The sequence below is a fragment of the Pseudoliparis swirei genome, chromosome 10, assembly GCF_029220125.1.
Source record: "Pseudoliparis swirei isolate HS2019 ecotype Mariana Trench chromosome 10, NWPU_hadal_v1, whole genome shotgun sequence".
NCBI lineage: Eukaryota > Metazoa > Chordata > Actinopteri > Perciformes > Liparidae > Pseudoliparis > Pseudoliparis swirei.
This window is the reverse complement of record NC_079397.1, coordinates 7371241-7652671: the sequence shown is the minus strand read 5'-3', so window position 1 is coordinate 7652671 and position 281431 is coordinate 7371241. Positions and strand designations below refer to the sequence as shown.

The 281431-nt window shown below is 42.0% G+C and overlaps 6 protein-coding genes, 2 long non-coding RNA genes, 7 other non-coding genes and 6 pseudogenes across 19 annotated transcripts; 6 read left to right on the top strand and 15 right to left on the bottom strand.

Moving 5' to 3' along the window:
* Positions 1 to 50985: 50985 nt before the first annotated feature.
* On the bottom strand, positions 50986 to 51102 carry LOC130200939 (5S ribosomal RNA; annotated as a pseudogene).
* A 146-nt stretch (positions 51103 to 51248) lies between these two features.
* LOC130200931 (5S ribosomal RNA) lies at positions 51249 to 51367 on the bottom strand. The gene has a single exon (XR_008833096.1). It is a non-coding gene; the product is annotated as a 5S ribosomal RNA (ribosomal RNA).
* A 146-nt stretch (positions 51368 to 51513) lies between these two features.
* Positions 51514 to 51632, bottom strand: LOC130200948 (5S ribosomal RNA). The gene has a single exon (XR_008833105.1). It is a non-coding gene; the product is annotated as a 5S ribosomal RNA (ribosomal RNA).
* A 146-nt stretch (positions 51633 to 51778) lies between these two features.
* LOC130200947 (5S ribosomal RNA) lies at positions 51779 to 51897 on the bottom strand. The gene has a single exon (XR_008833104.1). It is a non-coding gene; the product is annotated as a 5S ribosomal RNA (ribosomal RNA).
* A 146-nt stretch (positions 51898 to 52043) lies between these two features.
* LOC130200938 (5S ribosomal RNA) lies at positions 52044 to 52162 on the bottom strand (annotated as a pseudogene).
* A 146-nt stretch (positions 52163 to 52308) lies between these two features.
* LOC130200937 (5S ribosomal RNA) lies at positions 52309 to 52427 on the bottom strand (annotated as a pseudogene).
* A 146-nt stretch (positions 52428 to 52573) lies between these two features.
* LOC130200946 (5S ribosomal RNA) lies at positions 52574 to 52692 on the bottom strand. Its single transcript, XR_008833103.1, has one exon. It is a non-coding gene; the product is annotated as a 5S ribosomal RNA (ribosomal RNA).
* Positions 52693 to 52838: 146 nt separating this feature from the next.
* Positions 52839 to 52957, bottom strand: LOC130200934 (5S ribosomal RNA; annotated as a pseudogene).
* A 146-nt stretch (positions 52958 to 53103) lies between these two features.
* On the bottom strand, positions 53104 to 53222 carry LOC130200933 (5S ribosomal RNA; annotated as a pseudogene).
* Positions 53223 to 53368: 146 nt separating this feature from the next.
* On the bottom strand, positions 53369 to 53487 carry LOC130200932 (5S ribosomal RNA). Its single transcript, XR_008833097.1, has one exon. It is a non-coding gene; the product is annotated as a 5S ribosomal RNA (ribosomal RNA).
* Positions 53488 to 53632: 145 nt separating this feature from the next.
* Positions 53633 to 53751, bottom strand: LOC130200941 (5S ribosomal RNA). The gene has a single exon (XR_008833098.1). It is a non-coding gene; the product is annotated as a 5S ribosomal RNA (ribosomal RNA).
* A 145-nt stretch (positions 53752 to 53896) lies between these two features.
* LOC130200930 (5S ribosomal RNA) lies at positions 53897 to 54015 on the bottom strand. The gene has a single exon (XR_008833095.1). It is a non-coding gene; the product is annotated as a 5S ribosomal RNA (ribosomal RNA).
* A 469-nt stretch (positions 54016 to 54484) lies between these two features.
* LOC130200940 (5S ribosomal RNA) lies at positions 54485 to 54603 on the top strand (annotated as a pseudogene).
* A 6153-nt stretch (positions 54604 to 60756) lies between these two features.
* LOC130200808 (troponin I, slow skeletal muscle-like) lies at positions 60757 to 63534 on the top strand. Its single transcript, XM_056425349.1, has 7 exons — positions 60757 to 60812; positions 60972 to 61021; positions 61364 to 61405; positions 61584 to 61715; positions 61809 to 61898; positions 61999 to 62181; positions 62313 to 63534. The coding sequence occupies exons 2-7, from the start codon at positions 61001 to 61003 to the stop codon at positions 62412 to 62414; spliced, it is 570 nt and encodes a 189-aa protein (XP_056281324.1). The 5' UTR covers positions 60757 to 60812; positions 60972 to 61000; the 3' UTR covers positions 62415 to 63534.
* A 22256-nt stretch (positions 63535 to 85790) lies between these two features.
* Positions 85791 to 181491, top strand: iqsec3a (IQ motif and Sec7 domain ArfGEF 3a). Of its 4 annotated transcripts, none has more exons than XM_056424278.1 (14): positions 85791 to 86528; positions 112748 to 112828; positions 136978 to 137092; positions 143536 to 144851; positions 156561 to 156722; positions 160686 to 160808; positions 164029 to 164195; positions 166340 to 166479; positions 170436 to 170561; positions 171671 to 171770; positions 172165 to 172323; positions 174472 to 174564; positions 174875 to 174918; positions 178105 to 181491. In XM_056424278.1, exons 1-14 carry the CDS (start codon positions 85894 to 85896, stop codon positions 178669 to 178671), a joined length of 3828 nt encoding a protein of 1275 aa, XP_056280253.1. In that variant the 5' UTR covers positions 85791 to 85893; the 3' UTR covers positions 178672 to 181491. The 4 variants fall into 4 exon arrangements, with proteins under 4 accessions (XP_056280253.1, XP_056280251.1, XP_056280252.1 ...); XM_056424276.1 differs by lacking the exon at positions 136978 to 137092 and adding an exon at positions 135570 to 136275; XM_056424277.1 differs by lacking the exon at positions 136978 to 137092 and adding an exon at positions 135570 to 136275 and having other exon boundaries at positions 178122 to 178273.
* On the top strand, positions 109838 to 110469 carry LOC130200228 (uncharacterized). The gene is made up of 2 exons (XR_008832958.1): positions 109838 to 110106; positions 110382 to 110469. It is a non-coding gene; the product is annotated as an uncharacterized LOC130200228 (long non-coding RNA).
* Positions 181492 to 182953: 1462 nt separating the features above from the next.
* Positions 182954 to 196565, bottom strand: slc6a1l (solute carrier family 6 member 1, like). The gene is made up of 14 exons (XM_056424289.1): positions 195900 to 196565; positions 194328 to 194459; positions 190705 to 190805; positions 189739 to 189848; positions 189491 to 189623; positions 187908 to 188042; positions 187727 to 187830; positions 187521 to 187645; positions 186637 to 186749; positions 185896 to 186027; positions 185457 to 185559; positions 185064 to 185164; positions 184084 to 184251; positions 182954 to 183550 (listed from the first exon to the last, which is right to left on the bottom strand). The coding sequence occupies exons 1-14, from the start codon at positions 196138 to 196140 to the stop codon at positions 183455 to 183457; spliced, it is 1794 nt and encodes a 597-aa protein (XP_056280264.1). The 5' UTR covers positions 196141 to 196565; the 3' UTR covers positions 182954 to 183454.
* On the top strand, positions 193816 to 196130 carry LOC130200236 (uncharacterized). 2 transcript variants are annotated; one of them, XR_008832960.1, is made up of 3 exons: positions 193816 to 194189; positions 194340 to 194477; positions 196047 to 196130. It is a non-coding gene; the product is annotated as an uncharacterized LOC130200236 (long non-coding RNA). The 2 variants fall into 2 exon arrangements; XR_008832959.1 differs by lacking the exon at positions 196047 to 196130 and adding an exon at positions 195922 to 196011.
* A 6501-nt stretch (positions 196566 to 203066) lies between the features above and the next one.
* LOC130200234 (sodium- and chloride-dependent betaine transporter-like) lies at positions 203067 to 218972 on the bottom strand. The gene is made up of 16 exons (XM_056424288.1): positions 218896 to 218972; positions 218399 to 218563; positions 217629 to 217763; positions 217183 to 217323; positions 216909 to 217032; positions 216592 to 216633; positions 215851 to 215980; positions 215025 to 215159; positions 210664 to 210767; positions 210459 to 210583; positions 209852 to 209964; positions 209641 to 209778; positions 209039 to 209141; positions 204840 to 204940; positions 203905 to 204051; positions 203067 to 203779 (listed from the first exon to the last, which is right to left on the bottom strand). The coding sequence occupies exons 2-16, from the start codon at positions 218550 to 218552 to the stop codon at positions 203612 to 203614; spliced, it is 1860 nt and encodes a 619-aa protein (XP_056280263.1). The 5' UTR covers positions 218553 to 218563; positions 218896 to 218972; the 3' UTR covers positions 203067 to 203611.
* A 670-nt stretch (positions 218973 to 219642) lies between these two features.
* Positions 219643 to 223989, top strand: LOC130200233 (protein mono-ADP-ribosyltransferase PARP11). The gene is made up of 8 exons (XM_056424287.1): positions 219643 to 219765; positions 220013 to 220137; positions 220961 to 221081; positions 221282 to 221357; positions 221499 to 221571; positions 221649 to 221776; positions 222044 to 222195; positions 222300 to 223989. Exons 1-8 carry the CDS (start codon positions 219726 to 219728, stop codon positions 222614 to 222616), a joined length of 1032 nt encoding a protein of 343 aa, XP_056280262.1. The 5' UTR covers positions 219643 to 219725; the 3' UTR covers positions 222617 to 223989.
* A 7593-nt stretch (positions 223990 to 231582) lies between these two features.
* On the bottom strand, positions 231583 to 277288 carry tmtc2a (transmembrane O-mannosyltransferase targeting cadherins 2a). Its single transcript, XM_056425214.1, is given in 13 exon segments — positions 231583 to 232975; positions 232977 to 233144; positions 235167 to 235230; positions 236772 to 236886; positions 239330 to 239411; positions 241976 to 242097; positions 243436 to 243514; positions 243630 to 243814; positions 244417 to 244502; positions 245193 to 245307; positions 245644 to 246478; positions 254690 to 255293; positions 277169 to 277288. Coding segments are annotated over 13 exon segments (2574 nt in total). The 5' UTR covers positions 277252 to 277288; the 3' UTR covers positions 231583 to 232939.
* Between the last annotated feature and the right edge of the window lie 4143 nt (positions 277289 to 281431).

Below are 281431 nucleotides of genomic sequence, written 5' to 3'. Positions count from 1 at the left end.
TAAACATGCATTTACATACATACAATTACATAACATTTTCTAAACATTTCCTTCCCCCTCATACCCAGTCCAATATTTGAACATGGACTTTATTGAAACATTCATGAGAATTTCACTAACTCCGCAGGGGGTGTCACCTTTTGAAATAGTGACAGGGAGGCAGTTTAGACTACCAATTATAGACACTATAAGAGAGGTAGATGAGGCGGGGAAGGAGCACACACTAGCTGACTGGATGAGCCGTCTTTTTAAAAGCAACGAGATCGCTCGAACAAATAACATCTCTGCTAAACATCTTTGCTCCCCTCCAGAACACCCGTGTGGAGCCAGACGACCAGGTCCTCATCAAGGTGGTGAAAAGAAAACATTGGCACCATCCACGCTGGGAAGGTCCATTCACCGTCGTTAAAAATTGCAGAGCGGAACACCTGGATACATCAGAGCCACTGCAAGAAGGTAATACCTCTCCAGGCAGACGACGGGGTTGTGGTGTGAAGTCCGGTTACAAAGGGTGGTGGTTCGTTTAGGGGCCACTAATCTCAACCCGGTGAAGAAATCAACTGAGCCACAATCCATTAAGAACATGCTTGGTAAGGTGTTACTTGCAGTGGCCACAGTTGCTGCGACCCGAGTGGTTATAGGACTGCTGAACTCTGACGAACTGCAGTCAAGGCAGAAAAGATGGACACATCTGAAAAACGACCCCTGGGGTCGGGACAGCGAAGAAGAAAAACAACCACGGCTGAAGAATAAATGGTTTTTATATGCATATGGGAAAACGAATTGCTATGTGTGTTCTGTGTTGCTTACTTCCTCTGACCAGGTGACCCTCCATGGCAAAGTGATGAGCAGATTGCAGGCTAAATGTTTTGCATCCATGGCAGGGGGAGGTTACGATATCACCCCCACGCTCCAGGTTTGAGAAATGGGATATGTGAAGCCGAATTTTGGGTAAACTGGAACCATACTGTTAGAGGGAAATCTATTCCACAACAGCTGATCATGCGAGGCAAGGAGCAACATCCAATGTGTATAACAAGTTAACCAGGTCTGAATATGAGAAAAACACAGTACAAAGCTAAAAAATGAAAAACAGGAGGGAATGTTAAGTTTTAGAGCATGTGTTTTCAATTTGTATTAAAGAATGTAAGCCCTATGAATTATTGTTTACTCCACAGGGTTGTAATTATTAGAAGAAGATTAATAATTAAAGCTGCAAGCAGCGTCGAACGGGTCCTCGCTCACCCGCGCCGGTCGGGGGAGCCGGCGGGACGCCGGCCCGCTCGGCCGAGGACGCGGGCGCGCCGGTCGGACTCGACTCGGGCCGTGACTTGTAACGAGCGCGACAAGTTTGGAGCGGATTCGACAAAGTCCAGTTCAGCCACTAGGTGGCGCTTTAACTACGTGAACATATTCATGCATCATGTGTCCCTATAAACAAAAACTCACGAAATCCGTGATTTAAAAGCCTCGTCCAGCTGTTTACGGATGTTAGTTATGTTAGAGTAGAGAGAGGGAGAGAGAGGAGAGAGAGAGAGAGAGAGAGAGAGAGAGAGAGAGAGAGAGAGAGAGAGTTCTTATTCCATTCTAAATAACGGGCTAGTCTAGGATTTGCGTGGCCAGACTGAAAAAAAAATCATAATGCCTCTCTGGTATTGTTCAGAGGGCCGGGCCAAATGTGGAGGCGGGCCTTAGTTTGAGGACCACTGCTCTTGGCTGTCTATCAATATAGCTCATTTTGAAAATGACGTAAGAGGGCAATACGGATCCGTATCAGACCAGCGAGGAGGGCAGTAGAGAGAGGGAGAGAGAGAAAAAGAGAGAGAGAGAAGAGAGAGAAAAAGAGAGAGAAAGGAGACAGAGAGAAGAGAAAAAGAGAGCGATAGAGGAAAGAGAGTTCTTATTCCATTCTAAATAACGGGCTAGTCAAACAAATTTGGGGCGGACTGAAGGAAGTCCAGTTGAGCCACTAGGTGGCGCTTTAACTACGTGAACATATTCATGCGTCGTGTGTCCCTACGTGAAGTAGAGATCACGTCATGTAAATTCAATGTAAAAAAAAAAAGTGATGAAAAAAAGCTGCCTTGTCTTGGAATCAAACACACATCTCCAGGTATCCAGACCAACACTTATCATGGTGAGCTATGAGCCAGTTGGTTTACAGGCAGCCGTAGGAGCTCACATTATTTTGGGCAGAAAAATTTGGTTATTTTACTTCTCAATAGGTGATCAATAGGTGTTCCTCCAAGAAATGTGCTTGTTTCTTCGTGTGAATGTGTTCAGGCCTTGACTGGCATCACACATGATTTTTTGGGGAAGTATTGGATGAGTTTAAGCAATAGTTTTTAACATAAAGAAATCACAGAAAGTAAAAAATTATTGGCAGTTTCTGTTGGCGTTTTGTGGTAGAAATCCTTCTCAGTAAAAAAATGGAAACTGGCCAAATCAAGCCAAAAACGCCAAAAAACGCCAAAAACGGCCAACTTTTGTGAATTATTAAACTGATTTCCAGCCTGCACAGAGACTAAAACTGGATGTTCCTAAAGAAGACAGATTCTCTTGATTTTCCACCATATTATGTGTCTCAGGACACAGGAATTACAAGTTTCATGATATTTTCATGAATACCTGATGCTTTCATCACTTTACTGCCTCAAAGCTGTATGTTCTTGTTTTTATGCGCTTAAACTGATTTCCAGCCTGCACAGAGACTAAAACTGGATGTTCCTAAAGAAGACAGATTCTCTTGATTTTCCACCATATTATGTGTCTCAGGACACACAATTTACAAGTTTCATGATATTTTCATGAATACCTGATGCTTTCATCACTTTACTGCCTCAAAGCTGTATGTTCTTGTTTTTATGCGCTTAAACTGATTTCCAGCCTGCACAGAGACTAAAACTGGATGTTCCTAAAGAAGACAGATTCTCTTGATTTTCCACCATATTATGTGTCTCAGGACACACAATTTACAAGTTTCATGATATTTTCATGAATACCTGATGCTTTCATCACTTTACTGCCTCAAAGCTGTATGTTCTTGTTTTTATGCGCTTAAACTGATTTCCAGCCTGCACAGAGACTAAAACTGGATGTTCCTAAAGAAGACAGATTCTCTTGATTTTCCACCATATTATGTGTCTCAGGACACACAATTTACAAGTTTCATGATATTTTCATGAATACCTGATGCTTTCATCACTTTACTGCCTCAAAGCTGTATGTTCTTGTTTTTATGCGCTTAAACTGATTTCCAGCCTGCACAGAGACTAAAACTGGATGTTCCTAAAGAAGACAGATTCTCTTGATTTTCCACCATATTATGTGTCTCAGGACACAGGAATTACAAGTTTCATGATATTTTCATGAATACCTGATGCTTTCATCACTTTACTGCCTCAAAGCTGTATGTTCTTGTTTTTATGCGCTTAAACTGATTTCCAGCCTGCACAGAGACTAAAACTGGATGTTCCTAAAGAAGACAGATTCTCTTGATTTTCCACCATATTATGTGTCTCAGGACACAGGAATTACAAGTTTCATGATATTTTCATGAATACCTGATGCTTTCATCACTTTACTGCCTCAAAGCTGTATGTTCTTGTTTTTATGCGCTTAAACTGATTTCCAGCCTGCACAGAGACTAAAACTGGATGTTCCTAAAGAAGACAGATTCTCTTGATTTTCCACCATATTATGTGTCTCAGGACACAGGAATTACAAGTTTCATGATATTTTCATGAATACCTGATGCTTTCATCACTTTACTGCCTCAAAGCTGTATGTTCTTGTTTTTATGCGCTTAAACTGATTTCCAGCCTGCACAGAGACTAAAACTGGATGTTCCTAAAGAAGACAGATTCTCTTGATTTTCCACCATATTATGTGTCTCAGGACACACAATTTACAAGTTTCATGATATTTTCATGAATACCTGATGCTTTCATCACTTTACTGCCTCAAAGCTGTATGTTCTTGTTTTTATGCGCTTAAACTGATTTCCAGCCTGCACAGAGACTAAAACTGGATGTTCCTAAAGAAGACAGATTCTCTTGATTTTCCACCATATTATGTGTCTCAGGACACAGGAATTACAAGTTTCATGATATTTTCATGAATACCTGATGCTTTCATCACTTTACTGCCTCAAAGCTGTATGTTCTTGTTTTTATGCGCTTAAACTGATTTCCAGCCTGCACAGAGACTAAAACTGGATGTTCCTAAAGAAGACAGATTCTCTTGATTTTCCACCATATTATGTGTCTCAGGACACAGAATTTACAAGTTTCATGATATTTTCATGAATACCTGATGCTTTCATCACTTTACTGCCTCAAAGCTGTATGTTCTTGTTTTTATGCGCTTAAACTGATTTCCAGCCTGCACAGAGACTAAAACTGGATGTTCCTAAAGAAGACAGATTCTCTTGATTTTCCACCATATTATGTGTCTCAGGACACAGGAATTACAAGTTTCATGATATTTTCATGAATACCTGATGCTTTCATCACTTTACTGCCTCAAAGCTGTATGTTCTTGTTTTTATGCGCTTAAACTGATTTCCAGCCTGCACAGAGACTAAAACTGGATGTTCCTAAAGAAGACAGATTCTCTTGATTTTCCACCATATTATGTGTCTCAGGACACACAATTTACAAGTTTCATGATATTTTCATGAATACCTGATGCTTTCATCACTTTACTGCCTCAAAGCTGTATGTTCTTGTTTTTATGCGCTTAAACTGATTTCCAGCCTGCACAGAGACTAAAACTGGATGTTCCTAAAGAAGACAGATTCTCTTGATTTTCCACCATATTATGTGTCTCAGGACACACAATTTACAAGTTTCATGATATTTTCATGAATACCTGATGCTTTCATCACTTTACTGCCTCAAAGCTGTATGTTCTTGTTTTTATGCGCTTAAACTGATTTCCAGCCTGCACAGAGACTAAAACTGGATGTTCCTAAAGAAGACAGATTCTCTTGATTTTCCACCATATTATGTGTCTCAGGACACACAATTTACAAGTTTCATGATATTTTCATGAATACCTGATGCTTTCATCACTTTACTGCCTCAAAGCTGTATGTTCTTGTTTTTATGCGCTTAAACTGATTTCCAGCCTGCACAGAGACTAAAACTGGATGTTCCTAAAGAAGACAGATTCTCTTGATTTTCCACCATATTATGTGTCTCAGGACACAGGAATTACAAGTTTCATGATATTTTCATGAATACCTGATGCTTTCATCACTTTACTGCCTCAAAGCTGTATGTTCTTGTTTTTATGCGCTTAAACTGATTTCCAGCCTGCACAGAGACTAAAACTGGATGTTCCTAAAGAAGACAGATTCTCTTGATTTTCCACCATATTATGTGTCTCAGGACACACAATTTACAAGTTTCATGATATTTTCATGAATACCTGATGCTTTCATCACTTTACTGCCTCAAAGCTGTATGTTCTTGTTTTTATGCGCTTAAACTGATTTCCAGCCTGCACAGAGACTAAAACTGGATGTTCCTAAAGAAGACAGATTCTCTTGATTTTCCACCATATTATGTGTCTCAGGACACACAATTTACAAGTTTCATGATATTTTCATGAATACCTGATGCTTTCATCACTTTACTGCCTCAAAGCTGTATGTTCTTGTTTTTATGCGCTTAAACTGATTTCCAGCCTGCACAGAGACTAAAACTGGATGTTCCTAAAGAAGACAGATTCTCTTGATTTTCCACCATATTATGTGTCTCAGGACACACAATTTACAAGTTTCATGATATTTTCATGAATACCTGATGCTTTCATCACTTTACTGCCTCAAAGCTGTATGTTCTTGTTTTTATGCGCTTAAACTGATTTCCAGCCTGCACAGAGACTAAAACTGGATGTTCCTAAAGAAGACAGATTCTCTTGATTTTCCACCATATTATGTGTCTCAGGACACACAATTTACAAGTTTCATGATATTTTCATGAATACCTGATGCTTTCATCACTTTACTGCCTCAAAGCTGTATGTTCTTGTTTTATGCGCTTAAACTGATTTCCAGCCTGCACAGAGACTAAAACTGGATGTTCCTAAAGAAGACAGATTCTCTTGATTTTCCACCATATTATGTGTCTCAGGACACAGGAATTACAAGTTTCATGATATTTTCATGAATACCTGATGCTTTCATCACTTTACTGCCTCAAAGCTGTATGTTCTTGTTTTTATGCGCTTAAACTGATTTCCAGCCTGCACAGAGACTAAAACTGGATGTTCCTAAAGAAGACAGATTCTCTTGATTTTCCACCATATTATGTGTCTCAGGACACACAATTTACAAGTTTCATGATATTTTCATGAATACCTGATGCTTTCATCACTTTACTGCCTCAAAGCTGTATGTTCTTGTTTTTATGCGCTTAAACTGATTTCCAGCCTGCACAGAGACTAAAACTGGATGTTCCTAAAGAAGACAGATTCTCTTGATTTTCCACCATATTATGTGTCTCAGGACACACAATTTACAAGTTTCATGATATTTTCATGAATACCTGATGCTTTCATCACTTTACTGCCTCAAAGCTGTATGTTCTTGTTTTTATGCGCTTAAACTGATTTCCAGCCTGCACAGAGACTAAAACTGGATGTTCCTAAAGAAGACAGATTCTCTTGATTTTCCACCATATTATGTGTCTCAGGACACACAATTTACAAGTTTCATGATATTTTCATGAATACCTGATGCTTTCATCACTTTACTGCCTCAAAGCTGTATGTTCTTGTTTTTATGCGCTTAAACTGATTTCCAGCCTGCACAGAGACTAAAACTGGATGTTCCTAAAGAAGACAGATTCTCTTGATTTTCCACCATATTATGTGTCTCAGGACACACAATTTACAAGTTTCATGATATTTTCATGAATACCTGATGCTTTCATCACTTTACTGCCTCAAAGCTGTATGTTCTTGTTTTTATGCGCTTAAACTGATTTCCAGCCTGCACAGAGACTAAAACTGGATGTTCCTAAAGAAGACAGATTCTCTTGATTTTCCACCATATTATGTGTCTCAGGACACACAATTTACAAGTTTCATGATATTTTCATGAATACCTGATGCTTTCATCACTTTACTGCCTCAAAGCTGTATGTTCTTGTTTTTATGCGCTTAAACTGATTTCCAGCCTGCACAGAGACTAAAACTGGATGTTCCTAAAGAAGACAGATTCTCTTGATTTTCCACCATATTATGTGTCTCAGGACACAGGAATTACAAGTTTCATGATATTTTCATGAATACCTGATGCTTTCATCACTTTACTGCCTCAAAGCTGTATGTTCTTGTTTTTATGCGCTTAAACTGATTTCCAGCCTGCACAGAGACTAAAACTGGATGTTCCTAAAGAAGACAGATTCTCTTGATTTTCCACCATATTATGTGTCTCAGGACACACAATTTACAAGTTTCATGATATTTTCATGAATACCTGATGCTTTCATCACTTTACTGCCTCAAAGCTGTATGTTCTTGTTTTTATGCGCTTAAACTGATTTCCAGCCTGCACAGAGACTAAAACTGGATGTTCCTAAAGAAGACAGATTCTCTTGATTTTCCACCATATTATGTGTCTCAGGACACACAATTTACAAGTTTCATGATATTTTCATGAATACCTGATGCTTTCATCACTTTACTGCCTCAAAGCTGTATGTTCTTGTTTTTATGCGCTTAAACTGATTTCCAGCCTGCACAGAGACTAAAACTGGATGTTCCTAAAGAAGACAGATTCTCTTGATTTTCCACCATATTATGTGTCTCAGGACACACAATTTACAAGTTTCATGATATTTTCATGAATACCTGATGCTTTCATCACTTTACTGCCTCAAAGCTGTATGTTCTTGTTTTTATGCGCTTAAACTGATTTCCAGCCTGCACAGAGACTAAAACTGGATGTTCCTAAAGAAGACAGATTCTCTTGATTTTCCACCATATTATGTGTCTCAGGACACACAATTTACAAGTTTCATGATATTTTCATGAATACCTGATGCTTTCATCACTTTACTGCCTCAAAGCTGTATGTTCTTGTTTTTATGCGCTTAAACTGATTTCCAGCCTGCACAGAGACTAAAACTGGATGTTCCTAAAGAAGACAGATTCTCTTGATTTTCCACCATATTATGTGTCTCAGGACACAGGAATTACAAGTTTCATGATATTTTCATGAATACCTGATGCTTTCATCACTTTACTGCCTCAAAGCTGTATGTTCTTGTTTTTATGCGCTTAAACTGATTTCCAGCCTGCACAGAGACTAAAACTGGATGTTCCTAAAGAAGACAGATTCTCTTGATTTTCCACCATATTATGTGTCTCAGGACACACAATTTACAAGTTTCATGATATTTTCATGAATACCTGATGCTTTCATCACTTTACTGCCTCAAAGCTGTATGTTCTTGTTTTTATGCGCTTAAACTGATTTCCAGCCTGCACAGAGACTAAAACTGGATGTTCCTAAAGAAGACAGATTCTCTTGATTTTCCACCATATTATGTGTCTCAGGACACACAATTTACAAGTTTCATGATATTTTCATGAATACCTGATGCTTTCATCACTTTACTGCCTCAAAGCTGTATGTTCTTGTTTTTATGCGCTTAAACTGATTTCCAGCCTGCACAGAGACTAAAACTGGATGTTCCTAAAGAAGACAGATTCTCTTGATTTTCCACCATATTATGTGTCTCAGGACACAGGAATTACAAGTTTCATGATATTTTCATGAATACCTGATGCTTTCATCACTTTACTGCCTCAAAGCTGTATGTTCTTGTTTTTATGCGCTTAAACTGATTTCCAGCCTGCACAGAGACTAAAACTGGATGTTCCTAAAGAAGACAGATTCTCTTGATTTTCCACCATATTATGTGTCTCAGGACACAGGAATTTACAAGTTTCATGATATTTTCATGAATACCTGATGCTTTCATCACTTTACTGCCTCAAAGCTGTATGTTCTTGTTTTTATGCGCTTAAACTGATTTCCAGCCTGCACAGAGACTAAAACTGGATGTTCCTAAAGAAGACAGATTCTCTTGATTTTCCACCATATTATGTGTCTCAGGACACAGGAATTACAAGTTTCATGATATTTTCATGAATACCTGATGCTTTCATCACTTTACTGCCTCAAAGCTGTATGTTCTTGTTTTTATGCGCTTAAACTGATTTCCAGCCTGCACAGAGACTAAAACTGGATGTTCCTAAAGAAGACAGATTCTCTTGATTTTCCACCATATTATGTGTCTCAGGACACAGGAATTTACAAGTTTCATGATATTTTCATGAATACCTGATGCTTTCATCACTTTACTGCCTCAAAGCTGTATGTTCTTGTTTTTATGCGCTTAAACTGATTTCCAGCCTGCACAGAGACTAAAACTGGATGTTCCTAAAGAAGACAGATTCTCTTGATTTTCCACCATATTATGTGTCTTAGGACACAGGATTTACAAGTTTCATGATATTTTCATGAATACCTGATGCTTTCATCACTTTACTGCCTCAAAGCTGTATGTTCTTGTTTTTATGCGCTTAAACTGATTTCCAGCCTGCACAGAGACTAAAACTGGATGTTCCTAAAGAAGACAGATTCTCTTGATTTTCCACCATATTATGTGTCTCAGGACACAGGAATTACAAGTTTCATGATATTTTCATGAATACCTGATGCTTTCATCACTTTACTGCCTCAAAGCTGTATGTTCTTGTTTTTATGCGCTTAAACTGATTTCCAGCCTGCACAGAGACTAAAACTGGATGTTCCTAAAGAAGACAGATTCTCTTGATTTTCCACCATATTATGTGTCTTAGGACACAGGATTTACAAGTTTCATGATATTTTCATGAATACCTGATGCTTTCATCACTTTACTGCCTCAAAGCTGTATGTTCTTGTTTTTATGCGCTTAAACTGATTTCCAGCCTGCACAGAGACTAAAACTGGATGTTCCTAAAGAAGACAGATTCTCTTGATTTTCCACCATATTATGTGTCTCAGGACACACAATTTACAAGTTTCATGATATTTTCATGAATACCTGATGCTTTCATCACTTTACTGCCTCAAAGCTGTATGTTCTTGTTTTTATGCGCTTAAACTGATTTCCAGCCTGCACAGAGACTAAAACTGGATGTTCCTAAAGAAGACAGATTCTCTTGATTTTCCACCATATTATGTGTCTCAGGACACAGGAATTACAAGTTTCATGATATTTTCATGAATACCTGATGCTTTCATCACTTTACTGCCTCAAAGCTGTATGTTCTTGTTTTTATGCGCTTAAACTGATTTCCAGCCTGCACAGAGACTAAAACTGGATGTTCCTAAAGAAGACAGATTCTCTTGATTTTCCACCATATTATGTGTCTCAGGACACAGGAATTACAAGTTTCATGATATTTTCATGAATACCTGATGCTTTCATCACTTTACTGCCTCAAAGCTGTATGTTCTTGTTTTTATGCGCTTAAACTGATTTCCAGCCTGCACAGAGACTAAAACTGGATGTTCCTAAAGAAGACAGATTCTCTTGATTTTCCACCATATTATGTGTCTCAGGACACACAATTTACAAGTTTCATGATATTTTCATGAATACCTGATGCTTTCATCACTTTACTGCCTCAAAGCTGTATGTTCTTGTTTTTATGCGCTTAAACTGATTTCCAGCCTGCACAGAGACTAAAACTGGATGTTCCTAAAGAAGACAGATTCTCTTGATTTTCCACCATATTATGTGTCTCAGGACACAGGAATTACAAGTTTCATGATATTTTCATGAATACCTGATGCTTTCATCACTTTACTGCCTCAAAGCTGTATGTTCTTGTTTTTATGCGCTTAAACTGATTTCCAGCCTGCACAGAGACTAAAACTGGATGTTCCTAAAGAAGACAGATTCTCTTGATTTTCCACCATATTATGTGTCTCAGGACACACAATTTACAAGTTTCATGATATTTTCATGAATACCTGATGCTTTCATCACTTTACTGCCTCAAAGCTGTATGTTCTTGTTTTTATGCGCTTAAACTGATTTCCAGCCTGCACAGAGACTAAAACTGGATGTTCCTAAAGAAGACAGATTCTCTTGATTTTCCACCATATTATGTGTCTCAGGACACACAATTTACAAGTTTCATGATATTTTCATGAATACCTGATGCTTTCATCACTTTACTGCCTCAAAGCTGTATGTTCTTGTTTTTATGCGCTTAAACTGATTTCCAGCCTGCACAGAGACTAAAACTGGATGTTCCTAAAGAAGACAGATTCTCTTGATTTTCCACCATATTATGTGTCTCAGGACACAGGAATTACAAGTTTCATGATATTTTCATGAATACCTGATGCTTTCATCACTTTACTGCCTCAAAGCTGTATGTTCTTGTTTTATGCGCTTAAACTGATTTCCAGCCTGCACAGAGACTAAAACTGGATGTTCCTAAAGAAGACAGATTCTCTTGATTTTCCACCATATTATGTGTCTCAGGACACACAATTTACAAGTTTCATGATATTTTCATGAATACCTGATGCTTTCATCACTTTACTGCCTCAAAGCTGTATGTTCTTGTTTTTATGCGCTTAAACTGATTTCCAGCCTGCACAGAGACTAAAACTGGATGTTCCTAAAGAAGACAGATTCTCTTGATTTTCCACCATATTATGTGTCTCAGGACACACAATTTACAAGTTTCATGATATTTTCATGAATACCTGATGCTTTCATCACTTTACTGCCTCAAAGCTGTATGTTCTTGTTTTTATGCGCTTAAACTGATTTCCAGCCTGCACAGAGACTAAAACTGGATGTTCCTAAAGAAGACAGATTCTCTTGATTTTCCACCATATTATGTGTCTCAGGACACAGGAATTACAAGTTTCATGATATTTTCATGAATACCTGATGCTTTCATCACTTTACTGCCTCAAAGCTGTATGTTCTTGTTTTTATGCGCTTAAACTGATTTCCAGCCTGCACAGAGACTAAAACTGGATGTTCCTAAAGAAGACAGATTCTCTTGATTTTCCACCATATTATGTGTCTCAGGACACACAATTTACAAGTTTCATGATATTTTCATGAATACCTGATGCTTTCATCACTTTACTGCCTCAAAGCTGTATGTTCTTGTTTTTATGCGCTTAAACTGATTTCCAGCCTGCACAGAGACTAAAACTGGATGTTCCTAAAGAAGACAGATTCTCTTGATTTTCCACCATATTATGTGTCTCAGGACACACAATTTACAAGTTTCATGATATTTTCATGAATACCTGATGCTTTCATCACTTTACTGCCTCAAAGCTGTATGTTCTTGTTTTTATGCGCTTAAACTGATTTCCAGCCTGCACAGAGACTAAAACTGGATGTTCCTAAAGAAGACAGATTCTCTTGATTTTCCACCATATTATGTGTCTCAGGACACACAATTTACAAGTTTCATGATATTTTCATGAATACCTGATGCTTTCATCACTTTACTGCCTCAAAGCTGTATGTTCTTGTTTTTATGCGCTTAAACTGATTTCCAGCCTGCACAGAGACTAAAACTGGATGTTCCTAAAGAAGACAGATTCTCTTGATTTTCCACCATATTATGTGTCTCAGGACACACAATTTACAAGTTTCATGATATTTTCATGAATACCTGATGCTTTCATCACTTTACTGCCTCAAAGCTGTATGTTCTTGTTTTTATGCGCTTAAACTGATTTCCAGCCTGCACAGAGACTAAAACTGGATGTTCCTAAAGAAGACAGATTCTCTTGATTTTCCACCATATTATGTGTCTCAGGACACAGGAATTACAAGTTTCATGATATTTTCATGAATACCTGATGCTTTCATCACTTTACTGCCTCAAAGCTGTATGTTCTTGTTTTTATGCGCTTAAACTGATTTCCAGCCTGCACAGAGACTAAAACTGGATGTTCCTAAAGAAGACAGATTCTCTTGATTTTCCACCATATTATGTGTCTCAGGACACACAATTTACAAGTTTCATGATATTTTCATGAATACCTGATGCTTTCATCACTTTACTGCCTCAAAGCTGTATGTTCTTGTTTTTATGCGCTTAAACTGATTTCCAGCCTGCACAGAGACTAAAACTGGATGTTCCTAAAGAAGACAGATTCTCTTGATTTTCCACCATATTATGTGTCTCAGGACACAGGAATTACAAGTTTCATGATATTTTCATGAATACCTGATGCTTTCATCACTTTACTGCCTCAAAGCTGTATGTTCTTGTTTTATGCGCTTAAACTGATTTCCAGCCTGCACAGAGACTAAAACTGGATGTTCCTAAAGAAGACAGATTCTCTTGATTTTCCACCATATTATGTGTCTCAGGACACACAATTTACAAGTTTCATGATATTTTCATGAATACCTGATGCTTTCATCACTTTACTGCCTCAAAGCTGTATGTTCTTGTTTTTATGCGCTTAAACTGATTTCCAGCCTGCACAGAGACTAAAACTGGATGTTCCTAAAGAAGACAGATTCTCTTGATTTTCCACCATATTATGTGTCTCAGGACACAGGAATTACAAGTTTCATGATATTTTCATGAATACCTGATGCTTTCATCACTTTACTGCCTCAAAGCTGTATGTTCTTGTTTTTATGCGCTTAAACTGATTTCCAGCCTGCACAGAGACTAAAACTGGATGTTCCTAAAGAAGACAGATTCTCTTGATTTTCCACCATATTATGTGTCTCAGGACACACAATTTACAAGTTTCATGATATTTTCATGAATACCTGATGCTTTCATCACTTTACTGCCTCAAAGCTGTATGTTCTTGTTTTTATGCGCTTAAACTGATTTCCAGCCTGCACAGAGACTAAAACTGGATGTTCCTAAAGAAGACAGATTCTCTTGATTTTCCACCATATTATGTGTCTCAGGACACAGGAATTACAAGTTTCATGATATTTTCATGAATACCTGATGCTTTCATCACTTTACTGCCTCAAAGCTGTATGTTCTTGTTTTTATGCGCTTAAACTGATTTCCAGCCTGCACAGAGACTAAAACTGGATGTTCCTAAAGAAGACAGATTCTCTTGATTTTCCACCATATTATGTGTCTCAGGACACACAATTTACAAGTTTCATGATATTTTCATGAATACCTGATGCTTTCATCACTTTACTGCCTCAAAGCTGTATGTTCTTGTTTTTATGCGCTTAAACTGATTTCCAGCCTGCACAGAGACTAAAACTGGATGTTCCTAAAGAAGACAGATTCTCTTGATTTTCCACCATATTATGTGTCTCAGGACACAGGAATTACAAGTTTCATGATATTTTCATGAATACCTGATGCTTTCATCACTTTACTGCCTCAAAGCTGTATGTTCTTGTTTTTATGCGCTTAAACTGATTTCCAGCCTGCACAGAGACTAAAACTGGATGTTCCTAAAGAAGACAGATTCTCTTGATTTTCCACCATATTATGTGTCTCAGGACACAGGAATTACAAGTTTCATGATATTTTCATGAATACCTGATGCTTTCATCACTTTACTGCCTCAAAGCTGTATGTTCTTGTTTTTATGCGCTTAAACTGATTTCCAGCCTGCACAGAGACTAAAACTGGATGTTCCTAAAGAAGACAGATTCTCTTGATTTTCCACCATATTATGTGTCTCAGGACACAGGAATTTACAAGTTTCATGATATTTTCATGAATACCTGATGCTTTCATCACTTTACTGCCTCAAAGCTGTATGTTCTTGTTTTTATGCGCTTAAACTGATTTCCAGCCTGCACAGAGACTAAAACTGGATGTTCCTAAAGAAGACAGATTCTCTTGATTTTCCACCATATTATGTGTCTCAGGACACAGGAATTACAAGTTTCATGATATTTTCATGAATACCTGATGCTTTCATCACTTTACTGCCTCAAAGCTGTATGTTCTTGTTTTTATGCGCTTAAACTGATTTCCAGCCTGCACAGAGACTAAAACTGGATGTTCCTAAAGAAGACAGATTCTCTTGATTTTCCACCATATTATGTGTCTCAGGACACAGGAATTTACAAGTTTCATGATATTTTCATGAATACCTGATGCTTTCATCACTTTACTGCCTCAAAGCTGTATGTTCTTGTTTTTATGCGCTTAAACTGATTTCCAGCCTGCACAGAGACTAAAACTGGATGTTCCTAAAGAAGACAGATTCTCTTGATTTTCCACCATATTATGTGTCTCAGGACACAGGAATTACAAGTTTCATGATATTTTCATGAATACCTGATGCTTTCATCACTTTACTGCCTCAAAGCTGTATGTTCTTGTTTTTATGCGCTTAAACTGATTTCCAGCCTGCACAGAGACTAAAACTGGATGTTCCTAAAGAAGACAGATTCTCTTGATTTTCCACCATATTATGTGTCTCAGGACACACAATTTACAAGTTTCATGATATTTTCATGAATACCTGATGCTTTCATCACTTTACTGCCTCAAAGCTGTATGTTCTTGTTTTTATGCGCTTAAACTGATTTCCAGCCTGCACAGAGACTAAAACTGGATGTTCCTAAAGAAGACAGATTCTCTTGATTTTCCACCATATTATGTGTCTCAGGACACACAATTTACAAGTTTCATGATATTTTCATGAATACCTGATGCTTTCATCACTTTACTGCCTCAAAGCTGTATGTTCTTGTTTTTATGCGCTTAAACTGATTTCCAGCCTGCACAGAGACTAAAACTGGATGTTCCTAAAGAAGACAGATTCTCTTGATTTTCCACCATATTATGTGTCTCAGGACACAGGAATTACAAGTTTCATGATATTTTCATGAATACCTGATGCTTTCATCACTTTACTGCCTCAAAGCTGTATGTTCTTGTTTTTATGCGCTTAAACTGATTTCCAGCCTGCACAGAGACTAAAACTGGATGTTCCTAAAGAAGACAGATTCTCTTGATTTTCCACCATATTATGTGTCTCAGGACACAGGAATTTACAAGTTTCATGATATTTTCATGAATACCTGATGCTTTCATCACTTTACTGCCTCAAAGCTGTATGTTCTTGTTTTTATGCGCTTAAACTGATTTCCAGCCTGCACAGAGACTAAAACTGGATGTTCCTAAAGAAGACAGATTCTCTTGATTTTCCACCATATTATGTGTCTCAGGACACAGGAATTACAAGTTTCATGATATTTTCATGAATACCTGATGCTTTCATCACTTTACTGCCTCAAAGCTGTATGTTCTTGTTTTATGCGCTTAAACTGATTTCCAGCCTGCACAGAGACTAAAACTGGATGTTCCTAAAGAAGACAGATTCTCTTGATTTTCCACCATATTATGTGTCTCAGGACACACAATTTACAAGTTTCATGATATTTTCATGAATACCTGATGCTTTCATCACTTTACTGCCTCAAAGCTGTATGTTCTTGTTTTTATGCGCTTAAACTGATTTCCAGCCTGCACAGAGACTAAAACTGGATGTTCCTAAAGAAGACAGATTCTCTTGATTTTCCACCATATTATGTGTCTCAGGACACAGGAATTACAAGTTTCATGATATTTTCATGAATACCTGATGCTTTCATCACTTTACTGCCTCAAAGCTGTATGTTCTTGTTTTATGCGCTTAAACTGATTTCCAGCCTGCACAGAGACTAAAACTGGATGTTCCTAAAGAAGACAGATTCTCTTGATTTTCCACCATATTATGTGTCTCAGGACACACAATTTACAAGTTTCATGATATTTTCATGAATACCTGATGCTTTCATCACTTTACTGCCTCAAAGCTGTATGTTCTTGTTTTTATGCGCTTAAACTGATTTCCAGCCTGCACAGAGACTAAAACTGGATGTTCCTAAAGAAGACAGATTCTCTTGATTTTCCACCATATTATGTGTCTTAGGACACAGGATTTACAAGTTTCATGATATTTTCATGAATACCTGATGCTTTCATCACTTTACTGCCTCAAAGCTGTATGTTCTTGTTTTTATGCGCTTAAACTGATTTCCAGCCTGCACAGAGACTAAAACTGGATGTTCCTAAAGAAGACAGATTCTCTTGATTTTCCACCATATTATGTGTCTCAGGACACAGGAATTACAAGTTTCATGATATTTTCATGAATACCTGATGCTTTCATCACTTTACTGCCTCAAAGCTGTATGTTCTTGTTTTTATGCGCTTAAACTGATTTCCAGCCTGCACAGAGACTAAAACTGGATGTTCCTAAAGAAGACAGATTCTCTTGATTTTCCACCATATTATGTGTCTCAGGACACAGGAATTACAAGTTTCATGATATTTTCATGAATACCTGATGCTTTCATCACTTTACTGCCTCAAAGCTGTATGTTCTTGTTTTTATGCGCTTAAACTGATTTCCAGCCTGCACAGAGACTAAAACTGGATGTTCCTAAAGAAGACAGATTCTCTTGATTTTCCACCATATTATGTGTCTCAGGACACACAATTTACAAGTTTCATGATATTTTCATGAATACCTGATGCTTTCATCACTTTACTGCCTCAAAGCTGTATGTTCTTGTTTTTATGCGCTTAAACTGATTTCCAGCCTGCACAGAGACTAAAACTGGATGTTCCTAAAGAAGACAGATTCTCTTGATTTTCCACCATATTATGTGTCTCAGGACACAGGAATTACAAGTTTCATGATATTTTCATGAATACCTGATGCTTTCATCACTTTACTGCCTCAAAGCTGTATGTTCTTGTTTTTATGCGCTTAAACTGATTTCCAGCCTGCACAGAGACTAAAACTGGATGTTCCTAAAGAAGACAGATTCTCTTGATTTTCCACCATATTATGTGTCTCAGGACACAGGAATTACAAGTTTCATGATATTTTCATGAATACCTGATGCTTTCATCACTTTACTGCCTCAAAGCTGTATGTTCTTGTTTTTATGCGCTTAAACTGATTTCCAGCCTGCACAGAGACTAAAACTGGATGTTCCTAAAGAAGACAGATTCTCTTGATTTTCCACCATATTATGTGTCTCAGGACACACAATTTACAAGTTTCATGATATTTTCATGAATACCTGATGCTTTCATCACTTTACTGCCTCAAAGCTGTATGTTCTTGTTTTTATGCGCTTAAACTGATTTCCAGCCTGCACAGAGACTAAAACTGGATGTTCCTAAAGAAGACAGATTCTCTTGATTTTCCACCATATTATGTGTCTCAGGACACAGGAATTACAAGTTTCATGATATTTTCATGAATACCTGATGCTTTCATCACTTTACTGCCTCAAAGCTGTATGTTCTTGTTTTTATGCGCTTAAACTGATTTCCAGCCTGCACAGAGACTAAAACTGGATGTTCCTAAAGAAGACAGATTCTCTTGATTTTCCACCATATTATGTGTCTTAGGACACAGGATTTACAAGTTTCATGATATTTTCATGAATACCTGATGCTTTCATCACTTTACTGCCTCAAAGCTGTATGTTCTTGTTTTTATGCGCTTAAACTGATTTCCAGCCTGCACAGAGACTAAAACTGGATGTTCCTAAAGAAGACAGATTCTCTTGATTTTCCACCATATTATGTGTCTTAGGACACAGGATTTACAAGTTTCATGATATTTTCATGAATACCTGATGCTTTCATCACTTTACTGCCTCAAAGCTGTATGTTCTTGTTTTTATGCGCTTAAACTGATTTCCAGCCTGCACAGAGACTAAAACTGGATGTTCCTAAAGAAGACAGATTCTCTTGATTTTCCACCATATTATGTGTCTCAGGACACAGGAATTACAAGTTTCATGATATTTTCATGAATACCTGATGCTTTCATCACTTTACTGCCTCAAAGCTGTATGTTCTTGTTTTTATGCGCTTAAACTGATTTCCAGCCTGCACAGAGACTAAAACTGGATGTTCCTAAAGAAGACAGATTCTCTTGATTTTCCACCATATTATGTGTCTCAGGACACAGGAATTACAAGTTTCATGATATTTTCATGAATACCTGATGCTTTCATCACTTTACTGCCTCAAAGCTGTATGTTCTTGTTTTTATGCGCTTAAACTGATTTCCAGCCTGCACAGAGACTAAAACTGGATGTTCCTAAAGAAGACAGATTCTCTTGATTTTCCACCATATTATGTGTCTCAGGACACAGGAATTTACAAGTTTCATGATATTTTCATGAATACCTGATGCTTTCATCACTTTACTGCCTCAAAGCTGTATGTTCTTGTTTTTATGCGCTTAAACTGATTTCCAGCCTGCACAGAGACTAAAACTGGATGTTCCTAAAGAAGACAGATTCTCTTGATTTTCCACCATATTATGTGTCTCAGGACACAGGAATTACAAGTTTCATGATATTTTCATGAATACCTGATGCTTTCATCACTTTACTGCCTCAAAGCTGTATGTTCTTGTTTTTATGCGCTTAAACTGATTTCCAGCCTGCACAGAGACTAAAACTGGATGTTCCTAAAGAAGACAGATTCTCTTGATTTTCCACCATATTATGTGTCTCAGGACACACAATTTACAAGTTTCATGATATTTTCATGAATACCTGATGCTTTCATCACTTTACTGCCTCAAAGCTGTATGTTCTTGTTTTTATGCGCTTAAACTGATTTCCAGCCTGCACAGAGACTAAAACTGGATGTTCCTAAAGAAGACAGATTCTCTTGATTTTCCACCATATTATGTGTCTCAGGACACACAATTTACAAGTTTCATGATATTTTCATGAATACCTGATGCTTTCATCACTTTACTGCCTCAAAGCTGTATGTTCTTGTTTTTATGCGCTTAAACTGATTTCCAGCCTGCACAGAGACTAAAACTGGATGTTCCTAAAGAAGACAGATTCTCTTGATTTTCCACCATATTATGTGTCTCAGGACACACAATTTACAAGTTTCATGATATTTTCATGAATACCTGATGCTTTCATCACTTTACTGCCTCAAAGCTGTATGTTCTTGTTTTTATGCGCTTAAACTGATTTCCAGCCTGCACAGAGACTAAAACTGGATGTTCCTAAAGAAGACAGATTCTCTTGATTTTCCACCATATTATGTGTCTCAGGACACAGGAATTACAAGTTTCATGATATTTTCATGAATACCTGATGCTTTCATCACTTTACTGCCTCAAAGCTGTATGTTCTTGTTTTTATGCGCTTAAACTGATTTCCAGCCTGCACAGAGACTAAAACTGGATGTTCCTAAAGAAGACAGATTCTCTTGATTTTCCACCATATTATGTGTCTTAGGACACAGGATTTACAAGTTTCATGATATTTTCATGAATACCTGATGCTTTCATCACTTTACTGCCTCAAAGCTGTATGTTCTTGTTTTTATGCGCTTAAACTGATTTCCAGCCTGCACAGAGACTAAAACTGGATGTTCCTAAAGAAGACAGATTCTCTTGATTTTCCACCATATTATGTGTCTCAGGACACACAATTTACAAGTTTCATGATATTTTCATGAATACCTGATGCTTTCATCACTTTACTGCCTCAAAGCTGTATGTTCTTGTTTTATGCGCTTAAACTGATTTCCAGCCTGCACAGAGACTAAAACTGGATGTTCCTAAAGAAGACAGATTCTCTTGATTTTCCACCATATTATGTGTCTCAGGACACACAATTTACAAGTTTCATGATATTTTCATGAATACCTGATGCTTTCATCACTTTACTGCCTCAAAGCTGTATGTTCTTGTTTTTATGCGCTTAAACTGATTTCCAGCCTGCACAGAGACTAAAACTGGATGTTCCTAAAGAAGACAGATTCTCTTGATTTTCCACCATATTATGTGTCTCAGGACACAGGAATTACAAGTTTCATGATATTTTCATGAATACCTGATGCTTTCATCACTTTACTGCCTCAAAGCTGTATGTTCTTGTTTTATGCGCTTAAACTGATTTCCAGCCTGCACAGAGACTAAAACTGGATGTTCCTAAAGAAGACAGATTCTCTTGATTTTCCACCATATTATGTGTCTCAGGACACACAATTTACAAGTTTCATGATATTTTCATGAATACCTGATGCTTTCATCACTTTACTGCCTCAAAGCTGTATGTTCTTGTTTTTATGCGCTTAAACTGATTTCCAGCCTGCACAGAGACTAAAACTGGATGTTCCTAAAGAAGACAGATTCTCTTGATTTTCCACCATATTATGTGTCTCAGGACACAGGAATTACAAGTTTCATGATATTTTCATGAATACCTGATGCTTTCATCACTTTACTGCCTCAAAGCTGTATGTTCTTGTTTTTATGCGCTTAAACTGATTTCCAGCCTGCACAGAGACTAAAACTGGATGTTCCTAAAGAAGACAGATTCTCTTGATTTTCCACCATATTATGTGTCTCAGGACACACAATTTACAAGTTTCATGATATTTTCATGAATACCTGATGCTTTCATCACTTTACTGCCTCAAAGCTGTATGTTCTTGTTTTTATGCGCTTAAACTGATTTCCAGCCTGCACAGAGACTAAAACTGGATGTTCCTAAAGAAGACAGATTCTCTTGATTTTCCACCATATTATGTGTCTCAGGACACAGGAATTACAAGTTTCATGATATTTTCATGAATACCTGATGCTTTCATCACTTTACTGCCTCAAAGCTGTATGTTCTTGTTTTTATGCGCTTAAACTGATTTCCAGCCTGCACAGAGACTAAAACTGGATGTTCCTAAAGAAGACAGATTCTCTTGATTTTCCACCATATTATGTGTCTCAGGACACAGGAATTTACAAGTTTCATGATATTTTCATGAATACCTGATGCTTTCATCACTTTACTGCCTCAAAGCTGTATGTTCTTGTTTTTATGCGCTTAAACTGATTTCCAGCCTGCACAGAGACTAAAACTGGATGTTCCTAAAGAAGACAGATTCTCTTGATTTTCCACCATATTATGTGTCTTAGGACACAGGATTTACAAGTTTCATGATATTTTCATGAATACCTGATGCTTTCATCACTTTACTGCCTCAAAGCTGTATGTTCTTGTTTTTATGCGCTTAAACTGATTTCCAGCCTGCACAGAGACTAAAACTGGATGTTCCTAAAGAAGACAGATTCTCTTGATTTTCCACCATATTATGTGTCTCAGGACACAGGAATTACAAGTTTCATGATATTTTCATGAATACCTGATGCTTTCATCACTTTACTGCCTCAAAGCTGTATGTTCTTGTTTTTATGCGCTTAAACTGATTTCCAGCCTGCACAGAGACTAAAACTGGATGTTCCTAAAGAAGACAGATTCTCTTGATTTTCCACCATATTATGTGTCTCAGGACACACAATTTACAAGTTTCATGATATTTTCATGAATACCTGATGCTTTCATCACTTTACTGCCTCAAAGCTGTATGTTCTTGTTTTTATGCGCTTAAACTGATTTCCAGCCTGCACAGAGACTAAAACTGGATGTTCCTAAAGAAGACAGATTCTCTTGATTTTCCACCATATTATGTGTCTCAGGACACACAATTTACAAGTTTCATGATATTTTCATGAATACCTGATGCTTTCATCACTTTACTGCCTCAAAGCTGTATGTTCTTGTTTTTATGCGCTTAAACTGATTTCCAGCCTGCACAGAGACTAAAACTGGATGTTCCTAAAGAAGACAGATTCTCTTGATTTTCCACCATATTATGTGTCTCAGGACACAGGAATTACAAGTTTCATGATATTTTCATGAATACCTGATGCTTTCATCACTTTACTGCCTCAAAGCTGTATGTTCTTGTTTTTATGCGCTTAAACTGATTTCCAGCCTGCACAGAGACTAAAACTGGATGTTCCTAAAGAAGACAGATTCTCTTGATTTTCCACCATATTATGTGTCTCAGGACACACAATTTACAAGTTTCATGATATTTTCATGAATACCTGATGCTTTCATCACTTTACTGCCTCAAAGCTGTATGTTCTTGTTTTTATGCGCTTAAACTGATTTCCAGCCTGCACAGAGACTAAAACTGGATGTTCCTAAAGAAGACAGATTCTCTTGATTTTCCACCATATTATGTGTCTCAGGACACAGGAATTACAAGTTTCATGATATTTTCATGAATACCTGATGCTTTCATCACTTTACTGCCTCAAAGCTGTATGTTCTTGTTTTTATGCGCTTAAACTGATTTCCAGCCTGCACAGAGACTAAAACTGGATGTTCCTAAAGAAGACAGATTCTCTTGATTTTCCACCATATTATGTGTCTCAGGACACAGGAATTACAAGTTTCATGATATTTTCATGAATACCTGATGCTTTCATCACTTTACTGCCTCAAAGCTGTATGTTCTTGTTTTTATGCGCTTAAACTGATTTCCAGCCTGCACAGAGACTAAAACTGGATGTTCCTAAAGAAGACAGATTCTCTTGATTTTCCACCATATTATGTGTCTCAGGACACAGGAATTACAAGTTTCATGATATTTTCATGAATACCTGATGCTTTCATCACTTTACTGCCTCAAAGCTGTATGTTCTTGTTTTTATGCGCTTAAACTGATTTCCAGCCTGCACAGAGACTAAAACTGGATGTTCCTAAAGAAGACAGATTCTCTTGATTTTCCACCATATTATGTGTCTCAGGACACAGGAATTACAAGTTTCATGATATTTTCATGAATACCTGATGCTTTCATCACTTTACTGCCTCAAAGCTGTATGTTCTTGTTTTTATGCGCTTAAACTGATTTCCAGCCTGCACAGAGACTAAAACTGGATGTTCCTAAAGAAGACAGATTCTCTTGATTTTCCACCATATTATGTGTCTCAGGACACAGGAATTACAAGTTTCATGATATTTTCATGAATACCTGATGCTTTCATCACTTTACTGCCTCAAAGCTGTATGTTCTTGTTTTATGCGCTTAAACTGATTTCCAGCCTGCACAGAGACTAAAACTGGATGTTCCTAAAGAAGACAGATTCTCTTGATTTTCCACCATATTATGTGTCTCAGGACACACAATTTACAAGTTTCATGATATTTTCATGAATACCTGATGCTTTCATCACTTTACTGCCTCAAAGCTGTATGTTCTTGTTTTTATGCGCTTAAACTGATTTCCAGCCTGCACAGAGACTAAAACTGGATGTTCCTAAAGAAGACAGATTCTCTTGATTTTCCACCATATTATGTGTCTCAGGACACAGGAATTACAAGTTTCATGATATTTTCATGAATACCTGATGCTTTCATCACTTTACTGCCTCAAAGCTGTATGTTCTTGTTTTTATGCGCTTAAACTGATTTCCAGCCTGCACAGAGACTAAAACTGGATGTTCCTAAAGAAGACAGATTCTCTTGATTTTCCACCATATTATGTGTCTCAGGACACACAATTTACAAGTTTCATGATATTTTCATGAATACCTGATGCTTTCATCACTTTACTGCCTCAAAGCTGTATGTTCTTGTTTTTATGCGCTTAAACTGATTTCCAGCCTGCACAGAGACTAAAACTGGATGTTCCTAAAGAAGACAGATTCTCTTGATTTTCCACCATATTATGTGTCTCAGGACACACAATTTACAAGTTTCATGATATTTTCATGAATACCTGATGCTTTCATCACTTTACTGCCTCAAAGCTGTATGTTCTTGTTTTATGCGCTTAAACTGATTTCCAGCCTGCACAGAGACTAAAACTGGATGTTCCTAAAGAAGACAGATTCTCTTGATTTTCCACCATATTATGTGTCTCAGGACACAGGAATTACAAGTTTCATGATATTTTCATGAATACCTGATGCTTTCATCACTTTACTGCCTCAAAGCTGTATGTTCTTGTTTTTATGCGCTTAAACTGATTTCCAGCCTGCACAGAGACTAAAACTGGATGTTCCTAAAGAAGACAGATTCTCTTGATTTTCCACCATATTATGTGTCTCAGGACACAGGAATTACAAGTTTCATGATATTTTCATGAATACCTGATGCTTTCATCACTTTACTGCCTCAAAGCTGTATGTTCTTGTTTTTATGCGCTTAAACTGATTTCCAGCCTGCACAGAGACTAAAACTGGATGTTCCTAAAGAAGACAGATTCTCTTGATTTTCCACCATATTATGTGTCTCAGGACACACAATTTACAAGTTTCATGATATTTTCATGAATACCTGATGCTTTCATCACTTTACTGCCTCAAAGCTGTATGTTCTTGTTTTATGCGCTTAAACTGATTTCCAGCCTGCACAGAGACTAAAACTGGATGTTCCTAAAGAAGACAGATTCTCTTGATTTTCCACCATATTATGTGTCTCAGGACACACAATTTACAAGTTTCATGATATTTTCATGAATACCTGATGCTTTCATCACTTTACTGCCTCAAAGCTGTATGTTCTTGTTTTTATGCGCTTAAACTGATTTCCAGCCTGCACAGAGACTAAAACTGGATGTTCCTAAAGAAGACAGATTCTCTTGATTTTCCACCATATTATGTGTCTCAGGACACACAATTTACAAGTTTCATGATATTTTCATGAATACCTGATGCTTTCATCACTTTACTGCCTCAAAGCTGTATGTTCTTGTTTTTATGCGCTTAAACTGATTTCCAGCCTGCACAGAGACTAAAACTGGATGTTCCTAAAGAAGACAGATTCTCTTGATTTTCCACCATATTATGTGTCTCAGGACACAGGAATTACAAGTTTCATGATATTTTCATGAATACCTGATGCTTTCATCACTTTACTGCCTCAAAGCTGTATGTTCTTGTTTTTATGCGCTTAAACTGATTTCCAGCCTGCACAGAGACTAAAACTGGATGTTCCTAAAGAAGACAGATTCTCTTGATTTTCCACCATATTATGTGTCTCAGGACACAGGATTTACAAGTTTCATGATATTTTCATGAATACCTGATGCTTTCATCACTTTACTGCCTCAAAGCTGTATGTTCTTGTTTTTATGCGCTTAAACTGATTTCCAGCCTGCACAGAGACTAAAACTGGATGTTCCTAAAGAAGACAGATTCTCTTGATTTTCCACCATATTATGTGTCTCAGGACACAGGAATTACAAGTTTCATGATATTTTCATGAATACCTGATGCTTTCATCACTTTACTGCCTCAAAGCTGTATGTTCTTGTTTTTATGCGCTTAAACTGATTTCCAGCCTGCACAGAGACTAAAACTGGATGTTCCTAAAGAAGACAGATTCTCTTGATTTTCCACCATATTATGTGTCTCAGGACACACAATTTACAAGTTTCATGATATTTTCATGAATACCTGATGCTTTCATCACTTTACTGCCTCAAAGCTGTATGTTCTTGTTTTTATGCGCTTAAACTGATTTCCAGCCTGCACAGAGACTAAAACTGGATGTTCCTAAAGAAGACAGATTCTCTTGATTTTCCACCATATTATGTGTCTCAGGACACAGGAATTACAAGTTTCATGATATTTTCATGAATACCTGATGCTTTCATCACTTTACTGCCTCAAAGCTGTATGTTCTTGTTTTTATGCGCTTAAACTGATTTCCAGCCTGCACAGAGACTAAAACTGGATGTTCCTAAAGAAGACAGATTCTCTTGATTTTCCATCATATTATGTGTCTCAGGACACAGGAATTAAGTTTCATGATATTAGCCTGCACAGAGACTAAGACTGGATGTTCCTAAAGAAGACAGATTCTCTTGATTTTCCACCATATTATGTGTCTCAGGACACAGGAATTACAAGTTTCATGATATTTTCATGAATACCTGATGCTTTCATCACTTTACTGCCTCAAAGCTGTATGTTCTTGTTTTTATGCGCTTAAACTGATTTCCAGCCTGCACAGAGACTAAAACTGGATGTTCCTAAAGAAGACAGATTCTCTTGATTTTCCACCATATTATGTGTCTTAGGACACAGGATTTACAAGTTTCATGATATTTTCATGAATACCTGATGCTTTCATCACTTTACTGCCTCAAAGCTGTATGTTCTTGTTTTTATGCGCTTAAACTGATTTCCAGCCTGCACAGAGACTAAAACTGGATGTTCCTAAAGAAGACAGATTCTCTTGATTTTCCACCATATTATGTGTCTCAGGACACAGGAATTACAAGTTTCATGATATTTTCATGAATACCTGATGCTTTCATCACTTTACTGCCTCAAAGCTGTATGTTCTTGTTTTTATGCGCTTAAACTGATTTCCAGCCTGCACAGAGACTAAAACTGGATGTTCCTAAAGAAGACAGATTCTCTTGATTTTCCACCATATTATGTGTCTCAGGACACAGGATTTACAAGTTTCATGATATTTTCATGAATACCTGATGCTTTCATCACTTTACTGCCTCAAAGCTGTATGTTCTTGTTTTTATGCGCTTAAACTGATTTCCAGCCTGCACAGAGACTAAAACTGGATGTTCCTAAAGAAGACAGATTCTCTTGATTTTCCACCATATTATGTGTCTCAGGACACAGGAATTACAAGTTTCATGATATTTTCATGAATACCTGATGCTTTCATCACTTTACTGCCTCAAAGCTGTATGTTCTTGTTTTATGCGCTTAAACTGATTTCCAGCCTGCACAGAGACTAAAACTGGATGTTCCTAAAGAAGACAGATTCTCTTGATTTTCCACCATATTATGTGTCTCAGGACACAGGAATTACAAGTTTCATGATATTTTCATGAATACCTGATGCTTTCATCACTTTACTGCCTCAAAGCTGTATGTTCTTGTTTTTATGCGCTTAAACTGATTTCCAGCCTGCACAGAGACTAAAAGTGGATGTTCCTAAAGAAGACAGATTCTCTTGATTTTCCACCATATTATGTGTCTCAGGACACAGGATTTACAAGTTTCATGATATTTTCATGAATACCTGATGCTTTCATCACTTTACTGCCTCAAAGCTGTATGTTCTTGTTTTTATGCGCTTAAACTGATTTCCAGCCTGCACAGAGACTAAAACTGGATGTTCCTAAAGAAGACAGATTCTCTTGATTTTCCACCATATTATGTGTCTCAGGACACAGGAATTACAAGTTTCATGATATTTTCATGAATACCTGATGCTTTCATCACTTTACTGCCTCAAAGCTGTATGTTCTTGTTTTTATGCGCTTAAACTGATTTCCAGCCTGCACAGAGACTAAAACTGGATGTTCCTAAAGAAGACAGATTCTCTTGATTTTCCACCATATTATGTGTCTCAGGACACAGGAATTACAAGTTTCATGATATTTTCATGAATACCTGATGCTTTCATCACTTTACTGCCTCAAAGCTGTATGTTCTTGTTTTATGCGCTTAAACTGATTTCCAGCCTGCACAGAGACTAAAACTGGATGTTCCTAAAGAAGACAGATTCTCTTGATTTTCCACCATATTATGTGTCTCAGGACACAGGATTTACAAGTTTCATGATATTTTCATGAATACCTGATGCTTTCATCACTTTACTGCCTCAAAGCTGTATGTTCTTGTTTTTATGCGCTTAAACTGATTTCCAGCCTGCACAGAGACTAAAACTGGATGTTCCTAAAGAAGACAGATTCTCTTGATTTTCCACCATATTATGTGTCTCAGGACACAGGAATTACAAGTTTCATGATATTTTCATGAATACCTGATGCTTTCATCACTTTACTGCCTCAAAGCTGTATGTTCTTGTTTTTATGCGCTTAAACTGATTTCCAGCCTGCACAGAGACTAAAACTGGATGTTCCTAAAGAAGACAGATTCTCTTGATTTTCCACCATATTATGTGTCTCAGGACACAGGAATTACAAGTTTCATGATATTTTCATGAATACCTGATGCTTTCATCACTTTACTGCCTCAAAGCTGTATGTTCTTGTTTTTATGCGCTTAAACTGATTTCCAGCCTGCACAGAGACTAAAACTGGATGTTCCTAAAGAAGACAGATTCTCTTGATTTTCCACCATATTATGTGTCTCAGGACACAGGAATTACAAGTTTCATGATATTTTCATGAATACCTGATGCTTTCATCACTTTACTGCCTCAAAGCTGTATGTTCTTGTTTTTATGCGCTTAAACTGATTTCCAGCCTGCACAGAGACTAAAACTGGATGTTCCTAAAGAAGACAGATTCTCTTGATTTTCCACCATATTATGTGTCTCAGGACACAGGAATTACAAGTTTCATGATATTTTCATGAATACCTGATGCTTTCATCACTTTACTGCCTCAAAGCTGTATGTTCTTGTTTTTATGCGCTTAAACTGATTTCCAGCCTGCACAGAGACTAAAACTGGATGTTCCTAAAGAAGACAGATTCTCTTGATTTTCCACCATATTATGTGTCTCAGGACACAGGAATTACAAGTTTCATGATATTTTCATGAATACCTGATGCTTTCATCACTTTACTGCCTCAAAGCTGTATGTTCTTGTTTTTATGCGCTTAAACTGATTTCCAGCCTGCACAGAGACTAAAACTGGATGTTCCTAAAGAAGACAGATTCTCTTGATTTTCCACCATATTATGTGTCTCAGGACACAGGAATTACAAGTTTCATGATATTTTCATGAATACCTGATGCTTTCATCACTTTACTGCCTCAAAGCTGTATGTTCTTGTTTTTATGCGCTTAAACTGATTTCCAGCCTGCACAGAGACTAAAAGTGGATGTTCCTAAAGAAGACAGATTCTCTTGATTTTCCACCATATTATGTGTCTCAGGACACAGGATTTACAAGTTTCATGATATTTTCATGAATACCTGATGCTTTCATCACTTTACTGCCTCAAAGCTGTATGTTCTTGTTTTTATGCGCTTAAACTGATTTCCAGCCTGCACAGAGACTAAAAGTGGATGTTCCTAAAGAAGACAGATTCTCTTGATTTTCCACCATATTATGTGTCTCAGGACACAGGAATTACAAGTTTCATGATATTTTCATGAATACCTGATGCTTTCATCACTTTACTGCCTCAAAGCTGTATGTTCTTGTTTTATGCGCTTAAACTGATTTCCAGCCTGCACAGAGACTAAAACTGGATGTTCCTAAAGAAGACAGATTCTCTTGATTTTCCACCATATTATGTGTCTCAGGACACAGGAATTACAAGTTTCATGATATTTTCATGAATACCTGATGCTTTCATCACTTTACTGCCTCAAAGCTGTATGTTCTTGTTTTTATGCGCTTAAACTGATTTCCAGCCTGCACAGAGACTAAAAGTGGATGTTCCTAAAGAAGACAGATTCTCTTGATTTTCCACCATATTATGTGTCTCAGGACACAGGAATTTACAAGTTTCATGATATTTTCATGAATACCTGATGCTTTCATCACTTTACTGCCTCAAAGCTGTATGTTCTTGTTTTATGCGCTTAAACTGATTTCCAGCCTGCACAGAGACTAAAACTGGATGTTCCTAAAGAAGACAGATTCTCTTGATTTTCCACCATATTATGTGTCTCAGGACACAGGAATTACAAGTTTCATGATATTTTCATGAATACCTGATGCTTTCATCACTTTACTGCCTCAAAGCTGTATGTTCTTGTTTTTATGCGCTTAAACTGATTTCCAGCCTGCACAGAGACTAAAAGTGGATGTTCCTAAAGAAGACAGATTCTCTTGATTTTCCACCATATTATGTGTCTCAGGACACAGGAATTACAAGTTTCATGATATTTTCATGAATACCTGATGCTTTCATCACTTTACTGCCTCAAAGCTGTATGTTCTTGTTTTTATGCGCTTAAACTGATTTCCAGCCTGCACAGAGACTAAAACTGGATGTTCCTAAAGAAGACAGATTCTCTTGATTTTCCACCATATTATGTGTCTCAGGACACAGGAATTACAAGTTTCATGATATTTTCATGAATACCTGATGCTTTCATCACTTTACTGCCTCAAAGCTGTATGTTCTTGTTTTTATGCGCTTAAACTGATTTCCAGCCTGCACAGAGACTAAAAGTGGATGTTCCTAAAGAAGACAGATTCTCTTGATTTTCCACCATATTATGTGTCTCAGGACACAGGAATTACAAGTTTCATGATATTTTCATGAATACCTGATGCTTTCATCACTTTACTGCCTCAAAGCTGTATGTTCTTGTTTTTATGCGCTTAAACTGATTTCCAGCCTGCACAGAGACTAAAACTGGATGTTCCTAAAGAAGACAGATTCTCTTGATTTTCCACCATATTATGTGTCTCAGGACACAGGAATTACAAGTTTCATGATATTTTCATGAATACCTGATGCTTTCATCACTTTACTGCCTCAAAGCTGTATGTTCTTGTTTTTATGCGCTTAAACTGATTTCCAGCCTGCACAGAGACTAAAAGTGGATGTTCCTAAAGAAGACAGATTCTCTTGATTTTCCACCATATTATGTGTCTCAGGACACAGGATTTACAAGTTTCATGATATTTTCATGAATACCTGATGCTTTCATCACTTTACTGCCTCAAAGCTGTATGTTCTTGTTTTTATGCGCTTAAACTGATTTCCAGCCTGCACAGAGACTAAAACTGGATGTTCCTAAAGAAGACAGATTCTCTTGATTTTCCACCATATTATGTGTCTCAGGACACAGGAATTACAAGTTTCATGATATTTTCATGAATACCTGATGCTTTCATCACTTTACTGCCTCAAAGCTGTATGTTCTTGTTTTTATGCGCTTAAACTGATTTCCAGCCTGCACAGAGACTAAAACTGGATGTTCCTAAAGAAGACAGATTCTCTTGATTTTCCACCATATTATGTGTCTCAGGACACAGGAATTACAAGTTTCATGATATTTTCATGAATACCTGATGCTTTCATCACTTTACTGCCTCAAAGCTGTATGTTCTTGTTTTTATGCGCTTAAACTGATTTCCAGCCTGCACAGAGACTAAAACTGGATGTTCCTAAAGAAGACAGATTCTCTTGATTTTCCACCATATTATGTGTCTCAGGACACAGGATTTACAAGTTTCATGATATTTTCATGAATACCTGATGCTTTCATCACTTTACTGCCTCAAAGCTGTATGTTCTTGTTTTTATGCGCTTAAACTGATTTCCAGCCTGCACAGAGACTAAAACTGGATGTTCCTAAAGAAGACAGATTCTCTTGATTTTCCACCATATTATGTGTCTTAGGACACAGGATTTACAAGTTTCATGATATTTTCATGAATACCTGATGCTTTCATCACTTTACTGCCTCAAAGCTGTATGTTCTTGTTTTTATGCGCTTAAACTGATTTCCAGCCTGCACAGAGACTAAAAGTGGATGTTCCTAAAGAAGACAGATTCTCTTGATTTTCCACCATATTATGTGTCTCAGGACACAGGAATTACAAGTTTCATGATATTTTCATGAATACCTGATGCTTTCATCACTTTACTGCCTCAAAGCTGTATGTTCTTGTTTTATGCGCTTAAACTGATTTCCAGCCTGCACAGAGACTAAAACTGGATGTTCCTAAAGAAGACAGATTCTCTTGATTTTCCACCATATTATGTGTCTCAGGACACAGGAATTACAAGTTTCATGATATTTTCATGAATACCTGATGCTTTCATCACTTTACTGCCTCAAAGCTGTATGTTCTTGTTTTATGCGCTTAAACTGATTTCCAGCCTGCACAGAGACTAAAAGTGGATGTTCCTAAAGAAGACAGATTCTCTTGATTTTCCACCATATTATGTGTCTCAGGACACAGGATTTACAAGTTTCATGATATTTTCATGAATACCTGATGCTTTCATCACTTTACTGCCTCAAAGCTGTATGTTCTTGTTTTTATGCGCTTAAACTGATTTCCAGCCTGCACAGAGACTAAAACTGGATGTTCCTAAAGAAGACAGATTCTCTTGATTTTCCACCATATTATGTGTCTCAGGACACAGGAATTACAAGTTTCATGATATTTTCATGAATACCTGATGCTTTCATCACTTTACTGCCTCAAAGCTGTATGTTCTTGTTTTTATGCGCTTAAACTGATTTCCAGCCTGCACAGAGACTAAAGTGGATGTTCCTAAAGAAGACAGATTCTCTTGATTTTCCACCATATTATGTGTCTCAGGACACAGGATTTACAAGTTTCATGATATTTTCATGAATACCTGATGCTTTCATCACTTTACTGCCTCAAAGCTGTATGTTCTTGTTTTTATGCGCTTAAACTGATTTCCAGCCTGCACAGAGACTAAAAGTGGATGTTCCTAAAGAAGACAGATTCTCTTGATTTTCCACCATATTATGTGTCTCAGGACACAGGATTTACAAGTTTCATGATATTTTCATGAATACCTGATGCTTTCATCACTTTACTGCCTCAAAGCTGTATGTTCTTGTTTTTATGCGCTTAAACTGATTTCCAGCCTGCACAGAGACTAAAACTGGATGTTCCTAAAGAAGACAGATTCTCTTGATTTTCCACCATATTATGTGTCTCAGGACACAGGAATTACAAGTTTCATGATATTTTCATGAATACCTGATGCTTTCATCACTTTACTGCCTCAAAGCTGTATGTTCTTGTTTTTATGCGCTTAAACTGATTTCCAGCCTGCACAGAGACTAAAAGTGGATGTTCCTAAAGAAGACAGATTCTCTTGATTTTCCACCATATTATGTGTCTCAGGACACAGGAATTACAAGTTTCATGATATTTTCATGAATACCTGATGCTTTCATCACTTTACTGCCTCAAAGCTGTATGTTCTTGTTTTTATGCGCTTAAACTGATTTCCAGCCTGCACAGAGACTAAAAGTGGATGTTCCTAAAGAAGACAGATTCTCTTGATTTTCCACCATATTATGTGTCTCAGGACACAGGATTTACAAGTTTCATGATATTTTCATGAATACCTGATGCTTTCATCACTTTACTGCCTCAAAGCTGTATGTTCTTGTTTTTATGCGCTTAAACTGATTTCCAGCCTGCACAGAGACTAAAAGTGGATGTTCCTAAAGAAGACAGATTCTCTTGATTTTCCACCATATTATGTGTCTCAGGACACAGGAATTACAAGTTTCATGATATTTTCATGAATACCTGATGCTTTCATCACTTTACTGCCTCAAAGCTGTATGTTCTTGTTTTATGCGCTTAAACTGATTTCCAGCCTGCACAGAGACTAAAACTGGATGTTCCTAAAGAAGACAGATTCTCTTGATTTTCCACCATATTATGTGTCTTAGGACACAGGATTTACAAGTTTCATGATATTTTCATGAATACCTGACGCTTTCATCACTTTACTGCCTCGAAGCTGTATGTTCTTGTTTTTATGCGCTTAAACTGATTTCCAGCCTGCACAGAGACTAAAAGTGGATGTTCCTAAAGAAGACAGATTCTCTTGATTTTCCACCATATTATGTGTCTCAGGACACAGGAATTACAAGTTTCATGATATTTTCATGAATACCTGATGCTTTCATCACTTTACTGCCTCAAAGCTGTATGTTCTTGTTTTTATGCGCTTAAACTGATTTCCAGCCTGCACAGAGACTAAAACTGGATGTTCCTAAAGAAGACAGATTCTCTTGATTTTCCACCATATTATGTGTCTCAGGACACAGGAATTACAAGTTTCATGATATTTTCATGAATACCTGATGCTTTCATCACTTTACTGCCTCAAAGCTGTATGTTCTTGTTTTTATGCGCTTAAACTGATTTCCAGCCTGCACAGAGACTAAAAGTGGATGTTCCTAAAGAAGACAGATTCTCTTGATTTTCCACCATATTATGTGTCTCAGGACACAGGAATTACAAGTTTCATGATATTTTCATGAATACCTGATGCTTTCATCACTTTACTGCCTCAAAGCTGTATGTTCTTGTTTTTATGCGCTTAAACTGATTTCCAGCCTGCACAGAGACTAAAAGTGGATGTTCCTAAAGAAGACAGATTCTCTTGATTTTCCACCATATTATGTGTCTCAGGACACAGGAATTACAAGTTTCATGATATTTTCATGAATACCTGATGCTTTCATCACTTTACTGCCTCAAAGCTGTATGTTCTTGTTTTTATGCGCTTAAACTGATTTCCAGCCTGCACAGAGACTAAAACTGGATGTTCCTAAAGAAGACAGATTCTCTTGATTTTCCACCATATTATGTGTCTCAGGACACAGGAATTACAAGTTTCATGATATTTTCATGAATACCTGATGCTTTCATCACTTTACTGCCTCAAAGCTGTATGTTCTTGTTTTATGCGCTTAAACTGATTTCCAGCCTGCACAGAGACTAAAAGTGGATGTTCCTAAAGAAGACAGATTCTCTTGATTTTCCACCATATTATGTGTCTCAGGACACAGGAATTACAAGTTTCATGATATTTTCATGAATACCTGATGCTTTCATCACTTTACTGCCTCAAAGCTGTATGTTCTTGTTTTTATGCGCTTAAACTGATTTCCAGCCTGCACAGAGACTAAAACTGGATGTTCCTAAAGAAGACAGATTCTCTTGATTTTCCACCATATTATGTGTCTCAGGACACAGGAATTACAAGTTTCATGATATTTTCATGAATACCTGATGCTTTCATCACTTTACTGCCTCAAAGCTGTATGTTCTTGTTTTATGCGCTTAAACTGATTTCCAGCCTGCACAGAGACTAAAAGTGGATGTTCCTAAAGAAGACAGATTCTCTTGATTTTCCACCATATTATGTGTCTCAGGACACAGGATTTACAAGTTTCATGATATTTTCATGAATACCTGATGCTTTCATCACTTTACTGCCTCAAAGCTGTATGTTCTTGTTTTTATGCGCTTAAACTGATTTCCAGCCTGCACAGAGACTAAAACTGGATGTTCCTAAAGAAGACAGATTCTCTTGATTTTCCACCATATTATGTGTCTCAGGACACAGGAATTACAAGTTTCATGATATTTTCATGAATACCTGATGCTTTCATCACTTTACTGCCTCAAAGCTGTATGTTCTTGTTTTTATGCGCTTAAACTGATTTCCAGCCTGCACAGAGACTAAAAGTGGATGTTCCTAAAGAAGACAGATTCTCTTGATTTTCCACCATATTATGTGTCTCAGGACACAGGATTTACAAGTTTCATGATATTTTCATGAATACCTGATGCTTTCATCACTTTACTGCCTCAAAGCTGTATGTTCTTGTTTTATGCGCTTAAACTGATTTCCAGCCTGCACAGAGACTAAAAGTGGATGTTCCTAAAGAAGACAGATTCTCTTGATTTTCCACCATATTATGTGTCTCAGGACACAGGAATTACAAGTTTCATGATATTTTCATGAATACCTGATGCTTTCATCACTTTACTGCCTCAAAGCTGTATGTTCTTGTTTTTATGCGCTTAAACTGATTTCCAGCCTGCACAGAGACTAAAACTGGATGTTCCTAAAGAAGACAGATTCTCTTGATTTTCCACCATATTATGTGTCTTAGGACACAGGATTTACAAGTTTCATGATATTTTCATGAATACCTGATGCTTTCATCACTTTACTGCCTCAAAGCTGTATGTTCTTGTTTTTATGCGCTTAAACTGATTTCCAGCCTGCACAGAGACTAAAAGTGGATGTTCCTAAAGAAGACAGATTCTCTTGATTTTCCACCATATTATGTGTCTCAGGACACAGGAATTACAAGTTTCATGATATTTTCATGAATACCTGATGCTTTCATCACTTTACTGCCTCAAAGCTGTATGTTCTTGTTTTTATGCGCTTAAACTGATTTCCAGCCTGCACAGAGACTAAAACTGGATGTTCCTAAAGAAGACAGATTCTCTTGATTTTCCACCATATTATGTGTCTTAGGACACAGGATTTACAAGTTTCATGATATTTTCATGAATACCTGATGCTTTCATCACTTTACTGCCTCAAAGCTGTATGTTCTTGTTTTATGCGCTTAAACTGATTTCCAGCCTGCACAGAGACTAAAAGTGGATGTTCCTAAAGAAGACAGATTCTCTTGATTTTCCACCATATTATGTGTCTCAGGACACAGGAATTACAAGTTTCATGATATTTTCATGAATACCTGATGCTTTCATCACTTTACTGCCTCAAAGCTGTATGTTCTTGTTTTTATGCGCTTAAACTGATTTCCAGCCTGCACAGAGACTAAAAGTGGATGTTCCTAAAGAAGACAGATTCTCTTGATTTTCCACCATATTATGTGTCTCAGGACACAGGAATTACAAGTTTCATGATATTTTCATGAATACCTGATGCTTTCATCACTTTACTGCCTCAAAGCTGTATGTTCTTGTTTTATGCGCTTAAACTGATTTCCAGCCTGCACAGAGACTAAAACTGGATGTTCCTAAAGAAGACAGATTCTCTTGATTTTCCACCATATTATGTGTCTCAGGACACAGGAATTACAAGTTTCATGATATTTTCATGAATACCTGATGCTTTCATCACTTTACTGCCTCAAAGCTGTATGTTCTTGTTTTTATGCGCTTAAACTGATTTCCAGCCTGCACAGAGACTAAAAGTGGATGTTCCTAAAGAAGACAGATTCTCTTGATTTTCCACCATATTATGTGTCTCAGGACACAGGATTTACAAGTTTCATGATATTTTCATGAATACCTGATGCTTTCATCACTTTACTGCCTCAAAGCTGTATGTTCTTGTTTTTATGCGCTTAAACTGATTTCCAGCCTGCACAGAGACTAAAAGTGGATGTTCCTAAAGAAGACAGATTCTCTTGATTTTCCACCATATTATGTGTCTCAGGACACAGGAATTACAAGTTTCATGATATTTTCATGAATACCTGATGCTTTCATCACTTTACTGCCTCAAAGCTGTATGTTCTTGTTTTATGCGCTTAAACTGATTTCCAGCCTGCACAGAGACTAAAACTGGATGTTCCTAAAGAAGACAGATTCTCTTGATTTTCCACCATATTATGTGTCTCAGGACACAGGAATTTACAAGTTTCATGATATTTTCATGAATACCTGATGCTTTCATCACTTTACTGCCTCAAAGCTGTATGTTCTTGTTTTTATGCGCTTAAACTGATTTCCAGCCTGCACAGAGACTAAAAGTGGATGTTCCTAAAGAAGACAGATTCTCTTGATTTTCCACCATATTATGTGTCTCAGGACACAGGATTTACAAGTTTCATGATATTTTCATGAATACCTGATGCTTTCATCACTTTACTGCCTCAAAGCTGTATGTTCTTGTTTTTATGCGCTTAAACTGATTTCCAGCCTGCACAGAGACTAAAAGTGGATGTTCCTAAAGAAGACAGATTCTCTTGATTTTCCACCATATTATGTGTCTCAGGACACAGGATTTACAAGTTTCATGATATTTTCATGAATACCTGATGCTTTCATCACTTTACTGCCTCAAAGCTGTATGTTCTTGTTTTTATGCGCTTAAACTGATTTCCAGCCTGCACAGAGACTAAAAGTGGATGTTCCTAAAGAAGACAGATTCTCTTGATTTTCCACCATATTATGTGTCTCAGGACACAGGAATTACAAGTTTCATGATATTTTCATGAATACCTGATGCTTTCATCACTTTACTGCCTCAAAGCTGTATGTTCTTGTTTTTATGCGCTTAAACTGATTTCCAGCCTGCACAGAGACTAAAACTGGATGTTCCTAAAGAAGACAGATTCTCTTGATTTTCCACCATATTATGTGTCTTAGGACACAGGATTTACAAGTTTCATGATATTTTCATGAATACCTGATGCTTTCATCACTTTACTGCCTCAAAGCTGTATGTTCTTGTTTTTATGCGCTTAAACTGATTTCCAGCCTGCACAGAGACTAAAAGTGGATGTTCCTAAAGAAGACAGATTCTCTTGATTTTCCACCATATTATGTGTCTCAGGACACAGGATTTACAAGTTTCATGATATTTTCATGAATACCTGATGCTTTCATCACTTTACTGCCTCAAAGCTGTATGTTCTTGTTTTATGCGCTTAAACTGATTTCCAGCCTGCACAGAGACTAAAAGTGGATGTTCCTAAAGAAGACAGATTCTCTTGATTTTCCACCATATTATGTGTCTCAGGACACAGGAATTACAAGTTTCATGATATTTTCATGAATACCTGATGCTTTCATCACTTTACTGCCTCAAAGCTGTATGTTCTTGTTTTATGCGCTTAAACTGATTTCCAGCCTGCACAGAGACTAAAACTGGATGTTCCTAAAGAAGACAGATTCTCTTGATTTTCCACCATATTATGTGTCTCAGGACACAGGAATTACAAGTTTCATGATATTTTCATGAATACCTGATGCTTTCATCACTTTACTGCCTCAAAGCTGTATGTTCTTGTTTTTATGCGCTTAAACTGATTTCCAGCCTGCACAGAGACTAAAAGTGGATGTTCCTAAAGAAGACAGATTCTCTTGATTTTCCACCATATTATGTGTCTCAGGACACAGGATTTACAAGTTTCATGATATTTTCATGAATACCTGATGCTTTCATCACTTTACTGCCTCAAAGCTGTATGTTCTTGTTTTTATGCGCTTAAACTGATTTCCAGCCTGCACAGAGACTAAAAGTGGATGTTCCTAAAGAAGACAGATTCTCTTGATTTTCCACCATATTATGTGTCTCAGGACACAGGAATTACAAGTTTCATGATATTTTCATGAATACCTGATGCTTTCATCACTTTACTGCCTCAAAGCTGTATGTTCTTGTTTTATGCGCTTAAACTGATTTCCAGCCTGCACAGAGACTAAAACTGGATGTTCCTAAAGAAGACAGATTCTCTTGATTTTCCACCATATTATGTGTCTTAGGACACAGGATTTACAAGTTTCATGATATTTTCATGAATACCTGATGCTTTCATCACTTTACTGCCTCAAAGCTGTATGTTCTTGTTTTATGCGCTTAAACTGATTTCCAGCCTGCACAGAGACTAAAAGTGGATGTTCCTAAAGAAGACAGATTCTCTTGATTTTCCACCATATTATGTGTCTCAGGACACAGGAATTACAAGTTTCATGATATTTTCATGAATACCTGATGCTTTCATCACTTTACTGCCTCAAAGCTGTATGTTCTTGTTTTTATGCGCTTAAACTGATTTCCAGCCTGCACAGAGACTAAAAGTGGATGTTCCTAAAGAAGACAGATTCTCTTGATTTTCCACCATATTATGTGTCTCAGGACACAGGATTTACAAGTTTCATGATATTTTCATGAATACCTGATGCTTTCATCACTTTACTGCCTCAAAGCTGTATGTTCTTGTTTTTATGCGCTTAAACTGATTTCCAGCCTGCACAGAGACTAAAACTGGATGTTCCTAAAGAAGACAGATTCTCTTGATTTTCCACCATATTATGTGTCTCAGGACACAGGAATTACAAGTTTCATGATATTTTCATGAATACCTGATGCTTTCATCACTTTACTGCCTCAAAGCTGTATGTTCTTGTTTTTATGCGCTTAAACTGATTTCCAGCCTGCACAGAGACTAAAAGTGGATGTTCCTAAAGAAGACAGATTCTCTTGATTTTCCACCATATTATGTGTCTCAGGACACAGGATTTACAAGTTTCATGATATTTTCATGAATACCTGATGCTTTCATCACTTTACTGCCTCAAAGCTGTATGTTCTTGTTTTTATGCGCTTAAACTGATTTCCAGCCTGCACAGAGACTAAAAGTGGATGTTCCTAAAGAAGACAGATTCTCTTGATTTTCCACCATATTATGTGTCTCAGGACACAGGAATTACAAGTTTCATGATATTTTCATGAATACCTGATGCTTTCATCACTTTACTGCCTCAAAGCTGTATGTTCTTGTTTTTATGCGCTTAAACTGATTTCCAGCCTGCACAGAGACTAAAAGTGGATGTTCCTAAAGAAGACAGATTCTCTTGATTTTCCACCATATTATGTGTCTCAGGACACAGGAATTACAAGTTTCATGATATTTTCATGAATACCTGATGCTTTCATCACTTTACTGCCTCAAAGCTGTATGTTCTTGTTATATGCGCTTAAACTGATTTCCAGCCTGCACAGAGACTAAAAGTGGATGTTCCTAAAGAAGACAGATTCTCTTGATTTTCCACCATATTATGTGTCTCAGGACACAGGAATTACAAGTTTCATGATATTTTCATGAATACCTGATGCTTTCATCACTTTACTGCCTCAAAGCTGTATGTTCTTGTTTTTATGCGCTTAAACTGATTTCCAGCCTGCACAGAGACTAAAAGTGGATGTTCCTAAAGAAGACAGATTCTCTTGATTTTCCACCATATTATGTGTCTCAGGACACAGGATTTACAAGTTTCATGATATTTTCATGAATACCTGATGCTTTCATCACTTTACTGCCTCAAAGCTGTATGTTCTTGTTTTTATGCGCTTAAACTGATTTCCAGCCTGCACAGAGACTAAAACTGGATGTTCCTAAAGAAGACAGATTCTCTTGATTTTCCACCATATTATGTGTCTCAGGACACAGGAATTACAAGTTTCATGATATTTTCATGAATACCTGATGCTTTCATCACTTTACTGCCTCAAAGCTGTATGTTCTTGTTTTATGCGCTTAAACTGATTTCCAGCCTGCACAGAGACTAAAAGTGGATGTTCCTAAAGAAGACAGATTCTCTTGATTTTCCACCATATTATGTGTCTCAGGACACAGGAATTACAAGTTTCATGATATTTTCATGAATACCTGATGCTTTCATCACTTTACTGCCTCAAAGCTGTATGTTCTTGTTTTTATGCGCTTAAACTGATTTCCAGCCTGCACAGAGACTAAAAGTGGATGTTCCTAAAGAAGACAGATTCTCTTGATTTTCCACCATATTATGTGTCTCAGGACACAGGAATTACAAGTTTCATGATATTTTCATGAATACCTGATGCTTTCATCACTTTACTGCCTCAAAGCTGTATGTTCTTGTTTTATGCGCTTAAACTGATTTCCAGCCTGCACAGAGACTAAAAGTGGATGTTCCTAAAGAAGACAGATTCTCTTGATTTTCCACCATATTATGTGTCTCAGGACACAGGATTTACAAGTTTCATGATATTTTCATGAATACCTGATGCTTTCATCACTTTACTGCCTCAAAGCTGTATGTTCTTGTTTTTATGCGCTTAAACTGATTTCCAGCCTGCACAGAGACTAAAAGTGGATGTTCCTAAAGAAGACAGATTCTCTTGATTTTCCACCATATTATGTGTCTCAGGACACAGGATTTACAAGTTTCATGATATTTTCATGAATACCTGATGCTTTCATCACTTTACTGCCTCAAAGCTGTATGTTCTTGTTATATGCGCTTAAACTGATTTCCAGCCTGCACAGAGACTAAAAGTGGATGTTCCTAAAGAAGACAGATTCTCTTGATTTTCCACCATATTATGTGTCTCAGGACACAGGAATTACAAGTTTCATGATATTTTCATGAATACCTGATGCTTTCATCACTTTACTGCCTCAAAGCTGTATGTTCTTGTTTTTATGCGCTTAAACTGATTTCCAGCCTGCACAGAGACTAAAAGTGGATGTTCCTAAAGAAGACAGATTCTCTTGATTTTCCACCATATTATGTGTCTCAGGACACAGGAATTACAAGTTTCATGATATTTTCATGAATACCTGATGCTTTCATCACTTTACTGCCTCAAAGCTGTATGTTCTTGTTTTTATGCGCTTAAACTGATTTCCAGCCTGCACAGAGACTAAAAGTGGATGTTCCTAAAGAAGACAGATTCTCTTGATTTTCCACCATATTATGTGTCTCAGGACACAGGAATTTACAAGTTTCATGATATTTTCATGAATACCTGATGCTTTCATCACTTTACTGCCTCAAAGCTGTATGTTCTTGTTATATGCGCTTAAACTGATTTCCAGCCTGCACAGAGACTAAAAGTGGATGTTCCTAAAGAAGACAGATTCTCTTGATTTTCCACCATATTATGTGTCTCAGGACACAGGAATTACAAGTTTCATGATATTTTCATGAATACCTGATGCTTTCATCACTTTACTGCCTCAAAGCTGTATGTTCTTGTTTTTATGCGCTTAAACTGATTTCCAGCCTGCACAGAGACTAAAAGTGGATGTTCCTAAAGAAGACAGATTCTCTTGATTTTCCACCATATTATGTGTCTCAGGACACAGGAATTACAAGTTTCATGATATTTTCATGAATACCTGATGCTTTCATCACTTTACTGCCTCAAAGCTGTATGTTCTTGTTTTTATGCGCTTAAACTGATTTCCAGCCTGCACAGAGACTAAAAGTGGATGTTCCTAAAGAAGACAGATTCTCTTGATTTTCCACCATATTATGTGTCTCAGGACACAGGAATTACAAGTTTCATGATATTTTCATGAATACCTGATGCTTTCATCACTTTACTGCCTCAAAGCTGTATGTTCTTGTTTTTATGCGCTTAAACTGATTTCCAGCCTGCACAGAGACTAAAAGTGGATGTTCCTAAAGAAGACAGATTCTCTTGATTTTCCACCATATTATGTGTCTCAGGACACAGGATTTACAAGTTTCATGATATTTTCATGAATACCTGATGCTTTCATCACTTTACTGCCTCAAAGCTGTATGTTCTTGTTATATGCGCTTAAACTGATTTCCAGCCTGCACAGAGACTAAAAGTGGATGTTCCTAAAGAAGACAGATTCTCTTGATTTTCCACCATATTATGTGTCTCAGGACACAGGAATTACAAGTTTCATGATATTTTCATGAATACCTGATGCTTTCATCACTTTACTGCCTCAAAGCTGTATGTTCTTGTTTTTATGCGCTTAAACTGATTTCCAGCCTGCACAGAGACTAAAAGTGGATGTTCCTAAAGAAGACAGATTCTCTTGATTTTCCACCATATTATGTGTCTCAGGACACAGGAATTACAAGTTTCATGATATTTTCATGAATACCTGATGCTTTCATCACTTTACTGCCTCAAAGCTGTATGTTCTTGTTTTTATGCGCTTAAACTGATTTCCAGCCTGCACAGAGACTAAAAGTGGATGTTCCTAAAGAAGACAGATTCTCTTGATTTTCCACCATATTATGTGTCTCAGGACACAGGAATTACAAGTTTCATGATATTTTCATGAATACCTGATGCTTTCATCACTTTACTGCCTCAAAGCTGTATGTTCTTGTTATATGCGCTTAAACTGATTTCCAGCCTGCACAGAGACTAAAAGTGGATGTTCCTAAAGAAGACAGATTCTCTTGATTTTCCACCATATTATGTGTCTCAGGACACAGGAATTACAAGTTTCATGATATTTTCATGAATACCTGATGCTTTCATCACTTTACTGCCTCAAAGCTGTATGTTCTTGTTTTTATGCGCTTAAACTGATTTCCAGCCTGCACAGAGACTAAAAGTGGATGTTCCTAAAGAAGACAGATTCTCTTGATTTTCCACCATATTATGTGTCTCAGGACACAGGAATTTACAAGTTTCATGATATTTTCATGAATACCTGATGCTTTCATCACTTTACTGCCTCAAAGCTGTATGTTCTTGTTTTATGCGCTTAAACTGATTTCCAGCCTGCACAGAGACTAAAACTGGATGTTCCTAAAGAAGACAGATTCTCTTGATTTTCCACCATATTATGTGTCTCAGGACACAGGAATTTACAAGTTTCATGATATTTTCATGAATACCTGATGCTTTCATCACTTTACTGCCTCAAAGCTGTATGTTCTTGTTTTTATGCGCTTAAACTGATTTCCAGCCTGCACAGAGACTAAAACTGGATGTTCCTAAAGAAGACAGATTCTCTTGATTTTCCACCATATTATGTGTCTCAGGACACAGGAATTACAAGTTTCATGATATTTTCATGAATACCTGATGCTTTCATCACTTTACTGCCTCAAAGCTGTATGTTCTTGTTTTTATGCGCTTAAACTGATTTCCAGCCTGCACAGAGACTAAAAGTGGATGTTCCTAAAGAAGACAGATTCTCTTGATTTTCCACCATATTATGTGTCTCAGGACACAGGAATTACAAGTTTCATGATATTTTCATGAATACCTGATGCTTTCATCACTTTACTGCCTCAAAGCTGTATGTTCTTGTTTTTATGCGCTTAAACTGATTTCCAGCCTGCACAGAGACTAAAACTGGATGTTCCTAAAGAAGACAGATTCTCTTGATTTTCCACCATATTATGTGTCTCAGGACACAGGAATTTACAAGTTTCATGATATTTTCATGAATACCTGATGCTTTCATCACTTTACTGCCTCAAAGCTGTATGTTCTTGTTTTTATGCGCTTAAACTGATTTCCAGCCTGCACAGAGACTAAAACTGGATGTTCCTAAAGAAGACAGATTCTCTTGATTTTCCACCATATTATGTGTCTCAGGACACAGGAATTACAAGTTTCATGATATTTTCATGAATACCTGATCCTTTCATCCCTTTTAAAGCTTCATGTTCATTTTTTTATGCGCTTAAACTGATTTCCAGCCTGCACAGAGACCAATAGTGGATTTTCCTAAAGAATACAGATTCTCTTGATTTTTCCACTACATTATGTGCCCTATACAATATGGTGGTTAAAGAGCTTACAGCACCAGGCCTCTATGGCCCCCATCCAAGTGTACTAACTAGGCCTCCATTCTGCTTAGCTTCCGAGATCTGATGATCATTACCAGGACTGCGGCCAGAGGCAATATTTACTCCCACACGAAGCTTTTTTAAATCTCTGAATAATTTTTGTTTTTCATAATAAATTTAAATTTAAAATATTTTATTCATAATTTTTGTCAAATGATATAACTGCAACGTCCAGTGCGTTTTGGTGCAATAAGTTAAAGAGCTTTACAGCACCTGGTAGTCCCAGGCGGTCTCCCATCCAAATACTACAATTCAGGCCCGATTCTGCTTAGCCTCCCGAGATCTCACGAGATCGGAAGGTCAATTGAGACTGGTGTGGTCAGAGAGGCAATATTTACACCCACACGTTAGCTTTTTTAAATCTCTCTGTCAGTTTTGTTTTCACAGTGGCTACTTAAAATAAAAATATCTCTATTCATAATTGTTCTCAAATGATAAAACTGCAACGCCCACTGCTCTTTTGGAGGAATAAGTTAAAGAGCTACAGCACCCGGTATTCTGCCATGTCTCCTCCATCCAAATACCAACTAGGCCCCACTCTGCTTAGCTTCCTCCGAGATCTGACGAGATCAAGGCCACCAGACCGGTGTGGCCGAGGGCAATATTTACTCCACATACGTAGCTTTTTTAAATCTCTCAATAAGTTTTGTTTTTCATAATAATGTAATAATATAAATATCGTATTCATAATTTTTCTCAAATGATAAAACTGCAACGCTCCACTGCGCTTTTGAGGAAACAAGTTAAGGAGCTTACAGCAATCTGGTATTCCCAGGCGGTCTCCCATCCAAGTACTCAACCAGGGTCCGACTCTGCCGTTTAGCTTCCCAGATCTGACGCAGATCGAAGGCCACCAGACTGCGTGGTCAGAGGGCAATATTTACTCCCACACCCAGCTTTTTTTAAACTTCAAATAAGTTTTGTTTTTCATAATAATGTAATAATATAAATATCTTATCCAGAATTCTTCTGTAAATGATAAAACTGCAACGTCCACTGCGTTTTGGAGGAGAATCAAGTTAAAGAGCTTTACAGCACCTGGTATCTCCCAGGTATGGTCTCCCCATCCACAGTACTAACCAGGTCTCGACTCTGCTTAGCTTCCGATCTGACGAGATCTGACGAGGGCGTCACCAGACTGGCGTGTAATGAGGCAATATTTATCTCACACGCAGTTTTTAACCAATGTTTATTATAACACCTAAATCAAAATATCTATTCATACTTTTTCAACACAAACCGTAACGCCCACTGCCTTTGGAGGAATAAGTTAAAGAGCTATGGCACCTGGTATTCTGTAAGGTTCCATCCGGGCAGCCCAACCAGGCCCGACTCTGCTTAGCTTCCGAGATCTGACGAGATCGGGCGTTTTTTTTTTTTTTTTTTTTTTTTTTTTTTATATACACACATCACATTACGTTATGTACAGCATTGTCACACAGTCATTAATTATTCTCTATAATGCTGTCGTCCACACCAGGGCGCCCAGTACATTCGTCTTTTGGGAGAATAATATCTGCATAATTTATACATTCACCTCAAAAACAGAACACAAACAATGCAATATAGTAAAAAAAAGATTCAAAATAATAGTAAAATAAATAAATAAAATAACTAGGGATTAATTTATGCAACCAACAAACCCCTCCTGTTTCCATCAAGATAAAGGTGTTTCCCTCAACAAACCCTTTTTGAAATTCTTCCTCCTTGATATATCCATGTAACATTTTTACATCTTTTAATAATACTTTGAAATACACTCCACACTGCCATTTCCCTTTTCTCAAAATGAGCTATATTCCTTCTCAGTTTGACAGCAAACCTTGCATGGCTTAAGGTGTGGTTGAGCAGATTTATATTACAACCTTTCACCCTTAACCGCCACCACTCCAAACAGCCACAGCTCCTTCCATTCCATTGTTTCCACAAACTCTCCTGTCAACATCTGCTTACATCAAGCTTTTCAATTTCTGAAATACATTTCCAACTCTCTGCATTTCACCACAAACTCGTGTAAACAATGAAGTTTCCACTTTCACCCTTACACACATCACACTGCTTATTCACACTCTCATCAAATTTCCCACTCACAATTAAATTGTTGAAGACCCTGTGTGACGTAACAGAAATCAAAGTTTTCACATTCAATGCTGTTCCATTTCACTCTCAGATTCAACCATATTCTTTTCCATCCATATCAGGCAGTACTCTCCCCACACTTCTTCCCCAGCTGGTCTCTCTTGCACTTTGCTTCTCAAGCATGTTGATACACTATTCTGGTTGTGATATCCTTCAGGTTTCACTATCCCCTCCCACTCCACCTTCATTTCCACATCTCCTTCGTCATTCCCCATCACCTCCAAGTGGCAATCATTCTCCTCCATTCTTCTGGCATTCCATTCTTTATCCTTTCCATCAGCGCCCTCCGCGTACCCATCCACATTTCTGCCTCACCATTTCCCTCACCTCATCCACCACTACCTGGGCCCTCATGAACGGTACATGCTCATAGACTACATCTCTCACCTTCCCTAAAAACCTGCTCTCCACGCCATGAAGGAAATTTATAAATTGTGCTCCCCTCATGTGTAATTTCCTGAGATTCAGAATTGCAAGTTGCTCCACACCTGCTTTACGTTCTTGCATTCAAACTGTGATATTTCGATACAGAGTTGTCCCCATGCCACCAACATCTCTTTATAGAACTCTGACACTCCTTTCAACATTCCTTTCTTCAGTTCCATGAATATTCCACCCCTATCTCCACACTCCCCACACATTTATTAAATGGCCTCCTTAAAGAACACTTTCCATACATGATCCGTCTTATCAACTTTATATACCTTAACATCATTTTTTAATCAATGCATCCACTTTTCTTTTCTAAATTAATCAACTTTAATCCCACCAATCACTTGTGCTCATTTTCCTAAAACTTCTCTAGCTATTTTCACACCTTTCCCTCCCCAGAAAGTACTCTGTTTTCTCTGCTTCCTTCTTCCCGCTCAGGCACATCCAACACGGTCATTGCTTATGAAGCAAGTTTTGCTCATTATGAGAACATCGCTATCACTACCTTTCCTTTAAGCTTTAACGCCCTAAGTCTCCAAAGCCCGGTGTCCCTCTTCGCATACTATTCAGTATCCTTCATACTGCATGTCTCTCCCTTCTCTGGCTTGCTTTATCCCTAGATGATTCCCTAACACCTTGTAAAAACAGTCCTTCCTTTCTTTCAACCTATATACCTTCTCCCTCCTACATTGTCACAAAATACATGACTTCTGACTTTTCTATGTTTACCTTGGCTCTGATGCTCTCCATAAAAGGTCAAAGTTTTTAAGACCTCCAAGGGCACTGCAGTCTTGTACGGTCACTGTTGTGTCGTCTGCGTACTGATATATCGGACTGATTTGCCCACCGGTGATCTATGCCTTTTATCTTTTGTTCCTTCAGTGAGTGAAGCCAGTGGCTCCGGCTGAGAGAGAGTACAGCAAAAGCAGACAATGGGCACCCTGTCTGACGACCTCTCCAACCTAAAATTATTTGTCACTAACCCAGTTTTAACACAACTAACAGCATTGTACCTCCTTTGAATCCACCCTACCATAAAATTTTTCCCCTTTTCCAAAAAAAACTTTTCTTTCCCCCTTTTAAATAAAACTTAAATTTTTTCATTTTCCCCCGCCCATTTCTTTTCCAAAACCCAACCCTTTTGGGACAAATTTTTTCTAGTCTTTTTTTCTCTTTTTTTGTTTTCTAAAAATTAAAATTTCTTACTAATTTTTCCAAATGAAAAATCAAGCCCCGCCCTTTTTAAGTTAAAACTTGCCCTGGTTTCCCAGGTCCCTTTTTAAAACTAAAGGCCCCCGCTTATTTTCCCCGGGGGCGGCGAAAAAGACTGGTCCAAAAACTTCCCCTTTTTTTTTTTTTAAATAAGTTTTTTTTTCTAAAAAAAAAAAAATACTTTTTAATTTTTTAAAAAAAACTATCCCCCTCCCTTGGGGTTTAAAAACTTACAGCATGGTTCCCGGGCCCCCCCCCAAGTCCCCCCCCCCCCGTCCTTAATTTTCCAATCCGGTCGGGGTAAATTTTCCATATTTACCCCCTCTTTTTAAATCCTAAAAATTTTTAAAATTTTTAAAAAAAAATTTTTTCTAATTTTTCCCCAAAATTAAAAACAATCCACCCCTTTTGGGGAAAAAATTAAAGACTTCAACCGGTAAGGGGGGTTTCCCCCTACCCCCAAAATTTTAGCTTCCAACTGGAATTTCCCACCCTTTTTCCTCAATTTTCTAAACCTGCTTTTTTTCCTAAATGTTTTTTTCAAAAAAATTAAAATAAAAAATTTTCTAATTTTTTTTTAAATGTCTTTAAACCCCCCTGCCTTTTAAAATTAAAATTCACATTTTCCCAAAATCTCCCCCCCGTCTAAACCCCCCTCTTCTTTCTTAGTCTGGGGTCCCCCAAATTTAAATTTTCTCCCCCCCCTTTTTAAATCTCAAATAATTTTTTTTTTATTTTTAAAATAAAAAAACTTTTCTAATTTTTTTCAAATATAAAACTGCAAATCCCTGCCTTTTAAAAAAAATTAAAATTTTTAAACCTTTTTTACGGGCCCCTCCCTCTCCCCCCCTTTTAAACTTCCCGGTGGGGTCCCCCTTTCCCTCCCCAAAACCCACGTAGCTTTTTAAATCTCTAAATAAGTTTTGTTTTTCATAATAAATTTAAAATAAAATATCTTATTCATAATTGTTCTCAAATGATAAAACTGCAACGTCCACCTGCGTTTGGAGGAATAAGTTAAAGAGCTTTCTATAGCACCTGGTATGCCCAGGCGTATCCCATCCAAGTACTAACCAGGGCCCGACCTGCTTTTTCATTCCCGAGATCCGACGAGATCGGGCCACCAGACTGGTGTGGGGCCGTCGGCAATATTTACTCCCACACGAGCTTTTTGAATCTCAATGGAGAGATAGAAGTTAAAACTTGGCACCGTGCCCAGGCGGTATCCCATCAGGCACTATGGGCCCGACTCTCTGCTTGCTTCCGAGATCTCTCTGGCGAGATCGGGCGTCACCAGACTGGTGTGGCGTCGGCAATATTTACTCCCCTGCGTAGCTTTTTAATCTAAATAAGTTTTGTTTTTCATAATAATTTAAAATAAAAATATCTTATTCAGAATTTTTCTCAAATGATAAAACTGCAACGTCCACTGCCTTTTGGAGGAATAAGTTAAAGAGCTTACAGCACCTGGTATTCCCAGGCGGTCTCCCATCCAAGTACTAACCAGGCCCGACTCTGCTTAGCTTCCGAGATCTGACGATATGGCGTCACCAGACTGGTGTGGCCGTAGGCAATATTTACTCCCACACGTAGCTTTTTTAAATCTCTCAATAAGTTTTGTTTTCCATAATAATTTAATAATATAAATATCTTATTCAGAATTGTTCTCAAATGATAAAACTGCAACGTCCACTGCGTTTTGGAGGAATAAGTTAAAGAGCTTACAGCACCTGGTATTCCCAGGCGGTCTCCCATCCAAGTACTAACCAGGCCCGACTCTGCTTAGCTTCCGAGATCTGACGAGATCGGGCGTCACCAGACTGGTGTGGCCGTAGGCAATATTTACTCCCACACGTAGCTTTTTTAAATCTCTAAATAAGTTTTGTTTTTCATAATAAATTTAAAATAAAAATATCTTATTCAGAATTTTTCTCAAATGATAAAACTGCAACGTCCACTGCGTTTTGGAGGAATAAGTTGAAGAGCTTACAGCACCTGGTATTCCCAGGCGGTCTCCCATCCAAGTACTAACCAGGCCCGACTCTGCTTAGCTTCCGAGATCTGACGAGATCGGGCGTCACCAGACTGGTGTGGCCGTAGGCAATATTTACTCCCACACGTAGCTTTTTTAAATCTCTCAATAAGTTTTGTTTTTCATAATAAATTTAAAATATAAATATCTTATTCAGAATTTTTCTCAAATGATAAAACTGCAACGTCCACTGCGTTTTGGAGGAATAAGTTGAAGAGCTTACAGCACCTGGTATTCCCAGGCGGTCTCCCATCCAAGTACTAACCAGGCCCGACTCTGCTTAGCTTCCGAGATCTGACGAGATCGGGCGTCACCAGACTGGTGTGGCCGTAGGCAATATTTACTCCCACACGTAGCTTTTTTAAATCTCTAAATAAGTTTTGTTTTTCATAATAAATTTAAAATAAAAATATCTTATTCAGAATTTTTCTCAAATGATAAAACTGCAACGTCCACTGCGTTTTGGAGGAATAAGTTAAAGAGCTTACAGCACCTGGTATTCCCAGGCGGTCTCCAATCCAAGTACTAACCAGGCCCGACACTGCTTAGCTTCCGATATCTGACGAGATCGGGCGTCACCAGACTGGTGTGGCCATAGGTAACACTTACTCTCACACTTAGCTTTTTTAAATCTCTCAATAAGTTTTGTTTTTCAGAATAAATTTATAATCAAAATATCTTATTTATAATTTTTCTCAAATGATAAAACTGCAACGTCCACTGCGTTTTGGAGGAATAAGTTAAAGAGCTTACAGCACCTGGTATTCCCAGGGGGTCTCCCATCCAAGTATTAACCAGGCCCGACTCTGCTTAGCTTCCGAGATCTGACAAGATCGGGCTTCAACAGACTGGTGTGGCCGTAGGCAACACTTGCTCTCGCACTTATCTTTTTTTAATCTCTCAATAAGTTTTGTTTTTCAGAATAAATTTATAATATAAATATCTTATTCAGAATTTTTCTCAAATGATAAAACTGCAACGTCCACTGCGTTTTGGAGGAATAAGTTAAAGAGCTTACAGCACCTGGTATTCCCAGGCGGTCTCCCATCCAAGTACTAACCAGGCCCGACTCTGCTTAGCTTCCGAGATCTGACGAGATCGGGCGTCACCAGACTGGTGTGGCCGTAGGCAATATTTACTCCCACACGTAGCTTTTTTAAATCTCTCAATAAGTTTTGTTTTTCATAATAATTTAATAATATAAATATCTTATTCAGAATTTTTCTCAAATGATAAAACTGCAACGTCCACTGCGTTTTGGAGGAATAAGTTAAAGAGCTTACAGCACCTGGTATTCCCAGGCGGTCTCCAATCCAAGTACTAACCAGGCCCGACACTGCTTAGCTTCCGATATCTGACGAGATCGGGCGTCACCAGACTGGTGTGGCCGTAGGCAATATTTACTCCCACACGTAGCTTTTTAAAATCTCTAAATAAGTTTTGTTTTTCATAATAAATTTAAAATAAAAATATCTTATTCATAATTTTTCTCAAATGATAAAACTGCAACGTCCACTGCGTTTTGGAGGAATAAGTTAAAGAGCTTACTGCACCTGGTATTCCCAGGCGGTCTCCCATCCAAGAACTAACCAGGCCCGACTCTGCTTAGCTTCCGAGATCTGACGAGATCGGGCGTCATCAGACTGGTGTGGCCGTAGGCAATATTTACTCCCACACGTAGCTTTTTTAAATCTCTAAATAAGTTTTGTTTTTCATAATAAATTTAAAATAAAAATATCTTATTCATAATTTTTCTCAAATGATAAAACTGCAACGTCCACTGCGTTTTGGAGGAATAAGTTAAAGAGCTTACAGCACCTGGTATTCCCAGGCGGTATCCCATCCAAGTACTAACCAGGCCCGACTCTGCTTAGCTTCCGAGATCTGACGAGATCGGGCGTCACCAGACTGGTGTGGCCGTAGGCAACACTTGCTCTCGCACTTAGCTTTTTTAATCTCTCAATAAGTTTTGTTTTCCATAATAAATTTATAATCAAAATATCTTATTCATAATTTTTCTCAAATGATAAAACTGCAACGTCCACTGCGTTTTGGAGGAATAAGTTAAAGAGCTTACAGCACCTGGTATTCCCAGGCGGTCTCCCATCCAAGTACTAACCAGGCCCGACTCTGCTTAGCTTCCGAGATCTGACGAGATCGGGCGTCACCAGACTGGTGTGGCCGTAGGCAACACTTGCTCTCGCACTTAGCTTTTTTAATCTCTCAATAAGTTTTGTTTTCCATAATAATTTCATAATATAAATATCTTATTCATAATTTTTCTCAAATGATAAAACTGCAACGTCCACTGCGTTTTGGAGGAATAAGTTAAAGAGCTTACAGCACCTGGTATTCCCAGGCGGTCTCCCATCCAAGTACTAACCAGGCCCGACTCTGCTTAGCTTCCGAGATCTGACGAGATCGGGCGTCACCAGACTGGTGTGGCCGTAGGCAATATTTACTCCCACACGTAGCTTTTTTAAATCTCTCAATAAGTTTTGTTTTTCATAATAAATTTATAATAAAAATATCTTATTCATATTTTTTCTCAAATGATAAAACTGCAACGTCCACTGCGTTTTGGAGGTATAAATTAAAGAGTTTACAGCACCTAGCTTTTTTTAATCTCTCAATAAGTTTTGTTTTTCAGAATAAATTTATCATGAAAATATCTTATTTATAATTTTTGCGAAGCAGAGTCGGGCCTGGTTAGTACTTGGATGGGAGACAGCCTGGGAATACCAGGTGCTGTAAGCTCTTTATCTTGCTGTAAGCTCTTTAACTGATTCCTTCAAAACGCAGTGGACGTTGCAGTTTTATCTTTTGAGAAAAATTCTGAATAAGATATTTTTGTTAATAATTTATTATGAAAAACAAAACTTATTGAGAGATTTAAAAAAGCTAAGTGCGAGAGCAAGAATTGCCTACGGCCACACCAGTCTGGTGACTCCCGATCTCGTCAGATCTCGGAAGCTAAGCAGAGTCGGGCTTGGTTAGTACTTGGATTCGAGACCCCCTGGGAAGACTAGGTGCTGTCAGCTCTTTAACTTATTCCTCCAAAACACGCTGGACGTTGCAGTTTTATCATTTGAGAGAAAATAATAGATGAGATATTTTCAACATTAGTGTATTATGAAAAACAAAACTTATTGATAGATTTAAAAAAGCTAAGTGCGGGAGCAAATGTTGGCTATACCAGGTGCTGTAAGCTTTTTAATTTGCTGTAAGATCTTTAACTTATTCCTCCAAGACGCAGTGGACGTTGCAGATCTATTTCGACCTTACTCTGACCGTCACCACGGTTGTCAAGTCCTACTCTTGTTCACCAGTTCCAAAGGACGTGAGGTCAACTCAAATTTCTAACTCAATCAATTTTTATTTTTATTTTGGCTTTCTTCGTTGATTGTTTCGTCGGTCAATTAGGTTGTAAACCTTTAAAGACAGAACATAAATTATCTTTTAAATTAAACATTTAATGACACATTTCCACTGAATGTTAAATGGGTTTAAACATGTAATTAAACATCTTATACATTAAATTTTTTCCAAACTCAAAAATAAATATTTTAGGACAATTCTTTTTAACACAAAATCAATGCATTTAAACACCATGAAACTAAATAAACCATTTCACCGACCATTGCCGTCTTTGGACTGAACTGCTGAGTGAACCTGAAGCGTCTTCTCTCTGCTGTTTGTTTGTTCAAATGCATGAGGACCTTCCTGTCCCCACAGGTGCGCCAAATCATGACACTGATTGATCAGGTGACACGCAGCCGGCGTGTTACTGCTGGGATACTCTGGGAAGTGTAGTTGGATGAGACTTAGTCCTCAGATTCAGCTCAACAACGGTCTTCACCTTCAATGAAGCCATTCTTCTTCCGATTTGCGAGACCATAATATCAACAAAGTCATGTGACTGACCTTAAGAGGCTGGCCGTAGGTTATAAAGCAACCGGAAAACCACGCCTCTTCCTCTTTGTCTTCTCGCCTCATCGGAGACCGGTAAGTATGTCGGGAAGCCAATAATCCGTCACTTAGTGTGCAGGTGCCTTGTGTCCCTGAGGATGTCTGTGTTTTTTCCCATGAGTTATGTATGTAACTCTCTGGTTGTTGCAGGGAAGATAAATGATATCACCTGCGGCTGATTACCCATAGCCTGTTTAGTAGTGATGGTGAGATGAAGCCTCATGAGGCATCGAACCACTTCAGCCAATTGGTTCAAGAAAGGGTTCATTTCTCGAAGCTTCATGTGCTCACGAAACCACCTACTGGCCAAGTGTATTATGACAAGCAGCTGTATCTGAACCACAAAATGTGATGCATTGCATTTTTGTGTCTGTTATGGCTGTTGGGAATGTCTATGAATTACAAAAATGTATGACCAAATAATTTCTGTACATAAATTATCACATATGTGCATAATAAAATATGTTTTGAATGTATTCTATTCAATTCAGTTTATTTGTATGGCCCAATTTCACAAATTACAAATTTGTCTCGGAGTGCTTTATCTGTACATCTGTACACATAGACATCCCTACCCCAAAACCTCACATCGGATCAGGAAAAACTCCCAAATAACCCTTCAGGGGGAAAAAAGGGAAGAAACCTTCAGGAGAGCAACAGAGGAGGATCCCTCTCCAGGATGGACAGGTGCAATAGATGTCATGTGGCCAGAAGGACAGATTTAGAGTTAAAATACATTCAATGAATATGACAGAGTGTATGAATAGTTCATAGTCGGCATATTCCACGATGGAGACCTCCACGATCCATCAGGCAGATGGAGGTAGAGAGGAGGAGTGGGCGGAGTCTCAACAGGGCAGTGGCGTAGTCGGTAGCAGGAATTCCACAACCCAGACCTCGATGATCCATCAGGCAGATAGGATCTATGCCGTCTCATAGGGTCCGACGACCCTATGAGACGTGAAGTCAAAAGGACTCCGGGGAGAAAGCAGAGTTAGTAATGTGTGATGGAGAGATGAAAATTCATCCCCAAGGAGAGAAAAAAGAGGAGATAGGTACTCAGTGCATCCTAAAACGTCCCCCAGCAGCTATAAGCCTATAGCAGCATATCAAGGGGCTGGACCAGGTGAACCTGATTCAGCCCTAACTATAAGCTCTGTCAAAGAGGAAAGTCTTAAGTCTACTCTTAAACGAGGTGACTGTGTCTGCCTCCAGGACTGGAATTGGAAGCTGGTTCCATAAAAGAGGAGCTTGATAACTGAAGGCTCTGGCTCCCATTCTACTTTTTAAGACTCTATGGCAGGGGTCCCCAAACTTTTTCCTGAGAGGGCCACATAACGTTTCCCTTGTCTGCTGGAGGGCCAGCCGGGGTGGGACAGGGGGGAGGGGGTGCTAGTGAGAAGTGAGAGTGTGCTCACCTGTGAGTGCTGCGCGTGCAGACAGCATTTAACGGAGCGGAGCAGCGCGTGCGCTCTGATCGCTCTTTTAATGAAGCATCGACACAAAAAATATGCTAAATCACATCGTTTTTAACGTACGGGTACTTCGTTAGCATCGCTACACCGTGCAGCGTGACAGCAGTAGATGTCGCGGACTAACATTCAAGCTAACCTAACTTCCCAACTTCCTTCCTGCTGCTGTCAGGCTGCACAACAAACTGCAGTAGATTGCTGGAGATGCTGGCAAACTCAACACTTTACTCTGCACTTTACTTTACTCAGCACTTTACTTTGTTTTCCCCTTGTATATTTAGTTTCCTCTGTATATTTTGTATTTTAGTTTTAGTATTTAGTATTGTTATTGTATTTGGTGTTTTATTTTTATTAATGCTCTAACGTGCACCTGCTGCTGTGATCCTGAAATTTCCCGACTGTGGGACTAATAAAGGGTTATCTTATCTTATCTCTTATCTTATATTACCGATATTCTCGGTATATTTTTGTGAGAACATAAAGATTTATGACAAAATACGGATATATACATTCATACACAGGGGTGCACATAACTTGCTCACCAGTGTGAGCGCCGGCATCGGAGCTCTGCCGCGCGCGAGCCGAGAAGAGTTGTTTACCGGGGGGGTGCAAGTGACTTTTTTTCGTCCCGATGTGCGTGCACACGCCGGCATCGGAGCTCTGCGGCGCGCGAGACGGAGATCGGAGTCGTGTTAACGCGACACGTAGAGACAGAAATGACATGCTGCTGTAGAGACGACCAACAACAGACGTATTGGAAGCTCATTCTGCGCATGCGTTAAATGCGGTAAAAAATTTTTAACTAATTAATCCTGTAATTTAATCATAACGCGTTATTTTTCACAGCACTAATATAAATATATATATATATAACATATTTATTATATATACATATTTATATATAATATAAATATGTTTAAACAATATAAATAAATGTTTTTATTTTGTACACAATATGAATACAATTATATGTGTATGATTATTTTATATTTAATTGTGTGTATATAAATATATATATATATATACACATATATATCTATATATCCACATACATAATTCAAAATAAAATAATTATATTTTAAGAATAATGAAAAAAGCAGGGTTGTCATATTTTTTTGGACTGTAAAAAATAATTTACAGTGAATAATTAGAGTAAACTCAGGAGCAAGAACAGCTGATGTGGTGACGTCATCAAGTAAGCGGCTGTTCCAATCGCAGAAAGACCGTTCTCCCGTCTTACCGTCATCCGGAGTCTGGACTCCCAAGACCAGACTCCCAAGTCCAGACTCCAAAAGAACACAAGTCTGTACTCAGTGTACTTTGAATTGAGAAACACTGTAAGTCTCCTTGCTCGTATGAACTAGTCTGCCATCTATTGGGGAAACGAGGGTATTGCAGGGGAAAGGGTGAAAAGGGAACTGCATGAGGTTTTTACACATCCATGGGTTTTTACTATAATTTGGACAAGTTCGGCGGGCCGGATTAAAAAGCCTAACGGGCCGTATATGGCCCGCGAGCCGTAGTTTGCCCATGCCTGGTTTAGAAGGATTACACATCGACAACTGAGAGGACATACAACACATTCATCGAGTAGGCAAGGAGGTGAAAGCCATGGCTATTTCCATTATCTTTCTCCCCACCCCAAAAGGTTCCAAATGTGTTTAATTCTTCAGATTTACGACCGCGTAAAAAGAATTATGGGGCGAGACATTGAGCTGTCACCCACCTATTTATGAAAGCGACGGCGGTAGAAAGTTTATTACACACCCTCCCTGTGTTTTGCTTTGTTTGTGCATGTGTGTCTGTGTGGAGACAGAGGGGAGTTGGGTTGCAGCAGGAATAGAGCTCCCACCTGCTGAGGATCACAGGAAAAAAGAAATGATGCCAGAACATTTGCCGTCTTGCTCCTTTTACTGGCCCACATCGCCTCTTCTTCAGCTCCACTTCCTCCTCTGGTATCAGGCAGGAGGCAACACCACACAGTGTTTTACACCGTTGCAGTAATTTAACAGGAACTTTGATTGTAAATGTCAAATAGATTATATAGAGGGTAATAGTGTAACAATGTAGTATTACTGTTTTGTATTATACACTTATTATGAGATTATCCACATTAATTGGACATTGCCAGAACATCAGCCGTTGCAGAAGAATAAGAGTGGTAAAAAGGAATCTGTGTTACTCTTCTTTGTTCAAACTTCCTCATGAGACAATTATTGATGCATCTTCACAAGAGCAGCTATTCAAACCTGTCGTTCCATCCGATGGACATGGAACAACCTCTCGTTATTTTCCGTTATTTTCATCATAATAACTGTGATTAGAAAAGATCAAACGTCACAGGAAGTAATTCCTGCTATTTGACCTTGACTACACTTGTCACTAGTGGTACTGACACACGTTAACTATCTCTTCATGGCTGCCATACGGCGACACATATGTAGGGTCTGCATGTGATTAACCTTTATACAGGATGACATGTTTGAGTAAAAAAAAAATATATATATATATATATACATATATATATATATTTTTTTTCTTTAATATTTTTCTTTATTTTATATAATTTTTATTTATTTATTCGATTGTAATAATTTAGGATAGAAATATAAAAGCATTTTTTGCTTCTACCTATACCTTTTCAGTCTTTCTGTTTTATATATTATATAGAATAATATTGTATTGTATTGCAATGATTGACTGAATAAAATACACAACAACAAAACCCCAGAAAAAGAACATTATTTAGTTTGACTGAATTGTTTCTTTGAGTCGAATGTTGTGCGTTGATAGTTAAAAGCAGCCTGTGATGGGAGATTAGCCTGACTTATTCTTAGAATATGCTTGTGTGAGTTTGCTATGCGGGAGTTCTCTGGGTGTGTATTGTACTCATCAAATGTTTTACGACCTAGTTTGAAATACAAACAGCTTCTGGCTCCAGCTCCATGTTCATCAACTATTGGCAAGAAAGGAAACAAGATTTCAAACATTTTCTTTACTCCTAAATGTGTCAATATTTATGATTATTGCGCGCAGCAGGAGTAAGCAGATAAACAATACCATTACGGTTATGCTCATGACTTATTATTACTCTCCCCTGGTGTAGCTGCAGTGTCAGGGGAGGTGATATTTCACGATTGGTCCGGTGCCAACACATTCTTGGGACCAGACGTTATAACTGCTGTCCACACAGCTCACATAAAAAGCTGCCCATTGTCTCCAGCAGCCACTGTTTGACTCTCTGCATCTTTATAGAATCCCATTCACAGGTAAAACAACCAGCGCTTTACATTGACTTTTAAATCTTTCAATGAATTCCTCACACTTTGTGTGGTTTTAATTATAATTGTCTACAAATCATTTGTAATTATTTTGTTCTGGTTTAAGTATATTAAAGTCTGGTAGAGTTTGTACGGCAGAGCAGTTATTACAAATAGTGTTTTAACAGTTTTACAGTGGCGATTACTATATCTTTGTGAAATATGTCAGCTTAATGAGCTTAATATTTGATTTTCCAGATCTTCTACTTGTAACGACAGCTGTCACGGTTCAGTCTGTGACGTCAGATCGAGATTTATTTTCACAAATCTGTTTAGCTGTCAGTAGCCTCACTGAAAAAAATGAAGAAAAAACAACTGAGATAATGCTGAATATAGTAAAGGGAATTATTCTCTCCATGTCTGTTTCCTATATGGCTCCATGATGGGTCAAATAACATTGCAAAACACTGGGGCAACTTATTACCCGTAAACTGTACTAATATCTCTCTCTCCTGTGTTGTTTGTTTTCATGATAAAAGTTGAAGTGAGGTAAGAAAATGAATGCTCTATCCCTGAATGTTACTGTCATGGTTCACATTCATTTCATTGATTGCTTTATTTACCATTTAAATAGATAAATGAGCCTTTGTGTCCTCGTATAAACCTATTTGCAATACGCATCATCACACTCATTTGTCCCCTGTTTAGTGTTCCAGCATTCCAACAGACCCAGAGCAATGAATCCCAAAGGGGATAAGGTAAGCAGGCTATATTACACAGTGTTAATCCTTCATGCATGGAGAGGGGGACATGTTGGCAGTGTTTATCCAGCCGGAGTTGTTATCAGCAGCAATGAGAGCTTCCCCTTGACCTCATCCTAATAATAACGCATTATCTTTTCACATGCGGCTGCAGTAAGTGGTGGCGAGCTTGAGTTCCCATATACGTACATGTTTTGATTGTATACAGAACAGTTGATGGACTTGCCATGTATCACAGCTGGCGAGCTAGCAAGAACATATGCAAAATAGAAGACCTTAAAAAACAACATTTTCTACAGTTTATAATGTAGTGTGTTTAAAATGTCTTTTTTTCCACAGCCAAAGTCGAAGATTTCAGCTTCTCGCAAGCTGTCTCTCAAGGTGAGTTATGATAAACCCTTTTTATTGAGAAACACCACCTGGCAACTGTAGAAGTACAGAATTGTGATACTGTATTTATGTACAACCAAGACACCGTTTAACATATAATGTTGTACAGTTCAGTACTTTTACATGACCAGACCAATGTTTTAAATTGGTATTGGTTTTGTCCCATGAGATGCTTCTCCTCACAAGAGCCTGTGAGGATTTGGAGAGGGAGAATCAGGAGAGGGAGGAGGAGAAAGTGCGTTACATTGGAGACAATTTGCCTCCTTTGCAACTGTCTGGGTTATCACTGGATGATCTACAAGTAAGGGTCATATCCCACACAAGGAACAGATTTTTCTAATGTATGTCCTTGTTTGAGTGATATTTTTACCCCCCCCCCCCCCCATTCCCTCAGAAATTGTGCAAGCAGCTTCATTCAAAAATTGATGTTGTGGACGAGGAGCGATATGACTCTGAATCCAAAGTGGGCAAACACAACAAAGATGTAAGTGAACATTTTCTTTGTTCAATGCTTCAGTTTTAGCATATGCATATTTTTAAAGAAAGCTTACTTTATTTTGCGTATTTTCTTTCATATCCTTCAGATCCATGAGCTGAAGCTGAAGATACAGGACCTCGGAGGCAAGTTCAAAAAGCCTGCCCTGAGGAAGGTGAGGGTGTCGGCAGATGAGATGATGAGAGCTCTCCTGGGATCCAAACACAAGGGCTCGATGGACCTCCGAGCCAACCTGAAGTCTGTGAAGAAGGAGGACGGCAAACAGGACAAGGTACGGGGTTTCCAGACCAACAAACATGAATTAAGCCTGCAGGTTTTCCCAGTATGCCGGAAGGGAATAACAACTAGTCTCAAGGGAGATGATATGTTTTATAATTAGTTTTTCTTGCTGTTGAACACCAGGTGCTCACTTCTGAAGTGGGCGACTGGCGTAAGAACGTGGAGGCCATGTCCGGCATGGAGGGCCGCAAGAAGATGTTCGACACAGCCGGAGGAGCGCAGTGAGATTACTTTGTGAGGAGTCCTGCAAATGATGAAGCCGGTTGACTAAGAACCGGGAAAAGTAAAGTCGTCTAGTCAGAAGTATGGAATAGTTTTAAGAGGGCTAAGGGACTTAAAAGCGATGGGAATCAAAGGTCATTAGCTGTGCCTTCATTTCCTAGATGGCCATTTGTCTGTGCAATAACTCAAAGCACTTGAGGAGAGACCCATTGTTTTTTTAATTACAAAAGTACATCATTCTTGTTTTGTTATGACATCATGAGACAACTAAAACGGATTTGAATAAAGTTTCAGTCTTTGATGTTCCATATTCAAAGTTGACTTTATCATGTTTCATTTCACTAGCACCGGTTTATGTGCGGCACGTTAAGACGATGGAAAGCGGCTCAACTCATGATGGATTAAAAAGGAGCATGATATGTCAAGAGAGGGGGTGGGTGCAACAGATGTCCCCTACCTAAATTCAAGATCATAATGTTTAAATAGATATTGCAGACACAGCCATAAAAGAAGATCGCAAATATTTACTCTAAATTAAAAGGACAATCACAAGTCACGAATAATACTAAAGACGGTTACTTTTTACAGATTGTTACACAATAACTGCCAAAAACAGAGTTTCAACCATCATCAGGATTAGGTTTTGCTCAATAATAACAACAACAGTTGAAGTTTGAAAGAACTACTCCTGCTTCAGTACCTCTTGATAAGTTATATTTTTAGAGTAGTTTAATGATAGAAATAAACCACAAGAGACGTGATCTGAATCTAAGACTCAGGAACCTAGCCATGATGCTGTCCTCCATAACTCCTATCTTTGTAAAGCAAAACCCTCTGGCATTGTTGTACTTCACATTGTATGGACGCATGTGCTTCTTATGTCCACTGGCTGTCACCCAGCAATTTTACTATTTTTGCACTTTATGTTGTCTTTGCACTTTATGTTGTCTATGCACTTTATGCTGTCTATATGTTGGACAATTCACTTTATGTTGCACAATTCAATTCACTTTATGTTGGACAGAAGAGAAACGTAATTTCAATCTTCTGTATGTTTGCACATATGAAAAATTGACAAATAAAACTGACTTTGACTTTTGAAGTATAACAACATCACCAACAATAGCTTCAGTGGGTTTATTGTATGCTTTTATGGGCGGGTTATGGACAGCTGATGCACATATATATGCATGTCAAAGACCACTTACAAATGTCCGATGATTGTTAAAAACCTGTCCCTGTGAGTCCCAACATCAACCTCTGCTGTATGTGTGTGTTTAGTCATGTTGAAAGGAGGATACATGACCTCTTGCTCTCCATCTATAAATAGACACTGATGAGAGACCTTCACATACAACACATGTTCCAGATGTGCCATCCGGAATTCTTTCTTGTCAACACCACATGGGGGCTGAGAAATTATAAAAGTCAGGACACTGGAGTCTTTCACGGAACTTGTTCAAATGACAAACGCATTCAAGTGTGGATTGATTAAACCAAAGACAGACGGCGTTTCTCAATATGCGTACTTGTGTGTACTTTCCTCTACTTGTGTCCTCGTGACTCGTGAAACGTCATCAGTCTCAGCCCGAGTACATGTTCCAATTCAAAGTTCGCTTCTCGCAAAGCACGGTCAAAATGCCCGGATGTGACTTGATCCTCCCACTTTCCGGAGGATGCATCAGAGGAGACTTGTGCGTACTCTGGCCAGCATATATCCCAGAATGCATTTCACCAGCAACCGGAAACAGTAGCGGAGGAGAAAATAAACTACCGACAGTTGACTTTTTATAAATACTACTGTTGTTGAGTCACGGAATGTAATTTTAGGATGTTTTGTTTATTTGACTGTAAAAAATAATTTACAGTGAATAATTAGAGTAAACCCAGGAGCAAGAACAGCTGATGTGGTGACGGCATCAAGTCAGCTGCTGTTCCAATCGCAGAAAGACCGTCCTCCCGTCGTCCCGTCCTCCGGAGTTTGGACTCCCAAGACCAGACTCCCAAGTCCAGACTCCAAAAGAACACAAGTCTGTACTCGTGTACTTTGAATTGAGAAACGCCGTCAGTCAGTCATGCGCTTATGGGACACAACACACTGTGCTTCTTTGTCAGTGCCACTTGGTGGCAGTACACAATCAGATGAATACAGTATGCATCTACAGATATCAGGGCTCTCAAGTTTTGAAGACAGGCAAGCGTGAGATTTCCATCAGCACCCGATACAGCTGACTGTTGCGCGCGCCGGCATCGAGCCGAAAAGAGTTGTCGACGGGGGGGTGACGGGGGGGGGGGGGGGGGTGACTATTTCTACTCAACAATCGATCGGCGTATTGAGCACCCCTGCATTCAAGCATTAAATAGCCGAGAGGTTTTTTCAGCGTGAGGAATTAGATGTGTGGCGGGAGTGCGTGAGATAAGACCGAAATGCGTGAGTCTCACGCTCAATGCGTGAGACTTGAGAGCCCTGAGATATATAAGTACAACATGTTAGCTGAAACATTTGTGTTGCGCTATAGGTATAGTATTTATTTCTTACAACAAAACTCTGGTGTCCAAAAAGAAATCACTTTTACATTATATTTCATTTAGCTGACTCTTTTATCCAAAGAGACTTACATTCATACACCGTAGACGCAGCTATTCGGGGTCTTGCTCAAGGACACATCAACATGGTCGAGCAGAGCCGGGGATCGAACGGCCGATCCTCCGACGGACCTGCTAATTACTGAGTTGCAGTCAAGCTGACTGTCCCAACCTATGGCTTTGTTGCTGAATCTAAACGGCCACCATCCGGTTCCCCCTCAGGTCATCACTGTTAGCACTGTTTGCATTGTTATCACCGTCAGCTGCTAGCCACTGCCGCCATGTTGAGTGTGGAGGCAATCCCTCAATTGCAGATCTGAATTTCTAATTTTGCACTTTTAGGGAACTTTTTCAGACTTGCTATGAAAAACAGTGGCATTAGAAATACATGGATGATAGAAAATGTATTGAAGTAAAGGAAGTTGAGTCAATTACCGCTTGCTTGAAAGAAAAACACGGATCCTGAAAGTTGCTCGAACTCTGATTCATGATTTTAAGCTATATAAATAAGTTCCACTTGACTAAACCTAACACAACTCTTCCCTCTATTCCTTCATGTTTAAAAACTGTGACTCTGCGGTCTTGGACGGGACAATAAACCATTATTTCTCCAAGTTGTAAGATGGAAGAAGTCAAGCCTGACAACAAATAATTACAGCGAAGGCTGTAAGAAGCGCCAGTTCATTTCACTTATGGAATAACCCAAAGGAAAAGAGAAATGATAGTTAGTCTGCAAAAAACAAACAAACACTGAAGCAGATTACAATGTTTGCAGCGTGTTCGTGTGGCTTGATGAGGAAGCGTGATTGATGTCATTAATCTTCAGTATTCGACACGAGCAGCGTATTTATTGCTGCAGAGACTGGGGGGGCGGGGGGGTTGACATTATTGGAATATATTTGACAGTAACAGAGAGTGGGCTTGGTGATGAGACGGGCTGCCCTGAGACTGAGCGCTCTGAGCTCAGGGTGTGCAGCAGCCAGGGCCGGAGTGGGGCCACTTTTCAGCCCGGGAATTTCAGGCTCAAGACCAGCCCACTTTTTTCATGGTATAGTGGAAATTGGATAAATGAAGCAACAGTTCAGCTCTTACTATCCTGTAGTTCTTTTATTAATACCATGGTCCAACAAATAATGTAACGGTTAAATACAACAATAATAATCCACTTAAGATGAGAAGTTAACAAAAAATATGCACAGCATTAAAAAAGGCAGAAGTGCATAGCAGGGGTGTCAGACTCAGATTAGGCAGTAGGCCAGATTTGTTGGAGTGAGACCTCATGGGGGCCGTCATGGTCATTGTCATGGTCATCATAATTTTTCTGCATGAGTATTATATAGTGGTGATTTACTCCTTTACTAGACCCACTTCTGAGTAAACAATGCATATTGGTTCATCAAGTACTGTACTGCTCTTTCTTAGAATATATAACTTTAATTCATATAGTGTCCACTGTTATCCTCTCTACCTGTCCCTGTCGTCATGGCCTCATTGCAAATGTCTGCTGCTCCGAAGCTACAAAGAAAAATTAAGAGTGATATTACTGCATACTTCAATATCAATATCAATAGTATATATCAATATTTGCATAATATTTGCAAAGTCTATGGATCGCCATATTTTGGGTGATATAAAAAGGCTAATATTTTAATTCAATTTAATATTTTGCTTGAGAATAGGTTGACAACGCTACAATGATATTAATCAAGGCTACAACGTTAGCCGAATAGTTATGTTGCTAATCATTAGGTCTTTGTCTCTCTTTACCAGTTGCCACTTGTGTTTGTCCTCTTGAAAATAAATCTGTAAGCTTGGCACATTTGGCAGCATCCTCCTCCAATGCCTTTCTTTTTTTCAACCTGGCTTTTTCAGCCCCTCCGGCCCTCTTCCTCCCGTCCATCCTCCCTGACGCGTATCGTTGCGGTCGGGCTCCCAGTAATCAGTAGCTGAGAAAACGTTTTGGAAAAGACGGCTAAGGACCGAACCAACTCTATTTTGGAGGGGTGAAGTTCTCCTCTCCCAAATTGAGTTGGTTAAGTTCCATAATGGACTGAACCAACTCTATTATTTGGGAGGGGTGAACTTCCTCGCATGGTACAACCCATGCAGAGGCTGCGGTGTCAGAATGCTGAACGTGTGTAGCCCACTTTAAGAGAAGATGGACTAACGTGACAAATGTCAACAAATAAAATTCTCGACCGGCCCAGAAATGAAGCGGCCCACCGGGAACTCTCCCGATTACCCACCCCGGGCCTGGCAGCAGCTAATGTTGTCATGTATCTTGTCAAAATGTCCTTCAGCCAGAGTCAGAATTAGTCTAAGTGATACTGATCAATATCACAAACATGGTACACAAGAATGTAATATCCCTTATTTATAGTGTTGTTACGAGATGTGCCGACGCTTCGAAGCGTGTGTCGAGTAATGGAGGGGGCGTTTCCTCGAAGCGCGTATCGAGGCTTGCTTCATTTAGGGGAGGAGCCAACAATGATGACGTCCGAAGCCTCGCTGCCCGGCTGTACCATGTGACTGCTTCGGGAAGTGGTTCAGATTTTGCAGGGAGGTTTGACAGCAATATAAAACCCTCAGGCTCCATTCAAAATGTGGGTTGTTGGTTGAGAGTTTGGAGAGTTAGGAGAGTGAGGAGAGAAGGATAGGTGATAAGATGGAACTGTTAAGAAACTGTTATTTCTGAATAAAAATGAATAAAATGTCCCCTGTCCTGTACATCAGGGGCGTCTCTAGGATTTGGATACATCTGGGGCTTAGCCAGTGCAGTTTAGATAGGAAAGTGACCCACGGCGAGCGTTGTCGACGGGGGGACGGGGGGACGGGGGGGGGGCACCTGTGCGTGCGGATGTGTCGGCGCGTATCACGGCAGAGCGATGCGCGTTATGGGAGCGGCGGCGCTGGGCTTAGCCCAGAGGAGTGAAGCAGCGAAATTTGTAGACATAGAAACACTCTCAGACAGAAGCTTGCTGTTACGTGCGCCTGCTGCCAGTCTGACTCCGCTGTTTTGGTTGAATGACGTCACGTGCGACCTGGAGGTGTTAACCACTTGTGTGCCAAATCTTTTTTTTAATTTTTTTTAATTAACATTCGGGTTTTTTAGCCTAGGGACGCCACTGCTGTACATCACTGTCCAAGTTACACAAGCATATTCAGTCCCCTCTTCCTAGTTCCACAAGCACTTTCACTGTCCTCTGCCTGCTTAAGCCCATGCCATTTTCCTAAAGTGACATAATAACATTATTACACAACCTGCCATATCATATGATACTACCATTTTGGGAACATTTACACACACAGAATACATGAAAAAAAATATTGTATTATGCACATGTGTGATAATTTATGTACAGAAATTATTTGGTCAACATTTTTTGTAATTCATAGTCATTCCCAACAGCCATAACAGACACAACAATTCAATGCATCACATTATGTGGTTCAGATACAGCTGCCTGTGATTATACACTTGGCCAGTAGGTGGTTTTGTGAGCACACGAAGCTTCGAGAAATGAACCCTTTCTCGAACTAATTGGCTGAAGTGGTTCGATGCCTCATGAGGCTTCATCTCACCATCACTACTTATTTATGTACTCTCACCCCCCCCCCCCCCCCCCCCCCCACACACACTCCCCACAAAACAATGTTACAGCAGTGGCATTTTTTTCCACTGTGAAAATCAAACTGGAAAAGACAACACATATTTCTTAGAAATTCCCCCATTATCAATATCCTGTCAAAAACTCCAGCAGAGCAAGTTGAATTCATTGTTTGTCAGATTCTGTCAGCGACTTGGATGCAGACAGAATCTGACAAACAATGAAGAAAAGCAGCAGGTAAAAAGATAAACTCAAGTAGCACATTTTAAAGAGTTAAATAGAGTAGACACATGGCTGGTGCACTGTGAAAAGCAACATGGATTTTCTGGACTCAGGAAGTGGCAGGTGTGCCCACTTGGCCTAATGAGGGAATGAGGAACAGGTGTGCAGCCAGGTGGATAGTCAGTTGATTAGGCTGGTAAGGACCTGCTGTCACCATGACACGTCCAAATCAATGTGGAGGAAATCCACATGATTTACATTGTATATTGGCACACGTTTTCTCCTCACACATATCTGCAGTCTATAAAACAAGTATTAATATTTCCCTTCTTTATTATTTCGTGAAGAGTAAAAAAACTAAAAACATTACAGCCTCAGGGATATTGCCTTTCCATGAGTAAATATATTTTTTTAATATTGTCAAACATAGACCTTTGTAGTTTCCTACATCTCTTGGCTCAGGAATAACATCTTCAAACACAATGTTTTTCAAGAAGACAAGGGAAAGATGTTTTCATTTACTTCTGAACTTTGACATTCCTCCGTTGGTTTGAGGCTGCAAACTGGCGACCTTCCTGAAACAATCCCACGTCTGTGACCTCTGGGCTTATGTCAGGCTAACTAGCTCCTGTATGTGTTTACGGCTTTCTGGGGAGATGTGAGAAATAAGCAGCTTGAGGCAAATCCTGTTTCTATTCTAAATGTTAGTCTATATTTGGAGGAAATGACACAGAAAAGGAGCTTCAAATATAGCATTAGACTGGTGGGTGTAAGGATTTAAACTGAAATAAACACACACACACACACACACACACAAACACATATACTCCCCTTAGTCAAAAGGTGTTAATTGGGTTCGGAGCGAGAGATGAATCTCTTTTCAACCTCAATGAAGCGTTCACAAGCAGCAGATGGAAATAACTGGAAACATGGTGATGAAGGTACACATTTGTTATGCATTGCTAATCCATTTGACCCAACTAAAAAGGTTATGGGTAAACTTTGCCTCACTTGAACTAATACCACAAGTTGCCGAATGAGCCAGACTCATTTCATTGTTCTGTATTTCTGTATTAATGAATCTGTATTAGGCAGTGAGCATTCATTTAGTGTACGCATTAAGAAAAGACAGCAATTTACGCTGACTTTGAACTTATACTTAATATTGTTACACTTGCTGTAATGTTCTGTTTGAAGATATGTTACCCCATGTTGGTACGCATATTTAACACAAACCCAAGTCATATTCTTGCCTTAACCAAACCAATCATTTTATAATATTAACCACGTGCCCATTGTGCGTTTCTGCAAACTTTATACCAACATGTTTTTGTGTTAACTTAAATAAGGTCAACCCCTTGATATGTTAAAGGAAGTGACACATTAAGTGGACCAGAGCGAGAAGCTCTTCGAGAATGTTCTGTGTTTGTCTGTCTTTTTTCTAAGAAGCGGTTTCAGTGCCTGGCCTCACCCGCCCACCTGTGACAGGCTTTGGTCTGTCTTCATTCCCCTCATATCCAACTCCCTTAACTACTTACACAGGAAAGTGAGTCGATATGGGAATACGCTTCAGCTCTCAAGAAATACTTGAGACTTGTTTATCGGTGTATTTTGAATGGCGCTAAAATACAATGACTCTTTAGGGTTTTAAACAGTGTGCTACACTAAATTAATTCATCTCAAGCACTTCATTCTCACCCAACCTAAGACAAGTTTGATCAAGACCTTTAGGAACACTTTATCACCTCATTTTTCATCATAAGAAAAGTTTAATGCCCTGCCAATGTGCATCTTAATCCCAGCACTGCACCGTCTGCACATTTTCATGCATCACCTCTAATGGTGTACATTAATCTACAGTAGGTGCCTCTGGCTTTGTCCCTTCTCATTATTGATCTCCTCTGGGCCAATCGGGAGGCAGAGGGGGCTGATGGCTATTGGTTTTAAAGGCCACAGCTGACCTGGGGTCAACAAGATGCAGCTGTTAAAGATTCCCCCTGCTTTAATCAGGTCGACGCTTTTAAACGGGGCAATAGAAATCAGACCCTATATTTATCTTAACAAGAAAACAGCTTTTATTGTTATTGACTCATCCCTTCACTAAACTGCCTTGCCAAGCTTTTGCACCGAGCATGTCAATATGAGGTTATCAGGGAGAGATGATGAAGGATTATTGTTTTGAAATATCAGAAAGAAGTAGACAGAAAAGCCTGCAGCATATTTTGTTGGCCAAGTATTTTGAATGAAGAGGCCATTGAAATTGAGTAAAAAGCTCAACGGTCCCAATGCAAACACCCCACAGCTTCACAACTGATACTAAAGACAAACATAGACAGGAACAACAATGCTCCTTATGTTTATTTATGACTCGCTATTCATTATCTAAGATGAAAATAAATTATCCCACTTTTCATTTGTTTTAAACACGTTTGCAGATTTTAAAATGTTGGCGTTGTTATTTGACACTAGAAACAAAAAAAAGAGTGAAACTTGTTCAGCTGATCCTCAGGACGAATGCATGGCCAACCTGTCTCAATGTATTATTAATAGTGGCGTTAGAATAAAGCACCAGGGAAGATTTTGGAAAAGTGCAACCCTAGAGGTTCAGGTTTGCAACCCTAGAGGTTCATGTTTGCACACACAGCTACTTTATGGAAGCCAATGTCCAAATCTTTAAGGTGTATTTGTTGTGGAGACTAACTGATGACTAAAGTGAATGCACATGATATTCGGAAAATCTATAGGTGCAGTCTGTTTTTCAGAACCCACATCCTGCCTGAAAGCCTTCTGTGCTCATCTGCTTCTTTCTTATCTCCATCTTACTTTTACCTGAACTCACCTCAGCAGTGAGGGAAAGTTTTGCAGTGTGCAGCATTGTCAATATTCAGTGTGGGCTTCTCGCACTCTTATTGGATACCATATCTGGATTAAAGATGGAAATCTAGAAGCAAATATAGCCCCTGGCAAAGCATTCCTTGATGAATAGGGAGTGAGTATGTGTTGGCATAATGTACATAACATATGCATTTACCACTGCTATGTCCTGGTAGCATCACAGAGCTGCTTGACTCTCTATCATGTGTATATTAAAAGATGACCTTCAATTCATCTTGATCAAGTTAGAACCATATGTTATTTATTATTTATTTTATATAACAGCTGCATACTGTGTAAATAGTAAACAGTTCTTGTTGTCACTTGCTGAACCATTTAAAGGGCAGATGCTCACGGTGTCAGCGACATCTCAACTGGCATCGCTGCACAGTGTCACAAATGAATAGAAGCATTTCAAGTAATTAATCTCTACCTGACCTGAATTGCTTCATCATGTCATCTGCTTTTAGCACTTCTATCATAATGCCAATAAGGCTCCAAAGTCCTTGGTGAATTATGTTCTCCGTTCCCTTTTTCCTACATGAATTGTTTGACCTCTTTGGCATGACGTGTGAGCAAAAGATGGCAGTGACGGCTTCATTTAGAAAAAAAACATCTTTCCTTTTTCATCTTCTTTTCCCCGAAACTTTTAATGCTGAAAGGAAAAGTGATGACGCATAAAAACTTCCATAACCATTGAGTCATCTTAGGACATGAAGTGTCTCGCATTCTAAGTCGTGTCAGGTGAATGCAACGAGCCATTTATTAATATGGATGAGAAGCGCCGCCCCATATTTCGCTCAAGAATGGAGTCGTTTTCTTTATTGCGCAGTCGGGAAGATCGTGGAAAAGCGAGAAATCACTTTAAATGCTGGAAGGATAGAATGAATGACAGCTATCACTTCAAATGGAAGCTTTTTGAATATGAATGCAGGTGCTGAGTGCCTATTCAAAACAAAGGCAGGAGTCCTTTGTTTGTTTATCTCTTTTGGTGTCGAAAGGCATCTTTTGGTTTCTCTGAATGCTGCTTTAGGTTCACTGTGTGTCCTCAGTCACACGCGTGGTTGTGTGTGTGTGTTAGATTATGCATCAAACGCCACTAAATAATGAGCAGGAATACAGCTGCTCTACTTTCAACTTGTACAAACCCAAGACAAAACAGGACTCTGGGGAGAAAGCCTATATGGATATAACACAGTTTTGAAATGAAAAGTTCCGGAAGAGGATCTGAAGACAGGGCAAAACTTTAACGCCAGCCCACTTTCAAAATCGAGTGAGGAATATCAGAGATGTTTTTAAGGTTTTACAGCATTTAAATGTGATGAAATTAAAAGATTTTTTACCTGAGGTTGGGGTGCTTTTCTTCCCATGTTCCAGAGATGACAATATTGCTCTGTTTGTCAGTCGACGACTTTCAGACTAAACAACAAATATTGGATGGATTGCGATGACAAATGCAAAAATGAATGGTGCCTGGAGGATAGATTGTAATAACTCTGGTGAGTCCCTGACTTTTGTGTGAGCCTCTCAGGCCGCAGACCCCCTCTGTGAGGTAATTGGTGTTAAAGGTGGGATGCACCTTTTTCAGCCAAAGGTTCATAATAACTCAAGCTGGACCGTGCTCATCATTGCTGGCACCATTTCAATGTTTTTCAATCTCACTGCAAAACTCATTTGTGTCTCCTTCCAGCTGTACGTCGCTGGTCTGGTGCAGAAGCCATTTTTCACTTCACATAGGTTATGAAGCAGCCTTATGGAAGTAGGAGGCCAGCTGAACCCACACTGGCTCACCACCGTGATCCTAATACGTCACTGTCTCAAGGTCATAAGATATTAATACTTCCTCTGAACTGTTTGAAAGTTTTTGAAGTTTTCAAAGTTTCAACATATATATATCTATATATATATTTATATATACAGGGGTGCACATAACTGGTACGCAGGTACGCATGCGCGAAGATAATCAACAATGCGTAATGCCACTTGTGTTACTTCGCGCCTTTGCATACTTGACCAATCTGATATTGATCATCTCCAAACAGCAGCATGTCATTTCTGTCTCTACGTGTCGCGTTAGGGCTCGATCACACCAGACGCGCGTCACGCACCTCTCAAAAACACGTAGCCCGCAAAACCATTGATTCCCTATGGTACGGCACAACTTTCAGACGCGCCATTTAAATGCCACGCGGTGCGGGTTTCTTGCGTTTTTCAGGCGCGCTTAAAAGTTGAAATATTCTCAACTTTAAGCGCGAGGCGCACAGCTCATCAATGTCACACTCGGCCAATGCAGCCAATCGAATCAAGCAGGAGGCGGGCTTTCCTTCCTGTTTTCCAGAGGAGAACCTCATCTTATATATTATATTAGCGGTATTTAATTACGAAGATCTTTATAATTCTAAATCTAAACACGACTCAAACTGACTTCTGCTCGGTCGGAAGTGCAACTGAAAGCCTCGCCATCGAGAACCACTCATAGAATAGATGGTGGTGTTCGCCGTACTCTTTCCTTTCTTTTAAAAAAATATATTGAACCCAAAAGCAATGGTTGGTTGCGCACGCAGGTCCGCTCCACAGGCGCACCACACTGCTTTGCCCGGCACATTTTTGCCAAGGCGTTTTTGGTGCGGCTGTGCTTTTAAAAGCACCTGAGTAACTCACTAAAAAAGTTATGTGCACCCCTGTATATATATATATAGATATATAATATATATAATTTATCTCAGGATATTGTTAATGTCAATCCTGTTCTGGCAGATTGTCCTTTCCTCCATTAGGCTCCGACACAGTAAGTTACTCATGCCGAATTTGGGCAACCTCTGGATTTCAAAAAGTGTTACGATCTCAGACACTTAGGAAGTAGGACCCAATTGCACGACCCGGGAGACAGAGATAAAGTATTTGTAAGTACTTTATTTTTCGGTTCTGCAGTGAACAAAATGAAAGCGCTCACGTAGTGAGGGATCAAAAACTTTTCAAGAGCACAACATAACCCGACCTGATCATGGCAAAAGACCAGACGAACTGACAAGGAACACTGGGAGACAGGGGAATTTAAGCACATGGTAACAAGACACAGGTGGGACCAATCAGGGCGGGCTGACACTGATGAGCATAGGAGACAGGTGTGATGACAGGTGAAAACAATCAGGAAGCCTGGAATGAGAGAAAGCGAACATAAATGACCTGAACCTCTCTAGCATATCTGTCGGTGCACAACAGTACCTCTCTAGGGCCAACTCCTGATGGCCCAGGCTGATTGTAAAAGTCGTGGATAAGAGTCTTGTCTACGATAAATGAAGCAGCTATCCAGCTTCTAGCCTCAGGACCGTAACCCTTCCAGTCTACCAGGAATTGCTTGCCCTCCCTATTACGGACCTCCAGTAGCTTACGGACCTTGTAAACGTCACCCCTTCAAAGAACTGGGGCGGTGGAGGGGCTTGAGGCGGGAACAAGTGTGCTCACACACCGGCTTGATTCTACTAACGTGAAACGTTGGGTGCACTCTCAAGGTCCTGGGAGTTGCAAGCGTCGACGCCGGGTTGATGACTCTGGACACTGGAAACGGACCCACAAATCTCGGAGCCAGTTTCTTTGAGGCGACATGGAGTGGTAAGTCTTTGGTAGAGAGCCAAACCTTTTGGCCTGGACTGTAGGAGGAGCGACCCTGCGATGAACGTCCGCAACAGCCTTCATCCGAGCTGAACTGGAGAAGAGACTGGCGAGCACCAGCCCAAACTCTGCGACAACGTCTGATCATGGCATGTGCCGATGGAACCATCACCTCTTCCTCGTTGTTAGGGAAAAGTGGAGGCTGGAAACCATTGACACAATGGAATGGAGAGAGACCTGTGGCCGCCGAGGAAGGGTATTGTGGGCAACCTCGACCCATGTGAGGTGGTCACCCAGGTGGTCTGGTTCCGGGAGACGAGACAACGAGCGTAGTCTCTAGTTCTTGGTTCAGACGCCCGACTGTCCATGTGACTGAGAGTGATATCCTGATGACAGGCTGACGGTGGCACCTATGAGTCGACAAAACTCTTTCCAGAAGGCGGAAATGAATTGTGGACCCTGTCGGAAACAATGTCATTAGGGAATCCATGGATCCTGAATACGTGATTCATCATGACCTCTGCGGTGACTTTGGCAGAGGAAGCTTGGTCAATGGGATGAAGTGAGCCATTTTGAAAATCGATCAACCACTGTTAGAACCGTAGTCTTGCCTCTGGATGAGGGAAATCCTGTCACAAAATCCATCGAAATGTGTGACCAAGGACGATGGGGAATCGGCAGCGGCTGGAGCAAGCCCATCTTAACTTGAGATGAGGTCTTATTACACGCACACACCGGACAAGCCGCTACATACTCGGCCACATTTTTCTTCATGGATGGCCACCAGAAACGTTGTTGAATCCTGAACATTGTTCTTGCTACTCCCGGATGGCACGAAAGCACAGATGAGTGAGCCCAGTGGATGACCTTGGAGTGAAGAGCCTCAGGAACAAACAGCAGATTGTTGGGACACTCGCTAGGCGCTGGATTCATGACATTTGCCTCTTTAACGCCTGACTCCACTTGCCAGGAAAAGGCTCCGATCACCCGGTTAAGTGGAAGGATGGTCTTGGGCTCTACCGCAAGTGGTTCGGGATCGTAAAGACGAGACAAAGCATCGGGTTTTGATTCTGAGACCCGGGACGAAAAGAGAGTGTGAAGTTGAATCTACTAAAGAAAAGTGTCCACCTGGCCTGACGGGAGTTGAGACGCTTAGCCTTTCTTATATATTCTAGATTCTTGTGATCTGTCCAGACTAAAACGGTTGCTCTGCACCCTCCAGCCAGTGTCTCCATTCCTCGAGGGCAGCTTTTACAGCTAACAATTCCTTGTTTCCCACGTCATAATTCCGCTCTGCCGTTGTCAACTTCCGCGACAGGTAAGCACATGGATGCATCTTGTTGTCTTCTGCAGAACGTTGAGACAGTACTCCTCCAATTCCCTCATTGGAAGCATCCACCTCGACCATAAACTGGCGCTGGGGATCTGGAATGGTGAGTATGGGAGCTGATGTGAATCTATCTCTGAGAAGTTTGAAAGCAAGATCCGCCTGGGGGTCCACTTGAAGGAACCTTAGGAGAAGTCAGAACATGCAGAGGAGCAGCAACAGAACTGAAATTCTAATAAACTTCCTATAGAAGTTAGCAAATCCTAGGAACTGCTGAACCTTTTTCCTGGAGTCTGGTGTGGGCCACTGGGATACTGCACTGACTTTCGCAGGATCCATTTGGATATGATTAGGTGAGACTATGTATCCTAAGAAAGACACCTCTTCTGTGTGGAACTCGCACTTCTCTGCCTTGACATATAGCTGATTATCCAGTAGTTTCTGCAAAACTTGGCGGACATGGTTAACATGAGATTTAGCGTCTGGGGAGAAAATCAGTATGTCATCCAGATACACAAACACTGAAATATTCAAGAATTCCGCAAAACCTCATTCACAAAAGCTTGATAAACAGCCGGTGCATTGCACAGTCCAAAAGGCATTACCAAGTACTCATAGTGACCATTCTGAGTGTTGAATCCAGTCTTCCACTCATCCCCTTGTTTTATTCTAACCAAGTGATATGCATTTCTTAAATCCAACTTGGTGAATATCTTGGCCGTTGAAGCAGTTCAAAAGCAGATGACATGAGTGGCAGAGGATAGCGGTTCTTCACCGTAATGTCATTTAGTGGACTGTAGTCTATGCAAGGTCTCAGAGACCCGTCTTTCTTTCCCACAAAGAATCCCGCTCCGGCTGGAGACGATGAAGGACGGATAATCCCTGATTTGAGTGAAGAGGAGATGTATTCATCCATTGCTGTTCTCTCAGGTCTCGAAATCGAGTAAAGTCTCCCTTGGGAATGGGGGCTCCGGTAAGAGATCAATGGGACAGTCAAAATCTCGGTGAGGAGGTAGCGACAAGGCTTTAGACTTGTTAAACGCTTCTTTAAATCATGGTAACAGGAAGGTACCTTGTGTAGATCAGGATAGTCAGGGTGATCTATAATGATCCTACTAGAGTCTGTTGGTGCATTAACAGGTTGCAAAGTTTACACCTGCCTTTACAATCCTCTCCCCATTCCTTAACTTTCCTGAAGGCCAGTCTATGTGAGGATTGTGGATCTTCAACCAAGGAAACCCCAAAATAATCGGGTGCTGAGTCGACTCAAAATATGAAATTGCATGCTCTCGGTATGGTCCTTATTTATAGTAATCTGTATGGGCTCAGTGCAATGGGTAACTGTGAACAACAAGCGGCCGTCTAAGGCACTGGCACTAACAGGATGAGATAGCGGGACAGTTTTTATTTTTAGCTGTTTGACTAGGCCCCAGTCTATAAGGCTTTCGTCAGCCCCTGAGTCTATTAACACACCCTGGTCAATGGTCTGATTGTTAATACAAATGTCTACCTGAGTAACAGGTCGAGGAGGGAAGTCTGCGGGAAACTTGCTCACCAGCGCCCCTCCTTTGACTGGTGTGCACGATCTTTCCCGGCATGAAGCGAGTTGATGACCCGGCTGGCCGCAGTAGAAACAGCAACCCTCCCGTAGACGGCGCTGCCTCTCCTCCAGAGAAAGCCTGGTTCTTCCAAGCTGCATGGGTTCACCGGAGTCATTCGGAAGTGTAGTCCTCAGATGGTCCGGTAACATGAGCTGGAAATCCTCCGCTGGCGGCGCGACCCTCCGAGGCGAATTCTGGAAGCTGGGAATAACATCTCGGTTGCGTCGACGCTCCCTCTCTCTTTCCCGAAGACGGTTATCGATCCGGATGGCCACAGCGATGAGGGATTCCAGATCCCGGGGTGTCTCCAGTGGAGCCAGCTGGTCCTTTATCGGTTCCGAAAGTCCTGTCATGAAGGCGTCACGAAGAGCCGGAACATTCCATCCGCTGTCCGCTGCTGCTGTACGAAACTCGATGGCATAATCAACCACCTGACGGTTGAGCTGACGTATTTGAAACAGTCTTCTGCTGGCCTCCGTAGCAGGCGATGAGTGGTCAAAAATGCGCCTCATAGTCTCTATGAAATCGGCCAATGAGTAACATAGTTCGGTGTCTCTAGACCATTCTGCAGTAGCCCAGGCTGCAGCTCTTCCCGTTAAATGAGACACAATAAACGCCACTTTACCATGCTCAGATAAAAAAGCTGCTGGGTTGTGTTGAAAATGCAGATCACACTGTACCAGAAAGGCTCTGCAATTCGAAGAGTCTCCGGAAAATCTCTCCGGAAGAGCCAGCCGTAACGGGAGGAAACAGCCTGACCTGGGTCGTCAGCTGGAGTATTGACAGGCAAATTCTCAGCTGTGGATGACGTCACCGGAGGAGCAGTCTGTTGATGAGTGAACAAATTATTCATTTGGGCAACCAGTTGTTGCATCTGTGTAGATAATTCTTCCTGAACCCCGCCTGGTGTCCTCTCAGCTCTTGTATTTCCGGCTGACTTTGTCCAGTTTTTCCTCGTGATGAAAAATCGTCACGCCCTGTACCGACAGAGCGGCGTGAAGCGTTCTTGGGTCGGCTGGGTCCATAATGTGGTCAGTTCGTTCTGTTACGATCTCAGACACTTAGGAAGTAGGACCCAATTGCACGACCGGGAGACAGAGGTAAAGTTATTGTAGGTACTGTATCTTTCGGTTCTGCAGTGAACAAATGAAAGCGCTCACGTAGTGAGGGATCAAAACTTTTCAAGAGCACAACATAACCCGACCTGATCATGGCAAAAGACCAGACGAACTGACAAGGAACACTGGGAGACAGGGGAATTTAAGCACATGGTAACAAGACACAGGTGGGACCAATCAGGGGCGGGGCTGACACTGATGAGCATAGGAGACAGGTGTGATGACAGGTGAAAACAATCAGGAAGCCTGGAATGAGAGAAAGCGAACATAAATGACCTGAACCTCTCTAGCATATCTGTCGGTGCACAACAAAAAGAATGATCACGAAAACAGGATTAAGATTTTTGCCCGAGTGACATATGTTTTATTTTAGATCATCTCATCAGTGTAAATCATTCTGTCACCCACAAACACAGAGGCCCCACTTTGAGTGAAAGTGTAAATCCTAAAAGCATCACACAACAGCAACCAGAAGAGCCAAATGCTCTCTCAGTGAGATATCACTGCAGTCTCTATCAGGAGGGATCATCACTGCAAACCTAAAACCCATCTCCTTTCCTTGCTCTGCTCGCATGCTATCTGTCTGGTGGACTTGTTTTATTTTTCCATTTTGGTAAATTAAGAGATACCGAGGCACATACTGAAAGTCAGCCTCTTTTGCCTGATCCAAGCAAAAGAACCTACAGCAAGGTATAGTTTTCCCTCAAAACCTTAAGGATTTTTTTTTTGCAGAACAAATCTGGTAAATGTGATTGTGCAAAATAGAACCTGTACACAATTATTCATGTTTCATCAAATCATTTTCATACTGTGCTGCTCATACTCGCTCACACCATGTTTCAATACCTCTCTCTCTCTCTTTCTCTCTCTCTCTCTCTCGCTTGCTCGCACGCACACACTCTAAAAAAGAAAAAAGTTTAGTCAACTTAAAAAAGTGAGGCAACCAGCTGCAAAGCCTTTTTGAGTTCACTCAACTAAGGGCTAATGTGTTGTGTCAACTTATAATAAGTTCACTCAAAGTGATATCTTAAGTTTGTCAAACGTAACATTACTATTCAGACGTCCTTATGTATTTAAGTTAACACTACTTAAAATATTGCATTTGATAGTTACATCTACTCGTGTTCAGAACACTTAAAATATTAAATTGGAGAAACTTTAAATTGTGTGTTCTTGTAGATTAAAAACATACATCAACAGCACTTAAGATTTTTTGTTGAGAAATGTTTTGTTGAGAGAACTTACTTTTAACTTAAAATGTTTTGTTGAGAGAACTTACTTTTAACTTAAAAATGTTTTGTTACTAAATTTCACTGCCCATTATTTGAGTACACTCAACATTCTTTGCAACGTTGCCTTCATTTAAATTAATTAAAAATGTAGACCGTTTTCTTTGGAAAAGTCAACAGTTAAAGAAAACAAACTTCTTCAAACACAAAATGTTTATTAACAATAACTAAACATTTGTTTGCATAACTATATGAATTCCAGGTGTCAACACTTGAACATAGACAGCAGAGGGTCAACATCCTTAAAAATCAAAATGGCTGCATAAAGAAAAAAAAAGAAAAAAAATCTGTTTTATGAATCCAAAATCATGGCCTTGAAACAAGCTTTGGAACATGGTTGTGACACGTGTGTAGCCATCACGAGTAGGTCCCCCCCCCCTAAAGCACCAATAAGCAACAAGTAGCCAGAGGGATATTCGGTGATAAGGTCTATCTCCACGCTCCTCTCATCTCCTGTCTGTCCAGCTCCTTTATGGAGACAGACTCAGATAACCAACACAGATCGTCATCAGCTGGACTGATTACCAATCTGATTACCAATCAGTCCAGCTGATGACAATCAGACACTGTTTCCTGAACCACACACCCGCTCCACCCACTCTGCAGTATTCCCAGTTCAACTCCTTTCACGTAAGATTCCTCCGGGTCTGTATTCTACACAAAAACAAGCATACAGAGACTATAATAAATATTCACCGCCTCTTTTAAATTTTCATTTTTTTTCTTCCCATTCTGTAACAATACAATTTAAAAGTCAAAAGACATTTTTATGAAGATTTTAAAAACTAAAATATACCACTTTCATACAAGAGTCACCTCCTACACATTAGTATTATGGTATTTCAATCTTCATAGTCTGTTAAATTAAATAAATAAATTGAGCAAAATACAGGGAAACATTTGCTCTCACGGTACAGGCTCCTTTAATTCAATAAGTGACAAAAACCTGAACTGGAGCAAATCTGCCATTAAACAATGGACAATATCCTTCCAAATCTAATCCATATCTAAATATAATAAACAAACAATGGTATCAAAAACCAATGTATTTTAAACAGGGGCTAAAGAAAATATTTGTATATTATTTTATTATTTAAAATATAAGATTAAAGTAGTATATATATGTATTTACATATATATGTATTTATATATGTATTTGTATATATATATATATATGTGTGTGTTTACTGACATACATGCGCAGTGGCCTTAGTTACCTCAGCAGATGCCCAAACCACTATATTAAGTTTTCTCAACTTAACATTTTAAGTGGATTCCACTCTTTATTAATGAAATTGCCATTTTGAGTTAGTTCAACCTTTTTTTCAAAGGCATTTGTTGACTCAACTTAAAAAAATGTGTTAGGACAACCAATTTGAAGTTGGGCTTTTTAGAGTGCACACACTTAGACTCACTCACTCACTCTCACACACACCTGTTCACAGCCCCATATATAAAGTTGTGCACATTTCAAACTTCACACAAAAGAACCAGGTGGTTGTTATGGGAACCATCTCTATGATGTTACTGTAAGTGGCCATCACTAAAGACTAAACAATCGTCTCACTTTCTTCCCAAATACAACTTGATTGGACATGCATCACAAATGTTAATGTTTATTTCATGTCTCTCCTAATATAGGATTTCTAATAGACTGTTTGACAGAGAGTGACACAAACCCTGTTTCATCCCAATCTCAGACGCACACACTCTCTTTCTAACGACCCCACCTGTGAGAGAAATACAGATACTATTTTGACAAGCACCTTTATTTTTCCCCGATGGAGACTCCACCGACACTTAGCAGGGGAGGGACAAACATACAAAATGGTTGCTGAGAATGGTAGACTAATCCAATTTATATCTCGATTTTTTTCCAATGTACCTACAAAAATTGTTTGACATTTTTTCATTAAAACGAGTGAGTTATCCTGATTGAACTCTGATCTATGAAGGGGTGAATAATTCTATTCCACTAAAAACTGATTGAATAGTTAGTAATGGTGTCGGTGATGAGGTACACACTATATTTCTTAGGATTATTTGGTTACATTGATGTGACATGAAACATATGTGAAATGAACATCTGTACCGAGGAAACACACTTAACAGGAGGGTTTTCTACAATAGCTAACTACTGCTAGCTAAACGTTGCCCTCATCAATGCCTTAAATGTCATTAAAAACTATTTACTGCAAGGTTTGCTTTGCAAACCATGTGTAAAATGTAAAAACAAATGATATTCAACATATTTTGATGAATACAAGCAGAGTAAAAGTATGTTCTTAGCTTGGCAACTCCTGATCCAAAGAAGAATTTTCTTTATCCACTTTCACAGAAGCAAATCGCCTACGGGCTTTTGCTGGGGCAAGACAACTACTACCGTCCATCAAACTGTGGGGTTACCTATGCGCTTTTGCAGGGACTACACAGTTGAGTCAACTAGGAAATCCGTGTTGCTTAAACTATTCCGACTGTAGTGATTAGTTGGGCACAGCTGAACTTGATATTTCACCCAACACTTTAATTGAACTGACTTGAGTTGAATGAACTAAAACCTCACATTATTTTTTACAGTGTGTAGATAACACTGAGAACACTGCACATGTTGTGTTTCACAACTGAGAACAATAGAATCAAGTTAATTTGGATATAAAACAGAGGAACAAAACATGTCTCCCATTCATTGTCTATACATGGAGCAGCTCTAGACTTTTTAATTTGATGACATAACATGTTTGAGACTTAGATCTCTGGTTTCTGGCATTGAGATATGGAGGACTTAAAATTACTTAAGTATAAATAAATAAATAAATGGAGGAATAAATACAAGAATAAATAAATAAATGCTTAAATAAATGTATAAATACAGGAATAAATAAATAAATGCTTAAATAAATGTATAAATACATAAATAAATACAAGAATAAATGTATAAATACAGAAATAAATACAGAAATTAATAAATATAAGTTATAACTCAACAGGACATCATTAAATAAATGTATTTCTACATTTCTGTATTTCTTCATTTATTTATATCTCTAGTTATGTGTCCACACGTATTTCTTCATTTATTTATGTGTGACATTTATGTGTCCATATATTCAAATGAGCTGGGGCGGTCCGAACCTCATTGTTAAACACGATTGGTCAAGTCGGGGAGCAAGACAGAAGCAATCGATCCCTAGCACTTGAACCTGTAGACGAACAGCGTTTATTATGCATTCTTGTCTGTACATTCTAAATACTACTGTTGTTGAGTCACGGAATGTAATTTATGGATGTTTTCAGCCGAGAAGTTAGTAGTTTAAGCATCAAATCTGTGGTCGGTTTATCGAGATTCAGCCTCATAAGGATACGCGACGGAGACTTGAGGTCCTGCTCGCGGGACCACTGAGCTCCAGGCGATCAGCGCGCTGTGTGGCCGCCGAGAGCAGCCTGATCTCGGCAGGACTTTTTGAGATGCTCCGCTGGCTCTGACGTCTCCGCTGGCTCTGACGTCTCCGTAGCGGCTAAACATGAGATATAATTAGGTTTTGGAGGATCTAAAGAGCACAAAGAGTTTATTATTTATTAAAAGATAACGTTACGTCAATTTGACTGAGGGTTAAGATTCATAACTTCATATTGTAGCGACCCTGGGTCAGGAAAGCTACAAAACGTTGGGTAGTTGTTACCGTTTATTCGTAGCCTATGTCAAACAACAGTGAACACCGCAACACATTCTACTCCACTGTAAAGTATTTTACAGTGAATAATTGGAGTAAATTCATGAGCTCGAACAGTTGATGTGGTGACGTCACAAGACCAGAAAGACCGTCCTGCGTCCTCGAGAGTCTGGACTCCCAAGACCAGACTCCCAAGACCAGACTCCAAGAAAACACAAGTCTGTCCTCAGTGTACTTGGAATTGATAAACGGCTGAAATCAAAAAGCTGTCTAGGCTAACTTCTGCTAACGGTGAGCTGAGCGAGCCAACTTCAGCTTCATGTGCCAGGCAGAAGTAGTAGAGCAAAACACACCAGGTGCATTACACTCCTGTGACCAATCCTGTTTAACAATGAGGTTCGGACCGCCCCAGCTCATTTGAATATACGGACACATAAATGTCACACATAAATAAATGAAGAAATACGTTTGCACACATAAATAGAGAAATAAATAAATGAAGATGGGCAGCACGGTGGCTCAATGGTTAGCACTGTCGCCTCACAGCAAGAAGGCCCTGGGTTCGAATCCCGGTCGTTCTAGGTCCTTTCTGTGTGGAGTTTGCATGTTCTCCTCGTGTCTGTGTGGGTTTACTCTGGGTACTCCGGTTTCCCCCACCATCATAAAGACATGCACCGCAGCCTCACCCCGGTTCGTATGGATGTGAATGAATGTTGGTGGTGGTCGGAGGGGCCGTAGGCGCTGAATGGCAGCCACGCTTCCATTAGTCTGCCCCAGGGCAGCTGTGGCTACAGATGTAGCTTACCATCACCGGTATGACTGTGTTTGTGTATGACTACTGGACTGTAAAGCGACTTTGGGTGTCTTGAGAAGCGCTATATAAATGATTATTATAATAAGAAATGCAGAAATTATTTAATCATGTCCTGTTGATTTATAACTTATATTTATTCATTCCTGTATTCATTTATTTATTTATACATTTATTTAAGCATTTATACATTTATTTAAGCATTTATTTATTTATTTATTTATACATTCATTTAAGCATTTATACATTTATTTAAGCATTTATTTATTTATACATTAATTTAAGCATTCATTCATTTATTCCTATATTTATTCATGCATTTATTTATTTATACATTTATACTTAAGTCATTTTGAGTCTACATATTGAGAGGGAGTAGCTCAAATCCACAGTGCAATGAAATGCCCACACTGTGGATTTACTGTGAAACGTGCTTCACGGTTTCTCCTGCGTGTTGACGTCACCGGTCCACTACGGCCCCGCCTCCGCACTCTGGTGATGCTGATTCCTCCTCCTCACCCCCCCCCCCCCCCCCTTATATCGGCACCATTTCTGCTATCCTTACGAGAGAAAAAGAAAGCGAAAGAGAGCAAAAGAGAGCGAGAGAGAGAGGCTACCCAACCCCAGCAGAGCATAGAGGCGTCAGACGGCCGCCAGAGCATCCCGGTTACGCACTGTTCAGAGGCCCATCGACGTTTCGCAGCGCCAGAACCAGCGGAAGAAGTCCACATAGTCGGGCACACGGCCACATTTACAGTTAGTAATGGAGAGCCTGCTGGATAATCCAATGAAAGCCGTTCTTTACCTGAAGGAGCTCACCACTATCGTGCAGAACCAGCAAAGCCTGATCCAGACGCAGCGCCAACGCATCGACGAACTCGAGCGTAAGGTGGAGGACCTGATAGGAGAGAACCGACACTTGCGGGACCCACATCACTACGTCCAGCAGCCCGCTCACCACCACCACCACCACCACCCGACTCACCGCAGCGTCAGTCCTCAGGCGCCAGCTAACCTCCATCAGCACCCGGGGAGCAACAAAGCGGCGGCTCATCTCGGCCAGCAGGCGCAGCAGCAGCAGCAGCCGCCGCAGCCTCAGCCGCCTCACCCGCCTCAGCATCAGCCTCAGCAGCAGCCTCAGCAGCAGCCTCAGCAGCAGCAGATCCCCGGTCTATCGGCCCAGCCTCAGCAGCAGCAGCAGCATCCAACCTCTCCTGCGCCGTCCTCCCATCACCCGCAGCAGCTGCAGCTCGTCCCCACCTCGCCGCAGTCACCCAAAGCGAGCCAAGCCAGCCCGGACTGCGCCGAGGAGGACAAGAGGAGCCCCTGCTGCAAGTCCCTGGTTCCGCAGACTCCCACCAACCTCTGCCGCTCGGTTGGAATCTCAAGGAAAGCGGAGTAAGTAGCTTTCATGTTGTGTGCATTACAACAGAGATAATCACTGTGGTACTCTTCCAATACGATGTTACCGATAAACCAAACAAAGATACATCTATAATATGCTAATACACTTCAATTTGCTGGATTTTCTTCTCAGTGTGGTTTGCAACATGCCCTCCCATTGATATGCTATATTTCTTATCTCTTGTGGTAAAAAATAAAAAATGCAAAACTCAATATGACATTCAGTGACTTTATGGATATTTCAACAGTGCAATTTTTTGGGGTCTAAATATAGAAAATGTGCTTGGTCGGAAAACCCTTTGCTACCCTCGAGGGCCATCAGATATAAACCCACAGCGTGTTATCACCCACGTAAGGGTGTCAGCAACATATTTGGAGGGAAGCAAGACACTAAAGATGTTATGAAGTGGCCAACTGGAAGATACTGAAGTATTATTATTGAAGTATTATTATTATTATACGGCCTGTGCTTGATTTGCCTTTGATTAACTCCACATCCCTTGACAAGCTGTAGCTTGATTTTCAAGCTCCTTCTGTATTTTCGCATTATTCATTCAGTTGTTGTTCCGATGAATCAATTGAATGCTGAATAGATATTGATTTTGAGTACCCATAGCTGGCATTTTACCAGCGGTGGATTGTTGCTTCTGCACCAAGGTAGACTGTCACCACTGGGTGGGACTGTACGGTGGAGTTAAAGGGTTTTTGGGAGAGTTGTAATGGAGCAGAAGTTTTGTTAAATCATGCGTTGAATATATTCGGCATCTATACTTGTCTCTTTAGATTTGTTGCCCGGTCTGTTGAGGTCAGTGAGCTTCCTTGGGTTTCCACACTTGCACAATGCATCCATTTTGAAGTAGTACCGGGAGAGAATGGTGATACTAGTGTAAACATACATTTAAAAGAAAGAAAATCGCCAACTCCGAAAAGCAAATCTTTGACTTTGAGACAAATGTCAACACTTTCACATCGTCACATTAAAAAGAGACACCTCCGATCGAGGTTTGCTTGTTCCTCATTAAGACACAAGCTGAAGGGTGTCACACAAGGAGGAACAGAGCTCGCGGGGAATAAAAGACAGAGAGACGTTAGCTGTTGCCGGTCAATTCCCTTGCATGAAATATTTCGCTTTTTATATGCACTGTATCTGCTTCAGAAGGGTCCATGATGTTGAATGTTCTCTGTTCGCCACTGTCAAGGTCACATGAATTCATTCTACCACAGCCACACACACAGACACACACACACACACACACACATACACACACACCGAGCTGAGCCCCGTCTGTTCCACTCGGCTGTATTTGCATTATTTTCTGTTAATCCAGATTGATTATTTGTGCCATTAAGACATACTTCCTAAACACCGGGGGTCAGGAGTAGCACACATTAGCGAGGATAGCAGAAGTTAAAAAACAACTGCTTTCGACAAACACACATGCACACGGTTCATTTTGTGAGAGAGAGAGAGAGAGAAGTACACTTTCTTATTTCCTTAATATAAAAGCAGTGACACATGAAAAGCAGGAGACATGAAGCAGCATTGTAATTTCCATTTAGAGCATTGATCCTGGTCAGACACGATGGTGTAACACTGTGCTGTGAATGCCGCAGGGGGAGTAATACATTTCTAATAATGGGAGGATGACAGGGACTTGTCACAATCTTACTACTAAGGGTTGTGTGTATATTTGTTTGTTAATGTATCCAGGTTATTCTCCGTTTTGGTTGCTCCTTTTGCAGAGCCGTGGCCTGAGAGAGTCAGCGGCATGCTACAAGTGGCTTTAGGGGTGAAGTGGCAGCACAGCCCGTCACATCTCAAAGCAAAAGTGCAACATTTTGAGAAATACGTTTATTATCTTTTTTTTGGCCGAAGTTAGTTTGGGAGATAAACTCAGAAAAGCACTTTGTTTTACCTATGATTTAAACAAGTAATGAGTTGTCTTTGTGGTCAGCCACGTTAACATGGCTGCTATAGCGGTACTTTCATATTTAGTGTACAAATATAAGTGTGGTATTGACCTTCCTGTCTAATAGTATATTTGACAAAATGTCAAAACAATTTCAGGCGGGATAAAGTTAACTTAGCGTTAGCTAAGTGTTGCCTTGGTGTGTGACTTCGGGGCTGTTACAGTCTGCTTGGAAATAGACAAATTATTTTCCACCTTCCTTGATGAAAAATAAATAAAACCTCTTGCAGCATCTGCAATAACTCAATGTCACACTCAGAATTCATGCAAGGTATTAAGGTGCTCAGAATCATAACAATAGGTAAAATACAGAGACAAAAAAAAGTCAACAAAGATCCCTGAGTACTGGGATGTACTGGATCTCCAGTTGTTAACCAGCTCATCTGTGCTTTTGCTTGATTAAAGGAAAGCATAACATTAATTGGCAAAGCTGAAAGTGAACAATTAAATGCTCGCTCACGTCACACACTCCCCATCTCTTCCAGTGGCATAATTCGAAGAATGCAATGCGAGGCTCTAAACAGTCAATGTCAATGAAAAGTTGATTCCATCCTTGCAGACTTCTGCTTTGGTGCGAGCTCAAACTTCTCAGACGGAGAGTTTGAAGTGGTGTAATTGTGTCTGAATAAGTCTGAATAAGATGGTTGAGGGGCTTGTGTGATCTGAGGCAGGCCTTAAGCAATCCTGTGTCAACTGTACCTCCTAGCCTCCATTGTTGGGCGTTTCCTCTCTCCTTGTTTCCCAGCCGAGATATGATACCGTTGTCTGCCTCTTTATTCCTCCTCGCTCTTTAACTGTCCTCATCTCCACTTCATTTAAACTCACTGTGTATTCTAAAATGAATTACACTCCACTATCTCATCCCCATCCTCTAACCACAAGGCTCTCCACCTCTAGAGCCATCTCCTGGCTGGGCTGCAGCATTCAGTCTACCCTATCCTTTGGTCCTCTGTCTACACTCTGGGGGTTGCCATAGTGCGCGTGTGTTAAAAGTACGAGCGTCTGAGTTGTGGGTGTCAACAATAGGTGGGCAATAAGCGTCGGAGAGGAGGGTGTTTGTGTACGTGCGTGTCTGATAGGCAGCAATCCCATTGCCTAAGGTGGAAATCCCAGGGTTCTCATATAGCTGCAGGTGCTTCTCTGCTTCTTCTCTGCCTCCCACACTCTCACAGATATGTTAAGCTCTTGCTCTTGCACACAAAGCACTCACTAATGCACACAAACCCTAACGTGCCATATGCCGCCTGGCAGCCCGCATGTTTTTCCGCACTGGCCGTGACTCCCACTGCACCCCTCTCTGCCCTCGTTTTTTCCTCCTGGCTTCGTAGCAGCTGGAGTGCAGAATACATGCCGTCTCATATGCTGGGCTGTACATGTAGCACATGTAGAGATGGGGGGGATTCAGCACACATACATCTTAGCATACATTACAGAGTAGCCCTGCTGAGTGCCTGCTGGATGCTGCAGTGTCCTTGTTCTTATGCTCTCAGATCAATGAGCCTGCGGAATTCTTTTGCACAGGCTCCACTCTAGCGTTGATCTCCAGGTCTTATCTTAAAGAGAAGCTGTCTTTTATCTGAATCTATCATGGGTAATTTCTCAAAATATTAGACTTACTTTGTGGGAGCAATGTGCATTCAACACAAGGTTAATCCATAGAGCCACACTAACCTTTGTAAAAAGCATTTTTCATACGCTTACCTCAACTTCAAATGACGTTTATTAAAATACGTATAATGTCCCTTCTTTACTGGCAAACAATCTCTTGTACAAAGTGTCAAGTTAAAATGAAATGAAAATACATATTTTTATTGAAAAATAAAATGAACGTTTCTTCCTGATGAAGAAAATAATAATACACTTCAACTATTAATATCATGACATCCATCCATCAAACTGTAACATTTAGTAACAAGCGAAGTGTGTGTGGAGCCACACTCCTCTGTAGCTCTGTATGGCACTGCATTCTAAGCCGCCCACATTTGAGTGGTCCAATCAAATGCAAAGGATTTTATTTTTTAATCTCTTTTGTAATTGTACACAGCTCAAGTATTCATGTTCACTCCCAGTCATACTCACAGTACAGAAACCACAAATGCTTTTACTTCTATTTCACTGAAGCATTAAACCAGACATTAAAACCATATTTATTGATTTATTAGGCAGTGTGGCAGCCGTAAAACAAACCACAGAGAAATCACATCCTTATAGACTTGTTACAGTGAATTTGTTAGCAAATGTGTTGCCTCCTCCAACCTTCAGTCGACACAAAGCAACACTAGTATTCATTTGGAGTCATGTTTATGAACACCAGATGAGTGTAAGTCCGATATTCCTCTTTTTTCATTTAGCTCTGTTCTGGTCTCAATCAACTTCTGAAGGACAGATCTATTTTTTGTTGTTGTTGCTATGTTCACCAGCTTACCGCTAACTCTGTCTGTCTGCCCGTTGTTGCTGGGCAGGTAGTACACAGAGGATTTATTAAAAGCTTTTAGCTGAAAACAGCTGTCGGCAGCTGGAATCAAGGTTAATGAGAGCCACGAGAGTGAACCAGCACAGCAAAGCTGCAGAGTTGAAAACCAGAACCACGAGAACACGTATATCTTGTTTTGTGATGATTTGGATGAACAGTCTTTGGAACATAAAAGAAAAGTAGAACCACTGCCTCGCTGTGTGTGAAATAGATAGGTGGATGATGGATGTGATGAGTTCAAATGAACATATTCTCTCTCTCTGTTTTTTCCCCATGCTGCCACCATTACTCAAGAGCTGGCTCCTCCTCTCCCGCAAACCTCTGCTCTTTACTTTGCCTCCCCTCCCCTCCGTCTGAATGGGAATCACGTCTGCTCTGTTATGACAGGGTGGCTTTGCACGGCAGCTACTGGAATTCAAATCATGAATATCACATTTGGTGCGTAGTGCTTTTAAATTGCTTCATTTCTCAGAGGATGTAGCTGCCGGGTGATTCCTGACTCCCTGGAAGAATATTAGCTGTTTTCATGCCCAAATTGAGCGAGGCAAAAAGACAGTGCCAGTTGTCGGTAATCCAGCCGTGTGTGTGTGCTCGTGTGTGTTGAAGAGCGTGTATTGTGTTTGGGTGTTAAAAGGACAAGAGAACAGCTGTTCTAAGGGGATATATGGGATGAGTTTCCATCTGTAGTGGCTCTATGGTAATCAAGGATAACAGTTGTTTGTCTCACTGGACACTGTTGGTCTGAAGGGTTCGATTCCCATCTTCGTGATCATGTCACCATCACTAATTTAGATTAAACTGTACATGGTTAAATCCTTTTTTTGATATTCAGGGTATATTGCTGCCCCCTCTCAGGTTGACAGAAATTTTGTTTAAAACGAGAGAAGATGATGATGGAGACCATTTAATTAAAAAAAAAGAACATACAGAACAACAGATTGACAGGCTAAAAATAATAATAAGAAGAAAAAAAAAGGGCAAAGACAAAACATACTGAGAAGCCCCACAGGGCGGAAGAGCCCATACATGCTGTTCCACTTTCCACTTTCCACATACCATGGCAAAAATGCAAACGGTTTATTTCCGTTATCCTTTGCATCTATATTTCCCAAACAATCAAAATGACAAAAATTGGCTAAAGCATGATTTCTTTATTATACACGGCTCCCAACTGTCAGTGCTCTGTCTCTTGGGCACCATGCCGACTCAGTGAAAGATGTGTCATCCTCGTCCTTGACACATCCAGATGCCACAGATGACACCATCTTTTGTATGTAAATATTGCACGCCCACATAACGGCTCTGCATATAAATATGCTTTTGCCGTTAGTCATGTTACACTAGCTGCATAGTGACTTGTCCTTTTTATGGTTGGAAGTAAATTATTCACATATTGTATTGATACATTTCACGTCTTATTCATGCAAATGAACAGGAGGCGTAATGAGAAATCAGCAGACAGTGCCTGTCATTGGAATGCAATCTACATATTCTCTTCAGAAATGTGGTTGCAAATGGAAATTATATCAGTGTTCTGTCATCAATCAATTTGATTGCATAATGTAAGCAGACAATTTGATTAAATAATCAAAGATATGTTTATATATTTAAAAAACGTTGCACATGATTACCTTTTTTTATTTTTACACTGATAGTAATGTTCCAAAATATTAACTCAAAATATGTTCAAAGATGAAATCTCTAGAGAAGCCTCGTTGAAAATACAGTGACATTACATTTTAAGGAGCAATACAGTTTCATAACAGCAGACAGTTTTCCATTGTGTAAGTAAGAACAAGGCGTGCTAATATGACAAGTGAAGCACTTGATAATACACCCCTCATTTCCCACCCTCTTGTAATTTCTCTACAATGCATTACAACATCTTTAATCTGTCAACACAACGTGTGCTATCAGTTGGCAGTTAGCAGCTGCTAAAGGATGTGTTGTTGTTGTCATGGAACAGATGTATTGACCATACAGGTGACTCAAACATTATGCACAGTTTAAAATGTGTTATGCCCTTCAAGATGGTGGGATTCCTCACAGGTAGATGATGCTGTGTGATGGCTTCCACTGGTCAGCGACCTAATGGCCTCTGCAGCAGCTCAGGGAATCGGGTTATTTGAAAGAAGGAAGAGAGTGCAGTTATGGAAACATGTCCACCCATCTGTCGCAGAGATTTCACCCCCTGAGAGCTAAGCCCTGGAAATTCCTCAGAACACAATCCTAATTGTTGTGCACCATGTGCATCTGTGTGTGTGTGTGTGTGTGTGTGTCCAACGAGTGTTCGCCGAGCAGTTGAATTATGGGCCTGTGTTAGGGCAGAAGACTTTGAAGAAAATATGTAGTCGGGATTTTTCTGATTAAAATTGATTTGTATTTTCTTCAATTAGACTACATGCCTGTGTTTTTGGTCTGTATGGCATTATATATACTCAATAAACAGATACAATCATGACAATCAAAAGGGGCATTGGTAACAGCTGCATTGTTGGCCAATTTTAATAAAAAACTGCTGGTACAACAAATTATTCATAGTTCTCAGGTTTTGATACCAATGCTCGGTGTGTAATACAACAATATGTATAATGTTCACTGATATAGCTACTACATAGTTCATTTGTGGGCCATTGCTCTCCTACCAACATAATCTCCATGTCTGCTGTGTGACTGCATACTGAAACACACAGAGCCATGCACAGGCACACACTTGCCCAGGGAAATGTCAGGTATGGTTAACTTTACAACCCAGAGTAATGTTCAAAGCCCTGCACCTAAGGCTCCGAGACATTGCAACGCTGATCGGAACAGGCACAGCATGTCCAATCGGCTTTCCTGGTCTTCTCGACACATCACACAAAGCCTCAACCAAAGCTCAACCCTGATTTATTGTAATGAATGAGAGTGAAAAACAGAGGATACGTCCACTTAGCTTCTAATTTACCCCGAACACTTGATCATTGATTTGCATTCTTCACATCTGCGGACACACATTCGTTCATCCAATTACTTTCCTCCCTTTAAAAATGTAAATACTTGCTTGTCCGTGCAGTATTACAAAGAGGGGTTTGTAGTCTCACATTAAATGCTTGCTTGAATGAAGATTTTAATCTTCATTCTTCGGCCGCAGGTAGAAATGACTAACCGCATGTGTGTGTTTGTTTGCACCCTGTTGTCGTGTTTCCCGTGATATTTAAAAAGCATTTGGGTAGGCCACATAGGAGATTATCATCACATTCAGATGATAAATTAAAGCTACTCGCCCTTCCCATCCACTGTGGTTATATCATCTGTCAACCCCTTGATGCCAGGATTAAGTCATCCGGTACGCAGTGCCAGGGGAGGGGCTGATGACTCTACCCGTGATGTCAATGCTAAAAGAAGCAAATGAGATAAACAAGACATGAAGTCTAAATGAGTCATACGTCGTGTGAGTACTGGAGTAACGATGTTATTGTGCGTGAGTGATGTGGTGAAAAATCTGCTTTCTTTCCTTTTTTGTCACGACACCCCCATCGTCGGCCTACATGTCTTTCCTTCCTCGTTCTTTTTACTTCTACTCGTGCAGAAAAGGAGGATCGTCCTTCAAACTGCAGTTTACTTACTTCAGCACAAAGTGTATGTTCCCGATCGAGTTGATCGGATGATCCTTATCGGCCCGGGCCCCGGCTGATATGAGACAACCATGTCAGTTTGATAGCTGTCAAGCATCAGCGGGAATATCTGCGGAATTTGCCCCACTGCCAAGTCTTCAGCAGATGTCCCTGCAGCAAGACAGCGTAGTGATGATGCTCAATAGGAGCTGATACAACTGCTCAATACTGGAGGCACCAGCTGGTGAGAAAACCGTAAGAAAAACTGCTGCTTTCATGGGAAAATCAGCGACGGCTGTTTTCATACTTATGTTTTTTCTGCATCTGGTTGCAATGGATATTTTTTGTATTTTTTTTTAAGTAAAGGTGACACTTTCTCAACCCCAACATTTCTGCCTACTCACATGGTAGCATTAGCTAAACATATTAGTTATTTTCCAGCTTTGTTACACCAACCAGCAATGTTTCATAGAAGTAAAACGTATGGAGCAACACTGATTGGATGGCCAACGGATATTCTTCATGGTGGAAAGAGAGGGCTGTAAAAGCGAGGATAAAGAAGAAAGTTCAGAGAATCCGACGACACTTTCAATAAACTACGTAGTTGTGATGTGATGGCAGGCGGAAGTTGTTGACGGGGGTCTGCAGCAGTGAAGGTGCAATGTTCCGAAATGGACGACAAAAAAATGCAGCTTGGATACTTCATCCTTGTGTTCTTAAAGTGTTGCGTCATGCAGACGACACAGAGAACCTGTTAACAGTATGACTTTATTAACAAGGTCGGAATAGAAATGAAAGAAGGAATATAAAAGTGAAACCAAGGGATTTTCAAAGAGAGCATGAAGCTACTAAACTACTAAATTGTTCAGTTTCAAACATTTAAATACAACATCCAACTAACAATATCCCACTAACAAAGTCTCACATCCCTCTTTGTTAAAAAAACAGAGTTCAGTGTCATGGTGTATATGCAGATTATAATCTGATCATAGGAATATGCATATAAAGGTTAATAAAACACCACACAACTCAGTGTGACCTAGAAGTGTTGACTTGCTGGTGTTTTGAAATTGTAATGTGACAAAACAGATGAGGATCAAAAACACGACTCAGACGTCCCACCCAATGGTGCGTCACTGTAAATGTTGCCGCCGTAAGGAATTGTGGGGCGGAATTATCTGCTTTCCAGTTTGTGGGAGTAGTACTAATCCCACTAATAGTATTAATATTGTTTGCCAGCAGTTCTATTTTCTTTTTGTGGTAAAACAAAACGTGCCTTCCCAGACAGTTTCTCTGTAATGTCTGCCAACTGTACACAGACCTAGAAAAACCCAGATATTTGTCATACTATAAAAAAAAAATGGGTGATGGGAGAGAATATATTTTTATTTTAAGGAGTAAATCCAGCTCCGCCTCAGTCGTGAACTCCTTCAGCTGACGGAGCTTTTTTCGACAAGTGAGCGCCAGGAAGCGGTCAGCTCCTGCTCCTTCCCTCTATGCTTATGTTGCCTCCTCCGCCAAAGGCTTCTCTTTAAAGCGTTATTGAATTGGGACCAACAGTCGGGAGCGGAGTTGAAGAAGAGCATAAAATGTTGAAAGCCAAGAACGATTTTTTTGCTTCTTTGATTTTCAGGGGCTGACTTTAAAACCTGAGATTCATCATTGATGTTTTAGATAGTGTATCATTTAAATTGACTACAGAACTTATCTAGCTGATGAAAATATCACCACATTTATGACATACTGGTGGCATTTGGAAAGGAAAGCATCCAAACACTGTCTTCAAATGTGTCTGATGAATATTAAACATGAACATGGAGTCATACAGACTCACAGGTTACTTGCCAGTTTTGCTAATTGTCAACGAGCATTGTCAAGACCCACTTGGGGTAATCTAATTCTGGTAACTGAAGTTCATCTAGCACTTTAATATTTCTGATATATATGATGTACAGTATATTTATGTTTTTTTATGCCTAAATAACTGATTATAAGCTGTATTATAATTGGACTGCAAATTGACCACATGACACAGCTAATATAATAATAGATAATGACTAACAGGCAGGACAAAAGGGAGGCGTCTTGTACAGTCATGAGATCGCTGTCACACACTTTAATGCCAAAGCACACAGAGTAAGATTCATGCACGCCAGTTTTTCCATGAATCAAGGAAAATAGTCTCCCTTACCTGAAAAGGTGGTTACCAAATGATTTGTAGAACTCAAGAGTATTTCTTCATTAAAAGAAGAGCAAAGAGCGACACTGATAGCATTTCCTTCTGATTAATTGAGTTTGATTGACAGATCACCTGCCACGTTTTTCCTTTGAGAGTGCCCGCCCATATCCAAACCGTTCCCAATGAAGACTTCTCCGATGGTTCTGTGTACCGGTGTGTTACATTTCATAATCTCAAGGGAGGAATGCCAGTTCAGACATAAATGATGCAGCATAAATGCAGAGTTTGATGGTGAAACGGTGAAGTGCTGCAGTGGAGTCAAGTAGGCCGCAACGAGACAGCTTGAATGAAGCTTACATATTGCAGCTTTCCTCACACTGAGACATGTTTGATGTAAGTTTTTTAAGGGATCGAAAAGAAGGACGAGTTTCTTTTCTCTTCCTCTTTTGTTTGCTCCCTCTTGGGAAAAGCCTCTGCCGCTCTCTCGTCCATCTCCGGCTCTCTCAATTTCGCTTGCAGAGGCCGAGCTAAGCCGCTTGGGACGGCCCAAGAGTCCGTGCTGACGTAAACCTTTCAAGGAAGCTTTTTTTAACTCACTGTGCGTGTGTGTAAAGGAATTGATATGGTAGGCTTTGAGGAGTGTTGCGGTGTGTGTTGATGTGTGTGCGTGTGTGTGTGTGTGGAAGATTGGTGCATTGCTCATACATTGAGTTCAAGGATATATTTTCCGGCTGATAATCCACCACAAAATCACGTTTAATACATCACTTTAACCTCACGGAAAGAAATGCACACACCGCTATGGATTTATTTCCTCAGAAAACTTTTAGTCTGTAAAACATAGTGATGAACGGGCACTAACAGCCAGTGAAGTATTAAAAAAAGATGTTGTGTCATTTTTTATTTAACATGATCATCGTGCTTCTGGTAGCACTGCCATGCGATGAGTGAACATGTGGAAGGTGTATCATTTATTAAGTGACTTAAATTAAGCTTGAGGATTGTTACGATCTCCTTTTTTCACAATATGCTGAACTGGCAAAAGTTTTGGGTTTTTAAAGACATGTTCAACAGAGGGATTCATATTCAACCCACCTTACTATTATATCATATATTTGTTTCATCACTTACTACTCTCTGACCTTGACTTTAAAATGCATTTATTCCAAAATGTTGCATAAAAAAAAACCATGGAAATGAAATAATGCCAACAAACAAACAAAATCCCCTTTTAAAGCAAGCGACCATAAATGCCTCAGCTGAACCACTTTTCTTCATAGGGTGGCCTCCTCCAAGATCAACTGCGTCTGCACTTACCATGTGTGGCCTTCAGGGGCAGACTCTAATAACGCATTTATGTTATTTCAATGAGCGAACATGTTCACAGCTATTATTTCCCCCGACTGCCACGGTAATGGTCTGTGAAAAATAATCCGTCAATTATTGCGAGCGTTGATCCCCTCTCCCTCTCTCACCGTTCCCTCGCTTCGAATGGCATCACTTCAGTGTGCACACGTCTTTTTCTGCCACCAGCCAAGTCGAATTATCCGGAGAGCTATTAACACGGTAAAGCTGAATGCAACGCGAGGAGGAGCGCATCGACGAACACATTACACACCAGAAGTTAAAACAAAATACAATGAAACCATGGCGCTCAGATTACACTCACCCTCAAACAGACCCAGTGTGTGGAAGAGCTTATTAAAGCTTATAGATTCTTTTTTTTAATCGGTGGTATTAGCGAGCTTAGGCCATAAGGGGAACTGAGTCAATGGCATGGAAGATCAGAAAGCAGGTAATGTGACTTCAATTTAATCTTCAGCGCCCGCGTTGATCAAACAGTTCGAGGGAGCTGTGTTTGAAACTGGAGGAAAGGGTTTGCAGGTTTTCTGGAGACAAATTCACGCCGACGCGGAAGAAATGTTTACGTAATTCCGAACATAAAAATGGGTGGATCATCACAATGATACAGAGTTTCATTCGGAAATTATAGCTCCCAGTCTTTTCTTATCAGTTATGACTTATTCACATTAACATATTCAAAATACATGACATGATAGTTGACTTCTACACAGTTTTGGTCTCTATGTGCCTTCTAAAAAAGTCCCTTTTGCCATAAAACATAAGCTAGAAGTGAGCAGAGAGATGGCCGACACAACAATGGAGAGACACTTGTGAGAAGGCAGGGATCAAAGCAGTTCCATCCCATAATACTTCCCTCAAATATTCAGATTAAGATGTTACCACACTATATCCTATTGATGCAGTTTGTCAATTTAGTCTGTGCATCGTCTCATAGTCAGAGGCGTCTAACACCGCCTCCTCTCCAATAATACATATTGATTCAATTCAAATGAGCTCTGCTTCTTGACGTCGAGAAAAGGATGACTCGGCAGGTTTGGAGCGTCGGAGATCAGGCCGTCTTTAATAGTCAGCACACAAAATCGGAGACACACCTACAATGGGTTTCGGACACGTACAAGATTCAAGATTCAAGATTCAAGATGTTTTATTTGTCACATACACACACAGGGTGTGCAGTGAAATGAAAGTGGCAATGCTCAGCAGGAATGTGCAAGGGCAACAAGTACACACTATTTACAAATAAAAAACAACACAATATTTACAGTAAGTGTGTGTGTGTGTGTGTGTGTGTGTGCCTAAGAGGGGCAGTTGTGTGGGTCTATGTGGGGGTCCTGGTGAGGTCGGAGTTCACAATCCTGATGGCCTGAGGAAAGAAACTCCGTCTCAGTCTCTCTGTTCTTGCAGCGTGACTACGGAGGCGCCTGCCTGACCGCAGCAGCTGAAACAGTCTGTTGTTGGGGTGGTGAGGATCCTTCATGATCCTGCCGGCTCTGGTTCTGCACCTCCTGGTGTACAAGTCCTGCAGGGTGGGAGTGTAGTTCCAATAGTGCGCTCAGCCGAACGCACTACTCTCTGCAGAGCCTTCCTGTCCTGAGCGGAGCAGTTGCCAAACCAGGCTGTGATGCTTCCTGTCAGGACGCTCTCTACAGCTCCAGAGTAGAAGGACTGAAGGATCCTCTGGGAAACTTTAAATTTCCTCAGCTGCCTGAGGTGGTAGAGGCGCTGCCTTGCCTTTCTCACCAGAGTGTCTGTGTTTGTTGACCATGTCAGATCCTCGGTGATGTGGACTCCCAGGTATTTATACCGCTCACCCTCTCCACAGTAGTCCCGTTAATCCCCAGTGGTGAGTACGTCCTCTGTTGTTGTACCTTCCTAAAGTCCACAATCAGCTCCTTAGTTTTGGTGACATTCATGATGAGGCTGTTGTCCCGGCACCAGAGTGACAGATCAGCAACTTCCTCCAGGTAGGCCTTCTCGTCGTTGTCGGAGATCAGGCCCACCACCACTGTGTCATCCGCAAACTTGATGATGGTGTTGAGCTGAACCTGGCCACACAGTCATGTGTGTACAGGGAGTACAGTAGGGGCTGAGGACGCAACCCTGGGGATCCTGTGTTCAGGGTGAGGGATTTGGAGTGTGTCTGCCCACCCTGACCACCTGTGGCCTGGCGGTCAGGAAGTCCAGGATCCAAGCACACAGGGGTGTTCAGTCCCAGCTCAATCAGCTTGCCGGCCAGTCTGGAGGGACTATGGTGTTGAAAGCTGAACTATAATCAATGAACAGTAGTCTCACATAGCCCCCTCTGGCTGTCCAGATGAGAGAGTGTGGTGTGCAGTACCTGGGAGACAGCATCATCCGTGGATCTGTTTGGGCGATAAGCAAACTGCAGCGGGTCCATGGAGGAAGGGAGGAAGGCGCAGATGTAGTCCTTTATCAGCCTCTCAAAGCATTTCATGACCACCGAGGTGAGGGCCACGGTCGGTAGTCATTCATACATGCTGGAGAAGCATTCTTGGGCACAGGGACAATAGTGGATCTCTTGAAGCAGGCGGGGACCACGGACTCAGCCAGGAGAGGTTGAATATTGTGGTGAACACTGGAGCTAGCTGGTTAGCACAGGTCTTCAGTACTCGCCCAGATATGCCATCTGGACCTGCAGCTTTCCTGGTGTTCACCCTCAACAGAGCCCTCCTCACACTGTGCTCGGTCACAGAGAGTGTGTGTTCATCCCCAGCGGTAGAACTCACCTCGGCTACGCTAACGGTGTTGTTGTTAGCCGAGCTAGCGATGTTGTTGCTAGCCTCATACCGTGCATAAAATGAGTTCAGGTCGTCCGCTAGGGATGCGTCGGCACTCACCATTGCGCGGCGTCTGCTCCGGTAGTTTGTGATAGTCCGTAGCCCCTGCCATAGGCGCCTGGTGTCGCGCTGCTCCATCTGTGATTCCACTCTGTCTCGGTACCTCCTTTTGGCGTTCTTCACCGCCCTCCTCAGTCCATAGACCGCTGCCTTGTACTCGTCCATGTTGCCGGATACAAGACCGGAGTTATAGGCAGCAGTACGGGCGTTCACAGCTTCACGGATGGATCTATCAACCCACGGCTTTTGATTAGGAAAGACCCTAACTTTTACCGTGGGGACGATGGTGTCCGTTAGCGTTGCTATGAGGCTCATTGCTACTTCCGCAAACTCGCTGACGTCACTGGAACTGGATTGGATCATGTCCCAGTCGACAATACTCAGAGCGTCCTGTAGCTCAGCCTCTGATTGGTCAGACCACCGCATTACGTTCCTCGTCACTACCGCTTCCCGCGCGATCCTTTGTTTATACTCCGGAAGCAGAAAAATGGCGGCATGGTCTGATTTCCCTAACGGAGGGAGAGAGACAGCCTTATAGCCTCTCTTGAATGGCGTATAGCAGTGGTCCAACGTTCTTTCCCCTCTGGTAGCACAAGAATCTCACATATAATTTTAGCGTACTAAAGAGCATCTTTGTGAGGGATTTTAAATGCAACGTTGGTCAGTAACTATGGCGCGGACTCCAAGACGTCACCGTGTCAGCCAAGATATAGTTCTAGACATAACCTTCTAGAAAATGACAGAAAAAAAGTGTTTTCTTTGTCCAGAAACACACAGGTGTGCGTTAAAGGTGCTGGTTGCTGCATCTACGGATACATTCTAGCTGTTATTGCCTTTCCCTAGACTTGATGCTAAACTAATCTACTGGCTCTCTCTTTAGTGTACGCGTGTATGAATTTTCCCAACTCATTTTTGCATTACCTTCGATGTTTTTATCCGTAGTCCTGCAGAATATACACTAATACTAGCGCTGCTGTTTCCAACCTTCGCTCTAATCTGTTTCCCCTAAGAAAAAACGCCTGTGTTCTCGACCTATTAAAAAACGTCCACAGCGGTGTCATGGTAGTTAAAGCAAACACAGTTAGAGGAGCCATTAACAATGGGAATTAATTTGCTGCCATACCCTCTCTGTACTGTGTGCTATTGTTACTGCTATTGCTGTCAAATAGCCCCCAACCTCCCTTTCAAGCGTGTTTCTTTCTCAGTCCTTACATAGCGGGACAAAAAGAGACCTTTAGGATCAACTTTTAGATTCTGGCTATTCGAAAAAAGATCCAACTTGAGGCTTTTAAAAAGGACCATGTGTATCGAAGTATGTAAGAAGACGTGTAGGTCTTCCTGTTTTCCCTTGTACTCTCCCAGGGGAGAGACGGGAGGGGAAGCAGAAAGAGATGAGGGAAGGGAGATATCCTTCAGGGCGGAAGATCAAAAGGCAACAGAAGGAGCGATAAGCGATGGAGGGCTGGTTGCTGTTGGGAATACGGGCCTCGCTTTGTTCATCTTTATGTCTCAACTCTCTCCTCGCCGACCATCTCCGTGTCCAGGGATAAGGACATGCCGCGTGGAAAGCGGCCGCTCTTTTCACCGGCTACATCTTCTGAAGGCAAGAGTGATTGAATAAGCGGCTCCGTTGCACAACACGCCGTGCCTGTAGGACCCAGATTAAGGGGAGGGGTGGGGTGTGGGGTTTGGGGGGGGAGATGGGAAATTATAGAGAGGGTTGGAAAATCGGTGTAAAAAGGACAGAAGGAGAGAAGAGCGGGGGGAAGGGATGATACTGAAGGATGAGATGGATGAGGCCATAGCATCAAGAATGTGAAGAATGTGAGGCCGCCTCCATGTTGAGAGGGGGGGCACACCGATGGAGGGGGGGACGTGAATGCACTCATGGCTTTCTCACGTGCACATTCATATTTGATGGCCTTGCTCTCTCTTCGCTACATTTCAGTATCACATTTGAAGTAGCCACACTTCCTGTATGTTGTTAAATCGGCCAAAATGTGAGGACAACCTCAATATTGCAAGTATTTTATTCTTTTGCTGCTCGGGAGTGATCGATTGGTCAACTAAATCTATTGATTGATCATTGAAGTCATTCATCAAGCACAAATGCCAACGTTCTCTGGTTCCAGCTCAATGAATGTGAACATTGGCTGCTTTTCATTGCCGTATATCACAGTAAACTCAACACATTTTAGATGAATGTTGGGAAAAGACTTTTCTTCACCATATTCGAGCACTTCATAGACAACACAATTATTAAATCCGAAACATAATAGACAGCCCTGATTGTTTATGTGAATTGGAACCACTTTGTTAGGGGGCTCTTTCCTTGATTCAAGGGAAGTCAACTTTACAGGAGTACTTTGTTTTAACAATCACCATGTGTCTTCCTCTGTGTCGATCTGCTGCTGACATGCTCAGTCTGTGTCTCGCTCCATGGTGCTGAAACACGACCCCTACTTCTCTCTTTGTAGGATTTTCAGATCAAATGAGCAGAGACAAACATATGTCAAAAGCAGAACAATGCACAATAATTGTGGCCTTTCGCTTCATGTTGTATTCAATTTTCTCTGAACTCCGTCCGTCAAAATACGAGACACGTTGTGCACTCTACTTTACAAACACGTTGCATTCCATGTTCTGACTTAATTTACTGAGTTTGCTCTCTTTATTGTTTATGCTTGTCCAGGAAAGACACCTGCTGGTGTATTTTGGTATCGCACCTTAAGTGCCTTTGTTTTGCTCCGCCAAAATCCAGTTCTAACCTGTTCAAAGAGCTGTATGGATCGAAGCAGTTTCTAGCGGTCAGATCCTTGGAGTAAATACGTCCTTTTACCACACTGAAAAGAGAGAAAAGAAGAGCAACAGAGTTATCTAAAGAATGAACATCTGAAAGTAAAGTTCATCAACAAAACATTCTGGAGCGTCATTCCTTCTGCACTCTTTGGTTAGCTATCTGTCTGTGCCTTGTAAGGATGCACACAATTGCTAGGACAGAATAGTAAAAGGACGAATACACAGCGGGTGAAGACAAAGAGGCAACTTCGAATCACTCAACTCGTCAGAAACGCACCAGCTACAAAATGACGACCTCGCAAGAAGACAAAGCACAAGTGACTTTAGAAACGAGGTCTCACGTAAGCAGCAGGTCCAGCGCATCAACAGCTATTAGCGACGCTGCCACAAAAGCAAGGGCTAGGGCCGAAGCATCAAAAGTGAAATTCGCCTACGCAGAGAAGGAAGCCGTTATGCTGAGGGAGAAAGCTCGCATTGAAGAACAAAAACAGAAAGTATTAGCTGAAGCAACACGCTGTCAAGCAGAGCTGGAGGCTGATCTTCACACGCTACAGTTAGAGAAGGAGGCAGAAGCAGCGTCCAGAGAAGCAGACGTCTATCAGGCTGCAGCCGAGTGGGAAGACAACCAGCTACTGGATACAGGCGATGAAAACCGAGCTCAGCGCACCAGGGAGTACGTGCAGAACACTCCAGTGCAACACGCTCCACAGCCACTCCTTACATCCCAGCAGACGCACAGAGAACCAAGCCGTCCTCTTCAAGCAACTGCTCAGCTGCATATGCTTCAGCCGCAACACCCTGCTCAATTGTTCCCTCAGGCAACCAACCACCCACAGCTGAGCGGAGCTGACTACGTGGGCCCAAACAACATTCCAACGCCAAGCAGGTACCCCCTAGCGCCCCCTTCTCATGCAACATCGGACCACTACACTGGTGCGCCACCTCCAATGCCAGACTTCTCCACATACTTGATAAGGAAAGAGATGGTGAGCTCAGGATTGACCCAATTCGACGATCGCCCAGAGAACTATTGGGCATGGAAAACGTCTTTCCAAAGCATCACACAGGACCTCAACCTGACACACAGAGAAGAACTTGACCTACTCGTCAAATGGCTTGGTCCGGAGTCAGCCACTCATGCCAAGCGAATCAGGTCAGTCCATGTCACAAGTCCAGATAAAGCAGTGGAGACCATATGGCAGCGTCTAGAGGACTGCTACGGCTGCCCAGAGGTGATCGAACATGCCCTAATGAAACGGCTTGAAGATTTCCCTCGCGTCTCAAATAAAGACCCTCGCCAACTGAGAGAGCTGGGAGACCTGCTACAAGAGCTAGAGTCTGCAAAGTGGAGTGGCCTAACACCGGGGCTTGCATATCTCGACTCGGCTAGAGGTGTGAAACCCATAGTTGAAAAACTCCCATACGGCCTTCAAGAAAAATGGGTCACACAAGGCTCCAGATACAAAGAAGAGTTCAAGGTATCATTTCCACCTTTCAGTTTTTTCGTGAAGTTTATCTGCAATCAAGCAAAGACTCGAAATGACCCGAGCTTCTTCTTCTCCTCATCCAACGACTCAAACAGCATGAAAACAGACAGAGCAGTCAACGTGAGTAACAAACCATCTGTCTTTGTTAAGAAAACTGAGGTGGCTGCAGGGACTCAAAACTTTCCCAGCAGCCAAGCAGACAAGCAAAACAATGAACCAGACAAATATTGTGCCATCCACAACAAACCTCACCCCCTCTTCAAGTGTCGGGCCTTTAGGATTAAGCACCTGGATGACCGTAAGGCCTATCTTAGAGAAAATTATATTTGTTATCGTTGCTGTGCCTCCACTAAACATGTTGCAAAAGACTGCAAACTGTCTGTTAAGTGCAGAGAATGTGGCAGTGACAAGCATGTGTCTGCCCTACATCCTGGTCCCGCCCCCTGGTCATCTGAAGAGACCAAGAGTGAACCAGAGCAAAGCGAACAGCAACTTGATGTCACTACGAAATGCACAGAAATATGTGGCACTTCTCCCCAGCCCAGGTCGTGCTCCAAAGTATGCCTGGTCAAAGTTTATCCTTCAAAACATCGTGAAAGAGCTCAACATGTTTATGCAGTATTGGATGAACAGAGCAACAGGTCACTGGCCAAGACACAGTTCTTCGACCTGTTCCGCATTGGAGGCGACTCCTCTCCCTACACGCTGAGGACGTGCTCAGGCACAGTTGAGACGGCGGGGAGAAAGGCATGTAGCTTCACAGTAGAGTCACTCGACGGGAAATCTACAGTAGCACTTCCTCCCCTCATCGAATGCAACACAATACCAGATGACAAGTCAGAAATTCCAACGGCAGACATCACACGACACTTTGCTCACCTCTCTCCGGTGCGAGACAAGATACCACCTCTAGATCCGGATGCGCAGATACTTCTTCTCCTGGGGAGAGACGTCCTGAGTGTGCACAAGGTACGTGAGCAGTACAATGGACCTCACAACACACCGTATGCACAGCGCTTAGATTTGGGTTGGGTCATCGTAGGCGAGATCTGCCTCGACAGGGTCCATCAGCCAGCTGAAGTCAATGTCTACAAGACAAACATACTCTCTAATGGCAGAACCTCATTCTTCACACCGTGCACTAAAAGCATCCAAGTCAAAGAGCGAGTGGGCCCTGGTGCCCTCTTGTGCCGCCCTGACTCACCACGTGAAGCTTGTCACTCACGCACTACCCTCATCGACCAAGACCGCCTTGGCGAGAACATTTTCAAGAGAAACGCAAATGACGAAAAACTTGCCCTCTCAATCGAAGACAACATCTTCCTGGAGACGATGGACAACAGTATGTACCTCGACGTCGACAACCACTGGGTGGCGCCATTGCCATTCCGCTCGCCGAGAACACGGCTGCCGAACAACAAGGAACAGGCAATGAAGAGGCTGACTTCGTTACAGCGCACGTTCCAGAAAAAGCCAGGTATGAAAGAACACTTCTTTGATTTCATGCAGAAGGTAATAGAAAACCGTCAAGCCGAACCCGCTCCACCCACGCAGCCTGGTGAGGAGTTGTGGTATTTGCCGATATTTGGAGTTTATCACCCCCAAAAGCCAGACAAAATTAGAGTGGTGTTCGACTCTAGTGCTCAGTTTCACAACATCTCACTCAATGATGTACTACTCACCGGGCCTGACCTCAATAACACATTGATTGGCGTCCTGCTACGCTACCGCAAAGAAAAGATTGCCATTACTGCTGACATTGAGCAAATGTTTTACAGTTTCAAGGTGAGAGAAGACCACCGCAACTATCTTCGCTTTCTGTGGCACAAAGACAACTGCCCCAGCAAGGAAATCATTGACTACAGAATGACTGTACATGTGTTCGGGAACAGCCCTTCCCCAGCTGTAGCGATATACGGGCTCCAACGCACAGCAGAACGTGGCGAAGCAGAATACGGCAAAGACGCCAAAGAATTTGTTTTGCGCAACTTTTACGTCGACGATGGGATTACTTCTGTCTCCAGCGAAAACCTGGCTGTTGATCTTCTGAGAAGGACGCAAAGAATGCTGGCAGAAACAAACCTGAGACTCCACAAAGTGGCGTCTAACAGCACCACAGTCATGGAGGCTTTCCCCCCTGAGGAGAGAGCAAAGGAACTTAAGGACTTGGATTTGAGTGCTGACACATTACCTCTTCAGCGGAGTCTTGGCATTAGCTGGGATTTAACAACAGACTGCTTCACATTCAGAGTGTCACGAGAAGTCAAACCGTTCACTCGGAGAGGGACGCTCTCAACGGTCAACAGCCTGTATGACCCTCTGGGACTTGCGTCTCCAATCACAGTGCAAGGAAAAGCTCTGGTCAGAGACTTCACCTCTCTGCAGCAAGACTGGGATGAGCCTCTCCCTACAGAGAAGAGGGCTCAGTGGGAAGCATGGACGACATCCCTCACCGACCTCGAGCTCCTGCACATTCCAAGACCTTATGTTCCAGTCTCGCTCTCTCAAGCCCATGACAAAGAGCTGTGTGTCTTCTCAGACGCATCCATTCTGGCCATAGCAGCAGTGGCGTATCTGAGGGTCAAAGATTCAAAAGGTCAGTGCCATGTTGGATTTGTGATGAGCAAGGCCAAGCTAGCCCCATTTCCTGCTCACACTGTCCCGCGCTTAGAGCTGTGCGCTGCAGTGCTCGCTGTCGAGCTCATGGAGCTCATAAAGGAAGAATTAGACACAGAACTGAATGTGAAGTTCTACACAGACAGCCGTGTAGTGCTTGGCTACATTCACAACACAACAAGAAGATTCCACATGTACGTAGCCAACAGAGTAACGCGTATACGAAAATCCACAGCACCTCATCAGTGGCAATATGTCCGGACAGATCAGAATCCTGCCGACCACGGCACCAGACCCATGCCTCCAGCTCACTTGCAGCTCACAAACTGGTTCTCTGGACCTGCGTTCCTGCAACAGCCAGATGCAGCAGAAAACAGTGTGGTGGAGCATTTCCAGCTCATCGGCCCAGAACTGGACATGGAGATTCGATCCCAAGTAACCACATTGGCCACCAAGGTCACAAACCCGTCGCTAGGCACACACAGATTCCAACGCTTTTCTAGCTGGAAATCTCTTGTGAGAGCTATTGCCACACTCACCCATGTAGCAAAGTCATTCTCTCAATCGACTGACACACAGACCTGTAAGAAATGGCATATGTGCATGAAACCTGGCACAACAGAACGTTCACAAGCCAAGTCTACCATCATCAAAGCTGTACAGCGAGAAGCGTACAAAGATGAATTCAAAAGCCTAACACAACACAGAAGTGTGTCACAAGACAGCTCACTCAAGAGACTAGATCCCTTCATCGACAGCGAGGGACTGATGAGAGTGGGCGGTCGCTTACAAGCAGCTGATCTTTCTGACCAAGAAAAGCATCCTCTGATCATGCCACCAAACCACCACGTAGCCAATCTGCTCATTCAGCACTACCACAGTCAAGTGGCACATCAAGGCCGTCACTTTACCATGGGCGCGATACTCAGCGCGGGACTGTGGATCGTTAAAGGTAAAAAACGCATCTCTGGTCTAATCCACCAATGTGTCACGTGTAGGAAGATGAGAGGAAGGCTTGAAAATCAGAAAATGGCAGATCTGCCAGCAGACAGAGTGTCTGTGGATCCTCCATTCACACACACAGGGCTGGACGTCTTTGGCCCATGGAGTGTTGTGACGCGCCGTACAAGAGGCGGCAGCGCAGAAAACAAAAGGTGGGCCGTCATGTTTAGCTGCCTAAGCACAAGGGCTGTTCACCTGGAGGTGATCGAGTCCATGTCAACGTCAAGCTTCATCAATGCCTTCCGTCGTTTCCTGGCTATTAGGGGGCCAGTTCAACATCTGCGGTCAGACAGAGGCACAAACTTTGTAGGGGCCTGCAAAGAGCTACAAATCAACACAGAAGATCCAGAGATCAAAAACTTCTTGCAAGACCGAGGCTGCACCTGGACATTCAACGCACCGCATTCCTCCCACATGGGAGGAGCATGGGAAAGAATGATTGGCGTCGCACGGCGCATCCTCGATGGACTTTTGTTGACAAACAGCGCCACACGACTCACACACGAAGTGTTGACCACACTTATGGCTGAGGTCATGGCCATCATGAACTCTCGACCTTTGACCCCCATATTGTCCGACACAGAGGTTCCTCAAGTCCTCTCACCTGCGATGCTACTGACCCAGAAAGCAAGCATCGCTCCTGCCCCTCCGGGCGACTTCAAAATGGATCATCTGCACAAAAGTCAGTGGCGACAAGTCCAGAACATGGCGGACTCTTTCTGGAAAAGATGGAGACAGGAATATCTAACAACTCTACAGCCTCGAAGGAAATGGACAGAGAACAGGCCGAACCTTCAGGAAGGTGACGTCGTCCTGCTCAAAGACTGTCAGGTGAAACGCAAAGAGTGGCCAGTAGGACTTATCACAAAAGCCATACCGAGCAGCGACAACAGAGTTCGTAAGGTCATGGTCAAGACTGTAAATCAAGGGACTGTAAAAGAATCTCTGAGACCCATTAACGATGTTGTTTTGCTGCTTTCCCGGGATAATGTAGTAATGTAGTGGTATAATATTAATCATACCAGACGGGGAGTGTTCTGACTTAATTTACTGAGTTTGCTCTCTTTATTGTTTATGCTTGTCCAGGAAAGACACCTGCTGGTGTATTTTGGTATCGCACCTTAAGTGCCTTTGTTTTGCTCCGCCAAAATCCAGTTCTAACCTGTTCAAAGAGCTGTATGGATCGAAGCAGTTTCTAGCGGTCAGATCCTTGGAGTAAATACGTCCGTAAGTGTTCTATGTCATAATTGTTTGAGACATAAGATGTTAACAGTTACAAAATACCTCTGTGATAATTCTAAAGAAAACGAATTAGCATAATTTTACGTTTGGTTATGAACCTATGCTGGCATGACTAGCTTGCTAACTAGCCCGTGTTTGCTAACTATGTAGCTTGTGGTTATTGTCAGATATGTTTTGTATTTTGCTTGTTTACAAGACACATGTTTAACGATATAGTAATGAGACATATGTGATATGTTGTCTTTCTGTTTATTTTATAGTTTTACCACACTGAAAAGAGAGAAAAGAAGAGCAACAGAGTTATCTAAAGAATGAACATCTGAAAGTAAAGTTCATCAACAAAACATTCTGGAGCGTCATTCCTTCTGCACTCTTTGGTTAGCTATCTGTCTGTGCCTTGTAAGAATCAGAATCAGAATCAGAAACAGGTTTATTGCCAAAGAATGTTTTCACAAACAAACGAGGAACTTTTTTTGGCGGAAGGTGCAAGAATCGCGCACCAAGACACCGAGGCGCCGTCTGCGGCGCCATCTAGGAAAGGGTGGATGAAAGATGACAGCATAACATGAGGGAAGAGAGGCGAGAAAAAGAAAAAGCCACCCCCCGACTATGCCCCTAGAGGGGTACAGTGTGGGAGCAGGAGAAACAAAAAACACCATTGCACATAAGCACATACATCTTAGACATGACTTGCAACGAGTAGGAAGGGGGGGAGGGGAGGTAATCCAAAGACTGGGCGATAGCCCCGTCATTGGGGCAGAAGGTAACCAGCACCGACAAGCAGCCAGCCCGGTCCTTCGCCGTCACGGCGCCGGACGCAGACCCCGTCCTGTCACCCTGGGGGGGCAAAGCAGGCGAAGGCGTGGGATGGGGGGGGGGGGTAGTGAGTGCTTTTTCAGTGTGATGGTTGTGTGTGTAAGTGGCCTGATGTATCGTCCTCCCCCAGTCCACAACAGACAAAGTTCTCAGTCCACAAGATGGTCGTTGCCATGGAGATGGCCTTGAAGGGTCCTGGGGAGAAAACAACCACAGGTGTCTGTGGATAGGGGGAAGGGAATGAGAGAGAGTCTCGCTTCAGTGATCTTCGGGGGAGTTGTTGTTCCAGTCACGGCCTTGGCCAAGGCCAAGGCCCGTCCTGGTAGAGGGAGCCGAAAGCAGATAAGATTGGGATTGTTTGGTCTTCCAGTAGCTGCAATTCAATTTTGCGCACCCACTATTCCTCCAATTTCCTCCCGTTTGCCAATAGGATTTCAAATCGATCCAATTTCATTTGCAGAGCCGTCAGCTTCTCCACGATGTTGTCATTCTGACGGTTTAATGCCAAAGTCTGAGTGCCAACAACTCTGCCCAACGCGTCAATCATGTCGGGCAGCCTTAGGGGGCTTTTAACGGCTGTCACCGTTTCCTTAATTTTCCGATAAGCCAGGGCAGCGCCAAATCCAAACAGCAGAAATCCTGTAATCAAAGTTCCGAATAGGTAGATGTCTTCTACGTCCTCCACGGAGAGTGGTGCTAGGCACAAGACCCGCCACTTCGCCCACGCGTCCATCGTGTAACCAGCAACAAACGTCCCGGCAGGACAGGCAGGTTCCCCCGAACCCGAGCTTCTCGTCGAGAAGATGGTGTCAATTGCGTTTAAGGACCAGTTGATTACGTCCATGGTTTTTAGTTCGAAGAGCGATGCGGAGAGAGTCTCTCAAGTATAGAGACAGACAAGACATGACGAGAGAAGCCAAGCAGGGAGGGGAAGGTCATGGGGAGGAGAGGGGGAGAAAAATGCGACCGCCTTCGTCGAGAGCCAGACGCACACAATTGCTAGGACAGAATATTCCACATTGATATCATGTTAAAAGGTGACCTAGAGAGTAGATGTAGAGTTTTCCTGTAAACCAACAATGTGTTCTCATCAAAACATACTCGGTCTCACACAAGATCCTTTAAACCTCTTAACATTCTTCTCCCAAAACTCATTTTTCCTCCAAGTGGGATTAACCAAAGGCTGCATAAACACTTTGTGATTGGCTCCTTTCAGCCTGATGAACGTCACCTGGTCATGAGGAGATGGTGATTGTGTGAGATTGTAGCGGTAGCATGATTAAGGTGCATAACATGTCCATATGAGGCTACCTGCTCCTCTTCTGTTTCATTAAAATCAGTCATAAGAATAATAAAAGACATTATTATTATTTTAGCTCTAATTAATTCCAAGAGATAGCTATCACCTGGAATATAAAACCCATATATGAAGGAAAACCAGAGGAAAGATCTCAACCTTTAGAGTTTTAAATTCATTTGGAGCCCCTTCCAAACTACAATTAGTAAACAGGTTATACAGCAGAAAAATAATAGCACTAAATTAAGAGTATGCAACAAATAAGCACCAAGAAAGTTCCTCATTAAGACTCATATAGTCAGATAATATGTAGTAGAAGATGGCACTGGTGTTCATGCCATCTGATATTGGTTGAAACTCTTTTAAGTTTTACTTGTCTGACGGCCTATTATTCCACATTTCTATTCCTCTGAACATAACAGTCCTTTGCCTTGCGTTTGTTTTTTGAAACAGGAAGGGAACTACATCCTTTTGACAGTTTCTATTGTTCTGTTTCTACTCTTCATCACACAGCAACCAAACAGTGCTTCACCAGTTCTGCTGCCCGGCCCCCGAGGCCCCTGAGGGGGAGACTTCTACTGCCTGTGTCCCCAGGTAAGTCGACTGCATCCTTGTCACATCTGCACAATTTTTTATTTTTCAATTTCTTTACTTATTTTCTTACTTTGAACAATTAAAAAAAATAATTGTTGTGACTTTTAATCGCATCCTGTAAATAGCGGTGCGGCAGGAGCTACTTTAGGCAACACGAGTACCCCAGCAGTGTTATCTCAGTTGAAGTGGTTTGTAAATGCTTCAGGGACAACATTAACCAATAAGAGGGAGACTCGGTCACTTCAGCTTGGATTTTGAGGTTGTTTCCTGAGTGAAGATTGTTTTAGTGCTTGGGAGTGTTTGTCAGACTATCAAGATGCATCACCACAGCAGTAACATATAAATCAACCACATCCAGATCCCACTGACTGGACAATGGTCAAGTCATGGTTGTAATTGGTAACATATATCACATTGCGTTTAGTAAGCAAAGCTAAAAGCCAGATTGGCACATGGCAGTGATGAATCCAGTGGAAATCCAACCGTGTATACTTGCACGTGAATTCCAGAAGTCTATTTTACTGCAAAAATAAGTATTTAGAGTGAGACCATTCAAAATCTCTGATGTGATAATGTGCATCCACTATCCTGAAGAATATGAAATATGGACCATCTAATATCTACTTCCTCTGCCTTTCTACGACATCGGTAAGGAGGCATGATAATTAATATGATTGAAAATATATAATAAGATAAACATGTACAAAAATAAATAATAATCATATTTGACAAGGTATTATCTCGCTCCTTTCAAGCACAACATTTTGTTAGCGTACTGCTTCATTGCACTGTGGAGTTTCTCTAAAAACGATGTCATTCACCTGGCATCAGTAGCTATTAAGCCACCCGCCTGGAAATGTGGACTTCCAATTTCACAGGAATGTCTTTAAAAATAAGTTTGATCCTTTATTAGTCCTGCAGTGTATGTACTGCATTGTATGCAGTTGGCAGAAAATAGAAGATAAGCAAACACACATTCATGGAGAAGTATAGTCTTCATCAGCAAGTGGCAGAAGTCTAAACACTAACTTGAAACACTTCAGTGCGTTTATAAAATCCGACATGTGGTTAACGCAGAGTGGAAGACAGAGGAGTGAACTGTTATTATTGGCTTTGTTTACCACTTTAAAGAGCCGCTCCATAAAGCTAGTATCAGACAAATCCTCAGACGACCGACTCAAAACCCAAGTATCTCCCAGCCTCTGTTGTCACAACAAGAGACACTGTCTCTCAATAAATGAAATTGTAGAGGCAGCGGTCAAAACGGAACAGGAGTGACTTTGGGAAAATTTGAAAGGTAGAAAAAAATACGGACAATAATCGATCGTAGTTCAGAAACTTGAACTTTGCTGGATGGAAGCCGTTTGGTGCTGTTGTGTTCTATACTTGTGTCGTACCATTAGCTAAAGGTAATAACAAAGTGCACAACAGAAGGTCTCTGCTCACCTTTCAACCCCTGTAACTCCTCAAAACAAGCCCCGCCCCCTCTCTGCCAATCTCTGAAGCAAACCACTTCAAAGCAGGACTCTGGGGCCGAGACAGAACGCAGCTTGTGGTTTTGTCTTTTTTTGTTTTGTTCTTGTTGCGTCTTATCTCTTTTTAAAAGCTGTATTCTGTTGTTGTTGATATCTGTATTTCCGCATTGTTGTCAGTAATTTGTTGATCATTCACTCACGTGGCATCACCACATCACATCACTCCACATGGCACCACCCACCTCATTGCATCCATCACCAGTCATGATCACTTCATTCGGGCTTGTCTCTCCACTGTGGTCACGTTAAGTTTGAAAGAGTCATGTCTGAATATAACCATGTAAACAAAAGTGTAACTATGCAATGTAAAAGCTACCATAATGCATTGATGTGTGTACTGTAGGGTCTTTCCCATGCTGGGAACTGGTGAGCCTTCTTGTTGACACATGTAATGCATGTGTTCATGTGAAGAAAAAAAAACTTCTTATCATGTTGCATGCTTTGGCTTCGCAGTGATCAGAACATAGCTTCCTGTCTATCTGTGTGTGTGTGTGTGTGTGTGTGTGTGTGTGTGTGTGTGTCACTACGGTACACACAGCATACGATAGATAATTATCTAGGAAAACACACAATACTGTGCACACCCCGGAATATATAATGATAGGCTGGCAGAAGAGTCACAAAACCTAAATTCTTTGAATCCAAGGCTTTGTGTCCCGTTTTTGGAAAATTGGCATGATTAAAAATATGACAGATTAGCTATTTGCACTTCCTGTTGCAATGTACCCATAGATGTGCACACATCGATTATACAAACAGGGTGATTCCAATTTTCTATGAATTCTAAGCAGCTTTATGGCTATTTTTTTCATTTACACTTAATCTGCGCATTGTGTGTGTGTGTGTATGTATAGATTTAAATCACTTTTAACTCCCATAAGAGGAAATCACTTCTTTTTTTTGACACAAACTGCATTAAATGTTTGAGAATTACTAAAAGCCTTTGAAAAAAAATCAACAAAAGCCTCTCATAAAAATAAACGCGTGTGAATTCCTTGATGTTGCATGACCGAGGGGATCCACTCGCCACTAAACAAGGCCTGATTAACGTATAAAAAGGCCAACTCATTGCCTCTTTGTGCGATGCCTCCACTCCGGGATGTAATGAAATCTTGCTTCACCTGGCAGACAAAGAGCAATTATTGATATTTCATTTGCAGTACACTTTCTACTGAGAGTAATTTAACCCTCTGAGTCAGAGGGACAGCTCAGAAAAGGGCACCGGCGTGCACTTCCACAAGAACTCATTGTGCTAATTTGAAGCCACACTTGCTCTTGCTTTGTATCCGTCTCCACCTGGGGTACTTCATCCCATCAGTTAGCAAAGCGGGAAACAAGCAGGCAATAAGTTGCTGTGTGTGGGATGATTTAAATGAGGAGGACGTAGGAAGTTGTGAACTGTCGCATATAATGAGGACCCGACGGAGGTTGGAATTTCACCCTGACCGCCTGGTCACTCTCGCCAAGCGTTAAGGAGGCACCAGAGGGTTTAGGGAGTGACGGGCATTTGTATTCAGGGTCAACAAGTCGGATCTATAATCACTCATGGAAGAGGCTGATGGTGCGGGATGGCCACGGCCTTTAAATGAGTCGCGTGAGCCGTCTTCTGCTGCAGTGTGCTCACGTTGCACACAGGAGTTGTGTTGTTACTTTTACCGTTCCATAAGGGACCTTACATTTAACTTTATGCTCTGCAGCAAAACTGAGAAGTGCTGCGGTCAACACACAGGGCCCCAGAAACCTAATAAATGAAGGGAACGCGTTATTAGAATATTCTAGCGTGGAGAATGGCCCCGCAGAAGAGCTATAAATAATGACACTCAGGAAGATGCCTGGTGGACAAGCTGCAGGTAGAAATACGACTTTTTAAATGGCTGCTGTGTGCAAGAGTCCACTTTAAGAACATAAATCCTCTCCTGTCTTTCAGGGTGAACGAGAGCTTTATGGTGCTGTATTTGAGTATTTGCAGGTAAAAGATTCTCATAAAAATACGGATTCACACACACACTCATTCATGAATGCTAGCAGAGTGACACTACCGACGAGGAAAAGCATCGCAAGAAACAACGTCTGCTCACTCTTGATAACACTTTCGAAGCACAAACGTATGTTCACAGTTTGGTTCCACTTCGTGAAGTTTACGCAAGTGTATCTCAAGTGTAAAAAAAAAGAGAAGTTTGAGAAACTTAATTTTTTTCTTCCATTTTTGAGTCAGTGTTTTTCCATCAGCGAAACAGAATGTGTCAAACAAGTGCAAGTGTCAGTTTTAGCAGTGTGAGCTGGACTTCTTCCAGCAGATCAGTAAGAGTGCAGCTGCTTCCTCAGCATTCTTCTCCAATAAAGTAGCCAATAACTTTGGCTGGGGTTGGTGAGAGTTGTCACTTGACACTTATAAGATGTTTTGTGCAATATCTGGCTCTGGTAGAGCACGATGCAGCAGAAATGCCCTAGAAAAAGGGAACATTATTGAATATAGACAAAACGTTCGTGATGCGAGCAGCAATTATTTAGTGAATCCTGGTCACGTTTATCCGTTTCTGATTAAATCACTAAAGAGGAGATGCAGACAAATGAAAGAGTGTTGGACGCCAAACTGCCTTTCGATAAATACTTTATTGCAAGCTAACTTTGAGATAACAGGTTTTAAGTCAATGTAGTATTTTGTGTTTTGTTTACTTATTTTGTCCACATTTCCTGGTCCAAGTGGTTCAACCCTGCACTTTCAGTTCAACCTGGGCTTCACTTAAGTAAATGACCACTTCCAAAGTAAATGAACAACAGCAAGCCATCTTGACGAGTGCTGACCTTTGAGGGGAGTCATTTATCCGGGGAGGAGGCAAGTGGCCAGACAGAAGCAATGAAAGCTATGGTGGATTTAAACTACCCATTTATTAGTTAATGTCCTGCAAGTTGACAAGTCTAAATAAAAATAAATAAAAATAGAATTAAAACAACAATAGATACCCTATATATATATATTTCTATATGAATATATATATATATATATATATAAGAGCACATTTCTGGAATAGCATCTCAGACACACAGACTCATGTCTACCAGATCAATGTTGATAAGACTTTTCTTTATCAAGTGAGAACCAATATGTATTGGAAAGGGCCACTATTTGAATTCAAAATGTATGTCCTAATCCATGCAGTTTACATTTTTGCCACAGAAATTCGGACAAAGTTGTCATGCTTCCACAGTACTTAAAAAAACAAATTCCTGTAAATAGTTCAAGAAAGTAACAATTTCCCTTCATGGATGAGTCATCCGCCTAACGATGGAGCTGATAGGATAGTAAACACTCACTCTTTTGGTCACAGAGTTAAATATAGACGGGCCAGTCAGCCTTTGGCAGGTGGCAGCATATATTTCTGGTTTGATACTTGAGCCTGTCGGCGATTCAGCTGCCAAACCGACTGCTTTCCCCCTTCAGCTCACCGTGTGCACATTGGGCTTATTGCCAGATCAGACGTGTGTTCATTTTCATCTACACCTCCAAAACGTCCTCAATCATATGGGAATAAAATGTCCGAGGCCTTGAGTGTTTAAGATGAAGCGCTGCCCCCGTGAGAGATCACAGTCGGGAGAATCATAATGTTTCTGCAGGAAGTTAATTCACCTCCGGTCATGAAAAAAGTAGACAGCTGTGTCGTCTTGCCAAGACAACCTTTACTCTAATTAATCGTAGAAATTAATTATAAACTGCACTAATTAGTGGAGTCACGGTGTCTGCTAAATAAAAAGGTGACGCCGCTGTGGAGACAAATAGAGGTCCTATCTGTCGTGGAGAACTACAGGAACCATGATGCATTGAGACAGCCGGAGGAGCTGATGGAATGATTGATCTGTTGTGTTGGAGGACGCTCAGGGACATGTTGGGAAAGTGTGCCTGGAGCTGCTTCTTAGTCCTTCAGAACCTGCCTTTAAGAGGCGCGGCGGCCACACACGCACACACAGACACACACACACACACACACACTCGCACTGGACAGAGCCGACCTTAAAGAGCTTTAAGATCTGCTTTTGTCCTCACACCACCAGACTCCACGCAGTCTCACCTGTGTATCGGCAAATTACATTTCACACGCGTGGAACCCTCAATCACAGTTTCTCCAAATTCCTCTCACCTCTTCACCCCATCATTTATTAATTGTCCTCATCTCCCTCTTTCTCTCTCTCTGTGTGCTAGCCCACAAGTGACCTTGTGGGCTAGCTGTTCTGTTGTCATGGGAACAGAGGGCACATCAGCAAGATGTGGCACAGCATCCAGAATATGTTTGCTAGGAGTCTGCAGCAGCACCAGTTAGAGTCTTGTTTTGGGTCCTCTTTTGTCTCTTGTCCTTTTGCCATTGGTTTAAAGAGTTTGTCTCTTGGCCAATCAGAGAAGCACTCGTGATTCTCCTCAAGAGCCTAGCTTCTTCCTCTTTAAACACATCCTGTGGGGTTTGAGTATCGACTAAATGCACCCGAAAATTGGAATTACCACTCGGCATCATTGTGAATGAATGAAATCTGATTTTTAAAGAGTGCTTGGAGTAATCTCTAATTTAAGTGATGCTGCGACTAATTCATGTTCACCCTGAGGTGTGATTTACACAGGACCCTTACCACAGAACAGTGATAGAAAATCTGCTCATGCCCAGCCATCATCATAAATCATCATACATTCCCTGTTATTGATGCATGTAGGCCTTGATTAGGCAGAAAGAAGTCCGCCAATACTTTCTCCGTTGCTCTGCCGCATTCCTGCAGTGTCACGTCAGCCCTCTCTTTAGCAGAACAGCGGTACAGCGTTCACATCTGAGAGCTTCTCCTCCTCTGCTCTCTCCGCTCCGCAGCTTATCTCAGCATTGTGTGGCGAGCGGAGGGCTCTATAACGGAGGAGATTTAATAAAAGCACAACATTTTGATGACTTTGCTGCAGCGCCTCTTGTGTGTCTTGGAATCAGCAGTCTTTTAAGTTTCAGCCTCTGTATAAATGCCAGGGCTTGGTACTGTGATCTTCTTTGACACACACATTTAAAGGCAGAAGGGACGCTGTTGATGGCGATGGAGTATAATATCATGTTTACAGGGGCACTGCGACCATTTTACACGTCAACTGGAGTTTGTAAGCAATGAGGAGTGCAGTAGACACTCACAATCATCTGGTTTATAACAAAAGGCCTGTGACAAACTGGAGTTTGGTGGAATTTAAAATTAATAATGAAAAACTTCATTTATGTAGCACCTTTCCTTAACAATGTGCTGTACAGGGTAAAAAACCACAAACAACAGAATCATGAAAGTCATAAAACAATAAGAACAATATAACCGTCAATAAAACAGACATAAAACATATTAATAAATCATTACACTTCAAATTAAAACAATAAACAATGAGGTAGGAAGGCAAAACAGAAGGACCATAGGCTATATAGACTATAAGTGTATTTTAGTTGTTCAATGAAGAGATATTTATCCATCCTAAAATTCTAGATTTTCTGCGGAGACAGAAAATGAAAAAATACACTGCAGCATGTTCAACAATGGATTTGGTCCTTTAACGGACTCACTGGTCCCTGGAGGCTCGGCTATACCCAGAATACCCACTGAAATATGTTGCAGGAAGTAATGACAAAACCATAAATACAGCACATGTATATGTTCTGCAGAGGCAGGCAGTGAATGATAATAAACAAATAAAAAAATAAAATACCTAATTCATATCGTTTTTCATCATTTTTTTTGGGGGGGGGTTCTGATATTTTTGTATAACTTGCTGCTCCAAATTCAATAATGGTTTTTGGTCCCTGGAACCGACTCCCTTGTCCCTGGAGGCCCGGCTCCTGCTATAATATCCCCGAAAATGACTTACTATGCAGCCCCTAATGACCGTTCTGTGCCTGCAGCAGAGTCACTGCGAGAAAAGAAAAAACAATAAATGCACATTCTTTTGCGTAACTTAAGAATGAGGCAATCGTTACGAGATGAAGTTTCCTTCTGATTATGTCTCTCTTTGTTCTCAGCCTGAATACAGATCGTTGGATTTGCCCATGGCTCAGATTAATGTCCTGGCTACAACCACCCCGTGTGCTTTCAGAAAATAAAGATTTCGAGCACAGTGTATAGGGATGTCTATGTGTACAGATTGTAAAGCACTCTGAGACAAATTTGTAATTTGTGAAATTGGGCTATACAAATAAACTGAATTGAATTGAATTGAATATAGACTCTACACACACACACACGCACACACACCCTTTCCCCTCCACTGTCTCTTTCTCCAGCCGTCTTATTAGTCTCCATCATCTCAAGGGTCCCAGAATACCCATACTCCCATTCTGCAGGCCAATCAATAGCTCAACTCCGGCCTGACAGTGCTGCGAGTCTGCGACACATTGTCCCCGGTGTGTGTAGGTGAGTGTTTGTGTATGCAAGCGAGAGAGAGGGTGAGCCAAGACAAAAAGGGCATAATGTCCTGGGATGAGTTTGTGTTTCAGTTCTTTGTGTGTAGCTGTACGCTTTGTCTAAATTGCCTGCGGCTCCACAAATGTAACTCTCCTCTGGACAGCAGGGGGTGCTAATGAGAAATACAAGTCAGAGACGTCCATCTGTGCCGGCTGCACATTCTGTCCTGACCTTACAGCTTTTGGCCGTCAGCCCGTATTTTCATCCTCTGTCCTTCCACCTCGTCGTCCCCCGTCAAGAAGTCAATGACGGCTGTTTGATGATTTGCGCCCGAGGAACCATCCCTTTCATCCACACAGTCCACATCATGTCCGCCGGTGCCAGCGTGTCACAGCACGCCTCATTTGTGGAGAAGAATCGAGAGCCAAATGCCACAAACAGCAGGCATCTGGTGCATTCAGCTGCTCGACCCGTCGGCTCCAGAGGTTGTGGTGAGGGCACAGGGTGAGCTGTAAAGCTCCTGCAGGTTTAAATGCAGGGAAAAATTAACAAACCGTTTCATTTTTGCAGAGCTTGGGTAGAAACAAAAAGAGGTAGCAAGAGCGTGGACATATGAGGCTCTGGCTGACCTTTTTAAATACAAATGATGGACATCTTCATCATGTGTCAATCACTTTCCGCTGAAGCGCTGATATCTATTTTTTTGGGCAGGAGGATGGATTTCTTTTCACTAAAATGTGTTTTTCCCCCTAGTGCCTTGTGCTGACTCCTCTGCTCATTAAACTTTCTGTCATCAGTTGCAATTTTTCAGAATTTCTTGAGGAATGTGTCTCGGATCTGCGTTTGTGTATCAATTTAGAATATCTGGTATGTGTTCACTTATTGATGCATTTTTACACCTCTTCTTTTCCTTCGATATTCGGATACGCTGCTCTAAGTTCAGCAACGCTTGTTTGTGAGGTTCAGGAACACCTGCTAGACGTGTCAGCTACATATACAAAAAATACTATGGTAAATGGTATAATAACTTTTAGTGTTCTCTTTGAGTTTATCCCAGGTAAGGTGGGGTGCCTTTAATTCAATTCAATTCAGATTATTTGTATAGCCCAATTTCACAAATTACAAATTTGTCTCGGAGTGCTTTACAATCTGTACACATAGACATCCCTGTCCCAAAACCTCACATCGGATCAGGAAAAACTCCCAAATAACCCTTCAGGGGGAAAAAAGGGAAGAAACAGAGGAGGATCCCTCTCCAGAATGGACAGGTGCAATAGATGTAATGTGTACAGAAGGACAGATTCACAAAACACTGCAAAGAAAAAACAGATAGTTCATAACTCATTTCCAGCCACACACACAGTGCACCGGGTATCGCGGTCTAACGGGTACGGGTCGTTCCCTCCTGTTCCCATGTGAAGGGACATTAGGAGTACCCGGCGTGGGTGGCAATGTCAGGTTCCGCTTACATCACCGGGTGGAGTCCTTGTCCTGGCAGCTTGTCGACAGCCTCACGACGGTAGATCAACACGGTAATGAGTGGAGAGGAGGATGTGGAGGAGGACACACGGAAAACTGCTGACAAGGCGACCTGACGCTGCTGTCGCCTTGCTCACTTTAATAAGAGATGGGGAATGACGGAGAGGCGCGCGAGGCTGAGTCAAGGAGTGGAGTTGAGGCTGAGATTGTGCAGGGAAATTTAATGATGTAGATGCGTGCTTCCATCCATATCTGTTCTCTGTTTTAAATATGTGTGTTCAGAATTAGAAATGAGGAGGATGTGTTTATAAGAAGGACTTGTATTTTCAGAAGAGATATCTGCTAAAATGAAAAGCCCCATCTTCAGGCAACTGAATGCTGATGATAGAGCATCCCTTTTTACTCTATCATGCTTTTGTGCACAGTGTGCCGCCCGTTACCATGACTTCAGCTGTGTGTGTGAGTCATCTTTGCAGTGTGTATGTCAGGCTGTGTCATTCCGTGTCAGTTCAAGGCTTATTTCGTAGAGGTGGTCAATATTAGTTACTTGTTAAAACAGACCTGGCGGTGCCTGTCTGAAAAAGAAAAGAAGAAAATAAAAAATCCACTTTTTATGTTGAACAGAAGCACGCCGAAGCCTTCAAGATGAAGCTCCGTGACAAGACCTCCATCAAAAAAGAAGATGAAAACTGCTAATGACTCACAAGCATTCAAAGTACGGCAAACAAATAGGTGTTAACCGTGTAATGTTGGTGAAATCAGACTTATTGTTGCACATCAGGTGTCCGACTGTTTTCGGTTCCACTCTTTCACCCCATTTGGTACCCATGACACGCACCATTAGTTTGCTTCTACAGGAACCCACAAAGTCCATTTTGTGATCGACCCGCTCTGACATCGCCAACCAGATGGGTCGCTCTCGAACGCCCCGCGTCACCGGCAAAAGTCAGAGAGAAAAAAATTGGATGTGAAAATCTACACAGGTGTGGACGGGGGGCTCTCACTCTGGAAGAAAAACCTTTCACATTTCACCGAGGTGTAATCGAATTTCTCTGCCGCTCTTATCGGCTCGGTGATGTGATAGCATCTCAATGGAAACTCAACGCTGGTCACCTCCTGGCTTAACTTGATTTTTATTTACTTTCTTGCCATAGAATGAGCACAGTGTTACATTATTCTGGTTACCCTTCCGTTGAAAGCAATTTCACCGATGGCGGGAGACTGATTTGGTGTGTGTGTGTGTGTGTGTGTGTGTGCACGTGTGTGTGTGAGAACAGTGACAGATGATGGAGAGCCCGATGACAGACCGGGCTTCTTCTGCCTCGGCTCCGACATCACAATAAACAACCCACGCTCGAGTTTTTTCTTTTGTTGCTGGTGACAAATACACCCTGTAGGAAGGGAAATAAATAGCTTCACACTGTAAGTCTGTGCACATCATCTGGAGACCGTCTTCTCCAGAAAGATTGACAGCATCCGTTGTTTGCCGTTTAGAACGATGTGCGCGCTAAAGCAGGAAGCAGTGTGACGTTACGGCACAGTGAAATAAAAGGGTTCGCGAGCAGAATTAAGCAATAAGGTACGAGAGGCGGTCCTGTATCGTCAATAATGTCCGCTACAGCTGTCGGACATTATGGCTGAATAAAGTACTCCTCGTGACTCTCAACCAATCAGAATGCTTGATTTGATCTACCCATATTATAATGATATTAATGACCGGGGTTTTCATCCTGTCTGAGCAGTAGATAATGCAGTATTGAAGTATTAACAACTTCAAGTCCTGCAAGGCTCTATTTGTATACATTTGGAATTAGGTTTTATTGTATATACTGTTGAATTAGTTTAATAATTGGTTAAATTTAGGGGGTAACGTTCACGCTGGGAGGCCGTTCGGAGCGGTCTTCACTCCTTCAAGGTTCCGATTTAGGGTTCAGATGTGTGTGTGTGCGCGTGTGTGTGTGTGTGATCATCGGCAGGTTTTCTAGGTTGCTGAAGGTGCAGGAAGTGGATTGATGTTTTCCATTTCTGTTGACATCACATCACACGACTGCAGTAGAAATGGCTTAACTGTATCAGATTTTGCTCTGAATATCTCAGCATTTCTTTTGTGGAGAATTGTAATTCAGTTTATATCAAAAACATTTAAAACTCTCCTCTGTCTACTATGCACAAATATAGCAAGAAAGCAAGAGTAATGTGCAGGAGGAACGCTGTGTATTCAAAAGATGACGGTGCAGTATGATCACAGAACTGCCTTCAAAACAGAGAAATAAACACTTGCAATCAACACAATCAGAAACTCAGCCTTGTTGACTGACTGCACCAACATCTATATTGTTATATAAACCATGTGCCAAATGATTACTGTGTAAAGAGGAAAGATTGGCTTACAGAAAAGGATCACCCGACTTTGCCGTTTCCCTCAGCTACCGAGCGTTGTAATTGTTTTGGTTTCATAGCAGCTGACAATTAATCAATCTAGTTATCATTTCAAGTTAATGGCTCATTCAGGATATTAGCTTTGCAACAAATGATGCATTCCTTCCTCGCACGTGTCTTACATTTAAAACATGTTTCACTGGTTGTCTCTTCAAATATCCGGGAATCTATATCCGTCAGTTAATCCCCAATTTCCATATCTCAGGCTGCCTTTCATCATTCCCATCTAAATGATTTTGGAGATTTTTGAGTTTTTCTTTTCCATTTGTGGATCAGTCTTTTCGGCTGTATCACACGTGAGTCCACCGATATCTTTAAGAAACGTCCGACTCCCACTAATGTCCTCTCTCCTCCTGGGTGTGACGAACATCTGGATTTATCTCCACGTCAGTAATGTTACCTGTCAAGATCTCTGTTCTCGTTCGGTAAAGTTTACAATAATAATGATGATATATTTGAGATACCATTTTCTCTTTAGAAAAGAAATCCTCCTCTGGACAGGTGTTGTAAATCAGCGTTTCGCTCCAAGCACTTAACACAGTGCATTTCGTTACTGTGCACATTCTAATGCCACTGTGATGACATATCAAATACAGTCCAGTCAATGTTGACATATTAACCAATCACTTGCATTAATTCTTTCATAAATCATGAAACACCCCCTTATTCTTAACTTTTACATCCAGCTTTCAAACCTAAAATAGATTTTGGGTTGAGCCTTTAATTCCACTAATATTACTAAGGGCTCAATGGCTTACATAAAAACCGTAATCAGAATAAACTTGCTAATTCCAAGAGAAATGTCACTACATTTGAAAGTGTAATATCTCACCCACACACATATAAAGTAGCTCGGGGGAGACTCCAGATCATGGTGGGCGCTGTGGGCGGCTCGCCATCTCTTATTCAATAAGCGCATGAGTAAGAAGTATACAAGTATACTGCAAACATACTGGACACAGGAACAGGACGCCACAGATGATTTATATGCTCCTTTTCTCCTTCTATTTCTTTCTCATAATGTGGAGGCTGAATACTAACTCTTATCCAGGAGAACTAAAAACGTACGGCGGCCCCGTCATTGCACAGCGGCGGCCTTTTAAATGATTTTGTTTCACTTTTAAGTCTCAATTGCTGAGCGCGCAGCCCACATTACAACTGGGGTGACAACCTGCACTTTCATTTATAACCCCTGCGCAGTGAATTGCGATGAATAAAATATTGTACGAGCTGAATCATCTGACACTCATGATGTTGTATCACTCGAGAGCCGCTGAGAAGTGTCCTTGATACGTTTTATGACTCTGTGTTAGTTTCTCCTCGTGAGCCAATATATAACGGCAGCAAGTTGCTGTAGAGCACTCAAATCAATAGTGTGCGCAGTAGCTGTGTTTAATATCTTTTGTAAACTAAAGAAAAACAACAGACTTGTGGAGATATTCCCGAGCCACCTCCTGTCTTGTCAAGCTCCCGTGATTTAGCATCAGAGCTGCTGTCACGCGGTCCTTGAAGTATTGAACCGCGTTGCTTAAACGACGCTAATTCAAACAAGACACCCGTGCATCGGTGAGACGTCGGAGGATATTTTCAGATAAGTGAAAAAGAGAGTGAGCCGAATAAGGGAGAAAAAAAACAGTTATCCCCCCCCGATGGGCCGCATAATAGGCAATTAGCTGGTGAAATCATACGGGTGGGGGTGGGGGGCTCAATTGTTTCTTCCACTCGCAATGAGGCCAAGCAGAACCTGCATTCTCTCTCCAGGCGTTGTTGTCCTTGAACACTTGTTTTTTTTCTTTTTTTCTGCTTCTCTGTTTGGCGCTCCCTTAAAGAGTTACTTTTGTCACGAGGGATAACAATAGCATCGTGATTCATACTTGTAAAAGGAAAGAAAGGTGATTAAGACACGAGACGATGAATATCTAAAGCAGGCGTTATGTTCGGAACACACTGTCTGTGGCATCGTGCGGTTTACCAGAGCATCCCAACCACGATTGCATGTGCTTTGCAAATTTATTTTTTAAAAAGTGCAAATGTAAGATGTTCATATTGGAACAGTGTGTTCATCGTTTTATTATCATATGTCCAGGGTTACATGACCTCTTTATTCATGAATCTGATGACTTTAGTCCAGCAGCAAAAACCCTTTGGATGCCTGAAGATCACATGTTGTCCTCGTGACATCAGTGTTGCCCCTAACTTGTGACACAGTGACCGTGTTTACATGCATTCGAATAACTGGCTTAGTCGGACTGAAATCGAATTATCCGTTTCATGTAAACACCTTTGTTCGACTATGTGCGGTCCGACTACGATCCGATTAACACCCCTGGATAACTCGATCCGATCCGGTTGATAATTCGACTATCGCGGCATGTAACGGTGAATTGGATTAGGAACTGGACTTTGCGTCTTTGCGCATGCTTGAGATCCGCCGCCCTCCTCCCTCCCTCCCATGTCGTGACCCGGAAGTCGAAAGAGACGATAAGTTGTCACTGCCGGGAGCCTGGCCGGCAGAAAACAAACAAACAACGCCAATAGCGCCATTTGCATTCGCTGTACTCCTATTAACATCATGCAAGAACAGTAGAGGGATGGAGCTTCGCCTTGCTCTCTGTTCGCCATCTTTCTCGAAATGTTGATGTTGTTGTTGTTGGTTGTTGTTGGTAGTGGTGAAGAGGTCAAGCGGAAATGGCTGTATCACCACGAGTTGTAATGAAAACAGCGCCACCTATCGTATCGGATATGACATGCTTTCGGCCAATGATTCAAATTACTCACTGCCATGTATATTGGGATAACAGCAGATCCCCCAAAAGATAGCATAGTCCGACTAAAGCAAGATTAGAATTATACCATCATGTAAACGCACTGAATGACTTCATGCCATCTCTTAGGATATGATACCTTATTAATTAGAAGAAGAAAAACAGCATTAAAATGAAGGTAATTTAGGCGTGTCTCCAAAAGTAGGAGAATAGATTGGTAGCATATTTCTTTAAGCAGATAAGGGGTGATATAAAACCTGATTTATGAATGACATTGAGTGATGAATGCCTATCATGTTCCATCCTTGAAGTCATGCCCCTGAGTACCGGGCCCTGTTTATATATCTGTGTACTTGCAGTACGTCGACCACAAATCTCCGAAGCAATTTCCACCACTGCCGTCTCCCTCCCTCTTTCTCTTCTTATCTCTCCCTCCATGTTTCCACATCCCGCATCGGCTTTGAAGAGATTCAATTGGTAATCCTGTCTCGCATATTTCGCAAAAACCCAACCTGTTTTTATACCCTGTGCTCCGTTGTTGCTGCAAAGACGTCACGTCGGCATTGCATGAGAATGCCCGTGGTTATGAGGGTCTGTGTGTATTGCGTACAGGATGTGCGAGCAGTTTGTCCTCAAATCCTTCAGGGCGGCTATCCTCGTTCAGTCTTTCAATTCGACACGATAACTAAAAGCCGACCCTCTTTCCAGCCGGAGGCGAGCATCCGAGTGTGCCGTGTGACGTGTGTGTCGTCTCACCTCAAGCTGCTCGCCCTGTGATACTTAACACTGGCCCGCCGTAAAGGAATGTCTGTATGGGATTTTAAACGAGAGCTGAGGGCGGATTCAGTGCTTTTCAGAAACATAAACTGTCCGACATTGATCTCAGTTCTCTTCCCTCTTCCGTCCAGGATGTATGGATTACACTTAAAAGTACAGGATCGCCTCTCTCGTTCACGCCGGGTTTCTTCTCGTCCGTTTGCCTCTTTCTCGCTAAACACTCGTCCTCCTCAAGCGAGCGCACAATTGATGGGCACCTCCATAAGCAATCCACTCATGCAGGATTGATCACATGAGGCCGGCAGAAAGCACAAAGAGAATGTTACCCAGCATGCATTACTGCATTACTGCATGCAGGCTCAAGGTGAATTTCACACGTTAGAGTTAGCCGTGCTTGGTATAGGAGCGTAGTAACTTCATACATATTTTATGTCTATTTAACTATTCAAATAGCACTTTATCACTTCATTCTTGCCGTTTCATTACATCTTAGACACTTTCCCATTGTTTATCTGATTTGATCAGTGCCATTCTATATAGATCGATCAATTGTATGTATTTTCCCTATAGCATGCTGTAAATCACACACACAAGTACAAATTGACTTTGTGTCCTTGGGGAAAGAAAAAAAAAGCACAGAGAATGTGAACCATGTGACTCATCCAGTGTCTATCTAATGATTTAAACATGTCATGGCTATATTGGGAAGCCCACAAAAGCTTCTTTAGACAATATGGCCAAGAGAGTGCTGCACATATGCGTCCTCGGTCCTTTTCTGGACTTCACCGTCTGCCTTGCAACAAGATGGCGGTTCTCATGGGAGCGAGGCTGCTGCAGATGTGTGTGGATACCGGATGTGTGTTTCCGTTTGACCTTGATCGAGGAAAACAGAGACTGAAAAACTAGATGTGGTTTTTTACCTTCGCATTGAAAATGCGGAAGGTTATGTTTTGATCGCCGTGTATTTATTTATTTATTTATTTGTATGCGTGTTACTCGCATAACTAAAAAAGTATTAAACCGAATCGCATGAAATTTGGTGGGATGATTGGTTATTATCCGGGGACCATTTGATTAGATTTTGGGATCGATCGGGTCAAAGGTCAAGGCCATGAAAAGGTCAACATCTTCTTTTTACCATAGCGCGGTCAATTTCTATCCAATTGGCATGCAACTAATGCCAAAATGTTCATAATTCAATGCTCAATCTTGTGATATGCGAAGGTATGCGCTCTACCGAGTGCCCGTTCTAGTTTTATCTTTTGTTAAAATGAGGCCCGGATGGATGAATTTGATTTTATATTTACAGCCTTTATTCTCTGTAAAGGGTCTGTCCTCTTGTATCATGCTGTCATATTGGGGGGAGGGTAACGTATTGCACTTTGGGGCAAGCTTAAAAGATGGTAGATCCTGCAATTCCCATCCTGCAGCGTGTTGTTTTTCCTTTAACCCACCCTGTATGAACCTTCATGTCACAGGCTGATAATCACCGGGGTAATTTAGTCAGTCTTAACAAAGTTTCCATGACCAGTAAACTGATTTTATGATATATTTTTTGTACATTAATATTATTTGCTGAGATCAGGCTTTCTTCCACTCCTTCATTTCTTGAGTCAGAGCTTTCTCTCTGGACCTCTGTCCCCCTCATGCTCTGCCTCATCTCCTCATTATTCATATCCACTAAGCCATACGCAGTGTTGAGGGAATAACCCGTTAAGAGTAGTCGGATAACATTTGTGTTACTGATGACTGATGTAAAGCGTTAGTTTGCAATTCAAGTAATCAGTTATTTAGCAACAAATCTCAAATGAGCAATCTATTGCAAGAGCATCACAGTGAAGTGTGCCTGGGGCATGAGCAAAGAAACTCCACGTCCCAATTGAAGAAGCACCTAAAACACACACAGCTGTTGGTGGCGAGACGCATCGAGGAAGAGAGCGATGCCGGTGCAGCGGCTCTGAAACCAGCTGGCATGCGGAGGGGAATTAACAAGCTTGTAGCTGGTAATGTGGTGGTGAGAATATCCACTGAAGAGTCTCTATCTCCCCGTAAGATTATGAATAAAAAACCCTGTGATCTGTGATAAAGAGCTGTAGCTCTTGCTCCCCGTTCAGGGGAATAATGCGGCAATTTAACACGTGAACATATGTTTAACATATAATGCGGCACTACGCTGTTTTTACTTGCAGAAACTTTGATGAACAAAAAAAAAATGTGGGTGATGTATTCAGCACGTTGGCTCCATACATTACCCTCTGCATTTATGATTGGAAAGAAATATGCTTATTCGTGCAGAATATTCTGCTCTCCCGTCCTTGTGTTCTGATCAACTAATTAATTCTCCACGAGCAGTATGATAATAGATATTCCCATTATATATTCATATATATGTATATTTTAAAAGAAGCAAGCATAGCAGCAAGCAGCTACATCAGGGATCTCATTTGCTTCGACTGCTGCTAGTATGTTTATTTTTTCCCATGATGCCCTCTTCAGCAACTCTTTGGCTGCAGGCTGAAGTTAGGGCAGCTATATTTGTACCAGCAGTGAAGACCTTAACACTTTATAATATGATATTATGTCAGTTACTCTGATCATTTGAATTATGGATAGTATTTTTACATGCATTTGAGTAAGTTATACATCTAAATATTTCCTTCCACCGTTGAATAAATAACCTCAGTTTATACACACGCGTACAACAACACGCATTAAAACACTGCATGTCTGAACACACTCTCTTCACATGTACTCAGCATAATATTTCACGTCCCTGCAATGCTGCACAATGCCACACAGTTGCAAAGACTGCACATAAGGAAACTAGAATGGGCACTCGGTAGAGCGCATACCTTCGCATATCACAAGCTTGGGCATTGAATTATGAACATGTTGGCATTAGTTGCATGCCAATTGGACAAAAATTTATCGTGCTATGGTAAAAAAAAAGATGTTGACCTTTCCATGACCTTGACCTTGACCTTTGAACCGATTGATCCCAAAATCTATCAAATGGTTCCCGGATAATAATCAATCATCCCACCAAATTTCATGCGATTCAAGAAGATTTTGACCTGTTCATGACCTTTGACCTTGACCGTTGACCCGATCGATCCCAAAATCTAATCAACTGGTCCCCAGATAATAACCAATCATCCCACCAAATTTCATGCGATTCGGTTCAATACTTTTTGAGTTCTGCAAATAACACGCATACAAATAAATAAATAAATAAATAAATACACGGCGATCAAAACATAACCTTCCGCATTTTCAATGCGAAGGTAATTACGTGCAGCCAGAAGCAGAATGAAGCCGATACCTCCCCCCCCCCCTCAACACCCCCCCCCCCCCCTTATTCAAATCAATGTTGTCTTGTAAGTTGTTGCAGGCTAAATAAACAACTCAAGCCACACAGCACACACACACACACACACACACACCTGCACTCACAGAAGACTACAGCAGCAGCTTGTTAGCAGTCATGGCAGAGAGCGCCGGAGACACAAGCGAGTGTGTAATTATATTCTGGACGGAATGCATCGAGGCTGCTGCGCTCGCTCATCCGTCTTCAATGCTGACGCACGTGGAGATGAGAGGAGAGGGAGGGAGGGAGGGAGGAGGGGGGAGGGAGGCAGCATCCGGGGCTTGTCTCCGCCTCGTCAGTCACGTTGACGCCTGTAACCGCTCAATCTCCTTACCTGGAGGAGGACACAGTGGCTGTGCGTGTGTGTGTGTGTGTGTGTGTGTGTGTGACAGGGACGGTTGGACAGAGATGATGACGGAGAGCTTGACAAAATGGATGAAAGGAAAGAGGATGAGAAAAGTTGATATGCAGAGTGTGAGTGACAGACTTGGAGGTTGGAGGAAAAGGGAAGTCGCCGTTGGAGTTGTTGACAATGACTGTACGCTTTACACAAACACACACACACACACACACACACATGCATATATTACGTTATCAGTCACTTAATATGGAGATTTTAAAAGAAAAATGTACTGCGTCCCCTCACAAATAATCCCCTTGAAAACCTTATCCCAAGCGCATGTAACTTTTGATTTAGCCGTGTTGGTTGGCAGATTATCTCCCACCAGAACAAGTAATGCAAATAGGAACATTTAGATTCCCGACAATGAGCGGAAGCATTCTGAGCACAGACGGTAGGTAGGCAACGGAACGAGTCCTCGGTTTTATTCTTGCAGATCTATTTTTTGCGTAAGTGAAAAGCTCATCTGCGAGATGAGTGTTGGAGCAGCAGACTTTATTTCTCTATTCAGTATTCATTACTCGTATACAAGCTCTATTTAAGAAGTTGTAGACCCAGCTATATCCCCGCTTAAGATACTTTCTCCTCAAGTTTACGCGCTGCCTTGTGTGATGAAGATGAGAAGTGAGCCTCCCGTGCAGGAAGGGGAAGCAGACGGGATTTTGCTGCACACAAATCAGTTAAAGTCATTTTTCTGATTTACGGCTGTGTACACTCAGAACACGGAGCTCATTGTTGCCACACGTACACCAGGCCGGTGTGTAGAGGTTACATTTCTTTCACCTGTCAAATATTTTTACGGGAACACGCATATTTCTGTCATTTTTTCCCTGGAGAGAGTCATGCCAATGTTGTACTGCAGCACTCTGCAAATGGCCACCTGAGTGTCCTGATTCTGTGCTGACTGACTCCAGTCGTATCACCGTGTCCAATCAGAGAGAGAAGAAGTCTTAATCTGGGTAATGCCACCAGCTGGTATCACACTGTCAACCAGTGGGTAAACACTGCTCCAATTTAAAAGGATACTTCAGGAAAATCTGCTGATACTTAAGATGTTACTCATAAAACATGGTTTATATGTGCATATATTAAGCTGGCAGCATGGCTACAGTCATGGCAATGTTCAATCTGAATAATGATCTCAACAACTATTCGATGGATTGCCATGAACTTGTATACAAACATTCACGATGCCCAGAGGATTAATTCTAATACGTTTGGTGATCCTCTAATATTGTGTCTAGCACCAGCAGCAAGTCAAAAGCTTTTATTTATCTTATAAAATATGATATGATATTATATTATATATGATATTCCTTTATTCGTCCCACAGTGGGGAAATTTCAAATATTATATGTCAATATGTCAAATATGTCAATATTCATAGTTTTCCAGATGGTGAACGTTAGTTTTTGAGACATTTCACCAGAAAACAACAATCGGATGAACTTTAGTAAAAACATTCAGGATCACTTACAATTCACTTTTTTACTGACAGGAGTGACATCATCAGGTCAAAGTTTGAATACTTGAAAAAACTAATGTCATTCCATTTATCCTCTGCTGTGCTTATTATGAAACGTTGGCAGGCTAACAGACTAAAGAGTTGTCATATTGAAGATACACTGTGTGACTCCAGCTTTCAGACAAGGCTTTGTACCAATTACTATCTGATGTGATTTCATAAAGACATGAGGCGTGAGGCATTTTCATGTTTTGATGTCCTTGCTATTGATGCACATTTTTTCACAGCAGCCCTTTTGACATCTAATTGCAAAATAAACTTTTTGTATATATATTAGTGCTGTGAAAAATAACGCGTTAACTCAGTTAATTAAATTACAGGTTTAACTAGTTTTTTTTTTTTAACGCATTTAACGCATGCGCAGAATGAGCTTCCAATCCGTCTGGTGTTGGTCGTCTCGAACCAGCAGCATGTCATTCTGTCTCTCCGTGTCGCGTTAACACGACTCCGATCTCCGTCTCGCGCGCCGCAGAGCTTCGATGCTGGCGCGCGCACTGGTGAGCAATGCAGGGCTCTCAAGTGTCACGCATTGAGCGTGAGACTCACGCATTTCGGTCTTAACTCACGCACTCCCGCCACACATCGTATTTCTCTCACTGAAAAAAACTCTCGGCTCTTTAATGTTTTAATGCAGGGGTGGTCAATATGTCGATCGCGGTCGCCGCAGAGCTTCGATGCCGGCGCGCGCATCGCTCTGTCGCGCGAGCCGAGAATTGTTGACGGGGGGGGTAGACGAAAATTACAGGGTGACGGGGTGGAGATTTCCCCCTGTTATAATAGAAGGGGAAACACTGGAGTTGATAAGCGTGTCTTCTTGTCTGATCAATACGCAACTGTGAGGTGCGCGAATGGACCGAGCGGCCAGCTGCTGATCACTCACTCAATGAATAGACGGTGCACCGAAGACCCATTTTGACCCAGGAAAAACCCTGAATGTATATATGGGATTAATCATGATTAATCCACAGAAACCTGTGATTAACCTGATTACAAATTTTAATCGTTTCACAGCCCTAATATATATATATTTAATATTGATCAAAATACATATGTAGCTGTAGTATTTAGTGTGTCACAGTCAATCCAGTGAGCCAGCATGCACTATACTAGGGCCCTGACCTACCTATATGCAACCGGGCCATAATTACACCTGTGTTTAACTCGTCACTATGGCTGGAGTTAAACAAGAATATTATGGAAGTGTCTTTTCGGCTAATAACAGCAGCATGACATAAAAGCCTCTACCTCAGAGTTAAACCTATTGGCAAGGCATGTATGACATCATCCACATAGAAACACCATCACAGCAAGTCAGAGACCGATGAGCAGTGATGAAACTTAAGGCAACCCTGCAACACAAACACAGAGACGAAGAGAAAGTAAGCTGGGACCAACCTATATGTTCTATACTAAACCTGCAACGCAGAACAAAGGGGGTTTCTGTATGAAAGGAGAAGGGAAAAGAGGCTCCTTCAAAAACAGATTAAACCCAAACACGGCGACACAGAGTCCCACTTCCCCTCGTGTGTTTAATTTCACCATGAAAAGCCATCTCCCACGCTAACACTTGCAACTATTCAAACATATAGTCCAACAAGTGAATAGACATGTTATAATGGCTGCATGACTGTCCCCCATGTCTGTGTGTGTGTGTGTGTGTGTGTCACTTTTGGCTGTCAGCTTTCTTGTTTTTTCACATTTTCTCTTCTGAAGATTTTGCTGAAATAAATGGCTCTTGATCCTTTTTTTCCTCCACTTTTGTACACTGTGGTTTTGTCATCTGTTCTGTACATTTTTATGTCACTGTCTGATTGTCGGTCAGTGTCTAGACGGACAAGAGAAGCAGACAGAACAGAGCAGGTAGACAGACGACCTGGCCCCCGCACACAAATGGTAGCAGAGTGAGAGAGATCATTGCAAAAAAAATATATATAACTTTTTTTTTTTTAAAAGGGTCAACTTCTTACCACTAACCCAGGCAGCCTGGAGAAGAGGTCAGAGCTCACCGCGGATGCAGCAGCAACCTCACTCTGCGTTTTCTCCTCCTTTCTGCAGCGATGACCTTTCTCCAGACCCGTCTATTGGGGAGGAAGGGAAGGGAGGAGAGGGGGAGCTGCAGAGTGAGGTCGAGTCACAACCACGACCTCAGCCCGAGCAACAGCAGCAAGACACTCAGCCACAGATTCCACCGCCACAACCTCAGTGTGAGGCCCAACCACAGACTCAACCTCAGCCCCAGCCCGAAGCCTATCCTCAGCCGGAGCCGGAACCCGAACCTGAACCCGAACCCAAATCCCAACCTGCACCGGAGCCTGAGCACGAGTATGAGTATGAGCCTGAGCCTGAGCCTCAGCCCGAGCCGCAGCCGCAGCCTCAGCCTCAGCCCCAAGTCGAGGTTCCGAGCGAGGAGGCGGCGGAGGACGCCCCTGAAGCGCTTTCACCTTGCGGAGAGGAGCAGGTGGTGGTGGGGGTGGTGGAGCAAGAGAAGGAAACGCTGGAAGAAGTTATGGAGGCAAAGAGAAAGCAACAGGGAGAGGAGGAGGCACAGGCCCAACGGCACGAGTGCAAAGCAGCACAGGAAGAAGAAGAAGAAGAGGAGGAGGATGAGGATGAGGAAGGGGGAGGAGCAAAAGGAAGTGGGGCGGGGAGGAGAGCCAGTCTGCACCACACGGCGTCGCCCCTGAGGGTGCAGCGCAACGGGGCCGGCTCACACGCCACCACCTCCGACTATGAGCTCTCGCTTGACCTCAAAAATAAGCAGGTAGGGTTGTGTTGGGGATGAGGGCGGGTTGGTGTGTTGTTTGGGTGAGGGGAGCGGGGGGGGGGGGGGGGCGGCAGGTACAGTAACGTGGCTTGTGTGTATTGTTCGTCTTGTGGTCTGACATGTTTGTGATGTTCCCATCCGAAGAGGAAACGTGTGTTTTGGGAGAGAAGCTGGCGTTGGATGAGATTTGTTGGCACTTTCCAAACTGTGTCAACGACTGATGAGCTTCCTTTTTTTCATTTACACGAACCACCATTGTCATGTCTTCATGTCATCATGTCATCATGTCATCATCCTCACATGGTTTTTCGTCTCTCGCCAAATTTGGAAGTCTTCTGAAAGTATTTATACGACAATATTTGACTGCTGTGTTGCAATTCCCTGGAAGTAGAGCAACTCATATGTACATTAAGTTGTATACACTGTATTTCTTTGCAAACACGTACACACATCGGGGTAAAATAAAGACAATGTGCAAACAAATTGCGTTTGTATCTGCATGAATGGAAAACCCTTTTTGTCTTTTTGTCTTTTCTTTGCTGCTTGTATCCTCTGGATGATGAAAAGCTCCCGAGCATGTGACTGTTACCTGTTCTCATCTCGTTGCAGCCCGTTAAACTGATTGTGTCTGGAACCGATGTGTCTATGAACTGTGACTGTACATGCATTTCCATGTTCTCATGTTTGTGTTCTCATCAGGGGCGTGGAAATCACGGCGTCATCATCTCCATTTCAAGAACCATCAAACATTCGCCATTCCTTTTCATTCTCATCCATCCAACCAACATTCTCCAGTCCATGGATCGTCAACCAGGTAAGGCAGCAGCAGAGTTGTGTGGCAAACTTGTCGGGCTCGATCTGTGGTCCTGATCAGTTTTCCCCAACTCAGATCTTCATTGAGATTAATCATATTCATACTCATTTAATATTTTAAAGGGGCTCTCCATCGCTTTTGTTTTCTTGTCACGAGCCTGAGTCAGCAGTTGTATAATGACCATGTGGCTCTGAAAGAAAGCTTTTTAAAGTTTGAAGAAATTATCTGTCTGGACTCGACACGTACACTTTTTAACATGAAGGAACGTGTGGTTTGGAAGAAGTAGGCATTTAGGAGGCAGCATGGGTTAAATGAAAGGCTGTTATGTTGCATTATGGGAAATGGATGCTCCACTGTTTTTGAAGCTTGAAGGAAGATAAGTCGGTATATTTCCACCTCTGCTCATTTGACAAATCTTTTTTGAATCTGTCTTGTGTGCATCTCCCAACTGTATGGAAGTGCACGACTGAAATGTTGGACTCATTTTCCAGCAGAAAAGCCAAAGTTGTCCCGGTTCCAGTTTCTCGATCGTATGGATTGTTAACTTTCCTCCGTTTTAAAACATTTTAATTGAGGATTTTTATATTATGCACTGTGGGTTACGAAACTTCACAAAATCGACCTGAGCTCTGGTTAATCTTTGAATAAAAAAATGGAGATTTCTCTTAGTCGCAGGCCTAAATATAACAATTGCACATCGTGCATGTTTGTTGTCATCTCTTAGCTCACTTTTTCAACCTCAGCTCCTTACTTATGTTTTACTTTCACATCCATTTCCACTCCTTTAATCTCACATCTCTCCCACTATCTCGCTGTCACCAACACTGAAGATACGCGATCAGCTAGATTGATCTTCTTGTCTGTACAGTCGGGGGAGCGGGAGCTTGATGCGTGTGCAGATCAATGTCAGAGTAATTGGATCTGCGGGACGACACCTTGATTGCAGGGGTGGAACCTCATGATAATGTTTTGTTTTTTCAAACTCATTTAAATTTAGAGCCTCATTGAATTTCTATTCATGCCTTACAGTAGAACACTTGTGAATGTATATGATCCTTTAAATTAAGATGCATATCGGTAAGATCTATTCTTATCTTTTTATATATTCTTATCTTTTAATAAAAAGTACAAATTCCGTGTGCCATACAACACAACTAAGACACAAAGGTTATGGTTTACAGAAGAAAAGGCTACAACTCTAAACTAGGCGAGATACAAATATAGTATCTGTTTTTATAGCTGGATGATGAGGAAGAAAAAGTTAGAGATGGGCGAGATTATCAAAGCTCAAACACTGCTGAATTTAGACAAGTCCATAAACCCACCACTACACAGTGTTCAATAAAAACTACAGTATGTACATGTTCCTTTAAATTACGATGCATATCGGTAAGATCTTCACACACAAAAATGTGATCTTACAATAGAGGAATCTGAATTCCTTTGACTATCTGCATTGTCATTTGCTCTTTGTCAATTAAAACTCCTCAGCCTGAGCCTAAAGAACACTTTACTTTCCCCTCTTTGTACAGCACGAACCAATTTACTCCAAAGTTGTGTATCATCTCGGTAAAGTAAGTGACACAGGGTCAATCTTCGCACACTGCAAAGCCTTTTGTTTTTCCGGGAAGATGAAGTCATCGGTGATTAAACCTGACTTGGCTCTGTAATGGCTGCTAATCTCTGTTTAAGAAATTGAGGTACCCATGAATCAAAGGACATTTATCTCCATAAAGTGAACGTTTAATTGGATGGCACTCATAATGCCACTTAACTGCGCAAGCGACACGAAGAGAAGAAATAACAATCGATGTGTCTAGCAGCTTGTCCCGAAACTGCTAATGCAAAAAGGCACGGATTGGCCAACGCGATGACATCGTTCAATAGCGAGGCCGCATTTTTTTTCTTCGTCAGAATTAGTCTTTCAGTAACGACGGACCCCTTTTTCACAAACTGACTTTGGTCAAGGATGTCTGAGCTTCAGTGATCACCGTCTTCTGATGGCATCCAGTCTTTTGTTGTCCTCCTCATTACATTACATTACATGTCATTTGGCTGACGCTTTTATCCAAAGCGACTTACAGTACTGTTACATTCATTCACTGTAGACGCAGCTACAGGGAGCAACTCAGGGTTAAGTGTCTTGCTCAAGGACACATCGACTAGGGCGGGGATTGAACCTCCAACCCCCTGATTGAAAGACGGACCTGCTACCCACTCACCCATAGTCGCTCCTCATCTTGGAATACACTCAGCATTAGTTGCGTCCCAGTTCTGCGGTTATATAATCATCGCATTAATAATGCAGATGTTTCTGTGCCGTAAGACCGTGTGTGCACGAGGGCTCATAATCGTGGCTTTGCGTTTCTCCCTTTATTTCTGCAGCATGTGAGATCTGATGATCTGCTGTTTTGTTCACGCACATCAGTCTTTTTGTGCAAATTTACAGATGAGACTAAAAGATGATGGTTAAAAAAAGGAAATGCAGTGCATTGTTCCCTCAGGACAGCCATGTTGTCATGATCCTGAGGCATTTCATGTTTGCCTTTTGGGAACTACACTTATGAGTTGTCTTGCTGAGCGTGAGATGAGAAGATAGATACCTCTCTTTTAACTAACTCCAATTATTTTCAAAATCAAATAAGAATATTTCTCAAAATGTTGATCAACCCCGTTTAACCCTTGTGTTGCCTTCGGGTCAATTTGACCCGATTCAATGTTTCACCCTCCTGTCGCCTTCGGGTCAATATGACCCGATTCAATGTTTAACCCTCCTGTTACCTTTATATTTACTAACATATTTTACCCTTGAGGTCAATATGACCCCAGCTATTAAAATCTCCAGAAAATTATTAGAATTAAAATTGTTTTCCAAGTTTAAGTGTGAGGTACTTTATGTTTGTTTGTTGACTCCCGAAAGAACACCGACATTAAACATTGAATCGGGTCAAATTGACCCGAAGGCGACAGGAGGGTTAAATATTGAATCGGGTCAAAATGACCCGAAGGCAACACAAGGGTTAATGGGAGTAGTTTGTTGCTTTTTGCCTCAGAGACAAACAACCAAACTGTTTCACAAGAAGAGAGTATCATATAAAGAATTAGTAATTAGTATTCGACACAACATGTAACCTCATAATGCTAAAAATAAGGCGGGGGGGAGGACATCTTTGCACCGTGACTAAATCTGCTGCTTGATATCATTAATAAAACATTCCGTGTGTTGTACTTTTGGTCGACCTTTTGTTTTCGAGACACATTTTCATTTAAAGCACAAACATTTCCAGACTAAAACACATTCCTTTTTCAGTGCCTCTTGGTATTAATATTTCAAACATAGACGGAAAAAGAGCCATATTTCAAGCAACGATATCCACCATCACTATTTGATGGTATCTGACGATCTTCCTCGGAAACTCGCATTTGAGCTCACATTTCTATTTCAATGTGACCATTCACTCAAATAACTACAACGCCTACTTTTCCTGAAGCCCCGTGTTTGTGTTTTGCATATTTGACATCACAAGTTTTAAAGATCTTCTCCTTTGTATGTCCTTGATTTGGATATATACATATTTCCATCGCCTTCATATTCTTCATTGAAGGATTACACCTTTTCCGGTCAGCACTATCTTGCCCATCTGTAGAAATGCACACTGCAGTGTTGTACAACTTTGCGCTAGTTTGTTTTCCACCTTTTCCCCCCTCGTTCAAAAGGAGAACATGAGGTCAGCGTGCTGCTGATCTTCCCGTCAAAATACATTTAGATCTCCGTGGAACAGAGCAATGCCCTCACTGTGCTCTCTCCGGAATAATCTCTCTCCATCAGCGCCGAGTGAAGTGATCAGAGGTAGAACTGACAGTCGGCTAATGGGGGGGATTTTCAGCGGCGCCACTCTTGGCGGGGCCAGCCATTTCATCACTTCTTTCCATATCTTCTTATCTTTCCATCGATGCACTTGGTTTCTTGTTTGATCATGCATTTTTTTTTGCTGTTTCTTTGTGTGGCCCTTTTTTTTAATGCATGTGGTTCTCTCTACAGCGGTCAAGTGGTAGCTAGGGATTTGTCACGATTATTGTGGCCATAAATATCAGTCAGTAATAACACAACAATCATCGAACAGGAGCCCCACCTCGGCTTCCAGCATCCGCCTGTAGGCTCTGAGTCCAGCTCTGTAGGTAGAAGTGTATCCATGACAACGTGAAAACAATGTTTAGTATGAGTAGCGATGAACCTACAGAGGCTGGTATCAAATGTTCCCCCTCGGAGTTGGTAAAGACCAAAAAACAAGCTAAAATAGGGTCGAAATTGGATGTATTTTAGAAACAAAGAAGGTAAACCAGAAGTAAGCAGCACATCTCCAGTCCCAACTCAATCTTAGAATGGCGTGAAATCCTGTCCCCCCCATTTCTTTCTCTTTTCCCTCTCCATCCATCATGTCCCGGCTCGCCCTGGTGGCAGTAATCTGAGTGGCAAAGTGTATCACACACAGCACTCTGAAAGAAAGAAAGCAACGCGGCCCAAATGCCTTTTATTCACCGTCCCCCGACCCGCTTAACGCAGAAGGCAAAACAAACACGCTCGCCTGCCACATTTAATCCAACGCAGCCGCACTGACGGCCCTCCCTCACCACCAAGGGCACCTCTGCAGTGGAACTCTTTGCACAGTTTGTTTTGACGAGGGACACCTTTTTGAGTAATGAGATCATCTTGCCTCTGTGCCTGTGCTTTAAAAAAAAAACTACAACCGACACAAGGTTTATTTCGGAGCGCGGTACGGCTAACCTTGTTACTTCCAGAGTGCACAGAGTCACACAACCATCCTGATTAAAAAGACATGAATATTCAGGCTGAGCTCGACATGACAGCGGATGAGAAGTCGCCATCAGCGGATACAGTAGAGCTCTGAACCGGCGTCTTATTCAGAGACCACCTTAATATTCTCAGTACGTCTCCGTTGGCTGGCGGAGGCTCTGCAGTGAAATGGAAATGGAGTAGATAAGATGGATTCTCGGTGTCATTCCACTTTTCTAAAGAGCTTTGTTTGTGATTCCGTCAGAGGCTGCATCTTGAACTAGCCACTTATCACAAATTGCAAAACCCTTCGAGGCATTACAGCCTATCAGGAGGTGGCCGGGTGACTTTGTCCAGTATTAGCAAAAAGGAGATTAGCATCTGAAAGTCACATCTTGATCCTTCGTGGTCACTGGAACCGCTCATTCAATCGCTTTTGGATTTACATACAGGAGGGATGTTTTACTTGGGCCACGCTAATCCTCATGGACACATCACCACCAATGCAAGAAACCAGCTGCTGAAGAAAACACTGAGGGAGGGAACAGCCGGCATTTCGATTTCCCAGAATTCAATGTGATTTTTTAACGTGCACCGTCTTTTCAGCATTTCACCTTTTTTTTTTACTTCCTATTTTTTCCTATTCGTAAAATGGCGGAAGGTGACACTGACGTCCTTTCAAGGCTCAATCCTCCTCCACACTCGTGCCCTTGACACAGTTAGAACAGAAACATAATTGTTTTCATTGATTTAGTCTTAATGAAAAGGATTTGAGAGTGACGGGAGAAGATAAGAGAACTTTCTGTGCTCTTCCAAAAGATACCCACACCCTGATTGTTCTGGGAAACTCAAAGAAGTTTCATCTGGTCTTTGAGCTGCTGCTGGATAATAATGCCTTTATTACATCTCTATCTATTTCCCACAGCATTTGAGCACTTTTTCACAGGCGAGATTAATGGCTCATTTTCAGACAATTTAAAGTTACGCGGAGGACCTCTCTATGGAATTCTCACAGATTATGAGTTTTATTTGAGGAAATGAACAGTTGGACCAAATGAGTCAGCCTCCACTGTGCTCTCTCTCTAGAAGGGTTCAGCACACACATCACACAGTCTGCTTGAAGAAAGAATCACTGAACCATGTGAGGATATTATTATTTTTAGATTTAAATGTTGTCTGCTTCTTCATAGAATTGGACCTGACAACCCTTTTCATCTCCTGGGAGTTTTATTTCCTTTTCTTTTTTCCTCCACAGTAATCCCATTCCTCACTCCACCTGTTTGTTCACACTGACATTCAACGTATATTTCATATTCATCTCCCATGCACCAGAGCGACATGCGGGAGAATGCTTAATTGTAATTTTTTTTAAACTGTTGTGACCTTTGCATTAATGTAACCACCCGTGATAAAGGAGATTATGAGAGTGCTCGCCAATGTTTTGACAATCTGTGTCTATCTTGTTGTTGCTCTGCAATGTCTAACCAGTAGACGTGTAGCCATACTTGTCATGTATAATGCCAGTTAGGATATTCCTAATAACTACAGATTGCCCTTCCAGGTTGTAATCTACTTCTTGTCCACAACAGAAATTCCAGCAATTCAATATTTTCCTTTTTCTATGCTTCTTTCTTCTCTTTCTCCTTAGATCGAAATGTTAGAGCACAAATACGGTGGCCACCTCATCTCCCGCCGGGCTGCCTGCAAGATCCAGACTGCCTTCCGCCAGTACCAGCTCAGCAAGAACTTCGAGAAGATCCGCAACTCGCTGCTGGAGAGTCGTCTGCCTCGACGCATCTCCCTGCGCAAGGTCCGCGTGCAAAACACAGAGGGCTTCTCTGCTGAGCGGGCGCTGGCAGAAGGCTTCCACTTGACAGGCATCCCGTTGGTGCGCTCACCGTCTCTGCCGGCCACGGTTGGCGGCAACCTGACCGACCTGGAAGACTCGTTCACCGAACAGGTGCAGTCACTGGCCAAGTCCATAGACGATGCACTCAGCAACTGGAGCCTGAAGACCATGTGCTCACTGCAAGAAGGCGGCGCCTATCAGTTCGGTGCCGACTCCTTCAGTGCTGCAGCGGCAGCAGCAGGAGGAGGAGGAGGAGGAGGTGTTGGTGGTGGTGCTGGTGGCGGTGGTGGTGGTGGTGGAGGAGGAGAAAGATGTGTTGGGGGAGAATCAACGCTTCATCAAGGCCCGTCACTGGACCCAAGTGACCTGTCGAGAAGTGCGAGCAAGCTGATGATGGCGTTCCGGGACGTGACGGTGCAGTTTGACAGCCAGAACTTCCGCGTTTCCTCCTCAGTCGTGGAATCGGCCACCGTCACCCTCGGCAGCAGCGTCCAACAAGAAGGAGCCCCCACGACTGTCACATCAACGTCCAACACAACGAACTCCTTTCCGGTCTTCGTTCCCCCCGGCCTCTCGCATGCAACCCCCCCTCCCTCGGCAGAGCTCCCCGCCGAACCCATAGATCCACCGCCGCCCCCGCACGAGCCCCCGCCACCCCCGGAATCAGACTTTGAGGGAGGCGAGCAGGATGTCGAGTTCCCCGCTCCTCCGCCGAGTGAAGAAGAGCTCGGGGAGGAGCAGCAGCAGCCTCCCCTGACCCCTCTGGATAAGATGGCTGCTCCTCAAAGCCCGGAGGAGTGTGCGGCGGTGTTGCCGCCACACACGCAGCCCCTTCGCGGCCCTCCGCCGCTGCTGGGGAGCACGGCGGAGCCCCTGGAGGTGAAGAGGTGCAGCTCCGAGACGGCAGATAACAGCTCAGAGCAGATGAGCAGCAGCAGCACGTCCACCGAGGCACGCTCCACGTCCGAAGCCTCGTCCAAGGAGGCCCTGCAGGCCATGATCCTCAGCCTGCCACGCTATCACTGTGAGAATCCTGCCAGCTGTAAATCACCCACGCTGTCCACCGACGTCATGCGGAAACGCCTCTATCGCATCGGCCTCAATCTCTTCAACGTGTGAGTGGCCACTGCGTTTTTTCCGCTCCATTCTTTTGTGTTGCGACGATTCTGATTAGATTTTTTTTTAATCCGGCTGAGGATTAATGTTATACCGCAGTATCATTGCTATCTGGTTAGCCATGGTTTACTGCCCTGATCACAAAGAGATGTAGACGTGACAGAAACAGGTTTTTGAGTGAGCTACTCCTTGCTGCCTTGTTTGAAAAAAAATGCAAAGTAGGCCATCATGTTTTCGCCAGTCTGGACATTTTATCGCACTTGGGAATACTCTAGGAGTATTCGTAGCAGCTTCACACTCCAAAGACAAGTGCAGGCATTGTCAGCTAATCAGGGTTTGACTGTTCCTCTTGTGAGGTCTCCAATTAAAATTAAAATGTGCTTGTACAGTGCTGATTAGAATTGGAAAGATTAAAAGAGAAATGAGAGGATGAACTGGAAGAGATAGAATACTGTTCAGTGAGTTTAACTGAAACAGTGTGTAGCTCCACCCACCTCTCCTCTCATCATACCTGAAGTTTGACGTGGCCCTCTGGACTCAAAAGAGCAAAGACAAGCACTTTTCCTCACGGAGCCCCGCTGTGCAGAATGAACACACAGAATGAAGCGCGAGTCCCGAGTCGGATCTGAGGCGTCTTCTTTCCTCTCAGAAAGACAAATCAATACTGGGATGGATAATTGAGACGCAGAGCGAATAAAATGAAGGAAACAGACATATGCAGAGATAGTGGGAATGACAACCCAGAGATAGTATTGCTATGCCTGTCAAGCACAATACAGGTGAGGAAGAGGAGGTTTGCTCCCTGGTATAACCCTCAGACCCGCAAACTGAAGCAAACGTCACGAAAGCTTGAACGCATATGGCGTTCAACTAATCTCGAAGAATCCCGCTTAGTTTGGCGAGATAGTCTTAAAACATATAAGAAGGCCCTCCGTAATGCCAGAGCAGCCTATTACTCATCAATAATAGAAAAAAATAAAAACAACCCCAGGTTTCTCTTCAGCACTGTAGCCAGGCTGACAGAGAGTCACAGCTCTGTGGAGCCGAGCATTCCTATAAACCTTAGTGGTAATGACTTTATGAACTTCTTTAATGAAAAGATTTTAACTATTAGGGACAAGATTAATAATATCTTGCCCATAACCAGTGCCAATCTGTCCTCAAGTGGAATGGCCTTGGAAACCGCTGTATGCCCTGGTGTATATTTGAGGATTTTCTCCTATCAACCGTGACCAATTATTTTCAACGGTTTCTACTTGAACACGCCTACCTGTCTCTTGGACCCCATCCCGACGAGGCTGCTTAAAGACGTTTTGCCTTTAATTGGCGGCTCTCTATTAGATATTATCAATGTGTCTCTGCTAACAGGCCACGTACCACACTCCTTCAAGGTGGCTGTTATTAAACCTCTCCTGAAGAAGCCCACTCTGGATCCAGAGGTATTGGCTAACTACAGACCGATCTCTAACCTGCCCTTCCTCTCCAAGATCCTTGAGAAAGTGGTCGCAAATCAGTTGTGCGACTTTCTACATCATAATAGTTTATTTGAGAAATTTCAATCAGGATTTAGAAAACACCACAGCACCGAGACGGCACTGGTGAAAATTACAAATGACCTCTTAATGGCAGCAGATAAAGGACTCCTCTCTGTCCTGGTCTTGTTAGACCTTAGTGCTGCATTCGACACCATTGACCATGACATCCTGTTACAGAGACTGGAGCAGTCGATTGGCATTTCAGGCACGGCACTAATTTGGTTTAAATCCTATTTATCAGATCGATCTCAGTTTGTATTTGTAAACGATGACGCCTCGATAACCACCAACGTTAATCACGGAGTTCCACAAGGTTCTGTGCTTGGACCAATTTTATTTACCTTATACATGCTTCCTTTGGGCAATATTATCAGGAAACACTCCATAAACTTTCATTGTTATGCAGATGACACTCAACTATATTTATCGATAAAACCAGAGGAGAGCAACCAACTCTGTAAAATTCAAGCATGTCTTAAAGACATAAAAACATGGATGACCTGCAACTTCTTGATGTTAAACTCAGACAAAACCGAAGTAATTTTAATCGGCCCTGAGCACCTCAGAGATCAATTATCTGGTGATGTGGATTCTGTAGACGGCATTGCCCTGGCATCCAACACCACTGTAAAGAATCTTGGCGTTATCTTTGATCGGGACTTGTCCTTTAACTCCCACGTAAAGCAAATCTCAAGGACTGCATTCTTTCATCTACGTAATATTTCAAAAATCAGGCACATCTTGTCTCAAACAGATGCAGAAAAATTGGTTCACGCGTTCGTTACTTGGAGACTGGATTACTGCAACTCCTTATTAGCAGGCTGCTCTAATAAATCTCTTAGGTCTCTCCAGTTGATCCAGAATGCTGCAGCTCGTGTTCTCACTAAAACTAAGAAAGAGATCACATCACTCCTGCACTAGCTGCTCTGCACTGGCTCCCAGTAAAATCAAGAATCACTTTTAAAATTCTTCTCTTAACCTACAAAGCCTTGATTGGTGATGCTCCATCATATCTTAAGGAGCTTGTCGTACCATATTGCCCCACTAGAGAGCTACGCTCACTAAATGCGGGACTACTTGTAGTTCCTAGAGTCTTAAAAAGTAGAATGGGAGCCAGAGCCTTTGGTTATCAAGCTCCTCTTTTATGGAACCAGCTTCCAATTTCAGTCCGGGAGGCAGACACAGTCACCTCGTTTAGAGTAGACTTAAGACCTTCCTCTTTGACAGAGCTTATAGTTAGGGCTGAATCAGGTTTGCCCTGGTCCAGCCCCTTGATATGCTGCTATAGGCTTATAGCTGCCGGGGGACGTTTTAGGATGCACTGAGTACCTATCTCCTTTTTTTCTCTCCTTAAGGATGAATTTTCATCTCTCAATCACACGTTACTAACTCTGCTTCCTCCCGGAAGTCCTTTTGACTTTACGTCTCATGGGGTCATCGGACCCTATGAGACGGCATAGATCCTATCTGCCTGATGGATCGTCTGGGTCGTGGAATTCCTGCTCATGACTACGCCACTGTCCTGTTGAGACTCCGCCCCTCCTCCTCCCCACCGCCATCTGCCTGATGGATCGTGGAGGTCTCCATCGTGGAATATGCCTACTATGAACTATTCATACACTCTGTCATATTCATTGAATGTATTTTAACTCTAAATCTGTCCTTCTGTACACATTACATCTATTGCATCTGTCCATCCTAGGAGAGGGATCCTCCTCTGTTGCTCTCCTCCAGGTTTCTTCCCTTTTTTTCCCCCTGAAGGGTTATTTGGGAGTTTTTCCTGGTCCGATGTGAGGTTTTGGGGCAGGGATGTCTATGTGTACAGATTGTAAAGCACTCCGAGACAAATTTGTAATTTGTGAAATTGGGCTATACAAATAAACTGAATTGAATTGAATGATGTGTGGCAGATTTACTACTTTATTTGTGAGGTTTGAAACAATTGGTCATTGGTTTTAGATAAAGGTAAAAAAAATTAAAAAAGCTGTAGCTAACCACTGAAGCTAACAATGGTTTCATTGGTTGAACATGATTTCTCCAGTCAACTCTTTGTTTAATGTCTTCAAAAGAGGTATTTTAATATTATTTTGTTTTCCAATATATATGCATAAATAGAAAATAAAGCCTAAATATAGAGACGCCTGTAGCCTAAATAAGATAATATTTTTGTGTTATATATATACAGTATATATATATATATATATAAATTTATGGGTTGATGTTCCAATCTCAAAGTTTGACTTCAATGCCAGGAACCCATACTGATACAGGAAACTCTTGAAATCTACTATTAGGCCGACCCGATTCCCAGTGCTGTTTCCTGTGTGACTACAAACATTGTCAGCGGAAGACAAAAACATTTCCGTCTTGGAAAGCTTGTTCATGTTTGCAGCTTTTGAGCGAGCCATTGTGAATTCAGTTCTCCCCCCGCTGCCTAGTGAAGAGTGACACAGTCAAAACCGGATAAGAACTTCCCCGGATGCGCTCCAGACAGGTACAAAGTGGTTACATGGCAGCGAGAGATAGGAGGAAAAAGTGTTGCCATGGTGATGACAGTGCATGGGGGCAGCACAGACTGGATCTGTTCATTTGTTGAGACTGACTCCTTGAGATGTGTGTCTCATTCACTCACTCAGGTCTGTTGGAGAAAATAGAAAAGGGGAATGCTTGGTGAATTATAACTAAACCAGTTATCATACGGTGATTTAATTTTTTTTAAATCATTACATATTCAGAGAAGCTCTAAAAGATGTATTTTTACATGTTACATAACGCATATGTTAATGTATGTTAATATTTACACTATTGGTGGCGGAACAGAATCTAAGAAAGAAGCTGATTTTAGATTGTTTTAGCTCTCAAAAGCAGCACTTATTATATTTGTTCAACACTTTAAATTGTCCTTTTAGAGATGTTTGTAACCACATGACTGTTTACAAAGTGCTAAGCAGCCAACAGCGCACTTAAAAGATATCTTTAAATGAGGACATTTACCATATGCTCTATTAGCTTTTCACCCAAAGCGTACCCTAAAGGACTTAAACACCCTGCATACAGTTCTCTAATAAATTAACTGATCTCACTTGCATATATTACAAGTTGAACCCACCCACTCATGGAGTAATGCGGGGAACAAATAGTCAGAATACATGCGGGGTGAATCCCAAAAAGTAATGGCAACGATCCACAAAGCCTAAAATTCTCATGAGTCATTCTGCTGCGAGTCGTAAATGTAATTAAAAGTTTCTTCAGCACTGTGTGAACCGGCGACTCTGGAACTGGAATGAAATATGTGTTAACATTTCAAACCAAGTTTCTTTCGTCCCTGCCGCCTCAAACATTTATGGAGAAGCTCACCTTGCTCTCTAAATATCTCGCCTTTGACAGAAAAAGCATAATGTTCCCTCGTATGGAGGACTTAAAATGACTCAAGTATAAATAAATAAATGCATAAATAAATACAAGAATAAATAAATAAATGTATAAATAAATACAAGAAGAAATGTATAAATACAGAAATAAATACAGAAATTAATAAATATAAATTATAACTCAACAGGACATCATTAAATAAATGTATTTCTACATTTCTGTATTTCTTCATTTATTTATATCTCTATTTATGTGTCCACACGTATTTCTTCATTTATTTATGTGTGACATTTATGTGTCCATATATTCAAATGAGCTGGGGCGGTCCCAACCTCATTGTTAAACAGGATTGGTCAAGTCGGGGAACAAATCTGTGGTCGGTTTATCGAGATTCAGCCTAATAAGGATACGCGACGGAGACTTGAGGTCCTGCTCGCGGGACCACTGAGCTCCAGGCGATCAGCGCGCTGTGTGGCCGCCGAGAGAAGCCTGATCTCGGCAAGACTTTTTGAAATGCTCCGCTGGCTCTGACGTCTCCGTAGCGGCTAAACATGAGATATAATTAGGTTTTGGAGGATCTAAAAAGCACAAAGAGTTTATTATTTATTAAAAGATAACGTTACGTCAATTTGACTGAGGGTTAAGATTCATAACTTCATATTGTAGCGACCCTGGGTCAGGAAAGCTACATGACGTATAGTTATTACCGTTTATTCGTAGCCTACGCCAAACAACAGTGAACACCGCAACACATTCTACTCCACTGTAAAGTATTTTACAGTGAATAATTGGAGTAAATTCATGAGCAAGAACAGTTGATGTGGTGACGTCACAAGACCAGAAAGACCGTCCTGCGTCCTCGAGAGTCTGGACTCCCTAGACCAGACTCCAAGAAAACACGAGTCTGTACTCAGTGTACTTGGAATTGATAAACGGCTGAAGTCAAAAAGCTGTCTAGGCTAACTTCTGCTAACGGTGAGCTGAGCGAGCCAACTTCAGCTTCATGTGCCAGGCAGAAGTAGTAGAGAATAACACACCAGGTGCATTACACTCCTGTGACCAATCCTGTTTAACAATGAGGTTCGGACCGCCCCAGCTCATTTGAATATACGGACACGTAAATGTCACACATAAATAAATGAAGAAATACGTGTGGACACATGAATAGAGAAATAAATAAATGAAGAAATACAGAAATGTAGAAATATATTTATTTAATGATGTCCTGTTGATTTATAACTTATATTTATTCATTCCTGTATTTATTTATTTATTTATACATTTATTTAAGCATTTATTTATTAATACATTTATTTAAGCATTTATTTATTTATTTATTTTTACATTTATTTAAGCATTTATAAATTTATTTAAGCATTTATATATTTATTTATACATTTATTTAAGCATTAATTAATTTATTCCTATATTTATTCATGCATTTATTTATTTATTTATTTATACTTAAGTCATTTTGAATCCTCCATACCCTCGGGTGCAAAACCACGACAAAATGGTGTAACGATATTTCCCCAATGAAGCCATCTCGTACAAATGTAGAAGATTGGAGCACATATTATCTTTTTACTCACTGCCAAGCTCTACAGCGCAATAAAAGTGCACAATAAAGCCGATTAACTTTGACTCGACGCTGGAGCGTGGCACTGGAAACAAGAGGAGCAGGAACGAGCTGTGCAGTTACCGGAGAGGAAATAATTACATTAGGAAATCAACAAAATACAGAAAATAAAAGAAACACATGAATTGCAAAGAGGGACGTGGATTATATAAAAACTGCAATCAAGTTATATTATTATGCTACTATTTCTAAAATAAGATAAAATTAGATATCAACTCATCTGTTACATACAGTATTAGAGATTCATTCTGCTGTGCAGTAGCACTGGCAAAATGCAGTACAACTACTTATATAGTTTATAGTTATATAGTGTATGGTTCAACTTTAAGACATACTTTAGTCATGATCAAGTGAAGGAACAACATGACAATTCAAAGAATTAAATTATACAAATTAACACATTTAATTAGAAGTGATAATCCAAGCTATTATTTGAGATGTGAACCCCGACATCGATACCCCTCATTTCAAATATTTATTCTAAATCAGAATATCCTCATATATGAAGTAACATGGGTAGAAACAAAGGACATTTCTGTGTTTTCTATGACCCTACAACTTTCTACTGACAAATTCCCTGACGGATTACAATAAAGAAAAGATCACAGACTACATATTTACTATTCGCTGTACAATTCGTTTTTTAAGACACGTCCACTTTGATAGTGTCACTCTAAATGTCAGCTGGAGAGGCACAGGACGTTTGTCTTGGGCATTTATCTGTTTGTTTAGATTGTATTTCAAACATATCCTGAGAGGGGAAGTGAGAACTTTGTAATGAGTGTTAAATGAAAACAGTTTTCAGAAAAGTTCCACACAGCTTTTTCTACATACTTGCTATCCCCTCTTCTCATTCCCCAAACACCTTGAAAGATAAGCTGACTTTTAATAAATTGGCTACACGTAGAGAGAGAGACGTAATAAGGAAGGAAGAGCAAAAAGAGAGAGAGAGAGAGGGCAATCAAGCTTGGGGCTTATTAGTTCCACCAGTTCACATCCTCCCTAATACCTGTGCTGCTGTGTCCTTTGCATCTTAAACAGTGGTGTTTGCTTTGGGCTGAAACGTGTGTGCATTGCTTCATCACGCAGCCAAATTAGTTCACACATGTGCACACATTGAGGCAATGTAATGTGTGTGTGTGTGTGTGTGTGTATGTGTGTGTGTGTGTGGGGGGGGGGGGGGGGGTTGCAGGAGGTGGTCAAGGAAATAAAGTAAATTAAAAAAGAGAGCCAATATGATGTGCTGTGTGGGTGTGCGCAGCGTGCTGGACTAGAATAAAAAGATAACGGGGGTAATGGAAATGGAGTGCAAAAGCAAGAGAGAGGAACGGAAAGGGGCCCACAAAGGAAGAGGGTGTGAAAGGTTGAGAGAGAGACCGCTTGATACAGTTTCCACCTTGAGAGGAGGTGGAATAACAATGACTTCATTGAAGGGTGTGTCAAGGACAACTGCCACCACACAAGGGGAGCTGATGTAAAAACATTGAACAGAGAGGGGAGGATGTGAGGACACATGAGTATATTGCTCTTTGTGTATGGATGGATATGTACGCACACTTAGTGGGTCAGAAATATCAGACATGGAGTAAACACCTTGACATCAGAGCAGGTCACGGTGGAATCAAATCCACTTCCCATCATGCATGAAAATGGAGCAGCAGCAGAGCTTCATGGATTAAATCAAAGGTGAGATAAGTGGGTAGAGAGGCAGAGGGAGAGGAATCCGAATGCTGATGTCAGGGCCGGCTAATTAAGATCAGCGGATCAGTGAAGCCGGCCCATCTCCTCGTGAGGGATACCCTGACGCCAGGGTGTGTGGGTTAGCGCTCGTTTGTTTGTGCATACACAAACATCGGCTGCATTAACATTCTGACCCGGCACATCATTACAAACTCCAACATCCAGATGGTGAACGTAGAGAAAACTTTTTGAATTTCTCTTCTGCAGTTGTTCTGCAGGTCGTACGAGGTGCGATTGTCGAGTAGCTCAGCCGATTCATCAAGTTGTTGGGACCGAGCCCCCAGGTGTGATCACATAAAGTCCTTAAAGTTGTAAAATACACTTATACCGGAATCCAGAGTTATTTGCGTGCTGCCGTTCTTACGAATGCGGCTGGGGGGCGGAGTTTAAAAAAAACACAACTGCGCTTGCTCAACGGGGTCAAAGATGTGGAAGATCGTAGGAAGGTCCGGGTCATTTTATTCCTCATGCACCACTGAACCACTTTCATGGGAATGAACATGAGCCGGCCTCCAACTATATACCCTGTTCTCATCATACCTCCATGGCAACATAAGGCTAGCAAGGAAAACAACGTAGGCTAATGCTAAAGATAAGCAATGAACAGCTCAAAAAGTCAGTTGAAGTTAGCTTCAGTAATAGATAAACCAAGTCATATCTGCGGCCGTAGCCTGCAGGGTTGATGGCACAGGGCTCCGGGCATAGATGAGACAGCAAGTCCCCATCAGTGTAATGATTCAGTGTTTTGAAGTGTTTACAGTCACAGCTCACAATTGTATTAGCACTAAGAAAAAATGCACAGCGGCACAAACCAGCCATCAATCTATCGCTGGTTAGTAATGAAACAGAAATGTGTGCATCTGGAGAAATAGGAAACACGTATAGTGCTGACAGTTCGGTACTTGTAAAGACCATCAAACACCGCTCTGGTGTACGGCCCCTCTGCACAGCTGAAATAGGTCTCATATAGAGGGGCCAATAAAAGTGGAAGTTTGTATTTATGATGAGGGTGAGAGTCCAAGATGGGGGGAAAAAAAAGTGTGCGTAAGGAAGAACGAGGTCTGGGCATGGAGTCGTTTATTTGAGGTTTGTCACTGTAGCGTGACAGCCGGCACGGCCTCTTGCATTCACTCCTCTGTGGTGTGCATGTGTCTCATCACGTTGCATTGCAGCGCTCTTCACCAAAATAATGAAGGGTTTTCTGATGTCGCACTTCTACGATGGACATTTTGTGAAGATTAAGAGACGAAGACTGTTTGGTTACGGTTGTTCTCAAAACAATGTTGACTGTAGGCACATGTAAACACGACTGTTTTCAGCATCTGAACAATCAACCCGGCCAAATGAGTGTCCGATGAAGACGGTCTCCTTCTTCGTCACTCATAAGAATCCATCTATTCTGCATTATTCCCTCCATTTCCTACCCAATCTTCAACCCCCCCCATCCAAATAATAATCGCCATGTGTGATCCATCTGTTGTTGGACAAACATCAAATGAGTAATATCTGCCAAATATGGTTGGCGAGCCCTCACTTTCGCCTGAGAGGGTGAGCCAGAAACATATCGTGTGCTGAGGCTGTCGCAGCAGATGCTTTGAGACAGTTCAGCTTCAACACACACATACACACAAACACACACACACACACACACACACACACACTCTGTGTCCTCACATTCCTATCCCCGCACATCTGCTCTGTCTGGTTTTCCTCCAGCCTCCTCCTTCTGTCCTGCCCTTTATCCCCTCTCCTCTCCCCTGTGTCCCGCCCTCGCCTTATAAACCCATTAGCTGCGGTGCACACACACACTGCTCTGTTATGTAAAGGCTGTGGCTCAAACACAATATAGAGTCTGGAGAGGGAGAACCGTGGCATTGATGTGGAATAGCCTTCCGAGAGCATTTCTCCTCTGTGTCTAATAGGGTCATAAATAGTTACGATATAACTCCCTTGTTCATACGTAACTTCTGCCGTGCAGTCAGCAGCTGAAACATATCAGCAAGACGACTGATGGAGATCAGAGGAGAGGAGATGACTTTCAAAAGCAGTGACTCATGGAAACCAATGAGAAGTTTAGAAGAAGTACTCCTCGTTGTCCAGCCGAATAGAAGCTCTCATAGACTACTCACACATGAAATATGTGTAAGCTCATGTCTGTATAGAAATGATCCTGCCAATGGTTTTGAATGTTTCAGCTCTTCCTGAATAAAGAACCGTGTCTACCCACAATTTGCATGTGAACTACTTCTTAATGCATCAAGATAACCCTCCCTCATAAATTATATATAAACTCTTTTAAAACCAATAAAAACATATATTTTTTAATGTCTTCACTCAAAAGGGACCGATTTTTGCTTTAAAGTGAAACTTTCCTTTTGCTAAACATTACTTAATAATAATAATAATAATAATAATGCATTTCATTTTTATCGCACTCTTCCTTCAAAGAATCTCAGAGTGCCACACATATAGTAAAAACAAATAAAACCGATTAAAACATAGTTAAAGCAACCCATAAAAATAAAAAAATAAGAATGTAATAGCTGACAATAAATTAACTCAAGGTAAAAATTTCCTTCCTGAATAAAAAGGTTTTTAGGCCAGTCTTAAAAGAGTTCAGTGTCTGAGTTGCCCTCAGGTGGTCAGGGAGACCGTTCTCCCTGACCACCTGAGGGCAACTCCTCCTACACCTACTTAATGTGTTCAGGTCATACTACAAAAAATACGGCTGAAGCGGCAAAACAGGGTGTTGTATTGCTTATGATGATATGTTAATCAGATAAGATGTTTAGGTTGATATACAATCTTCCAGGCAACCAATGGATGATTTTGGTATCGTTTTAAAATCAGCTTGTTGTGACCCAACGTAGGTAATTCATCCTAGCGATGACTAAAGCCAATAGACCCGTTTCATTCCAACAAAGTCTACCTGGGAATGCCTGTGTGCATATAAGCAGTTAAGGCTGCATCCCAGATCAGCCATCACGATTCTGGCAGTGTCCTCGGATTTTAGCAGTGTCAAGCTGTTGAGCAGTTGTTAATGAATGTTATAATTCAGCACGGGAATGAATACAGATGAGATTGTGCCCAGTGTGTTTTATCGCTTTTAGCAGTCTTCCCATTCACCGTGCCGGTATTCACAGTAAGCACCCGGTGTTTTTTTCCGACCACGACTCTTATTACCGCAATGCATCTTTAAAAATAAAAAGTTTGCATGAAATGTCCTCAATGTCCTCTGAGCATTCCTTACAATAAATAAATAATAAACACAAAAAGGATCTACTTTGTGCTGGTGTGGTGTGGATGCTGCTAAGTGTGGTAAAAAAAAAAAAAAAACATCTGTCACAGTACTAAAACCAATATTTAGTACAGACTCCTTTTGCTTATTCAGTCCATTCCTTGACTTTGTTTGTTTGTTTCAGAAACCCGGACAAGGGCCTTCAGTTCCTGATCTCTCGAGGCTTCATCCCAGATACACCCATCGGCGTGGCCCACTTTCTGCTGCAGAGGAAGGGCTTGAGCCGACAGATGATAGGAGAGTTCCTCGGAAACAGCAAGAAGCCCTTCAACAGAGATGTCCTCGAGTGAGTAGCACACCTCTTTTCTTCAGAACGTTGTAGGATCATGTACCGCTCCTCATACTAATCCCCTTATTTTCTTGGAGATCAGGGGTCAGGGTCAACTGTGAGACTCGATCTTATAGAGGATTAAGCCTCTATCGGAGCCAAAAGAAAATCCTCTGCTTTACACGTCACACTATAGTGGGTGTGGAGTCGTGTTGATACCTGAGCCCAATGTACTTTGATAATATACAGTTTTTAACTTCCTTTGTCCATTAGTTGGTCTGACCAGGGTTCTCAAATTACAAGCTCGAGGTCCAGAGGTTGCCTTTCAAAATCCTGCGATCTTTCAGATATCTTGACTTTTAGTCTCAATGCCATTTCTTTCTTCAACAATCAAAACCAGATAACAACTTTATTTTCTCAGACTCGAAAAAAAAGCTTCGCCACAGCCACAAAAAGACAGCATTCAAATGTGTTCACCGGCTGAGTAATACTCCTCGTGATTATAGTTCATAAACATTATAAATGATTTTATTTCACGTGGAGTCATCATGCATTACAGTCTGTTCTTTACAGCAGAACAAAAATAAAAGGACAGAAAATACACATTAAGCCAAAGAGGTTCGAGATGCCTTCTCATTGTACGACTCATCAAATAAATGTGAAGACGCTGCAACGCACACGTGCACACATGACTCACTTCACCCTATATGTTTCATTCCCGGTCATTAACCTGATGGCCATTACTGTCTTTGAAGTTCTTTCTCTTTTCAATCTTTCAAGAAGAATCTCCTTACTTTATCTCAGTTATTGTCTTTTTTCTCATTCTATTATATTCTCTCATTCAGCAACTACTTTGACATTTGCATATCAACCCGGAGGAAGGTACCGCAGATCGGTCTTTATCCTCTCTATTGTCCAAGTTATCAAACCTAGAACACACTTTTAGTCTTTGCAATGGCGGACATGCACGACACAGCACTCAGCCCACTTGTTTGGTAACCCAAGGCTGCCCTCATATAATATCCATATTTTTTTTTATGGATACCTTCATGGCTCCTAATACGTCAGATTAACAAGATTATGCTTTTATTGCCTCAAACCTTTATATACCTCAGCGCAGGTGGGATTGGGATACATAGATGTATAGTTATTCTCTTACAGTGCGTACGTACAGTGGAATTGATGTTGAAGAGGAACATGATAGCAGAGTGCAAAATGTGTGTGTGATAGCACTTTCCATTAAGTGTAGTCACAGGAGAGCGGGTGAGGGATAGCGGTCTAGTGTGAAAAAAGTCACTGGTGTTGATTTATTACGCTTGAATGTGTGTGTGTGTGTGAGTGTGTGAGTGTGAAAGCATGTGGCTTCTGTTTGTGCGTGTGTGAGTGCAAGTATGTGTCTTTCATGTTGCCTCCTGTATTCCTGGATCTTCCTCCTCTCCCCATGAAGCTGTGCCTCCTCCTCTTCTCGTTTCTCTGGGCATAAACAACAATTGTTAAAACATCTCAAGTCAATTAAGTGAAATTGTGGTTATAGATTTGGGATCCAAGAAATGTGGCACCCCGAGGAGTCATTGACCGACAATGTAGTATACTCGTTTAGCAGGAAAAATGAGATCTGTTTTCACACTGTCAGCTAATCATTGGCTGCTCAAGATATGGCTCCATCCAGTCCGCTGTTTCTTTTTATTTGCATTATGTGTGTGTGTGTGTGTTTACCTGCCATTGAGCTTTGTAAACACATCATTTAAGCCCTACTATGCAGACAGGTGTGATGTGTATCCCCCCCTGCCAGTTACAGTGTACAGATCAACAACATGTATGCGTGTTAACCGTGTAACGTGTAAACGCTAAATGCGCATTGCGTGTCCGCCAAGTGGCGTGTGTTTGAGTGTTTGAGAGAAGGAGGTGGGAGGGGGAAGGAGAGGGCTGATGTACTTGGGCTAGAGAGCATCTCGTCTGACGTTACGGGAACAAGGAGTGACAGCCGGGGGAGGAGGGCAGAGAGAGAGAGAGAGAGAGAGAGAGAGGTGGTAGAGCGAGGTAGTGAGTCATGAAGAGGCGCTGAGAGAGACTCGGCAGTTAAGAGAGTTGATCAAGTCAGAGTCACTGAGCTTTACCTTAATACGCATTATGCTGATTATGTTCTCTATTTGCAATCCCTCGTGGAAAATATTACACCATTTATTATTTAAGGGCCAGTTGTATTTGAATTGTGTTAGAATAAGCAGCATCCGGTTTATTGTACTAGCAGCAGTTAGATAACCAAGACAACGGCGATATAGATATAGATAAGAGTTTCAATCAGTTTCATTACATATAGAAGGTGGAAGAGGGTGGGGGGGAGGGGGGGGGGCATGATTATGTAGGAGGGTTGGATTTAGGGTCAAGAAAGAGGATCCAAGATGTAGGGTGGGGGTTGAGACAATGTAGTAGTAGTAGGAGTAGGAGTGTAGTCCCCCTGAAGGGTTATTTGGGAGTTTTTCCTGATCCGATGTGAGGTTTTGGGACAGGGATGTCTATATGTGTACAGATTGTAAAGCACTCCGAGACAAATTTGTAATTTGTGAAATTGGGCTATACAAATAAACTGAATTGAATTGTAGTAGTAGTAGTAGTAGTAGTATAGTACTAGTATGAGTAGTAGTGTAGTAGTAGTAGTAGCAGTAGAAGTCGAAGTAGTAGTAGTTATAGTAGTAGTAGTAGTAGTGTAGTAGTAGTATATTACTAGTATGAGTCGTAGTGTAGTCGTAGTAGTAGTAGTCGCAGTAGAAGTAGTAGTAGTAGTAGTAGTTATAGTAGTAGTAGAAGTAGTAGTAGTTATAGTAGTAGTAGTGTAGTACTAGTATGAGTAGTAGTAGAAGTAGTTATAGTAGTAGTAGTTATAGTAGTAGTAGAAGTAGTAGTAGTAGAAGTAGTAGTAGTTGTAGTAGTACAGGTTAAGTATGAGTAGAAGTTGAATTATTTACAGTTGTTGTATACTTACTGTTGGTCAAGTTGCAGCAGCAGTAGAGGTGACTGGAATAATATACTATATAGGTGTAGTTCTTGTAATACATACTGGCGGTGAAAGTACTAAATGATGCACTTCGTGGTATTTTTGTTGTGAGCAGGTTTTTCAGCGATCTCGTGTCGTAATACACGGTACGTCAGGAAATACGGTCGACTCAGCTATCTGACTCTTTTCTGCTGGAGCAGCATGTGTCACAGTCAAGTGCCCACCTCATTAACTTGCTTTGTTCACAGCAATCCATCTTCATGTGGTGTGTGTGTGTGCCCCAGTGTTTTCGGCAAACAGAAATGAACGCTGCATACTCCCTTTTTTGTGAAATCATTCTGAGACGCATCATCTGTCTTTGAACCATTAACGGGCTGATGATAATAACCGAGAACCAAAAATGTCCTGAACTCGTGTCCTGAAACCGATGTTTGGAGTTCTGTACGAAAGCCGGCGATGAGGGTGTTGAGAAAAAACTTTTATTTCATAGTTTGATTATCATTTCACTTTGTACCTCGACAGAACACCTCACATCAAAGCGAGGAAAACTTCTAAACCGTCCAACTCGTACCTTAAGTCACCCTTTACTTCAAAGCCTCATTTCAACTCTACATTGCCCACGTTGTGTTTATCCACCTGAACTCATTGGACTGGATATTTTTGCTTTTTTAATTAAAGTAATTAAGCCGGGGTAGTCAGGTAATAGGGAGGATGTTCTGCTCTGAGGACTGTTAGCGCGTACGTGTGCGTCTTGGCAGGAGTGGCACGATGAAGATATCCGGATCCAGTCTAATCCCTGGTGCCCGTGCGTGGCTAACACCTGCAGTAAGCAGAGTGGTGCTGTGACTGGGAAGCAGATGATTGGACTTGTTTCTTTAGATCTACATCCACCAATGCAACCAGTAAAGGGGCAACCACTGCCATCATGTTGATATATTGCTGTGAATTTTCATATGTTTTCCTTTTTTTTTTTGCCCTGTGCACAGCTGTGTGGTGGATGAGATGGACTTCTCAGGCATGGAGTTGGACGAAGCGCTGAGGAAGTTTCAGGCCCACATTCGTGTCCAGGGAGAAGCCCAGAAGGTGGAACGTCTTATCGAGGCCTTCAGGTAAATATAACAGCAGTAGCTGCAGTTAGACTCTGGCTTCATCTTGGAATATTCTGCACATGTAAGCTGCCATTTCTAAAATCTATATGTGGGTATGTATATGTGTCTTGTATTTAATTCTAACTGTTCCCTAAACTTTTTTTCCTGATATTACAAACCGGCCGGACACAGCGTTTTTAACCATCTCAGGACTAAATTAATATTGTTTTATTTATATCACATATGCAAGAGATTTGACCATGACACAAGTATTAATATTCAGAAACATTACTGTGTGAGAGAAAATATGCAAAATATCCCTCATTTGTCCTACTGCCGTCATTAACTTCCTCCTATAATGCAAATCTGGAAGTGTTGATATTTGAGCAGATGCAAAAATGTAAATGATATACTGTCACTCAAACATCTGGGCCGAATTTACAGGGCTTTAAGATGCATTTCACAGGTTGTTTGATCATGAAATATCCCTTCATCAAGTTCTGAGGACGTGCTGAGGAGGTACCGATGTGAATCCGTGATTTGTGAGATGTGAGCTCGGGCTTCTTCTCTTGTAGCCAGACAGATACATTAAGAGGGAACATGACAACAAGCTAGTGTGACTAAATGTAATCAGAAAAAAATCCACAGCCATACGCGCAAAAAAAGAGACAGAAGGACATGCACACTTAAGCCCCGAAGAAGCAATGGACCAATCACAGAGTGAGCATGTGAAGGCAAATACGCATCTTGATGACACAGGTGTGATCTGAGCGGTCGAGTCACACGGCCTCATCTCAACAGAGGCTCACTTTTTATTTTCCTTTCTGCTGCAATAAAATGTTAACAATGCAGCCCCCGATCTGGATATCCAGGGAACGTGTCCTTTCGAGCCAACGATTTTTTTTTTTTGCGGAAGGGAGACAATTTGCATTGCATCTGTGGCTCTGTGTGCTAATGATAACTGTTTGGCGACGCCCCTCCGGAGTAACAACCACCTGTCACTGTTATCGAGGTGCCCAATGAGGGGGCGGCATTGTCAGCGGGCATGGAGGTTGGCGCCGGTAATGTTTGGACATCAGGCTGGCTCTGCGTATTGTCAGGAGTAAGAGGGAGGTGAGGGTGAGGAGGGGTGAGGAGAGGTGGGGGGGGGGGGGGGGGGCACGATCCAGGAAAAGGAAGGAAGAAAGCGGAGAAAAAAGGAGAGCGGGAGGAAGGTTTATAAATAACCAGCGTTGCGTAACCGTGTGCCTGCCTCCCCTTCTCCTGGGCTTTGATATGCTCCCAAACACACACATGCACGCACACGCACGCACAGAGATACACACACACACACAGAAAGAGAAAAATCTCTGAAGTAAGTGAATGGGATTTGAAGCAGCGGGGGGGGAAGTGAAAAGCAGCCTCAGTATCTGCTGCGTCAGTGCGCTACTGAAGGAGCAAATATGAGCCAGCTCCCAACGCTGCAGATATATACATATACATATTCAGTTTATATTTTCACATCTGCATTACAGTGTAGTATCCTTTATTTACTCACCCTGCGGTCACAAACACTTTCTCTATTTTCTATTATAGTTATTACAGATAAAGATCATGCAACATGTTTAATCTCGCACCGAGATCCGTCCTAAGAGTACGTCATGACTGTTGGATTAATGACTGTTGGATTAATGACTTTTGGATCGGCAACAAAAACGACATTCGTTTGGAAGACGGCAGCATGTGCCAAATTTGAAGAGGAGCACTCTTTGTCATTTTACCGTGTTGTTGTTGTTTGTCTTTCTGTCTGTGAGAGCACTTAGAAAGCAGCTCAAATTGAGGCTTTTCATTACGTGGTGCTAAAAAGATTTACAGACAAGATCATAATTGCTGGTTGCTGTGGTGCCACGGGGTTTCAGACAGAGATGTGATGAAACGACGTGTGTGAAGCCTTGTGATTACCAGGCTGAAACAAATAGTGTACACCACGAGCACACAGGGATGTGGTTACGGTTACAAGAGGGCACACGCAATAAAACCAGAGGCTCTTCAGTAAAGAACAGAATTATATGTCTAGCTAGCAAATAATAAGTCAAGCTTTCCAGAATAATGTACGAATACCAAAACAAGAGCCACATAACTTGCATACAGCAATATTATGTTATTTTATGTTGTGTAAAAAACTAATTCAAATCTCCAATGTCAAAAACAAACTTTAAAACTCAATAAATACAAAGAGCAACTCAGATCAGCGACTCAGATCAGCATGTATAGCCTTTTGATCTCCTCAAAGCCTCTCTCATTTGGACGAATCGGCTTAGTGATAGTGAAACTATAAAAGTGAGGGTGAGCGAGGTAGGAAATGACTATTATTACAACACATGTATAAACAGGCAAAAATAACACAAGCTCTGTTTTTCCTTTTTGACAATCTTGCACGGTTTAAGCCGTGTTCGGAAGCCTATTAAAAACAGTGTTTTGTGATGGGTCCACACACACACACACACACACACACACACACATAAACTCTCTTACTCTATATATTGCTGATTACTCACACACAGTAGATGTTCTGTTGTATTCATTCTCTAACCAGGAAGTGTCCATGCACTTTACAGGGAAACAAATACTCTCTCCCCTCTGGGCACTTCTTTCTGAAGCGCACACACACATATCCAAACACTAGAAATAGGTGTCTACAAATCTGTTTGACTCACAGTTTGCAGAACCACATAACGCAGAGGAACTCCCATACTGAGCCTTTTATTTTTAGGGGTGTGCATCAAAATGAGCCTGGCCTCTGTCCAGCAGCCAGGCCCATGAATGCCGGAAAATGTTTAAATGTGTCTCGGTGAAGGTTGTGAGGGGTCGACTTTTCTCACGAGCCATATAACCACCGATCCAGTGGGACAGATGTGCTTCTACACATCAACGAGGAAACCACTGTGAGCTTCATCATAGCTGAAAGGCAGCAAACAGCTTCAGATGAAGCCACGAGCAACATTGTGACGAATCAATCTGTAGCGTGTTGAAGGATGCCGTCAGTGTTTTAGGCTAACTTAGTATCTGTGTCTTTTTCCCATCTTGTCTCTTCCAATCTCTTATACTCCTAACCGGCCTCACCTATTCTTTACAACAACATACGTTCCCGTTCCTTCCTCTCCGTCACTCCTCCATGTGTGTGTCCTCTGCCATGACCCTTCATCCCTCCACCCTCCACTTTCTTTACCCTCCACCTGGATTCTTTTCTGTACACCTACAGTCAGCGCTACTGCATGTGTAACCCCGATGTGGTGCAGCAGTTTCACAACCCAGATACCATCTTCATCCTGGCCTTCGCCATCATTCTGCTCAACACTGACATGTACAGTCCAAACATCAAGCCCGACCGCAAGATGATGTTGGAGGACTTCATACGCAACCTACGAGGTAAGTGACGCAGCATCTCAGCGTGTGTGTGGAGGCTCATTCAGGGGGTTGAAGTGACGTTAATTAGATGACATAATCAGCTCGTGTAACGTGGGTTCGTTTTAGGTGCGTTCGTCAGACGTTTTCTAAATATTAATATGACTATTATTATGTTGGGACCATTTCCCAATCGTTTGAATCGTTCAAATCAGTAAAACACAATCGTCTTTTAACAAGATACATCAGTGTAATTGAGTCAGTGTCCAACAGTGTTTGGATCTGTGTCAAATCAAACCTCCCTGCATACCTTCAGGTGATAAAGACAAGGTAATATTTCTCCCCCTGACGGCCTCGCTTTATGCATTCACAACTCATAGCGACACCGACAGAAAGCACCTGTAATTCTTGTCTCCCGTATGCAGACAGATGCTCATTCGCCGACCTGAGCGTCGTAGTTTTGTTCTCCCTCAGTGCAATTAATCAGGGAATCCTGAGGTCGATGCAGAACAACTTTAATGGATTCACCCAGACTGTTCCCCACAATTCAATTAAGTTAAGAAATCAATTTCAACATCTTATGCAAATTAAAATACGCCGCTCTCTCTTGGACTCTCTATTTGTCTTTTGCTCAGTTTACTATGTTTTCTCCGTTTCTTTCTGCATTCTCTTGTCTTGTTTTATCTCGGTCAGAACATCATTCGCTCTGTTTATTTTTCCGTCTATCCTCGTTTATATTCTCCCTGATTCTTCATCCTCTTTTCTTTTCTCCATCACGTCTCTCCTACGCACCGGCGGAAGAATAACTCAATCAACTAATTGACTGAGGTGAAATGCAATTATGCACCAGAAACCAATAGTAATGAAGAACCACAGAACATTCATTATCTCAATTAAAACAGACCGTCAGTGTCAAAGCTATGCCACAACGAGCCAACATAATACAAACCAGCTTCCACCATAAATTAATGCTTAGTGGAAAATGGAAATTGCAATTTCGCCGCTACTGGATAGTGAGGATGGTCTCAGATTGAAACCAATTCCAGTTTTTAAGGTATTTAGTCATACATTATAGCATTGAACGAATTTAATGTTGGACATATTGTTGGCGCCACTTGAAACCAAAGTTACTGTAAATTATCACCAGGTAAATGTGTTCCAAACTGCTTTAATTTAAAACCACAGATCCCACTTTAAGAAAAGTCAACGTATCCGCAAAGTCATGATTTGTAGGACTTATCATCTGGGTACCATGAATGACAGTAAGAAAATAGTACCAATCCATCTTGAAGATGTTGAGATGTTTCACACACTCAGTGAAATAGAAATGAAAAGTCAGGGGGTCACCACTGTCGTGAAGATTCACCCTGTGAGCACCAGAAATGTCAAATTGGCATGTCAATCCATTTATTAATGAAATTATTTCACTGTTTAATCACCGTGCAAAGAGACATAAAGCAGTGAAGTCGTGAGGAGTGTAAGTAAAGATTAAAAAAATATGAAGTCACTTATTTATCTGACACTTTCAATACATACCCCCCGACATCTCCTCCACTCCCTCCGACTCCATCATGTGGAGCGATGTCTCAGCGGTGTCCCATGGCGCCTCACTGTCGCCGCCATCCCTTGTGACGGTTTCATTTTCTCCAAACACATCCTGCCCCCCATTGAAAGCTCAATGCACCGCACGGCACGGCACGGCACAGCTGTGCGGATGTAATGGGGAGCATCTCGAGGGCAACCTTTCAGCCTAATGACATGCAGCTCTACCTGCGTCGAAATGCTCCCGCCTCGAACTGTGTTCCTGACAGAAAATCTTCTCTGGGTGTCAACCTTTCACTTTCGCCAATTAACCTCTCCTCTCACACGGCTTTCTGTCATTACCTCATGGAGACACTGAAAAACAAAAACACAAAGAAGGACGGACGAGGAGAGACAGAGATCTCTGAAGATAACATTTTGTTCCACTCTTTTCAAGTCAAATAACAATGTGTACACAGTTACGTTGTACACGTGTATACACAAAGCCTGCTGTATTGAAACCAGAGTAGACACACAGTGGCTCCTCTACCACGGTGACAACAGCAGTCCCTCTCCATGTTCCTTCTGTTACCGTCTGGTTAAATTATTGGTGATGTGTGTAGACGTTGTGCATGTTCCCATCCTAGGCGTGGACGATGGAGCAGACATCCCCAGAGACATGGTGGTCGGAATCTATGAAAGAATACAACTGAGGGAGTTACGCTCCAACGAAGACCACGTCACCTACGTCTCCAAGGTGGAGCAGTCCATCGTGGGCATGAAAACAGTAAGGACACACAGACACACTTTTGTTCTATACTTGTGAGGACGTAATGCATACGTTAGCAACAACATAGCAACCTAACCTTTTCTTAGCTTTAACTGCAACCATGTTAAACCTGAACCTGCACTAGTTTATATGTTTAGCCACTTGGGGGGATGCGACTGACATTTTACATAGCCACCTGGCAAATGGAAATACATTCTCTTCAACCTCTGTTTTTTGCTCTCAACTTTTCCTGAGGAAAAGCTCTTCAGCTGCTAAATGCTACACAATGTTCACCAGCTAGTCGCTGACTTTGTCTTTCTGCCGTCTGGTGCCGGGCAGGTGCAGTCGACTTGGTTTACAAGACGTTTTGTTCCTGAAAACAACTTCAGCTCGGAAGGACATTGGTACATTAGGAGTGGGCCATAAACAAAGCTGTAGGTCATACAAACTAAATAATGAGCCAAAAGATGCTAAAATGCTACGTCCGTTCGAGAGGAACAGCAGGGTCTCGTCAGGATGTCATGGTTCATCGCTAAAAGCAAACGCTTGAATATTAGGCATAGTTTAACTTGACAGCCGGGTCTAATAAACACAAATATCCTTATATTAAATGCTTAATCCATCGTGGAATACACCTACTACGAACTATTCATACACTGTCATATTCATTGAATGTATTTTAACTCTAAATCTGTCCTTCTGGTCACATGACATCTATTGCACCTGTCCATCCTGGAGAGGGATCCTCCTCTGTTGCTCTCCTGAAGGTTTCTTCCCTTTTTTCCCCCTGAAGGGTTATTTGGGAGTTTTCCCTGATCCGATGCGAGGTTTTGGGGCAGGGATGTCTATGTGTACAGATTGTAAAGCACTCCGAGACAAATTTGTAATTTGTGAAATTGGGCGATACAAATAAACTGAATTGAATTAATGAAGATACAAATATTGCATTACATTACTCACACATTGAAGAAAGTAAAAGAATCATCATAGATGGTTTAATGGTCCTGTAACCATGTTCATCATCAGACAGAAACCTCCCCAATTTAATTGATGGGGATTAAAAACACAGAATCATTGTTTTCATGACAGTGATGCAAATTATTTGATCTATTTTGTACGGCATATTTTATAATCTTCTCGGCTTGCTAGAATATTAAGCAAGATCGATAACGCAAAACATGTCACTCAGTGGATGTCAAGCCTAATATTATTCAAGACCTCATCACTATCACCTAGCCCTGCTTGTGTTAGCAGAGCACATTTATTAGTCATAAATGTCTCATAAGCAGTGCGGTCATTACCTCAGGTCATTACTCCAGCTGGGTACGTCATTAACCACCGCTATCATTAGAGGTTTTTTTTTACTATTAAGGTTGAAAGGTCGGTCAGTGCACATGAGTGATGGTTGTCCACTGGAATGTCCTTTAGTTAGGAGTCAACTACGGACATTCACTGTGTGCATATTCATGTGCAAAGTTTGATGGAAACCTAATGCCATCCTCAGCCTCGTTGGCACTTTGTATTAGTTTTAATTTAATAATCATGAACATGCTAAACAAAGATGTTGAATATGGTAAATGTGATAGCGGATAAACATTAGCATGTTAGCATTGTGTTAATCTTAACTCTAGACTATTAGTCTATCTATACTCCCATCTCTCTGTCCATCTGCTGATGAGCCCTGAACCTTTGGATGAATATCTCTATAAATAATATAAATTGACTTTTAACTGGTTTTAAAGTGAATCTCCATCATTCCCTGTTTACTTTCAGAATGACATTGGAACTATGACATTGAAAAGATTTCCACTGTCTTTTTCCTTTTTCGTGGCTTTTGCCTTTCAGTGTCTCGGTGATGGATGAATAGCCATAGGATGACAGAAGGAGTGTTGTCATCGCCAAAACCATGATGGATTGTTGTGACCGGAACTGCCTATTCCTGTCTATGGCAGCTGTCTGCCATAAAAAGACTTAGATAAAGTTTCCTTTTCGGAAATATTGTAACAGCAGGTGTCAAGAGTTTCTTTAATGTGGATTGAAAACAAAAGGGAGTGGTTTACATTAGAAGACATTTTCCTAATTCTAGGCTTTTTCTTTTTTTTACTCATAATTTGATGTCTTAATGAAAGTAAAGAAGTGATTGGATGAAGAAAAAGAGGCCGTGTCTGTGCCTTGCAAATAGTCCACAGGAAGCCAAGGGAATTCAAACTGGAAATGCACAAAGACAAAAACGATCAGAGGCCACATATGAATCCATTTTATCAGGATGAGAGGAACAACTAGGATCCAAAATGGAGACAAGTAAGAGAGAACACTTCGTGAGAACATTATTTAATCGTTCACCGCCATTTTCGTCGTGTAATCTGCTTAAACATCGAACATCACTTACGTCTAATGGTGCGTTCACACCGGACGCGTCGAAAAAATTCTCTACGCGTCTGACGCAGCAGTCTTGACGCGCATCGAAAAAAGGGTGTTCACACCAGACGCGTCGGGGGCGGAGTCATAAATGAGTCGAGGAACGACAGGACCGCAGCGTACTTCCACTTTTTAGTGGACTGAGCTGCACTCCCACTGCGCTTCTCGCTGCTCTCTCTCTCTTCTCTCTTTGATACGTGTCTCTGAGACTTTTCCACCTACAGCGGCAGATCTCCTCTGCCATGAAACACATATGCCGGCGGTTGGTTGATAGTAAAGTACAACAAATAGCGAGAATAAAAGCAAATACATACATTCAAAACGTACCAGGTAGTCCCACGGCTTCTCCGACCTTGTTCCACGCTTTATCTTTATAGCTCCGGTTTCGGTAAGCATAAAGAGTTGTATCGTAAAGTTCGGGGTGCCCACAGACAGCGACAATAATCTTTTCCTCCATTTTTTTCGACCGGCAGGACGATGACGAGCGGAGCTGCTCAACGCTGATTGGCTGACGCAACTATGACTCACGCGTCTTTGCTGCCAAAGTTGGGAAATTTGAACTCGCGCGTCAACGAGCTGCGTCTGTTCGCTGAGTTCGCCCCGCGACAAACCCTCTGTTCGTGCTGCTTCAAACGCGTCTGACGCGCTGCTCGCTGGAAAATACGCAGCTACGCAGCTTCGACGCAGCTTTGCATTGACTTAACATGTAATCTCGACGCGCGTCAAAATTTTGACGCGTCCGGTGTGAACACACCATAAGAGGAGAAGCCTCTAGCAACACATCTGCAGTGTTTTGTAAAACTCCAACAACTTTATAATGGACCTCCAAGTGTCGCATTACCACCAAATTTGGTGTTAGTTCTTGGTCTTAAGTTCTCAATAACCAAACAGCAAGATGTTTATTGCAAAAAAAATCGAACAATCAATTTAACAGCATCTCATAAAAGGCTTGTTTTAGAGCAGGAAGTCTCTCATCTTACTCTGATTGCTCTAACTAGACATAAAGGTATCTATATAGAAGTACTTAGAGTAGCGTCACTAATCATGTCTTCATACATTTCTTTTTGCTTAAATACTGAAATGAGACTTTTTGGTGGTTAGGTGAGACATTCAGTGCAAGTAAAACTACAAAGAGCAACTGCAGCACAGGGAAGTGAAGAATCCTAACATTGCATCAATACCCATGTTCTCCTCAGGGACACACAGTGGAAACAACATGCTGCCTTATCCCTATCTTTATTTTTATTTTTAAATTGTGTTTTACGGTCAGTCTTCATGTCACTTATGTGTCTCAGCAAACTGTGTTTAATGTTTTTTTTTCTGTGATACTTCATTCTCAGCTTTAAACCCTGTAGTGAATAATGTGTCGTACTCCAGCCAAAAGTCATTTGTGTTCAAAGTCTCTCTGTTTCACTTAAATACTCTTTACCCTGAGGGAAAGGTGTTATCTGATGCTCTTTGCTTCAGAAGGTCTGGAATGACTTTCCAGCTCCTCAGATTCTTCATCTGAGTGATGGAAGCTCCCCATTCACCTGGATGTCTGTCTTCCTCTGCAGGTTCTCTCCGTCCCCCATAGAAGACTGGTGTGCTGCAGTCGACTTTTTGAGGTGACTGATGTCAACAAGGCCCAAAAACAGGCAGCACACCAGAGAGAAGTCTTCCTCTTCAACGATCTCATTGTGGTGAGTATACGATAAAAGAGATTCAGGGTAATAATTCATATTTTTACTATAAATGTTGTTTACGGTATCTTTACACCCACCCCAAAAATGGTTCTTTCTGCTGAAAACATCTTTAAAGCTGCTTATGTTACACTTCCAGCTGCAATGCACCATCACCTACCTTCACTGTGAGCTCTCTCTCTTCCTCGGTGTTGTTTCATCAGTCAGTCCCCTCCGGCCCTTTCTTTTAATAATAGATAGTAGTAAATGCAGTTTTGCAGTTCACTCATAAGCAGATATATGTCCCCTACAGAGAGCTTTAAGGGCCAGTAATACAATTGTTTTTCACAGCCAGATAAGTTAATTTGGTCTAAAGTTGTGTAGATTGGAGAATTATAAAAGGTTTAATGTTGGGCATAATGAATGTGCCCGAGAGGAGGCACACAGGGGTTATCCATCCGAAGTGTTTTACTACTCTCATAATTATGTCAAATTTGGATATCTGTCCAGCAAAAAAGGAGAAGCAGCATCGTTATGTCCCACTCCGTTTCCTGCTTAGGCATTAAAAGTAATTGGTATAGCTGCTGGAAAAGGAGGTTTGAAGGCCGACTCTGAAGTAAGAGGTGGAAGGAGCCATATTCACACATCACAATGGAATTCTGTTCATTTGGCTTTCAAAGTTAACGCTGCGATCTATTCCAGGGAGAGTCATCTTGAAGGACTTTACTGTAAAAATTAAAGTGATGGAGACTTTTCTTCAAATGTGGCCCCTGTTCTAGGAGCTCGAACGTGTCAAGTCGAGTTTAATGTGCCGACGTGATGTATCGGTTTAACACGGCTCGCCTGGTGAATTATGCCCATCAGTAGCGCTGCAAAACAGATTTGCCTCATTGTTTTCTATCTGGAAGGTCATTGGATAAAAAAGCATCAATCACGTGAATAAGCCACAGTGTTGTTTTTCAAAGAGCACTCATGCACAATCTGATACACTTTGAAACTTACTTTGTACATTCAAAATGAACTCTCCAGATATTTAGAATTTCTTTGAAATTGCTCTGTGCTCCGGACCTATCAGTGAGCTCTCTGCCAATCAAATGGTTGCTCTAACTTTGGTTTCTTGTTGTTTGCAGATCTTGAAGCTTTGCCCCAAGAAGAAGAGTTCTGCAGCCTACACGTTCTGCAAAGCAATGGGCCTACTCGGCATGCAGTTTCACCTCTTTGAAAACGAATGTAAGTCATGACATCTTCACTGCAGACAGCTGCCATGAAAAACATGAAAGGTACCTCCAGGTTGAATTGAAAAAGGGCTTTCGGAGTTATGGCCGTATATGAAATAGGATTTGAGATGAAACTGCTTTTTATTTTTGCTTAATTTTTTATATTTGTGATGCCAGCATATCATCATCCTGGACTTTCCCAAATCAAAATATCCTCATGTTATGCACTTACTTTTTAAAATGTAATCAACCCAACCTTCAAATTTAGCATTTTTCTCCAAAAGAAGAACAAAATAAGTTAACAAAACTACATTTAAAAGGCATTTTAATGCCTGTAGTATTAATACCTTGCAAAATGTCTCTTGTTACTCCTCTCTCAATAACTCAATGCCTTCTGTGCTCCCCAGTCTACCCTCATGGCATCACCATCCTCTCACCGTTTGGCTCAGACAAGAAGCAGGTACTTAACTTCTGTGCCCAAAGTGCTGAGGAGCTGCTCAAGTTTGTGGAAGACCTGAAGGAATCAATCTCAGAGGTGTCGGAGATGGAGCAGATACGTATCGAGTGTAAGTGTTTGACTTTTTAGGGGTTTTCCCACATTACAATGAAAGATTACAGGCACATACAGTAGACCGGAGGCTGCCAATCCGTTGTGTGTACATACAGTATGTAGAAGATCCATGAAGTGAAATGTGTGTGTGAATCCTCCTCTGGCTATGCAGCCGGCATCACATTTTGAAAGAAAATCAATAATCTCACATCTTGGAAAAAGTGCGACTACTGTTGAATTGTCAGATACGCTGCGTGGGAATCAATACGTCGTCAGACATCACACGGGAGTCAAAAGGCATCCTTTTGTTTCATGCCGCTTGTGGACTTGTGTCGGTGTGTTTTGGTTCCTTTGGTGCACTGCAGCTCAAACAGACTCGAGGTGGGCAGGACATTGGAGGTGGAGAGAGGCCGGTGTTTCTTTGGGTCTACGTGCATTTGAAATTCACTCGACAATAAGACATGCGCCTACTTCGACCCACTCGGAGGAACAAGAGTACCCAGAGCCCGGCTCCTGGCGGCGGGCCCCTGCTGGTATTTGACGCAACCCTTCGCGGAGGGGGAGGGCCGGCAGCCCGGGAGAGTAAGCGAAAAACAACACATGGAGACAGGTCGACAGGCGGAAGTTATTTATCTCAGTGGAGTGGAGCAAGGATGGACAGCTGTGCACAATTTAAACCAACACACTCAAATAAGAACTCACGTTGAGACACATGTGTTAGAAAGGCACGCAAACACAAAAAAGTTGTTGCAAAGCCAGAAGCTAAATTTAGAATGATTGCTGGCAGTTGCACAGAAAAACAACACATCATCCTTTTTTTTCTCGCAGGGTCGTGTTGTGTTTGCACATTAGCAAACACATGCAGCTGGCACACTTGTGTTTGGGCTTTCCCTCTTTGAGATAGGATGCAGAAATATTACCTATCTTCTTTAAGTCCATGAAAGTATATTTTAAATTGGAGAATAAACTAAAAGGTGCTTATTATAGGTGCAATAGAAATTTCCTTGAAAGAACTGCTCCATTTAAAAATAACCCGTTTCACTCTATATATAATTACTACGACAACACACGCTTATTTGTAGAAACTTATAGTTCCATGTGATATCTTTTACCAGGAGATACACTGCCAGATGGGACTCTTTTTGCTGAGGTCGTCATATTTTTGTCACACAGGCACCGAAATAAAAAAGGGCGGTACATTGTGTACTTCTCCATTAAAGCACTACATTGTTGATGTCATTGGGCATCCCATAATAACCCTTACCTTATTATAATTCAAGTGGTCTGAGAGTAAATGACCTTTCTGCAGATCATATCTGCTCTGTTTTGAGGCCAGTGAAGGGAGACTTCCCTTTGGAGAGAGACGGCGTTCCGATTGGCTGTACGACAAATACAGATGTGCACATGCATCTGCGTGAACGCCTGATTTAACGTCCTTCTCATATCCTGTGGGGGAACAACTGTCAACACTGGAAAGCTACCCAAAAAAGAAAGACAAAAAGAGAGCCATAGCCTCACAGTGGCCACGGCAGTCGCCATTCTCTCTCTCCATCTTTCAGAGCTGAGCCGTGTGTGCGTGGCGGCTACGGGTGGCGGAAGGCCAAAGTCTTATTGGCGACGTTTCCTCTCCATTTCTGAAATGAAATGAAGCAGCACTCACACAGGTGACTGTGTGAAGCGTGTGCGTGTGCCCCTGCTCGTCTTGTCGGAGGGGTTCGGGGGCTTTTCCAGGAAACTGCCTGTTGAATTACAATATGGTAAAAGATTATTATGGATTTCTTGTCTAATTATGGCCAAAAAAAATACCCTGCCTCCCACAGCTTTGAGGTCACATCCGTCAATTTCGCAGCTCGGAATTAGAATGCAGTGCCGTGTTGGAGACAAAACAACATTTAGTCATCGTGATTGGAAATGACACGCAATTACCATCAAGTGTGAAGTGTAATTAGTGAGATGGCAAGTTGCGTTTTGAGATTAGAGCACAGAGTGGGAGGGGAAGGCAACGAGCGCGGGGGCGTTCAGCATTTGAAAGGAAGTCGACTTATGCCGATTAATGTTGTTCCTCTCTAACCCCTCTACGCCTACCACCTGTCCATCCGTGTGTTCTCTCCGTCGCGGCGTGTCAATGATAGATCTTTTTTTTTGTCTCCGGTTCTCTCTGCAGGGGAGCTGGAAAAGCAGCAGGGAGCCAAGGCACACTCGGTAAAGAACAACGGCACGCAGCTCGAGCTGCGCGGCAAACAAGGCTCCCCATCAGGTGTGTGTGTGAGTGTGTGCTGCAGAGACCGTGTCCTCAATTGCGTTGATCTACCTATCTAGTTCATACGAAGTCCAACCACTGCTGTTCTTATGAATTATTGAATTGGAAAAACATATGTTGCACTTTAAAAGGGAGGCGTTATGGTTTAACCAAACGTATATGTATGGTCTGTGTAGCAGAGTGATATAAAGTGCAGTTCTTGCTGTTAAAAAACATTTTGATAAGCAGTGAAAGCTCACATCCCAGACGTTGTGCTGCCACTTTTGTCTCTTTCCCCCCCCCCCCCCCCCATTTTTCCTCCATCCAGGAAACCCGGAGATAGATGAACGAAGCGGACACAATGCAGTGGAGGTAAGTGCTTAGAGATAGGGCCATGTCCCAAATAACAGGTAAGTCGGTACAGGGTGTCAGTACAAAGGTAGGATGAGACAGGATGAAACCCGGGACTAGTCCTATCTCCAGGGCTCGAGGCGTCAAGCCGAAGTGGGCGAAGAGTGGATGAGGGAACGAGTGCTGCTGGGTCAAGTGTGTGTGAGGTCACCCAACCAAACTAAATGTATGAGATGAAAGTACTTAAAAATAAAGATGGTGGGTTAGGTGGAAATTAATAACATCATAACCCGTTCTACCCGTGCACATCAGACTCAGGCTTAAAAATGTTCCGTAAGCCTAAAAAAGGAATAGGTTGCAATTAGTTTCACAAGCTCAGGCGGAACATGTGACTCCTATTGGGTGTTTAAAGGGTGACACAGAAAGAAGCCATCATTGCTGAAAGTGGCTGAGAACGTGTGTGTGTGTGTGTGTGTGTGTGTGCCCACGTGCAGCATCAAGACCTTAACACAGTAGCATGCGGGCGGATGGATTTAACTCTCATTTGACACAGAAGCGTCACCTAGTCTCCACCCCTCTGACCGACCTCTGGGGGAAACTTGTTGCGCGAACATTTGGTGCAAGCAACAGAGCGAGCTGAACTACAGTACCCATGGGGCTTTGCAGTTACCACCGTAGTGGCATCAGATGACCTTTCCCCTCGTCTGGCTTTGGAGTTGAGGGGCTGGAGTGAAAAAGCACACGGGGTCAATGTGACACTCAGTGGCTGTTTAATATCACAAAGCTCCCTCTTAATACTGGAGGCTGTAAATATATATCGGGGTACTCGTTAGAGCAAAAGGACGTTAGCGTTGCGCTAAAAATACTTCAAAATTATTTCAATTTCAAAGCCAAACATGCTTGTAGAATGACAATAACTACAGCAGAGCAAACGCATCTTGGAAAGCAGGAGGGTCAGACGGAGAATCCTGCTCATACCGGAGGAGTGAACGACTGAATCCCACAGCAAGCTTCGATAAATCTGCATATTTTGATAGTAAGGTGTATGAAAATGTCTCGTCTCCCTCGTCTGTGCTGTAGTTTGTGGCTAAAGAGATCCAACGCAGGCAAAGGTGTTATTCACACGTCCCCCTCACTTCTCAAAATCCTATTCATCCGTTGTTTCTTCGCTAATCTACACCCTCGAAGACACAGCCACGTTAACTCGCTGTCAGTCAGCACTACCGAGTGACCGGCTTGTAAACAGATATAAGTGGGTTTTTGACGTTGTTTTTTTGTTTTTTTACCATACAAAGGAAAAACGCAGACACAAAGAAACCCATCATCACAGAAGTGACAGGCAAACACACTGCAGCACACAGCGGCCCTCCTCGTGAGCCCATCCGGCAAATGATTGACATTCAGTTTGGACGGAATTGTTTTGGCAAATACGCTCCTGTGCGAGTCTGGTGAAAAACAATCAATACAGCAATCTCTCTGAGGAGATGGAGTTAGAGTGAGCAGACGATTCGCCGAGCTGAAAGCTCACCAAATGACGCTCCACATCTTGTTTGTTTAGTCTGCACACGTATGAGAATGATAAGTTGTGGTTTGGTGGTTACATAACCTGCAATTATTTCTCGGGCAGGCACTTACTTCCTGAGCTGAGTTATAAATCTGTGTTTCGTAGACTATGTTTACTCATTTTAATGTTTGTTTTTTAGTCCACTTTGGAGATTTTTGAGGGCACCATATAGAGCATAAATCTCACACTTTGGACATTCAAAAACTCATTTGGTCTTCTTTGGAGAAAAAATATATAATCTTTAAAAGCCATATAATTTAAAACTATTGAAAGTCAGCTAAAGTCAGTACAAGCCTCCAGTCTTTATCTAAAGGTCTTCAGAGCTCATTGATAATGTACCGTTAAGTATACGTTCTCAAGGTGAAACACTGGCTGGCAGACTGAATGGGTGCAAATGTTAATGGAGTTCTTTCACACCAGAGTTACATCAGCTCCGCTGTAAGCCCTTTCTTCAGTTCAGATACTTTACGCCATCTTAAAGAGCTTTTGTGGGAAACTATATTCTGATTGACATCCTCACAGATCCTTAAAAGTTCATTTAAAACTAAGATCTTTAGTACAGCGAATCTGAAGAATTACGTAGAACTAAATATGGAAGTAAGTTCGTCAGAGCATCTCCTCTCAACTAATCCTCTAAAGACCTGAGACTTGATCTGCATTTGATTCAAAAGACTTAACAAACAAAAGTCGATGTTGAATTATTTTAGTTTTTTACATCCGTAAATAACATAAAAACGGATTCATTTTAAGTCAAATCATGAAGTTTTTACTTAACCTATCCAAGTAGTTTGGTTACATTTTTCAAAACTTTTTCCCCACCACACATATTGTGCATTTCAGATTGTGCTCATTACATTATGACGATGCTGCTTCTATCTTTGTTTTGGCTCAATGGTTCCTGAGCACAGTGTTGGAAACCTGACTTGTTTCCTAAAATAGGCAACATGAAAAGAATCCAGGAAAGGTAGCCAACTATAAAGGGAGACATATAACACAAATACACTTTGAGGGAAGAAAACTGTCTGCAAAATAAAAACAATCCTTTAACAAGAGGGAAAGAGAGAGTTGAAATGTGACTTACGGAGCTTTTGCATTCTGATGGACATCAAACTTTGGCCAGAAAGTAATTGTGTTTTTTGCTCACCTCCTCTCCTTCCACCTCTCCCTTTTCTTCGTATGACCTCTGTCAATGTTCTGGTTACCCCAACACCCCCCCCCCACCCACCCCACCCCAAGTCTCCTTGTGTCAGCCTGTCACCATAGCGCCACACAGTGGTTCGGAAGGGGCCCTCAGTGTCCCCTTTGGAACCACCGGGCCCCCCTTCTGTAGAGTCGCACCGAATCCCACCACTGTCCTCCTCCCGACCCCAGTCACACACTGACATTGCCAGCATCTAATCTGCACTGTTGCGGGTGGAGAGAGAGAGGGGAGGGGGGGTGGGAGTTAGCAGTAGTCACGATATCTTTACACCTCCGCCGACCCTCCCCCCAACACCAAAGCCCCCACGCATGCCCTGTGTGTGTGTGTGCCGTGCGTTCACCAACCCCACCCCCCGAATAGAAACAGAGGGCTTGAGGGATTGCAGAGGAGGAACCAGCTTTATAACATTTGATGCTGTTTTCTTGGCTGTTTTCTAAACTAGGTGTCAATTCACAACAGGCTTCAGACGTACCAGCTCAGCAGCAGCACGGCTCCGAGTCCCGAGAGCGTGGCCCTTCTTAACCACCAGGGGGCGCTGCTTTTCCAGCAGGGGCCCCAGGGGCGAACCCATGGGCCGGCACCTCCACCTCAGCGCCCGCAGTTGCAGTCGGCAGCGAGCACCCCTGCCCACCACCTCCACCTCCAGCAGCAGCACCACCTTCAGGCGGCCGTCAGCCTGGCTGACCTGGGGCCCGAGACCCTCGTCCAGTGTCAGCAGATCGTCGAGGTCATCATGCTCGACAACGGCGGCCACGCGCGGATGGAGGCCTTCCTCAGCCAGACGCCCACACACCACCACTACCAGCACCACCACCACAGCCACCACCAGCTCAGTCAGTCGGCCATGTCCACCCCGGTCCGCTCGCCAGACTGCTTCCGTGGCAACGACGACCACCAGCCCCCGCTGCCTCCCCCACCACCGCCTTACAACCACCCCCACCAGTATATACCCCCTGACCCCCGCCTCAGTCTGCACCGGACCCCGAGTGGCTCTCGGAGCATGGTGTAAATAGATGAATTAGTATTATTTCCCTCAAACACACACTCCCACACACACTCCCACACAAACCCCGCCCCCTTCTCTACCTATTTAACAGTACATAATGTACATATATACATACAAATGAAAGAGCTATAATGAAGAAAAGAATATCTCACTTATATGCATATATTTAAGGAAGAAAAATAACTAAAAGAAAAAATCAAGGTTTTAAAAGAGAAAAAGTTCTACTTGATTTCACATGTATTTTGAAATATTATGTAGTTTTAACAAATTTATATAACTTTTTGTCGGTTTTAACCTGCTAGAGAAAACACAGATATTCAGTGTGGATTCCTTCTAGTTCACCACCGCCATCGGCAGAAATGAACTGTGATGGCTGGACACCTCCCGCTTCTGTTCGCTCTCATCACCCCGAACCTCATGCCTATGTGCTGTGTGTGCGTGCGCGTGCATAGTTGACACTTACCGAAAAATGCGTGCCAAAATACATAGCCTCCACTCAACACTGACTCCTTTGCACTTGACTAAACGCTAGGGCTAGAAGAAAGAAGAAAAAGAAAAAACTTCCATTGCTTTGAAAAGAAATAGTCCCTTCACACTTCTCCCACAAGGAGCATACAAAAAAAAAGAACAACAAAAGTGAATATCCGCTCCTCTGTTGTGTTGTGGCTCTCTATCATCAGAAAACACTCGTGCTCTATTGTCACTTTCCAGAGATCATTCAATCTACAGGGAAAGCCTGACAGGAAATGAAGGCAACCAATCACACGGCTCGCTGCCGTGCCACACAGTCAGCCCTGGATGGTCCTGTTGATTGTTGTTCGTCTTTTACTCTTCATATTTATTATTGCCGACGCTTTTTTGCCACATGTTAAAGGCGGGGAAAGTCTTTTTTTTATATATATTTTGGAATCGTTTCGCCTGCTGAAACGTCTCTCCGACTTTTCTCAAACTACAACCATTTTAGCATTTAAAAAAATATAATATATGTACGTCGTACTGTCATCTGTTGTTTATGAAAACGCTTCTTAGCTTTTTTTTTTTTTTTTGTGGAAATCACCATGAATTTCCATGAATAGATGCTTCTGCTACAACTGTGAAACGTCAACATCTGTGTTTATTCTGATTTGCGTGGAGCATATTCCACCTTTGTGTGTTTTCTGTCGGTGGATAAATGCAAACATCGAGTCCACCCACAGAGCATCCAGACACTGTCTCTTCATGTCGCTACCACTCCCGGGTTTTGGTTCAGCTCCTAGTGACTATTTTCTCCTCCCTCATAACCTTTCAGTCTGACATTAAAAATGCAAAAACTACAGACACACACACACACACACAGAGAGAGAGCTTGGATTGCAAATGCTGGCATTAATGATATTGTTCGTGCTGTTGGCTCGTCTGCTTTAAATACGAACGGGACAAAAATAATGCATTATCGGATCTCTTTCTCTTTCCCCCCCAGCCCGGATTGTAAATACCACGTTCAACAAGCGAGCTACCTTTAGCCCCTTCGAAATGCAAATTGCCCTGTCACACGTCCTTCATTCTGAAATAGGTCAGCGACTGTATTAGCCTAAATTCCCCCATCTTTTAAACATAAGCCCCAACAGGGTGACATGGATGTTAATTTAGCTCTGCTCTCATCTGACCCCACCTTTATGATTTGTTGATTTATAATCACAGAGGCACTGCAGGGAGGTCTTTATCTTATCTGTCTGTTCTTTTTCCACTCATAATTTACCCCGGAGGTTGTCGTGTTGTTGTGTGTGTGTGTGTGTGTGTGTGTGTGTGTGTGTGTGTGTGCGTGTGTGCGCGTGTGTGTGTGTGTGTGACATGCTCACAATGGCATCCCAACTTTCCCGAAAAACAAATGTGGTAATTCTTGTGTTATTATGTTTCACAACAACGGAAATAATTCGCGCTTTCAAAATGAATGAAGAGCTTTTATGACCATTTTTGTCATTTTTTTAGTGGCTATAAAACAAAACATTAACGGTTATGCAATACATTTCAGTAAATACAACCAGAAGTTCTAATGTTGTGGATGTTACACTGATGGATGATGATTGTATGAATGCTGAGGCATTTGGTTAGATCAACATTCACATAATAATGTGATTCTTCTCTCATGCATGTCATCGGTTTGGAGGACTACTGAACTCTCGATTCCCAAAAGTTTAGAGTTGTTTGTGCGTGATTGAATTTGCTGTGAGCACGCTCTCGGGAAATGAAGATGAAAGATGTGTCATTTGTGATTGACATTTTTTTCACACATTCACCCCTTCGAACAGAAAAATGGATTTACGATGGCAAATGTGAGGCTTCTACTTTGCCAAACGGCGGCCACTTTTCTTCTTCTGTCATTCACAACGCTTTCTTTACGGTTGCACAATGTTCCCTTCTTGACAATGTGTGGAAGCATTTTGAGAGATAGACATCCTGGGTGTGCAATACAGGAATATGAGGCACACTGAAAGTCATGAGTTTTTGATTGAAAGGAAACCAATGTAGCATTTTGAGAGTCTAGCTTATGACATGGAAGCGCAGTAGTGGCTAACTTTCTTCACTGAAAAACTGATAATTTTAAAAAAAGGGCTCTGCCATACCAGTGCAGCGCTTCATGAATGACATATGGATCTTGTCTGGCTCTTCAACACTGTGTTTGCTTATACTAGTGAAACAAAAGAATTACATAAGTGAACATATTTTTGTTGAGACAGGTGGAAACTGAGTGTAACAGATATGAACCATCACCTCCCTCAGTTGGCTCTGAATCCCTCTGTCTTTGCAGTATATCAACATGCTATTAAAGATGATTTAAATCTATTCACAACAAGGCGTTGCTTTGGTTCTTGGTTGTAAATGTTTGATTCTTCACAAATTTAAAGCCAAGATCAGTCTATTTATTTAGACTTCCTGTGAAAATGTTCTTTTTTTTTAAAGTATGCATTTCAGCATGACACATACTCATATTAGCCAACACTTTCAGTGTAATTTATATCTATATATATATATATACACAACAGGTTTGAACTAAATAATGTATATCAAACTAAAACATTCCGACCATACATACGATAATGAATCTATTTTTCACAACAAAGGATGATATATGTGTATATTATCACCTAACTCTGTTCTATGAAAATGTTCAGTCTTTTAGCTGACGATCCCATCAGTGGCATTTCTGCTGTCTGCTGGATGTGTTAATAGATAACTTTTAAAAGGATTTACTGTAATGTGTTAGTAGTCTGTGTAACATGTGCTTCTGCTGCCCCCAAGTGGCCAGAAAGTTTTATTTATTTATTTATTTATATGCGTGTTATTCGCAAAACTCAAAAAGTATTGAACCGAATCGCATGAAATTTGGTGGGATGATTGTTTATTATCCGGGGAACAGTTGATTAGATTTTGGGATCGATCGGGTCAAAGGTCAAGGTCAAAGGTCATGAACAGGTCAAAATCTTTCGCAGAACTCAAAAAGTATTGAACCGAATCGCATGAAATTTGGTGGGATGATTGTTTATTATCCGGGGACCAGTTGATTAGATGTTGGGATTGATCGGGTCAAAGGTCAAGGTTAAAGGTCATGAACAGGTCAAATCTTCTTGAATCACATGGAATTTGGTGGGATGATTGGTTATTATCCGGGGACCATTTGATTAGATTTTGGGTTCAATCGGGTCAAATGTCAAGGTCAAGGTCATGGAAAGGTCAAAATCTTTTTTTTACCAATTTCTATCCAATTGGCATGCAAATAATGCCAAAATGTTCATAATTCTATGCCCAATCTTGTGATATGCGAAGGTATGCGCTCTACCGAGTGCCCGTTTTAGTTAATTATTGTATTAATAATACCATCATCATCCATGGCATTAGGAGTGCTGCTCTGAACACACCTGGCTCTACATCAAAGTCAGACCACACGCGTCAGGGTTTATCCCAACAGGACAACCTTTCACCAGCACTGGGCTAACGCATTACATCACATCCCGTGAGCCAGCAACTAGTGTATGTGTTTACTGACATGAAATAACATCCCTCAAACAACTCATGTGACATATTCCCAAAAACGACAAAACAAAGCATTTCATGGTCTCAAGGTGGTATTCAAATAAAACAAGCTACCATGAAGGCTAATACTTGAAATTATACAACTTAATTTTAAAATCTCAAATCGGTGTTAATTAGCAAACTGCCTAAGGTAAATAGTCTTTACAACTTCACGAATGTTTTCTTCTTGTCATGATTTATGTACTCCTGAATCAGCAAAGACAACAAATATAACTGGATGGCCCAAATATTTATTGCCGGACAAAATATCACAGTGGCTGTCTGGTTGGTTCTTTAAGCTACAACAAGCATATCATCTTTGACACATTACAGTTTTACACCTCCAATCAAGTTTGATCAGATTTGTTTAATGTTTCTGTACAACAACATTCAAGACGTATGTGGTTAGTTTATAGACAAAGACAGTGATTTTGTTGACTAGTTGAGAAAATGTACACGGATGATTATTTATACAGTAATGGTATATATTTAGTATATGTGCACAGAATATTCAAACGTTCACTCTTTTATGGCCAAAGGACACCTATCCTCTACATTTATCAAAATTGAAAAGCCTCACCTTCTTCTGTCATTTGCCAAATTTTTCTAGCACCCTTTGAAATGGATGAACACATCACAGTTAAATGCTGTACAAGAATCCATCTGTCCACTTGTCAAATTTCAGTGTTGACTAGGTCGTGGCAGACGGGAATTATTTCCACCTGAACAATCCTGGCTAGACATGAGCTTCAGCCATGCTCGCTGTGTGTGCACATCCTTTGTTCTTTGATGGCCTTTCATCCTCACGGGATGTTGTCATCTTCTGCCAACGCTGGTTGAGTAAAGACACATTAGAATTTAATGCCGAACTGTATTAATTTAAGTTGGACTAAATAGTAGAAATTAAGTGTAATAAGTGAAGAAAATATATATATACAGGACTGTCTCAGAAAATTAGAATATTGTGATAAAGTTCTTTATTTTCTGTAATGCAATTAAAAAAACAAAAATGTCATGCATTCTGGATTCATTACAAATCAACTGAAATATTGCAAGCCTTTTATTCTTTTAATATTTAATACTTTTTTAATTGCATTACAGAAAATAAAGAACTTTATCACAATATTCTAATTTTCTGAGACAGTCCTGTATATAGCATAAAATAATATTTATAGCATTTCACATGATTTCATTAACGGAAAACCAGAGGAAATATGATATTTAAATGTAGACACTGGAATTTTGAAATGGTAAATAAAAAGCTCCTTAAGCTGGAACAAGTTGTGTTCACATTCAAAAGATACCATCCCATCAAAAGACAGGATAATGTCTTTAAAAACAGTGAGCCATGTAAGAGGTGTGTACCTGTTTGATGCTGCCCTTGGTGAAGCAGAACATGTAGATGACATAACCTGGGATCAGTATCATGGAAGAGCAAGCCATAAACCAGCCAATCACTTGGCCCCACATTGGGTACACATACTTCCCCAAGGTCAGAGGGGTCATCTCAATGGCACTGAAGGTAAACACCCCCTAAAATACACAATTGTTATATTCAGTACACGTAACTTTATTGCTTTTCCAGTATACTAAATACAGAATGAGAAAAGCAATGGAGAAGTATATGTTGGTTGAAAGACATCTCAAGTGAAACTGGGCCAAATTCAAACAAATAAGTAGATGTTTTTAGATGTGATGTCACTTTGTTTAAAACAGCTTCACAATAGTATTATTTGTTATCGACCTAACACTCAAATATAGTCACAAACAAAGCAACAGTGACTTATAACCTTGAGTTCGAGGCTAGAGCCTCGAGCCATGCTAGTGGCAGCTAGCGGCTAACAGTGAGAATGTAGCCTACTTAGATGCAGTTGTGCGAATTACTCACGTCAGCATATGAACATATTCACAATAACCATGCTGACAGCTGTAATGTTTACCGTGCTCACCCACCATCACAGTTAAGAATGTTAGCATGCTAATAGCTAACAACGGATAGTTCAGTCAAGACCAAAATGGTGGACCAATTGGCTAAAATGTTCACGTTTTGGTCAAATGTAGCCCAGTTTTAGCCTAAATGTCAGAATACCCTTGATTGCATTTCCACAGGGTGCTTCAATACACTTCCTTTCTCACTAGAGTAGTGAAGATAAAGGCTTGACATTTTACAAGTTGAAGCACAAATCACCACACGGCAGAGAGAGAAAAACAATTCAGCATTGTCATAAATTCTCTACCTATTGGCATTGGCTGCAGCTTGAGAGATCGCCGTGAGGGAGAAGGATGCACGTGCTGGAGTTTGACTCACATTATAGATGCTAAATTGATAATCATTCACCGCCTACCAGGCAGATCAGCGGAGTGAAGAACTTCCAACAGAGCTTCCACCAGCCACATGGCCGATAGCCGATCATGTCCTCGATGTTGTCATAAAACCTGTCAGCTCCTGGAGCATGAATACAGGAATACAAAGAAGAATCTCAATGTGGAGATAATGAGTAGAAGGACAAAGCCGTATGGGGTGAAAGAGAGGCAAAGCTGATTGGAGCATATTATCACAGAAAGTAGAGCAGATAGATGTAATTTCCTGTTGGAGCGACAGTAAAATCAAAAGGCTTGATTAATTTGGTGACTTGGAACAATAGAGTCTCAGCTCTGCTTTTTTCATCTGTGATTATATTTGATTTCACCCTCCAGTGTTTGGTTTAGGCGTAGACTGCATCGGATGGAGTTCCTACCATAAAACCAGGATATGGACACAGTTTCGAAGAAGACGAGGAAAAGAAGACACATCCCACTGGCGGAGTAGTAATCAAACAGCTTGAACACGTACAGACCACCCTGGAAGATTTCAACACACACACACACACATGCACAAACACACACATGCTTTTGAAGCTGAATATTAATAACCCTCTCTTTATTGAATAGAGTATCCATTATGAATGTATACTGCAGATTGTTATAAGGTTACTTTTGTCATTATGCATGAGGCGGGAAGGGTCTCTTGTTCCCTGCTGTTGGAAAAGGTATGTATTCAGGTGTGTGTGTGTGTGTGTTGGGTTATAATACAAGCACCTTCTCATATCGTCAAACATCCACACACACTTAGGTTAATGTCAGAAGAATCAACATGGACCAAAGGTGTGTGATACACAGAGGGGGACACAACTGCACCTGTGTGATGTTGGAGATGCCGATGATGAAGGAGATAAAGCAGACAATGAGGATGAAGATCTTCTTCCTCTTCCTCAGCACCAAGGGATATTCATCCAACAGAGCTGTGACGAAGCCTTCCACTGTGCAGAACTAAGACATCCAACATTTAAAAGAGACCCGGGTAAAATTGTACTGCAGTTTTTCATTAAAAGAACACCACAGTGATTTGACATCGTTAAAATCCAGAGATATCCTCTTCTTAATTTAATTAATCAATGTTCTATGTCAAAGCTATGCGCCGTCATGAGAAATATATATTGATCCTCTAGTGTAAACTGGGTTACGTTAGTGTTGCATGTCCAAAAATAATAAATTAAGAATAAGATATGATTAATGAATAATAGATATGAAAAAAATCTATTAAAAAAATCGATAACAACGGTGTGAATAAAAATGGTTAAATGGTATAAATAAGAATATTAGTTAAATTTAGGATAAATAAATGCAATATTAATGCCAGAGTAAATTGCACAAATGAAGACATAAATCAAAAGAATCTAATAAATAAAACTATCTGTTTCAAGTTTCAAGTTCAAGTTTCAAGTTTTTATTGTCACATCCCCTTTTATACAAGTATAATCGGTTTGTGAAATTCTTATGTGCAAAACACCCGACAGCAGTAGCAGACTAAAAAAAGAATAAGAATGAGAATAAACTATACAATAGTTCATCAGCAGGTGACGCGCGTGCTGTTTGTACCTGACTGTCCAGGCCCAGCATCATGAGCATGGAGAAGAAGAGGATGGCCCACAGAGAGGACATGGGCAGCTGGGTGACAGCTTGAGGATAGGCGAGAAACGCCAGAGCTGGACCTAAATGTCACGCAGAAGAAATACCATCTTATTTACAAATGCTTAATCTTATGGCATTATCCTGTAAACTACTGACATTAATAACCATGAACATATTCACATATTTCTAGAAAACATAGCAAACAGGAAACTAACAGCAACATTTCCATGGTTGCTAAATACAATACGTTTACGGCAATGTGCAGAAAAGGACTGAAAGAAGATTAATTTATCTGCAATTTTCTTTTTTCCACATAACCTAAAATACCCAAAACCTGCAGCAAGTTTTAAAACGTTCCTCCGCTGTTCATAGAGAAGGCTATTCAATTCAATTCAGTTTATTTGTATCGCCCAATTTCACAAATTACAAATTTGTCCCGGAGTGCTTTACAATCTGTACACATAGACATCCCTGCCCCAAAACCTCACATCGGATCAGGAAAAACTCCCAAATAACCCTTCAGGGGAAAAAGGGAAGAAACCTTCAGGAGAGCAACAGAGGAGGATCCCTCTCCAGGATGGACAGAACAATAGATGTCATGTGACCAGGATGGACAGAACAATAGATGTCATGTGACCAGAAGGACAGATTTATAAATGAATATGACAGTGTATGAATAGTTCATAGTAGGCATATTCCACGATGGAGACCTCCACGATCCATCAGGCAGATGGAGGTAGAGAATTTTGGTTTGTTTTACTCCCACTGGAACATGGAAGATGCACATAGTTCCGAGGCAAAGATGATCAGATGCAGTCTTGCAATGACAAACAGTGGACACAATGCTGTACCTGATGCTGCTAATTCCTTCACAGGTTTCTTGGTGATTTGGGCCATGAAGCCCACAATGGAGAAGATGACTAAGCCAGCAAACATGCTGGTGCAGGAGTTGATGAAGCACACGATGATGGAGTCCCTGAAGAGAATAGAACCAAGCTCACAGTTGTGACGGAGGAAGAAGGTGGGATGTGGGAAGCTTGTGACCGCATGCTCCTACCTGTATACGTCGTTGTGGTACGTGTTGTAGCTCCCCAGCGCGATCAGCGAACCCAGGCCCAGTCCGTAGGAGAAGAAGATTTGAGTTGCTGCATCCAGCCACACCTGTCAGACGCACGCATGCGGCCATGTTAGTGTTTGTTTGTCGACGGCCATGTTTGAATGTCTTGCAAACCGTCTACCTCGGACTGGGTGAGCTTATTGAAGTCAGGCGTGATGTAAAAGAGGATCCCGTCTATGGCTCCGGGCAGAGTGACCCCGCGAAAGAACAGGATGATCAGCATGATGTAGGGATAGGTGGCTGAGAAATACACCACCTAAGAGAAAGAGAGAGAACAACTTGTTTTTTATGTATGTAAATTCAAATAGATTACGGTTCTGTCAACAGACGGGGTTTGCCAACAACTCTTTTATACAGTTATAACAAAAGATGCAATAACCCACAGTAAACAGTTAAAATAGTCAATAATCTAGAATATTTTCATGGCTTTTCTTTGTCAGAAGAGCTGGAGCATTTCGGTCGTCGTTTTGTTTTTTTGGGGAGTTTTTCCTGATCCGATGTGAGGTCCTGGGACAGGGATGTCGTGTGTGTACAGATTGTAAAGCCCTCTGAGGCAAATGTGTACCTTGTGATTTTGGGCGATACAAAATAAACTGAACTTAATTGAATTTAGGATGTGGCCCGCAACTCAGTAGCATAATCATTATCCTTAATTAATGATGTCCGTCAAGGCCGGGGCCTCGGGGAATTAATTTGTTCTCACTGCTCTCAGACACTTCACATTAAAATCCAATTATCCGGTAGCAGTGAATGTGAAAATGTGTTTCTGCTCACATACCTCACTTGGACTTGCTGTAATAAAAAATATAAACAGGCAGTAGGCAAACTGGTATATTTGTTCTTCTTTTGCTATCCCCTTTAAATAGTCCAGCAGATTGATTGTGGACAAAATAATTACAGCATATGCAGTCAACATCTGAGAAGAATAAATAAACAAATACTCAGACATATGTCTCTCAAATAATAATATAAATATTCAGATATATGTTAACTCACAATGTGACACTCTAAACACAGTAAAGGGACGTACATGGATTTATGTGATCAATGCATGATTCCTCTTTTTTCTAATTCTGGGATGGATCAATAGACTTATATTAGACGGATATTATCCAACTGAGCTGTGAACTGAACTATGAGCTGTGGCTCATGTCATGATAGATAAACACATAGACACTCAAACAACTGGAAAGGAGACAGGACTTAAATGCTCAGTGAACAATCACATACATTACTTTGTGAAGCCAGATTGCATTGTCTGCCCCGAGGACAGACCTAATGAAAAACACACGTACTAAAAGCTAATTCCTTCTGGAGGGGCTTGTAAACAAATGGACTAAAGGATTGACAGATAAACCTCCACTAACTACTCGTCAAAGAAGCATGCAGGATGATGAGGATCAAATATATTACAATTTGTTCAAAAGGGTACGTGAACTTTTGTCCAAAATTTCATGGAAATCTGTTTGACAGTTGTTGAGAGATTTCATGAAGTCACTTCATGCTATTTTTCTCATGGATTATAGTTCATGTTTTTTGCTGAACAATGCTGCTCTACTCAACCAACAGCAACACCAGCTTTGCCTCCAGAGATGCTCTTTGTCTGGTGCTGTTTGCAAGATTCAAAATTTAAAGTGTAAAAAATGAAAGAGAAAATGGAATGAAGTCAAAAGAATGGAGAGAAACTGAAGCGCCAAGTCTGACCTTCCCTGTCCACTCCACTCCTTTCCAGATTGAGAAATACACCAGGACCCAGGCCAGCGCCAGAGTGCCCACTAAGGGCCAGCGAACCTCGCCTGGCTCCTCCAGACCGTTGGTTAACTGGTGCATGTTACGCCTGCAGGAGCACACAGAGGAGATGAATGCACACACAGATAGCATATAGTTGTATAGGGCCTCTTGTACACACACACACTCATAATGCGTGGCGGCAACATCTCTCGCCGACTCACTCCCAGAACTCTGTGACAGCACTGGTCAGGTTGGTGGTGTCGGTCAGACTGTGGTTGCAAAAACATTTCTCTGTGTTCCAGGGGTTATCACAGCTTTGCCACGGCAGCTCCTGCACACAAAACATATGCAACGTGTACAATGACATATTTCTGCTTTTCTTCTGTCTCTTTGACTAGAAACTGTTTTTTTTATCCCTGCTTCTCAAACCCCCAATTTCCCCACCCCAAAAAAGCCTCAAGCACTGCTGAGGCATTTTGTAGGCAATAAACAAGACCCAAATATCTTTTCTGGATGTACATGAGGCGATGAAAGCATGGACAAAAGTAATAGGGTGTAAAAACTTTAAAAAATATAATATACAATTCGACATTGAGACCGCAATAACCAATTGCTCAGCCACTTGAGGGCAACAGAAACCAGCTGAAATGCTATCCCGTGATTGGTCAGTAAGTGGCTTCATGAGACTTGTTCATTACTGCTGCTGGAAACAGCTGATGGGAGCCATGAGGGTGAAACCAGAACCCAAACAAGGAGCTGAAAGACACAATCGTCTTACCTTTGAGGTCTTTGACAAACTTCTGTAAACCGGTCAGATTCCACAATAAGGGGAAATGTAAAGCAACCTACTCTACTTAAAAGTCCAATGTAACGTTATTGTCATAATTGAATTATCTGCCATTTATGTTGTTGATTATTTACTTTGTTTAAAAGGTCATAATAGTGACAAATTCCCAACCGATTTTCAATTTACTATCAAATATGACAAGACAGCAAATCCTCACATTTGAGAAGCTTGAACCAGATTTTTAGGTAAAAAATTCTTAAAAACAGGTGTTTTTTAAAATTATTAAATGGTTACCAATAGATTTGCTCTCGACAGACGGATTAGAATAATTTGAGATGTACTTAAAATATTATAATGTTGAGTTACGGTTTTCTCCCTATTGACTGATAATGCAACATACCGAACCAAAGGAGTTGAATAAGTAGTAGAGTGCCCAGGCGATGATGACAATATAGTAGATATTTAGCCAGAAGGACAGGACCACTGCAGCTATACCAACACCTGTAGAAGGAAAAGACATCAGAATGCTACTTTAGGCCTACTATGTTTTACCGGTCACCTAACGTGCAAAGAAAAATGTAATATAATATGTAAAGGCTCTCCGCAGCAGATTTCCCCTCAGACAGCTTCCCTCAGCATGCTTGTTGCGATCCTCATCATCCTCATCATTGTTATTTCTCACGTTAACTTGCCCTTGGCTTTGAGTATCAGTTAGCACAGCAGGGCGCACGTATCACCGCTGCTGTCTGTGCTGGCGGGAGATCAAATGTGCTTCACTCAAGTGTTCCGCTGAGCAGTGGGATAATTGCTCCAAAGAACTTGCTGCAAAAGATGCTTAAATAAATGAATACAAAATAATTTGTGTGTCATATCCATGTCCACTTTTAGAAAAAGTGCAATGGAACGAAGAAGAGAGCCTGATGTCAAGCAAAAATAGTTAGCAAAATGTTGCCTGGACAGTATAAACCAGGGGTATTCAACTAAAATGTTAAGAGGTCCAGTTAGAGAAATTTTCTTGAAGCAAAGGTCCAGAAGATCATAATGTCTAACTATTTAGTGTGATATATATAGCCTGGTAGTTGTATCAACATTTGCATGTAATCAATACCTTTCAAATCAAGTGAATTCAGTACGATTAAAACACTTTTTAACAATATTTATTATCATGTAACATAGAACTGGACTACAGATATGTATAATGTTCTCATGAACTAAATAAAAATAGGGCTGCATTTTAAAATAAAATAAATACAAAATGAAAATTGTGCATGTAATAATAAATAATAATAATCAAATAAAGTGCTTAACTTCAGAAAAATTAAATAAAGGGAGGAAAAGCTTAAATTTCCCCATTTGTTTCACAGTCTCAAACAATTTTACAGATAATAAATCTCAACACATCTTAACAATTGAACAGTTTTAGAGCATCACTCTTGCATCCCACTCCCCACTTGTTTGCTCAGTGTGAGAATTGAGCTCTAGCTTGTCCTGCCAGGACTTTAAACCTGGGCTTGAATGGAGTCAGGGCCATCCTCATGCACATGTGGAGGTGCTCATTGGTGAGCCTCGAACGATATTTATTTTGATGATATTCATCGTGGAGAAAGCTGCCTCGCAGTTGTAGGTGGAGCCAAACATGGTCAAGATGTATATGGCAACTTTCCTCAGACCTGGAAAAGCTGTCTCAGGGACCGTTTGGAGCCAGAAAGTGGAAGGTCAGTTCTTAGAAACTGCTCTTTCAGGGACACATCTGCTTGGAGATCAACCAGTTGCATCTGGAGGCCCAGGATTTACCCATTTAAAGTGCTGTGTGACTTCCTTTGAGAACCCCCTGACATCAGTGATGATAAATGGGTTCTGAATGAACATGGTGAGCTGCTGTCCAAAGCTGAAGCTGTCAAAACGGTTGCTGAAGTTTACGATCAGCTTATCAATGAAGTCAACAAAAGAAGACGCATCTCTCTGTCCCTGAACCTGTTCCTGCACTGCTGGGAAGTGTGCACAGTCTCCCTGCAGGTCTTCCTTGAACAACTCAAGTTTCTTTTGAAAGGAGCGGACAGCGGTCATCAGTTCACAAATTGAATTGTCCTTGCCTTGTAGCCTCAAATTCAGTTCATTCAGATGTGCAGTGATATCAACCAAAAGGCCACATTATCCATCTGTTTATCATTTCCTAAAAGAGAGAAAACTGTGTTGCTTTCTGATGTGTTAGCTCTGCCAAAAAGATGCTACTTCCTCCTGATGGACCAAAAGCGCTAAGACCCTCCCTTTGCTGAGCCATCTCACATTATTGTGCAGCAAAGATCATCAGCATTGGCATCAACTTCTCTGAGGAATTCCCTCAGCCTGCGATGCTGGGTGGAAGAGGATGCCCTGAGAAAATTGATCATTTTCATCATTGTATTCATCACTTCAGCATGCTCATCTGACAGGGAGGCACAGAGGACAGATTGATGAATGATGCAATGGTAAGCTATGAGCTCTGGATTGTCCTCTTTCAGTCTTGCTACAGCTCCTTTCTCTCTCCCTATCATAGCAGGGGCTCCATCTGTGGCTATTGAAACCACTTGTGTTGGTTCTATTCCTCTCTTCGTTAACATCTCCTTAATGGCCAGGTAGATATCTTCTCCTCTTGTACTGGTCTGATGGAGAGTGACACCTAATAGGTCTTCACAGGATGCTGTCTGGTCTGTGTTGTAAAACCTGACGTACACTAACAGCTGAGCATTGTCACAGATGTCAGTGGACTCATCCACAGCTAAGCCTACACATGGTGCCTTATGTATGGCTTCATTTAGCTGGGTTAGCACATCCTGAGTTAATATTTCACTTTTCTTTGTGGCAGATGATGCTGACATGGGTATTTGCTTTATCTTATCACAAAGCTCTTGTTTTGGTTTTCCGTCAAGTAATGTTTCAGCGACGACACTCATGCATTCTTTGACAAGCCCTCCATCAGTAAATGGCTTTTTGTGTTGCCCCAAAATCCAAGCAACTCTGAGGGAACACTCATGAGCACGTTGTTGGGCAGTGAACGTGTGGCTCAGGATCCTGGTGGACTGTTCATATTGGGCTGTGAGACCACTTATTTTCTGTGATCTCACTTCGGATTTGAGTGGGTATGTTTGTTCAAAACCTTTATGTTTTGTCTCATAATGGCGTTTCACATTGCCACTTTTAATAAGTGCCACGGTTTCTGAACATATAAGACACACTGGTTTTGTGCTGCCTGTGGGAAGTATGAACAGAAATGAGTCTGTCCATTCCGGATTAAATGCTCTATTTTCGCTGTCAACTTTTCTTTTTGGAGAGCGACATTTGTTCCTTATGTTTCTCTCCCTTTCTCTGTCTCACTCGCCTTTTTCTCAACTTTCTCCGGCGCAGTTGTCCGTTTCTCTCCCTTTCGCTGTCTCACTCGCCTTTTTCTAAACTTTCTCCGGCGCAGTCGTCCGTTTCTCTCCCTTTGTTTTCTACATGTATCGCTATCTTTCTTTTTCTTTCTACCGTCTTTTAAAGTGTAACCTGCCTCTACTTTCTCATCTGTCTGCGTAGCGCTGTCTGTTGAGACGTAATGTTTACCGCCGAGAATGCATAGATTTGATTGGCTGAGTGGTATCACGTGGGATGGCTTAACTCGCATGCAATTGGTCTGTGCGTTTCCGCATCCGCTAAACCACTACCGTAAAGACTGCAAAAGCTGCGCCGCGCCGCCGGGTAAAAAAATTAAAACACCCCGTCAGGTTTTAAATCATAACCTTCTGTTTTGGCTGGTGGTCCGGGTCCGGATGGGACGGCCTCTGGGTCCGGACCCGGACCGCGGTCCGCCAGTTAGTGACCTGTGGTATAAACCAAGCAGATTAGTGCTAATAAAGAAATACAAACATGGTAAGTGCATAATCTTGGTGACATTCTGATCTGTTAGGATTATCAAAATCATGTCAGTAAGTCAACATATGTGTATTTTTAAGTGATGAAACGACAAATGTAAATACGTGTCTCCCTATTTCTATATCCTCATCTCACCTTTCATCATAGGGAGGAGCTTCCACACCCCCAGCCCGCCCACTGAGGTGAACTGCCCCAGAGCCGTCTCCAGGAAGAAGAGAGGAGTCCCAGCAAACACAAGGGTCAAAAAGTACGGGATCAGAAAGGCCCCTGATGGATCATCACAAAGTAGGTCAACAAAACATGTTTGGTGGGATAAAGTAGATGGATCAAAATGGTTTTCAAAAGGCTTTATCTGCAACACTTATATAAACATGTTAGAATAAAACTGCATTACAACACACAGTTTATGATAATATAACTTTATTTTAAAATAATTGGGTTTTTTTTCTCTTCAATTTAGCCTGAAAGAGAAATTAAATATGCTGTAATATTGTGCAAGAATGACATCTCCCTTTCACGACTCCTGCCTGAAGATCTACTTTATGAGTATAATATGATTAGCATTTTATGAAAAAGCGCTAGAAGACAGCCTTGTTTAAGAAGATTGTAGGCTACAATTTGCATGCAGGAGACACACATTTTCAAGAGAATATACAGTCGCCCGGACAGAAAGTTTCAGAACTGATTAATAACTGTAAATGTTAATGGGTTGCTAAAGACGTAACCTCAGTCAAATAACCTATGGAACACATTCCTCCATTTGTTTTATTGATTTATTGAATAATCTTCCATTAGTAGCCTACTTCTCAAGTAGAAGTAAATTCAAAGTTGATTGGCCTCAGGGTAGAAAAAAAGGCCTAATGGAGCATTTCACTGGAAGGGTTGTAGGGGCAATTGAGAAGGAGGAAGAGAAGGTGGGATGCTTGTGATCGGCAAAGAGGGAGAGAAGAGACTGGCAAGTGGTAGGCCTATTCTTAGATTTAGCAAATGCATTTGGATTTGGTCCACATAGTCTAGTCTCTTCATCAGTAGCCTACATCAAACTACTACAGTAGACTACCATAGTCCTCATTACCAGAGTCAAAGGCCATCCTGGAACAATTTCATGTAGCCTAGAGTTGTTACTATGACGGTGGTTATCATTAGGAAAGATGCTTCAGGGAGGGTAGCACAATGATAAGACAGCCATCAATACCACAGCACCATGTAAGATGGACACTGAGTAAAAGTGCACTGCAGCCAGTTCCGGTGAACGGCTTTCGGTTTAAAGAAAGGTTTCTAAGATGGCTGCATGCGAGATGGCCTCACTGGTTTCTTTGTTAGGTTGAGCATGGTGGCTAGCTTGATTGTAGTTGCCTAGCATGCTGGTTAGCTTGACTGTAGTTGGTTAGCATGCTGGATAGTTTGACTGTAGTTGGTTAGCATGCTGGCTAGCTTGATTGTATTTGATGAGCATGTTGGCTAGCTTGATTGTAGTTGGTTAGCATGCAGTTAGCTGATCAACAAGGGGAAATAACTTGCTATAGAGGGTTGAATTGAGCCTATGGGTGCACGTAAAAAGAAGAGGGTGGTTCTGGGACACTTGGTCAGGGCTAGAGGCCAAGTGAAGTCTCGGAAATACGGTAGGATGTGCAAGTGATCATTGTGTCATCAGAATGAACTGTAAACTGATCTTATCTGTCTCGTCAGTCTTACTAGAGCACTCACCTCCACCATTCTTGCCACACAGATAAGGAAACCTCCAGACATTTCCCAGGCCAATGGCATATCCCACGCATGACAGAAGGAAATCAAACCTTCCCTTCCAGCTGCCCCTGTCAGGCAGCTCTTCTGTCTTTTTCTCTTCATCCGCAGGGTGCGCCACAGGATCCAGCTCCTCGAAGGGAACTGCTTGTCTGATCTCTGTTGGGGAGTTTAAGTCCACTGTACTCTGCCCAGTCTTCCCCATGTTGGGACCACTACAGAGCAGTGGGGTCAGTAAGTCACTCTGTAATGGTGATGAATTAAAGTCTCTGTTGGGGTCCGACTGTGCCTTTAACTCTGAGTTTGGTTCTTGACTCGACAGAATGAGGACAATGTGCGGACACTAAGTTGAGCAGGAGAGCTGTAGACAGAGGGAGAATACATAAGTTTATGCAGAGGTCTTATTCCAAATATACTACTACTTAAATTACACTGTATTGATATTTGGGCATTTTGATGGTCTTTTACAGCCATTTTAACTTGGGAAACTACATGTAATAACACACTATAAAGGTTATTATTACCTTCGCATTCTGAGAATGCGGAAGGTTATGCTTTGATCGCTGTGTATTTATTTATTTATTTGTATGTGTGTGTGTTATTCCCATAACTCAAAAAGTATTAAACCGAATCGCATGAAATTTGGTAGGATGATTGGTTATTATCCGGGGACCATTTGATTAGATTTTGGGATCGATCTGGTCAAAGGGCAAGGTCAAGGTCATGAAAAGGTACCAAAAATGTGGCTGCGGCGAAGGTATGCGCTCTACCGAGTGCCCGTTCTAGTTTGATTTGAAGTGATATATTTTGATACAAGACAAAACACAAGCACAGAACTTGCACCTTTGGCCTGATATGAGCAAAACACAAGCACAGAACTTGCACCTTTGGCCTGATATCTCTCCATACCACCACCAGTACCAAAAAAAGCCAAGGACAAGAAAATCATGAAGGGAAATACAACAAAGGTTGTCCTTTCCACAAAAGTCATATTCAAAGTATTTACCACTCACATATTAGTCTACCCGTAATGTAAATGGAAGTCCATTTTTTATTCATCTTCATGAGGCCATTCATTGCTTGTGGAATAACCCCTCAGGAAGTTAATTGGGAGGAAGTTGTCCATGATTACCAATATTGATTGACCCAGAAATTGACTGAATCACTTTGTGCCATTAGCCAATATATTCCATGAAAGAAAAAATATATATTTCAAGGAAATTTCACTGCTTATTTTCACACGCAGAGGAGCTGTGAAACAGCAGGGTCTCGCTAAGCTTTCTCATTGTATTACTCTTCTGTTTGCTGTATTTAATTATCTTTGCTCTTTTCTGCCTGATTCATTGTGCTCGCTGATTTTTTTTTTTTCAATTGCAATTCCTCATAATGAAAAGCCTTTGCATCATTTAATAGATGCATCATTTATGCCTTCTAGCCTTTGATAATGTTGATGAAAAGAAGTATTGGCAAAGTGTGTTGGAAAAAGTCCAAAAAAAGTTTGATACATTTGAAATAGTAACCTTGATGTTTATCATTGATTGAAAATATTCTCTCAAACTTTGGAATGAGTTATTCTCCACATTGTCTAAGAAGTAATCCAAACTTCAATCGGGTATCGTAGTGTGAAATGATCAAACGGGTGCTCGCAGGTTGTTGCCTCGATGAGTATCTGCTTCAAAAGCATACCGATAATACCAAACACATCACACATTCCCTTTGAGGGTGTCATCCATTTCGATTCAAAGTAAATCCTGCTGTTTTTTTGACAGTGGAGACTTTTAAGATGCCATTTCTTCATTATGATATTTGGTAGCAGAAGAGTTGAAACAATTGCTAACATCGTGGCAGTCTGTTGAACTAAAACCAGAACAACTTAACCCTGCGATTTGTGGACACAATCTTACTCAATGACAACAAAGTTTAAAAGCAGAGGATGGAGGAAGGGGGAAAAAGGTGATTCCTACCTGAGAAAATTCCAAGTCCTCTGTCAGGTCATGAGCTTCAGTGCTCTGCAACGGCACCACAAAAGTCTTGAAACTTCAATTTAGCATCCAAAGGGGAAGAAATTCATCTTTGAGTCAACTTTGAAAAGCTTCTAGCCGGCTCTCCGGGCCCAAGGGAAGCCACACTGTATTTGCTGTTTTTGATTTCCAACTCTTTCCTGTATAGCCTTCTGTACTTCGGAGGACCTGCAGCTGCTATCGAGTGCTCGGTAATAAAGTTCGACCTGTGCGTCTGCTTTGATTACTGCTCAGTGTCGACTAGAGAGGTCCCGAGGCCATGGGGGATATGTCAATCGCCCAACTCTGGTGGGGAACTCTAGCAGCAGCAGTGTGTGTGTGTGCGCGTGCGTGTGTGCCTTGTGCATATGTGTTTGTTGCGGTAGCCGAGTTTAGCTCTTGCCAGCGCCGTTACCATGGCATTTCCCAACAGAGAAGGGCCTGATCAGTGAAAGAGCTTGTGGAGTTTTGGGGAAATGAAACAAGCAATGGCTGCTGGCAAGGACCCTGGAAATGTATGATCACAAATGTGGTCATGCCAGAATCCGACTTGTATATCAGCAAATAAAGTGGCATAATATTAATACTCAGTGTCCTCACTCAAATGATTGGACGAAAGGTCGGAAGGATCAAAATGTATGAGTGCAAAATAATCAGAATTTCTCTTCAAAGTCTTACATAGTGCAATTGATATTTCTGCTAGGTTCCACAAACAGCTGCCAAATGGATCATGGTGCCCAGGACGTCATGCAGAACAACCCACATACACACAGACAGAGTGGAGGGGAATTCACAGATTGTGACCCAGAGAGTTCACTGCAGTGTGCCACTCTATTATATCTGAACTATATCTGCCACGGGTTGCCTCTGAAACAGCCGCTGCATTTCAATAATCTTGTGATTAGATGGCAAATAATCCCTCTGATTGCTTGAAATCAATGGTAGCCTCTTGAATTTCCAAAGAAAATGTTCTCAGTAAAACTATTGAAATATGTATCTGTGATATACTGAATGTAACATAACACAATTAGGGAATGGCCAGTAATGTCAGTTACAAAGCAAAATATAGTGTGGATGTTGCTTCATTAGAATTTGGTGTAATAATCAGGGTTTTCATTTATTTTTACATCACACTAATTCATTGTTTTAAGAAATAGGAATGATTTTGGAAACATGTAGTTTCACTTTATTGCTTGTTTACACGAGTTAATCCAGACTTTATGAAACCGTGTTGCTAATTTAAAAGCAAGTGCACTCACATTGATGCTGTGAATGTTGTCTTTTTAATTACTATAGTGACAGTAAAACAATGTCTTCATGAATATTAATGAAATGAGATATGGGGCATGATCCTCTCTTGTTTGTCCTGGCAGGTAACCTCCTCACATTAATATCTGCTCCAGATATTCTAGCCAATTAGAACAACTACGGAATATTCCCACAATGCAATTGGGCCCAATTTCCATTGCTTTGCTGGTGAGTGGGGACAGTTGGTAGATACTGAGTTTAAAATGTGAGAGATGTAATCATATTAATTACACCCAGAGAAAGCCGCTTCTATCAAGAACAGATTCGGTCTGGTCTCTGGTGGGGGTTATTGTCCATGTGGACCCAAATGATGATAGCTGGCTGGATTGGAGTTGTCAAAGCTGGTTTTCATCAATCTGTGTTCAGCGCCCCCCCAATCAATGCAGCCTGATTATGATTCCTGAGCATCCACAGCCGAGAATAAAAGGGAGCGATTGTAGGTGACAGAGGCGGAAACACTAAAATGCGTACAGTCTTTAAGCTGGATTTAATGTTTGTCAGAGTTTAGAAGATTATGTCACAACTGGATTGGTCATATTTCCTCCTTAGAAGAGTTATGTTCAGATGGGGAATGAACGAAATGTAAAAATGCAGAATGAAGATAAAGGCATGGAGAGTCGTCTAGGAGAGAGACAGAGAGGAAATGTGCTGATAAAAAGCTTTTCACTGATATTATTGTGCTTTGGCCAAAGTCCTATTCAACAACATTACATTCCTGCAGTATTACCTGTTGGCCTGAATTTAAGATCTTTTTTCTTGCAAATAACGTCTTCCGAAGGTTTCTTAATATAGAGCAATTAATGCATACAATACTCCATACAAATGCAGTGTGAAATAGAAAAGATGCACCAAGACACACACTTGCTCCACCTTGACCTATTGTTACTGTTCCTATGATCACATATTTTAACTTTGCATTAACAGCATTTGAGCCTGCTGCTGCTTTTAGGAGGTGTGGTATATTGTGTGTTTCATCCATTGTTGTATTCTAAATGACTTTACTTTGTGATGAAAACTTAAATATGGATGGATACTTCTGAGATGTGCTGATGCTGCAGCAGCACAGTCATGTGTATGCATGAGCTCTGGTCCTGTCACTGAGTAATGAGTGCCTGGAGCAACATCCAAAGAATAAAAAAAGAATACTGGCCCATTTACAATATTTAAAGTATATCATGTGTGCTGGTTTAGAAAAATGATAATCGTGAACTCTCAATATTTATTGGAACAATGTTTAGAATAATACATTTGCTATAGATTTATTGTATTCAACAGTCTAACAGATCATACACTTTTAAACACCACATAAATGCTGGAAGTTGACAGTAATAGAAATGCATTAAATATCTAGCCTTGACTTCTTCACTGTTCTACATATGCATTTCACGTATTACATAAGAGAGATGCACTGATGACACACATTCCTACAAGGAATCATTCAGGACAGATGTCTTTGTGTTATCATTTCAGGGGGCTAGGACTGAGGGGGCAAAGCGTTAAGGAAACATAGGGCTGAGAGAACATATGGCTGAAAAGAGTTAAAACAGACGGAAACAGGCAGTCGTTTAGAGAAGAAGCTGCTGCCTCGGAGAGAGCTGCCTTTAATGCACAGCACGTTTCCTGGTCTGCGAATCAATGCGGTGGTTATTATAAAGCAAGGAACACCCAGAGGCCATTTGAATGCATAAATAGGAGGCTCATATCGGCAGCATCACCCTGTAATGCAGTGCGTGGGACAATGCATACTGCATACCTTTACCACAGGTTAAGGACTAAGGCGGGAGGGGCAAGGCACACAACAGAGAGATGAAATTGTGTTAATGAGAGAGAAGAAGTGAAAAGATGAAAGATGATAAGAGAGGCAGGGGCAGGACCAATGCTAATAATGAGCAAAGCAAGAGAGAGAGAGAGAGTTGTGAGGGAGAATACAAAGATAGGGAGATACAGATGGGTAACGTTGATGTGTCGCAGCATAGGAGCCGGGTAGATAACAGGGATACAGGATGAAAAGATACAAAGAAGGTGAAAAAGTCGGCGCGAAAAAATGTTTCATCCCTGGAGATGGAGTAAAAAAAACTGAATGAGATAAAGGAAGTGACACGGGGCATTGGAATGTCTTCATCTGCAGCGTGCCTGATACATCAGTCCGGTGGAGATTCATTGGAGAGGGAACTTATTTCTCCCTGGAGATCTATCAGCGACCTCATTCCCCATCTCATGCCGCTGGCCCTCCATTACCCCCGCATCACGTTTTATCATTCCACGTGTATCAGATCCTGGTGACCTTGTTAAACGCAAAGTCATTGTCCTTAATATGCCCCACAATAAATCACGTCAAGACATCGTCACCCAAAAAGCAGAAGCACAATCTGCCTTACGGAAACTTTTACAATCTGTTACCGTGTTGCCTTCATCTCAGTATAAAAGATAAGGTCAGGCTTTTTATTTCCCCGTTCCCCCGTGGGAAAAGGTGCTCGATCAAGAGCTTCATTAAACGTTGATGGTGGTATACATGGGAGGGGCTCGATGGCCATAAACGCCATGGCGGAATGATGCGATGATGTCATTCATCGACATGTATTCAGGAAATAAATCGAATGCTTGCGGTCTGAAAAGTTGGGACACTGATGAGAAAGAATGACGACTGGAGGTGGCGGAAGAGTTGTTGTATCCATTAAGTGCAAATTAGATGACAGAGATGAAGCATGTGTCCAGACAAAATATCACATACGTATGGTCAGACAAGGACACTGTAACCTTCCTCGAGCTGGTTACATAGTTAGGTAAACATCCATTAGTATAGATGCTCCAATTGTAAATACCACTTGTGAACATATATGTCTATATATAGATATAGATATATCTATATATGTCCACCCACAGGCAGCCTGCAGCTTCTAATTTAAGCACAGAGCCATCAATGGTCAAAACGAGGTCACGACCTTCTGTCACTTGAAGAACATCTGATCGCTTCAATTTGTTGATTTGTATCAGGAGGAGACAAACTGGGTCATTTTCTGTCTTCTGGGGAAGTCGGGAGGCAGTCAAGGGCTGAGGAGAGGTAGGAGGATGTCAAGGGCTGAGGAGAGGTAGGAGGCAGTTCAGGGGCTGAGAAAAGGTGGGAGGTAGTCAAGGGCTGAGGAGAGGTGAGAGGCAGTCAAGGGCTGAGGAGAGGGAGGAGGCAGTTCAGGGGCTGAGAAAAGGTGGGAGGTAGTCAAGGGCTGAGGAGAGGTGAGAGGCAGTTCAGGGGCTGAGGAGAGGGAGGAGGCAGTTCAGGGGCTGAGAAAAGGTGGGAGGTAGTCAAGGGCTGAGGAGAGGTGAGAGGCAGTCAAGGGCTGAGGAGAGGGAGGAGGCAGTTCGGGGGCTTAGGAAAGATGGGAGGCAGTTGAAGGGCTGAGGAGGAGGCAGTTCAAGGGCTGAGGAGAGGTAGGAGGCAGTTCAAGGGCTGAGGAGAGGTAGGAGGCAGTTCAAGGGCTGAGGAGAGGTGGGAGGCCACCGACCAGAATTGTTTGTTAATTGAATGTCGGTTCAGATCACACAGATGAGTGAACTTGGTTTTGTGATGGAGTAAATTCATGTTCACCAAGTACACATCCTGTAAAATCACATGCACACACAAGCACGGGTTATTTAATGTTTCGCATGTATGACAAAAAGACGGAAGAAAGACCCACAGAGCTGTGTAATATTTTTGTTTTCCTACTACATGAAAAGAAAACGTGAGACTTGTTCACCGAGTATCGTGAACTCGTATTGAATGTTTATGCTCGCTGGTCATGAATCAATACGGAGAGAATGAAAAGAGACACACGGGACCAGAATGTTAAGCATAGAGATATGTTTAATGAGGTCCAGCACTATTGTAACATATATCATGAATTGATATTATATATATATTCATGAAAACAAAAGTAAAGTTAGCAGTAAACAAACAGTGAATGGATATGACAGCTCCATGGCAGTAAAACCAATTCAGCAAAATCAGAGTTTTGACTGCATTATACATGTGATGAGAAACTACAATTTGCAATAGTGGGCGAAACATAGTTTTAATGAGCATGAAGAATGAATGGCATAAAAAAAGATGATATCTCTAATTCTGCTGCGTCGGATTTAGATTTTTAACTGGAGTATTCTAAGAGTGGAAGGCTTTGTCGTTGAAGTATTATTTTAAGCAATTTACAAAAACGGATTATAGTTTAGAAAAATGGCATTAAAAAAAAGAAGGTAAATACTCATATAAAACACCATTAAAAAGTCCCTGAATACTTAATACTGAATGAAATGTGTAAACACTTTAAAAAGGGAGCACATGATCGTAAAATTGTCGTCACAGAATTGAACCATTTAACGGTGACGTCCGAGCCATCAGACCTCGCCGGGTTCCCCCGCCGCCATCTCCTCCTTGGCTTCCTCCTCTCGGCTGTCCGGCTGCGCCTGAGCCTTGAAGATGACGCGTTTACACAGCGTGAGGATGGGCTTGTGAGGCCGGGCCTGGCGCAGGTCACGCGATGGTGTCGTCATGTTATTGGGATTCTGAGTTGTAGGAGTGATATGAAATTAAAACGTTAACGTCATGCGACTTAGTCAAACACCTATCACAGTATAATAATTGAGTTCTGAACGAATATTTATATTTGAAATTGACTAAATTCACCCACCTTGCACAGTGCGACAAATATAAACACTGGGATACACATCAGAGGAGTGATGATGAGGAGGGAGCTCAGGAGGCTGCCCTGGGTGCCGATTGCATAACCGTACACTGTGAACTCGCTGGCGTTCCCCACTTCATACAGTATCGTAGCCTAGGTGACAAGAAGTAGAAAGGCTTTGTGTAGCCGTGTGCTTTGTTGTGCCTGACAAATAAATCACAACCAATAGAAAGAAGTGGAATGGAAACAGACAGGACGTGAATAACATCAAATTCTCTCTAAATTGAATTAAATGGTGAATAAATGATGGTTAAAAACATTTTCAATCGGGTAATAAGGGGCATGCAATTACTCAACTATTCTTGCTACTTGCAAATGCGTAGCTCCTGCTAATAGTTCAATAATCCTTAGGAAAGAGCTAATCGGCTCATGTAAAACTGTCAAAATTATGTATGAAAATTATTGAGTGGAACATTAAATTTGGCAAAATAAATGCAACATGAAGTGTTGAGCATCACAGACTTCATCCATAACCTTCTGCAGTGAACTGTGATGCAAAAAGAGGTCAATAGTGATGTGTCCTAGATTGTAAGTGATACGTGCCTAAACATAGAGAAATACCCGTACGCTACTGTAACCGACGACTGGTTCCCGTTACTAAGAATACGTCTGCTGTACTTTCTGATCTCGTACAGATCATGCAGTAAAGTGTGTTTTTAACCTTCTACAGTAAAAGCAGCAGTCTCTTCTTTCCCATCAGTGAGCTCATGCATAACTACTGATGTGGCACAATGAAATATGTGAAATGCTCAGCAAAGAGAGAAAGGCCAGAGGAGGGGACACTGTGTTCAGGTGGATGAATAAATACAAAACACGAGTTAATGGACATTAACGCAGAGACACAAAGTGAATGAGATGTGACACAGGTGCGAGTGTCTCACCCAACAAATGAGCGGCGTGATGAACATCCAGCAGTACTTCAGCACGGGAACCGGTCGGTACCCGATCATGTCCTCAATGTTGTCATAGAAACGGTCCGCACCTGCAAAGTCACAGAGGGAAGGTGTTCGTCAATCACAGGGCATGAAAAGGTTTTTGCTTTTACCAGAAACTAAACACCCGATGAGATGCTGAAGCTTAAGCTGAGTTGACTCTTAATGTGTGTTTGTTTGTTCGTAAAAAAACAACCTGGCAATTTTATTAAATACTTGGGTGTTTCTATTTTACGCAAGAAGAAACCCGAGGCCACTGATTGGTCAGGTGCATGAGCTGGCCGATGGAGCAACATCCACACACTCTTCTGGCCGTTCCAAAGTCGAGGCTTAAATCAAAGGGAGACCGTGCTTTTGCCGTTAGAGCCCCTCGACTTTGGAACGACCTACCAGAGAGGATAAGGCTCGCAGAATCAGTAACTTCTTTTCAATCACTTCTTATAACCCATTTTTATGGAACAGCTTTTAAGTGATCTAGTCCTTTTATGCAGAACTTTGGTTCCCTTAATTTAGTTTGTCTGTTTTTTTATTTTATTTTAATATATATTTGTAAATGTTATATTTGTTTCTTACTATTCCATTTGTTTTGCCTTGTAAACATTGTTTTTAAAGGTGCTATATGAATAAAGTTATTATTATTATTATTATTAACACAGACTCACTCACACTCACACTCTGATATCTCACTCTGCATCAGAAGACGTGTGGCTGACTTTTGTTCCAAAGAGCACATTTCAAGGTCCCAGATATCGAATGTTGTAATATGTTGTCATGTCTCGTCGGTTATGTTAAGTTTTAGGTTTTAGTCCTGTTTTCCATGTCCGCTTTTATTTTGTAGTAACTGTCCTCTCTCGTTTCAGAAACTTTATTTCCTGCCCCGGTGTTTCCTCGTTAGTGTGATTGCCTGCTCCACCCCTGATTGTGTCCACCTGTTCCCCATTTCCTCATGTATTTTAAGCCTGTGTCTACCTGTGTCTTGTGTCAGATCGTCTTGTCTCAAGTCTCGTCCTGACCCGTCTAGTCTAAGAAATTGTTGTTCATGTTAGTGTAGTCTTTTGTCCTGGTTTGCAGTTTCCAGCAGAGTTGTGATTTTGTTTATACTTTGATCAAGTCTTTTTCCCAGCATAGCTGTGATTTTCTGTTTTTTCTAAACCCAATCTTAGTTTCCTGCTCAGCAGCAACTTTAAGTTGTACTTTGTTTTTTGGAATTGTTAAGGGATTTCCTGAATGTGTTTGTATATCTGGATGATATTTTGATCTTCTCTCCTGATGAGAAAACCCACATCAAGCACGTGGAACAAGTTCTACAATGGCTATTGGACAACCAGCTGTACGTAAAGGCTGAGAAGTGTGTCTTTCATGTCAACAAGGTGTCATTCCTGGGCTTCATCATTGAGGAGGACAGCATCAAGATGGACCCTTTTAAGGTCAGTGCGGTGGCCAATTGGCCGACACCCAGCTGCAAAAAGCAGGTTCAGCAGTTCTTGGGTTTTGCCAATTTTTATAGACGTTTTATCAGGAACTTCAGCCCCCTTGCATGGCCTGACTTCTAATCATATACATTTTGAGTGGAATTCCCAGGCGGAGGACGCTTTTCAGAACCTCAAGAGGAAGTTCACATCCGCCCCGATCCTCATTGTTCCTGATCCTCCGGCAGTTTGTGGTGGAGGTGGACGCCTCCAACGAGGGGTTGGGGGCTGTCTTATCCCAACGCTCGGTCAGCGACAACAAACTCCACCCCTGTGCTTACCTGTCACGCAAATTTTCCTCAGCTGAGTGGAACTATGATGTAGGAAACCGCGAACTGTTAGCAGTTAAAGCTGCCTTAGAGGAATGGAGACATTGGTTGGAGGGAGCCGAGCACCCTTTTATAGTCTGGACTGATCATAAAAACTTAGAATACATCAGAAAGGCTAAAAGACTGAATGCTCGGCAGGCTCGATGGACTCTATTTTTTTAATCGTTTCAACTTTACGTTGTCTTACCGACCTGGCTCTAAAAATATCAAGCCTGATGCACTGTCTAGGATATTCGCCCACATGTCTAATGCCAAGGAGCCGGAACCCATCCTTCCACTTAACCGTGTGGTTGGAGCGGTGACTTGGCAGATAGAAACTGTGGTCAAGCAGGCTAATCGTGAGGTTCCAGCACCTAGTGGCTGCCCTCCGGACCGGCTGGTCGTGCCGGAGACGGTGAGGTCACAGGTCATTCACTGGGCTCACACTTCCTTGCTTACCTGACATCCTGGGGTGAAGCGGACTGTTTGTGATCAAGCAGAGGTTTTGGTGGCCGGCCATGGAGAAGGAGGTGGGAGAATATGTTGCTGCCTGTCCCACCTGCGCAAGGAACAAGACTTCATCCTCGTCTCCGATGGGACTCCTTCATCCCCTTTCCATCCCCAGCAGACCGTGGTCGGATATTTCCCTGGATTTTGTTACGGGACTCCCTGTTTCCCAAGGGAACACTGCCGTGTTGACGGTGGTTGACCGCTTTTCCAAGATGGTACATTTCATAGCTTTACCTAAATTACCCTCAGCTAAAGAAACGATGCAACATGTTTTTCGAGTGCATGGATTTCCCAGGGATATAGTGTCTGATCGGGGCCCACAGTTCGTGTCCCGTTTCTGGAGGGAATTCTGCTCTCATTGGAGCCACGGTGAACCTTTCTTCTGGGTACCATCCCCAATCCAACGGGCAGACGGAGAGACTCAACCAGGAGTTGGAGACCTGCCTACGCTGTTTGGTGTCCCAGAACCTGGCCTCCTGGACTGATGTGGGTAGAGTTTGTCCACAATTACCTCCCTTCCTCGGCAACTGGACTCACTCTGTTCCAGGGTGCCTATGGTTATCAGCTCCCCCCTGTTTCCGGAGGGGGAGAAGGAGGTAGAGGTACCGTCGGCTCATGCACTGATCTGCCGATGTCACCGGGTCTGGGCGGCAGCTCGGAAGGTCCTCACTCGCAACGCGGCCAGGATGAAGAGGATGGCCGATCGACGGCGAGATCCGGCCCCGGAGTACAGGACTGGTCAAAACGTCTGGTTATCCACCAAGGATTTACCCCTTTGTGTGACCTCCAAAAAGCTGGCTCCCAGGTTTGTGGGCCCCTACACCATCTCCAAAGTGGTTAATTCTGTGTCTGTCCGGGTCCACCCCACGTTTCACGTTTCCAACAAACATGCCTTCAGTTTCTTGAAAGGAAATAGCTTGTTTTGAGAAAAGTGTGCAATGCAGATACTCAGAGATGAGGTGTGAAGACTAATATGAGAAGAGACGAGTTCTCAACCCACAGGTTGTAATTTAGCCAGTCATGCGGCCGATAATGAAGTGGTAGGAAGCGGTGGGAAGCCAGAATAATGGCAGAGGAAGATGGAGGATATGGAAATATTTGAGGTGTCGACAACCGACTGATCCTGACACGTTTGAGCTAAAGAGATGACCTTTGAAACGTGAATTAAATGTTGTCGTTAAATAGAAAGGGAGGAAAAATGGCAGCGAGACACGAGAACTGAACATCCACCAAAGAAATGGCCAGTCAGATAGTTTCCGGCGTTGCTTTAGGCTTCAGTCCAGTAGATGGAGCACTCGTCCCTCTGCTCGAAGATAAGGTCCACAAACAACCACTGAGAAGCTGTGGATTTCATCCATTGGCTGAGTTCAATCAAAGGTGATCATGAAAACACAGAGGAATGTCTCATGTTCTGCTTAGACTCTTATAGCTATAGTATAGTAGTTAGACCCCTGTAATCCAGTATGCTTGTGTCAAACTAATCAGAAGAAAACAAGGATAAGAGGCTGTGTGAGGTTGCAAAGAAAACATGTCGAGAGAATACATGTGCTGCGTATGCAAAGTAATTGGGGTCATATGTTATGAGGAAGTAATTTTAAATATTGTAAGACAAAAAGAATAAGTAGAGGATCCGGTAATTTTTTTCTATCTCATCCCTTTTCTTCTTCTCTTGGTAGAGCTCAGGATGAAAACAAATGTGGATGGAGATGCTGGTTTCTCAGATGTTGTAACAGGAAGTCGATTACACGGATTAAATCAATGCTGCTGTCGGAATGGCAAAAGCCCAAAGAAATGCAATGGACTTCCTTATGGAGGCATATTTAGGTCTTAAAGTGAGTAAATAGTGTGTGTTTTGACTTACCGTACACCCAGCCAATGACGAGCGTCTCAAAAGAGGCGATGAAGAGGAGACTGGTTCCACTGACGCCGTAGTTGTCAATGAGTGTGAAGAGGTATATCCCTCCCTGAAACATGAACAGAAAAATGCATCAACGAACAAGATGTGTGTGTTTTTAAAAAATCTTTACCAGTTCGGCTACTTCCTGTGTGTCAATAGAGAAGCACGACATTCCCATATTTGTCATACATCCTGAAATCTAACCATTTAATTGCTGATGTGAATAGAATTAAGTGTCGCATATAGTGTTTATTCTGTTAACACTTCACAATTCTCTATTGTTTTATGCCCACTTTTTCAAAATTGATAACAATTAAAAATAAAACTGCAAGGTTATGGTTTGTTAATCAACAAGTTTACAGCCACACATGCTCATGTTTAGCAGGTATGTTTACCATGTCCGTTGGCTTAGTCTAGAATGATAGCATGTTGATATTTGACAATTACCACGAAACAGATATACTAGCAGCTCATCTAAAGGTATTTGGTAAAATAAATATTGTTATTACTTGATTATTATGCTTAATAAAAAGTATCCTACCACCGCAAGTTGCTCTGCCGCTTACCTCACTGATGAGCGGCAGCCCCAATAGAAAACAGACGACGGCTATGACCAGGGTCAGCAGCTCTCGGCCGCCCCGCCTCCTCAGCTGGTGTGGGAACAGGTCCGTGAGGGCCGTTGCCATGCTCTCCACACACACAAACTGTGGGCACAGAAACACATCAGCCGAGGAGGGAATGCAGCGCGGTGCCGAGACACTGCATTACATGCAGTACCTGACTGTCCAGGCCCAGGAAGAGGACCATGAGGAAGAAGAGCACGGCCCAGAAGGATGAGCCCGGCAGTAATGACAGAGCCCTTGGATATGCCAAAAAGACCAGACCCGGACCTGCAGACAGGCACATGAATGCATTCATCAACACATGAGAGCGAACATAAACATAATTACGTGGAAGAGAAATATTGGCTCAACCCCCAACAATAGCCTCGTCAGCCCTCAGTTTTCTCACGACCCCTTCAGGGCCCCAGATCCCCAGATTAGGAATCATTATTTCAACATAACTATGAATAAAACAGGATTTTAAAAAAAAGGAAACATTCAAGTGAAACATCTTAAGGTGCCATCTTGTGGACATTGTTGATTTGTGTTGACAGAATTACTGCAGAGCCACAATGCAATGGGCAACTATTTTGATGATAGAACAATGTAAAAATCTTTTTAAGCAAAATCCCAAAAAGTGTTGTTGCTAGCTTCTCAAAAAGGAACATAATTTATGATTCAAAGATATTTATTAGTTGCAGCACGAAGCATTAAAAACAACTTATCAAGGCCAGCAGTGAGACGAAAGATGCGGATGCTGAACGAGGGAGGAAAGAACTCACCGGCAGAAACCACTTCCTCCATCGGTACCCCCATGTCATGGGCCATGAATCCCAGCACTGAGAACACGACGAAACCAGCAAAGATACTGGTGGCACTGTTCAGGCAACACAGTGCCAAGCAATCCCTACAACACACCGACAACAAGAAGCCTGCGCTGTCAAGGAGACGTGGAACGCTCAATGTGCTGCGTGCGGGGACACGGACCTGTAGCAGTTATTGTTGTATTTGTTGTAGCTCCCCAGAGCGGTCAGCACTCCCTGGCACACGGCGTAGGAGAAGAACACCTGAGTCCCAGCGTCGTGCCAGACCTGGAAGCGGATTGGAAATAGATTCATGAGATGTGGACATTAGTAAATAACATTTGAGGTCAAAACAAATAATCAGAACTGTACGATGACAAACAGCTTTGCTTTATGCCGGTGTTAATTACAGGCAATATCAGCGATTGAGTCCTTGAAATGTACATTATATGCTCAAAGATGTTGTTAAGAATATAAAAATACATACTTAGTACCCCATGTCCCTCACTTTGCATTAAGGCCCCGAAGCACCAAACCTTGTGTCCTTCTATGGCATTAGGGCCCTGACCAGAGAGAACAGCTCATACTCATGCTCACCCACATGCTTTGGAACATACTGACACTGCTGGATAAGAAACACAGATACTGTAGGACAAACACTTCTTGACCTCGGCCAGAAGATGACACATCCACACAGCCTCTGACCTCACCCTGACCGCTCAGTCGTAGAATTGAGATTTAATAAGAGCCGTACCTGTCACCGTCAAAGAATTTGTTGATGTAAGCAACAGATAGTTTCAATGCCTTTTTAGTTTCTATTATATTAAAGAAACCAGCACCTCAATAGTATAAACTGCACAGCTCCTGCTTTAGATGGAGAACAACATACACACACACTGATTATGATGATGGCGAGAAGATCGTGAGCCAAGAGGGTGGGACCACCCTGAGCTCCATCAGAAGGTGTTCAAAGTCTAAACCAGGAACACCTCCATCTGTTTTAACCAATCACTGCTGCTGTCGTGAGCCCAGAGGGTGGGACCACCCTGAGCTCCAACGATGAGACGGACAAAGATTAAACCGAGTGACGTCTCCATCTATATTATCTAATCACGCTTGCTCTTAAAGATATAAAGAGTCATGTTCTCCTGGAGAACTGCAGTCTGTTATTGAACGATGCTTTGAGCTGACTTCATCCAGGCCCGTGCTGCACGTTAAATATTGTGTGTCTTTGGACTTTTTGTTCTACCACACTTAATTAAATCCACTTTGTTTTGAATTTTACTTTGCCGTCCTGGTCATCTTTTCCCAACCTTCGACAATGTTTTGTTATTTGTCAGTGAGCGTCATCGTGCACCACATATGTGTGCATTCAGGATGAGGGATGGGAAGAAGGTGGCGGGGTTTGTTCATATGGATGTCGGTCTGCAGGGCCTCATTCGGCATCTGGTTCCCATCAGAGGCAACACAGCACTGAGAGCCCTTTACGAAAAGTATGCGCCCCCTTGTCCGGGCCCCCGCGGTGGGACTGACTCATCAGTGAGTCTGTGAATCCGACACTGGACACAGAGGAAACTGTCGCATCTTCAGAAACACGCGACTTATTGATTTTTTCCCGCCGCTCTGGACAGAGATTCACACGCACATAAAGGAAAGGAGACGCAGTGTAAACAGGCCCCAGATGCAGACCAGGCCCGTGTTTGCATGCACTGATTAGAAGCAGATCTGTTTTCAGATCTGTTTTTTAAGAGCATGTGGGATGGCATAACTCTGCTTTCTGGCGCGTGATTGCTAACACCTGCCTTCCACATCGAGCAAAATGACATTCTCTCAGCGTTTCCCACCGCTTCGTTCCACGATTGCATTCTCCAAAAAAATATGTTTATGTCTCACTGACGAAGCCTTGAGCTGACACACATCGGAGTTTGTTTTTAGGTCTCAAATTACTTTAACCCAAACACAGGGGCGTTTGTAGGATTCAAAGAAAGGGGGAGGCTAAGCCCCAAGGGGAGGGGTATGGTAGGCGATGTTTGCGCAATTTTTTGGGGGGGGCCCCGGATATCTAATGTGGCAGAATTTTAGGGTCATAGTGATATTTTATACTCATTTGGACACCATCACTGAGATAACTAGAACGGGCACTCGGTAGAGCGCATACCTTCGCATATCACAAGATTGGGCATTGAATTATGAACATTTTGGCATTAGTTGCATGCCAATTGGATAAAAATTGACCGCGCTATGGTAAAAAGAAGATTGTGACCTTTTCATGACCTTGACCTTTGACCCGATCGATCCCTAAATCTAATCAAATGGTCCCCGGATAATAACCAATCATCCCACCAAATTTCATGCGATTCAAGAAGATTTTGACCTTTTCATGACCTTGACCTTTGACCCGATCGATCCCAAAATCTAATCAAATGGTCCCCGGATAATAACCAATCATCCCACCAAATTTCATGCGATTCGGTTTAATACTTTTTGAGATATGCGAGTAACACGCATACAAATAAATAAATACATAAATAAACTAGAACGGGCACTCGGTAGAGCGCATACCTTCGCATATCACAAGATTGGGCATTGAATTATGAACATTTTGGCATTAGTTGCATGCCAATTGGACAAAAATGTATCGTGCTATGGTAAAAAAAAGATTTTGACCTTTCCATGACCTTGACCTTGACCTTTGACCCGATTGATCCCAAAATCTAATCAAATGGTCCCCGGATAATAACCAATCATCCCACCAAATTCCATGTGATTCAAGAAGATTTGACCTGTTCATGACCTTTGACCCGATCAATCCCAAAATCTAATCAACTGGTCCCCGGATAATAAACAATCATCCCACCAAATTTCATGCGATTCGGTTCAATACTTTTTGAGTTCTGCGAAAGATTTTGACCTGTTCATGACCTTTGACCTTGACCTTTGACCCGATCGATCCCAAAATCTAATCAACTGGTCCCCGGATAATAAACAATCATCCCACCAAATTTCATGCGATTCGGTTCAATACTTTTTGAGTTCTGCGAAAGATTTTGACCTGTTCATGACCTTTGACTTTGACCCGATCGATCCCAAAATCTAATCAACTGGTCCCCGGATAATAAACAATCATCCCACCAAATTTCATGCGATTCGGTTCAATACTTTTTGAGTTCTGCGAAAGATTTTGACCTGTTCATGACCTTTGACCTTGACCTTTGACCTGATCGATCCCAAAATCTAATCAACTGGTCCCCGGATAATAATCAATCATCCCACCAAATTTCATGCGATTCGGTTCAATACTTTTTGAGTTTTGTGAATAACACCCATACAAATAAATAAATAAATAAATACACGGCGATCAAAACATAACCTTCCGGCATTTTCAATGCGAAGGTAATAAATAAATACACGGCGATCAAAGCATAACCATGAGCATTTTCAATGCGAAGGTAAAGATTAACTACTTCAGTGTCAAAATGCCATTCAATGGAAAAACATATTATAATAATATATATTAATGCAAAGAATAGAGAGATGTCGATGCTTTTTTCTTGTATTTCGGATTTGCTCGTTCCCACTCTCGCTCACTGGAGACAGTTTCTAAATGAAGCCCCCCTAAAATAGGCCTAACGACGCCCCTGCCCAAACATGTTGGGATTCTCCGCATAAGTAGATGTTCTTACAAGAGCCACTCTGTTCACTACTTACAGGAAAACTCACGCTCACATGCATGCATGCACATCCACATGCCCACAGAAGAGAAGAGGAAGGGACTCCCGTCCTCAAAGACAAAGGGGGGTGTCTGACGGTTAACCCTCTGGTTATCAACTTTGACCCCTGAAGCGCTGCTCAAGAGTGATAAATGAAGCAGCGTGAGAGGGAAGTAAGAGGGGTGGTGATCTATTCTGTGGGAGAAAGAGTTGCGTCTGGCAGAAACAGAGGCTGTTATTGTGCAAGAGAATGCATCCAGAACTCACCCTGGGTTTGTTTTTTAATCCCCCTTTCAGTTAAAAAAGTACGTCGTAAAGCTGAGTGAATAACAGCTCTGCCGTAAGAATGTAATACTTATGTTATGTTTGAATACAATCTGTTATTTGCAATGATAGTAAGTTTCAGGTTGAAAATAGTTATTTTGACTTTTTTATGAAGGTAAATATGCCCTCGAAAAGTGACCGTTTCACCTCCTGTGTGATGAGCTGACTGTGTACTCAAGGAAGAAGAAGCTTTCTAATCCTATGACAGAAGTTCTCAATGAAAGAGGATCCTGGTTTGTTGTTCTTGTTAAGACTTTGTCTTGGGACCGGAAACCAGATTCGTAGCAAAGAGAAATGGGGAAGAGAGAACAATGCGCTGTATTCATCCTGTTGGGACAGAGCAATGTAACGGAGGTCGGAGAAATGAAGACAGAGATGATGCTCTCAGTTCTAAAGGCCTCTTTCTGTCCGTGTACTTAAGCAAATACAGGATGTATATACACCGTGATTTATGTTTGTAATGCTGTATTTCAAAAGCAACCGTTGATGGATTATGATTGAGAGTTCTCACACTTGGATCAGCAAGCTTGCTCAAGTCCGGGAGGAGGTAGTATTTCAGGCCATCCCCGGCTCCTGGGAGCGTCACTCCTCGGATGAAGAGGATGAACAGCATCAGGTAGGGGAATGTAGCAGTGAAGTAAACCACCTGCAAACACAAAATACATACACACAAGTTTGCATATGGACACTCAAACACTCTTTTCATTGACACCGCAGAAGGTAGTTCCGTAAACATTTGATACACACGCTTTGAGGGCAAACTTCAAGTTAATCGAGAATGTCGAACCAAAACAAAAAGCTGAAAGATTAAAACACTTCCAGAGCATGAACGTGACACTCCTTAGGATTTCACTCTTGTTTGATAGTTCACTTACTTACTTTAACTGCAAGTACTTTTTACATATCACAGGTTCCAGAGTTTCTTTCAAAGACACCCGTATCAACAGCTGGAGCCATAAGAAGGCTCACTGTGTCAGAAGCATATGTTTACAGTGCACCCAAACAATCTGTGGACCGAGAGGTGGTCTGAAATGTCAACGCTGCACTTATGATCACACAAAACAAATGGGGGGTTGGCAGACATGGTAAAGCAACTCTGACGGAATGCTGAGATTTAAGTTACTTGGAAATTGCACAATTCAAAATGCCTCTGAGGCAAATTTGTAATTTGTGAGAATGGGCTATACAAAATGAATTGAATTGAATTGAATCTTGTCTTCTTTCGTGTATGTGTTTATGCGTGTGTATGCACGCCCTAGCTTTGTCTGATTGTAATTGTATGTATGCGGCCTAATATCGGGCACAGTGCTGGTTGTGGATTCAAAAGAAGTACCCGCCTTTCCGGTCCATTTGATTCCTTTAAAGATGCAGAAGTAACAAATAACCCAGGCCAGCAGGAGACACAGAGCCAGGTCCCAGTGAACCTTCCCCAGGGACATGTCATCGGAAGTCCTTAACACACGGTTACTGTGGGCAAGAGATCGTCAATAAGAATATGAATCCCACAACACGCAGACTGATGGGTGTATGGATGTGCAGTTTAATCCACTTTGTCCCTTCTGTCATAAGCCTTCTCCGACTGCAGATAAACACAGCTTGTTACTCACGCTCCATGAATGCATCGGACCTTTTAGTGTGTGCACTCGAACGGGAATCATTTCAAATGCAGCAAAAAGAACGACACATCTCAATGAATGAATACAGATGTGGAAATCAGTCTATTTATTGTGGATGAATTCACTTCATGTCATAAAAGTTGCAGTTAACAGAACACATATTGTTCTCGTCAGCTGAGTGATTTCCTAAATCCTCCCAATCAATCGGGAGATTGTCATGTGAAGAGCACCAGCCATGTTTCACGAGTCCAAAAAAACTGAGACCCCTTCCATTTTTCTATGATAGCGATAATCATCAATAGCATCATGTTCACTAAGCGCCCCAACAGTACAGATGGCCGCTCGGTATCGGGCAGGCCAGACTGGAAGCTGGTGCTGAGGAATGTTCCTGATAGGCACAATGTAAATGTTCTTATTTTAATATATATATATAATGTGTGTGTGTGTGTGTGTGTTTCTTACTGCCAGAACTCCTCCTCCGGGGAGTGGGACGAGTCACCATCACTGAAAATATTAATAACAAATACAAGTAAGGTGATTTCAAACGTTAGAATAGTTCTAAACAATGCTTCGTTGGCTATGATTTAGGGCAGCAAAACTTCTTGGTTAAGTTCAGGAAAAATAAACAGAACCTAAAGTAGACAACATATACTCATAGAGTATCTAATGTGTGCCCGGGTCACGTGCACATTGCATTATTGTCTACCGACACCCGGGTGCTCATAGAGCATCTGCCTATGAATTGTTGTGATAGTTCACCAGGTAAAGATGCAACTTACCTGATAGTGAAATTTTGAAAGTAGTCAGGTGATGTGGATGTGAAGTTGTCTAGGAACGACCAGTTTGAGTTAGGCTGAAGCAAATCGGTGTTCGCAAAGAAGCTGGAGTGACCGTGACACAACTCTAAGAGATGGAGGAGAGAGAGAGAGAGATGAGGGTGAGTTGCATGTCGTATGCTTCAAAATGGTAAACTCCATCATAGACAGACGTGTTCAAACACAGACGCGTTCGAACAAAACAATGAGCGCCGTTTCTTCCCACGGCATGACTCACCGGTGTTCCACCAGTTGTCACACGTGGACCAGGGCAGCGGGCTTTGGAAGGAATGAAACAGGTAGAAGATGGCCCAGGCCAACACCACGATGTAGTAGATGTTCAGATAGGCCACAATCACTTGGGCCGCAATCCCCAAGCCTGAGGGCGACAAAGGGACTCATCACACACTTTCACACAGCGTTTGGTTTGCTTCTGTGTCGCAAACATTGAGATATACATGTACGTACATATTCTCCTTCAATTCTTACCATTATTTTACTTTGGAAGCGTTTCATTTAGTATAAAAAAAAAAAATCAACCACCAGTTCTGGCCACAAACAATAAAAGGTTCTTATCTTAATGTATTCTTCCAGTAGCAATGAATAAAAACATGCATCTCCTGCACGTCAACAAGACGCATCGCTGAGTAACTCAACAAAAATCTGTCCGAGCTTCGTCTTTACCCTCGAACATGGGGCATATCTTCCTCCAGGCGGTCACCCCCCCCTCACTGGTGTACTGGCCCAACGCCGTCTCCAGGAAGAACAAAGGGATGCCACAGAAGAAGAGGAACACAAAGTAAGGGATGAAGAAGACACCTGGAAATAAACACATCTGTTAAAAAGAGTTGCTTGCATGTGATGTAAAGAAGGGTTTCCACAAATATTGAAAAAATAAATACACATTAAGCCACAAATCCAACACGTATTAAAGGTTGATTGTGTAACTAGCTAAATGGGACAAAAGGGCTTATTTGTAATTTACAATGGGATTACACTATTTTCCATGTTACTTGGGGAAATTGTCAAGGACCCTGCCTCAAGGATCATGGACAGGGACAAAAGAACCAAATCCAAACAATATTATATGTTTGAGATTGGTTTCTATACATAATTTAAAATGTGATATTATGAAATGTTTTCTGACACTGTGGACAACAATGGAAACCATGTCTGTGGTGAACCCAGCGTGCCATTACGATGATGACGCCTATGCTTTTTAAGAAACAGATAGATCTAGGTGACTAAGTGATAGATCTAGGTGTCACCTCCCCTCCTCTCTCATTCCTCTCAATATGCACACATTAACATATGCAGACATATATACACGTGTGTACAGGCATTCAAGTACGTGCACACACACACATACAAACACACACCCACACAGACGCACAGCCACACATATGTTCAGCTTCCATCTATTACATATTACAGCCAGCAATAGTCCCCCTCACCTCCTCCATTTTTGTAGCACAGATAAGGGAAACGCCAAACATTCCCGAGACCAATGATCTCTCCCGCCATGGAGAACATGAACTCCATCTTGTTGGCCCATTTCCCTCGCGGCTGACCCCCTGCAGGAGTCTGTGTAGCCGTTCCCTCAGTCATGGTCTCTCCGTCTATACACACATACACACACACAAACACACACACACACATAATAATAATAATAATAATAATAATAAACCATGTCTGTTATGTTCTCTCCGGCTCTCGTCCAGTGGCCTCTACAATGTAATTGGTAGTTTCCATAATGATCGCAGTAAGTTTAGCTCACACAGCAGTCTAGTAAAGCTTCTGCTCTGGTTCTGTCAGCGCCACTGACACACCCATCCAACCAACCCACTACTTTCAAGACATGACTCTACAAACTTCTGCCGGTGATTGCAAAAGCCACCGTAAGAACATAGTAAGGAAGTTGGAGCGTCTGAAGAGTTGTGAATGCACGCACCTTGCTCGCGGGCTGGCAGTGGCGCGCGCCTTCAATGAGATCCCGAGACTGAGGAGCCGAAGTTTGAAGAAAGTCTCTCCTGCAAAAGTGGGCGTGTCCAGATGGAGACCACACACAATCACGATCTCACACGCGCACACGCGCACATGCGCACGCGCACACACAAACACACGGTATTATTGCCTTACGCAGAATAAGCTGTCCTTATGGACGCTCCCTCACCACAATGTAAAATAGGCATACCCATGTCTTCATGCATGTATTTTCACAGTTATTTATCCAAAATACATATTTTTCAAAGCCTCCATGAAGAGTGTGTCACAGGGTATAGACAGAGACAAGAGCAGCATCTTGTAAATAGGACTTGTTAGTGATTTCAACTCTGCTCCTTCTTACACGAATATATATGATATATATGATATGATATTCCTTTATTCGTCCCACAGTGGGGAAATTTCAAAAATCTTACCTAAATGGTATTTATTTATTAATTATTTATTTATTTATGGTATACATATGACCTGAATGGTGATTTTACACTTGGTGTCGAGTATAATTTTTCTTACACATAATAACCTATGTAAAATGTATTCTTAATTAAACCATGTTGGTGCTGTATCTGGGAAGACTTTTTACTTGACAGGACAACCGCAGGGATAATTTCCCTATGAATAGAGGGAGGAGTTACATCATAATGACGCGACGATGTTTTTCTGCGTGACGAAACCGGAAGTAAAAGTAAACAACGCACAGAGAGACGAAAATGATTTGTCGCGTCAGTCAGCCATTCTCATCCATCGGAGTCTGTGATGCTTTGTGATTCATAATGCATGAAGGATTTACATCACGATAAGGACGGGCTGAAAAACGGTAAGAGGAGAGGAGTCATGTGCGGCAGCCGCTAATCAAAGCTAGCGTTAGCTTGGTAGGGCAGTTTCCTGTATTATTTGAATTTGATTTTGAGATGACATTCCCTCATGAACATGGTTTAGATTCCGAGCATTTGCAGTTAGGTGTGTGTCACGAATAAAAAACCATCTTTCCGCCCCCGTACCTTCATGTATTGTAGTTGCTATTTGCCTAAGTGTGTTCGCGTCTTTCCACTTATCATTTTCAGGTTTAGCTATGTTAGCCATCAGGTCGTCAGAGGAGGATTCCACCGAGATGGAGGATATGGACATCTCTGAGCCCAACTGGTGCTGGTTCTACTTGGCTGAGTGTGGAGTGTGGCACATGTTTGAGGTAGTTCACAGCTTCACACGTCACGACACACTTTCGTACAGTCCTGAAAGTGTATAGCCCACCTGTCAGTCCTCACTATCTGTCACACTTTGGTCTCTAATTGGGTGCAACTGAGAGCCAAAAGTCAGCTGGATGTGTCAGTTAAAGGCTACTCTGTGCAATGTCATAGTGGGGCTCTTCTTTGGTTGAGACAATTCAATTCTCAAGTGGAATCTTTGGCACGAACAGATGATAGTCAGTGGCCATTACTGTATGTCCATTCACCCATTAATTACCTCTGCATATAAAGTAAAGTGTTGCTGCAATGATTTTTCAATGAATTGATCGGCCCATATTCTAGCAGGAAGTAACTAATGTTTGACTCTGACTTTAACAGTGAATCAATTATTTAAGAAACTGCAATAACTTTCTGCCGATTGACCAAATGATACATCACAAACAAACAAGCTAAAAAAACCGTGCCGCACTGCTCTCTAAAGGTGTCAAACATCAACACACCCCGATCAGTGACGTTGAAACCGGTTTTGTACTTTCACAAATAAAGCAAATACCAAACGCTGACATCACTGGCTGTGGTGTTGTGTAACATCAAGGGTTGCTGTAGCAGCAACATCAGTGAAATAAAGAATAGAAAGAGGATTTTACAAATACCAGGATGTTTTTTCATATCTGACAAGAAGCTTGGTGGGTTACCACAGGCCGGTTTTACCTGAGGCCTGTCCGATCCGATCCTTTATTATTCACCTCCTCCTCCTCAAATGATAAATCAACTCATGGTTTCATCTCTCCATGAGTCATTTACATTTCTCATTTCTCCTGTCAGGTGGATCCCAGTGCAGCCTGCTCTGTGACCAGTGCTCAGATTGAACTGTGCTACAGCAGAAACCAGCGAGGTGTCATGGAATTCTACACAGCCAAGTACACCTACAGGCTGGACTTCTCAGGTATGGTGATGAGTTAAAGAGTTAGTCAAAGTTACACGAAAGGCTTTTGTTCAAACGACACATATTAAGCCCTCAGAATGATGGCATGAAAGAAGTGAAGATTAGAAGGGAAATATTTCCAGTCAGGATTAATCCTGTTACAGAAATTGTGCATGAATGCGATTTCCTGCAGCTCTAATCTTTGTTGAATTTGTCACCAGTGATGCGACAAATAAATGTAACGACAGGGAAGCAGCGGCCAATAAAACGCTCCCTCCACTCTGCAACTGGTTTCCGGTAAGATTTGGTGCTCAAAATGATTTATTTCTTCATTGCGAGCTTTTCTTTAATGACAGTGGTGCAATTTAAATGAGTGTTATACTGCTGTAAGAATGTAATGACTAAACCCTCTAATCTCTCTTCCACTTGTTCTGTCAGGTTTATATGTGATAACCTTGCCTTGCCTGTTCCGTGTCATTGGGAGAGAATAAACATGGATGAGCCCTATCAAGTGAGTAACATAACAGTCCTGCTATTGTTAGTATGACTTTGGACTACTTCACCCTTGTGTGATTGTGTTTTTTGCAGCTTATCCAGCTCGCAAGAGACACCTATGAATTTAAGGAAGTTGCCAGACTATATGAAAGGACGATGGATCATCCAATCAAATCCATCCAGAGGGTTCAGAACCTCGACTTATGGGAATTCTTCTGCAGGTACAAACTTGTTGTGTTGTTGTCCAAAAGTACTTGTTTGTTAGCACTGAATTATGCTGCCATGCTGAGTTCATGTTAGTACTTCGTCCAGCCCCGACGAGAGAGACGGAGCTTTTCTTCCGTTCATGTAAATCAACAGAATTAAACTCAATTTAGGGGATCCTCACCGTCACTGAGACATGAAATAGATTGTGAGGCCATGTCTGATGCCACAAAGTGATGATCAGTTCTCTTTGTCATGCTGTCATTCATTGGTTCTGCCCCAAGGAAGAAAACACAGTTGCGAAAAGTCAAGCGCACGGTGGACATTGAGGAGCGAATGCTGTTTCACGGCACCGGACACAGCAACATACAAGCTATATGTACATTTAACTTTGACTGGCGCCTGACAGGGAGCCATGGCGATGTCTTTGGCAAAGGTAGATCTGTCTTGTGTTGTGATTTCACATCATGAAACACTTTGCCGCACCTTTTTATTTGCTGTCTTGAGTTCAACATTTCATTTCATGTTCCATCCCCACAGGAAGCTACTTTGCCCGGGATGCCAAATATTCCAGTAAATTCTGTCACACCACGGGGAAGCACAACACCACCCTGCAGAGACATGGACTCGCCCCACCCATATTTGCGAATGAGCCCTCCTACAAGACCATGTTCCTGTCGCGAGTGCTCGTTGGCGAATACACAGTCGGTCATCCCATGTACTGCAGACCGCCCTCCAAGGACGCCAGCTTCACCAACTTTTACGACAGTTGTGTGGATGACATGGCCAATCCAAAGATTTATGTCATTTTTGACAGCAATCAGATCTACCCAGAGTATCTGGTGGAGTTCTACTGAAGCCTCACAAGAAGACGGGGGTTTTTTTTCCCCGTTGAAGCTGGATCTCAAACATGGAAATATTTCGGGAGACAGAATCAGATGACGGGATTCAAATTGTGAAAAGAGGCGGAGGCTTAAGGGACATTTGCCTTTCCTTTCTGCCAGATCCAGTGCCTAACTGGAGCATGGGCCATCTAAAGTGCCTTTGTGGAAATTGGAAAAACAAGAAGACAATAGAGACTTTGTGTACAGCTTGTGAACTGTTCAGTATATTCTAAGACAGGCCCTTGTGAGTGGAATCTCTCCTCCACATAAAAAAGGATGAACACGTGGACTGAAGATCAGTCTGTGTGGCAATTTTGTATTAAATGCACAAATCTGTGCTTGCTTGTTCGATATCTGTGCACAATTGTTTGAAATAGGAGTGGAACTTGTAGGTTATCGGTGATGTCCTGCCATCGGCCACAGCCCCTCCCCCACATCCACAGTGCCACGCATGAGCTTATTTAAGTCATGGAGACATAATTCAAAATGACAAAACCAAAAACCGCAACACGTTCCTGCTCATTCAATCAGCACAGTGACCTGTCAAGTTAGCGGCATCCACATCTGTGTGTACTTGTTCCAACATATTATGTCGGCATTGATTTTCTTTTTCTTTTATATACGTGTACAAAAAAAACCGCTTCTACCTCTACATTTGTTTTAAACCGTGCATCAGTGCACTTTCCTCCCTTTCCATGAAAGGTTTTCTATTCGTGTCACGGTGACATAAAGTTGTGATGTCTTGTTCACTTGTGGTCCTTTAGCAATATGTTTCTGTGTAACCTTTTTGACCATTGACTTCAATCTTTAAAAGACTTGACAATGGCCGAGGTTGGATTCTGTATGCGTCTGTAAACCGAGTTCATTCCAAACCAAAACAAGATCCTCATCACTTTTGACTTAAAACCATCTGAGTGTGATGTCACCGCCTGAAAACATGTTTCTTTAAGGAATACGCAGGTTTTCTTTGCCCCTGGTGTCAAAAAAAAGAGACGAAGAATGTAGCCAGCACATGTATGGTACTGTAATGATGATTATCCACAAAATGTAATATTGCTTTGCCGTGTGCATTTGTTGAATCCATTGAATGGATGTGTGTGTTTTTGAGAAAGCAGAATAACACAATGACTCGGTGTGTCATGTTGGCCACACGGTGGCGGAACAGTGCAAGAATGCAAATGAAGCAACTCTTTGCATTTCCTCATAAATACAGGCAGGTGAGGGAAACAAAAGGATGTCTCCAGTCATAACATTCGAGATGTGTGTGTGTGTGTGTAGTGTGTAAGAAGCTATGTGTGTGTGTCTGTAATTTGCACATGTTACAAATAATAAACTTTTCAACGTAAGCTTTTGAAATTATTTCTTTTTGAACACATTTCAGTGGAGGAAATATTTTGTGCCGGTCAAAATGTCTTCCTCTTCATAGTGAGGACAGCCAGCCTACCTCAGAGGTGTGGCTATATAGTGCAGCTAATTTGTATGAGCAATGCCAAATGTCAACTTAAGAGAGAGAGACAGAAAGACCAGCTTGACCTAAATAAACGTATTTTTTTAGTTTGAGTTGGTATACTGAAGGACGATGCAGTGGAGCCCATGGACACATCAGAGAACCCGTTGTCTTGGAGGTACCTGGCACAGGCTTGAGGCACATCTTTTTTCTTAATCTTAAAAACAAAAGTCCATCGTGATTAGATCATCAAATCTATCTGTCAACTTCAACACATCCATATGGAGCAGAACTAAATGTTTGGTACCCTCTGCAGGATGACCCTGATGACCCCCTGAGGAGTGAGGATATTGAAACACATTTCAGAAGAAACAAAACAGCGTTGACATGGATTTTCATCCCATCGTCCCGTCAAGATTGATTTCTCAGGTGGCCGATGTGATGACATTGATTGTTATCTGGATCGTGGCCAATGCCTACTCATAATTCAATGACTACTCGTGATTCATAATTTCTGTCATATGAATTGAATGTGTTATAACTCTGTAACGCTGTTCATTCTGTTCACATGACATCTATTGCTTCCGTCCATCCGGAGAGAGGGGTCCTCGTCTGTTGCTCTCCTGAAGGTTTCTTCCCTTTTTTCCCTGTCGAAGGGTTTCTTCAGTTCTTTGGGGTGTTTTTCCTGATCCGATGTGAGGTCCTGGTACAGGGATGCCATATGTGTACAGATTGTAATTTGTGATTATGGGTTATACAAAATAAACTGAATTGAATTACACATGTTTATTTCTGTTCCAATGTTATCATCTGTTTTATTCCTGTGGATAAAAGGGCTTGAAAAGACTCACTCACACACTGATTTCAGTCAAGATTCAAGATTCAAGATGTTTTATTTGTCACATACACACACAGGGTGTGCAGTGAAATGAAAGTGGCAATGCTCAGCAGGAATGTGCAAGGGCAACAAGTACACACTATTTACAATAAAAAACAACACAATATTTACAGTACAATATTTATACTAAGTGTGTGTGTGTGTGTGTGTGTGTGTGCCTAAGAGGGGCAGTTGTGTGGGTCTATGTGGGGGTCCTGGTGAGGTCGGAGTTCACAGTCCTGATGGCCTGAGGAAAGAAACTCCGTCTCAGTCTCTCTGTTCTTGCAGCGTGACTACGGAGGCGCCTGCCTGACCGCAGCAGCTGAAACAGTCTGTTGTTGGGGTGGTGAGGATCCTTCATGATCCTGCCGGCTCTGGTTCTGCACCTCCTGGTGTACAAGTCCTGCAGGGTGGGAGTGTAGTTCCAATAGTGCGTTCAGCCGAACGCACTACTCTCTGCAGAGCCTTCCTGTCCTGAGCGGAGCAGTTGCCAAACCAGGCTGTGATGCTTCCTGTCAGGACGCCTCTACAGCTCCAGAGTAGAAGGACTGAAGGATCCTCTGGGAAACTTTAAATTTCCTCAGCTGCCTGAGGTGGTAGAGGCGCTGCCTTGCCTTTCTCACCAGAGTGTCTGTGTTTGTTGACCATGTCAGATCCTCGGTGATGTGGACTCCCAGGTATTTATACCCGCTCACCCTCTCCACAGTAGTCCCGTTAATCCCCAGTGGTGAGTACGTCCTCTGTTGTTGTACCCTCCTAAAGTCCACAATCAGCTCCTTAGTTTTGGTGACATTCATGATGAGGCTGTTGTCCTGGCACCAGAGTGACAGATCAGCAACTTCCTCCAGGTAGGCCTTCTCGTCGTTGTCGGAGATCAGGCCCACCACCACTGTGTCATCCGCAAACTTGATGATGGTGTTGAGCTGAACCTGGCCACACAGTCATGTGTGTACAGGGAGTACAGTAGGGGCTGAGGACGCAACCCTGGGGGATCCTGTGTTCAGGGTGAGGGATTTGGAGGTGTGTCTGCCCACCCTGACCACCTGTGGCCTGGCGGTCAGGAAGTCCAGGATCCAAGCACACAGGGGGTGTTCAGTCCCAGCTCAATCAGCTTGCCGCCAGTCTGGAGGGACTATGGTGTTGAAAGCTGAACTATAATCAATGAACAGCAGTCTCACATAGCCCCCTCTGGCTGTCCAGATGAGAGAGTGTGGTGTGCAGTACCTGGGAGACAGCATCATCTGTGGATCTGTTTGGGCGATAAGCAAACTGCAGCGGGTCCATGGAGGAAGGGAGGAAGGCGCAGATGTAGTCCTTTATCAGCCTCTCAGCATTTCATGACCACCGAGGTGAGGGCCACGGTCGGTAGTCATTCATACATGCTGGAGAAGCATTCTTGGGCACAGGGACAATAGTGGATCTCTTGAAGCAGGCGGGGACCACGGACTCAGCCAGGAGAGGTTGAATATTGTGGTGAACACTGGAGCTAGCTGGTTAGCACAGGTCTTCAGTACTCGCCCAGATATGCCATCTGGACCTGCAGCTTTCCTGGTGTTCACCCTCAACAGAGCCCTCCTCACACTGTGCTCGGTCACAGAGAGTGTGTGTTCATCCCCAGCGGTAGAACTCACCTCGGCTACGCTAACAGTGTTGTTGTTAGCCGGCGAGCTAGCGCTGTTGTTGCTAGCCTCAAACCGTGCATAAAATGAGTTCAGGTCGTCCGCTAGGGATGCGTCGGCACTCACCATTGCGCGGGGTCTGCTCTGGTAATCTGTGATAGTCCGTAGCCCCTGCCATAGGCGCCTGGTGTCGCGCTGCTCCATCTGTGATTCCACTCTGTCTCGGTACCTCCTCTTGGCCTCCTTCACCGCCCTCCTCAGTCCATAGACCGCTGCCTTGTACTCGTCCATGTTGCGGATACAAGACCGGAGTTATAGGCAGCAATACGGGCGTTCACAGCTTCACGGATGGATCTATCAACCCACGGCTTTTGGTTAGGAAAGACCCTAACTTTACCGTGGGGACGATGGTGTCCGCTAAGCGTTGCTATGAGGCTCATTGCTACGTCCAAAACTCGCTGACGTCACTGGAACTGGATTGGATCATGTCCCAGTCGACGACACGCAGAGCGTCCTGTAGCTCAGCCTCTGATTGGTCAGACCACCGCTTCGTCCCTCGTCACTACCGCTTCCCGTGCTATCCTTTGTTGGTACTCGGTAGCAGCAAAATGGCGGCATGGTCCGATTTGCGAACGGAGGGAGAGAGACAGCCTTGTAGCCTCTCTTGAATGGCGTATAGCAGTGGTCCAACGTTCTTTCCTCTGGTAGCACACGTAATGTGCTGGTGAAAGTTCGGCATGACTTTTTAGGTTTGCCCTATTAAAGTCCCCAGCCACCACCACAGCCGCGTCGGGATACTTGTTCTGATGCCGACATAACACATCATGTAGGTCCGATAGTGCTACGCCGGTGTCCGCTTGTGGTGGTATGTAGACGGCTGTGGTGATGACCGAGCTGAACTCCCGGGAAGGTAGAATGGACGGCATGAGATCGTCAGATGTTCCAGGTTCGCGAGCAGGAACGAGAAAGAGTCTTAATGTCCTTGGGGTTGCACCACTTGTTGTTAGTCATGAAGCAAACCCCTCCACCCTTAGATTTACCAGACTCTTCCGTTCTGTCTGCACGGAAAACAGAGAAGGACTCGGTTGGGCATATGACTCGATCCGGCACCAGCGGGTCAGCCATGTTTCCGTCAGACAAAAGATGTTACAGTCCTCATGTCCCGTTGGAATCTGATCCTTGCCCTAACATCATCCAGCTTATTTTCCAGAGACTGGACGTTAGCAAGAAGGATGCTGGGCAGAGGTGGACGGTGGGCTTGAACTCTCAGTCTGTTCCGAATTCCGCCCGCTTTCCCTCGATGTTTTCGTCGTCTCCCGTAGTAGCGGCTCCACTGTTGTTGTTGTGGTTCGCTCGTACGATCTCTGCCGGCCACGCTGGATCGATGGAAAAAGTGGACAAAAACCCTTGTTTTGCGCAAAAGTTTATGTCCAAAAGTGTGCTGCGTTCGTATGCTGTTAGTGCCGATGTGTTTGTGGCAAAGAAAATATAAAAAATGAACACAAAAACTAAAAGAGCGCACAATCTCCGCGGAGCTACCACGACGGCGTCTGGACACAGCCGCGCCATCTTTTGCAGACAGACAAAGTTTGCAGACTGTTAACATGTGCAGGTGCAGTGTTGACTTTGTGAGCAGCACTTACAGAACCTCTAAACTATTAACCAGCACTTTCAAGAGGAGCCGGGAAATCAAAACGTAACTCAAGCAAGCTACAAAACGTGCCGCACTGCTCTCTAAAGGTGTCAAACATCAACACACCCCGATCAGTGACGTTGAAACAGGTGTTGTACTTTCACAAATAAAGCAAATACCCAACGCTGACATCACTGGCTGTGGTGTTGTGTAACATCAAGGGTTGCTGTCGCAGCAACATCAGTGAAATAAAGAATAGAAAGAGGATTTTACAAATACCAGGATGTTTTTTCATATGTGACAAGAAGCTTGGTGGGTTACCACAGGCCGGTTTTACCTGAGGCCTGTCCGATCCGATCCTTTATTATTCACCTCCTCCCAGTCCTGAAATGGAACCAAGTGTACTGAAGGAAAACTGTCAGCAGAGGTCACTGTTTACATGTTAGAAAAGGAGGTTGGAAGTCTTGGCAGAGATCAGCTCGGGCTGTTCCACATTATGTTTCGTGGTTTTGTCATTATTCTTTCACAGCTGGATTGATTCTCCCAGCAGCATCAAAGCCAGGCGTTTACAAGAACTCTACTTCAGTACAATTTTTCGGTATTTGTATTACATTTGAGTGTTTGAATGTCATACAAATGTATACATTCATTCTTTATATGTCCATCTGGGATAAGTGTCTTGACAACAGCCAGCCTTTAGTGAAGAGAGGTTTGTTCGTATGCCCGACTGTTCAATTAGGACACGTCTAACGCCCCTGAACATCAGTTCAGTGAAACACCAAGTCATAAAGACACCAGCCATGTGCTTCCACTTCTCCCATATGCTTCCCATGCAGGCAGTGGGGGGAACTCTCTAATGCGCCTCACTTCCTTCCCTATTGTGTAGTTTAAGTGGTGTACTTTAGCATGTAGGCCCAGGTGTCGCTGGGTCATGTCAGAGGTCGTGTCTGCCGGATATGAAAAACATTTGGCCAGCGTGTGTGAATAACTTTCATATTCTGAATGACAAAGGCAGCTTCCAGTGAATTGATAGTTCGGTGTTGAGTAGAAGAAGGAGAGGTTATCAAAAAGCTTCCTCATTGGCTGTCAAGCTAATGTGACCTGGGAAATATGGAGACAAGGTGCGGCCATGTTTACAACAATCGGAGCTCTCGGTTTCTTTCTTACTTCCATACTTAATTATGATGAGCGTTATATTTCTGGACAGAGTGCCAGAAAGCTCTAGATAGGATAACTTGACTTAGAAAATTAGTTTAAAAATATTACATCTATTTTTTAAGTATGCCCTGAATTTTTTTGATGAATTATTGTTGCATTCACCCAGAACTTTATCTATTTTATACTGATGCTTATGCTCTTGTGTACGTAATTGGATAACATATATAGATTACGCTTTTGTCCAGTGGAAACCTTTCCACATCATGAGATGATGCAATCATTTATTGTTATATTAAAATAAATATGTGACTGTGTTTAAGATACGAAACACATAACATCCCCATTATACTATCCCAAGTGGCATGCATATAATCACACATTTTGTCTTGTTATATCACATTTTTAATGAACTACAATATGTACATTCCATCTTTATTAGTAACAGCCAGAAACAAATGATCACCCTTGCTTCTATTTTGATTTTACTAACCTATTCATTTATGTTTAGCTCAGATTGTATGGATACACATGGGTATGTGGCTGTTTACAGGTTTCTTGGTAGTGTTTTGTAGTTTTGTTGGTGCTTTTTCTCAGAGCCAGGCCATCATATCTCAGTAAACTACATGAGACCATTTAATTGGTCCAATGGGTGAGATGGGCATATACAGTGATTCAACAGATGGGGTTTCTGCGTATAATAAATATTCTTGATGAAGTGTTCTTATTATTACCTCACTGAATATGTCCTCATAGATGAATGTCATAGCTTCTAGTTTGAAATGTTTGAAACGGGGGCTGTGAGTTCTTGCAAGTCAATGAGTCAAGTTTGGTATCTTCTTAAATATGTACAGCTTGGTGCGCTCACAGCCTGGCATGTGATTAGAACCTCTTTGAAGTCGGCTTGATCAGATGCGATCAACATGTTGAGTTTGTGAGAAGTCTAATGAGGAGTTCCTCTCAGAGAGCTGTGTTGTGTCATTTAGAGAGACTCAGTATCAGCACTGGAGAGAAATCACTTCCTTTTTTAACGTTATTTAACATTGGTCAAAGACACAAACATATCTAAATTAAATAGTTCAGAAATAGATTTTCATATGCTATATTATATATTTGAGACTGATACTGTACATCCCGAACAAGGACTTAAACCTCACAGACACACAGTATAAAACGACACTTTTACAATTCAAACTTTTATTATTCTGTGAAATATTTTTTGAAAATGTAGGGAATATATTATTTGTTCATGCTTGTTCTCTCGCTAAAACATGAAATATTTCCTTATTTGGCAAGAAAACAATGCACGTTCAGTTTTTGTTTGTTACCGTTTACATTTTAGTAATTGGGGTTAGATGATTTTTGTATTTTTCCTTATTAATATGCATACAGCTTTGTAATAGGGAAGTAGAGACAGTGTACGTACTGCTGATGCTGCTTATGTGGAATATACTTGTCATACCAGGGAAAGCCCAGGTGTAATTAATTACATTAACGATGACCCCTGCCTCCTCGTTACTGTTATCAATAACACCTGTGAATGAAATTAATGCTGGAAAAAAGGTCAATTTCATACACGCTTGTGTAAGAGATGTAAAAAAAATATTGTTACTTTTCAAAAGCAAGAATAATTGTATTGACGGCATACTTTCTCTGCACCGACTTCATCCATTTGTCAATAGTTGTATAACAAGTTACTAAATTGCTGCTTGTGTTGCTGCATCATCAAATAATGAGTTGACATATTGGTGGCTTGCAGTATTAGCATTGGTATTAATTGAAGTGTTTTAATTGTCAATATTTATAGTCGTTAAATAATATTGAGCATGAGTGATTCAATTGGTTTTGTGGCATATGTTCCGCTTGTTTTTTGCCTCTTTTTGGGAGTTCCTTTTGGCTCACTGCAGACTTGAGTCTAAGTAGTTTGTAATATTGTATTTTGGCATAAGGGAAGTAAACAACTGCTCCCTTGAGCGCAGCCCACTCACATATTCCATGTTATATTGGCTTCATGGGAAACTACATGCTTTGATTTGGTCACTTCTCAATCTCTGCTGCGAGAAACAGATGGTGGTGTATGCTAAAATGGAGTGACATGATTAAGGGCCAAATAATAACTGCATAATCTATGTTTACATAAATATACATGTGGGTTGGCGGACTGAATTTACAATGTTGAGAGACACACAGGCTCCCCTGAGGACCTCACACTGCTGACATGTTTTTATTATGGAAAAAAAGTTCACTTTTCTTTACAAAACACAACACATTTTCTATAATTTAAACAAACATCACGATCGTCAAAAAACACCCAACATCACTTTAAGAAGCTCTCTCTGTGTCACAAAGCCATTCTGTGACAGAAACCACAACCTGATGTCCCTGAGCAGAGAGAAGACAAATACACGTAAAAAATACATTTGAATGCAATTGTCATGTTGCATACGGACGCCTATCTATGTGGACAAATCAGAGAGGGCGGGCTACCGTGACGGCACAGGGTCGGCTTCTTAACACAAAAACATCACGTATTAATAAATTAAGTTTGATCACATGAAATGAAACATCTTGGTTTGACACGAGGAACCCGACACATTTCAGTTCTTGCTTGGCACGAGAGGCGTAAAGACTCGGTACAAGCTTTTGGCACCGCTGAGGAGTTTCCCCATGAACTGTTTACAGTCACAAGCATTGACAGAGCACCAGGTGCACACACTCTTCAGGGACTCAGACAACAGAATGTAAATTGGCTATATGCATTATGCTTTAACCCGGTCTTTTAAACAGTTGGGAGCAACTTATCTGTTAATACTTCGCACTTTCTACTTCCTTGGTGCCCACATTACCCACAATGCAACTTGACCGCCATTAGGTATAGGACAGCAATGTGTATGTGTGATGGTTGGAGCAGCTAATGTAGCTTCAAGCCGCGAGCCTCAGGCAGAGGTGAGGAGTGGGCTGCAGAGGTCTGGTCAGCCCACTTCTTTCCAACGCCACGACGAGTATCATTTTTTTGTTGCGTTTTTAAAGTGAGGTCACTTGAGGGCATTCATCCGACCTTGGGCAGCTCTCTCTGCAGCTACTAACGGTGTTATGCAAAAGGCATCATTCACAACTGACACATTTCCTGAAGAAATTATTATTTAAATACTTTTTCGACATCTTTCCAATTAAGTGCTTTAAAACATAGGCCTACCCACGTTTTTCATGGTCGTGAAATAATAACCATCTGATCTTTGAGATCTTTTTTTCTTCTTTTTTGGGACCTCGCAATTTCTTGCCTTTTGATTTCAGTGCATCTTTTTAAAGACATTGAGCATTGCTTTATAAAATGTGATAATAAACGTAACATTAGTCGTTTGAGTCGCCATACAGCGCTGGTGGTGACGTCAGAACATCCTTGAATCCAAAACATGCCAAGCCTCAACACCGTCTTCAACAAGCATCGCAGGCCACATCTCTAAAGAATGATTGGTCCTTGTCTTGTAGAGAGCTTCTCATTTGGTCCTGCTTCATTCTCTGGAGGACACATCATGAAGGGAACAGTAGCAGCAACTCTCTCAGTTCAAAGGTCGCTGTTCTGCATCCCGAGCCCACGCTTTGATCCGAAGTCCCTGCCTCTCCATGATGTTCCACAGCTTCCGCAGATTGGACTGGGTGATGACATCATCGGGTTTGAGCTGGAGCGCGCGCAGGTAGTTGTCCTCCGCTTCGGGAAGTTTCCCATTCAGGTGGAGGATGGCACCGAGGTTCATCAGAGCAGCCGGGTACTAGAAGAGGGCAGAGACCCGGTGAGAAGAGGACTCAGTGGAGCCAAAATCACGGAGAGTTGGGGCGATTTACAGGACTACAGTACCGGTGTCTACAATGGATTTATCCATGTGGGGAAACCTATTTTAAACTTCTTAGTTCTACATCTGACAGACAGTTATGTGGGATATCTACACATTTTAGGAAGCTTGCCATTTATTTATTTTTGGGATGTTGGATTAAGGCCGGGGCTTTAGTGAAATGTGCTGAAGGTTTAGGAAATTCAACATGCATTAAATTAGCCCTAATCTAATTCTCGCAGCACATTAGCAGACATGGCCAAAAACAACATGGGTGTCCCTAGTTAGTGCCACAGTGAACAAATAAGTAGCCTTTATATTTATGTTTTTATATGAATGAACAGCCACTTAAGAGATCTCATTTAAAATAACATCTTCTGAAGTTGCACAATTCAACCATCTGGTCGTGAATAGTGCACCAGTCGTGGAAATCTACAAAATCCAGGTCCACGGACATTACTCCCAGCGTGCCGTGACTAACAAACACACCCAAATCTTATCCCAAAAGTCATCGGCACCTCATCCCCGGACCTGGCCCTGTTCCCAGGCCCGCTCGCGTCCTTCGCTGCATGACATATGGTTAGCAACCTGGCAACCCGCTCCGACGATTTCCTCTCCCCAAACACAAGTGTTTGTCCCTCGGTTGATATTTCCCTCGCTTACATTCCACGTCTCAAGCGGCGTCGAGAGACGAGAGTGGCGGCTTGTTTCTCTCACCTCGTCTTCATTAGCGCAGTTTGCCAGAGAGGCGCTACAGCGGAGAACCTGCACCCCCTTCAGCGGGCTTTGTTTTTTCTCACCTCATGTAACAATTGATTCTATCAAGCGGCTGCATTTCTAAGTGCTGCAAACACGTGCTCTGCTTATTGTACCATTACAGGAACGCTGTAAGCCGCCGAGGCACACTAAGCTAGATAAATGAGGCTTCCTTTGCCATTCTAAACAACCGGCTGATAAGCAACACACACACTGAGCTAAATCATCAGGAATAGAGCCGGGTTTGTGTTCTGTGTACAGGGAGGCCGGCAGAGAGTCATTCAGTGAGCTTGAATAATCATTTGTATCTGATGTGTTGTCCAAAGTGCTTAATATTGCAAACAGAATCTATGAATATGCCAACATTTTGGTTTCCAAAATGTAATAGTGAAGAACTGCAGGTGAAAGGCTGCACAGCTCCAACTCGTCAGCAAGCTAAGGTTTCACATCGCAGATGCAATTATCTTATACTTTATTTCATTCGCCTGTTCTATAAACAGATAAAGCAGTTTCTATTGTGTTGCACTTCTGCAGCTGGTCAAGTTGTGCTTGCCGTCACGGTAACCTCAGTGGTTGCCAAATCGAATAGGATTGACATTTTAGGGATTACAACTTTCAAGAAAAAATTGTGTCAAATATTAGCACATTTCATCCATTTGTAATTGCAGGGACTGAATAGCTCATAGTGTGGCCTTATCACCATCACTCAGGACACAGGACAAGAGAAGATACATATATATGAGAAGCATGTCGATACAACACAAGTCACACAGCAGACCAGCGCTAAGCAGACCGACATGACAGATGACGGCAGGAAGCTCTTCCAGGTCTGAGAACACAGGGGTTCCTTTGACTCCAGCTCACTTCTCGCAGACCCCTTTTTCTTTGAAGTGACTGATTGATGTCCAGAAACTGGATATAATAGCCCCCAACTTCCTCGGCCGCGTGCGCCGATATCCAGAGACATGGCATCCCTCAAGGCTTTGGGAGCTGAACGGGTGAGTTTGATTACAGGCGACAGCGACGACTGAACTCTCTTTGGGGTCTTTTGTGTTTGCATAAAGCAAAGTGGGCTCACGGAACAGAACACCGTCTTCCATTTCATACCCTCTAGTTGCCAGGAACAAAAGTATATTAATGTTATGGCAGAATGATGGGTAACATTCTGCCGTAAATGTAATTTACTGAGTGTGTGTGTGTGCTCACGTCTGATCTCAGGCTGGCTGCACGCTCATACTGCCTCTCTGCTGCCTCATTAAGACTGGCCTGTCTGAAGAGAAAGAAGAGCAGAGAGAAAGGAAGAGTAAGAATGTGACATAACACAGTTTATGTTCATAATATTGTACCAATACAAATGACTGATAATTTTACCCCCTTTATTATTGTGCAGCTAATCAATAAAAATGCTTCCGAGGTGATTGGAAAACATCAGATCTTCGTGGTGGAATAACTTTGAAATACTTGACGTTGAAACTAAAATCTCTCATGTCTTTTTTGACATTGTGTATTGTGAATGTTTGTGTTTGTCTATGCTTGAACAATATGTTTTTTATTTATTTAAATACTTTAGTTTTACAGGCGAGACATTTCTTCCCAGAGTAAGAAGTGATCATGTATCTTGATAATGCAGTTTAGATTTCTTATTGGGGCGTTGATTTGAACTCCATTATGCTTCACTTATTATTTAGTAGTATAATGAAGAGAGATTTATGTTTTGTATGCCAGAAACACTTCGCCGAACCGGTCAGTTAATCTGCTCCATACTATTGTATCCAAAGAATACATGGACCGGACTTTACAGTGCCAAAGCTAATAAAATCAAGGAAACCATTCTTTCCTGACGTGGTTATTAATATTTATAAGACTGACTCAAGTCCAAGAGGTCTTGGGAATGCATGCAACACTTTATCGGGGCTTCAGTGTTCATGAATGACGATCAGAGTCATCATCTTATAGCTTCCTTGGTCTTTGTTGTGTTTGGTCTAGTGCTGCAGAGGAAATAAAGATTCAGGAAGTCAGGTTTTATGGAAAGTAAAACTGGGCAGAAAAACATGCATTATGGTTTAACCCGGCTTTAAGAAAGAAATCATATACCAACACAATATTTGAATTATAAGAGTTTGCTGCAATGAACTGTTGGCGTTGAAAGGAAAAGCTTCCATTAAACCGATTTATCGGCTCGTTTTTATAATCCTGGTTATTATGGTCAGTCAATATGCAAAGCTCACCTTTATTATCAGTAGAGCAGCTAATGACACAGGTGTGTCACATTCCTTAAACCCAATCCTTTTCAGTTTTAGATTAATGTCTCAGCCGAAAACAACCATTTCGACCAGAATCCGGCAGAGTGATCTGTCATTTAGATTTTGCCGTTTCCAAAAGAGACTTTCCCTTTCCCACAAATCCTCCGTGGCGTTGCATTTAGAGTTGCGCTTGCAAGTAGTAATGACTTCTCCAGATATGTGGAGCAAAAAGCAATGGTGGCACACCGCTCCAATATTTCCTAGAGTTGCTGGTCGGAGAGGACATTTGCAGACGGCTTTGACGCGTTTTATGACTTATTATGCGCTGCCTGTGCACGCACTTGCCAAACTTTGAGGGGAAAATTCTCCAACGCCGTCTTTTACAAGCGTTGGAACGTAAGAAACATCAGTATGATAGACTGAAACTACGCTGCCGTTGATATATGTAATACATAATAGCTTTTATGGGAGCACTGACTTATAACAATAATACCATTTTCTGTACAATAAGCTTCTTGAAGTGGCTGTGTGTGTGTGTGTGTGTGTGTGTGAGAGCAGTTTGGCCAACCTGAGCATGTGAGCAGCACTGAACACCACGTCAAACTCCGAGCTGTCCAGCTCTGCAGCTCGCTCCGCCATCTCCGCCGCCTCGCCGAGACGAGTCTGCTCCAGCAGGAACTGGCCTGGAGGAGAGAGAGGAAGACGGGGGAGGAAGAGCATTTACTACTTGGGCGTCGTAAAGTTCTGTTTGGTGCTTCTCGGTGTGACTTTTACTTCCAGACTGAAATATCTCAACGACTGGATGAAATTTGCCAGATATCGATGGTCCCCACATGACGATTCCAACTGACTTCGGTGACCCTTGACGGCTTCTTAAGGGCCACTATGAGGTTGACCCTTTGTTGTTGTTTTCATTGAATAGCCGACAAACTGGTGAAAGTGTGGATTCAATTGCAAGGCGATCCCTCCACGTGCCCCTCGGGATGAATCTCTCTTTTCATCTAGCACCATTCATCAGGTCAAATATATAATAAATGTCAGCGCGCCGACACGCTAAACACTTGCTAAAGACACGCTAAACACGTGTCGCACTGAAGGGAGAAGACAGTCAAACAAAGACGGAGATCATCGGGGAGAGACAAAGGAAGACGAATGCAGCGGACAGGGTTGCCAGGTCTGTGTGACAAAACCAGCCCAATGGCCAATAAAACCAGCCCAATATCAGAACTCAAAATATGCCCATGTCAAACCATATACACTGCTTTTAAAGTCCATGTCCATGTGTGTACGTGCTGATCTGGAGTCAGTTTTGTAGGATTTGGGTATAAATAAATTATTTCATTTAAAATATGGATTTTTATTTAAAGATATTCATGTAAAATAGGTCTACCCGAACCAGCGGACAAGAAATTTAACCCGCGGCAACACTTCAAAAGTAGCCCAATTCCGCGGAAAAACCGCGGACCTGGCAACACTGGCAGCGGAAGAGCGCCACAGGAAGTGCATCCGGGAGGCGGAGCTGGCGGCAGCAACGCGAGAGGATGGTTGTCTTGAGAGCGCAGATGAGACGGAGGTGCGTCGTCCTGAGGGAGTCCGGCCACCTGGTGTATCGGCACCCACAAGTGGCTGCCTCAGCAGGCTGTACGTCAACAGCTGAGCTCGGGCCGCATGACATTGCTGAATAGGTGCACGCCAAGGAGGACCATTTAGAACCGGGTCACATGCGGGACCGTTTCCATTTAAATGAGTTACTGTGAACAATGGCAGGAAGGTGGGGGTGTGTGTGTGTGTGGGGGGGGGGGGGGGGGGTTAGCTCTCGGCCTGCGTGTCCTCGCTTCTTTTCCCCTCTCTCATACGTGTGTGTGTGTTTGTGTGCGCATCAGTCGTGTTGCAATGTGGACCGACACCATCTCTCCTTACACACTCAACACCTGGAGCTCATCCAGTGGACCCAGGAGAGCCAACGCAGCCAGATGTGCGATAAAGAAAGGGGGGGGGGGAGGGGACCGGTCCAAATAAACAGCACCCGTGGCGAGAAGCTGCAAGATACGGTGGGATACAATTAAACAGCCAGAAGGGCCGACGGGGAGAAAAAGAGTGTAAGAGGGAAACCGCGTGGTCCAAAGACAGCAACACGGCCGTCTCCAACCCCCGAGATATCCAGCGCAGAGAAAGCGCCGGGAGGAACCCGAGAGAGATAAGGAAGAGGAGAGAGGGCCGGCGCACAATGGGGCCGCAGGGACACATTTCATTTCCTAGAAATATCCTGACGATAGCGGCACGGAGCGGCACGGAGCCCGTGTCTCCCAACTGATATGCAACACTGCATCAAGAGCAGCACGGACCTTAACTCTCTGGGCCGAATGGCAAACAATGTCCCCTAATCCCGGCCCCCCCACCCAGATAAACAGAGCCTTGTGTGTGTGTGTGTGTGTGTGTGTTTTTGCAGCATCCGCAACACCTGGAACAGCTCCAACGCTCGCAGCACTGACACCAAAAGTAAATGAAACGATCTTACACGCATACACATCTGTTACAGCGGTGCAGGGATTGATCAAACATGACTATTTGGAGGGGGACATTATCAAAGAACAGCATAGTAGTTGACACTTCCAAATGATTAAGACTTTGGTTCTTTCCAAAACTCCTATCAGGTTACATCAGCTGCAAGCTTGTATCCAGGGCGGTGTTCGACAGCAGCTGTAAGAGGAGCTGGTGTGTTTCAGGACTCTGGGTCCAGCGTGTCTACAGGAATAAACCAGTGAAATGTAAGACTTTAAGACTTTTTAAGGCCCCGCGGACACCCTGTGGGTCTGAAGGTGACTCTACAAAGTAAAGGTCTCGGATGAAAGGGTCCGAATCATCGTCCCGAGTGCAGCTCACCAGAGCAAAGCGCGGTCGTTACAGTAAACCCTACAAGTGCGGCATGGCAGAGGTTCGAATTACAGTCAATCAGCCGCATTACAGTTGGTAGAAAACGACTTGAAATGAAATTCTCATTCAACCACAAGAGACATTTACGAGCACACAGGCATCCATACGTTTAGGATTCTAATGTTTCAAACAGGCGTTGCTGGAAATGTTTGTCTTTTCCACAGAAGGAAAACCTTCGACATGTGGTCTTACCGTAGTGCATGTAGCAGTTGCCTTGAGTCGGGTCTATCTGAATCGCTCTCAGGTAGTACTTCTCTGCTTCGGTCTTCTGCCCCTAAAAGAAGAAGGAAGGATATTACACCTTAACATTAAAGAATAGTTTTGTTAACGGGGGGAACATGTTGTCATATGTATTTAGTATATTTAGTTTGTCTGCAATGGCACAAGACACACATTGACCCAAATATAAATATAGTAGACCTGCAGGATGTTTACCGGGGGCCAGACACCTGAGGCAACCAGAAGGACTTGGACTTAAATATCTGGGTAGCCATATGTTTGTCAATATGCTCAGGCAGATTAAGATGCCCTCCTGATGGGCACGCTGCAGTTTAGGACTACAAGGACACAGGAGTCAAAGTAAGATTGTGGTTCAATACCAACAGTATGCAGCATAAATAACAACACAAATGTGAACACACACACACACACACACACACACAGAGCGGCACAAATCTCTCTTGCAATTCATCGTTTCTGCTTGAAGCATTATTTCAATGCACTGAAATGCATCAGTCGAGGCTTCATAACAGCAGGAAACGTAGGTTCATAAAGAATATAGTACAGCAGCTCCAATGCCTAGACTTTACAGAAGAAACTTCAAGGTGTGTGTGTGTGTGTGTGTGTGTCTGTGTGTGTGTGTGTGCTTGCAACCACACTGCTGAACATATTGCTTCTGTGGGCACGAGACTCAGTTTCTCCACCTCTTTTGTTTCATGCTTCAGCTCCGATTGCTTCCATATTGCCGATGGACTTGCCAAGCAACAAGAAATGAGAGGACTGGGCCCGTTACATATTCCTTATTAGCTTAACACGCCCGCAATCACTCGAAATAAATGAGCAAATATAGGGCCACCATGGCTTGTTTCACTTTTTCTTTGGCACTTTCCTCCATACATTCAGTTCACCCTTTCCCCCAGACCTCCATCAGAAGTGAAATGAGAGCGGTTCAGTCCTGTTCGGGTGGAGCCATTCATCATTTATATTAAGTGAATTCTCTTATTTTAAACAACTATCTAGACAATTTACTTGTGTGCTCTTTTTTCCGAAAGGATTACAAGATGTGTGATCATCTTTTTGTTGCTCTTTTGAGCGTCGGCCGAGTTCACTTTCATGAGCCGGCTCAGCGTTGACTGACCGCATCCTTCTGACTCCAGAGATCTCCAACAGACAGCAGGGCTGTAATGTGACACTGGGCCTATTCGTAGGCACTTTGACTTTGGAGGCAAAGTCGTGGCTTTAGGAGGAGCACTTGTTATTTGTTGAAGGATCCGGATGGGGACAAGACTATCAGGTTTCAGCTGCATTATTGTGTGGCTTTAAAGAAGCGAGAGATGGACACTTTGAAAGTTGACGCGCAATACAACGCGAGAAAAACCGCAGTACAGTTCTCGCTGTGGTGAACCACGGTACCAGACTCCAGTTGGACCTTTCCTCCCCGGGTCTGTATTGTCGATCGACTGCGGCAGGACCGCCAGAACTGGAGCTGATGGGAGTGATTTAATAAGGAAGGAGAGTAATTGCATTATAAGCCTGTCCACTGGCCCGTTGTCCAAAGTCCGTCCAATCTCCTGTTCCTTAAGCCCTGTAGCAGTGAAGGGGGCCCCTCCGAGAGCCGGGGCCCTGCGTGGATCTGCAGTCCTGAGCCTGAGGGAGCACAGCAGATGTCCAGCAACAGCGGGCGACTGATCTGAACCTGCGCTTTACGGGTGGAGTGTGTGTGTGTGTGTGTGTGTGTATCTTTAAATCTTCCAACAAGGGGAGGAAATGATCAGGAATAAAGTGTGCAGCCAGGATGGGTTGCAGCTGCAAGGAAGGCACTTGCAGGTTGTTTCCCTCAGCACCCAAGGCCGTGGAAGGGAGGAGGTCAAACGCCTCGAGAGGTCACACAGTTCAACTCCCGACATCTAAACTTGACTCGGCTGTGAACACATCTGTTGTCACACAAACGTGTGTTTGTTTTCAGTGGAATGGGAGCGATGGTGGGAGGATGGAGAGTGGAGGGGGTTTTCGGTCTGGAAAAAAAGCAAACATTGGAAGGGCGAACGTGTGTGCCCTCTACGTCTTCACTCACATGTGGGTGAGCGACACATCATCTGGAAGTGGTCCAATCACAGAGGGATGGCGCTCATCCCCATGTCTGTGACCTCCAGACATCAGATGTGACTTCATGCTGCGACGATTTGGCTGTTCTCTAATAATCTATTCGCCATCGGTCCAACATCAGGGTCAATTCAAAGCCACCGGAAAAAATGATTATCGTTGCCATCACTTGTAGCATTTGATGTCAAACAATATATTCATAAACAAGCACAATTCCTCTAGCTGACTTCTTCTGATCATAGGAGAAGAGTTGGTTTTGCGTGCATATTTGAGAAGCTCCCATCTCAGAACAATGATCAAAGCTCTCCAGGCTCTGCAGAGGAACCGATAGCTTCGCTCCCATCAGTCACTCAATATGCATTATTCATCACTCCACTCGGCTGCCACTTCAGATCCACGTTTAATTACACTTTGCCAGGTAGTTAACCACTGCAATGGTTACTAAGAGAATGCTTTGGCTTACCTTATGACTCATTGTGTGAGTGTGTGTGTGTGTGTGTCTGTAATGGGACTCACAATGCTGGACAGGAGTTTGCCATAAGTAAGGTGGGCTGGGATATGGTCCGGCTTGGCCCTGAGGGACTCTCTGTACCAGTGACCCGCTTCGTCCGGCTTGTTCAGCCTCATGTAGGCCTCTCCTAAAACACAACACACAGCAAGAGTCAGAATGTGTGTTTTGGGGGAGATGGTTCTGAATAAAACAAAGGGAAACATGAAACTGCATTTACTGCAGGAAATGCAGTTTCAGTGCCGACAGCTGAAACGCACGTCGGTTTGCTCCTGTGCTAATCCATTACACACCGTTCTCCCGACCTCCAACACTACATGTGTGTGTAGACCAAACCAAGGTGGTGTCCTGGTCTTTCACTGACGATTGTAGGCCAAGCCGTCATCCATCAAAGACTACAAAGTCGTCTACGGACTCAAAATCAAAACATTTTTATTTCTAGTTTTTCTTTTTTTTAACAGTGCATAAAGCTTTCCTTTTGCATAGTTTATTTGTTGTCAAGACGTTTTACCAGAGAAGAATTGTGTGGGAATTGTGGAACATAATATTTACAGGTGAGCGCCTTGACTGTCCAATGAATTGTGACGCGGCAAAACATCTGAATATTACCTCATTTTGGGCTTTCCGGTGTACATTGATGGAAAAAGATCGACACCACAATAAAGTCTGCAAAAAGTTAATGGGCTTCTGCCCCCCCCCCTCCCCCCCAGCCTGCTGCATAGATACAAGGTTAATATTAACACTGCTTCTCAAAAGAATCCTCCAATGTTTGGCGTTTTCCCGAGCCAGCCCATTAATGAAGCCTAGAAAAGACAATTGTGTGTAACTCTCTATAAGATTCAGTTTGAAGTGAAGACAAGCTGTGGGCCTCTGACATCAGCCTAAACAAAGAAGCCCCCGGACGTCGCACTAATGCAAACACTCTCTTCCCTCCACCTGACTAAACACATATCCCGTCCTCATCGGCTCGTCCTGCAATCTCAGCCGAGCCGTCGGGATGAGCTTCCAATAATGTAATTAGTGTTACAATAACAAAGAGAGGGATGTGATGTATTGCACGGATTAGCCTCAATCCTCTGCAAGAGGACACAACGTCTGCGCAGCGTTGGAATCAAACCCGCGGTCCAAGTCCTCTGGAGGTTGTCGTTTTTTGGCAGCAAGTTAATGTCAATTTGTTCAATTCAACTCAAAGTACAGATGAAACAGAAAATCATAAAAGACAATTGAAACAAACATTTCAAATAAATCATTGAAACTCAAGCCAAGGTTGACCCAATGCGACGTCGTTTTACTCACATTATAAAACAAGCACGACGCTGTTCTTCATAGTTATACGTATCAAATGATTCTGTTCATCAAAATACAAATTTCAAATCTAATTTCAAGGCAAATATCAACCAAGGAGTGACTTTTTTCATACTCCATTTTCAGTTCTGCATTACAAACAAAGAGTCAGGGTGAGACTTACCCATCATGTTGAAAAGGCTGTGCGGAGCGAACTGTCTGGGCATTTTCTGGACCGCTTCCTGATAAACAGACAGCGCCTCCTGAAGCCGAGGAAAAGAGGGCCGTTTTGGTTTTAAAGCGGCGCAATGAAGATGAGGGACTCTTACTTATCACGTATACACTATCATCACGGTTTCATTTCTAAATGCTCCTGACCTCCTGGTGGCCCTGTTCATGGAGCAGTTTCCCCAGGTTGTACAGGCAGCTGGTGACGGAGCTCTTGTGGGCGTGGGGGTCCTTCAAGTTCTCATCGGGAATGTCGGCACAAGTCAGAAAGGTGCGCTTGGCCTCCTGCAGGTTGCCCTGGTTCATCAGGATGATTCCTGTGTTCAAGTAGGCCGCTGTGAGGAGGAGAGGACATTTCAACAGACGATTTCAAAACCCCGGGATTAAGAGCCTGCTGTCACTCACGTATGCCCTGATGGATCTTTGAATAGACAAAACGCAAACAGCTCAATCCAAGTCATTCCTGATACATTCACACATCCAGTTGGGGTAAAATGGGACATGCAGCATAAAAAAGGGGGCCGGCACAGAGTTCACACGCAGATGAAATTACCATAAGAAAAGAAATGAGGCTACACGGAGATGAAGTGAAGAGCGAAGTGAAGATAACTTATCAAGTTGAAAAAGCAGTCTGGAACCTGTCCCGTCCTCTCTCATGAAATGGCCCCTCATCTCGCATGCAGGCACTCAAGTGTGAGATTGAATCTCATCGTTTCACCGTCAAGCTGAAATAGCCTGAATATGGCCCTCCAAATGAGTATGTGGAAGGAGAACGTCTTCTTCAGCACTCAAATTGGACCATGATGAGGATCCAATAACGGCCCTTGGCTCAGATCCGATTTAATCAATCAGGGAGAAAATCGAATCGCCTACATCGAACGCTTCCCCTGATCATAACCACCACCACAAGATAAGACTTTTCTTTGGGTTTACTTACATGCCAGTGTTGGCCGACTCCCAATGGCCAGTTTGTAATAATGCAGTGCTTCAGAAAAACGCTCGTTCTCCTGCAGCAGCAAGCCACTGAAAGACAAAAGAAATGCAGAGATGTGAGACATTTTAAAAACAGCATTAATTGCGTAACTGAGGATTAGTCTCGCTACTTTGATTACAGCGTGTCAAAGTGTTGAAGGGTCTGAGGAATAAAACACACGAAAACTATAGCGGCCACTGTATCATTTATCCAATATACCTAAGCAGAAGCCCCAATACACCCGACCGGTTTCAGTTTCAAAGAATGCCAAAACACCATCAACAGGTTTTCACTTTTCCCTCATGTTACATGGCCAGATTCCTGACCCACGTAACTTGAGCGGGAATAGAGGAGTGGGGAGAAAATAACTGTGACCGCAGGAGAGCCACGGGTCTGCTCCGAGGTTCTGGCCCCTTTCATAACACTCTGTGTTCCCGGCTCGTGTCCTCCAACAGATCCCACAAAACAAAGCCCGATCAAACCATCAGCCGAAGGTACAAAGAGGGATTTCCTCTTCACCACAAGCAGCTCTGAGTCTCACTTCTTTCCTCGTGCATTAGATCTATTTCCGCTGTCTTTAAGATCTTCCTGCCTGTCACTCTGTCTTTCAGTATTCTATTTCCCTTCCCCCCCCCCCTCTGCCTTTCTTGTCTCAAGAGATGGATCGGAGGAATCAGTACCTGTCCGTGTCAAGACTTTGCAACCAGGGGGAGGGGGAGCCGGCGCCCTTTAATACTCACAGGTTATACAGCATGTCGGCCATGTTCCTGCGGTGGTGCAGAGCGTTTCTGTACGCCTGCTCTGCCTCCGCTATCTCGCCCTGGTTCTTGAGTACGTTCCCCAAGTTTCCCCAGGCTACAGGAGACATGAGTCAGGGAAAGGTGACACAACGTCGGCATTCATTTTTAGAGAGTGTTATTGCCGCAATTTGCTGAAATACATTTGTCTTGTCATTATATAAATTTGTGAATGAAATAAAAAATATTGGCAAAAGTTTCCAAAGCGGAGACTTTTCTCGCAGAAACTTATGTCGTAAAAAAAAAAAAAGTACAGTCGTAAACTGCGAGACAAATATTTTTTTAATCCCATTTGAATTGTTCTATGAACATACATGTTTCTGGTCCATTTAAAGGGCCCCATGGTTGCCCCGTTGACACATATCTCTAATGATAACTGCCGCCCGTCTCTTACCTTTCGCAGGATTCACACTGATCCCAGACTTGTAGAGATTCTCCTCGTTGCTCCAGTCCCTGTTCCTTTGAACAGTTCGGAGTCCATTCAGCAGGACTAGTCCCGCACAGAGACACAACATGAAGGCCCTGCAGCCTCTAGTCCTCAGTCTAACGTACAGGTGTCTCGCACCGGCAGCAACCAGCAAACAAAAGCCGATACTGGGGATGTACAGAACCCTCTCTGCAATAACAAAGCCGACATAAAAGAACAGGTTTGTGGCTGGGATGAAAGGCAAGGAGACAATCCCTAATGAAAATAGTACTAGGTTTTCTGTAGGGGGCAGGGACGTCAGCGCAGGGTAGTGGTGGAGTCCAGCTGACCCGTTAAGGGTGGTCTTCACCGGGGCCGGGTCTGTGTTATGGTTCGTGTCAGGAGCATGGTAACCATTCCCATTGGTGATTGATTTCCCATTAGTCACATAGGCTTTCCCATTGGTCTCCTTGGATATGGAGGTGCGGCCACGGATGCCGAACAAACTCAGGAGGACAAATCCACCATAGAAGGCAACAGTGTAAAGGTTCCTCCAGTCGGCCAAGGACCTGACCAAGGGCACAGCGTCCATGGACCAATCAAAACTGAGCTTGTCGGGGCACAGCAGCAGCCACGCGTTGGCCACCGGCAGGTGGAGGAACGTGAGCGTTCGAGTGAGAACATGTGGCGAGTCAGCCGCAGGGTTGTCGGAGTTGGAGAAGTTGGGAGGCTTATTACCCATCCAGTAGAAGCGAGCCGACAGCAGGATCACTCCCCAGGAAGCCAGCGTGCCAAGACTCAGCAAAACACTGATGTTCTTTTTCTGAAAGACAGGAGAGAATTTAAAAAAAAGAAGTCATGCGAAAAGAAAAACCCTAAATCAACACTGCCAAAAGCCGCAATGTTTAGTCTGCATTCCACAGCACCTGAATTTGTTTTCATTTGGAAGGGGTATTTCAATAACTGTCACGATCTTGTTCAGAGCATCATTGGTCGTATAAATGTACTGGGGGTCACCGTATACAACAAGTTAATAAAAGGATGCTACAGTCATTTTGTATGAGCTGTTAGGGTATGAATTCTAAAGCCTGTAAAAGTATTACCCCACTATCCCCTACAGAAAGATAAACTGTGGAAATCAATCTCTGGAATGTTTTTGATAGCTTCCTAGGGCATAAACCAAACTCATGTTCAATTATACAGTTATTTGAAACGCTAGCATACTTCTAAACATCCAAATGCATCCTAGCCAGAAACAACACGGCTCGTTTTACATGGAACTAGTGGAATACAACGTTCATACTGGTGAAAGACACGTTGGGATTTGGACAGCTGGGCGCTGTAATGGGTGTCTCTTTTGGTCAGCAACAGCGTGAGTGTTTACATTAAGAAATAATCATTTTTTAATGGAATATGTCATAACAATGGAGGATAAGAAGAGAAGAGCTACATCGAATAGAGAGAAAAAAATCAACGTACTTCCACGAAGTAAAGATTATTACTGCACCTTTCCAAATATTAGTAAACCACATTCGCCTCATTTCTGACCTGGTAGAGGTCAACTTTGAAGTTCATTTAAAGCACCAGAGGATTTGTCTCTCAGTCCTTCCTGGTTGCCTGTCAGGGTGGCAGTGAGTGTGACTGCTAATCAGCTTAAGAATGATGTAGATGCTGTTTACAACTCATACGAGCATTAATTCTGCAGCATGATTACTATTTGGTCCTCTGTCACGCAACACCTTTAAACGAAGAGTCACTGGGGCCTAAACTGAATGCTGTGAAACTCCCCAGTATTGATACATACTTTGAAGGAAACATAAATGAGATTTGGTTAATGGTTCAGGAAAATATATGCTGCATTAATTAAATTCAAAGCCAGAGACGGGAACAATGTGATTTGACGCTGCGGGGCCACACTTATAATTAATTTCAGTTGCTTCACAATGGAGGCCAGTAGAGAAGTCTGGAAGTCTGCAGTTTGAGATACAGTTGCTGTGACATGGCGAGGTGGTGAGATCACACCCTTGGAATTAGATCAGAGGCTTGTTAAATTGCATTCATTGTTGACGGTCGGGAGGGAAATGCCTTTCATTCAGATTAAACTGAAATGTCATACAGGTTTATTGACAGAGACAAGCTGCCGCAGTCCTGACTAACACCGTGCTTGTTATTCATGTTAACAGAGTTTACCTAATGGACGAAAAACAACATAACATCATGAGTGATGAGCACAGATGATGCTCACTTCTTAATTTCTGAGCCCATTTAATTTTTCAGAGTAATATGAACTGTATTTGAACCTATCATGGGGGGAATTAGATGTGTGCGTGCATACACATGTGCATACTTTCACAATTTAATTGCTGTTCTGTTTGGTTTGAAAATGGCACACGAGGAGGATAATTTACATGCAAGTAGTAGTTGGATTCGTCTTTGATGTCCTCCAATGTCTTCTATAACTCAAACTGTTGATCCAGAGTAGCCCTACTTTTCTTTTTATCTCTGAATTAAGTTTACTCTACTACAGTAATAATTTAGACTCTGTATAATCCTGCAATGAATGAATTGCACAATAGGCAGATAATAGCTACACAGAGCACAAAGAACAAGCTTTCATTTGTCCCAGTAATATACTTTGGAGAGAAATATTCCCCCTCTTACAATAAGCGTGCTCGAGTCAGGCCGTGCACGCTTTCAGGGACGCTGATGGAAAACATCGAGTGAACCATAACAAATGTATGTTAGGATTAAAATAAGAGGTTTAGCGTTCACTCCCGTGACATACTGGCTCCAGTTGATTTCTGCATATCTGAAATGGAAAAAGCATGTTTCCTCATGAGGTGTTAGCTGAGGGACGACGTGAAGGTACAGCTAGTGACAGAAATCCACTTGTCGATAGTAAGATGGAACAGGGCCAGTTCAAGGAGTTCAGCATTTTAGATGAGCAGTGGGGAAGTGAGAGTGAGAAAAAAAATTGGATATTGATTTGCATGCTGAAAGGCGGTACACAAAGGATGAGAGAGTGTTCCATTTACACACAAAAAAAGGGGGTGTGCTTATTGATGGTAAGCCCACATTGCCTATCAAGGGAGGAAACTGTCTGAGAAATCCAATTCTGCTTGGCGTCAGAAGATAAGCCAATTGCAGCAAGAGAATCATTTGTGGTACTTAGGTGAATGAGCTTCCTTTTACCCCTCACTGATTTGTCTATTTCTAAATCGTTCCTTAACTGACTGCCCGGTCGATCCCACAACACACACCTGCAAGCATGCGAGAAAGGAGGATGTATCTGCATTAGAATGATGTATGACTGAATTAATTCACAAACTCAGCAACAAATAAATGGAACTTTTCTAGCTAACTAAAACACACCAATCCCTTGCGGGTTGTATTGTCCTGTTTTGCTTTAAGTCTGTTTTCTTTGGAAAATATATCTTCATTAACACAATTGAATAATTCCCTACTAATCTACACCCTGCCCTGGTCAGAATATCATTGGCAGGGCACTATACAGTTCTTCAAATGAGCTGGCTTTGTGATTTAGTGGTCATTTCAAACTATACGATTAATGCCTACATGATTCATTAAATGGGCACCTTCAGCTCAAGGTATCGATGAATCCGATGAAACTTGCTACACTTTAGATATTACTTGGACCTCTCTCCTGTTGCACACTCTGACTCCTGGCAGGAGAAGCACAGGTGTACCTAATCACACTAACGATGGCCCTGCCCCATTAAAGCGCTCCAGAGCTAATTAAGGTTTACGAGTCACACCTGTGTTTGGCAAGCCAGACTTCCACAACAATAGATTGATATTCTGCTTCTGCATGTCCTCGCAAGTAAAAACAAAATTCTGACAAATTTCAATTTTCTATACATTTTCTATACCAATTTTTAAAATATCCATTTGAATAGTCATGATAGCAACTTTTTCGCAAATATGATTAGGATAATTTCTTGGCTTCAAGTCAACAACTCTTTTCGGCTCGATGCCGGCGCGCGCAACGGTTAGCTGTATCGGGTGCTGATGGAAATCTCACGCTTGCCTGTCTTCAAAACTTGAGAGCCCTGCATATATTCCTTATTTGTGGCCATTTTAAGTATTATATTATGTGGCAAAACATAGTCTAGGAAGAAATGTATTGTATTGTAAGTTGTCCTGTACTGAAATACAAACCCAGTTAGCCATACATAATCCATGGGGGTACTTTCTATATTTACTTTCAGTTTTTTTCAAATGTTGCTGTTTTCAGCTTTACTGTTACTTAAATCTCTGGGAACATGTTTCACTATGATTAATTTGCCTTCATGTGATCTGCGTGTATCCATAGAGGACGGCTGGCATAATCCCCAGCCAACTGTCAAACGCAACATCCCGCTGGCGCCAGGCCTTTGAACCTTCCACATATCTCTTACACTTTAGATCCTCATAACTACTTTTTATTCCACTTTTCACTTTTTTTCCTGAATTAACCCCCCTAGTTCTCTCCATCTCTCTCTTTCCACACACACATACAGTGTTAGGCTCCCAAGCCTTCATCTTTTAACGGTGCCATTCATTATTTGCTCTCGTTTTATTAATCCCATAAGTGTGTGGTCTGCCTGTTGACACTGTAGCGGGCAGTGTTTAAAACATGCCTGAAGAAACAGCGGGATACGGCTGAGTTCATACGCGCACTGTTTAAAGCTGCTGTGGACTGAAGCAAGACACCAGGGGATCAATCTTCCGGATTGTTCTCGTTAAAGTCATGTCCAATTCAAACCGCTGATAACTCATTCAAGCACACTGGGCTGATCAGGGAAGAGATTCCTACCACTTGTTTAGGAAACTTTAATTAAAATATTGTTATGCTCCCAAATCTATTTAGAAAATGTTAGATTTCTTGCATAACACATAATATCATGCTAACCATATAATGTAATTACCAACTACTTATCAGGACTAAAAGAGTATTTCAATATTAAAAGGTGGGAGTTGCATCCCCCGACTGTGGAGCAATTCTTTCCCAGCAACATGTGCGTGGAAAAGCCTTTAAAGTTCTGGACACGCTGTGTTTGCACAGCACACATCCAGCCGGGCTAACATTTGATGCATCACCAGTGTCATGTTAAATTGGGATGGAATGTACAATGAGGCATGCAACCAGTTCTTTTTCCAACTCTCGTATGTGAACTGGATTCTGCTGACTGGGCGCAACTCACCCAAGACATCAGACAGCAGCATTGGCTGGCATTGAGAGGGCTGACTTTGATAGAGTGACCTAATTACCCAATTAGTTCTCTCCATGAAAAGCCCCGCTGCTGCTGGCAGAGGGAACCGTAATGAGACTGGGTCGCAGGTTGAAGCCTCGTGCGCTCTCCACCGAGACAGCTGAGGAAAGCATAGGGCGCCCGGCGGTGTTAACTTGACATTAAAAGAGCTTCCTGTTTGAGTAATATCGGGACATCACTGTTGAAGGGGGTTTGCGACGACATGATCTCGATCGAGTGACATACAGCTTGGTTGGTTTTATTGTAATTACTAATTTGTGCTAATGAGGATCATTATCTTAAAATAGCATAGCCAGGTTAAAATAATCCAATGGGTCTCATGCAAGAAGCACTTGCACAAACAGATTAGTTCCATTCACACTTCAAAGTCTTGTGTCCCGATCCACCAATGGCTTGATCACAAATCCGTTTCCTGCGGTGTTGGCCCCGCTCCAGCCCAGAAGGTAGTCACCTGAAGCTGTTTAGTTACAACAATTAACCCGTAGCAATAACAGATAGTGAGCTAACAACTATCTCTTGACTACATTATGGATAAGAACACACATATGGTATATCCAAGTTGAATCACGCAATTAAAAACATATTTGTGGAGTTATAATAGTTTGTTTAACCCTTGTGTTGCCTTCGGGTCAATTTGACCCGATTCAATGTTTCACCCTCCTGTCGCCTTCGGGTCAATATGACCCGATTCAATGTTTAACCCTCCTGTTACCTTTATATTTACTAACATATTTTACCCTTGAGGTCAATATGACCCCAGCTATTAAAATCTCCAGAAAATTATTAGAATTAATATTGTTTTCCAAGTTTAAGTGTGAGGTACTTTATGTTTGTTTGTTGACTCCCGAAAGAACACCGACATTAAACATTGAATCGGGTCAAATTGACCCGAAGGCGACAGGAGGGTTAAATATTGAATCGGGTCAAAATGACCCGAAGGCAACACAAGGGTTAAGGTATGTTTAGGATAAGAAAGAAGACAATGCTCTTGCCAGAAAATCTGATCATGCCCTACTTTTCTCATTCCAGTGATATGCTGTACCCAGATGCAGGCTAAACAAAGAGCATACAGCAGGGCGTGCAACAGAAGGTTTCGTTTCACAGCCAAATGCTTCTGCTTCGAGATAATTGGGACAACATCCCTCAAACCGTCGGCTGGGTATCCTGAACAGAGGCAAACGGGGAGGAGTCAGCATCACTTTAGGAACAATATAAAATCCCTATAATGCTCATGTACCTGAAAATCTGTGTGGAGCATTGAGGATTATATTTCACACCTTTTGATTTAACGGAAGGTGGGACCTTCCCTAATACCAACAAAAGCAAACTATTTCCCTGGACCTGTGTAAAGCCTGGAGCCTCATTAATCTGTTTGTTTTAGCCATTAACGATGGCAAGAAAGAATGAAAGAACAATATTCTTATGATCCTGGCATGTGCGACTGATTCTGCCCTCTTAATAGACTGCAGTGCTAACGCCACACCTTTCTTTGTCTCCATCTCCCACTTCCTAACACTCCCTCCGTTCTACCTCTTCTCGATTCAAATCTCATCTCAGTCTGATTAGGGAGTTAATAGGATGAGAAATGGAGTGCTGGCCAAAGCGAAACACATCTGTCTCCTGCTCTCTCCACGGCAGCTGATTTACATTTCCTTATTGTTTGTGGCTCCTGTGGAGATTTTTTCTCAATCATTCTCTTCCACGTGGAAGAAAAGAGACATCTTTTATTTAAACTCAAAACACTGCATTGTTCTCCACTGAGAATGATTTCAATCTCTCCGTCGACCGTCAAATTCAATGGCTACCGACGGTGTGCCTCAGTGACAGAGTGTGATACCGCAGACGCCACGGGCGTCCATTCCCAAAGTGCTTTTGGGGCACAGTAGGTGAGAAAGACCCAGACCAGATAAAGGAAAGGAAGTGAGGGCATAGTTTCCCTCTCCTTTGCTTATTCTCTCTCTGTATCCCTCACCCTCTTGTGTTCCCATGCATCCTGAGACGTCTGGCTCATAATCGAGGAAACAATTGCCCCCGTGGTGGGCTCAGCACATAACGAGCGCCCTGCCAAGATAGCTGTGACCCGGGCAATAGAGGAGAGCATTGCCAGAGTGATAAACCATCCAGATGTGCTGGAGGCGGCGATGGGCCGCTGGGGGATTGGCACGAGGAACCCGACAGGCTGGCACAGACTATGCCGGCCAGGGCTATTGTGTCTGGACAGAGAGGCGGAGGCTGCTGATGATATCTCTGCTCTCCCGTGGGATGAATACACAGGAAAAATGGGATTGTTCATAACGGCTTCTGACAAGCACCGAGGGTGATGCGACCGTGATGCAAGAGACTGGAGAAAAAACACAGTGGTCTCTCAGGTTGGGCTCCGGCTCACGTCTTTGTTTACACCCGGCCAGACACCACAAAGGTGAATGTCTGATGGTGCAATACAATCCTGAAGAATACTGCATTTTAGGAGGGTTTGACGTTTCTCAGTCAATTTAGACTTTAGTTTTTTCAATATTTATTTGAGTTTATTTGTGATTTTAAGTTGAGATGGGGTGACCCTACACTATGTGATTTAGCAGCTTTAATAAAGTAACTGGGTGCAATGTGGAAGATATGGTCTTGAAGTTGTGAAAGCACACACACACACACAGACATGTGAGTCACTTACGTAGAGCACTGAGAATTGAAGACATTATAACTCCCTCTTTCTCTGAGCTCTCTGGGCCGCTAATAACAGTCGTGGGTTATCATTCTGCCAGAAACCCGGGACAGGAGCGCTGCCCCACCGGTACGGTAAAGCCTGGAACACTCGACGGTAGAACATGTTTTCATTTGGAGGCTGGCTGTGTCAATACGATTGTCACGCTAGAGTTTTCAAACACCAGAAAGTTCCATAGGACATTTGTGATGAGCTATTCAAAAATATGGTATTTATAGATGTTTCCACAAGAAGAAACTCTAAAAAGACTCACACACTATTGAGAGCCATGCTGTCCTTGCTCAGTAAACCCAAGGGGACTTTTTATTGTGCTAGTTATCCATTTTACGAGGGCCATCACGTTGGCTAAGGAGCCGTTTCTCTAATCAAATGGAGAGTGCTTATGAGAAGAGCTTTTCCAGTCAAACACTGATCCCCATCATCAGATGACTCACTGCGTCACGGTCGTCCTCCACAAATAGAGTTTGAAGGGGAAAGAGTTTCTTGCAGAAGAAGAATAGTGCATTGTTTGTACAGCTTACTCGCCAAGTGGGGGGGAAAAAATCATTTACCAGAGTAGTTTGTGTTATTGTTTTTCTGCACATAACTCTCGCCACCTTATATTGGAAAACAAAACAATTCCCCCTGAAAATAGCTCTTTTTCCCCACTTGAAACAAACACACACACAAAAGGCTGAGATCCTAATCTCAATTCACTTGCGTTACTGTGCATCTATCTACTGCAAACTGCACTTGGTGGCAGCGCTTGCGAGGAATTGGAAAACATCTCCCTGCGCACATCGTTTCTTCCTGTTTAGCCGATGACAAATGAGAATAGTTGACTTTTTGTTCACCGACTGTGCCGCTCCGCATCGGCAAACATGGTTCCTAAATTGCACTCCTAATGAAAAGCAAACAGTGCAATCCACCATGAAGGAACCACAACAGCTGGCTGGATGAGGTAAGGCCTCGGGAGGGACTGAGGAGGAAACACTGGTGGAGACGCCAGGAGCCAGGGAGCACGCCGGGCCCCCGTAGGAATGCGCGACATGCATTTATTTACCTTTCCCAGCAGGAGGAGAAGCGCCTGGCGCAACCGGAGTCTCTGGAACACGAAGAGGTCGTACACGACCGACACGGCCAGCACCGTCACCCCTTGCTCCTTCCACAGCATACTGGCCGCTGCACACCACAGGCTGCCCAGCATCCAGCCCCAGCACCAGGCGCCACGCGGCCCGGCCGGAAGAGTCCCAGGCGGCTCCCCGCGGAGTCCACAGTGTCTCGCGTAGCAGAGGAGAGACAGCAAGAAGAACAGCGCGGCGCCGACGTCCGCCCTCCCGACCACGCCGGCGACCGCTTCCGTGTGGACCGGATGGGAGGCGAAGAGCAGGCCGGCGAGCAGGCTCCACGGCCCGCCGCCGAGGAGCGGGCGACTGAAGGCCGTGAAGAGGGCGGTGACCAGGCCGTGCAGCACCACGTTGAGCAGGTGGTAGCCCCAGGGCCGCTGGGCGTGCAGGGTGTAGTTGAGGCGGAAGGAGAGGGTGCAGAGGGGGCGGTAGGACTTGTGACTGCCGCTGTGAGTAAGCAGGGTGCCCCAGAAGTCGTCAAACAGGATGTTGGTCCACGGAGTCTCAGGAAGCAGGTCCTGGTTGGTCTTAATGGCTCGGCTAAAAGGAGCAGAAAAATAAATTGTTTTTATATCTTCAATAGGATACATATGGAAGCCCGTTTCCGCCACTGTGATAAAAAAATTAAGATCCTGTAAGTCATAATTATGAGAAACTATTGTTTCCAATACCAATTATGAGATAGTAAGTCGAAATTATGAGATAGTATCTCATAATTATGAGATAGTAAATCGAAATTATGAGATAGTATCTCATAATTATGACTTACAGGATCTTAATTTTTTTATCACAGTGGCGGAAACGGGCTTCCATAGATACATAATGAATGACTGTTTAAATAATGTTCTACTTTTGGATCGTTTGTAGAACCGTAAAGCTGTGGGCCAAAAAAACAATGTACTGAAAATTACTAAAATAAATCTGTGGGGAATAGCATGGTCAGGTTTTATGTCACCACTTGTGAAGCCGTCATGTGATTGATTGTTAATGTCACATGACTAATATAAATATACATATTCTAAGCTAAGCATTTCAACATGCACATTAAGTATGAACAAGTCGTTTATTTTCCGAAGACTTTTTGTTGGACACACAGTGTGTACAGCGTGGCCTCATATGGAATAATGTGTTTTCCATGTTGCTGATGATAGTCATGAGTGAAATTTAATAGACAAATGCAATGAGGATGCCAAATGTGATAAACAGGCCACAGAGTGTGTGATTAAATACACAGACGTTTGCATCGTCGCTCTCTCTCTGACACTCACAGCGTGTACACGTGTCACAGGTGCACACTCACACACACTCACACTCATGTGGTTCACACCCCCGAGGCTGCTGTGGATTCTCATAATTAGGGGATCATTACTGGGGACACAAACTTCTTCGTGTAAACTCACAGACTGAAACAAATGAGGTTCCCCACATGGAGAGTGATCGATGGCAGCTACAACAATCCCCCATAAGATACAGTATTTTAGAAATACTGTGAATAAAACATACAGGATCAATATTACACACTGTCAACTTTTAAAAGAATTGGATTTGTCATTCGTCTGCTTCATGTAAAGAATCATTCCATGTTCTGTCAGTGAATCGTCTACTGACTTCGAGACACATTATTTCATCACTTTCTAGCAGCTATCAGATCATAACTTTAACTTTAATTTATCATAACACTTTAACCTGCTGACAATTCACTTTAATCACTACCTTGTATATATATATATTTTGTATTCCTCTGTACATTTAATATTGTTATTGTATTTTGTTTATTAATGCTCTAATGTGCACCCACTGCTGTGATCCTGCAATTTCCCCATTGTGGGACTAATAAAGGATTATCTAATCTAATCTAATCTAATAACATTTGATCTAATTTATATATTTTTCAATATCTTTATAAGAAGTTGGTTAAAAAATCGAACACACAAGTAGCCACATCAGGCAAAGGGATTTATAAAAAAATATTTACAACGTTATTTAAAAAAGAGAAGAGAAAATAACATTGTAAATTAATGCCAGAAGTAAACAGGAAGGCTACCTGACAGAACCAAGACAGTGAACTTGTGTATGATGAATACAATTCATAGTCTTCACAATCAGATTGATGGAAGATAGTAATAACTTGATTAAAAAAGGTAAAAAGGGTTTCATAAATACAACAAATAAAAAAATAAAAATGTTCAAATCACCTTCTAGTGAGAGTTAAACTGATGCATTCTAAAAGACACCAAGAATAAAAAATAAAAACACGCATTTGATTTTTGCACCAGGCGTGTTGCAACCAGAAAACGTATAGTTACGTGAGAACGAATGTCATAACATGTGTGTTTTGACCACGCTGGCCGGAAGGCAATCTTCTTTTCTCAGTGCCTGATTGGGATCAGCGTTGTTTCTGTTCTGCCGCGGTCTTTTCCACCAGAGAGGGAAAAGACCGTGGCAGGGGGCCAGCCGAGGACTTCCTTTGTCTAGAGATTGTAACTTAGTGCGGAGTGCATAAAGAAGAGGGAGGGATCGCGCTGCCAGCCTGTACCCAGCATGGCAGCAGCAAAGGTAACAAGGGCAGGACTGACTAAACAAAAACCTTATGAATCTGGGGGGTTAAAGTGAAAATTGCTCAATGTGTTAATCCTAATTTCCTTTAATGGCCTTGTCATCACATGAGCTGGAGTAAATCCCCTCATTTCCCAGGATTGTTCTTCGAGAGTGTGCTTCTCAGGCTCTGAGTTGCTTGTCGGATATTTCTAAAGACCCGACGCATTACGTCATCTATCCTTTTTTTTTAACTTTCTGTAATTCCACAGTGAGCTATTAATCATAAAACGTTTTACAGTCCCAGTACAGTGCGGAGTACAATATGACGACGGGAGGACCCTTATAGCCATAAACATATATGGAAATGTAAAGATTATCAACATTGAACATTTTATTAATGCCATATTTGAAATATCGTCCCGAGAGACCACAGCAATCTCCCATTACATTACAACTCAGCCTTAAAAATGACAACAACAAGATTTTGATTCCTTCCTGAAGGGCATGTTTTGGTTCCACTTCTCAGTGTGCCCTCAGGCAAGAACAGCACATTATGAAATCCAAACATGGCTCCATTCACCCTCACCCATGCTCCCTCGCGTCCCCTGGTAGGCCTCGGATCCCAATACGCTCTGGTCATAAATAATTTAAATATTCAAATCAGCGCCAACCACTCATCTCTCTCCCTGTTCCTGCCCGGCACTGGAGGATGAAAAGAAGGCATTGGCCACGAGGGGAATGGGTTGAAAGTACTGGCTGTGTGTGTGCGTGCGCGCATGTGTGTGTGTGTTTCATTGTGGCTATAATGGCTAAAGAAATGGATGGCGACATGTAAGGAATCTGTCTTTGTGTTTGTGAGTGTGCGTGTGTGTGTGTGTGTGTGTGACAGTAGAGCCTGTGCTGATGGCTTCATTGAGGCCTGTCGCTGCAGCGGTGCAGATAGAGTGGTCTCCCGTAGTGATTGCTCTTACAGAGGGGGGTCTTTTGTATTCAGCCACCGTATGTGGGGCAGGCGGGCGGGCTGCAAGGCACTCTATTCACAATCCTCGAAGTACAGGACGGGTTTGGTCTTTTCAATGTTCTCCTTTTTTCTGGGGGAGGGGGTGGGGGGGGATTGGGAGGGATTCTCATCAGTGCCTGAAAAGAGACGTTTAAGAACCATCTGTAAGAGGGTTGAGGTGTTCTTTCACCTGTCCACTGCTTTTAGCGACGAGAAAACCGGCTGTCTTTCAGTGTTTTGGTTTGCAATATGCAAATGAGGCACTCCACCGCCTCCCCAAGAGTGATCTCACCACCAGTGATTTGCTTCTTCAAGTGCTGTTGCTGCCTCGAGGCACACACTGGGCCTCTTGTTGGAACCTACAGCCCCTAAATATACATTGAACGTTCAACATATACAAGGGTCCTACTGACATGTTCTCCAACCTCGTTGGATGAAGTAAAAGCTATTTTTCATTATTATTATACATCATTATTATAATACATCAGTCCCAAAGGAGATGTGGATAAAGAGAGGAAGAGGGTTTTTTTTCTCTTCAAGATGACTCCTTGATTTAAGGTGGAATGGAAATGATTGCGTCTCCTAGAAATACAGCTAAGGTGGAGCAGAATCTACAGGCTGGATAATATTTTAATGAAATATTTACAGTTTATATGCTAAGAACAGTAGTTCTCAAACTTTTTCTGTCAGTGACTGTCACGCTCCATTTTTTTTAATTAATTAAACAAGCGTTGATTCGCAGAGCTATGTGAGTATACAGTACGTCCTTACGCAACTATTTAGGCAATGGGAGCTATTCTAAACAATTTCTCCCAAACAACATTAATATTTATAGACTGCATTCTATAAAAAACATTTGTTTTTGTAATTGCATCAAGTTCAGTTTACAGTTTTCCGATAAGTTTATGCACAAACCCCCACTGCTCTACACCAAAGGGCATTACTCTCTGTGGTCAGCCTCCATAAACACACCTTTTAGTCTACATTGTTTATTAACTGCAATACAAAACACACTGCACTTGAGTCTGTTCTAAATATGTGTCTGCTGCGTGTGCACCTACTGGACTCTAATAAACATCTGCGGTATAAACGGCCACCGCTTAACGTAATCAGGACTGGCTGAATTACAACCTTTAGTAGCAGAGTGCATCCTCCGGCTCCCTGACAGCTGTAATGAGATGGATTAGCCAATCATCCTAAAATCAGCGCTGCTAATGGATACTGAGCTGTCCATTATTTCAGGATATCGTCACCTCTTTGTTTTTTCCCCGTTAGCATTTTGTCTTTCTTTCTAGCCACCTCCATCTAATCTTTCATCTTCATTTCTAGTAGTTTTGCAGTTAATATAATTTCATCAATCCATTTTACCGCCCTAATTTATCACTGTGGTTTTCTGCCTTTCTTCCTTTTTATCCTCTCTGCTCTCCCGTAAGGAGGTAGCTCATCTGAACAGGTCTGCTGTGGGACTTAGTTATTTTCAGATCGAATATGTTTACATCTCTTTACTGACCAAGAGAGCTCATTAAGTAAAAAGTCGCGGAGCAGACGGTCCTATTCATGCAATGCTAATCTCGGGCTGGCTGAAGTAAACACTTCACTGCACAGGAACACCGGAGATTAAGAGCGCGTGAGAAGAGAAGTCCTCCGTGCTGAAGGGACCGCACGTCCATATCGTGGCAGAACCGAGGACAAAGAGTGTACACCCTGTGCTGTTCTTGAATGGTAAAGAGTCACAGAAGACTGGTCAGAAACAGAGTTAAAGGGCCATGCAACCTGATTCCAGGGGGGAATATTTTGCTGCATTTCATCATCCCCCTTTTAAGGTTCCTTCACTGGCACGATCACTACTGCAAAAATAATAGAATAGCAGCAAAAGGTGAGAACAAGAATCATTCTCTGGTTTCAGCTTCTCTAACCTGAGGATTGGCTAGTTTTCTGCATTTTATATGATTGCAAACTCAAATCAATGTTGTTATTTTTTTTTGTTGACCTTTGGCAACTGATGACTTCCCTCTGGCCTTTAGAAAACTGTGTTTTCTCATATTTTTTCGACCCCCAAAAGATAATACAGACAGGTACAACAACAAATGGAAGTTATTTAAAACCAGTAGATTCTTTGTTCTCCCTATAGTTCGTCTCTGCTAATCTGATGAAGCCAAGAATAAATGGTTGATCATTTAGTGACATGTATTGAATAAATCATGTTTTTCTGAGTTCAAATTGCATTGGAAGAGGAGTCTCTCATCGCATCCATAACCAATTATTGATTACCATATCCTCATTTCAAATCTGTTTTACCAGCATGGAGATAAGGGGTTATTATATTCTAGAGGGATGGAGAGAGAGAGAGTGTGTGTGGGTGGGTGGGTGTCAGGGTCCAGACCACCTCTGTGCTAATCCAATCCTAACAGGATTAAAAAGTGATCATGGAGTTACGGAGACATGTATCGGGGTCAGGGGTCAACGAGAAATCTGATTTAAAGGTTGTGTGTATGTGTGCTCAAAGTGCTCACACACTTAGATAGTCAATATGTGTAATCTATACAAAGCAGTGTTCTAAATCCATGGGGTGCTGGAGTTGGAAGAACAACACTGGTCATGGCTTTGTTCCCAGCGAACGCCACAGCTGGCTGAGGATAAAAATCCCATAAATTTCATCTCAATGGTCACTGCAGCGGGGAGCGTATTGTACTGCACCGCATGAGGCGAGCGAACGTGTGGAGACCTATCCTCCAAGTATCTACCCATCCATCACCAGTCGAGGTGGAACGATCATGCGTGAAGCCGTGAGGCTCGCCGGTGGGGTCCGAGTGATTCATCCATTGGTTGATAATCAGCTTCTATAATGATGCCAGCACGGGGCCACAGCATGATGGCAAGGGGCGATGAAGATGAAAGAGTAAGATGAGCTCCGGAGTTCTCGATTTGATGCTCTCATCAATATTCCTCCGACTCAAATGAAGATACCGTTCCTGTTTACATTTTCATCTCCTCACTAAATGCGGATGCTGCAGAGACACACAGAACATATTTCCTGTTTTTTTTAATCAACTCTTTGTTTCTGATTCGTTTGTTTATCTGGAGGCAGAAAGGGTCAGGAAGTGAGCGTTGAGGGTGTGTTCAAACATCGTATGTCAGCGACACCACTGGCAGAACAATATCCCCACCAGCTTTCCCACACTCAGTGCCACGCCACACTGGCCCGAATATGGGAGGAGAGGAAAAATGCATAAATATCCAGATAGCATTCATAAAACTCTGTCATACTGCCAGTGGCCTAGTCGTGAAAGATTTATGCTCAAACCCTGCAGCATTTCTTCCTTTTGCCGGTTCCTAAAACTAAATTTGACGGATTTGCTGCCCCTCTAAGATGCAATTGTTTTATTCTATTTCATCATTTGAAATGTGTGATTGGTGATGAACTGCTGCTGGATAGTGTTCACCATAGCTGGGCACTGATTGCATGAAAAAACAAATCTGGCGAGATTTTCATTCTCTTTTTTATATAAATACCTAACATTACTGAAATTTAACCTGAGACACAGAGGATGCAGCTCACTTTGTATTCAAGGCAGTAACCTACGTTTGATCTTATCCCGCTCAGTTCACTCGATCTATCTTTCCATTGATTAAAAATAGCCCGTCCTGCAGCTCCCAGCATTTTTCCCAAGGGTGCAGAATAACCAGCCAGACGCGCTTCATGGAATGAGAGGCCATTAACTTACTTATTTTAACTCTTCATGCGGAAAGTACAATGAAAGCACAGCCAACTAGCAACGACACAAAGCAGTCACAGGGTAAAATACAACGTCTCTACTAAATACTAAGGATAAGTTTCACTCACTTCAATATTTTTCCAAATAAGTAAGATAAGTATTCACGAATTTCAATAAGCAAAAGAAAACACTTTACTCCTCATGACTGAAGCCCAGCTGTTTCAGCGTCACCATCAAGCTGAGTCCAACGGTTAACTCATAGCTGATTAAGATAAAGTCTGCTTTACATCCTCAGTCGGTCCGAGCAGCCAATCAGGAGAAATAAAGTTATACCGGGGGCTCGCTGCTTCAAAGAGGCTGAAACATTCTGAGCTAAGCGTCTGGAAGTTGGCTGTCTCTCTCGTGTCAAGCCAAGGACTTTCTTTCAAGTCGCCTGTGCAGCCGGTTTCCTGATTAGAAGAACAACTAACTCCGTATAAGCCAGGGTCAACTCACTGGACTTAACGTGAATAGAATAGACCATTACTTGAACAATTATTATTGAGAAATACATCATATTAATGCCCCTTTTTTATGTTTCATATATTGTCACACATTGTCGCAGCCTATTTCCAGTATATGGAGTCAGTTGGAAGCCAGATCAATCGGTAAATGGAGAGTGATGACGCACAGTGCTGGATTGGTAACTATTGTTTACCCACTCTGAACTTCCCTTTCTCACTACTACTTCAAATAGATCGATATTCTAGATCTAGAAATTAGGCAGGGTTGAACTTCTGTAAGTACAACAAATTGTAAACGATTGGCAGAATGGCATTATTTCCAAATTCGAAGCAGAAACCCGAGGACAGCGCAGCTAATTTTGCATGTTCATCATTTTAGGTTGAACTTTCTAGTGATTAAAAGTGATGAACCCAATCATCGAGAGTGCAACTCCTTCATCTATTCTTCAGCAAATTGATTGCAGTCTTTATCTCCATCTAAGTGATTGATTGATTGCTTCCCCATTAGCTGGTTGCACAAAACAGAGGGGATCTAAAAACAATACCACCACTGCCCCCTCAGCTGAAAGTGAGGCAGAGCCCACCGCAGAGTGATGGTGTCAATAAAAGGCATGATGAATCCTCTGCCGGCAGCAAGAGGAAGGCTACTGGAAATCAATGCCTAATAAAACTAATGCTCTCTCCCGAGGGCATAAATACATCAGATTCAGTGAAAGGAAAGATAGGGTTGGGAATCGTTGGGGTCAAAACTCGGGCCCTCAAGAAAGCTGTGTAATTAGTTGAGTTTTTACTTCTAATGTACAACAGCCGACGCACAAGAAGTCTTCGTAACAGTTTGTCCATGCAGAGCAGCAGCTTGTTGAAGCGTCCAAGCAGACCTGCCACTGGAGGATTTGTGCCATTAAAAAAAGCATGAATGTAATTAAATTGAAAAATACAGGTTTGGGGAGCGTAAAGCAAATTACAGTTTCACACCTTCGTGGAAACCCTAAAGACCACCCGGAAGGTCTTTGGAAAAGGTTCAAATACATTTTCATTTCATGTAATATTTTTCATGAAATAAAAAAAAAACGCCTCACCCAATAAATGTGCCATATACCTCCATTATGGTACTGTGCCCGCTAGCATTCACAGTGAGAAGCAATCCAGGAGCAATGGATGCTGAGTTTTACAGGGTTTGTAAATTCCTTGGCTCTGCACACATCCAGCTCTTATCAGTGGCCAATTTGAACACCCTCCATCCAATCCCAATGGAGGGATCCAACCAGAAAACCACCTCCAGCAAGAAAACAAATGAGCAGCCAGTCAGTCTGTCCAAACTGCATCCAGTGTGATTCTCGACAGTTGATTACACTGGCTGACAGTGGATGGGTAATTACGGTGGCCTCCCCGAGTCGCCTGCATCCGCAGTGATAAATGTGACGGCTGATTAAAAACGGATCGAGTGCTGTTCTCCGACTGTGCCAAACAATACATAAATCACAGCTGTGTGCAGGCTGACAATATGATATAAACATGCCAGAAAGAATGTCGCTGCTGCATATACAACATCGTTGCATCTGCAAGAATTTATGCAAAATTATGCTATTTTGTTGTGGTTTTAATTTGCTGCTTTTCACTATCACTAAATACAAAATGCAGAAATTATCAACAGGGCTGTAACTTTTATATTCAATATGCAATTAACTGTTTGTGTCACAGTTTAGCTCCACGCCTTCCTTTTTGTAATAGTTGTTTTCATCCTGTCACACCATGTCGTCAATCCAACTCCCCTCACCTGCCTCTGATCACTCCCTCGTTAGTCCCTCATTCCCTTCACCTGGTCCTCACGCCCTTCTCACCTGCCTCTGATCACCTCGTTAGTCCCTCATTCCCTTCACCTGGTCCTCACGCCCTTCTCACCTGCAGCCCATCCCCTCATTAGTCCCTCACTATTTAGCTCCCTCACTTCCACTTGTCCTCTGCCAGATTGTCTTGTGTTTTCGTGCCAAGTTCTCCAGTGTTATTAGAGTATATTCCTGACCTGCCTGTTCTGACCTCTGATTCTCTGCCCCGCCCCTTTTTGTACTTGTTTGCTTCTTCGACTGATCTCCCGGTTTTGACCCAGCCTGTTTCCAACCAAAGACAGTATTCTTTGTTACTCCTGTTTGAGTCGTGCTTTTGGGTCCACTCTAATAGCGTCGTGACAGTTTGATTCCTCTCTGAATAAGAGGCATTCAATAGTATACTCTATTGTGGAATTAAATGGAATCTGTGACTTTTTTTGTATTTACAAAATGGGATTGTTAAATAAATTGGGATTGATGCTTTCATTCTTGCAATTTGAATTTTGAAGTTACTATGTTACATGGTTGTGTCAGAAAACTGTCTCCCTTGTTGATTTATTCACTTCTCCCTACATAATGCACCCTCAATAGTGAGCGAAACTATTTTGAGACTTCCGACACTTAGGTCACATAATTTAGATGAGGTGTCAAGTATATATGCTATGAGAAATTACAACTGTAACTGTAACTCAATAAAATGTCGTTGATAGTACTTTTTTGTTCCATAAAATAATTTCCGAGGGCACAATACTGAATTTTCATCAGACACTAGCTGACGTAGATGACAGAAACTAATAGTACACAATAGTAGTAAATAGGGGGTTATTCAGACAGCCATAGTTTAGAATAAGGCTCCATGCATTGCAATTAATTCAAACTGTTACTTCTCATTCATTAAAATGAGCCATCTTCCTGTCAAAGTATTCTCCAGAGGTCACTATTACACCTCCAGTGGCATGAGTGCTTTACCATCACCAGCATGTGATCCTTTATTTCATTTGTATACGCCCCTTTCCCCTTACCTCTTTAATGTATCTTACCTTCTGCTTCTACAATCAATTCCACTGGCCTAGTTCCAGCAAAGTTGCGGGTGTTGGCATAGTGACCTATAAAAACGTCCACCTACACGCAATGTTATGAAATCCCCAATCCCCTCGCTTGAATTAAAATGGGAGACTTGGAAAAAAGAATACTTTGCCTGGCATTGATTTTTCTCTCCAGGGAGTAGATGCATGTTGTTGGGTCCTGAAGAGTCACGACTCAAAAAGGACAGCCAATGTTCTCAGCTCACTTTTCACCTCAGTCCAGCTCTATAATTTGAATGAACACATATTCGCACCAGGTGTGGACACACTGCATCAACAATACCCACCAATACCCTAACCAGAGGGTTGCAGACACACTATTTACTGGAATCAACAGCGTGGCAGACTTTGGCAATGTCGAGCTGGATCGACAGTCGTTTGCCAAGAAAAGAGGTTCCTGTTCTCCATTCTGCACCAAAAATCTGTGCACCAAACCCTGAAAACTTGGAAAATGAAGTACTGAACTTTTGTCTACCAATAACTCTTGTGCTGCTTTAAAATAGCACACCGGAATGAATGGCTAAAGAGTACTTGTATCGAAGGCCAATCAAATGGGGAGAGGAAGAGTCGATTGTTCACGTCTTCTCCGTGGAGACCAAACGTCTGTTCAAAGTGCAGCGTTCCTTTGGGAAACTGGATCATTATGAATCTTCGGTGGAGATTATAATGAGGACAACGTTAATTGCAGATGACAAATCACGAAGCCAGTGGAGGATTTGAGTGTTGCAGCGCTGCCAAGGAGGCGGCAGCTGGAGAAACAATGCAGCATTCTGTTTCTGCTCAAAAGCCTCCTGCCTCCAATAAGAACCAATAACTTTAACGCTCGACCAGAAATTGGTTTGTAATTTTATATTTCCTTTTTTGAGACTGTAGAGAATTTACTTCTTTTCAGTGTATGTATGGTATGGTATGGTTGCAGAAAACTGTGTCACACGTCTTTCTGCTTGACCAGCTTTCAGTGGTCAGATTCACATGCAGCATTTGTAATGGCCAAGTCTGCTGCACTAACAGGCACTGTATCCAATCCAGAATAGGACCTCCTTTCTTCTGCCGTGACCAGTTGTCACATTCCAGCATTAGCCAGAGAGAAACTGTAGCTATAGAGGGGGTACGACAGGGGCCAACCCAAACCAAATCTGTCTTCTTTTCAACGATCTGTGCTAATTATCTAAGATCTTTTCACATTCTGATCTGTGATCTGTTGAACACGGCTGGTACAACGAAACCATTTGCCTAAACTCGACTCTCACATTGGAACCAATAAAGTCAAACCCCATCCATTTGACCCTCAGTTTAAGACAAAGCAAACGTTGGCTAAAGTGATTCAAAGGTACTTTGAATCAAGTCGCGTTTTCACTCAGCTCTGAAACCCCTTAGCAATACAATAACTCTATCAACAGTCAGAAGGATAGCACACATAATTATAGCCTATGAATTGAGACAAACATAATCCAGTGCAATATTTAAATATGTCAGATGTTATTCCCGACAGGAGGTTTAATTCCAAGTTTGTCAAACTATCAGCAGGGTATCCGAAATATATGGCTTTATTTCAAAAGCTGCAGGAAACTCCATTATGAAACCATAAAACGCATCGTGTAACATCATAAAAGTACCATATTCCCCTCTGAGATGGACTGGAGGGACGAGCAGACATGATGTCATCCGACGACGTCATGCCATTCGTATTGCGGATTGGGTTACAAAGGATTGTAGCCGAGCCTTTTGTCATTCAATACATCAATTTACAGCTGTAGAGAGCACCGATGATCGGAACACTTCCACACTTTACAAAGTACTGACAGGAGCTATGCTTATAGAAAAAGTTAGCTTAGCTTAGCATTGACTGGAAACAGTGGGACATGGCTAGCCTGACTCTGTCTGAAGGTTACAACTCAGATATATCATGTTCATTCGTGTGTTTCGCATGAGCAGGTAGGAAGACGTTGTTGCCTTGAGCAGTTTCTCTTTGTTTCCAGTCTTTGTGCTAAGCTAAGTTAGCTAGTTACTTGTGGTGGCTTTAAAAATGAGCATTCATTCGTGAGAGTGGTGTCAATCTACTCATCTCACTCACGGGAAGAAACAAATAAGAGTAACTGTAACTTTGCTATACCCGTAAAACAACAGATAATGCTATCTCTCCAGAAAATATAAGGTAGCATGCATTTCCATGTTTTGTGGGTGAAGGACCAGCATGGGGCATTCCTCTTTACAGACAGACATCTATCCTGTCTGCAACAGGGATGTCATATGGGTTTTTTCTTGTGCTGATAACGCTATCAGTGAGTAGATGCTGCTGGTCAAAGCAGAAAGAAAACAGAGAGGCCACAGAGTGTAGAATAAATTGCCGTTGTCAGCCGCCGTGGTAATGGATTGTCTGGATGTGGTATCACGGTAATGAGCGAGCCTTGGGAGAAAAATGTCGGTGTGGATTTTTTTATGAAATGCACCCAGCGAGGTAGATGAGCCGACATCCTCGCACTCCATCGTCTGACCTCTAATCGGTCTGCTCGCCATGTCTGCAGAGCAGAGATACCAATCTACAACAGGACAGTGCCTTTGGATGTTATCTTAGGTTACTGAATTTCTTTCAAATGAGAGTCAACCCATCAAAGTATTGACCGTCCAAGCTCTCTGTTAAAAAGTGAAAATGCCAGAGCTCATATAAACCTGTTTTTAACATGCATAATTCAGTGACCTTCAGTACAGTCCACCAGATTAAAAGATGCAAAATGATAAATTGAAAGGGTAAACTGTGAAGTGATGTGGTAGCCAAAATATATCCAAAATTCATTCTCATCTCAGTTCAACGTGAAAGCATTGTAAACATACAGCATGTCCCATGGCCATTGATCCAGGAATATCATAATGATGGTGAGAAACTAATTACTTTCAGGAGAAAGATAAACACGGTGGCTGATTTATCTCAGGCTGACTGAGGCAGGAACACAGCCATTATCAAATGCAGATTTCTCCCACTTATCAAAGCTAACTTCCACTGGGAGTTTCCGACAGTCAGAACCGTCATGTTTACTTAAACGGCAATTCCTCGTACCTCCAGAAAGCCCAGAGTACCTCAACATTCAGCTACTGAGACTAACTGGGCAGAAATGAGGAGTTCAATTCCCCTCCGTGAGATGGGTGAGCAGACAATTGAGCAATGCTTAAATGGACATGGCAACATAATGGGAAGATTGGCTTAAATCTCTCCTCTCCCTGCCTCGATAATGAAGGAAGATACTTCACTTTAATAATGGCGTTATGGTTCTAAAAGAATAATTGGCTCGCGACAGAGCCAAACCTGAGTGCACTGGTGTGTTTCCATGAGGCTGGAAATGGTGGACCACAAAATCAAAATATGTGGCCATATGGTGATGCAGGAAGCTTACGTTCCAACTGTGAACAGCTTCGCATTAAGCCAGGCTGATTTCCTGTTTTCAAACAAAACACTAATTCAACCACAGTCACCAATTCCTTATATTTCCAACTTTCTATAATCATCACAATAATCTCTTTTTATATAGAACATGTTTCATTCTTCTTCTAAATAGCCCTCTATTGTGCCACAATAAGAGAACATCTTAACGACACCGCTGTATTGAAACCTCCACACTTCCTCTATCGGCATTATCTCGCTATCATTACAACTAACTATCGTTATTCTGCATATTCAGGCGCTCATCAGGAGGAAGCAGGAAAAGGAAATGTAGATTAATTGTATCTATATATAAACTGAGAACTGTGAAACTGTGAATAGAATTACAAATAATGTATGTTTTATTCAAAACGTTTGAAGAAAGCTATCCTAAATGTAGAGATCAATTACAGCATATCCATCTAAAGTCGCTTACAACACATTCCTGACCTCCAACAAGATTCCATTTGGGCAAAGAGCTCCGATGTCATGCTACAAAGACATTGAAGGCAAACAAATACCAACTGTAGCACACTTAGAGCTCCCAGCATAATCACTTCACTCCCCCTACATCTCAATACCAAACACTAGAACTGTGCCCTTGAGTAAAGGTAGCCGGACTGTTATCTGATCTCTCTGAATCTTAAATCCCTGTCGCCCTCACACCAACTCCGCCCCCCCCCTCCCCCATCCTCTCAGGTTTTTATGAGGTGAGAAGCACAAGCCGATTTCCCCCGACACATCGTTGGCCCTGTCCTGACTCAGAAAGCATTGTGCATATTATTATGTTACCAGATAGCTGGAGTAGCCATGCGTGGAAATGGATTGAGTGAAGTGCTCAGCTCGGGTTAAGTACCATGCTTTCCAAGCTAATGAATATCTATTAGTTATGTCAACATACAGGTAATTATATTATAATCAATGCAAAGCACAGTGGTCAGTATACCATGCTGAGATGAATGGAAGTTTAATCATATCTTACAATTTATACCTCATGGTCTACTAAATGTGTTGTTTCTTACTTTATCTTGAGTACCTACATTGGGGAGTATATTTGAGAAACTCTGAGTATGGTAAGCCTTAGCAAGGTTGAAGAACTGTTCGTTATTTTAGCTTCGCTTAGTCAGAAGTTACGAAAATCACAATACCATTCTAAAGCTACAAATTAACTTACGATACAAGATAATGGTTGGAATGGGACATACGCTTTCTATACTACTGGGGTGAGAGATCTGCCCAATTGAATCCAAACTAACCCAATTGGGCAGAAGACCACCCCATCTGGCAACACTGGCTGCGTCACCCTGATCATCAACACCATTATCTACTGACAGCTTCACCATCGCCAGGGGAACAAAAACACAAACCCCTCCACATGCACAAACAGACCTTTCCAGACTCTGAGAAACTGGCCGATGAAAGTTTCGACCTCACTTCCAGAGTGCTTTTCCCAGTCAGAGCTGATACGAGCTGGAGTGAAATATGAGCGCACATTCAAGTGCTGCGGGAAAAAAACAACCTTTGATTTTCTGTTCTGACAGCTGTTCTGGGCGACAGACAAAAAAAACTCCACAGTCACTGAAAGATGATACTCAATGGCTATTGATTACAAAAGGTAAAAAAGCCAACCGCTTGCGCTTCGTGTGATCCCCAGCTCGAGTTTGGTTTTGTATTACGCCACAACTGCTGAAAATTGCTTTGGAAGTCCACCTTGTAGTTTAAGAGAGAAAGTGGATGTTAACCTCTAAGGGTAATCCAACGCCACAAAAAGGAGCTCTGCTTACAAAGTGAGTAAAGTGCACTGAGTGGAAATTGAAGCCCGTGCTGCTGAGCAGTTAGGAAGGCTTTCGTTAGCATGCGGTTGTCCAGATAAGAAACTTATGAGATTATGTTTTCACCCCGTTATCTATATGGTTTGTGGTGGCCATACTCCCAAATCTACGGCTTTGACATATATCTTACAGGTTTCTGATGTCCCTGGATACCAGTGCTTTGGGATCCACATATGGTGTGTATACAGGGAAGGTCGTGGGACTGAGGTTTAGTGGTCGAGTCTTGGCAGATAGACAGTCGACCTGGCTATCTGGAGTATTTAGGTTGTCCCAGTATTTAGGTTGAACCTAAATATAAGCAAAGCCATCTCTTCCCCACATCTGTGTAGTGGTTCAAATAATTATAATAACTAGAATGGGCACTCGGTAGAGCGCATACCTTCGCATATCACAAGATTGGGCATTGAATTATGAACATGTTGGCATTAGTTGCATGCCAATTGGATAAAAATTGACCGTGCTATGGTAAAAAGATTTTGACCTATCCATTACCTTGACCTTGACCTTTGACCCAATTGATCCCAAAATCTAATCAAATGGTCCCCAGATAATAACCAATCAGCCCACCAAATGTCATGCGATTCAAGAAGATTTTTACCTTTTCATGACCTTGACCTTGACCTTTGACCCGATCGATCCCAAAATCTAATCAAATGGTCCCCGGATAATAACCAAACATCCCACCAAATTTCATGCGATTCGGTTTAATACTTTTTGAGTTAGGCGAATAACACGCATACAAATAAATACGCGGCGATCAAAACATAACCTTCCGCATTCTCAATGCGAAGGTAATTAAGACTGGTGATACAAAACAATTACAACTAATGTTAATAGCGATTAAGTAAATAAAAGAGTGCGCGTAACCTTGGGGAGCGCTACTTCAATCTATGACCCTTAGCTGGCTAGTACTGGGATGAGCCAACTGTTTAATAAATGTAAGTAGTTCATGAAGGCAGTACCTTTCATAAAGGTTTTTAATAAAAAAATGAATCTGCCTTATGCAGGCTTCAATACCCTTTCATTATTAAGAGCAAGCATGCACACTCTTCTTTGCCAGAAGAATCTTTTCCTGCCCCTTTAAGGATTGTAAAAGCTGGAGCACATCCCAGCGCAAGAAGATAAGCTTTAATATGTCATCCTCTGTCCTCAGCTTATGTACTGCCTTTCCTTTGCTTTAACGTTGAACCATTACAAACCCAAAGAAAAATTATAATTCATCCCCTTCAACAGAACTGGGTTTGAGCCTTCAATTGTGGGTTTTAAAGCAGTTTCAAAGCCACAACATCTGCAGAGTTGACCACTAAGTGCTTTCCTGACGTAAATCTGCTTGGAATCAGAATGAGACTGATTGCTCCCGCCTTCCTATTGTTTGACTAATAGTTCGATCCCTCAAACACCAATTCTGAAAAGGCAACGTGAACAATGAGTAAACACATGTTGATGTTCAAATACATTGGGATAGTTTATAAGATGGTAACATCGAGATTTCTTTCACCAACAAACCACACTTTTTATGGGGTTTGCCTTTTGCCTTTTTCTCCTCGAGAGCACATCATTCTTAATGGATGCCAATCTGATTAAGAGCCTTAAAACCGTCTAAAATTACCCTTCGTAAACACTTTTCATCAGTTTCACTCACCATACTGTTCATTGTGATTCACTACTCCTCTTAAGGCAATGTTACTCATCTCTAAAACGCTTACAGTGAAAATTCCTCCCCTTTTCACCTCAACTGCATTACTTCCTGCACACAGTCAAAGAAAGAGATTTGTCTCGCTCATTTCATTAGCCTGCTGCTTACCTCAATATTTTTCTGCTCCGAGCACATACAGCAACGTAAACAGCCTCAACACAACTTGGGCATGTGTTTTAGATTATTATTCCATGAGAGGCATGAAGATTTCTGGCAACATTAACAACAGCGAGTGGGCCGAAACCCATCACAGGGAGCCTGGGGAGCGCCGACTCATCGGAGATAACAATTATGAGCAGTTATGGAAAACAGAGATGATTCAAGTCCTTTTGATGGAACATAATCAAAAACATGAATGAAACTTACCATCTGTTTTATGGGCCAGAACAGTCAAATGTACAAGCCTATTACGTTATACACATAGATTATGGGATTTAAGGAAACATAAGTGTATCTTTTAGTTGTTAAGGGACGGTTTATTCCTAGATCAAATATTTTCCTCTATCCCGTAGTGCTATTTATCAATCTAGATTGTTTTGTTGTGAGTTGCTTAGTTATGGAGATGTCACCCGTATGGCGTTCAAACCAAAGGTGAGTTTACTTGCCGGACTATATGCGGTAATGTTTTCTTTTTAATGAGCAATATTATCACAACACTGCTCATAGTCCAATACATCTAAATTGCAGGCTACAATAAATCTAAAGGATCCAGAAGCCAGAAGCAAAATCTGTAATGAAAAGTGAATTTACTGCTTCTCTTATTGCAGTTGAGACAAGCACATGGACATTCCTGACACAACAATGTGGATTAACTGAGCAAACGGTCACATAAGGGCTACATATAAATTCATACTTGGGACAAGTAGCAGTTTAAGGATAAAAAGAGGGAAGGAGTTCTTCCCATGTTTTTGCTGTATGCTCTTTGGAGGGTTTCACTGATATATTTTTCACATTTAAAGGTCCATATTAAATGTGAGCACCATTAACATACGTTTACTAACTCAAAGCAATATGGTTTGGAACTAAAATGAAAGGGCGCTTCTTAAAGCAACCCCCATATTGATGCACTTATGGTTTAACCTCAGAAACCAGAATAGAAAAGTAACAGATGTTGCAACCCACAACCTCCGTGACCGTCTGTCTTCATTGTGGTGCTTCAAGTCACTACTCTGCGTCACCTCGGTCTTGTTTACGCGGCATATTTACTTGTTTAAAACCTTACGAGGGAGGAGCATTTTTCTTTGTTAACGGTGAGGGTTATTCATAAAGAGAATGAAACTGAAACTAAAATGGGGAACGTGCCAGTCAGGGAAATCTAAATTCCTCCGAAAGCCATCTCCTTGCCCAGATTATTTTTGCTTTCTCTTTAATCTCCCGAGGAACCATCATGCATTTCTTACGGAGAGGGACTGTGACATTATTGGGGTCACAGACCTTTTGGGATATGCGACTCTGAATGATAAAAATCCACTTAGGATGCATTTCATTTCACAATGTCGCCTTTCTTATCTCTTGTCCTTGCTTCCCTCTCAGTGTCTACGGAATACAGTACAAGTCTACCTGGTAAAGACATCCATTACTGGGTAAATTTGTCAAAAAGATGTTATTAAAAAACATATCCTTGAGATTTGTCGGCATCATGCGGGGCCTCGTTTGTTAACCTGTCAAAAGCCCCGATGATGAGTATTCAAAGGAGAGCCCCGAGGTTACGGTAAATATATTCTCCAATCTCAGACCCCGACTCTCAAGCAATCAATCTAACAAGCCTGTACATACATTAACACATCATCACTGTGAAGAGGTTGTTTAGAAAAATAAATCTTAACGTCTGACTTTATGTTTGAATAAACACGAGAAACCGTAAACCGGCAGATCCTGTCTCGGTCATTTCCCAAATCAAAAATGTGCCTGGCTCCTCTTCCAGCTCCCGTAAAACATATACATTTCACACGCAGAGGCTTTTCATTGGGAATACTCGGAGCACACGGGCGCGCCCTGAGCAGTGCCCAGGAAAAACACTGGTCGTGATTGAAAAAGCAGAAGCCCGGGCCAGAACATCCCCACAAATTGGAGCGCCCGGAACAATACGCCGCGCCATCTCGTCTTCGATGTCAAGGACTGCATGTGACATGTGACGAGATTTAGAGCTACAGGGTGAAAGGTCAGATAAGACTTAGCCCACAACAAGGCGGCTTAACCCTCCTGTTACCTTAGGGTCAATTTGACCCCATTCAATGTTTAATGTCGGTGTTCTTTCGGGTCAATTTGACCCCAGGCTGTTTTTCACTGTGTCAAACATATCAGAAATATCAACTTTTTTATATATGTAAAGGGCTATTTAGGTAGTCAACAAACAAACATAAAGTACCTCACACTTAAACTTGGGAAACAATATTAATTCTAATAATTTTCTGGAGGTTTTAATTGCTGGGGTCAAATTGACCCCAAGGGTAAAATATGTCAGTAAATATAAAGGTAACAGGAGGGTTAAACATTGAATGGGGTCACATTGACCCGAAGGTAACAGGAGGGTTAAAAAGACAAACGTAAAGGAACAAATGAGTCTACAAAAGAGGCAACGTTTTTAGACAACTCCAGGTCAGAATTATAAGCTCTACGCTCCTCTACCTCAATCCTTCTTTCGCCTTAACCCTTTGCTCATAACTCTCGTCTAATCCCTGAGGGAAGATAGCGGGCGCACGTGGCTCTTGACCCCGAGAGAGGACAGTGTTTGATGAACGACCATGGAAGGTCAGACCTCTGATTGGTATTCAACCTCCTCCGTCTGAGATCGCTGAACCACAACGCCACAGCGTGTCCCCGAGAGCGTACGTTACCACGGCGACGTTGACAGATGCGCGGCATCGGCGCTGTCCTGAACTTTCACTGAGGGGATGGAGCGTGAGTCGTAGGCTGAAAGCGGGCAGGGCGGCGCCGCGGGGGTGATCTGTCACAAGAGGGGCTTTTTGACAACCTTGTGGTGTCACGGCCACATGGACAGACGAGGCTGATGGATACAGGGATACTTGGCGAGGCGATGGAACTGGAGACGGAGTACGGAGCTCATTTCTACCGCCACCACCACCACCCCATGTCTCTCCACTACGTCTCCTCCTCCTTCACCTCCACACACACGCTCTGTCTTATGACACGCACAAGGGTCACCGATGGTGCTGAAAAGTAAAGGGGGGGGGGGGGTCTTTGACCTTTCAGGGGTGTCTGGAGATGCTTACCAGACAGCAACCGCTGACAGAGATGTGGACGAATAAGGGAGGCACCGTGTACGCTGTTCATTCTTTTAATCCACAGAGAAATTTGCTACATACCTCGCATATCAGTAGTTCATCTGGTGATTTAATGCTGGATAATGGAAGACTAATTAATATGAGTTTGGACAGAACCGTTGCAGGAGCCAACATCCCGTATGCCCATAAACAGTATTTTAGAGTCGATGAAGAACTACCTGTCCAGTTCGTCTTTTTTAAGAGGAGACCAGCTGCGGTGCTGAACTTTTACATGAAGGGAGATTACTCGCAAGCTTAGATGTATGGCAAGCACACTCAGCTAGAAAAAATGTAGCCGCATATTTGGGGATTCTTTTTTTTATGGATGTGAAACACAACAGGTTCAGTCATAATTCCTGGTGGGTCGTTTGGCTCAGTGACACTTCTTCACAGGATAGATTGCAACTATTGTAAGGATTGATGAATCATATGCACGGCTTTCCTGTTTTATATCATCGTAAACTGAATGGATTTGGCCTGTTGGTCAGACAAAACAATAAATTTCAATACCGTAGACATATATTGATGGTTATTTGTACTGTTTTCTGACATTATCTAGACTGTAATAGATTCATGGGCAAAATAATCAACAAATAATTGTATGTTTTTATCTTTTATCATTTTGTGACCCTCTTCAGATTTGTCTTGGGAGTCTTTAGAGGCTCTTGACATCTATGTTTGAACCAATCTGACTGATGTATATTCACATGTAGAGATATGACTAACTAAACTGTATTATTTTAAGAGACATAACAAACTTATCCGAAACAGTTGTTTTAGTTGGTGAAAGTCTCCTATTTAATATGCATTTGCTTTTCCTTTATCTCTCCATCGGGGCATGCACGTTTGTTTTGTCCTCCCAGAATGCACCTCCGCAGCATGATAGTGTTGACATGTTTATTCAGCTGTTTGCTAAATGAAAACTCCCGGTTCAAATTAGCTGCAGTTCCCCGGGGAGCCGGGCGAAGTTACAGCCGGTACCGGTGCTCCATCAACACAAAGAGGAGCGCAACATGAACCGCTCCATGTGAGCCGCACGCGACGGGACAACAGCGTGCGCAACTTATGTGTGTGCCCTATGGTTACTGTGGGAATATGATTTATCAAACATATCTATAAAACAATATGTATAATAAAAAATTATAATGACTATTTAATAACAATAATAATAATAATAATGTGTTTTACGCCGACCACAATAAGGCCAGACATTTCACTCAATTAAAGAGCAACAATAAGCCACATGAAGTCACTGAACAGCGGTCCAAGTTCTCATGGAGTGATATTGTTTCTCCCTTCTCTCTCACAGCCCGAGAATAAGCAGCGATTCACTACAGGCGACGACAGGACCACAACACGCACACGCACACGCAAACATGCAAACATGCAAACATGCAGGCAGGCCCAACGACCAGTCCCCCCCTCTCCTCCTCCCCCCCTCCCTCCCCTAACCAGAGGAGAGGACAAGTGGAGGAGCCGTGGCGGCGGTGATGCTGCTGCGCTCCGCGGGCGGAACCAACCTGTCATCGTAGCAGAAATCCGCGTCCAGCGTGTTCAGATAGAGACCCACTGCCACGGCGGTGCACACCAGCTCCGTGATCATCTCTCAAAGCCAAAGTGGGGAGAGGAGCTGGGATAGAAATGACCTGTAAATCAAGGCTACCCCCCCTCCGCCCCCCCACCTCTCCCACCCCTCTCTCGCAAGTCTCTGTGTTGTGGTGCTCTCGATTCAGCCGCGCGGCGCTCCAGACGACGCAGGCACGCAAAGTGTGTCAAAGTTAGCCATATTCCCTGTGACCCATAGTGTTGGGAGACGGGTCCGCGGTGCCGGGAGGAGACGCTATGGTCCGGTGCGCATTGCTGTGCTGCGGTGTCCTCGGTGTGCGCATCTCTCCGCCTTGGCACTGGAGAGAGCAGAGCGGGGAGACGCATGTGGTTTTCAGGAGAGGCTGAGCATGCGCAGTGGGAGCTGCACTGGAGGGAGAAAAGAAGAAGAAAAACAAGGTGGTGCCTGAAATAAGTAATTGTGTTTTTGTACATCACTGGTGGAATAGAATAATGATCAATCGTGTACAGAAAGACAGGAATATAAATCTATGTCATAAATCCAACGTTGTATTTGTGTTTATTCTAATATTACTCAATAGATAATGGTATGTGTTATGGTTTATTTTCTTTTAAACTGGGACATGAAAGAATACATTAGCATGAACAAAATATCCATGTTATATTCAACCTGACATAAAAGCTTTTAATTATAATTTGCACGTTGTCAAATTAAAATAGATACAATTTAAATAAATCAAATTAAAATAAATAAAAATGTAAAATTAAAAATTTCTAAAAGTATAAAACCCTAATCACTACCACACAACTGAGATCATCTACAATAATATTCATCATGATAAGGTCCATAATATATAGATTATAACAATAAACATGTGTACAATATATTTTTTGTATAATGTGCAGAATTTAGGATTCAATTTCGATCAAATGAATCCCATGTCGGACCCATACTTGACCTCTGCTAGTAAAACGAAGATAACATGATTGTTCGGTTGAGAAATAAACTAAAACTATTCTACCATTTAACATTGTCATGCTAAACAGCTGAGATGCTGCAGACATTTTGTCATTACATTATCTCATTCTAACCCCAAATTAAAAATATTGATTAATTCTCTCTACACCAACCCCCCAGCGTCTCTATGGAGAGGCTAAACTGCGATAGTAGGTTGATCGATGAACTGTTGTCCCTCACCCTATGGTGAGAATGCATCTGGGCGTCAGTTTGGAGGCGTGCGGCCCGGTCCCGCTGACTACCAGCTGGACCAACGCCTGGCCCTCCGTCGGGGCTCGGAGCCAATAAATCCAGTTCAGAGCGGCGGAGAGAGGAAAACAGATGGCTGGAGAGGGGCTTGTCGAGGGCAGGGGCATCGGCCCGGTGACGGGGGGGGGAGGGCAGGGGACAGGGGCGAGAGCAGTCATTTGTAACAGGGGCACCAAGAGACCCTGATACCGAAAAGGACTTGGCCCTGACCTCACATGACCTGTTGGACAGGCCTCTGTGTTGTTGTACCGGAGACGTGCGTTCCTCTGTAGCATGCATCGGCGTCCAGCCGTGACGAATGAGAGCCGTCGTTTTGGGCCGGCGGAAGCTGCTCAGTCCGTCGGTCACGCCACAACCTTCACGATGCGGCCTTCTTCCTGTTCGGTCCCATGAGCAGAGTTGCACTCAAACATTGTCACGACACAGACCCACGGGGTAAAACAAAAAAAGTAAGAGGCATACTGCGACTTCACTCGGCCCCACGGGGGGCGAGGGGTGCTGCGTCTGCAGTCGGCACAAGTAATTAAGGGATTAGCGAAGGAAAGGAGGCAAGCATGCTCCTGTAAGAAAGTATAAACAGACCCCGGGCCAAACAAACACATTACAGGAGAAGAAGTGTTTACTCCGTCTGACTGATGACCTGAAATGTCCTCTCCATGGAGCGGCGTCAGGGAGATGTCGCCGGCTCTTTGGGCGTAAACAGGCAACAGTCCTGAATAAAACATCTTTGTTTTCAGATGAATGAAGGGGCAGATGGGGGCTCTGGTAAATCATTGGGGGTATTTACATAAATTGATTAATGTCTTTTTCTTCCTTCTCTTCATTTTTTTCCATCTGTTATAGAAAGTGACACTCTTTTCCTGTCGATGATTTAAATGCATGTGGGTTTTCTCATCTCGGCCTCATTTTGTTTTGCTCATCAACGAAGCAAATGTTTGCAAATTTGACTTGACATGTGATGAAAGTAATCTTTGTTGAGCTTACATGCTTTGAATATACAAATTGCCGCCCTCCCTAACATTTTGGAATGTTAGATAAGAAGATTAATATCACTGTCATTCCGGGAAGCATAAATAAAGAGGGGAAACAGCTCATCTAAAGCTCACTGTATGAAACATTATATCTATTTTGTGTCATTTATTCATTCGTCGAGTTTTGGTGAGTTAATGCCGCCTCTCTTTTTTGTCTTTGTTTAACACATTTAAAACATTGTGATATTCAGAGCTATTAAGAGTACCTGGAAAGTTTATTTTTGAGCTTTGAGAGGTTGAAAAGGTTAGAATCTATTCTTGTTTTTCATCACAAGCTCCCTTTTATTCATGATTTTGTTAATTTAGCAAAAATAAAGCTGCCAGCCAGGAACCTAAAATACAAGAACAAAGACAAAGATGCAAACATTTACCAACAAATTGTCATTTACAAAAACAGAAAAATGTAGCCGTAACTACTTTTTCATTGAAAGTATGTGTATGCTTGTCAAGGAATAAAAGATCTCAAAACAACAGACATAAATAATACAGTGGCAGCACATTCAACTGATTTACTCAGCTTGGTTCTACATGATTTAATACAAACATATGAATAAAGTTCCGCTATAAATAAAAGACGTGCAGTGTATGTTCACCAATGGATATTCAGACTCTAGATATTTTTTGTACATTGTCTATTTGGTTACCTGTTTAACCCTGTTTCAGATGTTTATGCTAAGCTAAACTAAGAGGCTAAATTATTATAACAAAGTATTGCATCACGACATTAGTTTATGTGGCACGAGACATGTTCCCGTTAGGTTGGCACACGCTATTTAAGAAACAAAACTGATCAACAGGATAGTCTCAAAACAACACATTTGTATTTCCATCAACCCTGTTGTTATTAGGAGATTCCTCCCCCCTTGAAGCTTTACAGAGCGAGTAATGGTAATTACACCGTGCTATTTACTCCGGAAAAACTGTTACTTCACCCGAGCAGATAAACATCACGCAGGAAACAGACAATCACAGCTGGAAACAGCGGGCCTGGGCCCGGCCCTCACAGAAATAGCACTTCCATGGTATTAATATCAACATTGAAGCCCTTCTGTCCTTAAAATCAGGAGACATCACACACCAAATAACCCCCCCTGGTTTGTGCCACATCCTGAGTCCCCTCACTACTTTAACTGTGTGGAATCAGAGGGGTTGCATGATGATTGTTTGGGTTTGGCGCTGGATTAAGAAGCGTACGTGGTTTACCGTCACAGCACACTGATGGTGGACTGGTAAATGTCTAGAATCTCAGTTAAAAGGTTTCGGTGGATTGTGTCGCTTTAGAAAAGACAGACTGTGAAAAGGAGATCAAACAAAAGAGAGATCAAATGAAACATCATGTAACCATGAAATGCAGCGGCTCATATGACCTTTGCTTTGATCATGTGTGCAATACAGTGGATGTGTTTTGGAGTCGGAAACTGCATCATCCAGGGGGAATAAAAAGGGGAGGGAGGCTAAACCTGATTGGCTAAATTAGTTCAGTTATACTATAAATCAAATAGATACAACTCAAAATCATTTTCTTACCTCGGGAAAGTATTTAAACCCATTGGCAATTACTCTACATGACTGGGAAAAAAATGTCATTTAACTTAATCGTTGTGGCGCTCCACTTTAGTTTATTTCTGTCACATCCATTAAACTTTGCATATTGTGCTAACTTGATGTCAATTCAACAGGGAATGTATTTCACAATAAGCACTGGAATCGCAGTATCCCCTTAATCACAGCTCACTGAAAGATACTCACAGATTCTGGATGTTTATTCTTCAAATAAATCATTAGAGTTAAGTGAAAATACAATCAAGCCAGTTGTAATCATGTAACTCATAGCTGGGGAATGAAAGGACGATTAGAAAGACCTTTAACAGTCTTTATAGTTTTAACATATGTTTTAGATTGATCTAATTTGATATTTA

Bases quoted from the DNA above. Each gene is read 5' to 3' on its own strand.
- LOC130200808 (XM_056425349.1), top strand. From the start codon at position 61,001: ATGAATCCCAAAGGGGATAAG. The intron at 61,022-61,363 runs GTAAGCAGGCTA...TTTTTTCCACAG, and splicing joins TGAATCCCAAAGGGGATAAG to CCAAAGTCGAAGATTTCAGC. The intron at 61,899-61,998 runs GTAAGTGAACAT...CATATCCTTCAG, and splicing joins TGGGCAAACACAACAAAGAT to ATCCATGAGCTGAAGCTGAA.
- iqsec3a (XM_056424276.1), top strand. From the start codon at position 85,894: ATGGAGAGCCTGCTGGATAATCCAATGAAAGCCGTTCTTTACCTGAAG. The intron at 160,809-164,028 runs GTAAATATAACA...GTACACCTACAG, and splicing joins CGTCTTATCGAGGCCTTCAG to TCAGCGCTACTGCATGTGTA. The intron at 166,480-170,435 runs GTAAGGACACAC...CTTCCTCTGCAG, and splicing joins CCATCGTGGGCATGAAAACA to GTTCTCTCCGTCCCCCATAG.
- slc6a1l (XM_056424289.1), bottom strand. From the start codon at position 196,140: ATGGGGAAGACTGGGCAGAGTACAGTGGACTTAAACTCCCCAACAGAG. The intron at 188,043-189,490 runs GTCAGACTTGGC...TCTTTCTCTTAG, and splicing joins GAGTGGAGTGGACAGGGAAG to GTGGTGTATTTCTCAGCCAC. The intron at 187,831-187,907 runs GTAGACGGTTTG...TGCGTCTGACAG, and splicing joins ATAAGCTCACCCAGTCCGAG to GTGTGGCTGGATGCAGCAAC.
- LOC130200234 (XM_056424288.1), bottom strand. From the start codon at position 218,552: ATGACTGAGGGAACGGCTACACAGACTCCTGCAGGGGGTCAGCCGCGA. The intron at 215,981-216,591 runs GTAAGAAACACA...TCTTGCCCACAG, and splicing joins CCGGAGGAGGAGTTCTGGCA to TAACCGTGTGTTAAGGACTT. The intron at 209,779-209,851 runs GTACTGCATGTA...CTGTGCCCACAG, and splicing joins TCCTGGGCCTGGACAGTCAG to TTTGTGTGTGTGGAGAGCAT.
- LOC130200233 (XM_056424287.1), top strand. From the start codon at position 219,726: ATGAAGGATTTACATCACGATAAGGACGGGCTGAAAAACG. The intron at 220,138-220,960 runs GTAGTTCACAGC...TTCTCCTGTCAG, and splicing joins GAGTGTGGCACATGTTTGAG to GTGGATCCCAGTGCAGCCTG. The intron at 221,572-221,648 runs GTGAGTAACATA...TGTTTTTTGCAG, and splicing joins ACATGGATGAGCCCTATCAA to CTTATCCAGCTCGCAAGAGA.